The sequence below is a fragment of the Dryobates pubescens genome, chromosome 1 (assembly GCF_014839835.1).
Source record: "Dryobates pubescens isolate bDryPub1 chromosome 1, bDryPub1.pri, whole genome shotgun sequence".
Classification (NCBI taxonomy): domain Eukaryota; kingdom Metazoa; phylum Chordata; class Aves; order Piciformes; family Picidae; genus Dryobates; species Dryobates pubescens.
The window spans coordinates 50033034-50321391 of NC_071612.1; the positions used below are offsets into that span (position 1 = coordinate 50033034).

The following is a 288358-nucleotide window of genomic DNA, read 5'->3' on the forward strand; positions in this document are numbered from 1 at the left end:
AGTTCCTTCTATACTGAATTTTAAACCTGACATTCCAGTTGTTTCTCTTATCACATTTTTATACTTGTCCCTAGTATTCTGCCTAAAAAAGGCTAAAATCCTTTCTATGGTTCAGGTTTTCTCCTACTGCTTATAGTTACGCAAACTTTTCATATCTTTGGTCTGTGAGTCCTATCTGATGGAAAATAAACTTACCTCTGCATATAGCTGTTAGGAGATACCACTCTATTCCACAAGGTTAAGACAAAGTAAGAACCATAGAGCAAGTCACATGTTCTGTGATGGAGGACACGTGCATGCACATGTGTAAGACTATGGAACTGCTTCCCTGATTGTATATAGAAATCCTTATGTACTTTATTTCATGTCACTCTTAAATAGAAGCTGAGTTCATTGAAAGTCAATTCTAGTTCTCTTAAAGTGTTAGTTGGGTTTTTATCTGAACAGGCTGACAATTCTTTAAAGAGATACGTGCTAATGTAGAACTATGTGCTTTTGTTATCATAGAGTGTACAAAGGAAGTCAAAGGTCAGCAGTGTTCAGTGGTGTCAAGACTAATACCACAATCAGTAATATCTGATTTTACTACATCAACTATTTAAACAAAAATAAAATCCTTCTTTTGGTAAGACATCAAACTACTCTAGGGGTGCCATGTGAGCCAACGGTCAAAAGCACTTGGATTTTCTTCAGCCAAGGCTAAAACTTTATAGTTTTTGCTGCTTTCTCTAACTTTTTGCTGCTCTTCAGAAATTACATGATGAACTATCTTTGTTCTCAGTTTTAGTTTTGAGGGAAGGAAAATCCAAAAAAAGGCTTTAGACGAAAGGAGGTTAAATACATATTTTCCCCTCTACCAAATGTACTACCTCAGTTGACAAGATTCCACCTTCTAGGGCTTTTTGGTTTTTGATTCTTAAGTCTTTAACTTGGTTTTTGGTAGCATCTTGCTGTTTATGTAGATTAGTGTGGCATGACAGGGCAGTAAGTATTTACAGATGTGTTAGTTATCTTTAGAGCATGTTTCTGTTTTTATTTTATTAGAATGAAAAGTGATATGAATGTACAGAAATGTTTCAAAATTGGTAATGTAGCTTCATTTTCAAATATTCCAAAGCTGGTTTTATCAGTATTATATAGGCTTTTGTAATCTTAAATACATGCTTTCTTAGCTAAGTGGGAGTGCACAGTCTTTCCAAATCCCACATAGATGTAGTTTACACAGTGCAGTTTAAAGAATGTAGGCTGTTTTTCAGGCACAACTAAATCTTCATCCACAGATGGGAGGAGTGAACTGCTGAATTGTGGTATTCAATCTAAATAATTCTTTAGCCCCACATGATACCAAGAGCTAAACATTTTAAATAGGTATTCTCTGAACTAACACATACAACTTCATTCTGGCCACAAGAAAATATCAGAGGCTGATTCTTCAGTTCACCTTTGTAGTAACATCCTTCAGAGTTATAGATTGGTGTTATCCACTCCTTCCTATATGCATCTTTATTCTAAAACTAAAAAAAACCTTTTCAGCTACACCAAGCTCTTGTGTATAAAGTTTACACAAAACAGTCAACCTTCCCCTTCAGTTAAAAGGACCCAATGCAAAATCAAGTCTGAACTGCTGAATATACTCTATACTTTTTCTTGGGTTTTGATTTTGTTTGGTTGGTTTCTTTTTTTGAGGTCAAGTGGGCTAATTTGACATACATAGCAGGTTTTCCATAGTAGAAAAAAAAATGTGTGTTGCTATTGCATGTTTGAAGAGCATAAGCTTTTTTAGGAATGACTGACTACCGATGTCAAACTTCAGTTTGGTTTTTTTCCCTTACAGTTGTTTATGTATGCTTTCGGTTTGGTCTATTTCTTTGCTGTATTTGGTGCAATAAACTTTCTGAAATGAGCTGAAGTGATATTTGGTATCTTTTTTAAAACTCTTGAAATGGCTGCGCTGCTTGTCCCTGGGATCTAATAGTGCACAGACATCTGGTAACCCCTTAATGGAGTAAATGTTGCAAGAAATGTCTAGCAGAAAGGCTTCACAAAATTTTGAACTTGATTGAACATTACTAGCACCTTTGAAAGCTTTACTCCACTTGTATGTAGACCGGAGCCCCTACAGTGTAAAACTGATTATAAAAATTAATGGAAAGGAATGACACTAACTGTGGTCCCTGCAGAGGTCCCACAGAGCTGTGTGGCTGGCACTTATCTCTTTTCATTCATTTGAGCTATCTGAAAAATGTATTGCTGTGCATAACATAGCCAGTTGTAGCAATTACTCAACAAGGATGAGTGACACCTTCTGTCTACTAGATTATGAACTGTTTAGTGGACTCGACATGAAGGTATCTTTATAAAGCCTTCAATTTGTGTCAAATTCTCTATGACCTGGATTTCTGTTTCATGGCCTGCAGCTTGCTGGGAAGTCTGTGAAATAGAAATGAAGATGTTATCGACTGTAATTGTGCTGAACGTTCTTGAACAGGTCTGAGGTATAGTCTGATTTGTAAGATGTAAGCACTTCTTACCTATAGATGGAAAGGTTTGAGGTTTGCTTGTTGGCCAGGCTAAAAAGATTTGGAAATTAAAAAACAAACAAACAACAAAAAAACCCTTCAGGAACATTGGCATGAAGGACTCTTCCCAGTGCTCTGAGTACAGCTTCTGGCCTTTCTGGTCTTGCTGCAGTAATTATCAGCTCTGGAGCATTTGGAAAGCAATTATTTATTTTCTTGTGCTCAGAGGTGCTAAATGCCTGTGTGTACGCAATAAGGAGAAATGTCTGCTGTGTTGTTGAAGACTCCTGTGTAATTTGTGCTCCTGTTAATACTCACTGCACAATCGTGACCTGATAGGGAGGTTAACCAGATTTCATGTTTAGGAGAACTAAACTACTTTAGTGTGAAAAGTACATCAAACAGTGGTCCTGTGGTGAACCATAACCTCATTCCATCTCCCTGCAAAATTTTATAGCTTCCTCCCTTTTTCTAAGGTGTTGCTTTCATGACAAGGCTCAAAACAATTTAATAGCTAACCCCTTTAACAAGGTGAAGACCCTGCCATGCTGCCCTGTCTGTCTAGCTGCATCTGCAGGTTGGTTATGCTGTGGCTAGCTGTGTTGCTTATCAAATCAGTCATAGTGAGGTGCAGCATGTTTGCAGAAAAAAGAGCTGCTGATGGTTGTCTGCTGGGTTAACAAGTTGAATTCAGCTCCAGTAAGTCCTAGTGTAAGGGCACAGGAAGAGATGGGACTCTTCAACTAGGAACAGAAAAAAAGAGTGAGACTGCTCCAACCCCTGGTCTATTTTGTACTTGTTGGCTATTGGACTGTCTCAGCAGTTCGTATAGGCCAGCAGCTGGGGCTTCTGCTCAGGCTCTGTAAGGCTGTGGAGCTCTTCTGCTCTGATTTTGCTACTTTAAAAAAGAATTGTAAAGCCGCTGGTCATATCAATCAGTTTAACTTTGGCTAGTTATTCTTTAGAGAAATCTCTTTCAGAATTCATATGACTGGGGCTGTGGCAGGTTACCAAGAGGCAGGTGCACAGGCTGAACAGTATAAAATGGGCAAATGGTGGAGACCCACATTAATAAATACTTGCGTGTTATGGCTGAGAGGGTCTGCCAAGGAGCTTTTAGAACTGACAGCTGCAAAAGAGGAAAATTAATGACTAGATTTCAAAAACTTGACCTTTGCAGGCAAATTCTATCATTTCTTCAAAAGATGTGACTTGAAATATAATACCAATATTAATGGTGAGCTACTGACTTTGCCATTTTTTTTCATATAAATGGCAAAGAGAATCCACAGAACTGATGAAGAGATTCTTGTATGTAATGAGGAGTTCAAGGCCACAGCAGGTGTAAGTAGAACATGCATCTGAGTGACAAAACAGAAGACTGTGACCTCTAAGGCTTCTGATACCATATAAAATTAGCTTAAATGCCCACATGCTAGTAATTCACATGCTGGGAAATTTCTCTTATAATAGTTGCAGTCGGTTGCCTGTCTGGCCAGATCCCAAAGCTAAAACAGTTCAAGCAATACAAGTGCAGTAGCATTTTGTCTCGAAATCCGAAAGGTCGACACAAGGCCAAGTGGAACCTCACAAAATGATGTTTGAGAGAGAGCAGACTCCTGAGGAAGGAGTTTCCCACCAAGGAACAAAGCTTCTACTCCTACAGCCAAAGAAATGTTTGCGGTTATGAAAATACGAATTGATACTTAGGTCTGCTTGAGATCTTCCCAGGGAGCGCTTGTGCTGCCGATGAAGAAGGAGGGGTCAGGGGCTGAGATATTTGGCTCACAAAAAGATATTTTCCTTTCGGTTAGCTTGTATTCCAACTCTGTATGTAACTTTTTTTATTTTTATAAATAGGTCCTTAACTTTAATTTTAGCTTTCTTTTACTACCTCATTTCTCCCCACTCTCTCATATTATTGTCACATAAATGTTTTCTTTTTTATTTCCTACAGGACTGTATAACTTTTTTCCTTTTTTTTTTGTTTGTTTTTAAGATCTGCATAGATGTGCCAGACTTAAGATGGAAAAATCTCCTGAAATTGTTCACTTGAGCTGTGAACAATGGAGAGATTTTTGAGCTGAACATTTTTTGTTGACCTAGTTGTGATTTCTCAGAGCACACAACTTTTTGTCACCTTAAACCATGACCGCCCTGTGAGCAATGTGAAATTAAAAATCCCATTTCCAAACCATCAGCTCCTTCTGCCCTCTGTGAGGGGGTGGCTCAAGTAAGGGCATTACAGCCATGGTGCAAGCACTTTAATTCTTCAAGTTTGTTTCTAACAGAGAAAACAGACCTTGCATTTTGATTTGGTAAGGAGTGGGGCATGAGATGCCCAAATCATTGAGGCCTGTCTGCTGTGTGGGTGAAGGCAGCCTTCCTGGATGCCCACATCCCAGGCCAGTCTGACTCATGCGTTGTAGCCTTATTGTTCAAGAGTATGGGGAGCCTTCTGCCTGGGCAGGGGTAAAACAAGAATGGAACAAGTGCTGAAAAAAATTGAACTGTTTCCCTTTGCCCCACTGTTTACCATAATTGCACTTCTGTCAGTCTCCTGTAAGGGTTTGATGTCCCTAACATGAAAGGGTGACTGAATCTCAGGGCTTGCCAAGCAGGGTCCTCTGCATGCCTACGTGATGTGACTGCCAAAGAGAGCATGGAACTGTCTTATGTCAGCACAGTACAACTGGGGACACCAAAGATTCAAGTGAGTTTATCAGGCCCCTGGTATTTAAACCTTCTGTATTAGACCTCACTATGGTTACACCCTAAAGTTAGGCAGCCAACTCTGTTTTTCCATGTGCCATTTTATTCCCACAAGAATGCTGTTGCTGCTTCTGTTGCTCAGTAGTGAGTAAACACCAAAAGCATAAGATGCTAAGTCCATTTTTAATGTTGCTAAATAAATTCTGAGTGTCATAGGTTATTCATTGGCTAGTGGGAGCCGTGCATTATTATAGGCTTGAATTCAGCTCTGAAAAAGCCCCTGTGGCTTTTCAGGTGTAAATGGCTGTGCTCTTGACAGAAAAGGAAGCTGGTAATTTAAGAGCAGTGTTCTCATATTCAGAAAGCTTCTGGTCCTGAGTCTTGTGATGTTAAGAGTACATTTATGCTGAGAACTTTTCGAACTAGATAAGTTGATGATCTTTGGGATCATACTAAACTGTATATGGATCTTGGCTTGCCTTCACCACTCTTGCCTCTTTACAAATGAGAATTGTCTCTTTTCATCTAAATATATGAAGCTTTTACTGCATGTCTATTTTTATGGCCAGCAACTGTTCTGCCAGCCCCAGAGAAAGCTGCTATAGACTTTATTTGTGCTGGGGAGATTACAAATCTTACTCTGGTTGGAGAGCTCAGAGCTGGGTGGTCCCATACTGAAAGGCAAAGCACTAGAATCTTCTGTTCCAGTGAACCTGAGGGGAAAACTGCACCTGCAGGTCATCTTGCTACTAGCTGCCAAGTGTCAATCTCCCCAACAAAGGGACTACTCTAAAAAGCATGCAACTACAATTTTACACATAGATGAGCTTGTTAGTCATCTGGTGTGAAGTCTCTGTCATGCTATGCTTTGCGTTTGCTTCCAGTAGTTTCATGGGAGTTGGCTGCCAATGTGCACACCACTGCCCTTCTTAGAGTTGTATTGCTGAGCAGGGTTGCATTGCAGCTGAGAGTGAAGCATGACTGTGAACTTTACAGCGTGGAGGACTTGCTTGAGTTAAACACGGTTTTACGTGCTCTGCATGGAGCACGCTGCTAGCACAGCTTGGCAGTGTAACACTGAGCAGCAATGTTGAGATCATTTCTGGATTCAGTAAACCTGCCTCTAATCTCTGTAATGCATCTTGATCTCATTACTGTGCTGAGTTAACCATATAGATCAACCAACCCAATTCTCAATTAAGCTTGGCTGGTGGCAGGTCAGGAATTTTTACCCTGTGTCTGTGGCTCAGCATAAAAGCAGCTCCTGTTTGTTTTCTCAGCATTCAGGTAATTCCTGCCCATCATTACAGAAGGTTGAGGTGATTGGCCAAGGTATGTGGAGAGGCTGTTGTAAACATTAGTACGTGAGTCCTGAAATTCCTTTGTCATTGGACAGTCCTGCTGGCCAAGCTGACACTGGGGGACACCTCCCTTTACTTTTCCTGGGAGTGGCTTAAAGGCTCAGAGACATAGTGTCTGGCATCCAGAAACCTGTCTTTTGGGGAAGAAGAGAAAAAGAGTTATTTAATTCTTATGTACTGACTCAAAATATTGTGTATAATTGTAATTGTGCCTATAAGGATAGTTTAGCTGAAAGTATCTATTGCATGGATGCTGCCAAAGAAATGTATGCTTGGTTTTCCAAACACCTGCTTCTTTGCTTTTTGGCATCTTTACTTTTTGCTTAGGATGCATGAATGATGTGGGGAAAGTAACTCATGGCAAGCTGCTGAGAAGCCCTTAGTGAGAAATGATAGGAGGCAATAATCACTTGAAGTGCTAGTTTTCAGAAAAATAAAGGCAGAATTGAAAGATCAGGCTTGTCTCTGAGTTTCTTGTTTGAGGCAGTGGGAAGGTGTTAGAGGCTAGCATGTAGAGTGTACAAGATGTTAACTTGCTGCTTCAGAGAAACTGCTTGTTGGATGGCTTTTACACACTGGTGTGCAGGTATCTGTAATGAATGTTCTGTGGCAATGCAGCATCTTTTTATCTGTGTATTTTTATACAGAAAATAGTGACACAATGTGAATTTGGTCTGGAGTACTCAGGTGAGCTGAAATACTGTAACAAGTGTTAGGGCTTTCAACTATGCAAAAGGATGGTAGGAAGAAACATAAGAATGAGCAAAAAAGTACAAGTATGGATTAGAAATGCCCCTTGACTCTATACCAGTGTCTCTGTTATGAGCAATTCCATCTTGGTGCTGTTTATTTTAATCCATGTGGTGGGAATCATAGGATAAAAAGCAACCATGACCAGACAAGATGTGACTGTCATTCTCTAAGGGGATAAATTGCCATGGTGATTTTGGCTGTTGTTAGCTGATTTTGACCAGCTGCTGGGTAGTGGGAGATGGTAGGTTCCTTTGAGCATATGGTGCCTTTTGGACAATTAGATAAATGTAAAAACTTTGTCTTAAGGAACATTGAATGATTTCTTCCTGGTGCTTGGGATTATGTAGTGGCTCTTGTTGTAAAAATGAGGGGTTGAGAGGCACCACCAGTTTCTGAAAGACATCAAATGCCAAATGTAATTGGAGCCTGAGTTTTTCCCGCATGCCAAGGGAAAGAAAGGCTAAGTTTGACTCCAAAGGAAAGAAGGGGGGTCAAATGTCTATTATGGGAAGGAACAGTACTTACAGAGTCATAGAATATTTTGGGTTGGAAGTTCATTTGGTTCCCTGCAATAAGCCAGTACATCTTCAATTAGATAAGGTTGCTCGGAGCTTTGTCTAACCAATAAGCATATTATTTTGATCTTTATGCTCATCATATGAGGCTGGGTCTCTGAGATCATCACCCAAGTGTGCAGGTGCTGCTTTAAGTGGAAGGGCAGTGGCCTCAGCAGGTGGAGAGGCTAACAGGTCTGCTCCTTTCAGCAAAGTTCACTTAAAGGAGTAGTGAAATGGGAATGCTGGGCAGTGGGTTTCCCATTAGTTAAGCCAGTCTGCTGCTGATCGCTTGTGTTTGCTGGTGGAAATCTACCTTTACCTACCTGCTTGCAGTAGGGGTCAGATGAGAGCTACCACTGATACCTTGAGAATCCATAGCCAGGTGTTGAGGATGAGAGGGAAAAGCACCACTCCCCTTTGCAGCATTGTCTGCCTATTTCTTCAGCTTAGCTGTAACATGGAAACTGCTCCCTGCAGGACTGGTGAAGAAACAGTGCAGCTGGTTATAATACTGAAACATGTTTTGTGGGATTGGTGCCAACTGAATTCTCCTCTTCCCCAGATGCACTTAGTGGTAAAGCTGGTTTCAGATTGCTTGCCGAGCTTTATATCGGAGTCAAATAGCTCAGCTTTGGCAGACCTATTACCCTTCATGGTATGTCTTATCAGACCTGATTGTTATTCCACTGGAGACTGTCTAAAGTAACCTATTAAAATATATTGTAATTGTTCCCTACCTTACCACTTAAGCTGCCTGTGACATTGGCTGTTATTATTTCTGACTTTAATAGCACTCTAACAATAGGTGTAACTCCTGGAAAAGTGTGAAATATATTTACACTCTTTCCAGTTTGTGATGGTGCTCCCTGACCATTGCAGAGTATTGAGATGAATGTGGCACTAGTGGTGGGCATCAGCAGGACCCAGTAATCCAGCCACACACTTCCTACTGCTGTGAAAGATGTAGAAGGGCATTGTGCAGCTCTTGTTTTCCTTCAGGAATAGAGTCCTGGTTCTGTGTGAGTTATGGCAACAAGCTGCTGATGAATTAGGTGCAGTAGCAGCAGCTGCAAAATTGTTCTCATGGTGCCTGGGTAAAGACAAAGTCATCAGAGAATTGAGATTAACTGCTAAGCATATTTTGCACTCAGAAGGCAGTTTTGTAGGAATAAAAAGATAGTGCTGTATACATTATTTTTTTTTATTTTTTTTTAACTTCTGCTGGACCTACAGCTGTTCTTCTTCAGGCCTAATATTCTTCCATGCAATGGACTGCCCCCCACTCAGCTTCTTCAGATAGGATCAAAAGGGTCAGCTGGAAAAATCCATAAAGAGGCAGAACAATTTGAAGAAGAATGCAAAGGCTTTGAGCAGTGACTGCTCAGAAATCAAGGTCAAGTCATGCTTTAATAGCTAAGAGTACACTCTGGAGTTCAAATGTCTTAAATCAGACCCTAACAGTAATGACTGGGTAGAAGACAAGATTCCACATCATTTTTTTAACTCCTATCTAGTGTGTGGAAAAGTTGCTGTATGCCACCAACAGAGAATAAAAAAAATGTTGTCTTCCTCTTTCAAAGCCTTTTTGCTGATGTGAGATTGAGGCTTCACACTAGCTGCCTTATAAAACACCAGTAGGGGATCCCAAAGTAGTAGTAACTGCTCAGGCTGTGCTTGCTAGTTTAGACAAAATCTTATCAGTGATACCAACTTTTAAATTGTTTTTCAAACTTACATTTCAGTGTAACTCATCCTCAGTTCTTTTGGTCACAGGTCCCTCCAGTTCAGGACTTGTGATCACTGTAGTGCTCTTTATACCTTTTGCCATGTATTCTTTCAGTTATACATTGTGTAGCAAATCTTCAGTTTCTGTAATTGACTTTGTAGCTAACTTCCTTTGCCCAAGCTAACTGGAAGCTATTGAAAACTTGCCTTAAAACCAGCAAGAGAAATAAAGCTGCTGTCTGTATTTCACTCTTGCTGGCATCCAAAGCTTCCTGGTGCATTAAAAATTCAATGTAAATGTGACCAGCTGCACATCTGAACTTTGAAATACTACATCTTTGAATTAAAGCATTTTGTTAGTGTAGCTCTGATACTATGCTGTCATCAGAAATTGCTTGAATATAAAAAATTTGATGGAAGTCTGTTTTGCTGAGCAGCTGATTTCCACCTGGTCAATACAGAGTAGAATTAAGTAGATCTTTAAGACTAGTTCTCTCTGCGTTTCTCAATCTATAGGTCAGGAGCAAGACTTCACAGGCACTGTAATCAATAGATAGGACTCTTCTAAATCTGGTCTCATGAGGAGTGGATGCCTAGCTGCAGCATCTGTGGTTATCTCCCGTGTTGTATCAGCACCTGCAGGGCTGCAGCAGAGCTCTAGGCTTAGGCTTGGCCTCCAGTGTATTACCAGACCATGAGTTACTATCAGGGTGGCCCATTGTAAGGGTGCACATTAGTCTCTCCTGTCTGAGCTCCCGGATGGGTTGTCCTCTCTTGCATTGCCAATGTTGTGCTTCCTTGGCAAACGAAAAGGCAACCCAGCTACAGGTGAGTAGATGGTGGCTTCCAGAGACATGACTGAAGTACTGAGTTAGGCCTTTAATTTGACAGATCTCCATCTGCCCTGAGATTGTAAAACTTCTTAACACACTGCAAAATTCCTCAATAGTTAATTTTTCTTTCCCAGAGCTGTAATAAGGTGAAAAGCTGGGCCCTCAGCCTGTGGTTCAGCATAGCTTCTGTGAGGCTGCAGAGCAAAGTGGCTGATTCATTTCTCTTTCACAAGGCTGTGCCATGGTATAAAGCTGTGCTGTTCCCAGGTGCTGAAGTTAAATACATGCCTGCCTTTATCAAACTGCCTTCTGTGATTTCTACACATTCACAAGATGGTTACGTTACCTACAGTGAGTAAAATTTACAACCAGAAACCTCAGTCCTTTTAGAGAAAACCAAAGAGGAGTTGCAAGGTGTGGTATGTGTTTTGTGGTGTTCTGACAGAAGTTTAACTGATGCTAGTGTCAATAATTTTTTTTATTTTTATTTTTTTCAGATGAAAAATGTGATCAGTCCAACAAAACAAAAAGCTTAACCTGCAGAAATGAAGCATCTGCAGCCAGCACTTTGACTGTTTATTATATCCCTCAGCTAACAACCTGTATTCCTGCTGTCTTAGTGTGTGAGAAATGTGCTTGGTGCCACAGTGATGTCATGCACCCCAAACTGATAACTGCTTATGGCTTCCATCTGGGCTGCTGAGTGCTAGGAAGCACTGCAAGCCAAACACAACTTCGGTTCAGTGGAAGCACCATCCAAAATCTACCTCATTTCCAATGTCTTCTGACCCAAATCCCTGATTAGTCAGGAAAGTATTGATTTTCTCAAGTATAGTTCAAATGTAAGAGCTTTCTGTTCATTGTTCCGAGCTCCCCACCCCTTTCTGATTGCTGCAGTTGGCTCAGTTCAGGCAAGCTTTCTGTGGTGACTCAGATAGTTGGTGTCCACTATTGCAATTGAAATATATACTATTGGAGAAGGTCTGATGTGAGGCTGGCTAAGAGATAAGGGCCAAATTTAGGAAGAATTCATGTTCTGAGGAGACAAGAAACTCCAGGGAGATAGTTAATTGTTGCAGATCAAGTGATAGTGAAGTTTTTAATCCTTTGTGTTTATAATGAAATGTCATGCTAGGTGGACATGCACTGATCAAGTTACTCTCTCTGTAACTGCCCAGAATTCTTTCTTTGCTAATCCTACTCTCTCTATAATATTTCTTCCCTCCTGTTCTTTTTGGCATATCTAAAATTAGGTGACCAGCTTTCCCAGGCAGGCACCTGTCCACGTTTATAAAGTTTCTGGTATACTATTTGAAAACCACAAGTAGATTAGTTAGCTCTTTCCCATACTGTATGATCTCAAAAGGGAAACTGCTGAGGCAAGATCTTTCAGGAATGCGAATGACTCCTTTTATCTAACGAAGATAAATGTCACCCACAGGTGACTCTTTTGGAGACTTCTCAAGGCCAGACAGATTGTTTTGGCTCAGGCATTCCAAGCCAACACTATTTTCATACTTGAATCGGAAAATCTAGGATTTACTGGAGGAATATGATGCATGTTTTTTCAACATATCTCATATACAGTACAGATTCATCTACAGTACAAAGTTTAGGAATTACTGGAGTGTTTATTTCCAGTCTGGAGACTGGAAGGCAGAAGACAACCAATGGTGAAATCCAGTATTTCTGGCTGGGTGATGTGAAAAGGGCAGTGTTCTATGTGACCTGCCTGCAGGCAGCTTCTGTGGGGTGAGCAGAGCTTAGCATACGTGTTTGTACACACAGGCTTTCAACAATTCTTGCTTTTCTCTTACTGTGAATACTTTTTGTTCAAGTATTTTGCTTCAGACAGGTAATACACATACCATGATTGACACATCCAGGATGCAGTTTCAGAAAAATTGCTTAAATTTAATGTTGATGAAAGTCTGATGTTCCAACTTTGAGTCAGTGTGGCATGTGTCAGACTTTCAGCAGCATTGGTTTGCCAATACTTACAATAAAATCCTTTTCCATCTGCCTATCCTTAGCCATAAACCCAAGAAAAGCTCTCAGCTACTACCTATTTTCTCACTGAGCCAGTCTGTATGTATCATACACCATTTAAAAGATCATATCAATAATAGAATTATAATCAGCACTTTTGTTTGAATATTTTACCATTTAGAGCAATAATTTTCTCTCAAAGCTTGCCTTGAGTAAGAGACCATCAATTACCTCTTTTTCCCCCTCATTTTCTAAGCTGTATGGATAATTGGTACATAAGATGTACAAAGACAAGACTCCTGTTTATTAACTGACAGGAGAAGAATTTATACTCACACAGCAGTTATTCTGTTAAGGGGACCATAGTTTCTAGATTATCAGTTCTTTGTTGATTATTTGTATTCCTCTGTTGCTTTGCCTAAGAGTCACATCTTATTGGCTTTTAATCCTTTACAGTAAGCATTTTTTTTTTGTTACTTTGAAAAAAAATTAAATAAAATTAATTTTGCAGAAGGCAACATTTTAAAGGCAGGATGTGAGAGGAGTCAGAAGCATGTTTTTCCCCACTGGGGCTTGTAGTTGTTTGCTAGACAGCAGAGGTATGTTCAGGCTCAAGAACTGTTTGCTCCTTGTCAAATTCTGAAACAGTGTGAGAGATGACTGGCTAAAGACTGCTTCAGTTCTCCCCTCTACCTCTCCCTTTGTCTTCTCCTGACTTGTAGCCCCTTCCCCCCATTCTCTGCTTGTGACATTGGTTCTGGGTACTTCTGTTCTCATCTCTTTCCATCTTCACAACCACTTCTCTTATTTCACCTTATTTTCATAGTGACCTTCTCTCACTACGTGTTGTTTTCATATCTTCATACTGAACATAGATGACAAATTCTTGCAGATTTCTTCTGAGAATGATGAACTGCTTGCCCTGAGCTAAAGGGTTTGGTCAGGTGGTATCTGCAAAAGCACAACCTTGTCATGATGGACAACCTTGAGGAATTTTAAGTGGCCTTTCTGGATTTACTAGGTGTGAGAGCTACCAAAACACACTCCTTTTACTCCCTTCTTCTTTTATTATTATTATTGATGAAAGCACTGTACTTTTCTGTTTCTCGAATTCTGAAATGAAGGTGATCCATTGTAACAGCTGAATCTTTAAAAATGAGACTACCCATCCACCATCAGGCATTTTAACTGAATGGTTTACTTGGATAAGATGTAAATAATCAAAAAGTAGTTCCTTAAAAATGAATCATAATTACAAGTGCTGCTGTGTCTGATACTCAAGGTGCAGAAATCTGATTTACCTTAAAATATCACTTAGGTTAAAAAAAAAAACTGAGAAGAATGAATGTCATAGGCAGAACTATATTTCTCACTATTTATATATCTCTTTATCTGAGATGATAAGTATTCATCTTTTTGCTTGGAAAATATTTTAAAAGACAACATTTTAGCCAATACCATCAGCAAAATTCTCTTCCTTCATTAACTGAGTGCCTAAGAAACAAATAGACAAAGAGCTAGGCTCTGTTGTTAAAGAGAAGGTTGCAAGTTAAATGATGCAATAAATCTACCCCTACATTAAGAGTAAATTTACTTCTAGCGTAAAAATTACCCTTCAAAGTTGTTGGAAACTTTACAGGATACAGGCTCAAATGATAGGAAATAGCATTTTAGAACTATGGAGGAGATAATGCATGTGGTGAGTATCTATGGCAGTGTCCTTTACATGGTCGCCTAAAACAGACTAGTACAGCTACAGTCATGTAGGAAGAGAGGAGAAACTCCATGAAATGGCAGTTTGTCTTTAAATATTTAGAGTTCAGGATCAAGTCATTGTGTTAAGTAAGCTGCTAAGCCCGATAATTACCTTTTTTTCCTTCAATATTATTGGTTTTCCCAAGGAGACTCTAAACAGTGCATTTCACATATGTTACTTACTTTGTGGATCTCTATGTATTATTTCACGTGTGGCCCATTTTAAATCTTCAGTCATATGAATTTTTAATTTCTGACTATTTCACCTTCTGAGAAGGTAGGTAAATACTATTTGTCTCATTTTCGTAGCTAAGGTGCCTAGGGAATAGGCAAGTCAATGCTTTCTGATATGATATATTGGCATTTTGCTTGTGACTAGCAGCCTCCTCAAAACTGAAAGCATGACCTTTTGTGAAATGACATTCTCTTATTGAACAAATGTGTTTTTAATGTATTCTGTTATAGCTGCTTGCTGTTGTGATTACATGAATTTCAACTGCCTTTTGTAACAGTGAAAACTACAGCAGGAACAAATGTACTGAGCTGGTTTTGACTAGTCTCTTCTGCAAGTCTGCAAAAGGATTTGTTGCAGTTTGCGTAAATCACTTGCTGCAAATACTTGATCTCAAGACCTGCAGTGTTGCTGCAGAGTATCCTGAAATCGTGAGATAGTGATATGAGAAATGAGATGCAATGTTTTCATTAATTTCATTTGGTTTTTAAAAGTAAAAACATTTAGTCAAGCCAAGTAAACCCTTAATCATTTACTTAAAATTTTAACTCAAAATATAAACCAGCAGTGGTGGAGAAGAAGTTATGTGAGTTCTTTGTGAAACCCCTTTGTGTAAGAAACAACATCCCCTTTCTCTCAGCCTTCAGCTAAGAGACTGGCAGGTCAAATTTCTGCTTATACCAACACCCCACTTCTCAGTAGTCCTGCAGTAAGTACAGCGTCAGCAATTGTAATTCCTGACATTTCTGCCTTGGAGGAGGGGAGTGAGAAGAGTGAAAAAAGTCTATTTGTTTTAGAGAGAAATAGAAGATAAGTTCATCATGGAGAATGTTTGTGCTGTCTGCTGATACAAGAAAATAATTCTTGTAGTTCACTTAAAACAAAAATATATTCTAAGTCTGGCACATAAAACCTTCATGGTCTGAATCACTGTGCAGCTGACAGCATGAAGGTAGGAAAGCTAACTTCTCCATTTGGGACAGCACTGCGTACAGCAAGGCATGATAGCTACAAGCTAGAACTACAACCTTCATCTGGATGTCAGAAACAGGTTCTTTATACCATGAAGGTGGTGGTATGCTGGAACAGGTTGCCTGGGGAGGTGTCTAGGGCCCTAACCCTGGAGATATTCAGAGAGGCTCAACAGGGCTCTGGGCAACCTGATCTAAGTAAGGCTGTCCCTGCTTACTGCAGAGAGGGTGCAGATGACCTTCAGAAGTCCCTTTCAACCCAGACCATTCTATGATTCTGTGATCTGTGAACATGGTTTTGAACCATTTTGCTGTTGTTCACTATAGCTAGGTACGCAGGCAAAGCTTAGAAGAATACAACTATATCCTTATAACAAGCCTGGGTTTCATCCATGCAGATAGAAGGTACTGAGGAAGTACATTAATTCTTCATTACAAATAACTGATAGTAAAAATAGACAGCAGATATTTATTCTGTCACTGGCTCTGCTCTGTCAGAGCACTTCTTCTCATTGAGAAAGAGGATTCCTTGTGCTACCTGTCCCACAGCTTGTTTGCCACAGCTGGTCTATTGCATGGTGAGACATGAAGGTGCTGCTCTACCTGGCCTTGAGATCCGAGACAGAAAGTGGTATGCAGGTGAGTTTCTTCTTACTTCACTATGTAAGGGCACCTCAACACGTCGTTTATCCTCTCATATGCTCAAGAACAGCACTGATCAACAGTAAAGTAAGAATTATTTTCTGTCTTTCTGTGATTACTCCAATGGGCTTTATACCATTATTGGTGAAGAACAGAGAAATGACATAGTTATTTATTCTGATTTCACTTGCTTGAATGGAGAGTAATCCACCTGAAGTCAGTGGGATTGCAGTAGCGTAAGAACTGTATCAATTTCTGTGCTCTCAGACTGATGAAAAAAATACTGTAGGACCATGCTGTAGCAAACATATATAGAAAAGGCCTCAGGGCAGGGAAACATTCTGTAAAATAAATAAAAGCAACTTTCACCTCCCTGCATTCACAGCTCCACGTGATGACCTTCACGTACACACCCTCTGCTCTGTGAATCTGGCCACAGCACCCCAGTAGCTGGAGGTGATTGAGTCAATGGGTAGGGAGGAAAAAAAACCACATGGTAGATGGAAGATAAGAAACCAAAAAGAAGTTAAACAGCATGTGCGTACGTAATAAGGAAGAAATGATGAAGAGAACAGTGTTACTTTTTTTGGCTTCCACAACATGACATCAGCCATTATTCTAAGGTGCAGGGAGCCAACAAAAAAACCCAACCAACCAACCAAAAAAGACCCCCTCCTGCCCTCCCCAGCATGATGTGGCTGCAGTTATTCAGGAGAAATGGGGCAGGAGGGTACAGAAGCTACAGGTCACTGGGAGCAATCCAGACAATGTGTCAGGCTGTTGATGAAGGACAGTGGGCAGCAGAGGAGATCATGAAGAAATGTGTTCTCTTCCTTGTTGTCCCTGATTTAGTGCAGTAGGGTCTGCTTTGGTTCTGAAAGGGATTTTTAGAGAGAGAGAGAGAAAGCAAGCAGCATTCATACTTCCCTTTCTTTGCAGCTGATCAGTCTTTTTTGATCTGTAATAGAGGATTTGGGTACATTCCACACACAACTCACACCTGATTAGAGGGGATTATATTAATGCAACTTTGAGTATAGGGAGTCTTAAGTCAGCTTTAACATTACAGGAGCATATTAACTGCAGTGACTTGTTTAATATATATTTTTTTAATCAGTATGAACAGGTCCTTGGAGGACACCCTGGTCAGAAAAATCCCTTTCAACTTCTTAAGTCAAGCCCAGACAGCTTCATCCGGTAAATGACAGTAAGAAAATGGTTATTCTGAGTGGTGGCTGTGGGAGGAAAAGACAGCTTGCTTCATGGATTTCAGAGTGGAAGTTCGTCAGTGGAAAGCTACCAGGGAAAGTACTAGTGCTAGACTGGGAGAGAGTGGCTGGAAGATAGGAGAAGAGTTTTTAAGGTATAGATGGAATAAGGGGAGTAAACCCAAGGAAGCAATTGGGCTGTTTGGTGGTGGTGCTAGTGGATACTTAAGCCGTTACATCACTGGCCCAGAATACCTCAGTTACTAAAAGCTGCCTACAACTTAGTTATTTGCTTTTTCCAACAAGGAAAATATTATATCTTGTGGGAAGTTATGAGGATGATATACCCAAGAACATTGCATATTTGATCACTAATAATATAAAGTAAGCATCTTTTAAATATTTCCAGCAACATCTGCCCTAGTTTAATTACTGGTTCATGTTGCATTCCTTTATGGAATAATGTCCCAGGAAGCAGAGTATGTGTCACTGTCACCCATTACAAGAATTAAACTCATGGAATTTTCCCTTTCTGTTGAATTCCTTTCAGCCTTTAAAAAAAGGCTTTGTTCTCACTTTCCACCATTGCATAACACTGGTTTTCCAGAAGTTTGAGTGCTTGCCTGTGACCTTATGCATTTAATACTTGGCTCAGATAACAAGGGAGCATGGTGAGGTAGTGATTTCACTTACACCAGGGGGAAAAAATCCAGAACAGGGAGCTGCAGTAGTTCAATAAGAACACAAGTTTAATTTTCTGGAAAACAAAACATAAGACCCCCAAAACCAAACAAACCCCACAAAACACATTTGAGTCAAAAGAGGGGAAAAAAACCCAATAAATTACTTAAAACTGAACATAGCAAACAACAGCACAGAAGAGTGTGGACAGACCTTCCCCTATAGCCACTTCTGCTGAGGCCACCCAGAGAAGGGATATTTGAACTGTACTAAGGTATGTAGATTATATGTGCTAAAATAGAAAGTAATGTATTAAGCAGGTATATATGCTAGCAATTTGAAGGAAAATATTTCATTTTCACTGACAGGCACTGCCTTCTTGGTAGATTTACTGTTTTCTGCCCTGTAGATTTACTGTTTTCTGCCCCCAAAGTAATATCTTTTTCTACAGCAGAGTTTACAGTACATCCCAAGCACAAGTGTGGGTGTCACAGTCAAAATAATTTTTTTCTTTTTGATGGGGGAAACAACCTTTCTAGCAGTGAAGAGACAGATTTTTGTTAGAATAAGAAAAACAAAGAAAACCCTGTTCTGTTCCATGAGTACAAAAATTACAATAGCTTTGAAAAGTTCTGGATATGAATTCTCTGATTTTGAATTCTGCAGAACAGTCTTTGGAGGCCCTGAAATGCAAACACACATTCATCCTTGTACTACCTCTACCCAACGTGACAGAGAAAAAGCAAACCAATGAAATGCAAGCACCCTATAGCTCCATCAGTGCTATAAAGAAACCCAGGTATGTCAAGGAACAGTTTCCTTACAGGGATGTTTACTTCTCTTGTATCATCCTGGGAATAGAATAGAATTAATCAGGCTGGATGAGACCTTTGAGATCATCGAGTCCAACCTATCATCCAACACTACCTAATCAACTAAACCATGGCACCAAGCACCCCATCCACTCTCTTCCTAAACGCCCCCGGTGATGGTGACTCCACCACCTCCCTGGGCAGCTCATTCCAATGGTCAATCACTCTTTCTATGAAGAACTTCTTCCTAACATCTAACCTAAAATGTCACTGCTTTGTCTGGGTACGCTTTAGGTGAAGTTGTGCTGGGAGAGAAAGATTGGGAAAGGGAGGAAACCCCCCAAACTTTGCAATAAAGCATATATCCTGACATAAGATGGGGCCAATCTGTTTTACTGAGATGCTACCAGTTCAGTCACTCCTGCAGCAGGAGTTCTTCCTGTCTATGTAGTGGTGAATCCTCCCACTATCAATCTATGGATTGGAAAAGAGTTGTTTAGCATTTTAGAGTGTCGGTCAGCATTTTGGCTCACTCACCCAGGCAAGAGAAAAATAAGGAGAGGACAGCTGTATGGGGCTGGGTTTCCTTGCAGGGATGTCTACCTCTGGATGAGGTCAGCTTGCCTGCTGATGCTCCTATATTGATTGTTTGCACTATCAGCATAAATCCCCTCCTTGGCATTGAAGCCAGTAACCTGGCACTGGACTGCTGATACTGCAAGTTCTCTTCCCTGTAAAGGCTGCTGGAGTCTACTTTTGGCTATAGAAATGAGATAGGGTTGTGGGGAGTGGAACTGAAGCAGCAAATACAGCTAGGCTAGTTTCTTTCTTTCTTCCTGTCTTTCTTTCTTGACTGCAAATCAAAGATAGCAAGACTGACCTAAACATACAGTGTTGGTTTCCATGGCAATGGGATCTATGAATTCTCAAAATATTCAAGTCTCTATTAGGCTAGAAGCAGATAAAAATAATTTGCTTACATAAGGACATGCCAGATCTCATCCAGGTAGGTGCTCAATTTTAAGCACATAAATACCAAGACAATGCATTTCTATGTGCCTGACATATTTACCTGGGAAAGAGACACTGTTGGTGAAAAATGTCTTTATGTCCTTATCTGGCTCTTTTTCTCTTTTTTTCAACCATGATCCCCCTGCCCAGGACATTTGCCTGTGCTTCCTGCTGTTGCACTAATGCAGACTTTGGGTTTTTCCATGGGACAGATCAGTTCAGCTCCACTGAGTACCAGAGGCAGCACTGAGCATTGCTCCTTTCTCCAGTCTTCTCCAGCTTGGCTGAAGGGCACCTCCACTTCATGATTCAGGTGAGATCAGACGCACTCACAAAAGAAAAGGAGTGCACTCTGAAAATAAGAGTACTGAATAAGTATGTGCTTGCAGGAAGGTCCTTGTCCCTTCTACCCCTGTATTTTCAGTGAGGTCTAGGTGAAGTTATAAAGGTGTAACTGATAATGCACTGCATTTCCTTAGCACAGATCTTGCAACATCCCAACCATGATGGCCTCAAAGGCATCATAGAATTGTTTAGACTGGAAAAGACTTTTAAGATCATCAAATCCAGCCATCAGCCTAACACTGTCAAGTTTGAACTGGGAGTCCCAGGCACCACAGCACACAAAGAACAACACTGTGACAGTGAGCCAAGGAGGTATCTCTGGCCACTCTGTAGCTATCTCTAGCAAATATCTTGATTCTGCTAATTAAACTAGTGCAATCTGGACAGAAGTCATCCAGAATAACATTGCCAGGACAAGACATTATATGCAAAATACTTTCATATTCCATTTTCAGTTGTTTTTCTGTAAAAAGGCATAAGAAGGCACCAGTGAATATGAATAGAATAGAACAGAATTAACCAGGTTGGAAAAGACCTTTGAGATCATCAGGTCCAACCTATCACCCAACACCATCTAATCAACTAAACCATGGCACCAAGTGCTTCATCCAGGCTCTTCTTAAACTCGAGTTATCTTTTTGTAACTGGTGGTGCTAAATCATATAATAGCACATGAAACTGATCTGAGGACATCGTGTTCCATTAGAGAAATCTGAAATATGTTCCTTGTACTCATGAATTACACCAAACTTATTTAGGTTAGAAATACTTTTCACAAAGTAGCACTGATTGTAAGACTGAAAAGGATCAAGACTGAAAGGTACAGCAGGGAAAGCAAAAAGCATGTGGTGAAAAATTATCCTTTGAATATTTCATACAAAACCAAAACAAATAATTTAAAAAACCCCCAACAAACAACAACAGCAGAGGTGTTAATGCCTCAAAGAATCTCACCATATTAGGATGAAGTAATTTAATTTGCTAATAGTGCAACCTCTTGAGAGACACTGTATTAGCTAATTGAATGCATTTAATGTGTTTGGTTCCATCTTGGATGACTCTCTGTTCCTATCCACCTTCCTATGGTGAAAAGCAAGTAAAACATTCCCCAACAGCAAATTGCTGCTTCTTTGTTCAACAATCAGTTAAGCTAGGATCACTTTCTAAACACTTAATAAGGGGCATATTTTGTGAATGCTTTACAGAAATGACAAAGCTGCAGTGCTGCCTGATGGTGCTGGCTGCCTCCCAGCGATGGACTGAAGACATCATGGCATCACAGATTTTGTGGAAGTGATTTTTATGTTGCAGCTTGTCACCAGACTGTAAGAGTCTCAACAACACACTACTGTAATAACCAAAATAAGCAGTAAGTTGATAATGACTTCCTATTCCTGGCACACTAGGAAGCATACTCATGCCATAGTTTAGAGAGCAATTACAGCTTTTGAAGACCAGCTGGCCCATCTGTTCATGGTACTGCTGCTACTACCAGCAACATGGAGTTCAGCTTGGAGGGGTTGCTCCGGCTTTTCATGGGTCTTTCTCTCTATCGCACCCAGCTGAGCCCCCAGCAGCTGTGGGAATGCAGGTTGTTGTGCTGCTCCAGGTTGTACAAACAGGAAAGGGGATGAAAAGAAAATGCTTAATATGCTCAGAGTTCTTTGTGCTGTGGACACTGTGCAGGGAAGCAGCATCCTGAGGGCAGCGGCTCCCATCTGCAGCATACAAAGATGAGAGGAATGAGGAAAAATCTGAGCAGAGTCATGTCTGTGTGTCTGCCTGCATGGACTTATGCATCTGGCAGAGCAGAGATGTGGTTATGTCCACTGAAAAGGGGCAGGATGTGTTTCCACAGTCTTGGGAGCAGGTGGACATATTAGGGGACCTGCTGTTACTGTGAATGCACTTCAGTCATCACCTGCTGCTTTGAAAGTGAATTCCAGGGAATTTAGGCATTTCTCATCTTCCAGGGAGGTCATTGCCTTGCACTCATTAATATACTGTGTTTTTCAGTGTTTTTACTTGGGGGGAGGAGAGGAGGTATAACAGAACTCCTTTGGCAGTTCTTCAGAAATGCCCTTAGTCCTTTTTACTGCTCCATGTTTTCCCTAGGTCTCTATTATGAATGTCACAGCAGCCAGAGCTCTAGGTTGTGATGAATCTCTTAATGTCTTGTATATTGCTGATGTGATATAAGTTCTTTGCAGGTGCAAGGCTTTGCTGGAAGAGCTCTGCCAGTCTCAACAAGGACTTTTTCTACTGTCACTCTCCAATTTATGTAATGCATTCCTAGCCGAAGATGATTATTGTTAATTAATGCTTTATAAACCTGAGATTTCTTTCAAGATGTGTTAATCAAAGTAACTGGAAAAATTAATTCTGATTGAAAACTAAGTAGGGTTCTGTGCAACAGGACTCTCTCTTTAAAAGGGCTTAAATAATTCCTAGAGAGCTCTTCTATCTGATTAAAATGTATTGTACTTTAGTTCTGGAATACTTCTATTGATTTCTGACAAAATATCGGCTCGATTCTTTATTCTCAATGGTTTTCTGCAGCAGTGGGTGCCAGCAGAAGGCTTTTGTTAGATCCGCTGAGCTTCAAAGTTAACTATGTCAATAATTTGCCTATTCCAGGAATGCTCAGAGAATGTCCTCATGGGGCTCTGATTAGTGCAAATGTAAAAAAAAAAAAGTTAATAAGTATTTACTGACGTGTTGCTTAATCTTCAGCAGCCTGTTGAATCAGTCCTCTCTGTTGAGGAGAAACAGAAATGAGACTGCTGCAATGTTTACCTTAAGGCGTGTGTGCCACTCTCAAATAGTACTGGCGAGGAGGACTAGGTGCATTTCCACCTGGAAAATTTAGGTGAAACTATGACAATGAAATGCAAGGTTGCAAAAAGTAGTCGTTACTTTCTTCCACACTACACAAAGCTTGCAGAGGCTGTGGGCTTGCCTGTGGTTTGACTCCTTTAAATTTTTGAAAAGAATTATCTAAAGAGGTAATAAAGTGTCACTTAAGGAAGTGTTTTCCTGCAGACTTGTTAAGCAAGGAAGAGTTGCTGGAAAGGCAAGGGATTATATGAAACACATCCAAAGGTCACAAACGGAAAAAAGGAAAAGGGATAATACCCAAAGTCCATGACAGACTGTACCTCTGAGATTACAGGACACAAATGCAGCCAGGATAGTAAATATCACTGTAAAAAAGTCAAGGTCCAGTCTCCAGGAATAATCTGTTTGTTAAACTTAACTTGCTTGGGTGAGTTAGCCACTCATATTACATTTGTCTTTGGGAGAGAAGCAGCACTGCAGCGTATGCATTTGTCAGCAACACCTACAAGCCGAGTAGTCTTTATTTGAATTCCTGTCATGCTTATCTGCAGGCAGGACTTGGACCATATGTTGGAAAAAGAATTGGTACAAATAGCTGAATCAGAGCTTCTCTTTAGCTCAACAAAACAGGGTGGCTTAATTATACTCCCTGGTTCTCTGCTTTTTTTGTCTTGTTTGCTCACTGTAATTGTTCCTATAGTGTGCAATGGAACAGTAAAAATGTCAGATTATGTAGTGACAATTGCTCAGGCAATTTCTTTTTCTTTAGCCCACAGAATTCAAGTAGTGTTGAAGTTGTAGCTCATGATTTGCTCAAGACATACTTAGATGAGGAGCTGGATCAAGCTACCCATGTTCTCCAGTTTGTGTCCCCACTCACAACTGTCCCTGCCTTCATCCTTACTATCCTGTTCTCCTCTTTCTCTTTGTTTTCCTTAGGAGTGTACCAAAACAATCATCTCAGTCTGGTGGCCTCCTTCAACTGCTGAAGAATTTAGACGTGCACTTGAAAAAATAAGCATCCTCATTCACAAGCAAAGACTGAAAAAAGATCCTATTTTGCGTATGAACCAGTGCTGCTATTACAGCAGTAGCAAGTTTGAGTGTCAGGGAACAACTGCTCTGAGGGAAAATTGAATTTCTTTTGTGTGGATGTCATAGCCCTCTTAGGACACTACAAGGATGCATCTGGGTAGACTTTGGTGCTTGGATTGAGGTGTGCAGATTTACAGCCTTTCCTCAGATGTGGAGGGAGTTGCCATCACTCCTGTGCCTGTCACAGCAGCTAGCAGCACTGAAAGGGACATGGATCCTCCCTCCTCCCCCAGGCACTGCAGGCTGGGTCAGGGATAGGCTGCAGGTGGTTCCCCCGCAGCAGTGCCCTGTGGTGTCTCAGCTGACTTCTCTGAGGACAGCAAGACAGACTGCACAGCAGTCATAGAACTAACATTTTTCTGGGCTTGTGTTTTTTGGTTTTGTCTTTGTTTTTGCCACAAAGAAGATATGTTGAGAGATAAGGGGAGCATATAGAAACTCCATTTCTCAGAGACATCAGAGGAGATAAACTGAAGTTTTTCTGAGTTTTTTTCTGGAAGATGTGAGAAATTCAGCATGCAAACTCTAGGAAAAGGGGCAGCAACACAATTATTTTAAAAACTTTAACTGGGTTTGACTCCACTCCATTTACACAAAAGGGAGATGATTCATGCTATGGGGAAGTTTAAATTCCCAGGTCACTTTTGCCTACTACTGCTTGAGAAACAGCTCCACTGAGCATATCTACCCTGTCTTTAACAGCTTGTGTGCTCAGGCTCAAGTTCACAGAGTCAAGTGCCTCAAATCAGTTGAATCCATATTGCCTTCAGGGTCAAAAGCACAAATCTCTATCACCACCTACACCATGCTTGCTTTTCCTTGTCTGGACAGGCAACCTGCCTATTTCTAGAACGAACATGCAAGCAACATCAAGGACTGAGGGATTTGTGCCAAGTGTGAGGTCAAACCCAGTCTGACAGACCAATTAGCTGAATTCAGAATCTTATTATCTATTAAGAATGCACATCCCAGACATCATGATGATTGGCACATAGCAGTGCCTTCAGACTCTCTTCCCCTGCCATGACCATTAGTGTGGCAGGGCAGGTGGGGTTGTTCTCTGGGTTGGGTTTGGCCCATGGGTCACAGTACAAAGCTTTCCATGTTAGGAGAGGGCTTATGGCTGCAAAAGTACTTATATTGGTATCATTTGATAAAAGCTTAATCATGGAAACAAGCATGACTAAGAAAGAACAGCTAGAGTAAAAGTCAGAAAAAAGAGGCAAAACTTTTGAACACTAACTTAGGGAATACTTTAGGGATAGTGTGGAACACTACAGGAGGTTGTGTGAAGAGTAATGCTGGGGCAACCAACTGCTATTACACACAGCAAACTAAATTCCACGCATGTTGCTGACTGGCAGAGGTGTCCCACACCGATTGACCTGGCCAGTCTTAAATATATTCAGTCCAAGGATACGAACTTTATGTTGAAGTCCCTTCTTGTATTAAAATAAAGTATGTCATTTTCATTGCTCTTAGTAAGCACTTATGCAGACCTATGAATGTGCATGGCACTTCACTGATCAGAGAAGATTGCTTCCCTGCAGTGATTGCTCAATGGGGGTGGGAGTGAGGGCTTCTTGTGGTAAGATTGTATAGCACAAACAGCAGCTAGTGTCAGAGATGGAAGTTTGTAGCCCTTCTGCACCGTGTTGATTTTCACTGTCTTAACTGTTATGAAACCGGGCTGGGTGGTGATTTTTGTAATAATTTTATTTACTGGACAGCAGCTAATGATATTTATTAAATTTATCTCAATTTTGAAAAACTTTCTACTGGGAGAAAAAGAAAAATGTTGTAAAAGCAGGGATCTTGGTTTTTCAGTCCTAGAAAAATATTTTTGCTCTGGTTTACCCCAAATATTTTCTCTCCTGTGTTTTCAAGTTCATTGACCAAATACTCAGATCTTAACTTAGGAATTTCCTTCACATTTGTTTAAACTGATGACATTTTTCTATCTGAATGGTTACTGTACTTCTTTATAATGAAAAATTTACCATAATACAAAATAGTACTTGTGTCTCTACAAAGGTATTATTTAAAACATCATCTAGAGTAATCATTCTCAAGAAAGGAGAGTGCATTTGGTGCAATCAAGGAGACATAAATAAGGGTTGTGAAGTGTCATCTCTATGGTGACAGCATTAGGGCCCTTGTTCAGGATGCACTGTGCTTTCATTTTCAGAAGTTTGAGGTGGCAAAAGCCCTGTGAGTTAAGAATTGCCGCTTTGTACAGCATGTTTGCAAGCGTTATTCTATTCAGTTTGAGTGTCTTAAGCATGCTTGGCTAGAATACCTCAACAGTATACCCATGGAGTAAAGGAGAGTATATATAAGCACTGGTTTCTAGCTTAAATTCATTAAAGACCATAAGATCATTAAAATAAAGCTAAAAGCTTGGTTTTTCTAATAAATTGTTCTGAAAGCTGTTTATGTTAACTTCTAATCAGTATAGTTTTTATTTTAATCTCTGTTGACAGCAATATCTGCAGATCAGAAATGAGAGTAGTGAAATTATTTGTTGATGGTTAGACATTTAAGAGAGGAATCCATACTGGCTATTGATTTTGCATGAAGAAAATGGTTCAGAGTAATTTTTAGTACTAGGACCAGCACACTCAGAAATACAAAGGAGATAATAAAATCTATAGACCATAAAAAAGAAACCCCATTGAATTCTGTGAATTAATTTATGAATAGATAGCTGATAATGGAAACAATCCAATCATATTATGCTAGATTTATCTGCCCTTTGTCACACAGGGTCCAAGGGGCTAGGCAGGAGGACCTCTGGTCACCCATGCCAGCAAAAGCTAAACTCTCTCATGGCAGGAGCTGTCGAATGTGTCGGGCTATGACAGCACATTTCACACAGCAGATTTTTCCATATTTGAGAGACACCTAACATCCCCTTTCTCTGCTATTAAAATCTGGTCGTGTGTTGACCATGGCCATGTCCCTGGAATGTACTTGTGAATAGCTGTAAAGGGAAAACAAACCAACAGTTCCTTCTCTTTCTCTTCTCTGTATCCAGGTGGGAGGATCAAACAGGAAAAAATCTACTTCTGTGTCTTGATTTTTCTTCCATCTGGAGAGGCAGGGATAATCTCTAGTGTGTGTAGGAAGAGTAAGTTGGATCCCCATGCGGAACAAAATGGCAGCTGTTCAGAGCTGATAGACAAGCAGCTGGTCCTTCTACTTGAGGGGCTTCCCAGTTGGCTGGAGATTTGAGGTAAACCTACAACTTTTCTTCAAAGGTCCTCAAGAAGCACAAAAGAGTGTTTAAGGTCAAAAGCTGGTTTCACATGAACAGGTATTAAGTAAAGGCAAGTTCTATAATGGCAGAAAATTCAAAGTGAAACCAGACTCTGAAAGATCTGTACACACACCTAACCCTGCTTGCTTGGTCCATGGGACATGGGTCCTCTTTGGTAATGCAGTCCTGTTCTGGTAAACTTTAACCAGCTTCCTGGGTCACAGTAAATGCTATGCACTGTCCTTTGGCTCCCCAAAATTATTTTTCTTTCCTTACAGAGGCTGTGCATCTGCTATTCCCAGCGGTTTTCTAATCCAAATTATTCCACAGCTTTCCAGTTCCCAGGATTTCTCATTTCAACTTGCATTCCCTAGCTGTCTTGTTCTGTTCTTGGGAAGTTTCCTCCCAACCCAGCTGGCTCATTTGCTCCCAGGAGGGACCAGTTTCCCTTTCCCTCAATGTGTCCATGGAATGAGTCATGTCTGTTTTCCCTATGGTGCGTGACAGACAAAACCCCATGAATTGCTTACATACTTTCTCTATTTGTTGTGTTTTAAGAAAGATATACTTGGAGAGATACACAGTGTTCAATGCACACAGTGCAGCAGAATGTAAGAGCACCTTGTCTATTGAAGCTTGTTTTAGGGGGGGGGGGGAAATTGAAGTATGTTACAAAAATATTTCCTGAAGTTCCTGTAATCCTGTGCTGATGTTTGTCTTAACACAGATTTTAATCTAAAAGCTGTATTCTTTCTTGTTCCTTCCTTAGTCCATGATTAATCTTCACCTTAACAATAATTAGGAATGAAGCTCAAAAGCAGACAACTTTCTTCTGCCTTCTGCAACTCAGGTAATTTTGTGTATGAAATCTTCCTCACCTTAATCTGCCCTCCACTTTGGAGATGTGTACTGGTGAAATGGATGAGCTCCTTCACATCCTACCCAATTACATAGAATCATGGAATGTCCCTTGCCAATGCAGGATCACCTAGGGCAGGTCACATAGGAGTGCATCCAGATGGGTCTTGCAGGTCTCCAGAGTAGGAGATTTTACAACCTCTCTGGGCAGCCTATTCCAGTGCCCTGTCACCCTCACAGTAAACTTTTTTTCCTCATGTTGAGGTGGAACTTCCTGTGTTCCAGTTTGTATCCATTGCTTCTCATCCTATCACAGGACACCACTGAAAATAGACTGGCCCCTTCTTCTTGACACCCACTCTCCAGATATTTTTAAACATTGATAAGAACCCCTTTCAGTCTTATCTTTTACAGACTAAGCAGCCCCAGATCACTCAGCCTTTCCTCATAAGACAGGTATTTCATGCTCTTGATTATCCTTGTATCCTCCATTGGACACTCTCTAATATATCCCTGTTCCTCTTGAACTGGACACCATATTCCATTATGAGATCTCACTAGGGCAGAGAAGGAGAAGAACATCCCTCCACCTGCTGATCACATTCTTCTTAATGCACCCCAGGTGAATTAATTTCGCCATGGTGAGTTCTGTGGAGTGATACAGATCGAGGCAAGTGGGCTGAGAGGCATGAGCAGTTATCATCACTGGTACCCTTTCTTTTTGAAGATGTCACTCAAACACAGGGAGTTCTGCAATCACATGCTGCATCTGGGCCTTACAGAGAAGACAGAGAAACTACTGTAAGTTATTTTTGCCACCAATATATTTCAGTATACTTTATTTTGTTTTACTTATAATGCAATAATTTTATATAGCTGTTCCACTTTGCAAGAGCATGCTAATTGTTACACTTTTTGTCAGTGTGTGTGGAGTGGGAGTCATGTGCAGTTTTTTTAGTGGAAACATTTCTTTTTCCTGCTCTGAAAATCTGGTTATTGAAAAAGTGGCACACAACATGAAGCAAAATTAGCTTCTTCTGATAAAAAACCCCAACTTTTCATTATTTTTGGTTAGGTGCCAACCTGTTTAAATGGTGCTTTCAGTTTTATTTACATAAGCATGTTCAGGAAACGAATAGCCAAAGATAAAAGTTTAAAGTGGCTTTGCTTTGCTAAATGAAGTCAGTATAAGTGTTCTAATCTAGAATTAAAGTGACTTTAATTCATTTTAATTGATTTCATTTTCAAGTTAAAATATCATTGAAGGCACAGCCACTTTAAATAACAAAGCTTCATGATTTTGAGAGACTCTTCAGGTCATTCAGACATGCATCTATGAAGAATTTTAGTCCAGAATGATGAAATGGACTGAATTTATGGAATGAGATGCTGTTGCAGCTCATCAGATGCATATCTAGAAGGCACCATACAAAAATAACAATGTGAAGCCACAGTGGCTGTTGCTGCTCCACTGAGTCTTCAGGTGGAGCATCTGGCTGGAACATCTCCCAGCTCCCACACAGCCTGAGTACCTGAGTTTTGATTGGTTGCAGCGCAAGACACTGGAAGCTGAAGACATAGGCACAGAGCTAGCCTCTATGTTTCACTTACATTGAGATCCACCAGTAGCCATCACACCACCACTTTACAGTTAGTAAAACACAGACAGTGGGGATCTCTGCAAGAAGCCTAGTGCTATACAGTCTGTGTGGACTAAATATAAGTAAGTAAACCAAACCATTAGAAAACTGCTTTAGCAACACAGAAAGATAGAATCTTAACCTGACTGCAAGCAGTGTCTCTCATCTGTGCAGACAGGGCAAGTGTGTTATGGGAACTCATAAATCACCAAAATCTCTGTAGCAGCAATTTACAGCCTGAGATTAGTATTGATATTTTTACTGCTAAAACTGAGGGTTGTTAGAGCTTGACAGCATATGAACTGCAGACAGACTCTGCCTTAATGGTTATTACAGCGCACTTGGATAATAGCTTCAAAAAAGATACTCCAGGTTAGTATGACTAAGTTGTTAATATGTCTGAGAGGGAGAGTCTTATTATCATTTAGTCTGACAAACCAGATGCAGATTTCCAGCTGAGGAGGGAATATTTGTTATCTATGTTGGGGGGGTGGGGGTGGACCCAAAACACACAAAAACCACCACAACAACAAAAACCCAACATAAAAACACCCCCTAAACACCTGCCACCCCCCCCCCAACAACAAAGCCCTAACAATATTTCATAATTATAGTGGAAGACAGGTCTTTGGGCATCAACCAGAGTTTCTTCTGCACCAGGCTCAGCCTAAAGCTTTCTCGCACAGAGAAACTATAAAACATAATGCAGGTTCAAGCCTCTGGAAAAACCACAAGTCACACTTTCAGTTAAAAGGACAAACCATCAGAAGCGTGCTGACAAAGTCTCCTACTGGAGCAACAGCTGAAGTAGCCAGACAGCTTCATTGCTGGTATAGATTTAAATCAATTCCCTGCTGTTCTACTGATATTTATGCTATTGCTTCAGTTAGTAGAGATGTATTGACCCAGGCTTAGGATGAATAAGAAGTCATCTTCAAAACTATGATAGTTATCAGAAAATAAGAACAAAAGTGCAAATAAGGAAGGTGAATTTTCACAGGAACAGAAAAGGAACTCCTTTTGTGAAACACTCGAGGATTTAGTCAAGAATCATTTTATAATTCAATGTTAATCTAACTGAACTTTAAAGTGTAGGTTATACTTGACTCCTTATTCCTAGATAAGGGATTAATTTCTAAGCCATATATCTTCTCCAGACCCATATTAGCTGAAAATAGATCACTATATACAGAGACAATTGAGAGAAAGATCATTCCAGTTTGGTTCGAAGTCAGTAAGCATTTTGGCAAAGGCTAATGGTTTTGTTTTGATTGTATTGCATTAACGGGGAAGGATACCTTTTAAAATCAGGCTCGGTACTATTCATCAGGGGGCTAAATTTTAAGTGTGGGTAGTCCATTCAATGCTTCTTTTAACATCATGTCCATATTTCCAGTATCCTGTAATCAGCAGCTGAGCTCTGAGGAGCTAACTCAGCTAACTAACCCTGCTTTCCTGAGGTAATAGCTGATGCACAGTGTGGTTCCAGGGCCTCTGCATGATGGGGCCCTGCTAATTTATAACATTTTTCACTATTTATTAAAGGCAATAGAGAAATTTTCCTGAGATTGCTTCACTAATCCAGTTTACAGCACAGCCCCAAAGCAATCTCATCAACACAAGTGCATGGGCATTGGGCTGTGCCATAAGTGCAAAAATAAAATACAGGAACCTCTTAGAAGAACTTTGTTGCCAGAGAAAATACACCTTGGAACCATGTCCTGATTTTTCCATTGAGTTTATTATTTTTTTACCTCTGTAGTCTGGACTCTCATGTAGCAGTATATCCTTTTCAGAAAATAATCTTTACTAATTATGTGTATTATTATTCTGCCTGGTCTTCAGAAGAAATAATGTATTTGCTTAATCAGTGGAAAATGAATTGTAATTTAATAGAAAGTCAAATGGTCTCTCAGTGCTTCCCACTGTGTGATTAGCATTCTGTAAGGAATGAATGCCTTCATATTTGTGATACAGAAAGCAGTTTAGACTTTCCTTCTACCTTGTATAATAAGGGAAAGGGTAAACAAAGAAAAATCAATTATGAATGTTCCATTAATAAGGATGAAGATGGAACATATCTGTCACTGGGAAAAACCCTGTCTTTATTCCTGAGGGACTGCCTCTCAATCGTTTTGGCTTAGCAAAGGCTTTTTGAAGCTCTCTTCTTGGTCAGATAATAGACAGGCAGTGCTGGGAGCACATGCTCCATGGAGACTTTAGATCTCTGCAGTGTGCTCCCCAGGTTGATCCAGATGCACTGATTCTCTGTGTACAGTGAAAGATACATTTATTTGATCAAAGTTTTTGAGAAAACTGTGGGTATATTCCCAGAATGATGATGAATAAGGAAAGAGATGGTGGTAAGAGTGACAATGATCTAAACAGCACTGAGGTTGATTTGGTTTCACTGCTACTGCTGAAATATTAAGTATAAGCTAGGGCATTAAATTTTATTTATACTACTGTAAATAAATTATCATATAAACTCTAGCAGTCTTATTCCCCAGCACACACATATGTTAGTAATGTATATTTAAAAGCATAGAACCAAATAATTGTTAAATATGGAACCACTGCTTGAATTTACAACACTCATTAAGGAATTGGTGTTGTCCTACTCCCTCAAGAATAGCAGGAATAGTTCATCTTACTGGCCAAACAGTGACTTCCAGATGACAATAATTTGATCAGCTGGTGGTCAGGATTACTACTCATAGTGGTTATGGTTAAGCATATTTTGTGTAAAATTTCAGAGAATCAAGGCCAGAATTTGCCTTGTCACCATGTGGTGAGCGTCTTTAACTTGACCTAAACCATATAAACATAAAGCAAATACCATGAGTTGTGCTTGATAATGCTCTGATTAACTTTTCTCAAATTAATTCCATATGTGGGCTTTCTTTTTCTGGACTTCCTGGTTCCAGTTTAACTGGAACATCCCAATTGCTTTCCAGTATAAAATGGGCACAGCTGGCATTATCCAGGAACAGCTATTTCATGATGGCTTAATGAAAAGCATAAGCAGGCCCAAGCTGTGTGTTTACAACAGAACCTATCAATTTCCACACAAGCTGAAGGTACTTTGTGATTTGCAAGAGGCGTGAGCTGCTCAGCTAGCAGAGCCCCCAGGCCAGTGATTCTAATCTGTGATAAGAAGATTTTCTGTTATGTTTTAAAACTGACGAGTCAAGCCAGAACAAGTGCTAAATATTAATTTGTGAATGAGAAATGGAGAAATAGGGAAATAATGAAAAGCTTAAGCTTGTTACAGGCTGTCATTTCAAACATTACTCCAAATGCAAATATGTCTCTCCAGCTTATTTTGCTTCCATTATTTTCTTCAAAAGATGGAGGCAGAGTTTCAGCATCATTAACTCTTTTCTATTTTTCATACATTAAATGTATCTCCTCCTGAGAAGCATCAAATGGCAGTCAATAAACAGAGGTAGCCACTCATCTGGGACATCATAGGCATCAGTAGATCCTGCATCTCACTGCTGCTTTTTTGCCCTTCCTTTTTTTTTTATTTTTTCTTTTTTTTTTTCTGCCTTCCTTCAGACAAAAAAAAGAAATTGTTTCAGCTATCTCAGCCTGCTCTTCAAGATGATAATCACAACATTCACCTGCTTGGTGTAGCAATTCACTCTCTGAGAACTACCTCAAGATCACCATCTAATATGGGCCACCAGCACTATCTGGGATGCCACGTGCCATTTCTCTGCAGTGCTGACAGCTCCAGCCCCTCTGCCTTCTTACCCAGGGCTGCCCACAGCTCTGAAACAACTGCTTCTCAAATGCATGGTAAAATGGTTTGGTGGTTTGTTTTTTTTTTTCCCCTGGTTATTTTTAACCCATCAGCTCACTGATCTCATTTTCCATGTGGCCTTGGGAGGTTGACTTAGGGAGAAATAGTTGTGCCAAAACAAACAGTATGAAATGGGAGCAAGTAGCTGAAGGTCAGAGCTACTTAGATGGTATCATCCAGAGGAAGACTGCACCTGGAGCAGTGTTTCCACTCTGGTACACATACATGTTAATACCGGGTCCCTGTGGGAAGAGGGGCTACAGCAGTCAGCAGATGGAAGGCTGGTACAGAAGGATGGTCTAAATATCGCAGTGTAACCCTCCTGGAGGCTCTGAAATCACAAAAGCCCACCAGTTGTGGAACTTGTGTGGAGCATGGAAGTCCATTAACATATAGGCGTGATTGTTCTTTAACAATTTCCTTCTTTACATACATGTTATGAAGACAGGTAAAATGGATAGATATAGGTAGACACCAGGAGTATCATTTTAATATTCTAGTTAGATATCTTCACAAAGTAACACGCACCACCTGTGTCATACTTCAAGTAATATTTAACTCTGTTTTTATTTGCTTAGATTTTTCTCCTAAATTTAATTAAAAGCCTGAGGCTAGAAAAGGCAAGCTTTACCCTCCTGTCACCTGCTGACAGCCATTTGAGCAGTTAATCTGGATCCTCTGTGAGAATGACCAAAAGTATATAGAGAAGAGGTCCTTCTTGGTGAAGTTTATCGTTCAGTGTATCATCCTTGCTTATTTGAAAAGATGGTTTGAGGCTATATGGGAAGGTCAAAACGCTTTTGACCTTAGGGTTACCAGTTGGATCAGGAAACCAGTAGAAATTCCAGAATATAGCAGTGGAGTTATGTGAAAGCCCTCTTCCCCCACCCCCCACCCAGAAACAAGAAGCTTATAGATACTATTAGATAAATAAGTCTCATTTTATTTGCAAGGAATCATTTAAAGGAATTAGAAAGGAAAAAAACCTTCTAATCCCTAAACCATTGGAAAGGGAACAGTAATCATAGGCCCCCCTGAAATATTAGGAATCTGAAACACAGATGCTTAGCTTTTTATCTTAAGAGTCCTAGAATGCATAAGAATAATATGCTAATTGTGACTAGATCTGCTAACCTGTAAATCTGCAATAACATACTTGCTCCATTACATGCAATGAAACTCTCTAAATAATCAGAGGAAATTGATTTTTTTCTTTACAAGATATCAGTGGCACTAATAGCAAGCTATGCATTCTTGATTAGTGATTATTTTGTTGCAATATGGTTGCTTCTGGTGCTTTAAAAATAACCTTGACTCTTCCTCTTGTCTCAGAATTACCTTGCAGAAATCATTCACAGGGGCAATGCCTGTGTCATGCAATACTGTTGCAATGTGATTGGATTAAGGACAGTCAGCAAGAAGAGTCCAAAGCACTTTCCAAGATTAGTTTCTTGGGAAAAGTGCTTTCCCCAGAAAAGCTATGCTCCTAGGAGGGTGTAATCTACCATCCACTGAAAGTCATAACAATCCAACCATGACATCAGATAAAAGGCAGGGTACAAAAGCTCTTCGGTAGAAAAAAATCATAGGACATGTAGCATGTAGGATGGTAGTTGGAATGAAATAAGTTTATCCAACCTGACATTGCTTTGAAACTTGCTTTATTTGTTAACAGTATTAACAATGCCCCAGAAGAGTTGAGCGGGTATGTTGACAGGCTGGTTTTGTTACAATTTACACCATGCAGTTATGCTGTTGTGTGCTCCTTCTAACAAGGAGAGGAGGTGTCATTGTGTTGGCTCATTGCAAAGAGGCAACTCAACGTGACTTACAGATATGTGCCTGAATATAGTGGCGCTGTACCTGTATCTTGAATATTGTGTGCTATTCTGGTTCCCCATTCTTACCAACCTCATGAAATCATAGAACCATAGAACTGTTAGGGTTGGAAGGGACCTCAGGATTATCTAATTCCAACCCCCCTGCCATGGGCAGGGACACCTCACACTAGATCAGATTGCCCAAAGCCAGAACCAGCCTGGCCTTAAAAACCTCCAGGGATGGGTCTTCTACCACCTCCCTGGGCAACCTCTTCCAGTGCCTCACCACCCTCATGGGGAAGAAGTTCTTCCTAACATCCAATCTGAATCTACCCATTTCTATTTTTTTTTCCAATTCCTCCTAGTCCTATCATTACCTGACACCCTAAAAAGTCCCTTCCCAGCTTTCTTGTAGACTCCCTTCAGATACTGGAAGGCCACAATTAGGTCTCCTTGGAGCCTTCTCTTCTCCAGACTGAATAGCCCCAGCACCCTCACTCTGTACTCTTGGGAGAGGTGCTCCAGCCCTCTAATCATCCTTGTGGCCCCCATCTGGACACCTTCCAGCACCTCCAGATCCTTTCTGCAACAGGGGCTCTAGAACTGGATGCAGTACTCCCAGTGAGGTCTCACCAGAGCAGAGTAGAGGGGGAGAATCATCTCCCTCAACCTGCTGGCTATACTTCTCTTGATGCAACCCAGAATGTGATTTGCTTTCTGGGCTGCAAGTGCACACTGCTGGCTCATTTTCAGCTTCTCATCCAACAGCACCTCCAGGTCCTTTTCTTCAGGGCTGCTCTCAAGCCAGTTGCTGCCCAGTCTATATCGGTGCTTGGGATTGCCCCGATTCAGATGTAGGACCTTGCACTTGGTCTTGTTGAACCTTATGAGGTTGTCATGGGCCCAGCTCTGCATCCTGTCCAGGTCCCTCTTTATGGCCTCCCTTCTTTCCAGCATGTCTGCTGCACCACACAGCTTGGTGTCATCAGAAATCTTGCTGAGGGTGCACTCAATGCCATTGTCCAACAAAGATGTTAAACAAGATGGAGTCCCTCAGGGATCAGTACTGGGATCAACTTGTCACTGGCTGCCACTTGGACATGGACCCATTGACAGCCACCCTTTGGGTGTGGCTGTTAAGCCAGTTCTTTATCAACTGAGTGATCCCATCCATCAAACCTATACTGCACCAGCTTGGAGACCAGGATGTGGTGTGGGACAGTGTCAAAGGCCTTGCTCAGGTCCAGATCAGTTGCTTGGCCTTCATCTGTTAATGTTGTGACCTTGTCACAGAGGCCATCAAGTTTGTTATGTAGGATTTGCCCTTGGTGAAGCTGTGCTGATTGTGCCAAATCACCTCTTCCTTATTCTTCTGCCTCAGCAGTGACTCCAGGAGGATCTGCTCCATGATCTTACCTGGCACAGAGGTGAGACTGATTGGCCTATAGTTCCCTGGGTCATCTCTTTTTCCCTTCTTGAAAATGGGAGTTATGTTTCCCCTTGGTCTTTTAAAATAAGAAAAAGTACTGAAACTAGTTGATGTCAATGCATTTACTCTGTGCTATTCTGTTAACCTTAAGAGTTGAAAACTAGCAGTAATCTAGAATTCAAGACAATGCATTTTACTTCACTTTTTCTGTGAATCTAAATAAATTTTCTGTTCTGTATCTTTCAGAAATGACTGAAGAGGCTATAGTAGAGAGCTGTTGAATGACCTTTCTGAATAAGGAGCAGTTACAACATTCCATAAGCCAAAATCTAGAATTAAATTGCTAGGAATAGATTTAAAAGATCAAAGGAAATACATTTAATGCAGTTCATAGCTAAATTGAATCACCTTTTGTTGCAAAGAAGTTGCAAGGCAAAAACTGTGAATGAGATTTAGAGCAGTGCTGGCAAGGATATTAGATGTTGTGAATTCTTAATCTCACCTTAAACCACAGTATTAATGTTCCTTTGACACTCCTGCTGTGTATAACTTGAAGAGCATATACTCATATATTCAGGGTGGAATACTGAAGAAATAGAATATAGAAGTACAACTTGTGCAATTCTCATTTAGCTATTACAGAATACAAGTACATTTAAATGTATCAGCCTCTAGATCTGTACTCTTAAAACAAGCATTATTAGTCTGAATCTGTATATAGACCATCACTCTAACTTAAAAGCAGGCTCCAATGCAAATTCAGATTCAATTAAGGTACATATTTTTTAGTCCATCAGTTTTATTCTTGAGTCTGCTCTTTTGTACTTGTGCATTTGAAATTCAGATGGAGCTGTAGCAAGATAATATCTTTGTAACTGCTGTTAACTAGAAACATTGAGAAATCCTTGCTGGTGCTCAGCAGGGGGTGTTCATTCAGCCCCTGCTCTATAACCTTGAATACCATCAGGGCCTTTACTTCATTATGCAGGTGTAGGACACACTTTTAAAGTAATGAATGAGAACTGCTGAGCAAGCCACAAAAACTTCCAGATTGAACAAGTATCCAGTTTGTGTTACTGGGTGTGCATGTGTTTGCCTGGCACATAACAAATAATCTTTTGTGGTTGAAAAATACCCTGGTACTTACTTGGTTAAAAAAAAATGTAAGCAACAAAAGTAGATTCCTCCACCCCCCACCTCCTTTTCTATTTGAGCATCAAGCTGTCCAATGAAACAAAACCTACAGTACCATTTAATATACACTTTTTGATGCTACATAAACTTTCTTACCCATACTGCTTGTACTTTGATCACCAACCTACCATGCTAAAAAAAGGTTCCCTGGACAAAGGACAGCAATGCAGATACACAGTAATGCTGTCCCCTAATGCTGCCCTCTCCCTGTTCCTGTAGGACCTATGGTCCTCTTCAGTCTGAAGCAGCATCCTTGATACGCAAAGGTCTTCAAGATCCTGACATCATCACCTACCCAAGAATATCACTCTTGCCTCTACAAGTGCCTCCCTTGTTGAAGCACTGCCTCGTGGGAGGAGTGCATGATGTCACTTGTCTGAGATCCTTGCATGCAGATCCTTGTCTGAGGAGAGTCCCGATTCTGCTACATCTAGGCTCCTGTGCCCACCACCACCATGGCTGCAGGCTCTTCCCCTCACACAGCTGCTGAGAGCTGATGCATTGTGATGTACTATCCCCTTGTCCCTGCATGTGTGTCTCTGGTGCTGGCCTGGCCGAGTTTCCTAACAGCAGGTTGGCAATCCTGGGAAGGCAGCCCCTGAAGGTGTCCTTGGAGATCTGACTCCAAGTGAGACCCACATCTGTTTTCATAGGTGCAATAAGTCTGCTGGAGACTGTCCATTGACAAGTGAAATGATTTGTCTTTAAGAAACTAGAGTTGTAGAGATCACGACTTTTGGAGTTTCAGCTGCTATTTGCTGCTTCATGGTGGTTCTTTGGCAGCACTTACAGCTCTTCAGGGTCCTCCACTCCATGAAAGTGATCTGCAGGTCCTTTTCTAGCGTTACTTTTTGTCTCTTTCACCCAGTAATTTTGTTGATTTTGTTGGAGTTGTGTTTGGGGGTTTTGTGTGTTTTGGGGGTGTGTGTGTGTGTGTTATAATTTGATTGTTGGAGGTTTTGTTTGGTTTGGTTTTGTTGTTCTTTTGTTTTGTTTTGGGGGTTTGTGTTTGTGTGTGTGTGTGTGTGCCGTCAAAAGGTACAGAATAAGAGAGCCCCAAACAAAAGTCTGGCTGATGTGCCTGTCAGAGCTGCCTTGATTTCTGCCAGTCTTCAGCTGCTGGTTCCATCTGTTGTCTCCTGCTTTTTGTTTCTTTTGCAAACACCTTAAGGCATGATCCATTTCTACATATACAAATCTGAAGGAACTAGTATGGTGCAGTAAAAATCCTCAGTGCTTCAGCAATGCATACAATATTTATAATCCTCAGCAAGAGGTTTCCAGTATATTTTCAACTGCATATGAAATAAACTTCTGATTAATGAATAATCAAGGATAGCATAGTGTTCATTAACACTCTAGTTAAACATACGTGGCAACTCATGATTTACGTGCTAAGACTTTTTTTATTGTGGCTTTAGTCCCAACCATCCCATCTGAGCATTGGACTGGTGATGCATGTCTGTGCCTGCTTGCTGGCAAATGCTGATCTTCTGAATAAGAATTGAGGTGGTGGACTATTGCTCTGAATCACCAAGGGTTACTTGTTCAACAGCATTTTGCTCCTGGCTCTTCCTGTCCTCTTGGCCTTCCAGATGCTTCTCCCAGTGTGACTCACTTCTGTCTCCCCTCCTCTTCCACTCTGGTCTCCTATTTCCCAACAGCTTCTTCCTCAAGCCTTTCAGTCTCATTGTTTTGTGCTGTCATGCTGGGGTGGGAGTGCACCCAGCCTTTGCCAGACATCTCCAGGGACTGGGTACAGACTTCTGCTGTCATCTGCAATGGTCACCTGCAATGATGTTGCAACAAGGAGCCAGCACATGCAGATGGGCTTAGAGGTTTGCCTCGTCCTCAAGCCCTGGTCTTCATGGAAAATTTTAGCCATTTAAAATACCAGTGTGGCTGGAAATGTGTTGTATAAGCTGTGCTACACTTGTTAGATGTGCTTTTGTTGGTATTTTCATACAGGAAAGCAAATAATCTTTATTGTTTGCCTTTAAGCTATGCAAACTTCTTCTACAATGGATGGTACAAGTCACATTATGAAAGCAAAAGACCATCCTTCTAATTGGAATAGGTACATTTTGTACAAAAAAAAATATATATAAATCCCAATAAGTCAAATAAAAAGATGGGAAAGTAGGACTGCTGTGTTGTTGGACTACAGATTAATTCATAAGACTTAAAAGTTTTCAGCAGCAACATGAACAGTAATGTCATTAAAGAGGTTTAAGGAAATACATCCAGTTTTGAAGCAGCCATATGGTGGCCATCAAGATCTCCTCAGGCTGTACAAACAAGCTGTCTTGCTGGAGGCGTCTCTTCTGAAATGGAGGGAGATACGAGGCACCACTGCCTCTGCAGCACATGTTCTGCTTTTTCTACCTGCTTAGACTTGGTAGTTTGTTTTATTTTAAAACAGTTTTAAATGGGTGACTGTGATAGTTGGGTGCAGTGATCTATGAATACAAGAATGTGTAAACTTGCTGCCAATGTTTTTGCTGAAAGGCTTGGAGGAGGGGTGGGAAACAGCTTTGTGTTCTGCTTACTGGATTCTACTGGTAGCAGTGTTCACAATGCTATTTATCTGCTATCAGTGCCATTGAATGTGGTGTGAAGGTGGTAGGCCATGCTAAAGACTTTACCCTTAATACATGATTTTCATGCTTCCCAGGGTTTGACACTGAGAATTGTGCTTTGTCTGTCACTACATAGTGTGGTTTGGTTTGGTTTTGCTAAGACAATGAATAATTTTGTCAGTACTTGTAGCAGGTCTGAGTTAAGTTTAAAAAAGATTTAGAGATCTCAGTCTCCCTCATGGCAGTGTATGTATTAGCTTTGTTTGCATTTGAGTCACTTTAATGATGCTGAAGTTTGCAGCAACACTGAAAATTGCATCCAAAATAACAGTCAAATGAACACTAGTACTAAGGTCACTTTTGCATACCATTGATCTTGAATGCCACTGTTTCCAGTTGCCAGTCTCTCTGCTGCAGTTTGGCATCCCTGTAGTGACTAACTGCATGCCATATGTCCCCACTGAGGTGAACAGTGTTTGCTTCAGTCCACAGTGTGGCATCTCAATATCAGCTGCAAAGATTTTAGATTCAGATGCCAGACTCTGGACTGGAACAGCTGAGGCATGGACACATGCTCTTCTCCCATCCCTGTTGTGGAGAGGGGGAGGTCAGGAAATAAAATACTGGGATTAGTAACATGATATACTGCAGTAGGAACATTCACCAAGGCTTCTGAGAGTATATTCAAAGTAATTTCCTTTGGTGTGGAGTTTTGGTAGTCTTGGGGTTTATTGTTATTGATATTATTAACTTATTATTTAATTTAGTTTCTGTGAACTGAGCTCCTTCGTGAATTATGCTCCAGTAAACCATGTTAGGAAGCCATTACCTCCCTGGACTTGCAGAGTGAACTGCAGGAAGATAGTAAGAGGACTAATAGAACTATGAAGTAGGTGACCTGCAGCCACATTAAATATTGATCATGTTAGCAGTTGATGAGTTGTGCTAAACTGATCTGTGGCAAGACAACATGAATTAAAAGGTGCTGAAATATTTTATTCTGGCATCTTTCTATACAGCAAGAATTTGAATGAAAGACTAGATGAGTTGTGACTGCAGTCAGGTTTTCAGTAAAAACAATCAGAATAAAAGGTACTGCCTGAATATGTCATGATAATGAAATCTCTTGCATGTAGACATTTTAATGAAGGACTAGAAGGGTTTCCATATGAAATTCTCTAAATATATGATGATAGATGGAGATTTTTTAAAAATTCAATATTTTACTGTAGTTCTATATTTTACTGTAATTAAACCTTGCTGTATTCAAGGTAGGGCATGAGGCACTGCAGGGAGAGAGACTGAAAACCTGTAGGATGGGAAGGAGGACTATTGGCTGAAACGCCATATGTTTGCTGCAGCATTGCAATGCTGTACAGCTGGAGCACAGCTTGAATGAAATGAATCTGTGGATGACTGATGAGAGGAAGTAAGGGGGCTAGTTCTGACATTGGAGATATATATATATGTGTGTGTATATATATATCAAGCAAAAGAATTTGCTGATGATTCTCCATGGAGGCTTGTAATAGCAGAGAGGACTCAGGGAGCCAGTGCCCTGCATGTCAGCAGCACCAGTTAAAGTGCCTTTGATGAGATAGGTCCAGTTGAATATAAAGATTGGCATCACTTTGTCTGCAGAAGAGACACTCAGATCTGCTCAGCATGCTTGGACTGTACTGCACTGCCCCACAAACCTTTTTGAAGGACTTTGTAGTATCATTGATACAATTTCAAAGGTCAGCATGGATTCTTGATGGGCTTAGGTGACGCAGTTTCAAATAAATCTTTCCCTGGCTTCTCTCAGCCTTTCCACAGAGAAATGCCCTTAATATAAAGCAGACCTGGTCCTGAGGTAGAAGCGTGTTATATTTCAGCATTAGTGCATACAGTCTAGAGTCATCTTTAGTATGGAGGATCCTGCTTGCTTCAGTTTCTTCCTTCACTTTTGCCTTGCTTTATTCCTCCATGCACCAGAAAGCACTCTGGTAGTTGAAGTTATTTGTCTTGTTTTTTCTCACCCTTCACAAAGGCTCTCCTCTGCTTAACATGCACATTTTTGCCTTTGGAGCCATTTTCCTCTGTAGGCTCTCTGAGCTGGCCAGCTGCCAAACAGTAGGGCGAGCTGCATGAAAAAGCCTTGATCATTGACAGGCTGTCTTTCAATTTCTTTCTTGTATTCATGATGCAGATGGATGTTATTAGAAAGGTTTTTACTTCGAATGTACGCAGCTTGTCCACATGCCTGAGATTAGTGCTCAATACTTACATAATGCTTTTCATCCTCAAAAGGGCTTTCCAGTACCAGCCCTCAGAATGCCCTGTGAGGTAAGTGCACACTTTCTGTTATATGTGTTATAACAAGGAAGGACACATGTTAGTGACTTGTTCAAAGACATATGGCACAGCAAGCAATATAAAGGAAGGGAATCTTTACACTTCCCTAATGTTTTTCTGTGATGTTCTCCTAAGATTTCACTACAGCAGCATGTTTTTCCATACAGGACAAGTCATTAGTGACCAAAAAACTGAAATGTATCTCAGGTTATAGTGCTACTAGATAAATATGCAACATTTCTACAATTTATGAGGCCAAATTTCCTAGTGCACTGAGCTTCAATTAATACAGCAAAATGAGCCTAAGGGAGTCTTCAAAGAGACTCAAGTTTGACAGCAGCTTTGGAGCACTTGCCTCAAACTGTACTTCAAAACAGTGATGAAAAATGCCTGTCTTCTCAGATGAAAGGACAGTGCAGGATATGTTCTTCCCTGCTTTAACTGAACGATTATAATTAAAACAGCCACAGTAACAGCAGCAGTTCCAGTATGAACTCTCTTCAGCTGAAAGTTCTTATAATATTGTATCTCATCTTAGTGAAATAAGATGTATCTTTGAAAGGCATCTTTATAATTATGTATTCTCACTGAGCTTTTGCTGGCATTACTATGCTGGCATGCTTTACTTTGCACAGACAAGCCAATGAACATTTCCAGTGTCGACCAGCATACATAATGTGGCTAGGGCCAAGATCACTCTGAGATTTTGTTTCTAAACTATGTTGGCAAGCTCTTGAACCGTGTCTAATAATCAGCATTAAGGGTCTTTGTAGCCCCAGTGAGCCTCAGGGCCTGCATAGGTAGCTGGAGGAAATTGACTTGGAAAAAAGTGGAGTCTTTAGCCCCACAAGGAGTTGCTAATAAGGCTGTGAGATGGTGACACACTTGTCCTGAATAAATTAGCAGGGGCTGGCTACTAAAAGGCTATAAGAACAAGTATTTGCCTGAAAGACATTCACCTGTTTTTTACCTTCTGGGTAAATAGGTTGAGACCAGCATGTTTATTTCAAGTCACGAAGAGGGTAAAGCTAAGCAGGCTAAATCAAGTGTTTATTTTAATTCTGCTCCATCTTCCCTATTTTGACTAAGCTTTGTTTTCTTCAATTTGGGTTTGTTTCATTTTCACTGAATAAATAATTGCACAATTATGTCCAGTGATAAAAAGGGTTCTGCAGCATCTCAGGAAAGATAGTGAAAATTGATTGCTGAATTCTCTGGTGTGGCAGAGAGAACTGCTTGTTCATGCTGGATAGAGCAGGGTGAAGGAGTACAATAGTATAAATGGGTCACACTTTTTTAACCCCCAAAAGGATCCATGTTTTTCAGAATAATTCTACATTCAGACCTTATCTCCCTCTTGCTGTTTTGGGAAAAGTGTCTGGCCCTGCAAACTACTCTAGAGAAAAACAGAAATTTTAATTTATTTTCTGGTTTTCTGACAGCTATATAGTGTTTCAGATGAATTCAGGCAAATTATGGGCAGATAAATTGTTGAAAATCGTTTTACAGAAAATTACAGTAGGAACAACTTATCACATTTTTATGGATTCCATATCCACAGCCTTTAATGTTATCCCCCCATTTCATGTCATATTCATGTCATAATTGTGTGAGTGAGTACATCTGGGCCAATTAAGCAGTTTCAGTTGCCTTCAAAAGAGTTGCAAATGCCTGCTAGAGGTTGAAAATATTGTACAATTTAGCCTTAAACACTTGAGGCAAAGAGATGCTCTACCAGGGCTATGCTGTATCTGCATGACTTTGATGACAAATCATTCGTATGCTCATTGCAAAACCATGAGGTGTTTAATTAATACCTCAAAACAATGTAATGCTCTGGATATGTCCAAGTATTTGTATTCCTCTTTAAAATTTACAAAAATATTTACAAGCATTGTAACATGGGTTCAGGCTACCTGTGGACCAGTTCTTTTTTTAATGTCACCATATCTTCATCCACTTACAAATTCCTTCTTTTATTTCCGGCAAGACTACCTTGTAACTGCCAGGTTTGAAAAACCCACACAGCGTGGTGCAACTTGACTCAGAGCTGAATGCTTCCTTTAAGATCTAACCACAGTAGTAAAATAATTCCCCTAGCTTCAGTGTTGGTATCCAATTTAAAATCAGCTGTATATCCACACCACTATTGCTGGTTTCATAAATATATATGATATTTTTGCTTGAAATTCCCCACTATGCCCTTTCAAGACATGCTAATGTGTGTCTTTAATCAATTGTATTTGCATTGCCCAGAAGTATCAACCCACTGTTTGGCTCAGATGGACAGTGAGTGGGACCCTTTACGGAAAGAGTGTTAGTGATGAGCCTGGGTTAAGAATTACACGTGCTTCAAGTAAAACTTCAAAAAGTCTATCTGAATGTAAGAAAATATCCATGCAAATACTTATTATCTGGAGCAATGATATTTTTGGAACTCCAGGGACCAAGACAAATTAATTAAAGATAAAATTTTCTCTTGTATTTCAACTCCTCTTCTCCACAGCAAGAGGATTCTAACTTCATACCTGAATGCAGTAGTAATGTGAAGGCTTGAGGCAAAATTGTTAGCTATTCACATCAATGGAATGAAGTTATACAGCTAAGTTCCACCTGAGAGAAGAACCATTTAAAAAGTTAGTGCATTGCTAACAAGACACAGATGTTGCCATTGGGCAAACAGAGGCAAGATTGTTTTGTTGTTTGTCATGCACCCCTTCCCAGGGGCACGACTAAGTGTATGTTCAGGAGGTCTCTCTTTCTGAGCGTTTGAAAGAGTGCATAATGCATTTAGCTAGAGACAAAAAGTGGCATATGTATTCTTTGCCACAATACTGTGAGAACTCCCTGCAACCTCTGATACAGATCAGAGACAAGGGTCAGGTTCTTAGCTATTTCGGACTAGCAGGATTTTGCTGATCTCATTGAAATACATTTTTAATCAGGTGAGCACCTCCATGGTAATAGAAGGATACACTGAAGCAGAAATGATCCACCCTATCTTTTCTTCTGCTGAAGAATCTGCTTCCTCACGTGGATCTTACTTGCACAGGAACAAGAGCATGTGGATGCCAATCCCCACCCTCCAGTTTATCTGCAGGAGGATACTTCTAAAGTATTTCAAAACTTCCTTAACCCAAGGACTGAATACACTAAGCTGTCTCCATTCCAGCTAGCTCAAGCTGAAGGAAAGGAACAAAAATCAAATATGGATAACAGGTGTGCTTATTGTGGCACATGGCACATCTCTTGCCAGTCAAATGTCAGCATATGTTAGCAGTCTTCAAAGTTGATAATAGCATAAAAAAGAGAAAATTTCTAGCAAAGAGCTTCCTCCTGACAAAATCTTTAAGAGTTCATGTGGTTTTCAAAAATGTCCATCTTTCAAAGAGTCACCTGATTTCCCACAAAACACTAATCTCAACTACCGCTTTCTGTATCATTGCTTCCCACATTGCAGTTTCTCTTCCTGACTTAGAAAACACATTTGCAAGATACACTTTTTCAGCTACAGATTTTCATGGGCAACTTCCCCATGCCAGTCGCTTCCCTAAGCACAACAATGTGAGAGGGGCAATTGTTGTATTTTTTAATTTATTTTATTTATTTGTTCTGGAAGTGAAAGTGAACCAAAGAGCAGGTTGCCATGTTTCTCCAGCAGTGATACAGCAAGGCGGCGGTGGATGTTCTTGGCACAGATCAATTGTTGCAGGAGTAGGAAGATAATGTTTATCACAGCAAGCTTCTGAATGTTTATAGAGAGTATTTTATCTGCTTTTAAATTAAACAAATAGCAAAATTAATAAAATAAAAAGAGGAAAAGTGACAATTGCTGTCTGTCTTAAATATAGGTCCAGGTAACACAGGGAATAAGTTGTGTAAACTTTTACCTCACACAGTTAGTGACTGCCTACCTGGACAGTACTGCTTGTTTTTGTCTGTTCCTTCATGTCTCTGTTTTTGTACTAGTCAAGAATTTCTCGCTTCAACTGAATTTAATGCATGAATTTATCATGATGTAATTGTACAGAAGCTGAAGGCCCCAGTGGAAATTTGGTTTTCTTTGCATTGAATTATTTACAAAAAGGAATAGAAAGTCTTAATTTTCATTGCTGACATTACTGGTGATTGTGGAGTCTGTGTGTAACAAACTCGGTCATAACAATGTTTTGAATACAAGCTATTCTGCCCTCTCCCCCCCCTGTTGTCTAATAAGAGCATACTTGGACTATGGATGCAGAGAGGAGTTCTGCACAGAGAAGATTAGGTATATTCTCATTAAATTGTCTGGAAAGATCTAGACAGTTCCATGATAGGCTTAGATCACCTTGGTTGCTTACTTCAGTGTCAGTCTATCCAGAATATGCTTACTTTGGATAAGGTAAAACTAAATTTTAATATTGTTTTATTCCAGGTACTGGATGGTTTGTTTCCAAAAAACAAATGGAACATAAACTGATGGGGAGTGTGGTATCACTGATTTGCAAGAAACAAAAACATCTTTTCTAGCATTTACTGAACTTCAAGTGGATTTTTTTCTGTTTAAATTGGTACCTAGTAAGTACTTGTCACATTACACTATAGGTGTGAATGTGCTTTGCCAGGATATGTATGCACAGTGAAAAAGAAAAAAAATTTAAAAAATTCATTTAAGTTCACACCCACATATCCCCATATGCTCTGAACAGATCTAAACGGTGACTGAAGGATGAGGAAAGCTCAACCACATAAACATTAGACACAATGACTATTAATTTCAAAGTGAGGGAATAATTCATAAAGGTTGTCAGAGAGCAATGTAAATGCAAATGCTCTTCTAATAAGTGCTGGTAGCATCATGTTGGAACATACTTGTGATGCAGTATGGCGTGCTAAAGTGAGTGGGGAAGAACGCAAATGATTTCTGTGGAAGACGGTGACAAGAGTAAAGAGGTGAGAGCTAATGGGAATGTGGCATTTGGGGATTCAGTCCAAGGCATAGTTCTAGCAGGGGCTGACTTTGCATTGCAGTGAGCAGTGCTTGAAAGGGGACAGGCAGTATCTGGAATAATTAATCAATAATTCATTATAGAAAAATGCTACCAGCTGTAAACTTAATTTGTAGAATAATGCCCTGCAGCAATGCCAAAAGTTATAAATATATTCATATTTCTTGAAACAGCTAGCGCAGACTGAAGCCAAACGTTTCAATCATATATAACAGAGCTGACTTTTTAAATGAAAGATTTCTGATGGTAGACAAAGAAAATTAGGCAATCAATATAGAATCCTAATACTAAAGATAGCACATTTGGAGTGAAAGGTCTTGATAACAATGTCAACAACAATTTTTCCCTCAAATAAATATTTCATATCTTTGTGCAGGGATAAAATTCCTACCTCCTGTGTGTTTCATTTTGCTTGCAGGACTTTACATGTTTTATTTATCATACTGCATGATCTATTAGATAACTGGATCATCTTCTGGTACTTTATGAAAATAATTATGATTGGATGTTGATAGTCATCCAGCAATCAGTTGTTAATACATGTGAGCTAAATTCTTCTAAAGACTTGGCCAGCTTTGGAGAAATAGGAATGCTGTCTAGAGTGACTTCCAATTTCCTCTTTTTGTATTTCAGGATGATCATGTATTGTTTGGGCTGCAGAAACTTCAAGAGATTATTTTAAATAACTCAAAAGCATTGTTTGTTTGTTTGTGGGGTTTTTTGGGGTTGTTTTGATTTGGCTTTTTGTTTCTTTCATTGTTTTAGAATAGAATTTACCAGGTTGGAAAAGACCTTCAAGATCATCAAGTCCAACCCATCACGTAACACCATCTAATCAACTAAACCATGGCACCAAGCGCCTCATCCAGTCTCTTCTTAAACACCTCCCATGATGATGACTCCACCGCCTCCCTGGGCAGCCCATTCCAATGGCCATTCCACTAAATCCATGCTGGCTGGGCCTGATGCCTTGGCCATCCTGTAGGTGCTGTGTGAGTGCACTCAAGATGACCTGTTCCATAATCCTGCCTGGCACTGAGGTCAGGCTGACAGGTCTCTAATTCCCTGGTTCCTCCTTCTGGCCCATCTTGTGGATGGGCACCACGTTGGTCAGTTTCCAGTCATCTGGGACCTCTCTAGTGAGCCAGGATATTGAAAAATCATGGAGAGTGGCTTGGCCAGCTCATCTGCCAGCTCTCTCAGTACCCTAGAATGGATCCCATCTGGTCCTATGGACTTGTGGGGATCCAAGCGGCTAAGCAGGTCTCTAACTACTTCCTCCTGGACCACGGGGAACTATACTGCTCCCTGACTCAATCTGCCAGCTCAGGAGGCCAGTTGTCTGGAAGACATTCTGTCCTGCTATTAAAAATTGAGGCAAAGAAGGTGTTAAGTACCTCTGCCTTTTCCTCATCTTTTGTTACTACTTTCCCCTTCGTGTCCACCAAGGAGTGGAGGTTGTCCTTGCCCCTCCTTTTGCCATTAATATATTTGTAAAAGGATTTTTTGTTGTCCTTCACAGCAGTGGCCAGGCTAAGCTCTAAGTAGGCTTTTGTCTCTATCCTCCTTACACTCTTAGAACCTTCTAGTCTGCCTCCTCTCTGCTGTGTTAAGTTCTCAGCAGATATCAGGCAGGTTAAAGTCACCCATAAGAACAAGGTCTGGTGATCTTGAGACAGCCTCTAGCTGCCTATAAAATAATTCATCAACCTCTTCATCCTGGTTGGGTGGTCTATAACAGACTCCAACCAGGATATCAGTCTTGTTGGCCTTCCCTCTAATTCTCACCCACAGGCACTCAACTTGGTCATCCTTAATCTCTGGTTCCATGGCATCTAGAGCCTCCCTGATGTACAGGGCCACCCCTCCACCCCTTCTCCCTCACCTGCCTCTCCTGAAGAGCCTGTAGCCATTGATTACAGTGCTCCAGTCATATGAGTCATCCCACCACATTTCTGTGATGGCAACTACATCATGACTTTCCTGCTGTAACAAGGCTTCCAGCTCCTTTTGTTTGTTACCCATACTTTGTGCATTAGTGTACATGCACTTCAGCTGGGCTACTGGTTTCACCCCTGACTCCAGCTTACCACCCTCAGACTCCTGTCTGGGGAGACTGGTTTCAGCCCCTTCCCCCTTCAAATCTAGTTTAAAGCCCTGTCAATGAGACCTGCCAACTCCTTTCATAGAACCCTTTTCCTTCTGTGGGATAGGCTGTTCTCATGTGCTAGGATCTTTTGCCCCCTCTGGGATGGATGTACTCCATCTGTTGATAGTGGACCTTTTAGGAAATACATTAGCCTAAACCCGAAACACTGAAATGCAAATTTGGGCTTGAATTTGAGTTTTATTTTGTCCAGCAATGAAAACTTCAAAGGCAGTGTACAAGAATGAAATATTTTTTCCTCATTTGGGATGCTGTTTGCTGAAATATAATATTAGAAATACATGTGACTCCAAATATATTGTTCAAAACGCTGAGTTGTATTATGTTTTCAGCAGTTGAAAGCACTCCTAGGTATTGTGGATGACTACTTAAAAAGCAGTAGAATGCATTTTTTAAACCATATATCATTCAGAATGTGTCATCTGCCAATAAAGATCCTGTTAGTAGTCTGCATACCTTTGCCACTGTGTAGTGAGTGAAATTTAAGAACCAGCACAGAGCAACTCTCCATGCCAGCAGCCTGTTCCAGGCCACGCTAGCACCAAAGCACTGACTTATTGCCATGTACTTTGTGTCATCTCACTGAAGCAACATCTTTCACTGTATATCCTGATAATGATAAAAGATGCTATTTGACTATTTCTATATCTGTGGTTAACTTTCTGTTTAAAAAGCTTCTGCATACTATCAATGTTATTAGTGTTTTCCTTGTGTCTCAGAACACTTTACCCAAGATGATGAGTCAATACTTTTGAGTTTCTCTTCACAGGAGGAGAACCTGGGGAAGATGATGTTGAAATGAAGTCCTTTCCCAATGGAGGTACTGGGATAGGATATTCATCATCATCTCCCATTACCACTTCCACTCCTGTAAGATAAGAGACACACCTGTATCATGATCACAAGTACAAATGAAGCTTGTGTAGACATACCTGAGCCTGCTTCAGAAATATAGGCTTGACCTTCAAGGTTCTGCTGACTCATTCAGTGTTCATACAGTATGTAACATAAAGGGCTACTATCTACTACTATGCCACCTAGGTGCTGCTGCAGTAGAAATTTCCTTTCATCTGGGAACCTTTATCAATGCAGCTGAAAGGAACACTGTGTGAGCTGTCAATTGCTCTCCAAAACCCATGCAAATACTTGGACAGCTAGTTCATGCTGGCTCCTGAGTGGCTGCCGCTAGTATTAACTAACTGGTTAAAGCCGATTTGCACACATTTCCAGCTACAGCAGAAGCTGAATGATAAATATTCCCAAATGTAGGTATGCAAATATTGTCAGTTTCCAAATAAATGTATGAAATGTGTTGTAGTACTCATAAGTTCTTCTCTTTTTCCTTTAAAAAATCCTGAAAATACAATTTTTGCTCTGTGACACAGACAAGGTTCTCTTTTATAACCTTTTGAGTTTCGTATTGCCTTACAAGTACAAAAGGACCATAAACTGATGGTAAACATTCAGAGATTATTTTAACACAGACTGTGTTAGGCCACTGATATCTTTTTATCCACCCCTCCTCTTCAGGGGCACAGAGTGGTGGTTATACACTGTACATTAGCCACATAACCAGAGTATCTTGTGTTAAAAACCTAATAAATGAAGTTCCAAATAAACTAAGAGAAACCCACATGTCCGTCATCATGTTATATGAGATTATAAAACTGGAGTTGCAAATAGTAATAATCCAATCTATATATAAATCCTGAAAGGTGAGAGACAGCATTCTTGGAAACGTCGTCATCCGCAAAGAGCATAGAAGCAAATAGTATTCAAAGGAGATAGTCTCCCCTCAATAGAGGCCTTATTTGTACCTGAAATAATTAATCTTTGACTTAAAATTCATTAAAATTGGCTTCTGCTCAGCCCAATGGAGATGGCTACTGTTCTCAAGGTCATCTCCAGAGCCCATTGCCAGGACAATAACTTCATTCCCTTTTGTTGTTCACCTCCACAAATGGTTACGAAGTAACTTTTTATGGTTGCTGAGAAGGTGCCAGGAGAGAGCTGGGAAACAAATGGGCAATTCTGAGGGTTGGATCTTGGCCACATGAATCTGCTTCAGCTGCCATGCCTTCTCCAGAAGAGAGATGAAAATGAGTATTTAGCCAAAGAAAGGAAGTAAAGGGACATCTATGGGTTTATATCCATATGAACCATATATAACTTACTAAACTCCCCAAAGAGACAACATACTCTTTCTCTATGAGACCAGGCTGGCCCCTTCTGAATAAACTAGGTGTTTAACTGTTGGTGACTGATAACTGGTGTCATGAATTTAAAGCCGTGTGGCTAAGTCAAGTGCAAACCTTTCAAAGTATGAGTATCTTTCTAAAAATAAGCATTAGTAAATGGACAAGGACCTAAAGGCTAAATTTGTTTCCTTGGCATATTGGTAATTCTTTGACCTGACTGTTTCAGTTTATCTCTTGAAGGAAATGTAGCTATTTAGGAAGGCAGAAATGCTGTATTTCTAAGGCAATCCACTTCTCTAAAATACTTCAATGTAGTGCTTAGTTATAGCTATCTGAAAGGATATTTTGCTGAGCTGTCATATTTTGAGTTGCAGCCTTTTTGTATTGTTGAAATACAGTGTTGCATGTGATGTAATGTGCATGGTTAACTCTTGGTTTCCTAGCATAACATGAGGCAGGCATCCTAAGTAAAGTAATCACACAATCAGTGCAAACACCTGCCCCCTCCCCCCCCCCCCCCCCCCCCCCCGCCCCAGTCCACTGTAAATCAGGCTGGATGATACAGACTGAAGAATAACTTGCAAAATGAAAGGCAGGTTCTGATATACATGTGTATTTTAAAGCATGCTGATTTACTGTACAAGTCAGAAAACTGGAAAGACAGTGAGACTAAGAGAATGTGAAAGCTGCTAAAATGTTTAGTGCTGCATATCATATTTTGTTGAATATTTGCATGAAAAATAGGGGTCTCCAGTGACAATGAGATGTGCTCTCTAATGATGATTGTCTCTATCTTGATGATTATTTGATTACTATTTTTTTCTATTCAGATACAAGAATGATTCTAATTTCAGACAAAAAATAAAACAAAAAAAGAAGTCAGCATAAAGGACAGATTTGCCTCCACTGTGGAGAACAGAAGCAATCAAAAGCATCTGCATTACACAAACATGTTACTTACAGGCAGTAAAGGCAACACATACTTAAATGTTATTGTGAAATTGTTGAGTATATTTGTACACAGTCTCTAGTTTTTGTTCATTCCCATTTCTAACACTTGATACAGCATATGATGGGCCGTTGAGATGCTTTTATAACCATTGAGATTTGTTGCCTCTATCAGAGTACCATTGGAACCCCCAAAATCACATTGGCTGAAGTTACATTTCACTGTGAATTGTGGGTATTGTGTTAAAAAAAAAAAATTAATCAAACACTTCACTTGATGCTATTACAGCTAATGGGTCTGAAATGAAAGATAATTGCATGTTAAAATAGAGTGGGTAGTTCTATTTTGATGTAGAGATATGAAGATGTCAGGCAAGCTAGTCTACATCAGGAGGAAACGTGTGCCCTGAAGAGACTGAGGAGCAGAGCCCAGGGAAGCATTCCTCACATTCCTGTGGCACTCACCCTATACATATATCCTACAATCCCAGGGAATTTTATCACTCGGGGTTGGTAAGCTGAGCTTCAAAACTGGCACTTTCCTATTGCTGCAGGCCTGATCAGTTTGAAGAATTGATACTCTCTGGATGATGAGTGTGAGGCATATTTAAAACTATTATTTATTTTTTTTCAGGACATAGGACATTACATTTTCAGTTTGTTAGCTAAAAAATCCTTCCCTCCTCCCTCCTCCTCTTCAATAAACCAAAACACAATCCCTCGTAATGCCTACTAATCATCACAAACAAGCAAGATGTAGTCAGGATGCAGAGCCCTCCCTAGTCTTTTTGCATGGTCTGCCCAGAATTATTGGTATTAGCTGCAGAAATATTTTGCTGACACATATGAGTAGGATTAGCCTAAAGGGCTATCTCTGCTAATGTGCCATATCTAGGTTTAGTAATTACTGTCTGAAGACACAGCATGCTTGAGAGCCATTCATGTCTAAAAGCAGAAGACTTTGTCTCTTGAGTCCAGCAGTGCATATTTTATAAGGAAAAAATTATTATCCCTGTGACTTTTCACAAATAAAAAGCACACATAAAAATTATACTGCCTTACTTGTGATTAAGATGTGCAAACCCCTGATAGCGACTGTAAAACAAACATAATTCTTATTGCTGACATTATTTACATTGTGTGATCCATATCAGCAAAGGGTACACACCACTTGTAAACGCAAATACAGTAATAGAATTACACTGCCCTTAATGGCACATTAGCAATACTTCCATGATTTGTATTTGTCAAGCTGCCGTTGAGATATGCTCGGTGTCGAGGTAAACAAAGAACATCAGCCACGTTGCAAGACCTTCATTCTTTAAAAACTGAAGTTCACGTGAGAAGGGAAAACTGCTAGATAACCCCCAGAAAAGTGGTAAACTAAAGATTTCACATCCTTCCTTCTCTCGTTTTCATCCCATATAGCAGTGACAGAATGCACAGCCGGCAGATAGGGATTACAGTTGAGAACAGTGACAACAGGTGGCCTCCCCAAAGCCAGGCAGTTAATAGATCCAGCAGATCAAGGTTTCTTTATCGTGTCCAGTTTGCTCATCACCAATATTCACAGGATGCATCACCCAAGCTGTGATGATGCGGTTCCCTCGGTACGATGGCGACAGACAGTTATTCTTCTTTCTTGGGGTTTAAAGCGACGGGGATGGCTTCAGAGGACGGCTGGGGGGAAGGCACCCTGCCGAAGCAAGGCAGGGTCGCTGAGGGCCACGGCGGCCGGGATGCCCTCGCCGGCCGAGGCCCCCAGCGAACCGTCCCCCCTCCCCCGTCCCGCCCCGCTCCGCCCCCCGCCGCTCCGCCTCCCCGAGCCAGCAACTTCCCCGGCGCCGAGGCGGGCGCGGAGCCCACCATCAGCCCGGATGGGAGGAGGAGGAGGAGGAGGAAGAGGCGAGAGGCGGCGACGCTGCTCGGGGGGATGCGGCGGAGCGGGCCGGCGGGAGGCGTAGAGCCGCGCAGAGAGGGAGTTCTGAGTCGTCGTCGCCGCCGCTGCCGGCGGGACTCGGCCGCCGTCGCCTCCTGCTCCGGGCGGCGGCGCTGCTGAGCCCGCGGTGCCTCCGCGCCGCGCCGCCTCCCATCTCCTCGCCCAGAGTCCCGGCCGCGCAGCCCGCAGCGCCAGGCCGCGGCCGGCCCTCCCCCATCTCCTCCCCGGGCGGCGGTGGCGGAGCCCGGGCAGGCGACGGCGGGAGGCAGCAGGGCGCGATGGCGTCCTACGTGGATAACAGCTTCCGCCAGGCGGTGATGAAGAACCCAGCAGAGAGGAGCCCCCAGGTAGGCGCCTCTTACCCCAGCCCCGCGGCACCCTTCGGTCCAGGGGGGGCCGCCCCCCTGCCCTCCGCACCTAGCGGGCGTCTCCCGCTCCGCGCCCCCGCGGCCGGGCGAGAGCCCAGGAGCCCCGCGGTCCCGCTCCCGGAGGAGCGTAGCGGCTCCGGCGCGGGTTTCGCCCCCACCCCCAAGCTCCCCAGCGCCGAATTCCCGGCGGCAGGCTCACGGGAAGGGGAGAAATGCATTAACGCGAGCAACTTTCCTTCTTCTTAATTCTGGGGTGCAGGGCAGGCAGAGAAAAAAAACGGAGCTGAGTTTATTTTGAATGTTGTTTCCGGTAAAAAAGAAAAATGCGTTTAAGAGTGTAGTTCTGGGGGATTTTTTTGTTTGTTTTGTTGTTATCCCGCAGTACATTGTGTCTCCGGATTTGAATTCAATCCCTACTTTTGCATAGCAGGCTGGAGCTGGCAGCGCTGTTTCATAATGTTGGGTCTGAGGTCAGTGGTATTCTTGGCAAGTCCTTCTCCTCCAAAGTAGGGTGAAATCCTTACACAATGGCACCAGACAGGAATTTTTTAGATACCTGCACCGGGCTCCTGGAGCCTTCTTTGTTAAAGGAGTGTGTGAGTGGAGGCTGTTTGTAAGTGTAATCGCACTTGAAGAGGCTAGGAAAGGTTAAATTGGGGACTGTAGTGTCTATAGAAGCATTTTGACTTAACATGACCTGGAAAACAGCTAAACTGAATGAGTTCCTTCTGCTCCCAAATGGTTGCTGCAGTGGCTGTTGCTGCCAACTGTCTAAAGACTAATAAGCTTTACACTGATCCCTGCATCAAGCTGTGGTTCAATAGCTAATGATACAAGGAGTTACTTTGCTTGGAGTTGTAATGCCATCTGTCCTATTTTCCAAAGGCTTGTTCTCCCCTCTGAGCAGTCTCTGTGTTCTGGTTTGGGGGAAGAGATGGCATTACTGATTATTTTGGCAGGCAGCTGATTGGTTGATGATGTTTTCAAATTGGGGGCAAAGAGGAAACCTTGACTTGTGCTTGGCACCCATAAGTCATTCCTCCTACTATGGATACGTCATTGTGGTAAAGTTATTTTTATCCTTGTGCTCATGGAATACATGTGAGAAAATAAAAACTCCCATGGAAAAATACACTGACTGTGTAGGCATCATATTTAGCATGTCTTTTTCTGAAAATCTTCCTTTTCTAATAGTTATTTTTTAAAAGCTGCTTCTGGAATCTGTTTTTGTGGTGGAAAAGTTGTTTCTCTGTCCTTGTTTGACCTTTTCCAAATATCTGTTTGCTTTCAGTGCTGGACTCAGCCCTTCGGTGTGTTGTGAAAGCTGAAGGAGGCTGAGCTCTTTCCTGGGGAGGAGACTCTGAAAACTTGTAGCTAGGTCCCTCACATTGCTAAAGGTGTAAATTCCAGCTAGGGGAGTTTGCCAGCAGTGTCTGGCCTCCGGAGATGGTTATCAAAGAATGGTCAGGTGTTCAAGAGGAGTGACACTAGCAGATGCTCAGAAACCAGTTGGTCAGGTAGTGGGGCCACTAGGCTGGGTTTCAGGAGACAATGCTTCCACTGTTACGTGATTCTCTGCCATGTAAACTGTTAATTTTTCTCCTGTCCTTGCTCGTTGGCTGGGTTCTCTAGAGGGGACAATTAAACCAGCACCCACCCAAAACAACAAACAAACACCCCCCTCCTCCTCCAATAGACAAAGAAAAAAAGAGGGGCAGAGAGCAAGAAATGATGCCGTGAAGGAATCAGCCCAAACACAGGGATAAAGCCTGTGTGAAGGGCGTAGGACAGAAAGCTAAAGTGGGAACACCAGGGCTGCATTAATGCTGTAAAACTTCCCGAATCAGCAGACTGGAAGCCTGTTTGAGAATTGCCACAGAAAAAGAAACCCACCCTTAAATCCATGAAACTGACACTGGCCAAAATAATCCACGAATAAGACCAAATTTGTGGGAAACATAATGTATTGCTAGCACTGGAAATACTTGAAACCAGTGATCACACATGCCCTCCTCTTGCTGCCGGCCAGAGCATGGCTTGCAGCGGAAGACTTGAGTGTTTTTGTGTTGAATTGTGTTGAAGGATTTTTCTAATGTTCATTCTCTTCTGGAAATTCAGTTTTATTTTGCAACAGTATTGTAATTTGAAAGAAATATGCTTATGCATATTTCAGTCATCTTGTAAGCTTTAAAAGAAGTGTATATAGAAAGAGACAAAGTCCTTGGTTTTTTTTTTGGTCCTTCCTTAGAGTAACTTTTATTGTCTCTACTTGTACTTTCCTTGCTATACTTTCTCATAAAGAAATTTAATTTTGGCTTTTGAGAAATCACGAGGTACCTTTGAAGTTGAAAGAGGGATGGAAAGATAAAATATATTTATTACACTCATGTCATTACAGGAGATATTGAGATGTGTGTTATTCCTGTATTTGCTGCTTACATGCATTCATAAACTCATTGGAACTCGGCTTCTCCCAAATCATGAGGAGGTAAATGCGTGCCTCGTGTTACTATTCACCTTGGCTTGTCATGGTGCAAGTTTGGCAAAATGATTTCCCTGCAGGCTCAGAGGGGTGACAGTAGAATAGCTTTGAGATCCGCTAGATCTGATACACAGGTCTGGAAGAAAGCAAAAATTTTGCATGAATTTCTATGGACTTCTTTTTTTTCCAAGGTAAACACTGTCTTCTGCAATTGCTTTGGAGAGTTAGCTTTTTGTCTTTGGTATATCCTTGTTTAGGAAGTTTTTCTGAATTTTGTGAATAGCAGCTCAACATTCCATTGACTAAAGAAGCTCAAAAAAATAAAATAACATATCTGTGGCCCGTACGCTAACGTGCCTGTTGTGTAACAGAGCTGTCCTCTTTAATTGCTTTATTAAACGATTAATTTTCTCTTTGAAGACATGAACTAGGAAGGTAGTTTAACTGCTTTGGGGAATCTAACTTCTAAATGTTCATAAATTGCAAATGCCCTTAAGCTGTGAGTAGTACTGATCTTTTTTTTTTCTTCTCCCCCTCTTTTTTCCTCTCCAAACATTGCCTTACATCAGCTACTAAAACTTTAAGTCTTTTTCAAAGAAAATTCTTATTGGTGTCATAGGCCATCTTAGAAATAATGTTACCAGTTTTATACCAGTGTAGCTTAATCTGAAAAAAATAGGGCTGGTTTTGTTTCCAAACAAGAGAGAAGGAGCCCTAATCTCTTTATCCTAACAACTCATTTGCATGGTATGTGAATAACCAGTTACTTCAGAATCCCCACATACTAGTTCACTCTTTTCATGCCATGTGGTGACGTCTGCAGGGAAAAATGTTTTAAATATATGCCTTATATATATATTAGATGCCTAAGGTTTTCCTCTGGAAAGTACTGATGAGGTACATTGAGGCAATTCAGCACAGTAGTAACAAGTAGCAGAGGGGTAATAGCAACAGACCACATCTTAAGGGGAGAACTGTGCAGTCAGCCTTAGTTTGATACTAGTGCATCATTTAGTGTCAGAAGACACTAGCAGTAGCAGGATGCTACTGCTGGCTGAGCAGATACTTCCTTCTTAAGTACTCAAGAGGAACAATGGTTTCATTGTAGGATGCATCTATTCTTTTTCCAAATAAACTTTCAGTTTGTTCCCCAGTTGTGGTTGTGTTGGGTTTTTCTTTTCTGTGTGTGTGTGCATGATTGTAACCACTGATAGCATGATTGTGTGTGATCTTCAGATAAGCCAGAAATGAAAATTTTCTTCTTGCTGTAGTGATATCTTAGAAAATAAATACAATGCTGTCAAGTTCAATGGGATCATAGGAGAAAAAAAAAAAAAGGCATATTATGTGTGCCTTTAGCACAAGAAATTAGCCTTTAAATTCAGGCTTATTGTCTAAGTATCAAATACACCAGAAGAGTAAGATTAGCTTTTTCAAAGCTGCTGCTTTTTTGGGATTTCCTTCATTTGGAAAACAAGAAGATTTTTGGAACATCAGTTTTGCTTTCAGATTTTCTTCATTGTCAGCGTGCTGTGATGTTACCATCTTTCTGAGGCTAGTATTTAAGGAGGAAGGTAACACCTGTTATGTTGCTAACAGCAGTATGGAGTTGCCATCCCTGGAGGTGTTCAAGAGGGGATTGGACGTGGAACTTGGTGCCATGGTCTAGTCATGAGGTCTGTGGTGACAGGTTGGACTCAATGATCTTTGAGGTCTCTTACAACCTTAGTGATACTGTGATAATGCTCAGAATAGTTCTATTGCTAAATTCTCCTACAGGTTCTTCATATCCCTGAAGAGTGAAGGGCTGTGAAAGCTGATGCCTGATACTTGCTGTATTACCAAAATATAATATAGCAAATTCTAATTTTCTGTATTATGACTTTTTCCATCATGCAACACAGGGCTGTGTAATGTGGTTATTCAGGAGTATCTCAAGTTAGTAAGATTTGATGCTCTGTGCTTTGGTGTTTGTTTGGTTTGTTTGTTTTTAACCCTATTTGGCTGACAGAATGAGATTCCTGACTACACTTCTCATGGTAGTGTCCAGACTTTCTGCTCTCTGCAGGTGTGAGCCTGTTAGGTTTGGTGTTAACATTGTGAATGTGGTTAGTAACATAGCTTAATGAAGAAAGGCTGTTGCAAGTTTTTGGTCCAGGCACTTAAAGTTGCCATCATGAAGCCAGCTGTAAAGGTAGGTAATCTGGAGGAAGGAAAGGCCATCAGATACTGCAAGGTTTTGGAAAATTGTTCAAAATAGTGAATGTCCCCAGAACGTGTCTGAAGAACTCTAGGTTTAGTAGCATGTTCTGGTGTCTTGGGCTTGGAGAGATGGATACAATTTATACTAAGTGGTTACATGTGGACCTTTTCCTGGAGTGTTTTTCATGCTGTGTATCAGCAGTTAACTGAAAGAATAAAACACTGAAGTAACCATTTGGAGAAGTGAGGATGTTGGAGTTTTTTGTTGTTGTGGGTTTTTTAACCTGACAGAGCAAGTTGAAAGCATTTGTTCAATACAGAAATAATGTTGGAGAATGCATTTTTGAAATAAGTATACTTTTCCCCCCTCTTACCTCTCATGCTGGTATTACTATGCATTATAATTTCATGCCCAACAAAATTAATTGTATTAATATGCCTTTTTGTGGCTGATAACTGAAACAGAAAACCCTTATGTAGTTCAGATTTTCTTGTGACCTCTTTAATCTCAGTCTGCAACAGCTCTGCAATGTCTGATTCTGAAATTTTGCTGTCAATTTTGATGTCTTTCCCAAAACTCAGGGCAGGCTACACTGAAAGAAAGAACATTGTAGAAAGAACGTTGAAAGAAAATGTTTACTTCCCAGTCTTTGAGACAGAAGGTGCGTTTTCCCATAGCTGTCCGTATCTTTGTTGCCTAAGCCCTTCGAGAGTGGTTGGAACATTGAGATTTTAATTTCTTTTGCAGTACTTCTCCCCTGTTAGGGCTTTCCTGTAGTAATGAATTTTGCCAACACTTGTGAAGACTTCAGTGTGATCAGGAGGCCTCTGCTTATGGAGTAATAACAGCTAATTTGAATCCTTACCCTAAACGCTTACCTTTTTTTCTCATTACATCAGGAGGTTGCAGTTTGGTTGCAGCCAACCAAAACTTGGAAAGTGAGGGTTTGCCTTTAACACTGGTAAGCTTTGTGTAGTTTCTTACTTGATTAATTGTCTGTTAGGCAGAATTTGCTTCTCATTTCTTCCCTGCTGGGTTCAGGCTGTGAGCATGTTTGTGACAAACTTGTGGCATAATGATGCTGCCTTGCCTTTCCCTTTTGTGGCAGTCTTGTCAGTTACTGAAGCTGTACTGGGCCTGAAGCACTGGGATCTTCTACTCAGGTCAAGTTTTGTCTGCTTACCTCTCAGCCTGCTGTTCATGTGCAAAAGTTGTCTGTACCATCAGTGGTGCCAGAGGGACAGCAAAGTCCCACCTGGCCTCACTCACCTCTCTGGTTAGCCTGAGAATTATTGCAAGGCAAAGGTTATTCCCATAGCTTAACTTGTCCTTCCACTGATGGTGATACTGGAATAAGAAAAGGAGAAGCAAGACTAAGCAAATAAGCAAAATCATCTATTGAACTTCTGACACAAGGTTTGTAGTTCATTCTTACCTTGGGTGTAAAAGTGTAGATTAGGAAAAGAAAATGACACACTTTCCAAAAATCTTATTTTTCTAAGAGGGAAGATGGTGCTCCCTGGGTTAAGAGGCTGAAAATACTAGTTGAATATAAAAATAATAGTTGAAAATACTTTATTCCTGAAGGGGAGGGAAAAAAAAGAAAAGTAGTCTCTGAAGATGCTTGCCTTTTTTTTTTAAATGCTTATTGCCATTCAAGTTAGCTAAGGTTTTGTGAAAAGTTACTGTTTCTTGTGTTCCATTATTTTTAATAAACTCTATGCTTAGAAGTCTTTCAAAGTCTGAGTCTGTATGTTAATGTTAGTTGTTGAGTGTTAGCTATTAATTTGTTCTGGTGAATTACTGGTCTGATTTTGATAGCTTTCCCTAAATCAGAATGCTGCTACTTAATCTGTTACCATGCTTTAGGAATAACCATACGTATACTGAACAGTCATTGTAAAAACTTTGACTTCCTCATTGGGTTTTTTTGTATCCTCATGAGAAAATATATTTTGGCTTGTGTTTTGGGAGCTTTCCCACAGTAGGAGATCAAATATTTTTGAAGTATTGTTTGGGAATTCAAAAGGAGCGCTGGCAGAAAGATAGCCCCACAAAGATGCTTTGTGAAGGGCAGCTGATCCTGCATGCCTTGTTTGCTGCAGCCAGTGTTGCAGATTTAATTTACTGGATGTGTTTTGCATAATGGGGTGTATTAGAATAATTCTCGAAATAAAAGTGGTGCACTGCTTCCCTTTTTCTGAAGGTAGTGAAGTTGACCACTTTTCTTGAAGAGAGTTAGGGAACACTTACTGCAGTGCTTTTCTTATGTCTTTGTTTTGGAGCTAAAAATAGCTATTTGTTCTCTCTGGCTATCTCTGTTATGCCTGTATATCTGTGGATACACTTCTTTGTGTATCTCTTTCTTGTCTAATCTGAATAAAAATGAATACTTGATTTTCAGCAGTTGTAAATAACTGGGCAACAATAATAGCCAGCATGTTTGTTTGTCACTTGGTCGGAACACTGAAAGAATAAACAAAGGTTAAAATATGTAAAAGTTCTTTTTTTTTTTGGGGGGGGGGGAGAAAGGAAGGGTGGCATGATTTTACATCAGCACTGATAAAAATTGAAGGAATTTTTTTTTTTTTTAGTAGTATGGATAGAGATTCCCCATTTTTCTCTTATTTGTATGCGTTCTGATAAATACAAGCAACACCAAAGAAAATGCATCTGGTATCAGTGTCAATTACCTGGGAAGGGTTAAGTTTCATGGAAGACACATTGGCTGAGCATTGGTTGTTGTTGACTGGCTTTAACTGGTGGTTTGTTTCAGTTTGCTTGCTATTTGTAGGCCTGAAAGTGAAAATATACTTAAAAATATATATATATATATATTTCAGAGTTAGTTCTGATTTCCCAAAGGAAAAGATGGATCCTGTTTCGAAGGGATGATGCTTTAAATCTTTTTTTTTTTTTTTTTTTGTGGTGGTTTTGTATTTGTGATTCTATATTTTTCAGAGTAGTCTTGTCTCCGGTCTTTATTTTACTACTTCTGTAGTTTTTGGGGAAAATTGCTACGATCTTTTCTATTTGAAATTAGTAATGCCTGACCTCAGTGCCAGGCAAGATTATGGAACAGGTCATCTTGAGTGCATCACACAGCACCTACAAGATGGCCAAGGCATCAGGCCCAGCCAGCATGGATTTAGGAAGGGCAGGTCCTGCCTCACCAACCTGATCTCTTTATGTGATCAAGTGACTGCCTGGTGGATGTGGGGAAGGCTGTGGATGTAGTCTACCTGGACTTCAGCAAGGCCTTTGACACCGTCCCCCATAGCAAACTCCTGGCCAAGCTGTCAGCCCGTGGCTTGGACAGCAGCACTCTGTGCTGGGTTAGGAACTGGCTGGAGGGCTGAGCACAGAGAGTGGCTGTGAATGGTGCCACATCCAGCTGGCAGCCAGTCACCAGTGGTGTCCCCCAGGGATCAGTGCTGGGCCCCATCCTGTTCAATATCTTTATTGATGGTCTGCATGAGGAAATTGAGTCCATCATCAGTAAATTTGCAGATGACACCAACCTGGGGGCAGGTAGTGTTCTGTTAGAGGGTAGGAGGGCTCTGCAGGAGGACCTTGACAGGCTGGACAGATGGGCAGAATCCAAGGGCATGAGATTTAACACATCCAAGTGCCAGGTTCTGCACATTGGCCACAACAACCCCATGCAGTGCTACAGGATGTGGTCATAGTGGCTGGAGAGCAGCCAGGCAGAAAGGGACCTGGGGGTGCTGGTTGATAATAGGCTGGACAAGAGCCTGCAGTGTGCCCAGGTGGCCAAGAAGGCCAATGGCATCCTGGCCTGTATCAGGAATAGTGTGGCCAGCAGGAGGAAGGAAGTCATTCTGTCCTGTACTCAGCACTGGTTAGGCCACACCTTGAGTACTGTGTCCAGTTCTGGGCCCCTCAATTCCAGAAAGATGTTGAGGTGCTGGAATGTGTCCAGAGAAGGGCAGCAAAGCTGGTGAGGGGTCTGGGGCATAAGCCCTATGAGGAGTGGCTGAGGGAGCTGGGGTTGTTTAGTCTGGAGCAGAGGAGTCTCAGGGGAGACCTTATTGCTGTCCACAAGTACCTGAAGGGTGGTTGTAACCAGGTGGGGGTTAGTCTCTTCTCCCAGGCAACCTGTGACAGAACAAGAGGACACAGTCTCAAGCTGTGTAGGGGGAAGTTTAGGCTTGATCTTAGAAAGAAGTTCTTCACAGAATGTGACTACCCATTGGAATGGGCTGCCCAGGGAGGTGGTGGGGTTGATGTCACTGGAGGTCTTTAAGAAAAGACTACAAGAGGCACTTGACTTGATGATCTTGGAGGTATCCTCCAACCCAGTTGATTCTGTAATTCAGAGTTCTTTTCCTGTTAATGTGGTCTGTAATCAGTTGATGGGAAGATGAGGCTGTACCACCAATACAGTTGGAGGAAGCTTCTGCTTGAGATTTGACTTGCTGAAACCAAAGGCTAAATCTTTCATAGTGCCTTGTAGTTTTATAAGCAACAAAGCTTAAGTCAGTTTCCCATGCTGATGATGTTCTCTGTGCCCATACAACTGTTTGTGAGGCTACAGTGTAACTATAAATGATACAATCTTGTTAGCTGAAAAAAGTTACCTATTTTTTGAGAGGTGGTGTGGGTGTTTGTTTTTTTTTTTTTCTTTCTAAAAAACTAAGTAACTCAATCTGGTTTAGATTGAGGCTTCAAATGTCAGGGTTGGTGCAGCTGAAGGTGTGAAGGCTTGTGCTACAAGATTGAGAATAAATGCTTATGGTAGTTGTGTGTAGGAATTTCTGAAGCAGCTTCACCTCCTCCAAAGAGTATGTGGAGCTCCACTTTGAAACAGTCTTGAAGTCTAAAAAAAATATAAAATAGATACAATATTATGAAATTGTTTATTGATGAATTTCCTAAAATGAGGTATTTATTTTTTTTCCTTACGAGGAACATGTGCAAGATGCTTGTTGAGGGAGAAGTCTTTCATTTGTTCTGAGAACTGAAATGGAAGTTTTGTAGTAAGTCTCTAGCTTTAAGGTTTTTCCCCATGAACATATAGCAATGGTAAGAAACCTGGGTAGTAACACTACCTTTGCATGATGCACTGAATTAGAAGAGATAAGGCCTGATATGTTTTTTGTATTGCTAATACTGCATCTTGTCTGTATTTACATGACTTTGTTGCGTGGTAGTTGAAACATGGTGCTGGTGAACTGTCATGACAGATGTAGCGTGTAAAGTGAAACTCAATTTGTATACTGATAAAACTGAGAGAGATACACACTTCAACTTGGTATCTGTAATCAATTCAGACGTAACCAAAGTAAGTACCCTATAATGTTTTTGTTTTGACTTTGAGATGAGTGTTCAATCTTGCCAGGAAATTGTTCCTTCACCTGCACAGAACATTTTCTCAATGTGAGATCAGTAGTACTGTACAGTTGTGAGAGTAGCCAAAACTTATTAGGACTGGTGTGTGGATTTCAACTCTGTCAAGCACAGTAATAAGTATTTACATACCTTTTGAACTGAGAGAGAGACCTGGCCATGTAGTATGGTGTCTGTTGTCAGTGCTGTGGCTGTGGATGTCCAAAGCACCCTCTCTCACTGGGCAGCAGGGCAGGCAAGTGCTGCTGCTGCAGACATGGTGCCTGATCACTTCCAGCCATGTGCTGTAGCTCTCTAAGCAAAAGCATGTCTTTTTTCACTACTATAGCTATGTCACCTTCAAAACCTTAAACCGCTGCGTTACTATTTTGAAGTCATAGCATTTTACTCTGTTTGTGTGATGGTACTTAGTGTTGAAATGGCTTTGAAGTTCCTAAGTTAGCAACTGCAAAATTAAAATGCAGTTAAAATGTATAAAATTGTATTGTTGGGGAAGAACAGACCCCACAGCAGCCGATACTGTTAAAATATTGTGGGATTGTGTGATAACTCGTTGGAGTCCTAGCTATTAAAAGTGAAACAGAAGGAATGAATTATAGAATGATTTGCGTTGAAAAATACCCAACCTGCCTTTGAGAACTTCCAGTCTTGGAGCCTCCACAGCTTCTCTGGGCAACTTGTTCTGGTGCCTTACCACCCTCACTGGGAAGAGTTTCTTCCTGATGTCTAGTCTAAATGTAGCTTCTTCCATCTGAAGCCATTAGCCCTTGCCTGGTCACTATGTACCTTTGTAAAACCTCCCTCTAGCCAATCTGTAGGCCTTCTTCAAATACTGTAAGGCTGCTGTGAGGTCTCCCTGGAACTTTATTTTGTCCAGGCTGAACAATCCCAACTCTCTCAGAATGTCTTTATAGGAGATCATCTTTGTGGCCCTCCTCTGGACCTGCTCTAGCAGTTCCTCCTTGTGTTGGGCACTGTAGAGCTGGATGCAGCATCTCACAAGACCAGAGTAGAGAGGGAGAATCACCTCCCCTGACCTTCTGGACATGTTTGTGGTTTGTTTTTTTTCTGGATGCAGCCCTGGACATGGTTGGTTTTCTGGACTGCAAGAGCACATATGAGGCTCATATCAAGCTTCTCATCAACTAGCACCCCGAGGTCCTCTTTGTGCTTGAGATTGCCCTGACCCATGTGCAGGACTTTGAACTTGGCTCTGTTGAATTTATAGAATTAGTTTTGGTTGGAAAAGACCTCCAGGATCATTGAGCCCAACTGTCAATGTAAGACCACCTATGGCCATTGAACCATGTCCTGGCATGGGCTCACTTCTCAAGCCTGTCAAGGTCCCTCTGGATGGCATTCCTTTCCTCCAGCATGTTGAGAGGAAGTGAGAATGGGTCTGGCTGTGCTCACAGTAACAGTTCTGCTAGAGATGTCTGCCTGTGGAATCATTCCTTGACTCTGGAAGAAGTACAGTTTCCTAAGGGATTAAAAAGCTGGAAGGGAAATGCAGATGCTAGGTGCTGCTAAAGCAGAATGTGTGGCAAAGATTTTCTGTGTAGTTGAGCTTTTTTTATCCTAGTCACTGAAGTCATAAGATGCTGCAAGCTGAAGTGATGGAGTTGATCTTGATGCACATTGTGATTTCTTGTTAAGGGTAGTTAATACCTGGCAGTTTCTACAGCAGAGGGAGTGTCCCATCAATTGAAATTACATTAGTACTGTTCCCTAGTAAAATATTAATTTAGCTCATGGATGAAATAGATGTTGAGAATGTGGAGAAATACAACTTGATTGTATAGGTTCCTTTTTGGCTGTAGTCTTGAAAAAGTAGCAAATGTATCTTGCAAAAAAACAATAAATGGGAGTGTAGTTATAGAGAATGCTTTATCTGAGTATGAAACAAGAAATGTGATTTTGCACTGGATAATGAGTGCTGGTCAGGTAGTCTTTCTCTAAACCAAATTTGTTGAGGGTCCACAATGTATTCGCTGCACAAACCACACACACACAAAAATGGACCCTGGTCTGATCCACAGGCAGCCTGGTCTGAAGGCATGCACCATAGGTATGGAAAGGCAAATGACTCCACCAGCTACATGCTGAGGAACAGGCACTTGCTGGAATGAGAGTAATTGAGTTTCCATCCTTGTTACTGCTGAAAACTGCTAATTAGTGCTGATGCCTTGTATTAATTTGTGATGATTCAGTTCAGTAATGCCAGCTCCTCAGTTGTAGGCCACTGATCAATTATCAGATGGCGACACAATTCCAGCATAGCCATTAAAAATGCTTGAGGTAACAATGGCAAGGGAAAGATAACCATTGTTGTAGATATTTGCCAAGGTGCAGGAGAGTAGTATATTCCATCTCTCAGCCAACTATTTTAGTGTTATTTAGCTCTTACTTCACCAGACTGAGTATTGTTGGATATTTGGTCTCCACTACTTCTAAATCCTCTGTAAGACACTTGTAGGACTCTTATTTAAGATGACTGTTAGAGAAATATTGCTTTAGTAGTTGAAAAACTAGTTCTAGACTAATAGATTTTGCTGGGAAATGATTGTGTATGTGACATGGTGGTGTATAAATGCTTTGTTAGCTTTGTAACCTGGAACAAAGATATTTGAGGTTTGGGTAAGGATGCTTCTTTTTGATCTGCATGAGAAGACGGTGTATTTCTGAATGACTAGGTGAGTTATTAATCCTTTTAATATTTTCCCCTTCTGTTACTTTTCTTTGTGCTTAGCCTGGTGCTATGGTTTAACCTCTGGTTTAATATTTGATGTATTTCCCTCTTTTCTATGTCTCCATTGCTAGTGCTTTTTAAATCTTGTTCCTCCAAGTCACCACTTCAAGTAGTTCTCTTGCTAGGATAGCACTGTAAAACAGCAAGGTGGTTTTGCTAATACTTTAATTCACATACATTGATTTCTGAGTGGGAAGCTCCTATTTATTTACAAATTGTACATTATACGAGTTATTGTCCACTTTAAAGCAAAAAGTACAAATGCTCTTTGTCCTCATTGGAATGGGCCTGTGTCAAATTATTAACAATTGGGTTAATAAATAAACATTGCTTTTTAAGGTCTGATGTTCTTGTGTGAATGCCTATTCACAGAATGTTTGGGGTTGGAAGGGACCTTGATGGATGATCTAGTCCAACCCTGCTGCCAGAGTAGGATCACCTAGACTAGATCACACAGTAGTGTGTGTCCGGGTGGGTTTTGAATGTCTCCAGAGTAGGAGACTCCACAACCTCTCTGGGCAGCCTGCTCCAGTATTTTGTCACCCTCACAGTGAAAAAATTTTCCCTTATGTTCACGTGAAACCTCCTGTGCTCCAGCTTATATCCATGTGACTTTAGAAATAAAGAGAAAATCATGGCACTTTGTACAGTCTATCTTGACTTCATAGTAGTACATAAATGTTTAACCATGATGGAAGTAGCACAGTTTATACTGACAAAACCTCCACAAATCCAGTTGGATTTGCTGTTGACATTGGCCCACATTCTAGCATGAGAGTTACCTTACATTTCTTTTGAACAAAGGAGGTTTGTTTGAAACAGGTGCTCTAATGGTTAGCTTGGCCTTTATAAATAGCTTTTAGGTGAAGTATTGCTTCTGTTACCTATGAGTAACTTCACAAGTTGTTGTATTGCATGAAGTTTCCATTTGGAGGTTAAAAAAAAATGTTATCTTGGCTGTAGCTTTACAATATTTGCTGCCTTCTACATTGCTGTTTATTTTTAGAGCATGCTTGTCATAATTTGTCAGCCAAATATTGGTCTGTCACCTCTGCTATTAGATATCTTGGAAATGGCATTTCAGCAGCTGACTCTTTCAAATTGCACATAATGAATTAATACCTACCTTGGTTGTTCCAGGATAATCTTAATTTTGGTAGGAAATAATTCAGCTAGAGCTTGCCAACTTTGCAAAACACATTAAGTGGCAGAAAAAGATTAGACACACTTAAGTATTGTGACCATGCCGAAATGCAGCCAAACCAAACTCCATTGATGTGCTAAAATGGTTTGAGAGTCTGTGGTAAGCTTCCTGACTGTGTCAAAGAGATTGAAAGTAATTTATGACTATTTCTAAACCAGTTGTAAAATGAGCAAGGAGACAACAAAGAAATAGTAGGGCCAGTATCTAGGCTGGTAAGACATGGCTACTTGCACATTGTGCTTTGCTGTAGGGGAATTAGATCAGAATTTATTTTAAGGAACAAGGAAATGTCTGCTTTATAGAAGTGACATCTGATATCTTGATTTCTTTTCCCATTTCTTCTATTTATAGACATCTTGAGTTTGGGATTTATCTGAAAGCCAAGGTCAGGAAGTATCTTCCTCCAAAAATCTTACTACTTGTGGTTTTCTGGCATGCCCTCTCTCCTTCCCAAAAGGAACTGTACAGAAAATATTTTTTCCACAATGAAACAGATCCTTAGCTCTGCAGGTTTCATGCTCTGGCTGTGCCACACACTGCTTTAAAACACCTCTTGGTATCAATATCAGTTATAGAATTGTTTGTCAAAACAAGTATTTTTATTCAATTTTATACACACTGTGTGCTGAAGATGATCCTTTTTGCATCCACTGCTCTTAATTTGGTGTCTGAATACTCTCTAAAATTTCAGAATGCACCTTTCAAGAAAAAATGACAAATTAGTGACCAAGTAGTTGTAATAGCAAGATATAGTTGTTCGTAGATGTGCTAAAGTGCATACAGTGACAGACCATCAAATGCAGGCTATACAATGATGTTCAGCAGTGGTGGATTCTTGTTGAGGCATTTTGTCAAGTTCCAGCTCTATGTATAGTACTGGTCCTGTGATACCTGCATTGCAGCTGCTCTGGAAGGATAACCTGCTTGGAGTACACTTGCAGAACTTGAAGATGCTGCAGTTGTGAGTCATTTAGAAAATTTCAGTTAGGAGCTTGATATTCAGGAGTGTGTGCTTGTGTACAGTAGCTTTTCAAATAGATTTCAACTTAATTCACTTATGAATTCTTTAAGAATATTAAACTGAAATGATTCCTGTGGAATTAATTCACCATCTTAGTTAATCATTTCATATCTGTGAAGAACCAACAAAGGGTTTTTCTTGTAATTAAAACAAACAGAGATTAGAGTAAATAAGTGATGTGTGAGACTGCCTGCTAACCAGAAGATTGCCTTTTGATTCAAGGCAGATACAGGAAATCAAGTGAGAAGCTTCCAAGTAGGGGTGAGAGAGTGACCTGATAAAAAGCCAGATAGAGAGAAAAGTTGATGCGTACTACAGCATCACCCACAAGTGGGTTGTCTTGCGTGTCAGCTGCATGTTACACTACCATCACCTAATTTCGTTTCCTGGATATGCAAAAGGCTTTTTTCTTTTCTCTAAGAATCTCCCAATTAGTATCAACTGTGGTTTTCATATATACATATATAAGACATTTTTTTACCCCCTGTGGCCACTCTTCTCATTCTACTGTTTATTCTTATTGCCTTTTTTTTTTTTTGTTAACAGTTGCAGTGTTGGGGTTTTGTTGTTGGGGTTTTTTTGTGTGTGTGTCTATTTGTGATTGGTTTGTGCTGCCAGGATTCACATTTCTAAAATTCCAGATTTACTCACTTTGGTAATGAACAGTGCGTGAAAAATACTTTAGAGGTGAAAGGGAATTCAGTCTGTTGCAAGCACTGAAATGTTCTTGTTGCTTGTGGATAGATTCCTTCCCCAACCTTGAAGAATGCCACTTTTATAAATCTAATGTAGTATCAAAAACTGAAGGATCAGATAGCAATTGCATTGACATCTGTTAGTATGCTGACACTGAAAAGACCCACTAGACTTTTTTGGCTTTTCACTTACGAAATTTCTATTAAATCAATAGTCTGTTTTGCCTTCATTTTTTATTAAAAATAAAATTCTCAGTAATAACATGATACTGAACTGACACGCATAAGAAATTATTTCTGACTCTTTATTTAAATAAAATCTTTTCAAACATCTGTTTACAATTGGATAAAATCAGGGAAAAGTCCTTGTGGTCCCAGGGGCTGTGTGAGGTTTCTTGGGGTTTTGTTTTCTTTTGCATTAAGAATGAGCTACAGCAACTGAAGCTAACAGAGCTACACAATCAATTGTATTGACTGATAGCGTGAAATGTTTGAAATGGCAAGAATGTGCTTCAAATGCTCAGTTGTGGAGTGTTTTTTACTTTGTTTTCATTATGATTTCTTTCTCTGTTTAGTGTGTGTTATAGTTACTATTAATATAGATGTAACATTTCATAATTATCCTCAGTTTTCTAAAAAAAGGAAACAAAACTTCTCCACGTTGCTTGGGGAGACTGTGAAATACTGTAAATAAGTGTAAGAACCAACTTTGTGTTGGTGGTTTTGAGCAGCAGTTTGTCAGCCTTTCCTCTGGTCTGTTAGGGATGCAATCTGGAGAATCAGACATGTAAAAATGTTATGCCATCTTGAAAAAAAAAAGAAAGTGTCATCCAGAACTAAGTGCTATTTGCAAAACAGCATTTACAGTTAGCAGAACCCTGGAGTTGTTTAGTTGAGTTTTAAGTAATTTTGAGAAATAAGCTTCATTTTGTGCATTTTCTGTTAAGTGATGAGTGTTTGGGATTGAGAAAATACTGGTGGGAAAAATCATGGATCTGGATACTAAGAAATGCTTTTATAGTACATATAAATAAAGGGAGAGTAGAAAGTATGATTTTACATGTGTACGCAAATATTTTATTAACAGACTGTTTTGTTCTGTCATTAGAACTGGGACAGCAAGCAGAGGACTTGAGTGCTCTTCTTTCCAGCCAGTTTGACTTCCTGTAAATAAACCAGCGTGTATTTTTGTGTCTAGCTCCTGGAAATTGCAGTACATCCAATGACAGCAATGTAGAGAAATGGACTTTTTGGTGTTTTTGCATTCTCTCTGTACTGCACTTCTGTAAATGCTACCCTGTGGAGAGCTGAGAGACATTGCCTGTCTCTCACAACAGATCTTGAGACACTTGTTGATCAGACTGGTGGTCAGCTGCTGCTTAGACTTACAGCCATTTCAATTTGCTGAGTTATAAACAGGTTAATTTTAAGATGTCACAATACTTTATCTGACACTGTCTTTTTGGCTTCCATGTGCACTTTTAACATTCCCAGGAGAAAATTATCTTTGTTTGTTTAGTGTTTGTTTTTTGTGGTTTTTTTTAAGGATGGCAAGAGATGATTCTGGTGCCCTGAGTTTTGATTTGATTCTTGAATGTGTAAGGATCACCTAGTCTTCAGTAGCTAATTCAGTTATACTGCGTTTTAATGGGCATTCTTGGGTTTCCATGGTTAGCCTATAAAATACTCAAAATTGTGAAGACAAAAGATTTCACTATAAAAACTTAATATCAACAGAAGTTATTATTAAATTATTTTGGCAATCTGGAAGACTTAGGCAGACTTTCATTAGGGAGTTAGTTGCAGTTTCTGGTAAGTGGTGCCATGGTTTAGTTGATTAGATGGTGTTGGGTGATAGGTTGGACTCGATGATCTTGAAGGTCTTTTCCAACCTGGTTGATTCTATTCTGCTCTTTCCTAGCTGGAGTGTTTTAACACGGTTAGGCTGGTTGGGTCACTGTCCATGTGAATTTGGGTGTTACTAAGGGAAGTGGATGTTTCTTTCTTTTGCCTAGATGAGCTGTTATACATCAACCCTAGCACTGCTGTGCTGCTGTGTAATGATTTTATTCAAATAGCCAACTGTAATTTTCTTTTCCCCTTCAGAATAAAGAGAGCATCCTGTAACTCTGTAGAATGCTGTTTGTATAGAATTGGTTTTTTGGTTTTTTTGCTTGTTTGGTTTTTTTTTCATGTTAACATAGCCTTTTCTTCCTATTGGTTAGTCCTCTATTATCCAAACCTGAGAAAGATAATTTAGTATTGATGTTTTGCCCTGTTTCTCTTAAAAGAAGCTTAGTTTATTTGGGGGGAAAATACATGCAAAAGACATATAATGATCAGCTTGAGAGTGTACATTAGATCATATCTTATGAACAGGTGCTAGTATTTAAGAATAATATAGGCAATAATTAGTGTCTTGGACAAGATGGAAATAGTAGCTCCAGGCATTTTAAAATGTTAATAACCTTCAGCCCACTAGTCCAGACAGTTTCTAATGGCTGAGTAAGCTGTTAAATAATGAAGTGCAGTGACTTAGACCAGAAGCAGCCTAACAGCCAGCAGAGTAGGTACTACTGTATGACATTTTAATGTAGAAGAAAATTAACCACTTTGCCAGAGCCCTCTAAGAGCTTGGTGCCTTTTTAAAGGCTAAGCCTCAGATAAGTAATATAACAAAAGGAATGAAATGTGAGAGACTAGGAGGTCAGAGTATGTATTGTATGTTTCCAGGTAGCTCCCTTTTTCTCCCTTAACTGCCCCCTCCAGTCACTTGGTACTTGATTTGTGCTTCTTTAGGAAGACACATCGTTTCATTTACTGTGGTGGTAGGAAAAAAGGTATCTGTTCTCCCGCTAAAAGGAAAAAATGTGGGACTTGGATTCACAGCAGCTCAGCCCATTTTTTTTACTTAAATTGAGAAGTTTTACATTTAACTCATTAATTTAGAGAAGCAAATATGTGAAAATCTTCTATTGCAGGAGAGTGTTTTTAATTTCTTCCTACTTCGTTGTTGTGGGGTTTGGTGGTGTTTTGGGGGTGTGTGTTGTGTTTTTTTAATTCCCTCCACGTTATTGCTTTCATTCAGATCCAGGGAGAAATGTGCTTTAGCTGAAATAAAATTTTAGTATCTCCTTTATTTAAAATTAACTGTATTGGCAAAGCTGTTCATCCACTGATTTAAGAGACTCTAACATCACACTTATGTTGCACACTGTACTGTAGCTGCAGGAATTTCTCATGTCTGGATTGAGATGCTTAGAAGGAAGAAGAGTGACAGTGATACTCTCCTGTACAGTAGTACCAACCTAACTTAGACTCTGATCACTTTCTACATGAGCGAAAATGGTTTTGATAATGTCATATCACCAAATACTCATTTTGTTCTGAGAACTGACACACTGTTCTGGCAAAGCAGCTTTTGCAGATGTCTCTGCTCATGTCAGCTAGGTTTGACTGCCTTCACAAGCTGTTCTTTTTATAGACCTGTCTGGAGAGAGAGAGTGAGTGTATGTGGGAGTGATAATAACAGCTTTCATTTTAATGAAATTTAGTGAAGTGTTTGCAGTCTCCCTGATATCTTCCTGCACAGGTATTACTTCACCAGTGAATTAAACAACTGTTAAACTAACTAATCTGTAGGTGTTCTGGAATTTTCACATGTCTGTGGTGTTGATGGGTGTATCTCATCTCCCTGTGCTGTTGATAAGAGAAACTGAAAAAAATACTTTAACTTTTTCCAGTAGACTACAAAAATATGGTGCACGTTATTAAAAACCTTATTTGAAGATCAGGAATGCTAAAATAATAAATACTACTGTATGAGACAATTAGGCTGACTTTAAAGGTTGGACTGCTGGCAGTATTTTGTAATACAGGAGGATATACAGGGACATGGAATAATTTATGTTGGAAAACACCTCTAATATCAAGACCAACTGTCAGCCTATTACCACCATGGCCATGTATGGTTTGAGTGGGAGGAGATAATTTTCTTGTGGGGAAACCAGATACACTTCTGATAGATTAGTGAGAGAAACAACCTTTCTATACTTTTATGCTTGGCTGCAAAACAGAAGAGGGGAAGTGGTTAACCTTTTTTGTCCCTCTTTCATTGACAATATAGTATCCGTAAATATAGGTCAGATATTTTAAGTCTTTATTGCTTGAAAAATTGGTTATGACAAGTTGAATTTGAAAGCAACACTGCATATGTCAATTAAACAGACTTTGAATTTTGATGAAGCATCCTTATATGGAAGACTTACATTCTTTCTTTCTTTATATAAAAACAGGCAAACCAAAAGAAAACTGGCGGAAGTTATCTGTGATGACACTGGTCAATACAATCCTATCACAGCTTCCATACAGAGTCAACATCCAAAATTAATAAATGAAATAAAACTTAACTTGTGAGTGTGGAGAAAGTAAATAATGCTTCAAGACCTCCATATTTCTTCTTTTACAGTAAAGCTTATAGTCTTCCTTAGGTTATGTTTCTGTAAGGAATAAAACTTGACAAAGAGTCAGTGTGTTGCCATTGGGAATGAAACATTCAATTCTCAGTATCTAAGACAGGCAAGCATTTCTGTGACTTTAAATGATCTTGAAGTAGTAAGAGCACAATTCATATCTGTGTCGGGGATGCTATTGTTCTTTCAAAGGCTGTATTATATGCAAGTGATTGAAATAAAAAACGGCACAATGCTCATAAATACATAAATACCTTAGTTTATTTTCTTAAGTCTTGGTTCCAGACTGTACTGGAGAGAGAGAGAGGTTATATTTTGGTAATCTGAAAGCAGATTTGTTTCCATCATAGCTAAACAGTAATTAGAGACAATGCTGCTTATGTAAACTACAGAGGCAAAAAATAGACTTCCAGTAGGGCTAAGATTTGCTTGTTTTTCATAGCTGCATTGTTGCTTGTAGGAAGGTTTGCAGTTTAATTACAGCTTTATCTGTAAACAATGGAAAAAGTTACCACTTTTTTTTTTAAACCAATGATTCTTTTTCTGTCCTTTGATAACTGGTGTGCCAAATTTGACAGGAAAGTTGACGGTGTGTTTTGTATATGTGCTTGTTTTTCACATCTGAAGTTAAGAAGGAACTTAGCTAAGTAGTCATAATCTAGATTTGCCAGATTTAGAAGTGAATCATTTCAGCAGTTTTGAACAGTATGCATTTAACAGCACGTGCTCTGTGTAGCGAAGAGGGAGCAGCAAGTAGATGGAGTGGTCTGTCAGCAGCTGCCAGAACTATATGCTGGATTTAAGCCATAGCTACTAATCAGTTCTGCTATGAAAAGGAAAAAAAATGCATCAAAAGCCTTTAGGGTGTTGGGAGGGAAAATTCCTTCGCTCTGCTAAACAGAGAAATGGACTTTATTTAGTCATACAGAAGCTTCTTAAGTTGTCTGAACTAGCAGAGTTGTCTTTAAGATGTGCTTCAGTTCAGTGTATTGTATTTATTGCAAATGTGCCAATAAGTTTCTTTCTGACAACACAACTGAGGCCATAAGGATTGATTTACTAGCAAGGACTTAATCTATTAAATTTTTGAGGTTATAGATTATACAACACAGAAAATTACTGAGACATCCTTTAGTTGTATGCTGTCGCCTACAGAACATAAGTTGTGCTGGACTGAAAGCATAACTCCAGAAACGGGTAGGTACGTTGGTGGAACCTGAAGAAAATGTTTTCTTTCAGATTTACATAAGCTACCCATACTGCTGGGTATGCTCAGATTTAAAGGATGTATCTGACAAAACTCCCACAGTGAGTCACATTTTTCTGAGGAAACTTTGAGTTTCCATTTCAGGAAGTGGAATATAAATAACTTTATGTAAGGAGACTGAAAATTCTTCTTTAACAGTAGAAATCAGAGTGCCCATATTTTCAAGGCCCAGAATCAAGTGCAAGTCAGTAGCAGTTTTGCAGATTTCAAAGTATTTTTATTTTTCAGGTATGACATTTTTCTAGATGACTAATGGTAAAGTAGTTTAAAAGATTGGAGATGGGTTTAGGTACAATGACTCGCTGTTTTGATTTGCTACTTAAAAATGTTTAATTAGGGAATTGTAATAGGGGATAGAGACTATACAAAAATAAATATGGGAGAATATGGGGTCATTTCTCACTTACAGTTCAATCAATTAAAAGCTGATTTATTTTTTTCTTACAAAATTGTTTTGCATAGACTAAAACTTAAAGCTACTCTTGGGTCCTGTAAGGAATGGCTGCCTGACAGTAATCAAAATGTCACTTGTATTGCATTGTGATTGGGAGAAATCTCTGGATCTTCTGATACAGACGGCAACTCCAGAAAAAACAGTGGTGTGTCGCAATTGAACTTGTGTATTTGCTGGAGTGCCACAGGGGGTGGTATCTATCCATGCAACAGAGACACCTTAAAATTTTTCAAATAAACTTTGCAGATAGAATATTGGTGCTACTGCTTTTCTACCTGAATTTATTCTAAAATGTGCCCTCAATATGAAAACAAACCTGATTCGTAGGAATTCGTGTATTGCTGTTAATTTTGAAGAGCGTAAGTCAGCATTCACATTATTACTACTGTATCAGCTTGCAGTATACTGTATCTATTGTAGTATCTACTACTACATCACAAACATGAGCCAGAAGTTTCCTTTTGTAGAAGACAGCCAGTGATATCTGATGAATTAGAGGTTTTCTATTATAATTATTCTGTATTAGCACAGCCCCAGCATTTCTGCTGCTACATAGGACTTTCTCACAATATAAGAGAAACTTGAGAGCTGCAAAATGAGAAGAAAAATGCCTTTCCTCCTGTGAGATGTGGTTGTTAAGCACCCACAGAAGAAAACTTGCATTATAATATTCAGATTGAGGGAAGGTAGTCTGGACCAGGTAAGAAGGTAGGAAATGGGGTATTGTAGGTAGTGAAAAAAGTAAACCTGTTCCTGAAAGAAGAGGCCACCATCAGTGAATGGTACTACTGCTTGCTGTCAAAGTGGGGAGGAGTGGTAAAAAACTGGCAGTACTGGCTTTCAGGGCCTTAACTTCTACAGATTTCTTGTTTTGCTATAACAGTGACTGGAGAGGAATCTTAAGGAGGAAGAATCCTTAATTAATACCGAAGTGTGCAAGGAAGACTGTTGCTGGTATCCCTCTTAGGCCTGACCCTCCTCATGCTTTTCATGTTCTGTTCAGCAATTATGCTGTCAGGGATGTTAACCAACTGACAGCTATGCTTTGCACATTGGACAAGTGAATGACTGAAAAAAACAAAACCCCTGCCACTGTGGCTTTGAAAGAGGCCTGATTTGTGTTGGGTGGAATATATGCAAATTTTTTGCTGTTATTTAAAATGCAGGATTTAATTAAAAAATAATGCTGGCTCCCTTGTATAGCAGATAAGAAGCAGTAAACATTGTTAAATGAATGGGCAGATACAGTTTTGTTTTCTAGGCATTAACTTGCTGTAATGTCTTTAAGGGGCTTCCTAGTAATAGTGAAGTTAGTAATCCTAGTGCTCTCATGGATTTTAAAATTTTTTGTGATTCTTCCACTGTCTGAATTCATAGAAACTAGAGAGTAATGATGATGTGGGAGAAAACTTAGTAAAAATGTAATATTGTACTGCAGTTTAATATTACCTTGTCTTGGTGCATGACAGTGCCGTTTGCCTTTCAAAGACTTAGCACTGTCCTTGCTCATGACCGGCCTTAAGGTCACATCATAAAGGCCCTTCTTATGGCAGCTTCCCTATATTTGATAGTCTTGGGAGGCCTAGCTGAAATTCATGTAGTATTGAAATACTTCATTGTATGAGTTTCTGTCATTCTTCCAGGTGCAGCACTTTTTAAGGTGAACATCTCACCTAAACTGAGCTCTCTAAATGCTCCTGTGTGTTTGCCCTGAAAAAAATCATTCTACACCCTATGAGTATGTTGTTGATGTGCACAATCTTGGTGCTTTCTATACATACATTAAATTCTTTAAACCTATTGAAGTACATAGAACAATCTCCATTGCATATTCTCTGTATAACAGCTTTAGGTTGACTGAAAAGCCTTGATGGCCAATTAATTCAAAAGGCGACACAAGGGTTTTTTCTACGTACTTGTTATAAGGATTCTTGAGGTCTATGGTGTGATAGTGCCCAATCTATTAAATACAATGATTAAAAAAAAAAAGATGTGTACATTCTTTGTGGGGTAGTTAAATGTGGCCTAAAAAGATAGCCCTCTTCAGTCCAGACCCTGTGACTTGATTTAGCTCACAGTTGACTTGAGATTTTTGTAATGCTTGCACTTGTTGATGTGAACTACCTGTTACCTCAGATGCTTTCCAACAGTGAATGAGTAGTAGTTCTGAGTATAAAAATTTTGTGCTTTGGTTGGCATCTACCATCTATCATTTTAACCTCTGAGCTCTTCTCTTCCCAAAAACTGTCTTTGAAGTTTTTGGCAAGAGAAGAGCTCTTCCTAAAACTGTTTTCCTTCCACTTCTGTAGCCTGTGGTAGGTACTGTAGGCTATGACATGCAAGAGTTTGTAAAAAGGTGCTTAAAGCCTGTATCTTTATTTCATAGCCTTGCTTCATACAAAATGTTATAGAAATAAAGATTTGATGAAGTGATATGCATTTTGATAAGGGTAAAACATAAAAGTGATTAATGCTGTCCAAGAGAACTTAGAGTTCATTGAAGATCCTTAGTCAAATGTTGAACTTCTTGGCTTTCCTTGTCATGAAAATGTTTCCATGTCACCGATATGTCTAAAAATAGTGATAATATCCTCATTTTTGTGCAGGTTCAAACAAAAATGTCTCATTGATCTTGTAGCAAAGGTCCAATGGACATCTACTTAAAAAGAGAAAAAAAGCAATTTTGTTTTCTTAATGAGCAGGACAAGAGATGTTTGCAGATGTGAACTCCCCCAAGTTGTGTGTCTTTGTGTGTGGTTGTTTTCTTGGGTGTGTTGGTGTGGTGTGTTTTTGTGTTGTTTTGTTTTTGTGTTTTGTTTTTTTTTTCAAATAGACTTATCTTTCAAGAAATATGAATTCCTTTATTATGTTTTTTAAGTCTATATGAGCCTCAGAATGTCATATGGTCCAAAGGGAGAGTAATATAATGGAAGACTTTCTCAGAGTGTTTTCTGTCTGAAAACAAATGGAAATGATGCATGCATGTCATTTCTGGGGGAGAAATCCAACAGTTGAGGAATCTCATGTAATGAGCTGCATTTGGTCTAAGTACATTAGGGTGGATATTCTAGAAGTTCTAACTTGCTTTACAGTGTATTTATGTTCAATCTTATAGTTAGGGTATCATCTTTGCTCAAATAGTGTTATTTTTTTCCAAAACTCCCAGTTTATTACAACAGGTATATTTGATCCCCCTCCCCTCCCCCTCCCCCCCCCATTTCTTTAAAGGCCTGATTCTGATTTGATTTATTACTTCATTTTATAAGAATTAAAAAAAATTAACTGGTTGTATTTGGTAATGACTCCTACAGAAAGTAAAGAAGAGTAGACTGATTTTTATTTTTTTTTTGTTTTCTTCCTAAGGAATATATAATCCAAATAATAGAATTGTCAAGAATCAAATGCATCATGATTGAGGAAGACTGGGATAGTGAGTGGCAAGAAATGTAAACCTGAAACAGTGGGAAGCTGACCATAGCATCAGGATGGGCACAGGCTTGTTATGAAACATTAGTTACACTGGAATCTCAAAATATTGAAAAACTTGTTTGTATGTCTTGTAGAGTAGTAAGAAAGGTGAAGCAAACATTTCTAAGGATACATTTCAGTTTTCATATCAAACTGTTTATTTCAGTATGTCGATTTCTGACATTTCTCTTAGAACAGCATGGACAGAGAAATGAATTTCTATGGACTAAACAAAAAAATACCACTGATTCTTGTCTCACTTGCCTAAGTTTCTATCAAAGATAATTCCACTGATGCGTAACCTGTCTTGAAAGCAGTCTTCAAGGGTCTGTCTAGCTCTTACCTAGCTGCTTATGACCCTTCACCTGCTTTGACTCTAACTTAACATTTACTGTAACCTAGCTGATAGCACTTGTAAGGTGTCCTTTAACTCCTTTTGAGTTTGAAATTAAAGGAGGTAGATAGGACAAGGATTGGCTTTTGGATGCTTGGCTTGCAAAACATGGTGGGAAGGGAAGAAGCAAAAAGATGGTTGTGATGACTTGCAAGTTTTCTGGCTTGGAGTTCAGAAAACCCTAGAGGAGAGTGGTGGGAAAATAGTTGCTTAATGAGAAGAGTGTTTAATGGAATAGGCAGAAGGAAGACAAAATGGAATCAGAATATTTGGAAAACATGCATATAATGAGATACTGCACAGAGGAAGCTTCCTGTGGGATGACATCAGAAGCTACACTGGCTCACCTGCTTGGTTGCACAAGGGGGCTGTAGAGGGAACTGGTATGTGTGTGTGCTCATGGAGGATGTGGTTTCAAGCTGCACCAGGGGAGGTTCAGGCTGGATATTAGGAAATATTACTTCACAGAGGTTTATCAAATGTTAGAATGGTCTGCCCAGGGCAGTGGTGGAGTCATACTCTCTGGAGGTGTTTAAGCAGCATGTGAACCTGGTGCTTAGAGACATGGTTTAATGTTGACCCTCGAGTACTGGGTTGAGGGTTGGATTGGATTATCTTTGAGGGTCTCTTCCAAATGGGTGTGTTCTGTGATTTTGTGCCAGTTGATGCAGTGGTAATCCTTTTGGCACTTGATTTCTCTGATTCAGTTTTGCAGCACTACTGCTCTGTGGGACCAGCTCCTGTGTGTGACTGTAGCAGTATTTATGAACTACAAATGAATAGCATTCCTCCTCCTTTATGTTGAGGCAGGTTAGAGAAAATAAATGTTAATTGTTTGGTAATGAGAGATGTGTCGCTTCTCAAATGAGCTTTAGCTGTGCTTTTCTTTTAAGTAATTGCAGTCTTTTGTTTGCTACAGCAAATGACAACTTTTATATAACAGAAAAATATGGTGTGCAGAAATTTTCCCAACACTGAATAAATCTGTTGAAGTATGATCTCATTCAGTTCCCTAAATGGATTTTTGTCCTTAACTAAAGCAGCAGCTGTGAAGTTGGGAGGCATTATGCTACAGACTACAGACCTCCCAGAAAGAGCAACAGTGCAGCTTTCTTCCACCTGCACCTTTTGAAGCTTTTGCCTGTAGTAAGAATTATTTTTTAAATGAACCAAACAAAAACATTCATGATTTTTTTTCAGATCATAGTGAAACTTGGTAACGATTGGAAAAAATGTTTCTTTTAGAAGTACTAATTCTAGGTAGTGAGGCTCACTTCTTGATAGCTATACAAAGGATAAACACTGTACTCTTACTGTCAGTATTTTTAAAGCTGGATTCACTGTGCACACTACTTAATGCTGAAAAATGAGTTTAATATAGGTTTGGTTGCCCATGGGAGGATGACAAAGGAACATATTTCATAAACTCATTTGGCCAACAACTAGTTTTGAGCCCTGTTGGCAGAGCCCTGACTCTGTCTTGTGTGTAATTTTAATTCTCCTCTCCCCTCCCCCTCCTTACTAATGCTGTGGCTGCTGTTTACCTTTCTGGTAACTGACACTCCGAAGAACAAATATAGATTTTCCTCTTTACATTCCAGATCATAGAATCTTATGAAATTAGAAGAATGTCATTGAACAATTTTGAGCTGACATTTTCCTTTCTGTACTCATGCCAGGGTTCACTTGTTGGGTGCATTGATTTGGGCATATGAAGAAAACATATGTAAAAGGCTGAAATTCTATTAATGATGCTGGAGGGTACTGCCTGTCTGATAAGCAAATCTTAAAGAGACTAGTCAGAAGGAATTCAAGGGCACCATGTGAAAGAGTTGAACTCCATTAGAAACTTGGATTTTGCTGTTGTTCCCCAAGTCTTTACTTTTGAGGAGAGATCCCTAATTAGTAGAAAACTGATTGAGAAGCACTGAGTGCAGGGAAACCACAAGTTAAACCAAATAAATTAATAATATGAAGGGCAGGAGACTGTTGGGGTCTCAGCAGATTCTCTTGCTTGAGCTCATGGATCTAGTATTGCTCTGCACTAGAGGGTGTAGAATTTGGAGTGCTTCCGTATGTGATCCGTATGTGATCTGCTGCCAATGGGAGATCAAACTGGTAGTTTTGCATTTCAAACTGAAGGGCACACTGTGAATTGCAGCTATCACTCTTCTCTCTATTATTTTTTCATGGCAAGAATAACTGTTGTCTTAGAAGATAAACATCCCTATTATTGAGGTAATAAATTGTAGAAGTAGCTGGAGCCCAATGATAGTCTCTGTGCCATCTCCTACAAGTGTTTATGAAGGCAGGTAGAGATGGCTACTTTTATAACTCTGTGTAATTCCTTTAAAGGTTTCCCCTTGTTTTGTCTTTGATAGAAAGCTTAGGAGATTTGCATAGCTCTGTATTAAAACTGAATTAAGGAAAAATATATAACTTCACTTTTGTGTCTTGGTTTAAGTTAAAAGCCTTTAGGAATTGTTTACATGGCTGAGAACGTGCAAATAATAATAGTATTGTAATACCATCTCTCAAATCACATGATGGGCCTTAACTATGAAACTGCCTTCTTAGGGAAATGAGAAGTTTTTCTTCTAATGATACACTTGAGCCTTGTTTTAGAACTGAAAAAGAAGAGCTCCCTGGGTAACTGAATCCATCTCTTGTAGAGAGTTACGATTATGCAACAGAGAATTTCTTAAACTGTTTATATTCCTTCCCAAATTCCCATTACAGTGGTGCTTGTGTTATTATGTCAGCTTTCTTTTAATCATTTTCTATATACTCTAGTTAACTTTATTTCTAGAGACCTCTTCAGTGTCTTAACATAGTCAGATATTTTTTGAGTAGTCTCTTGTAGAATTGACTGTGTTCTGCAGCTTTCCTGATTTTGAATTAATTTGGAGGAGATGAATAGAAAATCTTGAGAGCCATTTGTAGAAAGGCCTAAATGTTTCTGCTTCTCTCATGGCTATGTTTTGGACAGTTTTTAGGGTCATAATGTTATGAAGTAGAATACAAGTTACCGTTGTGGGTTTTTCCCCATTAGTTCAGAAATGTTTCTGTATCATGTATGACTGATATCCCCTCTCCCCACCCCCAATGTGATTAAGATCCATTTGTTTATTTATGCACTGTTTGTCCCCTGGCTATAGTCTCCCAACTTTGAACTGTTAGGATTTATTTGCTATAGGCATACATTTATAATAAAGCACAAAGGTATTTCAGTAATTTCTGTAGTTATTTCTGTATTGCATTGCGCTGTGTGTGTTTAACTAAATCCTTGGGTTTTCTGTTTCTCCATAAATAATTATGTCCTTCAGCTTTAACGTTTTCTAAGTGGCAATGTTTTCATTGTGCTGCTTGTTAAAACCATATAATCTTCCAAACTCCTACCTAATAAAGAAAAACAAAACCCCAAAATGAAACTAAAAAATTAGTTTTGCTTATAAACTATAAAATAGATTTGCTTGTGCAGTGTAATGACTTACTTCATTCTGTGACCTCTAAATTTATTCAAAAACCCTGTATGCTTGAAGTCATATGAGAGCAAGTCGACAACCCTGGCTTCTTACATGACCCATTTAAGGAAGACAGTAGGGGTGCTCTGTTGCTCTTTGTGTGTATGTCCCCATCACTTGACAGATACCTGGCATGGATTCATCATTGGAATGGGCTGCCCAGGGAGGTGGTGGAGTCATCATCCCCGGAAAGTCTTCAAGAGGGCATTGGGTGTGGCACTTGGTGCCATGGTCTAGTCTTGAGGTCTGTGGTGACAGGTTGGACTTGATGATCTTTGAGGTCTCTTCCAATCTTGGTGATACTGTGATAGTAGGGGTGAACTCCTGCATTTGAGTATTACACCCTGAAAATGATCCAACGTTTAGATATACTACATTAACCTTCTTACCTTCTTGCCTTTTGCTTGCGTTTTCTGTATACTAGTTTACACTTCCATATATTTCTGCACCCCCCCCCCCCCGATTATTGTTTTGTCTCTTATATTCACTGTTATGTTTTGTTCTTGGCTATTTGTAAGGATAGAGTTAATTTTGAAGGCAATATGTTATGTCCTATTTCAAAACAGCTCTAATTCGTCTTTGCTCTCTACTAAGGTGTTTGAAGAAGCCTTGGTTGTTTAATTTACCTTGCAAGCTTCAACTTTGTGGGGTTCTGTGATGATTCTGCTTTGTTGCTGCTTGTCCTGGTGTCAAACTGTCACTGCTGTTGTGGAATGAGTAACACAGTGTTAAGCACACACAGGCTACTGCTTAGCAAAGAGTAGAGCTGAGTGCTTGGGAGTGTGGCAAGTTAGTAACAAAACAGTTTTCAGAAATACCTGTCAAGATTTGTTGTTGTGGTTTTAAGATACTGCTATAGCAGCGTGAGTTTTAAACTACTTAACTGGTGTAATGCCTGAGTAATGAGACATGTTCAGATAGATGTAAACATGTACAGTCTGAAACTAAGCTGTTTTAGTACAATTGCAAAAAGCAATGTTGAACCAAAAGCATTGTATCTCGTTTTGTTCTTGATATCCAGCAAACTTGCTCCTTTCATCTGAGGGAGAAATAAATGACCAGACTGTATCTTAATACACCTCTGATGTCTTTAGATGAAAACTTTTAGTGGGCTGCATTGATTGCATCAGTGCTTTTTTCAAAGCTACTATCTAGAACATACAGGTGAGTCGATGCCAGTGACACAACTGCTGTAGGCTAAGCGTAAGTGTTGCCAGATAAAGGGAAAAGTGTAGACTTGTTTGCACACATTGAATTTTGTGTAGAATGATTTCTGACTGACTTTTTCTAGTTCCTCTGATAACTGTCCAGTTGCATAGGTAAGAACAACAATAATATAGTAGTTGCTGGTTAAAATACTGTCTGTCCTTGAAGAAAATGAAAGTCATTGAAATGCTTCATGCTGAACAAAGATCATGAAACTTAATTCATATAACAAGATGAATATAATGCATCTGTAATTCTTAGGCTTCCAGGCTCAGTGCAAAACCTGGAGTTTGAGCAGGCGTATTTCCTTTCTATGGAGGATGTTGATCATCACCTTTGTCCAACTTTTCCTTGATGCACTTCAGCATAATAATGCCAAATATTAAATCCTAAGATTTTGTGCTTGCAAATCTGTGTTTGAGAAGATGAATATCTCCTATTCGGGAGATAATGTGCTGTCTTCAAAAAATAAAGGTCTTTTCATAGACAGGGAATGAAAGAACCAATTTCTGCTCTTTTTCTGGAATAAAAACTTTCCTTTTTCATCTTAAGAGGCAGTAATTATTTACTGTGCAGCTATTGTTAAATGATAATTGTACCAAAAAATGTAGAAATTGCAAATGCTTATTCATTTGCTATAAATCTAGTGAAACCTGGTAGAGGCAGTAATCATCTGTACATTTTGTGTACAGTAGTTATACATTTTGTACATTTTTGCATCTCAAACACAAGTGCAAAGTAAATTTGACCTTAAATTCTGGTGCTGTTTGAAAGTATGAAGTGGCATATGACTTTTAAAAATAGAATCAGTAAAAGTATATAAATGTAAAAGGTTTGTTGTATGTAAACATTTGTGTAGCAAATGCCTCGAGGGTTGAAAGCTGCGCACAGAAGAGAAGGAAAGCTGTGACTCCTTATATTTGCTGATGCTGTGGTACCTTTGGGAGATAAACCTTAGGGAGAGCAGTGTAGGTCATGATCACATCTTTGCCCTGGCGGAAATGCTCAGACGGGTTGTACTGCAATGGCTGCTCTTCCGAAGTGTTTGTTTTGCTGCAAGGAGATATTTCCTTATGCTGTAAGGAAGGTGCTTCCTTTAACTCCCATGTCATTGTGTTTGTGCTGCAGCTGACTCGCTGAAGTTGTTCTCTCGATTTTGAATGGCTCTTTTGTTAGTATGGTGATGCTTTCTGCTGCCAATAGCTCATACTTAACAATGCAATTGCAATGGCATATAATTATTGCCTGTTTTACACAAACATTGGTTGGAGTAGAAAAGAACACAGCACACAACCCCACGAACCAACAACCCCCCAGTAACACAAAATCAACAAAACCACCACAAACGCCCTCAAACAAAAAAACCCAAACCCCTCAAACTACTGCTACCAACAAAACAAAACATCCCCCCCCCACCCTCCCGAACTGACAAAAAGCACCAAACAACTTGATCTAAAACTTGAAACATACCTCTGTTGTGTGATGCTTAATGAACTTTGTAGAGTTCTTTTAACACTGTGCCTTTTCCCCCCCTGTTGTTGTTAATGTGTACAATGAGATGGGGGGGGATGGGGATGAAAAAAAACCTCAAACACCACAAAGAAACCCAAAAAGAAAACAACCGAAGTCAAACCAAAACCACAACAAAAATGCAACAGCATTATTAGATTTAAAGAATGCAGTTTTGAAACAGCCCAGAGTTGTTTTCAAAAATTAATACATTTTAAAAGAAAAATATAGGTGGCAGGTAAGTATTACATTAAGCTAACTAATGTTAAGATTCTTGGCACGTTCCTGTGAAAATCTGTCTTTAATTACACAGACTTCTATTTGATGAGCTTGTGTAGCTACTTTATGCTATTTTTAATACATCTAGAAGCTATTTAAGAAATTAACCTGTGTTGTACAATGTGTCTAGTGTGTCCTTCTGCAAGCTAGTAAGTGGCTTAACAAGTTTTTCAAATGGCTTTTTTTTATTGCAGTTCCAAATGTGTGTAGACTTGTGTGATTTGATATAAAAATTATTTACAAATAGTTCTGGTCATGGCTAAAAGAGAACTTAGGTCATCAGTGGTCTGGAACTGTGTGAATTGGTGCAGAATTTATTTAATTTTGAGTCTAGGCTTGTTCCTCAATTTGAACACTTGTCAGCTGAATGTTTGTGGAGGCAGCATAGTTTTCTATAAGTAGTCTCTAATGCTTTTTTTATTTCAGTGAAAACATGCACATTAGTCATGAAGAATAACATAAGGCAGTTGGGGAATATTTTGTTACTCTTGGTGAAAGTCACATTCTTTTGCTGGACACAGAGTCACTAATTGATGCTGCAAGCTTGTGGAAGTGTTTAGTGTAAAAGCAGGGCTAGAAAGCAGAAAAGAGCAAGTTTCCTCCAACATAATTCATGTAAACTTTTGAGATTAAAAAGCCAAACAAATTTGTGTTCTTGTTTTTCCTGTGTTTAGAACCACTGCATAGAATTTTAAGTGCATTCTAGTTGCTGTTGGTCTTGTCAGAAATGTTTGTGTTTTTCATTCTGACTGCAACTTGTTTCCTTAAGTGCTTCTGACAATTCGTTTCCTTATCCTCATTTTTAATGTAGTATTAGGAAGAGGGGCAATAGTTTTAAATCAGAGAATAGCAGATTTAGACTGGACATTAGGAACGAGTTCTTTCCCATGGTGGTGGTGGAGCACTGGAACAGGTTGCCCTGGGAGGTGGTTGAGGCCCCATCCCTGGAGAATATTCAAGGTCAGGCTCAACAAGGCTCTGAGTAACTTGACCTAGTGGAGGATGTCTCTGCTTACTGCAGGAGGGTTGGATTAGATGACCTTTGAAGGTTCCTTTCAACCCAAATCATTCTATGATCTCTACCTATCTTCCTTATATACATATATATCTTAATTGTTAGGCTGTGTAGGACAGGTACAGTCTTTTGCAACTCAGATATTGCTGAATTCAGAGTTGTTTGAAATATATTTGCCTGCTTGGCAACCTGTGTGTTCCAGATGGACCTTGATAGATGGAAACACTAGCGTGGCTGGTAGGGGCTACTTGGAAGAGTATGCTAGAAGTCACCTTGACATAGGGTCTGTGAGCCTTTATAAAGGAAAACATTGCTCTTCTCCCAAAGCAGAACGGTCCTCTGCCGTGTGCAAGCTCTTGAGTGTCCCTGTGAGCAGCCAGACCCCAGTGGTGGGCTTACTACATAGCCAGTGCAGTACTGTTGTCTTAAATCATACTTTTATGAGCAAAAGGTGCTAATCTTAAGTATTTCTAAACTGATAATAGCGCTAATTCAGATTATTGAATGCTATAACTTCGCATGTAGTTGGTGTCATCAGGAGAAAAACCAGTACATCAAACAGGAAATCTTAGTATCTGATGGTGACACATAGTGACTTTCTTCTTTCTCCCTTCTTTGTGGATGCTCTACTGCTCATGACACTAGGATCCATCCTTGTCTCCGTGAGATGCAGTTTCACAAATGGGTGCTGAAGGCACTGGGATTTCCTTGTCTTCTACTACTCGTGTCTCCCTGTGTTCTATTGGTCACTGGATGATGAGCTCAAAGTATTGGGTACCAAGGGATTTAGTCTGGAATATTAAACACTTCCTAAAGTCATGCTCCTAGTGAAATGTACTTCTGACTTTGGCTGGTATTACAGGCTTTTATATTATTCTTTTTTCCTATCTCCTCCTTGAAAATTTGTTGTATGATTAAAGTACGTGTAAGTAAAAATACAAAGATCTTAATGAAAGCTCAGACTTACTTCTCTCCCCCACCCCCCCAGGTGTTTTAAAATATTGCTGGATGTATAGAACATGGCAGCTCCATAACCTGATGAATATATGTTAAAATACAAACCCAATTCCACTGTTTAGTAGTTTCTATCAATACTGTTAGGCTTGTCCTATCTCAAGAGTATAGGAAATTACTTGCATAAACTATTGTATTTCTTTCCTGTTCACCTTTTGGATTTTTCTTTTAAGATAGTGATTACCTTAATTCCAAGAAAGGGGAGGGGGGAATACACCTTGACCCTTACGTCTAATCTTCTCATGTAACTAATGGATTGCCAAACAATAGCAGCCGCATCTGATACAACAACATCTTATTTATAGATGGAAGCAGCTGCATCCTCTGTCATTGCATGCAAGAAGCCCTATTGTTTTCATGTCACAAGGTTAATGAGACTGTGGGAAAATTAAGGCCTACTGTAGAAGTATTATTAAAGATAATTATTTAACGCAAAAAGGAAGGGAGGATGTCTGGTATGACTTGCTCTTAAACTCAAGTTAGGTGTGGTGCAAATGCTTTTCCACCACTGAATGCTTAGTTATATGCTCCCCTGAGGTGGATTTGCTGCCTGGGGTGCCATGATGTGCAGTGTGGATATCAGCAAATACTTCTGTACAGTCCTTATCAGGTCACTGGGATAGGAGATTGTCAAGGACGCAACAGGAAGTGGGTAACACTGTCTGGTGGTATGGTTTTCTTCAGCTAGGAAGTGCTCCTCTGGGATCTGTGACCAGGCTGACCAGCCTCTGAAAGTGGAGCATAGAATTTGGGAGCTGTAGTAGGTTGATAATTCCTCTGTCATTCTGACTTTTCCCTTCTGTTGGATGCCCTAGATGGAAAGATTTCTGTCTTTATGGAAGTATTCTCCTTGGCTTAGAATATCTTGAACTTTGTTACTGGTCTCCAGAAGCTGTTTTGGTCTGGTGTTCAGTGGTGTAGTTTAAAGACCTCAGCCTGAGTAGCATAGACTACAGCTCAGTCCAGTGTATGCTGCCCCTTGTGTTGCATGTTCTCCAATTCATGCTGTGCAGAAATGAGGGGAAAAAACCCCACCAAGCAAAAAACATAGTGGATGATAGGACCATTAGGAGTGAGTGTTTTCTTTTAGTGCAAGCTCCAGTGACAGCAATGCTAGGTTGATTGAAGGCCTTTCATGTGGAATACTTTATCAAGGACATCATTTCAAAATTTGTGCAAGTGGAAGTCTCTGACCAAATCAAGTGTGTTAGGATCAGTTGACATACAGGACCTCCTCTGACCATTTTCTGTAGCATACATGCAACTTACAATAAATGAGTCTTTAGAAAGGTTTTGGGTTCTGTTAGAAGTGGAAAATTTGCAGAGTCCTTAGAGTAAGCTGCCTTTTTTTTTTTTTTTTTAACCAATCTACAAGGAAAAAAAAATACAAAAAGACTCAAGAAATTCCTAGTGTGAATTGTCTTGTTTCAAGTTCTGACTTACTGAATTTCACTGCACCACCTTCTGTTGAACTGGGATTTGGAAGTCTGGCACATCATCTTTGCTTGCAGGTGGTCATAAAGTGTGGGTACCTCAGAGACTTCTTTCAGTTCACCCAGCTTCAGCTGTCAGTCGTATATTTATTTAAATTTTAAGCTTAATAAAATGTTTGTGTTCTAAAGCTGATGCTACTTGGTTTCCCTACAAAGTGGTTACAAAAGGGTTTGGGGAGAGAATCCCATATCTGAATTGTGGAATATCCTGAATAGACAATATTTTTACAATTAGAGATTTAAACTCTAAAACTTTCAACTGAAGATTTGCTTTTAGTTAACTGACTTGAAACATTACGGTGTTCCAAGGTAAGGAACTTTTATTTCTTTGGGTGGGGGTGTGTAGAAGCAGGAGTCGGGTAAGATGGGTTTTTTTTTTGGTATCCATTCTTGAACAGTAAAGGTAAGCTTATTTTGTTGGACATCTTGTTGCCTGGCTTATGTTGTAGTGTATTTATAGTAATTCTGGTTCTTCATTTAACCCATCTAGAGAGTTAATTTTAAAAAATGAGATATTGGAAGTCAGCAAGGTAATTTATTTTTCCTATGGTAGAATCTTTTATTTTTAGAAGAAGCTATTATTAGGGAGATGTTTTGCACTGTTTAGGTCTCTTGACCCTTCTTATCTTGTTTAAAATCTAGCTTCAGTAATCTTTTCATATTAGACTACTTTGTTGCACAGATTCTTTGGTAAACAGATTAATCTCAGTCTTGTGACTGTATTAATCTTGTTCTGCTGCTTAGGTTTGTTGAGGGATTTCTAATAATTAGGATGTCTTTGTGATTGGTCTCAAAGCAATTACTGTTTTTCATGGGATTCTAATGGTGAAGTAGGGAACAGTGGAGACAACCAGTGGGGGGTTGTTTGGTTACTTTTGCTTTTCATGTTGTGCAAAAAGCTTATGAATATTTAAGTAGCTTTTGCAAGATACTCGCCTGAAACAGAATCGTCTTAAACCATATTAACTGTGAGATTCAGTATTGGTATGCTCATGTAGGAGATGTTAAAAGAAAAACAAGCAGGCTCTAAAGAATTGCAGGCATTTTATTGCATCTTCTGCTATTTTACTATGGGTCCTTGTGAACTGAACTACTGTGAGGCTAAACCAAGGACTTTAATGATGTCAAAACATATTTTTACAGTCATGTGATTCCTCTTGAATGGCATCTAGGACTTTGATCACATGCTGTCACTTCTTGCTGAAAAATCTGTACTTATCAAAAGAGCTTGTTTGATTTGCCTCCTCATGCTTTTCATAAATACAATATTCTGGAGAAAAGAAGTAGTATCAAGTTACTAGAGAATACAAGAATCCTTTGTTTTCCATGATGTTGGTTCATAAGGTTTTTTGTGTTCTTTAGGTAAATGGTCTACCAATTACCCTTTTCCCACATATGATGCATGTTGTTGGTTTACTAGAATGCACTCACCAACAAGCACACTTCAGAAATTAACCTGAGCCTATGTGAACCATGCCAGTGTTGTAAGTGCATTCTGAGACATTCCTCTGCTGGCTTGAGGGCATAAAGAAGACTTATTCTTGGTAATAGTCATATTAAGTGCTCAAGTGGCAGGCTATTCAAGTGAATGAAATGCCATTCAACGGAAGTGCAATAAGAGTGGTGGCTTTGTTTTGTGGTGTGAGATTTCCCCCCTCCCACCTTAATTTGCTTAAGAGAACCAGCTTACAGCCAGAAAATTATCTTGTCAGACAGCCAGATATTGACTTCTTGGTCTTCGATTGCCAAATGCTCACTCCCACCTCCTGAGTGCCCTGCCAGGTCACTGAGAGAGCCAAGAGTGAAAGCTTGGGCTCATATTTTCCTTGTATGTTGGGCAAAATGTTACCCATCAGAGATCTAAATGTTGCTTTTTACAGGATCTGAGAATTTAGGTAAGCAGTATTTACTTAAAAAGCTCCATTTTTATTGCTGTCACCTTTTGAAAGCAGGTAGGGTGCTCTGATTTTCTAATGCAGAATTCACTTTTAGTAACCAAAATAAAAGAACCTTAGTGTTAAATATTAATGTAGAAAGTCTGGAAAAGCTGAATTTCTGTTTCAGGTCACTTGTTGGTATAAGGTACTTGACAGGATTTGTAGTTCTCTGTAAGTATAAGAATGTGTGTCGATATTTTTTTGTATTCAAGTGCTTATTGTTGCCCTCTTGAACCTTCTATGTGCTTCTCAGTCTTTTAGTTCTTTGCTTCCACGTTCTTTACATTTCTTGTTTTCTTCCCTTTCTGTTGCAAATCTTCCATTCTGTCAAATAGGTTTAAACCCAGCTAGTTTTCTCATAAGTTTTGAAAATGGAGACACAGATGGATTGTGTACAAAAACTTACTTTCTTCAATCAAATGTATTAAAGTAAAAGATGAGGTCCTTGATTCACTTACTTGATATGTTCGTGGTTTTGGTTCTGTGGTTTTTTTGTTTGTTTTTTTCCTCCACTAGGATGTAAAATGAAGCTTAAATCCAAGTTTTGATGCTAAACATTCATGATTAGTATGAAGTTATTTCTGTAAAATGGTTAAAAAAAATATTAAGACTTTCTAGGTTTTATAGAATGAAAGGAAAATTAAAAGTAACTTTCAAAAAGTATTTGTGAAGTCAGATTCACAGCAACTCAGTTAATTTATTGCTGGGATGTATGTTTTCCTCTTTGGATAGGTCTCTGAATCAGTGTTGAATGCAGTATTTGCTCCCCTTCCCCTGTCCCTCAAGAATTCTAAGTCACTTGCAACAAAAATCACACTGATTTGCCTCACATAAATTTTCAAAGTTACCAAATGAGACAATAGTGATTCCATAAGGTGTTCAGCTGTTGCCAAAGCCTAAAAAGGAAAAATGCCAAACAATACAGCATTGCTGCTCAAAAATTCCTTTATTCCACTGTTTAAAATATAAAAATTGGTGATTAATTCCCAAAACACTTAATATTTTTTGAAGTAACTCCATAAAACTCGGACAACGCACAGCACAGAGTTAACCTGTAGCCTGAGTATAATGTTCTGTCATCTCACTGTACCGCCACTGCTGCGATCATTTCCCCCCACATGCCAAAGTAGCCCTGTGCCTCTAAATTGCCAGGAGCTATCAGCTGGTTTACTGATGGGCCCACTGTGCTCTGTATACTCATTGTGTGACTGCAATCTTAGCCTAGTAAATAGCTAACTTTGAATAGCCAACCTCTTACTCAGCTTCTAACTTCTATAGGTTCACAGTGCAAGTTAATAATTTCAGAGTGTATGTTCTTGTATTCAATCTTAAGTTTAGATATCCTTCACCTGCCATTGGAAAGAAAATTTCATATTTGGAAGGAAACTGCTCTGTAATTTCAGGTTTTGGGTAGAAGTCCATGACTTCCTGATACATTAAAATGAAAATGTAGTATTTCCATGACTGAAGAAACACATAGTGAGACTTTGCTTTTCTTGAATTCTAAACTGATTCATAAGTCTTTTAAAAAAAAAAAAAAAAAAAAAAGGCCACAAAGGGGAGTGCAAGTCAATGGCTACAAAGTGCTGGATTGACCCCTGGGTGCAAGACAACTGTGCAGAGCCAGCTAAATTATGACTGTAACATTGCACAGCCTCCTCTGGCAAAACTTGAGGAGCAGCTGTTTCTGTCTGTCGTTGTGCTCTTTCATCTACACAGTGCCCACCCCAGCAGAGCTGGCAGAAGTGAGCACATAGTATGTGGGCCATGTCAGTATGTAACTTGCAGTTGTAAAGCAATCTCTGGGAGGTTGCAGGAAGGCTATCTCAGTTTAGCAGGACATTAGTGAGTGCAGTTTTCACTGAACGGTTTGCTTTACAAGGCACGTTTTAGGCTGCTTTGTCTATTAAATGGAAGTAAGATACCAGGATTTGGCCAAATGGGAGTCAAGGTGTTATGTGAACTGCAGACAGCTGAAATCTGTTGAGTGTGTCAGTGGTCCACAGCCAAATCAGAGAATAAATATCAAGGAAAAGCAGTGCAGTCATGGTCTTCTGCACTCTGAGGAAGGGAAAGAAGATGCAGGGTATCCTGTTTGAGAACAGAGATAAGCAAGATACAAAAACTTCAAGAAAATTATTGTATTACTGATTGTTTTTGTAGACATATGCAGCTGCTTGTTCTGGAGCTCCTGGCTGCTTCATGTACCTTCACAATTGCCAAAAGTTTCAGTTAAAAGTACAGCTGGAACCTACATAGGAGTCTTACCATGTTTTGCAGGATTTGGCCGGCCATAAAATGTGTGAGGCCTTGGAGCTGCTGCTGCATTCATTCAGTCTTTTTCTAGTATCTGAGACTGCCAAAAGAGGTGACAATTTCTTTCCTCCCTTGGTAGGTGGTGGGGTTTTTTATAGGACTGTTTGCACTGTAGCAGCTGCCTTAAGGTCTCTCATTCATTTTTATCCTGGCCATCAACTGTGTTTCTGCCTGTTGTGGATGCATGCTAGTATTAGTGAAAATCTAGAAGGGAATGTAGTAGAAATATAATGAATTAATTTCTTTGAATTAAGGATAAAGAAAAAAGAAAATGGTAGACATATTTGCCAGTCTGCAGTATTTGCCAAGTTTGTGGAGAAGCAAAAAACTTTAGATCTTTATGAAAGTGGAACTGATGAAGTGGGTTAAAAATCCTGGTGAGGGCATACAGGCAGACCATCTAACAAGACAAATTTGGAACATTGTTTGCCAGAAGTGCGTAGGTCCTATAAGTAGAAACAATATCTTTTTAACCCCAAACCACTGTAGTTGTATCACCATTTGCACTTGTGAAAAATTTATGGTCTGACTACTGTTTCTTGAATGAAACAGTTTGCCTGAAGCTACTAACCACTTGCTGGTTAAATAGATAAAATCTGGTAGACATGCCACCCTTTATGCTGAACACTAGAAACAATAATCATGATCTATGCTAAATGTAACTGAGGATGTTGCTTTAAAAGGAGCAAATCTCAGCCATTACAGATTACCTCGTCAGCTATCTAGATTACATGTGCTGTGATGATCCTTCAAAGAGAGGTCAGGTCCTGCTGAATGCTTTAGCTGAGACAGTACTGCAAGGAGGCAGCAGGCATGCTCTGAGGAAACCTTGTGGCAATGCATACGCTGTGTGAGTAACTCCTGAGCTGTTCTTTAGAACCGGGGGCGGTGAACAGGATGCAGAGACACCTTGGATTTCCACAGAGCACGTTTGCTAACTTGTTGCTCATGAGCCTTTTGCCTGTGGATCTACCCTTTTGCACCACAATCTCTAGAGTTTGTGGCTTATTTTGCCAGCAGAAAAACACTGTCTAATTGTACGGAGACTGTTCTGGGTATTGCCAGGCTCCTGACTTAATGAGCCTTTTCCAATGGGGTTGGAGAGAAAAGAGCAGAAACATTAATTAGCTCTACTGGTACCAGCAGAAAACCAGTGGAGGTCAAAGCTAGTAACAAGGCTGCCTGGATCTCAGTAAGTTGTGTTGAATGCCATAGATGTGATGTCCTCATTCCTTGCCCTTCCAGCCCTCTGCAGTCCAGGAGCTGATTGACCTCAGTCATCATGCCCAATCTTTGCAGGAGTCCTCAACTTTTAGTCACACTGTCACTCATCATCCCTTTTGTGTGCAAAGCTCAGGAGTGCTGTTGAGCACGGTGCAGCTGTAAATCCCACTGGATGCTCCTGGAACAAACCTCATGTGTAGCCCCTGTTGACCACCTGGCTTCTGGATAGAAGATAGCTGTGCTTCTGCATGGATCTCATTTCTTGTCAACCATCATTTTTCTAGGCCATTTTATCTTTAGGAAGTGTCCACTGTTGTTTGAAATAGTATTTGTCACTCCTGTGTTCTTGTGCCACACTCAGGAATAAGAATGGGAAAATGGTTGTCTCTCTTCCAGGTTTTAGGGTATTCTGGGGTTATGTAAACAAACAATCCATTTTGGTTTTATTTCTTAATATACTGATTTGATATTAATGTGTTCTCAAACCTGTTCAGACTTCCAACAGTGCACTGGTGAGAGAGATCACACCTATTGCTCATTGGACTGCTTTGCGTGATATTTCATTTCTGTGCTTTATCTGAGCTCTGGCATTGCTTTTAAGGTTAAAAGTAAGTCATCAAACTCAGTGGTGAATTACTAATTCAAGACATAAGCAATAATCTGTAATGAAGAATGTGCATACTTTTAATGCCCAATTTTTGGAGATCAAAAGCATGATTTTAAGCTGCTGTGAAGGTATACATTCAGTGGTTAAAAATAAATGTTGCTTGTTTATTTGTTAAGCAGTATCTTGTTAAGATTTGGTAAATTGATGGCACTCACATGCTTGGTCTAAATTAGCTTGCAAAACAACTAGTAAGCTTCTCTATATTGAGACTTAGCATAAAAGTTGTAAATAATGGTGCTTAAGATCTAGGCAAAAATACTGTTTTGAAACCAAGGTTATGTGCCAGGAATTCAGTTATCTTCCTAAGCCTTTGCTTAGTTAACTTACAGTAAGCAAACCATGTGACTTAAGGTATCACTTTGGAAAGGCTATGAAGGCTGAAAGATGTTTCCTTTAATATAGGTTGGATTAAAACCTTGAGAGAGATTGCTTTTTGCTGCCCTACAGACAGGGTTTTTATGTGTGGGTGTGTTTGGTTTCTGTATCCCATAATCCTTGCTGTTGGTTCTTTGGCAGCTGCACCACTCACTGACTTGTAAATGTCCATCTTTAGGGCTGGTTACAGGGGAGAAGCTGGTACAACAAATGGAGGGACATTCTTGAAAGTCAGTAAATAAATAAAAGCCTAAACAGTTGTGATGTGACAACCACATACCTCAGTAACAGTTATTAGAAATTAAACTCCAGTTCAGCTGGCAGTTTGTAGACCAGCTGTAAGCAATCATTGCTATAGGGTTGCCTTGTGTCCTTAACTACAAAGCCCCTGGGTCACAAAGTAGCAGGTATTATCTCTCTTCACAGTTTTTGGTAAAATTATTGAACAAAAAATGCAAAGCCAGCTGAAGTAGGAGCAGATCAGCTTTATTCACAACTTGTAGCCTACTCAGAATCTTGTGTGTATGTGTTACTTAGTGGAGAAACCTGCCCATATGACCATCTCTGTAACCTGTGGTACAAATGCAGTGTTTTAAGGAACTTGGAGATTTGACAAGCAATGTATGTGTTAGGTCTTAGTGTTGAGCTATCAGATGCATAGAAGTGCGTTTAGACCTGATGGATCCCTTCAGCAGGTGTGATGAGCTGAAAGGGATTTCCAAGTGATGAAAGAACTGTGCAGAGCTGCTACTGGGGCATGTTAAAGCAAAATATTTCCAAATTCCTTCTGAGTACTGTTCAACAACACAGCCAAGCCAGTCTGGCTTGTTCACACCAGAAGGGATTTCTGTATTTTTTGGGGGGACTGGCAGAGCTTTCCAGTGATGATTCTCTTATGTTCTTTAAGTTCTCTTTATGTTCTTTAAGTTTCTGTGGTGTTCCTAATGACTTTCCCTTACGAGTGCAGTGCTGAGTAAGTCTAATCAAGATAGTTGAATGCTTCCCTGTTAAGAGCAGTGATCCGTTTTGTCAGCTGAACCTGCTCTGTGTCACTTCATCTTTATAGGCAGAAACAGAGCAGATGGGCTGAACTCATCTCATCCACCTGCTTTGCTGCCAAGCCAGAGTGGTCTTGTGTGCCCATCATGCAGGGTACCCCTCATGTGGGGTGGCTGTAAGTTGTATGTGTGCATGAGCTCTGCTTGTTGGATTTGGACCATTAAAGGGTCAGAGCATTAGCCTGAGTGGGAGCTTTGGCAAGTGGACTTGGCTTACTGAGGTGTCAAATGCTCTTCCATGCCTGAGAGCAAGTCCAACTCATTTGGCAATGTAAGACTGTTTTTTTTCCCACCTTGATTTATGGTACTCATAGCTGCATTCAGGTTGTGAAGTAATGACCTGAGAGAGGCCATGCTTCACCACCACTGTAACCCTACAGATGCTTGACCTCTATGGTGTTTATGCATTTGACACTAAAATTTGCAGGTGGTTGCTTCTAAAAAGTACAAAGCTATGCTCAAGTGGGATCAAAGCAGTGTAAGCCTATTTGGGATATGTAAATTAATTAATCTCCATGTGATATTAAAAACAAACACACCCCCCCCAAAAACCAACCACCACCCAAAACTTGGGGCCCTTGTAGAATCCTACCATTGTTTATAGGAAGGAAAAAAAAAATCCTAAAAGATAAACATTTGACATTAAATGCAGCTTCTGTTCAGGAAATACCAGAGCTAACAAATAAATTCAGTCTTGGAGATTATGCTGTGGGAAGTACTTCAGGATTTGTCTCCTTTGCACAGAGGAGTAATCCTAGCTCTGGAAGGATGTGACCACCAGCAGCTTTTGTGGGTAATTTTAGAGTGATGATTAATTTGACATGCAAATGTGTACCCCCGTATAGTGTACTTCAGGGATACTTTTTATGTGGCCTACTGATTCAAATAAGATTAATACTTGTTGGAAGAAATACTCTGAAATCTGCTGCTGTAATTTCAGCTGCTCCAAATAAAAAAACCCACTCTACTGTCTTTCTTCTTCTATCAGCTTCAGTGCAAGCTGAACCAGAAAAAGTTGTATATTTGAAGGTTGGGAAAATTCTGTCTAAATGAATCTTAATGCTTTCTTTAAACACGTGAATATAAATGGTGTATATTGGTATATAAACCTTTGAAATCAGTTGTGGTATAATCTTTTTGTGCCTTTCATCATGCTTTTATAGCTACTTAAAAAAAAAAATCATAAATAGAAATCGAGCAATGCGATTTTTCTTAAAGTTAAAACTGTCCAGAGCAAACCAGCTTGGTGCAGTTTAACTTCAGCAAATGCCCACTGTTGTTTCTGTGCTTGGAAAGACAAACTTTATTTTTGTTTTGTTTTTGGCTTTTTGTGTTTTTGCTTTGGTTGGTTGTAAGCCAGCAATACAAAATGGTTGTAGGGCAGCCACAGAAAATAACTCACTGTATTTTCTGTTGATTATAGTACTACTGAGTTATTTCTGTTGCAAGTTCTGGCAGAGTAGAGTTTCCAACGCGTGCTGGTTCCTTTTTGTTTCTGAATGTGAGTTGTCATGGTAATAAGCCAGTGATCTGCAGCATAGAGCTCCTCACTAGCTCAGCCCAGGGTGGTGGTGGCAGCGGCCATTTTCAACATGTAATCTCTGGAGGTGGTGGTTAGGGTTGCCCTGGCATCAGAGGTTTCTGGAAAACCCTATTTTATGAAATGGAGGTGGCCCTGATACTCAGGATGATTATGGAAATGAACATGTTGCTGGATGGGATGGGACTGAATTGTGCTTCGTAACTGATTTTTCTCAAGCAAAGTGTCAGATTTGCATATTTGGGTTGCTCTTGGGGTGTGTGTGTTTTGTTTGGTGGTGTTTCTTTTGGTTTGTTTGGGGTATGGGTGGTGGGATTTTTGGTTTGGTGGGGTTTTTTGGTGTGGTTGTTTTCTTGGTGTGTGTGTGTTTTTGGTTTGGGGTTTTTTTTGCTTGGCAGGTGAAAAATGTAATGAGCAAAGGGTAAAGTATGATGAAGTTTAGCACTTGGGACAGTGCTGAAACCCCCTGGTTTAGTGCTGGACTTCTTGGTCCTCACACCACAAGAAAGTCTATTTCAAGGTCTTGTTTTAACACCAAGGTAAAATACCAGTATACCCAAGAGGTTAGATGAAACATGAGTAGTTGGAACCATTACAGCTTCAGATGCAGACAGATGATCATGGGTGGTTGTGCAGAGACGGCTTACTGGGATACCCCTTCAGAGGGTGAACAACATTGCTACCTCAGCCTGTTAATAAATTTAGAAAGCTTGTTTGCAATTGAAAGCTTTGAATGTTTGTGACCAATTGTCACAGATTAGCTGTCAAATGACAGCTCTTTAATGTCACTTTGACTTGCTTGGGATTTGGAATACCTGCCCCATTGAGCAAGTCTGATATGCCATGCATGTCAGTATACCACAAAGTTGGGATTTTTTTCATGATCATAACCTTCTTAATGATGCATTTAAAGAAGTAGTACTGTGTAGCTGTAGTTACCACTTGTCCATGATGTTGAAATACTTGGACCTCAGCTTCACAGAAATTAAGGTTTTTCAGAAAATAGGTTGCTCTTGTCCACTGCATGGAAAATTGTAGGAAGTTCTTCCTTCAGGGCAATTTGTTTGCTTGGCTTGGTTATAATTGGATTGTCTAGATTTAGTTCTTGTGTTTGAATTGGTGTCATAGATTTGAATCCTGGCTACTTTGACTGTAGATTAATTAAGCAGTTAAAAACAACCCAACCTTCTGTCACCAAACTATCCAAATGGTCATATCTTGATCTTGCTCTGACAGCTCTTGGAGAGTCCTCTAAGCACAGATAATGTCTAACCCTATTTCTAGAAGAGTCCTACCTGATGTACTGTGGTTTCAGTTTCCAGGCTGCCGTGATTATTCTTTGCAATGTCATTCTCTACACTGAGGTCCTTTTAACATGCTTCTATCATCATAGCCTGGTGCCAACTAGGAGCTACTTTATGGCTGTTTACTCTAGGATGCTTGTCTGTCACTTAATTTTTCTTGTTTGCTTCTTTGTTTCTGTTTGGTTTTAATTTTTATTTTAAACAAATTTTGTTATTTAAAAGCTGCCAATTGCTACAGTCTTCTGTATATGGATAAACTTATGTGAAACTCATCTCTGCTACAAGTAGTTGTTTAATAAATCCCACTATACTTAGTATCTGACATATTTGTTAGTGCAAAATTGATTTATATTTAGTAGGATATTGAGTCTTACTTCATATAGCTAACAAAAAATATGGGATAAATAACAGACTGTCTCAAAACAACTTGAGACTCTTAACATTACCAAAAAAAAAACCCCAAACAAACCCTCTAGAAACTGGCCTGACTCTGTTAAAAAACATGGGAATGTTTGTGCAATGAATGTGGAAATGTATAGAACCGTTTTAGTACATGCTTCTAACTGTTGGCAATAAATACTGAAAATAAGAGAGAGACAACTACCTGATTTTAATGGTGAAGGCTGAAGTGTCTTTTATAATTATGGACTTCGTAGTTAGTAGGAGAAATCTTTTGTAAAGAAACGGTTTTGTTTGCATTTGGACATGTGACCAACATTTGGATTTTTGACTGCAGAACTTAGGCTTTTGTGTTAAGCATTTAATTGTCTTGACTTCTGAGAGGCTGAAAAGCAGGGAAAAAAAAGTGGCGCTACTCTGTAATTTTCTATGCTCATTAGCTTGTTCTGAGTTCTCTGAGATGGCAGGCTTTAATTTCCCTTCTACCCTTTCTGCATTTATCATCTTATGGGATGATTATAATTGTGAATGTCTTAATTTCTTGACTTTATTCTGCTAAAAGCTTTATGACCAGCAGGATATGTTGAATTGATTGTACTGATCTTGAGCCAGTGTTAAAAGTCTGTTTGTGATGGGTGGTTTGTTGAACCTTCCAACTAATTTTTATATGTTTGAGCAGATTCTGCTGGCAAGGTTGAAAACCAAAACCTGTTTATACTATTAAGCACAAATTTGTGAGGCACTACATGGAAACAGAGGGTTTTAACCCAATTCCCATTAGAAAAATAAATAAATTGCAAAATGCAAAAATAAACATGTAGTGAAATTTGTCTTTTGAGAGAAGCTTCTTTAAAAAAGAAAATTCACAATCCAAACAAAGTATATTTGAAAGACAGGAAGGCTGATTGTATTAAGTATCCCATTGAAATGTTATTTCTCCACAACTGTTTTACTGGGATTTTACAGTGTTTCTCCAGCCTTTGACTTTGAGGCAATAATGCAATTGAACTCTTTGGGGAAGTGTATTTTTGTACTATACTAGGACAACTCCCAGTTAAGACAAACCAGGAAAATGGGACTTCTTTTTTTCTTCATGAGGTTTTGGAGTGGTTCCTGATTAGCTTCATGTGTGGGTACTTCATTTCCAGATTAGAATTGCCTGTTGGTCCTCCTGTTTCTAATCCAGTTTAAAATTTCCACCCATAACCCGGAAAAAATGTCCCCACCCTCCCCACAGTAGAGCTAAAAATAATTTTTTGTGTCAACAAGACTTAAGGTCAATACAATTTCCATGTTCTTTTCCTACTACATAGCTGAAGCAGAGGAAGTGAAGACTTGGGTTGACTTTGACCTGTAAACTGCCCTTCTTATGAAGGCTATTCCCAAGCTTAGTCATGCCTGGTTGCTGTGGAGTAATGTTTTGTTATGAATTTCCTGAAATACAATGCATATGAGTAGACAAATTCATATAGGTGATGGTAAATTTTTTTCACAACTTTTGAGGCCTCTAACATGTTTGCAGTTTAGATAAATAATTTAGCATTTAATGGCTCTAACAGACCTTTAAATGCAAAAGTTGCCTTTGACTCCAAGTCACTTGTTCGAGGTGTAAGAAGATATTTGTTACTAGACATTCCTCAATTTCAAACTGTCTCATCATTGTCTTGGAGAGCTGCAGTTTTCAGGAATAGGTAATTCATGGAAAGGTAGACCAGGCTTGTGAGTGGCAAACTGGGGACAGCAAAGCTACTCTATGACAGTAGTCTTCCTACCAATGCCCTTGGCTTTGTTCCCCACCTGTCTCCAACACTACTTGTTCTTGCCTGCCACCCTTTCACTTAAATTTTTCCTGTGCCAAGCACATGAAAAGGAAGAAATGATAATGAAAAAGTGATGTGAGGGATGGTGTTTAGCAGGGCAACTCTGCTGAAGTGAATCTCTGAATTTGATATGAATGTTGAGTTTCCAGGCTTGTAGCTTGCCTGAGAGCTGATAATGCTTCTTGGGTAGGGGAGAGCTGGGCTGTACTGAGTGGACAGGTCTGGCTTGTTCTTGCAGGTGAACAGGATTCCACAAGAGTAGAGGAGGACAAATGGGATCTGAAACTGTGCTGAATGTCACTGATGAAAAGGAGATTGGAACAAGTTTCAGCTCTGTTGTGAGATCATTGAAAAGGCGCTTGTCACCTGAATTTGTATTTTTTTCTGTTTTAAGAATCAGACTTCAGTATTGAAAATGTTAGGTTTGGCTAAAGGAAATGCAGAACGGATAGGCCAAACTTTGCACCCTGGACTATGCTTTAGAAAACTGAATGTATTAAGAATTAGTGGTTTTGTTCTGCATTCAGGAATGAACTTGTGTTAGTCTTTGTTAGCTCACAATTTATGGACTTCAAAATAGTCTGATATAAAGGAAAGAATTGTTTCATGCTAATTACATAATTTGTATTCATCCTTAAACTATGGCCCATGGGATTTAATTTACCAAAGTATCAATTTGGGCAACTTGACATATGTAATGTCACTTTAGTATTTCATTCATACCTGTGTAGATGCCAATTCATTGTCAAGTCAAATTGTTTTCTATAGATTTAGGTTTAACATTGGTGGTGGTGGTTTTTTTAAGCAACAGATCTCTACATACTAATAAGAACAGCTTGCAGAAATATACTGTGGTAGCTTATAATGAAGTAATTTATCTTAAGTTGTAGTATAAAAAGTTGGATTCGGTCAGGCTTCCTTTGTGGCAGGTCCCCCTCCCAGTATGAATGCCCTGATGTAAGGAAAGGAATGTAAAGAACTTGTAGTACATGTCAAATACTTAATTTTAATCTCTTCAACAAATTAGTCTTGGTATGGTTTACTGATGAGTGCACACATACCTGGGCATGCTGCTGCATGACAACTGTATGTTTGGGTTTTGGTGGTTGTTTGTTTTCTATTTTTTCTTTTCTTTTTATTTTTTCTTCCCCACTGCTAGGAATGTGGAGGTGAAGATGAATACTTCACTATCATTCGTGTGTGGCAGGAATTTCGGAATCAGCAATACCGGATTTTTCTTTTTTTCCTCCCTCTCATTCCCCCCATCCCCTGGGTTGTCTGTCATGGTTTTGTCATTGTTTTTCAGTTCTCCCTGCCACCTGAGCTGTTGCCTCTGTGACTCCAACACTGGACCCCGTGGATCTCGTGGTGCAAACAAAGGCTTGAAGTTCTGTCCTTGTGGGCGGGTGTTCCTCCTGAGGCCAGGGAGGCAACAGGAGTGCAGTGGGGAGGGCCTGGGTGGGACTTCCCATTTTCACAACTGTGAAACCTGACCTTGGGGTGGGGTCAGGAACTGCAGGTGTGGTGGGGAGCAAGTGTGCCCACCCATGACCCCCCCCTCCCTTCAGAGCCAGTGCTACTGATGGTTGGCTGAACGTTGGCTAAAGCTGGGTTATTTTAACAAAGATCAGCCTTTCGATACATGTGGTACACTTAGCAGACAGATCTTCATGAGCCTAAGGTGAAAATTTAGGTGCTTTGAAAGGCCCTTTTCTCCCATCCTCCAAGACAGTGAATTAAGGAATTAGCTTCTATTTTATTTCTTTAATTTAGAATAAATCAAACTGTTATGAGATGAAAGCTTCTCTCTGCCTGGTTGCTACTTCACAGACCTGAATGATTTTATTTTATTTTTTTTCAGTAAGAGAGCAATTAATTTCTCATATCAGCATTTTACTTTATAACAGTGACAAGGATGAGTAGATCAGTCTGTCGTAATAGTTTCACACCTTAATACAAACCAGGACTGACACCAGTGTAAATCTGAGATTTGACTTCTATTTATTTTTTTTGAGAGATTTATATTTATCAGTCCACAGTTGCAAGTTTTCACATCTCTGTAATTTCAGTAAAGTAAAGATTTCTTCATTAAGTTAGTATGAATTTAGGGCCACTATTCCGCTTTAAATTTGTTTGGTTTCTGTAACTGCATTACCAAATATGTTTTGAAGCACAAATGCAATGGATAGAAAAGCGTGAGTAAACATCTGCAGATTTTTATTAGAACGGACAGTAGAAGTAAGGTTGCAAACGGGTGTTTTTCTACAGTTAACACAACTCAATTTCAATTTTAAAACTGAAGTCTCTCCATTTTCTTTCAGAGTTCAATCAGAACTTTAAATTGAGCCAACTGACACTGGAAACAAACAAGAAGTAGCACGGAGTTAAGCAAATTGCAGCTGTTCCTCACACAGCAGCCCAAGCATATGACTTTTCTTGCAGTACAAATCTAAACATAGATTAGGTTTCATGCTTTTAGCCTTCATTTAAATAAAAAAACCCGTACTTTAAATACCATGCTAATTTGTGCTTTGCCTTTAATTTTCTGTTTTTGAATTTCCATTGAGATGAGTTGTGTTTGGGTAGTGTTTTGGTGGCATATTTAATTAATTTAAATATTTTATTGTATTTCCAAGCTGTGCCCACAGTCATTGTGTAGAACCTGATTTCTGCATCAAGATCAGCCTCCTTTGCCTTTCTTCACTGCTGCTGCTTCCCTTTAAATCTTGTTTAATTTTCAGTTCTGCTGGCTGACTAGAAACCAGCTAGCTGGTGATTTATCTGTGCTTTTGTATAAATAGTCCTTCCTGTAGCAGAATATTTAACCAGTTGTAGTAGTGACAATTAGCGCTGCTCATTTTGACGTTTAGAAACTTATAAATTTATGCATCATTAAAGAAGAAACCGTATAAATGACTTCCTCTGAGATTTTGGTGGCTCAGTCTGCCACCGTGTGGTAATTTGAATAAGTGTTGTAAAAAGCGTCGGACTGCTGCTGTTATCTGCGTGCCTTTATATACTTTGTGGATTAGTTAGAGGCAACTCTCAGGGACGCTGCGAACTAGCAAAAATGTTTGCGTGAGCCCCAGTGGGGTTGAATTTAGCTGCTGATTTAGGATTTTACTCAACTAGCCAGCATAAATAACATAGGCAGGACATGTCCTTCTTGAAAGACAAAGTTGTTCTCCTGATAATTTCTAAAACTTTTTAGGGTTTTTTTTGTCAGGTATATAGAATATAAAAATAAAAAACTTTCATATCCTACATGCCTGCATTTATGTTATTTGTTTTTGAGAAATGGCTTTTACTAAACTGTTGTTCAAAGGATTTGGAATCTGTGTTGGATTTTACAACCCTTAGCACAAGTATTTCTGGAGGATTCTTGTATTCCATTAATTCACTTCCTCATTAGGAAGCTGAAGCAGCTATTTACATTTGATAATGAGTATGTTTGCTAAGTAAGCAAAGCATAGTTTGAGATAAATGGAAAAACTCTGGTGACCTAATGACAATAACTTGATATTCTGAATTTTTGTGTTTTTTTTTAGTGGCTTTCCTACTTTTTAATGCTGTAGACTGATTGGAAGTGTTCAGTGCTTACTGACAGTATGTGGAAATATTTTCTTTTGACTCAATTGTACTGTTCTGTGCCTTGCACTATTATAGAGAGTTTAGTTGGAAGGGATGATATTTGAATTCAATGCCAAACTTCCAGTACTAGAGGGTGCTGTTTCCTGCTAGACAATCTGAAAATGTGTAGAAAGTATGGACTACAGCACACTTCTCAAACAATTGTGTGATTTTAATGCCAGTGCGCATCAGCTGCAATGTTATAACGACTAGTTGCTTTGATAGGACCCCCCTGCCTGAAACAGTGGTCTGCTTTCTTGCTAATTATTTTTTTTCCAAATAAAAAAAAAAATACCCTCATCTTAGTTCTCTCTGAAATGTGTTCAACTTTGTCCCTTGTGTTGCTGAAGCCAGCGACCTGGATGGGACAGCTAGTAAAGGTTTATTTAGGGTTGGGTGGTGTTTTTTTGGTTGGGTGGTGTGTTGTTTTGGTGTTGGGTTTTTTTTTTGCCTTGCTGTTTTTCAGATCTCTTTATACTTGATTTAAAAATGAAAAGAATTGCTTTTTAAAATCTTTATTAGGGGGGAAATCCATCTGCAATTCCTGATGTAGGGACATACGTGATACTGTATTTGCAAGTATGGGACCAGTATATTTTGAAGCTCAGATTATTTATGTTTTAAAAAGTGTTGACTAAACTTGCCTTGCCTGTTGCTTGTGAAACTGGTCAGAAGAACTTCCTTCAGTGATTCAGTTAATTTTTCTGTTTTGAGTCACTTCAGTTGCTTTTCTCTAGGAACATAATCTGTGTTCTTTACTGCTTTGTACATCTGCGTGGTCGATCATTAGGTTGGTTTCACTCGGCAGTTTTGGAAAATGTCAGTGGGTCCCTTTTACTATGGATTTCCACTTTTGGGTCTGTGGATCCCTATAAGATAGCATCCTTAATAATTCGCTATTCATCTGTGAATCCTTTGCTGCAGATAAAATCTCTGCCACTTGAGAAAAACCTCAGTACAACTGGTGACAAAGGATTACTCTTCTTCTGTTCTGTCTCTGTCACTACGTAGGCTTGCTGGAAATGAATTGCAGTAGTACCTTATGGCCAGACTCTTTTGCCTGTAATCCACTACTGTGAGTGTCTGATCCTCAGTGGTTCACTCCCAGCTTCCCCTGGCAGCCCCAGACTCTGGCCTGTCTGGATGAGTGGCAGCAGTGCCACAGGCATTGCCAGACTTCTGTTTTACCCCACTACCATCACAGGGCTCTGATTAGCCCCTGCTCATCCCCGGCATATCTGTCAAGCCAGTGACTGTGGCAGGCATATCCTTTCACCTTACTACTATTAAACAGCAACTGACCACTCCCACTCTTATTTTCTTTTCAAAGCCTTCTGTGCCCACATTCCCTCCATCTTACACCATGCATAATTACTTTTGTCCTTGATGTTTTCTGTGCTCATCATAGAAGGAGCAAAGCCTCTAGGAGGGAATAGGAGGACCAGAATAGAAGTGAAATCACAGGATTTTGGTTTGTGCATTTCTTCCACATCTTCCAACTGAGTACTTGCTTTTTTTCATTGTGAGGAAAAAGCCATTCTATATTCCTCCACTTAATGTATTAAGCAAGAAAAATTAAAATCTGGTTAAAGTTCAAGATCTCTGTGTAGCTTCAGTCCTAATGTTCGTCCAAACACTACATCTAGCATTCTTCCACTGTCTGAAAACTGAAGGTTTTCTGCACTCTGTGGTAAATTTCAAGTACACAAATATTTCCTAGCAACTAAATCTTTCATAGATGTATAGGTTTGATATATTCTATTACTTGAAAACATCTTCCTACACTAACTTGAGTGTTATTGGTGTTATTCTCAGCTTTGTTAGCCTCAATAAGTGGTAGTGAGTCACTGCTCTGATTTTCAGTGAATTACAGATGATATGTTGTCTCTTAACTAGCACTCTTAAGAAGTGGATGACGGAACAGCATCAAATCTATGAGCCAAAGTTAAATAATCCTAGGCATTGTGTGCTGCACTGAAGCTTTCTTTTAAGTGTACTAGTGCTTTAGTAAACCTCTAAACTGACATTAGTGGTCCCATGGTTGTGTCTTAGGAAGCTTCAGTCATGGGTCTTGTTTTCATATCTTTATTAATGTTATTTATTGAGCTGGATATTGGAGGACCACAATGGTTGGATGCAGCACTTTGCTGTGTGACTAGGATTGTGTTTATGCCTTTTTTTAAGTTATCTTTTTTTTTTTTAAGTTTTCTTTTAAATCATCTCATTTAAGCTTGTGATTTACCTTGCATTGGAAGAGGATGCAGTTTTATAAATATGTACTGTTGGGGTTTTTGGCAGTTTCGTTTCACCTAAGCATGGAAACACCAGTTTCCATGAGCTTGCTTTATGAAATAAATTGTTTAGGTACATTGCCTTTGGGAAGCAATTCTAGCTCACTAGAATTCTGCATCAGACTTGTTTCCTGGACATAAGTAGTAACAGCAGAGGCAGAAAGGTTTCTGTTTGTAATTTCCAGTGTGGACATACCATCATTCATCATGTGGGGTTCCCACATATTATCAGTGTTTATTGGGAACTTGCTTTTTAATCTCTTGTAAATGTGTTACTTCAAATATTCCTGCTGCCTTTATTAAGGGAGCTTCAGGTTCTTTGCAAACCTAGTATTTTAACATCTTGTACGAAATGGAGAATACTAATCATATTTTCCTTGTGTTTGTAGGATTTGGAGATCGTGTATTCCTATTTACATGGCATGGAAGCCTTGTCTAATCTGAGAGAGCATCAGCTAAGGTATGATAAAAACACACGTGTTAATGGGGTAACAAAGCAAAGAAACAACAGGTCAGGGAACTATACACTACTTTTGTGTACCTTCCTTAGATTGAAATGCTGGCTATCTCTGCATCCATTTCTTCCCTTCTTTATTGTCCTAACACTTTCTCCTTGTATGCATGCATGTGTTTATCCCTATTTGTTCTTTGTGATTTCTATTATGGATATGTTTGTTCTTTTCTCCTGAAAATTTCATACTAGGAATAAATGCATCACATAAAGAGTACAAATTCCAGTCCTGAATGAAAATAATGTGATTTTACTTTGGAAGGTGGCCACGATTGTGTTCAGTTAAGGTATTTTCAGTTACACCATTATATGTGAGAGTTTTAGCACATCAAGTTTTGCATAGCTGAGCTGATGTTAAATTGCTTACGAAGATCAAAGTGTGCACATATGGTTGTGTGGTATGTTGATGTGTGCTTCTTGGCTTCCTGTGCAGAATGAGGTTCTTGCTGAGGAATGTGAGGAACTTGCTCTCCCAGCAGAGTGAATTCCTAGAAGAGAGCTTCTGTTGACAGTACCATACATGGAAAAGGCTGGGCTTCTGGCAGATTAGGGACAGAAAGCTTTTATGGTATTCTTTAGGATACAACATTTCTTATGTCAGTGGGATACCACAGAAACCTCAAGATGCATTAAAACCCAGTGTATAAAATATAGCCTCTAGTAGTGAATAACTTACATTATGGCTTGCTGATGATCTCATCTTGAATGTATTACACTTACTTAGGAAGCAGACAGAGATTGTTTTTGAGCAAAAGTTAGACACCAGCACTCACCAGAACTAATCAAATTTTTTAAATGTTTGAGAAAGCAGTATAGATTGTATTATTTGGTCACTGTAGTTTTGAACTGTTTCAAATTAACACAAGAATTGAAACACTTGGCTGTCTTCTGTATGAGGCATTTTCTCCCCTATTACTGTCCTAATAGGCTAAAAGTCTTGTAAAACTGAGGACAGTGCTAATTGTGAGCTTGCATGACTTTTTGAAGAACATACTTCCTTTGCTCCCAATTCAGAGAGGAACAAAACTTGCTTGTTAAATTGGTTCTATTTCCTACAACTCCTACTCTTAGATGGCAAGGGCTGGTAGGGCACATACTGTTGTTGAGCAGTACTTTTCAAACATGACTGCTAATAACGATTTTTCTTCTGGTATCTTCTCATCAGTAACCTCATGTTTGCTTTCAGAGGGTAGAAGGTGAGTATCCAGAAGGCAGAAGCTGAAAGCAGTTTTTTGCTGTTTGTAAAGGATTCTGGAAAGACCTGATTTTTATGGCAAGCAGTACCTGAGAGAGGAGGTTCTGTGGTGCAGTAAGTTGTTGGGTTTTATTTTCCTGTGCCAGGAAGCAAGAAGCATTTTTGTTAGCTGAAATGTATATGCAATAAAAATACTTTAATGATACAGACGTTGCCTGTAAGAAAAGTTCTCAAAGATGATCAGAGGAGTAGATTTAAAATACCAGGATGGAGGAAAGGCTGTGGTTGCAAAATCTGATTTTTAAATGTGTTGGTTTTTTGGTTTTGTGTTTGTTTTTTTAATTAACAGAATTATGATTTCTACTTTCTGTTAATAATTTATGAATAATCAGGATACCACTATAAGCCTGCCACTTCTGCACAGAAAAAAACATTATTTTCGAGATGGTTGAGTTTGCAAGTAGAATCCTGAAATATGAATGCTGAATTCTTTTGTATCAGCCTGCTGGCTATTGAAACGAATGATAAGGGAAATGGCAATAAAAAATGTTCTAAATGTTACATCGCGCCCAGACCAACTCTTTTTTGAGAAATTCTGCCCGAGCAGGAATTCTATAGCACTATTATCCACTTAGGATATCACTGAAGGAAGACAGTCATTGGTACATTGAGGTTATGATGACTCATCCTGTGAAGAATGAGAATTTCTTTCCCAAATCTAAATGTAGTTCCTCATTTCAATGTTAACATGAGCCTCTTAGGGAAATCTTTGACTGTCAAATAGCCTTGGTGTTTGCAGTTTGCTACAGAGCCATCAAAAATCTAAGGGAGGCAGTGGGATTTGTTTCTTTCCACCACCTGCTGGTAGTTACAAGATCTGTTTCCTTAAGACACTAAACAGAAATGTCATGTTAATTTTTTTTTTATACCAAGTTAGAGTTGCTTACATGATAAGTACTATTATAGTTGCTATCTATTATGCCACGTTTGTCAGGCAGAAAGTGAATGTGACAATGCTTTAATCCTCCCCTCTAGACATAGGATTTTCCTGCAGGAAATTCTCTGTATTTTGAGGCCTGTGAGATTTCAGCAATAAAATCCTATGGTGATTTTTTAAAGTTGCTGTATTATAACAAAATGAGAAGTGTTGAGTTACCTTGCAAGATAATTTCTTGTTTTACCTGTTGGGCCTGACTTCAAAATGGGAGCAGCTTTTCTATTGTGGTATTTCCAATTAGTGTGAAATATCATACATTTCCATCCATTTCTACAATTCCAAATTGTTTCCTTATAAAACAGCTTGCTTACTTCTATCAGATCACTTTATAAAATGAGATCAGTATAATTTTATGCATTTTATAGAAAATGTTTTTATGGCAGCAATTGCATCTAGTGTCCTAAATCAAATCTGATCTTGAATGAAATAATAACTTTAATGCTCAGACTAACATTTCTTCTCTTAAATTAAAAATCATCTCATCTTTAAATTGGTGGTAAGATTTTATAAGTGCTGGAGACAAACATGGGAAAGCTGACTATTTTTTTAGTAAATGAAGCCTTTGTGACACTGATAGGAATCATAATTAAAAATTACTACTTTCCTTCTCTTTCAGACTGATGTGTGAAACGGTTAGATATGAAAGACATGAAGCAAATGAAGTTCTGTATTAGTAAGTATTTCTGCTTCCTTTTATATTATACTGAAAGAAGAAATTAATTTTAAACTGTATTATATAGAGTTTTTACTGCCAACTCCCTTGCCCAGTGCACAGTGTATTAAATGTGTGAGGCAGTTAATTTTCATTGTCAAACAGTGGAGAAATTTGCTGGTGCTAGTGAGGGAGCTAATAGTGACTCTTGCTTGGTGACGTGTTGTATTCATTTTTGTAACCAGTGAGATTATGTGGAATTAGGGGATGTGGGTTTTTCTCAAATTATAGTAAGTTGTCATATAGTCTTACTTCAATTTTGTCAAAGTAGCAGAGCTCAGCTTTTTGTGCCAGAGGTGCCAAATTGACATATTTAATACAGCTTATAATTAGGAGGGATGTGATCTAATGTCAATTCAAATTTAGACATCTGAGGGTTGCTGTTGCTTGGTTTATGCAAACAACTCATTGAAGCAAAGGATTTATCAAATTTTCAGCTACTGCCCCTAAAATTAGACTTTAAAGATTTTTCTGGGTTGAATGTTTAAGCAGATGAAGAATGCAGCTTGTATGGCTTCTTTCACATGTGCAATTTTTCCTATATTGACCATCAGGAGGAAGATGTGATTGTACAAACTTTAATGCTAGGCTTTCTTTGACCATGCAGCAAAATTGATGTCTAATCAAACCCAGTAATCAGCTATGTATGGGACATGCACAAGGTCAAAATCTATAGGTGGATAGATAATTTTAATTGGACCAATACAATCTTTATTCATTTTGGAGACTAATTTGCTAGCGACCATAGTGCTGGTGATTTGTTTACAACCAGTAGAACTCATTCTAACTATTTAAGCTTGAATTCTATGCTGAATGAATTAAGGCTGCTAGTTATGTGTACACTCAAGGCAGGCAAAAGTTACTAGGAAGCATGTGCCTGATAAAATACAGTGCACAAGCAGAGAATTATGAAATCTGGGTTAACTTGTAGTGCTTTATTTGCAATTCTTTTTGCATTGATTTCCTTTGTCACTCCTTTCATGTGACTTCCTCTTCACCTTGGTTGGTTGCCTGTCATTCCTACTGACTCACTTCTTGATGTTCAGTAGATTTAATGGGCATTTTGGCAATTTCTGTTTAGAGATACTAATATATCTCTACACTTTGCTGGTATTTCTCTGACAATGTTGAATGGGCAAAATCTGAAAGCTAATAATGAATTTATTTTTTTAAAAATTTTTTTTCATAAAAATGTCGATATTTTAAAGCCAGAAGTAGATGTTCTGTTACTTTGAGTTGTAGCTTAATGCTTGAATTTCATGAATGGTTTAAGATCTGCTTGGTAAGAAAATCCCATGGAACCTGCACTGAAAGTGGTCTATTGTTAGGATGATGAACTTGGAGGAATCTTTGTTTGTTTTTGTTTCACAAATTCAGCATATGTATTGAAGATGCATTCTTCTAAAATAAAAATTAAAACAAATAAATGAGTCCCCCACAAAAAAATAAATCCCAAAACCCAAACAAAAAACACAACCAAAAACCCCCAACCCCAACCAACAACAAAACAACCCTACAAACAAACAACAAAACAACCCTACAAACAAACAACAAACCAACCAAAACCAACAAAAAACCCAAACCAAAACAATTCCAAATTTTTAATGTACATGTTTAGGAAAGAATGGAATACTACAGGAAACAAATAATGTGATATCCAGGTTAGAATCAATCCATTCAATTATGAGCTATAAGAAATAAGCTAGGAGCATATAATGTGGTCACCTTTTATTGAATACGCCAAAATGTATCAGTTGAAGCACTTATTTTGGTCATGAAGGCTAAGGTTTTAGCAAGCATTAAATTTGAACTCTTAAGTTACACCTTCCCTCCCTTCTCTCCCCTGGTGATGATATGACTTGCACTGAAATCTTTGTTCGTTGGAAATAGCCATTAAAATAGCTGCAGCTTTTGGAGCCATTCATTCACCTGTGTGTGACCTCCCTGAGGTACAACTTCATTGTGTCTCTATATGGATAAGCTAAATCTTTCTACCTAAATGCGAACATGAAAACTAACACAATTGCTCTGTTTATTTGATCAAAGCTCTTTCACTGTGAAAAATTTGGTCATATCTGCACTGTCACCTGTATTTAAAAAAAAAAGTCAATTTCTTTGCATGTATGCATTGCTGAAAGTAATTACCCACACTTGGTAGAAATACAGTGGGATTTTTATTCTCCATTTTTGTGAAGTTAATTTTCTTAATATCTCCATAGATTATCCCTTTGGTCATAAAAAATAGTAGTGGAGCATGTTGTTTAAAATTGGTGTATCTTATCTGCGTTTACTTCACTATCCACAAGTGTACACGGTAGTGGCAAATTCTCAAACCCTACAGCCATCTCACTGTTTATATGACAACTGGGTTATTAAAAGTGGCAGTTCAGCTTGAGTTATTCTTCATTTTCAGTTATCCTACTACTTTCATGTAATGGGAAATTAATGATAAAAGGGCTTAAAACCTGCAAGACGAAATTTCAGAGTTGAGGTTTACTTGGCACACGTACCTGATCCTTTAAAATTTTTTTGCCTGATGCCTCTATTCCAATCTACTTTAAATGTTCTGTTAAAAAAAACCAACAAAGCAACCAAACAAAACCCTCCCAAACCCAAAACAAAACCACACAGAACCCAAACGCAAACCCAACCAAACCAACCCCCACAAACCCAAACATTTAACCTGGTCACTTGACATATAATTTATCAGTAGTTGAAATTTAAAAATAGTTCCTGTTTTCCATATCAGCATAACAGTAGTTCTTGACTTTTCCAGCAGATAGTTTTTAATTAGCATTTTCTTTGAAAAGGATGTGTATGCCTCTTGACAGGTGAATCAAGGTTTTCAAATCTAATCGTACATGTTTGCTGTGATGGCAGGGAGGAATCTTTGGTGGTGACTCTTCTGCATATAAGTAAATAAATACATTAATATTTTTCTAATAAAAACACCACCTATTTCCCCCCTTTAGTCATACAGGGGCTCTATGTGGGTTTTCAGCTCTGCTGTTTAATATTTCTATCTGTATGGTGGTTGGTTTATGCTTTCTGTAAGGAAGTCTTTGTATGTTTTTAAGCTTCCTTTTTTTTTCCTGAAGACATTGGATCAGCAGGAAAAAATGGTACTTGTAAAACCAGGTTATTACTACAGAGAATGTCTATGGCTAACATGAGAATTAGCCATATCTTCAGCTTGAAATTACTGGCTATGGTAGGCAGGGTGTGTAATGCTTGTATTTGTACAATATTTGTCTTGCTTTTTTCCTCATTCTTCACCTGTCATGAATGTGGAAAGAAAAACAATCTGTTTGTATTAAGATTATAGTGCTTATATGGGGGAAGGAGATAGGGATGGAGTGAGAAAAGGGGACGAGAAGAAGAGGGGGCTGCAAAAAGAATGAAGATATGTAATTTCAACTGGTCATCTTTGATACTTCCTTGTTTTGAACTAAATTCCCAGGTCTAGTAGTAGTAATATCATTGTCCAGTCTTAGCCAGGTTGTGAGTCACGTCACCACAGCAGGGCACAAAGACCCAAATACATTTGCTTTGGGCTAGTCATGCAATGGTTTGGCCTGGCTGTCAAAGCCTGAAAAGAATGAAATCTGGAAAGACAATAAGGAGTGTGACTTTTTTGGTTGCGTAGATGAGAATGTTAATGTCTTTCATGAGGTTGAGTGGAATGTCTGAAGAATGCTGGAGGGTATTGGCTTTGTGTAGCTGCGGGACAAGTTGTGTTAGAGGGCTACGTGAAGGTGCTTGGAAGATGCACTTGGGGCAGCGATTGACTGGGAACTTGCTGAGCTTCCCCAGAAGGATGCTTGTCCCAGGCACTGTCATCTGTTCCAGAACACATGCATGGCACAAAATCAAACGGGGATTTTGGATGTAGTTTGGGTATGCCTTAGCTCCGTGGCTAAGCCATGCATTTATTTGCAGCTGTAGGTCTATGTAATTAATGTTACAGTAGTTCTGTGCAAGGACAGGTGAGAAATAGATCTATATAGGTTTGTATCTTGAATAATTGAAGACCTAAAACACTACAGAAAAGAATTGCTATAGGAGTGTGAGCATCAAGCTAGTGATATTCCAAGTTACCCACAAAATTATTTTCTTATGCTCTTTGATACTTTACTGTTAACCAGAATTTCTGGTCTCTGGATGGGATGCATCTCTTTGTAGAGGCCTGCATCACATGTTTGTATTTACTGTCCTTGTTTATGGAATAGACTTGTCTTCAGAGAGCCCCTGTAAAAGATTTTTCCCTTGGTATTGGGGAAAGATGAGATGCTTTGAAAATTATGTAAGCTGCTTTGAATATGCGGTAAACTTGGAATATGTCTGTTCAAAGCACTTGTTCTAGGTTGGTGTATGATTTTTCAGGTAGACCTCTGCAGGCAATACATACACTCGTGCATGCATGGGTATCTGTGAAAGTCATGCAGTACTAGTTTTAATAATGTAAAGAACTGCTGCAGCAGGGCTTGTCTCTCTTTCCACCACCCCCCACCCCACCCCCCACTTCCTCTTAAAGTATTTGTAAAGGTGTATTGCTCCTTCTGATAGTCGGCCAGTTGCCAGAGTAGTGTTGGGATACTGCCAGACCTGCACTGCAGTAAATCAGGAACCTGAATTCAGCTGTTGTGTGGTGGATACATTTTCTGTGGGGAATTTCTTAGGCAATGTGTATCATTAAAACATACATTCAAGGACATGGCAGTCAGCTCTGTGCAAGCAAATGCTGAATCAAGGCTTCTTAATAGTGTCAGTTGTCAATGTTACAGTCTGTTGGCTTTACGTATCCAGTATGGGATCTCTGTGTTATGTTTGACTTGATTTTGAAACTTCTTTTAATGAAGACTAAGGGGATTTTGAAAAGATTTTAATTTTTACCTTCTTTACTATAAATGTTTACCTAAAAAGTTAACATGTTTTTGTTGTAATTTTGAGAATAAAAAGCTTTGCTTTTGGAGAAATATTAAAGGTATAAGATTTAGTAGCAGAGTTGTCTGTCTCGACGTCAAAGGATTTTTGGATGCAAGATAATTTTTATTTTGTGATTTCTGTCATAATTTTCCTGATTTAGGAAACTAGATTTTCTTTTTTTCTTTTCTTTGAATTTACCTTCTGATCTCAAGGGCTAATTCATTATATAAATTTTATACCAGGAGTTCAAGGACATTAGGTCAATTAGCTTGCCTATGTATAACTGCATAATGTATTTATTGATTGCCTGTTTAATCAACTTGTGGCACACATTACTGATGCTCTGCAATAATCTCTGGTTTGACTGAATTCTCTGTTTTTATTCTACCAGTTTTGTTTCAGAAGTAGAAAAGAATAAAAATAAAGAAAAAACCTATATCTGATAATTGGTTTTCATGAATGCCAACAAACATTTTTCCTGTGGTTTGTTCTTCTTTATTTCCCACTCTCGCTACTCGGAGACACGACACCAGTTTTCATCTTGTGTCTATTAGTAAAAGATGATCATAGACCTCAGTTGAAACATGCACTTTAAGATGCATGTTTAGTGACAATTAGAAGCTCTGAATTCTGAGTTTTATTACTGGCTGTATTTTAGCTTTTTCTTATTTAAAGATTAAGAGGAAGGAAAAGAACTGTGACTTTGTGTTAATTAAAAAATCAGCTCAATTTTCCGAGTGTTGCAACAGTACAGTGCTACTGGTCAGGATCTTCAATGAGATCTACCTGAGAGAATTGTTAAACTTGGACTTGTTTGAAATCCTAAGGGACTTCAGGACTAATGTCTGATTTTGGCAATGATTATTCAGTTAAACTACCTATAATTTTCAGCATACAGAGAAGCAAAGAGAAACAGACACATTAATCTGCTGATACAGTTTTGTATTGTGTGTAAGCTTGCAGAACAATGTTCTCTAATTTCTCTTTGTGTAGTACTTGAATACCTGAAAGAAATCCCAGTTGTGACATGTCAGATTTTCATTGTTTCTCTTCCTCTCAAGTGGCGAGCTAGGAACATAAACAATGTCTGCTCTGAATTACTTTACATTTGCTTTCTTTATTCAACTTTCTACAACACTGCATATGAATTCATGAAAATGTAACCTGTTAGGTACATCTTGGTTTGTTATAGAGTTATTTTACTGAAATACTTAAAAATGTTACAGCTTGTAGGAATGGGAATGTATCCTGTTTAAATGTAGGTCTTTGGAAGTGGTTGGAATGTTGTTAATGATCAATGGAGAAAATTCTAAATACCTCTTTCACAACCAAGGAATAGTTGATTTCACAACCTTTGTGAAGTAGTTTGGAGAATATTTCTGAATTGGAAAATAATTCTGGATGCTGATGTTTGACTTGTTAAGGGTCCTTCTAGCATCTGGACTTGCTGGACCATTCAATTCACTGTTGGAAGGAGGTTGACACCTCTGTTTAGGTCTCAGGATAGACACAAATTCTGTAAAGGGAATATTAAGCAGTAATTATGTGGAAGCAATTTCTATTGAGACCCCCATATTGTTATCTTTTTTCTAAGTGCTGTCCCAAGGGAGTTAGCTGTGAAACCAGTGACCAGAAGTAGTTCAGAACAGCAAAGGCTTCTGTTTAGCTTTCATGTCCGGGTGCTGAATTTTGCACTGAAGTGATGCCTTATTTGACAAAATTAAAGCATGTTTGACAGCAGTCATCACAGACACCTGAAAATTCTTGCCACTGTATGTACTTATGTTTATTATCTCAGACGAACCAAATGTGCACAGTCATAGGCTAGAAAATACGAAGACTTATATCTGAGTCTACTGTTCAGCCTTAGCAGCTGTGACAGCCTGGTGACGTCCTCATAGTCTATTGTATAATTGTAACTGAAGTTTCCAGGCAGAACAGTTGGTAACATCTATGGAATTACTTTGAGGAGTTCTGTGTTCAGCTTTTTGTAGTTACTTTCAAGACAGAGAAGTATACTGTCTGGCTGCAGCCTATACTTGTGTGAAATAGGTGATTTGACTCCTAAGGGAGGTAAATAAAAACTTGTGTATTAGTAGATTTGCAAAAATTAACATATTTTCATTTGGCTTAAATACTTATTTCTAAATTTTTGCTTCAATTATTTTATCCTTGGAAATGATGTTTTGTAAAAGTATAAGATTACTTGTGTTTTATAAAACCTGAACCCAGACGATGTTATCTTCTGTCAGACGACGCTTTTGTACTTAGTCAAACTATCACTGACATCCTAATAGAGTTACTTCCTGGCAGTTTGGGAAATCACTCTGTCTATAGTGATTGCTAAAAATGTCTGTTTTCAACTTTCAATTGTGCTAGTAAGTGAAAGTTACTTGTATTCAGAATGACATCTATTAAAATAAACAACAAACACTAGCAGACTTGCAGTTCAGCAGCAGTGCTGGTTGTGTATTCATGTCAGCTTAGAACTCTATAGGGGGAAGTGCTTCAAGATGTCTTAGGTGCACATTAATGCTTGTGAGAACAGTATTTTCTTTGGAATTGATTTCAAGTTTATCTTCTTTAACCTGGTTCTCTGTATTTATATACAATATTGATTTTTTTTTTTTGTTTCCCACACTGATGTGTTTCAGGGCAATACAGGCCCCTGTGAGAAACAAGCATGAGAAAAGGAAGCTTGGTTCACTTCAACTATGTAAATCAAAATTATTCATTGTTGATGCTGTGTTATCACTTCTTTTTCTATTATCTATCAATATAAAGAAGTATTTCCTGAGGCTGTCATTTTGAAGAGGTTTTGCTCACTTGAAGTGCAGCTGACTGTTACGGTTTCACTGGTCAGGTCAAAGGCTGGTAGGAAAAAAAATATACGCTTCATCATCTTAGTTAAACTCTTTTGTTCTTGGTCACTGTGTCCTCCGTTTCCGCTGTTAATTCTCCATGTTTCTGATGTTTGACTCTCATGGTTATATTATACATGTTTTTTAGATTGGGTGGCTTGCCCTTTTAGGCCAGTTCCCTTCCCCCCCCCCCACCTTCAGTTTTCCTTCTAGAAAGCATAATACAGTGAGTGCTGAGAAAATGGCACTCCCTTTTTTTAGGACCACACCATGTAGGTACTTATTAAACTGAATTTCTTCAAATGAAGAACATGCTGCTAATGTACATAGCCTACTTAAATTTAACATTGAGTTTTAATACCATGCTGTCATAATCATTAAAAGATGCAGGCTGTTCTTGCTTCAAGTTAGAACTAATTGCAAAAGACTTTAGAAATAATTTAAAAGGAGAAGGTGCTACAGATCAGTTAAGTAATATGCATTTCAGTGTCACTAGGAATGTGGTTTTCAGGATGGTGCACTTGAATCCAATTTACAAGTTTCTTTGGAAGAAGCATGGGTGGTAAAAACTGCAGTACTGATATTCTCAGTACTAACTGTCAGAATGGCACAAGATTTCTATTGCAGCTGTTTCTAGTAACCTTAAACTACTTTATTTTTGAGTCTAAATGTTATGTGAACTGGTCCAAGAAGAGTATACAAAAGAGGAATGAAAAGGATTTTTGTATTGCTCAAGGAGCAAGAGCTGTTTCTTGCAGTAGAACAAACTGGGCCTGGATGACAGTCTTCATCCAGTTTCTCTATAGAATGAAGAGAAGGGAAAAGAAACTTCATCCCTTTTAATGGAATTTTTTTCATGTACCAGGAAGAGGCACGAAAGGGGCAGTGTATAGTTGCATCAGGTAAAGTTAGCTAATGTCTGATGTAGGTTTACCATCTGCAAATGTATCAAGTTCTTAACTTGTGGGAAGGCAGATGGATGCCAAGGCAAATTTCTGTCTTGAATACATGATGAAGATGGCTAGAATTGGGAAAGGAAGCCTTATTTATAGAGCAAAATATGCTACAGTTCTCTGCAGCAAGAGGAAAGCAATGGATTTGACAGGATACAATACAACAAATAAACTGTAGCCTGACTTGATTTTAATCACTTCGTTTTTCATTAGGTATGTGCTGTTATCAAATGGATATGTGCTTTTTAAAAAGTGAAGTAAATGAAATGAGGCATTTTAATAATTTATATTTGCAAGTGGAAATTAAAATAGTTTGAAGTTTTGTAAATAATTGAACTGTGTCTTTCTTCCACAATTTTGAGTATTTTTTTCCCCGCTTTGTTCTTCATATTGTGAATTTGATAATGCTATAAGTAATGTAAATCGACTGTCTTATACTGTTGTCTTTTTTTTTCCCCTCAAATTTTCAGCCCTGATGACATCGGTACCTGTTGGTATATCCTGCTGTCTGGTTCAGTCTTCATTAAAGAATCTATGTTTCTTCCAAGGAGCAGGTATGTCAGCTATGAGTGTACTGCATTTTGTATTTAAATATAAATCTTTAATATTTTTAGAATTACAAGGCAATGTCTTATGATTAACAAAATAGAGAAGTACACACACAAGCACACTTTTCTACCTTTATTACCAGTGGTAATTATTCTACGCCCATAGCTGGAACTGAAAGCCTGTCATTGTGGACACTGTAGAAACATGTGAAGTGTTGTGCAAATGCTGTCAATTTAAAAATAAAACTACCAAAAAATGACGAATGGAGTGAAGTACCAAGGAATCTGTTCCTGTGAGTAATCAAACTTAAATCGTAGGATGCACTAGAGCTTACAATGTTTTCCTCAGGCTTTACTTACCATGCACAAGACTTCAGTGCATGTTTTAGCATATGCTTCTGTCATTTTGGCTCCTTCTGTTTGACTGTGCTTCACATGGAGGGATTTGCAATGAAGAGTGCTATTTTACATGGAAAAAGGTAAGTTTTGTGTGTGAGGCACTCCAAACTTATATTGCTGCTATAAGAAAAATTAATCATTTTGAGTTATGGGAAAAAAATGTAAATGACACCAAGGATCTCAGACTAAGGTGGTTGAACTTGATCAGTCGAAGCAGAGCAGAACCACTCTAAAATGCTGGTTATATGCATATTCGTTCAGGCTACCATAAAAGGCTCCTTTGAAGTAAATAGTGTATAAAAAAATTTGTGAAAGGCCAAAAGAAAGCATGACCTATCTTTGCATGCTGTGGTAAGAATGAAAGCACCAGAAACTTCCTTACCGTTTTGAATAGCAGGAAACCACTTCAGAGCTAGTGCTGGTTGGCATATGAACAATTGGGTTTTAAATCTGCCTTTCAATGGGAGAGCAGTGCTGGTGGTCTTGGGACTTCCATTTGGTTCTTGGTGTAAGTAAGTGTCTTCCATCTGTAAGAAGACAGGCACTGCTGATAAAGTGATACATTTGGTGTGCCATCAAACTGTATATGCCAAAGGTGGAAAACTGGTTATTGTAGAAAGTAGCACAACAACAGATTATAGGATCCCTGCTGCTGGCAGATGGAAGAAAATTGTTCCACATGTCATGCATGAACAGGCAGTGCTGGAAAAAAAGCTGGCAGAAAGTGTTGCTCTTAGATGCCAGCAGAATGGATGTATGCTATCTGAATTAATACAATGGTCATATAAAGTCTGTGGCAAGAATCTTCTATTCCTTTGAAATACAGCAATGCTTGTGCTCCAGGCATGTTTTGATAAGAGGTGAGATTTAATAAGATAAACAAACTTAAGATTTTTTCCAGGAAGAATTAACAGAAAATTACAGATCCCGTGACTCAAAGCATTTAAGGACTGTTCACCTGGAGAAACTGAGAAATGACATTTAGGACAGTGTCTGAGATTTTGGTGAATTACAAGTGTGGAATTTGCCATTAAATAATGCTGCTAAATCAAATGTCTTGGGAAGCAAATGTAAGAGAGGATTTGTTCATTAACAAAAGACATAAGTCTGTGAAAGCAACATTAAGGAGCTTTAATGATACAGTGTAGGAAGTGTTTCTGGAGAGGAAAACCAGACTCATTCTAGTGAGACATCTTGTGTTGAGAAGCTATAAGTGGGTTAAAGGGTGGGTGAGTACCTTATTTAAATCTAGGACAAGGTTAATCAAGATTTTTACGTTGTGAAATAAACTTCAATGTCTGGGCCTTGGGCTCATCTATGAATAAGAAACTCGGGAAAAGTGAGAGGGCACCCAGGTTCAATGCCAGGCTTGGAATACTGATGAGCATTAAATGATATTTGGGAAATATTTCTTTGCTTTAAAAATAAGATTTTTAAAGGTTAAAGGCTTGAAGGTAAAGGAGTTTTTCATCTTTACTTAGGTTGCCAGTGAATTACAGAGTCACAGAATGTTAAGGTTTGAAAGGGACCTCAACAGATCATCTAGCCCAACCCCCCTGCAAGAGCAGGATCACCTATACCAGATAACACAGGAATGCATCCAGGTGGGCTTTGAATGTCTCCAGAGAAGGAGACTCCACAACCCCCCTAGGCAGCCTGTTCCAGTGTTCTGTCACCCTCACAGGGGAAAAAAAAAAATTTCTCGTGTTTGCATGAAACTTCCTATACCTCTATTTCCACCCTTGTTCTGTCATGGGGCATCCCTGAGCAGAGCCTGACTCCATCCTCATGACACTCACCCTTTACATACATTAATGAGGTCACCCCTTTAGTCTCCTCCAAGCTGAAGAGGCCCAGCTCCCCAAGTCTCTCCTTGTAAGGAAGATGTTCCACTCCCTTAATCATTTTTGTGTCTATGCACTGGGCTCTTTCAAGTAGTTTCCTGCCCTTCTTTAACTGAGGGGTCCAGAGCTGGAAACAATATTGCAGATGTGGTCTCACCAGGGCAGAATACAAGGGATGGAAAACTTCTGTTGACCTACTGACCGCACCCCTTACACCCCAGAATGGCATTGGCCTTCTTGGCCGCAAGAGCATGTTGCTAACCTTCCATCCATTGCTCACAAGGAAGTAGTACACTGCTCAGACTGGGTAGAAAAAAACTGATTAGCAGCAATACTGAAGTGCAATTTTACAGTGCTCTAGAAAAAAGGGAGTCAGACCTCCTGAGAAGGCTGCTGTCCAGAAAGAGCTAACTGACAGGGTAGTGTTTTGGAATGTGAAGAGTAATGTCAAAAGTGGGCAAAAGGGAAATTTTGCTTAACTGTTTGCTTAAACTGACTAAACATACAGGAGGTAATTATTTGAAGAGCCTTTTGCATTGCATAATTTGGGAGTCTTGATATCTTACTGCTGTTAAGATGGATTTGCTGCTCTTTAGCAAATGGAGCATGGCCTGATGCATCCCTAATGGCAGGCGATAAGATATAAACATTGCTAGGCAGAGATCATCACATTTTGATCCTATTTTGTCAAAAAATTGTAATTTAAGTAAATATAAATATAAATTTATATTTCAACTATTTAAGTGAGGCTTTTTTCCAGTTTAATTCATTTTACCTTTGCCCATCTAGAAAGTTATTAGGAAATAATCTTGTGACATGTGAAGCTTGTCGAACTGTGCCAGGGGAAGTTTAGGCTCGAGGTGAGGAGAAAGTTCTTTACAGAGAGAGTCATTAGCCATTGGAATGGGCTGCCCAGGGAGGTGGTGGAGTCACCATCCCTGGAGGTGTTCAAGAGGGGATTGGATGTGGCACTTGGTGCCATGGTTTAGTCATGAGGTCTGTGGTGACAGGTTGGACTTGATGATCTTTGAGGTCTCTTCCAACCTTGGTGATTTGGTGATTCTGTGATTGTGAGTATGAGAAGAGGTTACAGCTGAGAAGTCCAAGTGACTCAGAAAATTCTCATTGGGGAACCAGGTTTTCTTTTCCCAGAGCCTGTAGTAATTCATCTCTCTTATCCCCAAATATCTCACCATCCCAAACTAGTTCTTTTCCTACCTTAAAATTGCTCTTTTTTTTTTTTTTTTTTTTTGACAGACTGCCGCACACACCTGCAATAAATCCCTTTGTACAGGCTCTCTGGGCTGCATCCATGCCTGCTAGAAGGACCTTGGGAGCTGGTTGTGGTGTTTAGACGGTGGGCTTCCCCTTGTCCATCCCCCGGCTTTCTTAAGCTCAGCTTCACTGAATGCTGGCTGAGTCGTAGCTGGCCAAATTCAAATAAAAGACATGGTGTGTGTCCATCTTGCACAGTCTTCCCATTCCTTAACTTTGTGACTGTTGGCATGTGAGCCTGTGAGGAACAGAATTGAGTGCTATCACCAGATTTGTAGCTGAAATTTGGAAGTACTTTAGCACATTTGGCTGCATATACTCAGCATATTATTTGCATTTGGGGCCTCTATTAGCTAATTTAATTGCACCAGTTTCAAGTATAGCATCCTCAGACTGGTTGGTGGATAACACTGGGAATGCTCTTCCGTTGTGTATGTGTCAGGTAAACTTTTATTTTTACTTCCAAATACTCGTTTCTACATCTTTGATTCCTAGTGTTAGATACCATTAAAATTATTTGGGGAGAATGATGACTGTAAAATTTGGCAGGCAGATAATATATGGTTGAGGAAGAAGAATATCTTAAAAAAAAAAAAGTGTAAGAAATCCTCAAGCTGCCTAAAAATATAGGAAATGACCACTCTTCTGCTTTCCCACTCAAACCATTAAATAATAATAGTATAGCATTACAAAAATAAGCAGCTTTGTATTGTGCTGTATATGGTTAAATAGCTGCTAGTTGAAATAGCTTGGAATGAGTAGCATAACTGCCAATTTTTCTGAAGTTATATAAAGTACTTGATGACTTGTAAAGCTGCTTACAACTATCTACTTGACAAATCTGTAATTCAAAATAATAATAACAAAAATATGCAAGATTCAGAAGTATTCAATACTGGAATACATGAAGTCCTAAATCAAGTAACTTTCTTAGGAAAATTTAACATCTAAACCATACCTATTTTGTAAAAATAGCATGAGTGTCATTTAATTTCCCTATTATAATGTAGTTCACCATGCATTTGCTCAAACGCCAGGCCATCAACTAGCAAATAGTGTTCATAAGATAAGGCTGGGATGGATGCAGCCTGGAGAACCTGTACAAAGGGATTTATTGCAGGTGCGTGTGGCAGTCTGTCAAAAAAAGGGCAATTTTATTCAGGTAATTTAATGTTTTGGGTGAAGTTAAAAACCAGCCTTTAAAGAATTTTTGACTTGAACAATTAAAGGTGTCATATGTTTGGTGACATCAAGTACACTTTAATCTCGTCTCCTATTTAATTTCTGTAAATTGTAACAGTGACATTTATCACACCCCTCCCCACTCCCATATTTCCTTACTTTCCTCCTTCCACCACAACCACCAAATGAGCACAAATTAACAGTCTCCTCACTGTTTCCCCTGAGCATCTGTACCCTAAAGCAGTTCATATGGTAGAATGCAGTTTATGTATGAAGTCCAGAAAATAAATGAGCAAAAAATAGAATTCCTTGAAGGTTGTCCACACTTCTGCATTTTCATGTCTGGTCACTGACAGCAGTAATGTGACAGACCCTCAAAATACCTTTTGAAATGGTCTTCAGCATCCGTAGGTCTGCTTTGTGCTCTTATCACATTTGCTCAGCATATTTGCTCAGGTTTTTGTATGAGGACTTTGCTTCTAGTGTACATTTTACAGTGATCTTTCATCTTTTGACTTGGAGCTTCACTGGAAAAACATCTCCTAGATCTCCTATAGCTGACCTCATTTCTTGCTCATGATCTTCATGACCAGAATATGCAACAAAATACATAATTGCTGGGCCGCTTTTCTCTGGCCAGTAGGTTCTGGTGCTTGGGGTTTTCTGCTTTTCTCCTTGAATTCTTTCAAGATTGTTCGGGTGGTGTGCGCTACCATCCTTGGCATGCCATGATGACAGCTTGCTGCATGCAAAGCTGGCTTTGCTCTTAACTATTCATTTACCTGTGCTCTTTCCTTGCTGTAGCCTCTAGTGTCCTTCCTTGCTGCCACACTCAACCAGTTCTGCTCCACCCTCTGTCTTTTCCCTTTAGCCCACCCCCAACTTCATATGGTGATGGAGAGCTGCTCTCCCTTTGGAAAGTTCACAATAGTGGTAGTTTTAGGCCGTGCCTTTAAAATTTTGTTACAGATTTCGAGCAGAAAAGTACAATGCCTTTATATGTAATTATTTAAACTTCTTTAAATGAAAGATTAATTTTAAAACTTGAGAGAATGTCTGTTTTTTCGCTCTTCAAAATTAAAAGGGATGTATCTATTAAAATATTGGTAATTTCGTCCTCCGGTCTTTCCTATACAAAAACAACTTAAAAAATGGAACGGAAACCATTGAAGAAATTGTGGACTGGTGTTGAATGTGTTTAAAACAATAACAAGACTCAGTTTATGCAGAAATGATTTGTCCTTAAGTGAGTGTGTCCTGTAAATGTAAATAATTTCTCTCAGAAAATTTGTTAGCAATTCTGGAAGTTGTGTTTGTGGTGGTTTGGTATGTGTTCTTTTTGTGTGTGGGGTGTGTGTTTGTTCATTCTTGATATGTAATGCACATGAGTATAAATTGTACTAGAGCAGAGCTCTCAGCTGTATACATGCATTTACGCATTTTCCTGTATCCTGAAACATACTTCCTAATTTCTGTCATGTCTAAGACATGCTAAAATCAGAATATGAAAATGGATGCAGCTGTGATTACTTTTTGAGACTCAGATTCCTGAAGAAAATAAATCTTGCTGGTGGGAGGGAATGTTATCTAGCTATCCACCTTGAATCTGTTCCTCTCCTATTGGTGTATTGTGGCCAGTGTTTTCAATGAAGCCTGGAGCTTGCTGATGCCTTCTCCCTTGTGAGGTGCTTAAAGAGCTGAAGCTGCCGTGGTTCTGTCCCTGAAGTCAGCTCTCTGAGGGCTGGCTACCAGAGTGTGGATTCAAGGCAAATTTTGAGGTCTGTGAATCTGACACTCCAGCTGTAGCTGAATTAGCTGAGCCATAAATTAATGGGCCTGTGTCTGGTCATGTCACCTGCCATTACAGCAAAGTTCAGGATGCAGAGCATGGTGTCTTGTAGTGGCCATTCTGTTGCCAGAAATTAGTGTATGGGTTTTTAAAATACGAATACTTAAAATTATGTTTACAGGTAAATGAGTTTGGTATTTGCTTTATGCCACCCATCTCCTGTTCTGCTGAAAAAATCTAAGTGTTCATTGGGCTTTAAAACTGGTCATCCTCCAAGTGTGCTGCCAGTATCTGAGGTGTTGAGGAATGGAAGAGGACATGGTTCCTAAATGATGAGTTAGGGGTACCAGCCTGGCATTGTTCCTATCAAAACAATGATTTCAATGCTACTGGAATTTTGTTCCTGCACAACTGATAAAATGTTAGAGACTTAATCTATTATGCTGACATCTTTTGAAAATAAAAATAGAAGTCTAGTGTAGTGGGACTAAGGCTACCAGGCATTCTTCCAAGTTTGTAATGAGATGTGAAGGTAACAATGAAGCATAAAGTGTCAAATGACCTGAATAACTTCTGAGCCTGACTATTTCTGAAAAATAGATCCTGCAGGAGTAAATGTATGAGAACAGGATCTAAATCAGCATCCTATGTTCAGTAAAAGAAACAAAGACCTATTTTTGGTAATTGGATGAGCACTTGTTGCTTTCATGTCATTCAGTTTGCTTATTAATTTACTGTTGTAGAGCACTTTTTGCAAAGGTATCTTGAATATATCTGCATTGTGTTAGTAAGATTTTTGCAAACTAGTGATTGAGGTCATGTGTTAAGCCCTCGATGTGAATGAATTGGTTGTATTGAATAAGCTGGGTGGTGGAAAATGTATGGTCTTGTTTTACTGATAAAAATCTACATGACATGTCAAATTATTATTTTTTTGAAATATGATGATTTTCAATACATTATGAAAATCTATAGGCGACTTCTAAGTTCATAATACATTTTTCAAGGTAATAGAAAACAGTCTTTATTTAAGATCTAGTATCTAAAGGCTTTGTATGAGGTTTGTTTTAATGAATTTCATGTTAATAAACCAAACTGTGCTCAGGCAATATCTTGTTTCTTAAGTAATGTTTTTCTATTGCTTCTCATTCTTTGAGACCATTATGTAGATCTTGTGATGTCACAATAATCTCCATGCCAGCATAGATGTCATTAAGAGGAAGCATAAGCAAAGCTCATTTTATTCAGACCATTTATTAAAATACATGGCAGGGGGGGAATGAGAAAAAGTAGGTTAGGGAAAAACTTCCATCTTTGAATGTTTTCTAAAGATAAGAGAACTTCTAATTTAAAAATTAAATAAGGATAACTTTTTTCCAAAGAAAGATCTTTTCTGTCAGCTTGTTGCAGCACTTCAACAGCACAGCTAAATTTTGTCACCACTACTATTACATTCCAGTTTTCTCTCCATATGTATTTTCTCCCTATATGTATGTATTCTCTCTATAGTGTATAAATACAGATCTTGAATTCCACAGGAAATTTCATAAACATTTCTCTTGTGTAGTTCACATGCAAGGGTCATAAAAAGCCCAAGGTGGTCTTCTAGTCTGAAGATTATTCACAATCACTGGCTGCTATAAAGTCCCTGAGTATCTACCTTTACAAAACAAATTGCTATTCCTTATGGAACTCTTTCAGATTGAGGTTTTCAACCTTTTTTCTGCTTAACTTTAGTTGTAAGATAACATTGTAAAAAGTGAAAACCCACAAACTTGGAATTCTACTCAACTAATTTTTTTTTTTCTGCCATACCCACCCTTGTAACTAGGTAAAATTTTTAAATTCATAACAGTAGTCTGTACTAACAGAAGAAGGTGTGAAGTCTGTCAGACATGTTTTTAGGGATTGACTGAGGGAACTTTCTCTGAGAGTAAACCCCCAGAATTTAGCTAATTGCAAATTATTCACTGTGGGGTTTCAGGAACTTCTTCTGAAGGGTTTTCAGTAGTCAGCTATAAATTACCAGATTAATGCAACCTCTGATCTGAATTGTATTTGCATAAGAAATCCCTATGTGCGTTACGCAGATAAAATGCTGTAGTCTGCCATCTGTAAGGATGGTAACTCAACTGAAGTAGTTTACTAAAGCTTTCAGCTGGAGATGAAATGGTTTCACAATTTTTTAGCAGGAATTAAGGCATTAATATAAATGTGCTTCTCCTAAATTTTAGTGTCCTTCAGACAGACTCGCACTAGTTGTCAAGCATTTTTTATCTGACTTGCTAGATTCTTCCTGCCTTTACAGCCTCCTACTGCAGTCCCTGAATTATTGTCCTTGACACCATGATTTCTTTTCTCCCCCACAGGCAGCTCCTCAAGCTAGGAGCTGCAGTGATGTTCCAAGCTTTTTTTTTTTCCCCTCTTGAGAAACCCCATGCTTCTTTCCCACCCACCACCTCCCCCACTCATCCTCAAAATAAAATGAAAACCCAAAAAAGTGTTGCTGTGTGGCATGTGCTTAGCTGTGATGTTCCAAGTGAGTCCCTTCACTGACACATGAGCTGTTGTATCTGAGACTGTAAACATCTAAGCTATCATATGACGCTGGATAAGTCTAATCATCCTGATCCATGGCATGTAGTGAGCTCGTGTCATCAGGATTTGCAAACAGTGACAGGTCCACAAATGCCTCTTCAATTCATATCCAGTTGCCAGCATAGCAGTTTTCCTTTCAAATGTAAACCAGTTACTTGTTCATGCTGAAAAAACCAAAAACAACCCCACAAAACCAACAAAAATCAAAAATATAACATTGTGAATTGAGCTAAAAGCAAGTACGTATTTACTGATGATGTCGATATGCTCATGACTGCCACATTATTTAAAATCTAAAAATAAAATTTAATGCAAGTCAAAAGCAGCCTTTTTTTTTTTTTTCCCTTTGGCTAGAGAGCAGGTACTAATTCAAGTGAGAACTGGAGAAGTCACCTTATTGTACAGATCAAATTTTCTGATAAAGATCTGTCCTTCAGCTGACAAACCTTTACTTTCATAGTTTAGTGTTCAGCTTTAAGCATGGGGAAGCCTGTTGGTACCTTCTCTCCTTGCATCCTCTCCACTGGTGGGCTGTTCATGTTGGAGCTGATCTGCATGCATGAGGGGGCTCTGTTTTTTTGTTGTTTTGTTTGAGGTTTTTTTGAGGGTTCAGAAAATGGCCATGCCAAATCTAGTTTTCATCAGAACACTAAAGAGTTCCCCTAGGGATGCCTTGTACATGTATCCGCACTTCTAAATTGTAACCCATTTCTCCATTCTTGGAAAGGGCGAGCTGGTTGGAGAAACAGTCTGCAGTTCGCATCAGATTCATGTGAAACCCAGCTCAACTGAACTTGGTTAAAATAAGACATTAAGGGGGTGTATAGTTTTAATTTTAATCTGGATGTAAGAAAATAAAACCTGGTAGTTTTTAATTAAAAGTTACAGAAGAAGGAACTTGACTAAATCCCTTACTATGCCCCCAAGTGGTAGATAAAATAATCTGTCCCCTTGCCCCCTACCTTTTTTTTTTTAAATTAAAAATAAATAAACAAATTCCACTTTCACATCTACTGCATACTGTTCTGTAATATTTAATTCAGGAATTCAGTGTGATTGGTTTGCTGTAGAATGACATTTAAGGCATTTTGGCATTGTTGCAAGTTAGATTTTTTTTCAAGATTTGGCTTTGTCAAAGAGCATTCTGCTCCTTTTTGCTTCTGTGTCATCAGAATAATTGATGCAGTGATGGAAAGCAGCTGCTGGTCATGGCTGAGGTCATGGTGCTGGCATGAGGAAGCACATGCAGCACCATGCAGGCAGGACTGCCCAGAGAAATAGTGGCTCCCCTGTGCTCAGAGCTTGAGAAGTGGTGGTTAGAGGGAAGATAAGGGAGCACTGTAATGTAAACAGTAATGGCGGTAACGATGTTTGCAGGCTGGGTGCTACATAAAAGGAGATGAAGACCCTTTGGTTTACATAACTTCAAATTCCAAATGTGCTTAACAGTATCTTTCTGTATTTCTGGTTGGTAGTTTTCTATGATTTTCCTAAGTGTAGATGCTCAACTGAAGCAATGTGAGTTTGGAAAGATTTGGGTTATGTAATTTAAGATCAGTTTTTATCATGAATTTGCATGGAATTTATTTCCTTGAGAAATAAATAAGAAAATATGCTACTTGTATTCCTTTTTTCCTAAACAAAATATGCCTTTTGACTTAGAGGAAACGTCAATTAGAATTATAGAATTGTTTAGGTCGGAAAAGAACTTAGATCAGTCCAACCATTACCCTAACAGTACCACGTCCAATGCTAAACCACATTCTTATGCACCAGGTCTACACATCTTTTAAATTCCACTAGGGCTGATAATTCAACCACTTCCCTGAGCAGCCCATTCCAGTGCCTGACAGCCCTTTCACTGAAGAAATTTTTCCTGGTGTCCAAATTAGGACAATTAAATAGTCTTAATTTTCAACCAGCAGCTTCATTAGAAAGTTTGCATTTAGAAATATATAAAACCATGACAGTGTTTTACACTTAAAAAAAAGCTGGAGAATGTGTACTGTATAGATGACCACACTTTGTGGAGATTTCTTTGTGAGACTTAGATTTGGTTTTACCAATTATTATAATTAATTTGTGAGTTAATTATTGCTTCAAGCTAATGTAAGATGCTGAGTACAGAAAGAAATAAAAGTTAAGATAACATTATAGGGGAAAACCTAAATTTTTATATGTCCTTTTGGAAAAAACATCTGTCACTAGTGGAATTTGTTTTTCTTTGAGTGGTCTTCTGTCTTTAAGAGGAAGGAAGAAAAGGGCTTCTTACTTAAAAGCTGGTTTTGATGTTTGTCAGCAGTGGAGTTTTTTGTAGGTTCTGTATCACTTTTGATGAACACGTTTATATTCTAGTGCTGAGAAATAACTTTTCATTTGGGAGCTGGCCAATGTGACCACAGGAATGTGGAGGCCCAGGGCAAGGGGACAAAGCTGAATGCTGATAGGGATATGTTCCCTCTTCAGTAGCTGCTGCCTTTCCTGCAAGCTTTGAAAAGAGCATCTGTATGTGTGTTTACGCATATGGCTGGGGACGTGGGGAAAAGGATGGGTCATGTCTGGAGAAAACTGCATTATCCTCCAGTACCATGGTGATAATAGAAAGGATAAAATGAATTATCCTCAGTATCTGAAAGTTTTTGGCTGTCTCGATGTGTAAGTGCTTGTAAGAATTAATGTGTTGCTTGTGTATCATCAACTGTTTCATGTAACTGAGGTAGTTAGTTGTGTCATTTTATTAGTAAATGTAATAAATTTGAGGAGAAATAAATACAGGTGACAATCTTAAATTAAGCTCGTTTTGCTGTTTATTAGCTACTGGCATATTTCCACTAATTGTAGTTTTATAAATGCAGACAGGTTTTTATTCAAAGTTGAAAATGTGAACTTGGGAAACATGGCAACTCAGCTTTCACTTTAAACTTGTCTTACATTAACTATCATGTTGTAAACTGTTATGTATTTGTTCTTCAGTCAATGGCGTGTGTTTGGAATATAACGTATTATGAGATGTGTAATAAGATACACTTATGGAGAACTGTCATATACAGCCAGTATAAACTCAATTGTGGAATGCATTGGAATGGAAATGGTGTTGTGAATGACTTGGATTTCAATGCCTGCTTTTAATACACATAGTGAGCAAAAATGGATTTTTTTGGGTAGGTTGGTTGGTTTGTTTTCTTTGTACTAATGAATTTATTTGGATATAATGATTTTGAATAGTGAGGAAATTGTTTATATCAATTGCTTCAGGATACTGTGTAGTTAGGGAGCTGGGGGAGAATATATAACGTTTGGAGAGTTAGGATGGCTTTTTATCATTCAATTTGAAAACTACTACTTTAATGTAGATACCTGCAAAATGCTCTTGTTTTTGTTTTTTAAATATATCCTTTAGTGTGTTGTTTTGGTTTTTTGTTTGTTTGTTTGTTTTTTAAGAAGATTTATATGCACATCATCCATCCAGTAGCATGGTGGGGAATAAATGTAATTGTGATAGAGAAGGACTCCAGAAGTGATATTGCCTTTAGGACAGGTACTGAGGAGAACATCTGTGAAGTTTAATACTCAAGAAACCTGAAACCAGAGTTTGTAGTAGCAGGGAAATAAAGTGTTGGAAAAGCTGCTGCTGCAAAAAAGGTTCTTTGGGGAATTTGGGAGAGGCAGCAATATCCTAACCAGGCAACTGTTAGGCTGTCAAAACTAGTTGCAACCTCTAAATCCCATATTGACAGCCACCACTATAAAGGTAACTTTAAACTGCCTTAGCTTCCTTTGTGAAATTCTCTTGTCTACATCACCACTTTAGAGAAAATACTTGCAAAGCTGAGGTTCTGTCAGACATATTACTGACTTAATAGTTGGAAATGAGCTGTTTTTAAGGTTTGAAATTAATAAGACTTAGAGAAGATTTTATATTTATATATTAACACAATTTTGACTGTAACTATAAAGGAATTATGTAATATAATCAAATATGTAGCTGTGTGTTCTCTACTATATTTTAAAACAAAAATGTGACTTAACCTTAAGCTCCACAGTGAAGTCTCATCCACAGGTTTATTTCACTTCTCCGTAAGAGAAGGAATAAATTTGTCAAATCCCTAGTCCATTGAAACCTGCCAATAAAGACTCTTTACATTTTACATTAGCTAGCCAGCGCTTATGCTGGCTGTATTTTGTGATAAAATTGGGTAGTCAAACTCTTTAGGAAGCCTAGCATCAAAATTTAGGAAGGCCAGCATCTAGCAAATGTGTAGAGTACTGCATCTAGTACAAGAACAATCTCATGTATCAGTACAGGTAGAGGGCTGGTCTGATAGAGAACAGCTCTGGGAAAAAAGACCTGGGAGTCTGACCATGAGTCAACAATGTGCCTTTGTGACTGAGGAGGCCAATGGTATCCTGGGGTGCATCAAGCAGACTGGCCAACATGTCAAGGGACATTCTTCTCCCCCTCTACTCTGCCATGGTGAGACCTCATCTGGAATACTGTCGAATTGTGGACTCAGTTCTAGAAGGACAAAAAACTACTGGAGAGAGTCCAGTGGAGAGCCATTGAGATGATTAAGGGACTGGAACATCTGCCTTATGAGGAAAGGCTGAGAGCTGAGACTGTTTAACCTGGAGGAGACTGAGAGGGGATCTCATTAATGCTTGAACTATCTAAAGGACAAACATGAGGAGAATGGAGCCAGACTCTTCTCAGTGGTGTTCAGTGACAGGCCAAGGGGCAATGGACACAGACACAGACTCACAGATATGTTCAGGTTGGAAAACACCCTTGGGATTTCCAAGTCCAACCAATAACCCTACTCTACAAAGTTCACCCCTAAACCAAACCCCCAAGCACCACATCCAAATGACCTCAACTACCTCACTGGGCAGCCCATTCCAATGCCTGCCACTCTTGCTGTGAAAATTGTTTTACTAATGTTCAGTCTAAACCTACCCAGTCACAGCTCTTGTTCTATCACTAATGACCTGTGAGGAGAGACCAGCACCAGGTAGTTGTAGAGAGCAATGAGGTCTCCCCTCAGCCTCCTCTTTTTCAAACTAAATGGCCTCAGCTCCTTCAGTTGCTCTTCATAAGACCTATTCTCCAGGCCCTTTACCAGCTATGTTGGCCTCTTCTGCACTGGCTACAGCACCTCTGTATCTCTCTTCTACTGAGGTGCCCAAAACTGAACACAAGAGATTCCACACAAACATACAGAAAAAAAATTTCACTCAGGGTGGCAGAGCACAGGACCAGGCTGCCCAAGAGGTTGTGATTTTCTTTAGATGACTCTCTTCTAGTAGAGGGTTTGGACTAGATGATCATCAGAGATCCCTTCCAACCACTACCATTCTATGATTTTGTGTTTCACTGTCTGCCACAATAAAGATTGTGCTGTCATAGGTATCTGAGTAGTACAGCAACAGTGGAGTTACTTGCTGTGAGAACCAGTGTGTAACTCTGAGCAGAAATCAAGAATTTTCTGTACAGTAATTTAATGCATGTCTTCTGTCTTAATATGTTGACTACCTGTTCCCTTGTGCTGAAAGGTAAATTCCACATAACTTACTTCATTAATTGAAAAGCACATCCAAGACACAGCCTTTTCTTTTTACTGTGTTTGCTAAAGCTTGAAACTTTTGGATGTAAGCAGTGATCAACACCAGGCACAAGTTCAAAACTGACACTTAACAGACAGCACTGGAGGAAGAGATGTGGAGTGAAAAAGTGCATGTGCATTTTCTGTTGAAACTTTGCTGCAAGGCTGGAAAATGGATTGGGGGAAAAATACAGCAACAGTGTCTTCTAGATCAAAATCGGTGGATGCAAAGAGAAGGGAAAAATATATATTATCCATGGCCAAAGATCACAAGGCACTTCAGACTGCAAATTCACTCTGTAATACCTAAAATAGGAATATTTCTGTATTTGCGTTCAATGAGTATATCAAGTAAGATGACTTCCTCATTTTTGCATCGTTGCTTTTCGATCAATGGGTTGATTTACCTGATCCTTTCTCTCCTCTTGGGTTCCCCTTTATTTTAAGGAAAATCAAATGTGTGTATGTGGATCAGGTTAATGACCAAGAAAATAAGTTTGACACTTTTGCAACGATCTAATGAATCAAGATGATAGCTTCATTTTCTGGTATCTTTTAAGAGTAGTGTAAAATTCAAGATGACATTGTAGAATAAAGCACTCTGTCTTGTTGCTGGACTGTAGGAGGAAGTGTGTGTTTGTCTCTAGGAAAACATGCATTTTGTCAAGCGACTGTTTTTTTTTAATGTTTCTTTTCAAGATGTTTAGTATTCCGGAAAATTTTTTGTATTGTAGAAGTCCCATGTACCATTAAATGCGATTATTTTGATGAATAAGCACAGCTGGCATTTCAATATCTGACTGCTTTCTTTTTGAGCTATAAATGTGGTGTTGTCAGGAGATTAGCCTTTGGGATGGCAAGTTAAATTGTTCATTTCTACAAATTGCCTGACTGGACGGGGAATAGATACTACAAACTCTCCAGATGTACTGTTCCAAGTAGTGTATGGACTTCTTCAGTCTGCTTGTTACAAAAGAAAACTTTAAAAAGTTGCTTACCATAAACATCGTAGCTTAAGCGTGTCACCGTGACCGTGCATCACAAGATGTGTCAAAATTCAGGTTTTGCAATTTTACTGAGTCTAGTTTGTTTTTTGTAAACTTATTTAAATGTTGCATTGTGAACTTCAGACGGGAAAGCTTCTCATGCTTGTTGCACAGTGCCAAGTTGAATAAGGGTTAAATAGTTACTTCAGCTCTTATCAAATATTAGGGCAGGTTTGTTACATCAGGCGACAAGAGGGATCCTGAACTTCCAGCCATGTTTCCACCTGTCCTATCCTCTTCTGACAGTGAAGATCTGCGTTTAGCCACCCTGAGTGGGATGCATGCACCTCAGAAACAAACTTTAGCTGATTGTCTCTTCTTCCACTCTAACAGCATATGATTAAGGATCTAACCACAAAGGTCTTGAATTTCACTGAATTATGTACTGGTTCTCTGTACTCCACCTTTACTGTTGCAATTTTGAGGATTTGCAGTTAAGCCTGCAGACGCATTCATTTCATACAGACAAAGCACTTCAGAAGCTGGAACTAAAATAGGTTTCTATTTTATCATACAGGAAGCACAATAGTATTGTGATTAGTTATTGCACTAAGGTGGGAATGTGTCGGGAAGGGCAGAACAGTGTTTTGCCCTCATCTATTCAATTTGGGAATACTCTCACTTTCAGCATTTGTGTTTAATTAATTTATTTTAAGTGAAAAAAGTGCTCATTAAAGTTGATCAGCCTTTTCATTCTTTCCTTGGTATGCTGGTTAGATTTCTTTATAGAAATGCAGATAGCTTAAGTAACTTAATACTGTAATGTCAGAAGATACTAGATGAAACTCTAATGTAGTTCAGAATCAACCATGCATCTTCAGTAGACAGGACTTGATTGACACTTGTTTTAGTGTTCACAGACTTATTTAGTGTCTAAAAAGTGACATGTAAATACAATACTATGCAAAGACAAAATCTGCAGCTCTTGGTATCCTTGGGTATCAGTTAGTTGTCAAAGGACACATGCATGAAGCTTGACTTGTGCAGAGGTATGTACATTTTTTTAATATCTGAAGATGCTTAGGGATTATTTTGTAGGTCTGATTTTTGTTCTGATCAAAGTATTTTTGTCCTTCAGTTTTGGCAAGCGTTCAGCAGGAAGCTTCAGGCGTGGCTGTGAGTGCATTGTTTTAGAGCCGTCTGAAATGATTGTGGTAAGAGTATTTTTCACTCAGTTGCTTTCAAATGTTACAAACCATCTTGGAAACATTTCGAACTTCCACTAAAACTTGGAGTTTTGTGTTTTCTACATAGTCATCTTATAAATCTAAGTTGTCATACATTGTTTTCTTGCTATTCTTTGTGTACGTACTTTGATAAAGGCATCTTTTATAATGTTGTTATGTTTCCTTTTGCAGATTTCTTGTAAAACTGAAGTGTTCTTGTATTAGCAGAGTAGTGGAACAGTTTGAGATTGTTTTTTTTTAAAGTTTATTTTTTGTTATGTTGTGGTTTGGGGCTTGTGTTTTTTTTTTTTTTTTTTTTTTTAACTGCATAGGTAAGCATAGATGCTTTGAAGTATTAACTTCAGGTTAGCTTTTAAGTAATTATTATTTTGTTGAGCTTCTTCTCAGCTATCTGAGGTTTTAAGAAGCAGTTCAAATATTTTGAAGTTCTAGTGACTTACCTGGCTGAAGCTTATTTCATTAGCAGTATCTGCTGTAGTACAGGGGCAGAAGGGGATTGTCTGAGACCTCACAAGCTCAAAAGTTTTCAGTTGCCCCTTCAGGGTGCATCTTATGAACAAATGCACAATTGATGGGCTAAATACTCCCCTCCCCAACCCCTCCTTGTTACTCAAATAGTGACCAGTTCATAATACAGACATGACAACTAAGACACGTATACATAGCCTGTACTTGAACTATCATCTGTGACACTAAACCTACTTTTCTTAAAAAGTGCCAGTTCCTGTAAAACTTGCACAAGCTCAGGAAATTGTGGTATAGCTTTAGGCTTGTAGAAGAGATTAGGTTACTTGTGGAAAGCTGAGTGGTAAAAATGGTAGCTTTTTAACTTGCCTTCCTGAAAATGCAGGCATGAATTTGTGGGGTTTAAGGTGTTTGGGATTTCACTGCAAACAGACAAAAATTAGTGTAGTGGTAGCTTTTTCTGTCAGGTGTTTCAAGATACATCTTCCTCTTCCAACTTTAAGAAAATCTTCTTATGAAGCTAATATAATGTAGCAGATGCAGAAGGCATACATGAGAAATGCCAGTTGCTTTTTTTTTGCAATCTCTAACTAAAACTCTCTGTAACTTTGTAAAGGGCAGCTCCCTAAAACCAGCTTGTTCTGCCTCCCCATTTGTCTGACCAGTTGACGCTTATCTGACCATAAGTTCAGGAAATAGTTTATTGTCCCAGATTTATTCTCTAGAGGTTTAGTTGACAGTTTAGTTGACAGCTCTGTGGATCTTTCTCCTGTGCATTCCTTGATAAGTTATAAGGAACACTGATACAAAGATAGGCAGAGGGAGGGAGAGAGAACAGAACAGGAGTTTAGATTGATGGACAATGTTGGGTCAGGTACTCCTACATGTGTCAACTTAGTCCAAGAAAAAACAACCTCTAGAATTTTAGGAAATCTAAACACTTAAATCCAGATGTTCAAAATAATAATCGTACCCTGAACAGAAGAAATCCCTTTGCCAGAGTTTGTTTAGCACAGTAACTTTCTGTCAAGGGGTATCCCTTGGAGGAAGAAGTGAGAGAGGTGTAGGATGCGAGTATGACTGTGAAATACATGGCGGTGACACAGGGTGTTACCAGCTCTTCCTGTTGAACCAGGAACTCTGCTCATCCTCTTGTTTATTGCAATGGGAGTCGTATTTAGTGACATAAACATAGTAGTCTGTAACACTTCTGACACAGAGATGATGCAAATTTTTAGGAGTATTTTGTCTAATAATTCTTTTTGATGTTGAGAAATATGGAGGAAACTTGCAAGGTGGCTCATTCTCTGTCTTCAGAGATGCTTTTTATTTCTGGGGAATGGAATTGTTTAGGAGGAGTTAACTGAATCCCCATATATATCCATTACTGAAACTTAGAGTGTTTGTGGATTTATTTTTTTTTTGGTTGGTTGGGTTTTTTGTAGAAATGTCTTTCTTCTTTTCTTCTGTTTTTCTTATTTCTTTTTTTCTGGTATATCTCAAATAAGGTTTCTATTAGTAGGGTGAACAGTCTTGGTGCTGAAAAGGCAGGAAATTCAAAGCTAACTGCTATTTTTTTGAGAAGCAGAAACATTGTTATTTCTTGGGGGAGATGACACTTCCTTGCATCTATTGTAGGTTGATTACATGGATGAAAATGAGGAGTATTTTCAGCGTCAAGCTTCTCATAGGCAATCTCGGAGAAGATTTAGGAAAATCAACCAAAAAGGAGAGCGACAAACCATTATTGATACTGTTGACCCTTATCCTGTGGGGAAGCCACCTCTACCTAGAGGCTATCATACGGTAAGCTGTCTGTATTTATGATTCACAAAACCAGGAAAACTACTGGAAATAAAATAATCAAAATTGGTAAGCTTGCAGCTATCTTTAATGAAGTGTTGTCCTGTGGGGAAATTTTCTTTTAAAATACTGTGAATTTGCCTCCATCAGTATGTGAACCTCTGTGCAGCTTGCATCTTGGTTCAGAGTTCAAAAGCATGTTTCTTATGGCTGTGAATGTCATGTGTAATTTCTTAATGTTCCAGTCATTATTTGAAATTGTGAAAGAAACTACATTCTGGTTTCCTGTTGATATTAAGTGACTGTACCAATAGCTTAGTATACAGTTAGTGAAGTGCTCGTTGGCTTATGTGGTAACAATTGCTGCCTGAAAATGACCATGCTGCATTAAAGTAGGCCAAATTCTTGGATTAAATGTCATTTCTTTTTGGTATCCAGAATTTAAATGTCAAATTAACCTTTACTGATGTTGGCCTCAAGAGCCCTTTATACATGGATTTCAGTGAGCTACATAGTCTGCCCATCATCAGGGAGAAAATTTGGTCATTTTATCTGACTTTTTTTTTTTTTAAATGAAAATAACTGATAATTAAAACTTATTCTACAAAATATTTTCTATGATACTTAAATTGAGAAAAGCTCTATTATTATTATGTTTGCTTGGTATTGGTTTCAGCTTATAAGCAAAATAAGCAAAAAGACTTGAAAAACTGTTTCTTGTTGTCTCTTATTTAAGCCCCCAAATCTCTTAAAACCATAAAGGCACGGACATAAATAACTTTGTGCATGTTTAGTCTCATTTAATTAATTGGTCTGAAATTTGCACGGTGTGTAAGCCACAAGCATATACATTTTCAGGATTAGAGCTTTAGTGTTTGTAAAATACTCTTTTGATCCAATGCAGTTGTAAGTTTCCATTTCTCCTGCTTTATTCTTATTCTTTGACTTATTCTCCAGTTCCTTGCATATTCAGTGTGTCTCTAAGTGTGTAGATGTTTGGTTGTATCTGTTAATTACAGAGGCTTTTCCTCATGAGTTGAATAATTACATTTTGTGTTAACAATTTGGTTTTGTTTATATGACAGCTTTCAATAGTTTAATTTTCAGTGCAGTTTTAATTGCCTCCAAATTTAATACGAATTGAGCCAGTTCACTTCCTTTCAAGATGAAATGTTTTATTAGTCTGGTTTTGAAAAATAAGTATATGTATTGTACCTGGTAGGAATTACAAGAATAATTTCTTTTGTTGATATTACTTAGATGCATATGTTGTGCTTAGCAAACAGTTCTAGTGATTTTTATCAAACTCTCAAAGGGCAATTTGCCCTCTACAGTGCCATTTGCATTCCTAGGTCCTTGCCTGTTGTATAAATTTCACTTTAGATATGCATAATGAGTTTTTGTAAGCTTAACTGTTACTTAAGAGCAAAAGCCCGTTCCGTGCCATTCTGTTGTGCGAGTTCATGATGATTTTGCATACATGTTAGGAAATTCATTGTAAGTGAATTTTCATATTGAGTTGGAAGAGATTGCCAAATAAACTGTAAAATGTGCAATAACTACAGTCAAATATTGTTTTAAAAAGTGTAATAAGGTGTATGTCACTGACTACTATTTTTTTTTTTTTCCTTCCAAAGCAAATAGTCATAGAGCTCAAATGAGTTTTACAGTATAATTGAGACTCTCCATGCTGACCCATCCTCTCTATTTTTACAGTTTTTGGTGATCTTGTATACATCTTTCTATCATTCACTTATACTAGCCATATTATTTCTATTGCTTTAACCATACATGTTAAAGGCTGCATTGTCTTTACTCCCATCCTATTTTATGTCCCTTGACCTCTTTTTTCTGGTATAATTTCTAGAAAAATTAACTAAGGAAAACAGGTTTTTGGGAAAAAACAAAGAACTGAAAGCATATTGTAGCACATAACTTGTGGGCTTGTTGCCCGTCCATTCTTCAGTCAGCATCTGGAAGGGTCTCATCTTTGGTTAATTTTGTATAAAGAAACATGTTCAGATGTTGCTCTAAATAATGTGTTATTTAAGTTGAGAAAGGATCTATTTGTTTTCAAGTTGCCTTTTGAAAGTAATAAGGCTGCTTTCGTAGCATCCTCAAAATTTTCCCCAAACATGGAACTTTTTATATTTTGTTTTATCCTAAATCTGTAGTTACCGTGTAGAATGATGTTTTTTTTTGTTGTTGATAAATTATTAATGCTTTAACTGCAGTAGTCACTGAATGTTTTTCTTCAAGAAAGTTCAAGTATTTTCTGAAGTTTTCTATAGCCTTGTGAAAATGTAGAACAGAAATGAAGATGCATGGCTGTGCTTTCCAAGAATTAAAAAATAACTGCAGTGCTCTCAGTTGTGGCATGGCTTTCTGCATTAGAGTCAACTTAGAGGGGATGGTGGACCCTCATTAACATATTTTTAACATTATCTTCATAGTGGTGGAATGTACTATGGCATGTCTGATAATGTTCATCTTTTCCTTTCCTCCTATATGGCATTCATTTCATTTTGGCTCACAGGAATGCACTAAACCTCAGGTATTGTAACTTACTGTGTATGGTCCACTAACAATTTACTTGTGGCTTTGCAGTATGATACCATAATACTGATGCAATGTTTAGACTAAAATTGCTTCCTAGCCTTTCCTTTGAGACTTGAGCAATCTCACTATGATATAAAAAAATACTAATGCAAATGTGGAATTTGTTGACAGCACAAAATCTCTTGCCCAGTTTTTTCTGAACATTATTCCTTGCTTTGACACACTATGATATGGAGAAAGCGGAGAAAAATAAGTAACATGTGTGTATATATAAAATATTTAGTGTTTCACAGACTCCTAAGTATCCCTTCTATTACATGCAGGAGCTAATACTTGATTTTTAAAAAATAGGCCCCCTGTTGATGTTTAGTTACCTGCATCTCAGTAAAACATGGTGTGTCATGGTGATCACCAATGACTCAGAAAAAAGTTTGTTAGCTGAAAGCTTGCAACGCTTTTTGCTTGTCTTCTGTTCTGATAGTGTGTACTGATTCAGTATAAAGTAGCTGGATTTTATAAACTCCTGTCAAAATATGTGTGAGTGGGTGTTATTTGAAACACAGGATTGCCAAGCTAGGGAGAAAAGTGTGCCCAAGTAAGTCAAGCGTCTTGGACTGGTACCAAATAAAACACAGATGTTTCGCCTGATCAGATCTCAAATGCAAAGTAATCTGAAGATACTTTTTTTTAACTTGCTTTTTTTAATTGCATTTGTCAGTGCCAAAGTAAATACTGAGCATCCACTAAATACAACATTTGATAAGAATATCTTGTCACACTGTTAAATGTCCCTAATTTTTTTTTTTTAGCTTCAAAATTATTTCTATCCTTCTATGTCAAATAGTTTGATTTCTTTTCTTAATATACTTGAGAGGGTTCAAATTGCATAATGGTTCCAGTACCACAGGCAAGTGACTTCCATGCTGAATTGTTTTCCAGTGTTTGTGGTACATTTTTTGTAGGAGCCCAGTTCCTTTTCTTCAGATCAGTAGAACAGAATAAAATTAACCAGGTTGGAAGAGACCTTTGAGATCATCAAGTCAAAGCTATCATCCAACACTATCTACTCAACTAAACCATGGCACCACTTTTTCCATGGAATGATCCCTAGTAACCTATGGTTACTAAAGTTAGTCTAAGAGTGTGATAATGTGCTTCTCCAATTAGGATAGGAATTTGAAATACTTTGCAGTATTTCAATAACTTATCTTAATGCTTAATGGTCTATTTGATGTGAAATCTGATGTTGAATATCTTACTTTTGGAACAACTGTTGCTGATTTCTTGGATAAGGAAAACAGAAACTTCATAATGTATGGAAATAAAATGAATGCTTTTTATCAGACCAAGAAAATGCCAGCCTTTTTGCCTCCATTTGTAGTGTGGCAAATGAAATCTTTTTCAGGGAAGATAAAAAAAAGATTTTGCTAAGTTTAGGTTGAGCTGCTCTAACTGGAATCTGGAAAACCATATTCAGAATTTTTTTTTTGATGGAAAACTTTTGTTTGTGCTTATAATGTGTTAACAGATCCTTCATAATAGGAAGTGGATTCTAACTTTTGAATGTGGATTTTCATTCTGTGTGTATCTATACTTAAGGCTATTTAACTTTATTCACACCTGTGAATAACTCTGAATAGAAATTATAGTGTATGGTATTTTTCACTCTGTGACAGTCTATCCAGATTTGAATTGGTTAACAGGCTTATGAAAACTGGTGCTAGTGCAACTTCAGCTGGGGTTTTTAAAGCCTGCTGCTGAAATCCCTGCAAAAGTTCTCTCTGCCTGTAGTAGCCTTTCTTACCCCTTTCAGTCAGAGCTTCACATGAGGTGGCAATCCATTTGTCCAGTGTTGGAAGGAAAAGAGCAGCGGGCATGGAGCCATCAATAGCCCCAGCCTCTTCCCCAAGTTACAAGCATGTAATGACTTTGTCTGCACACACCATGCTATGGGGTCAGGCTTCATGCTGATGCATTACAAGCAGACAAGCCCTACTGGGTTTCATTTGTAGGAGGTGGCTGAAAATTGGAATGAAGTCTGGATATAAAACTATGTCTAATATCACTGAGTCAAGTCTCATCTGCAGCCATGATTGTTGAAAAACAAGTATGAGGGATTTTTCTAGCTTTAAAAAATGTTATTAAAAAAAAAGTGGTATTATAACCTGTTCACTTAGTAGTAAATTTTAGAAACTTTGCTTACTGCCCCTATCTTTGAAGTAGCAGTTAGTGCGAAGGTTGACACAGTAGCCTATTTTCTTGATACCATTTGCATTCATGTTGCGTCTGAAAGACTAAAATTTTTGGATGAAAAATTTATGCTCAGGTTCTTCTTTATTAAACAAATTTGTCTTTTCCTTTATCTGCAAATATCATAGTTCTACATTTGGGTAGGATTAACAAGTCAACATCTTTCCTAAAATGAGGGGCCCAAAACTGGACACAGTACTCAAGGTGTGGCTTAACCAGTGCTGAGTACAGGGGCAGAATGACCTCCCTGCTCCTGCTGGCCACCCTATTCCTGATACAGGCCAGGATGTCATTGGCCTTCTTGGCCACCTGGGCACACTGCTGGCTCATGTTCAGTCTACTGTCAACCAGTACCCCCAGGTCCCTTTCTGCCTGTCCACTCTCCAGCCACTCTGACCCCTGCTTGTAGCACTGCATGGGGTTGTTGCGCCCAATGTGTAGAGTCCGGCACTTAGATGTGTTAAATCCCATGCTGTTGGACTCTGCCCATCTGTCCAGCCTGTCAAGGTCCCTCTGCAAAGCCCTCCTACCTTCTAAGAGATCAACACCTTCCTCCAGCTTAGTGTCATCTGCAAATTTACTGATGATGGACTCAGTAACCTCATCCAGATCATCAATAAATATATTGAAGAGGATGGGGCCCAGCACTGATCCCTGGGGGGACACCACTGGTGTCTGGCTGCCAGCTGGATGTGGCACCATTCACCACCACTCTCTGGGCTCAGCCCTCTAGCCAGTTCCTAATCCAGTGCAGAGTGCTGCTGTCCAAGCCACGGGCTGACAGCTTGGCCAGGAGTTTGCTGTGGGGGACAGTGTCAAAGGCCTTGCTGAAGTCCAGGTAGACTACATCCACAGCCTGCTCCACATCCACCAGGCGGGTCACCTGATCACAGAAGGAGATCAGGTTGGTCAGGCAGGACCTGCCCTTCCTAAATCCATGCTGGCTGGGCCTGATGCCTTGACCATCTTGTAGGTGCTGTGTGATTGCACTCAAGATGATCTGATGGGGTGGTTGTGGCCAATGTGTAGAACCCAGCACTCAGATGTATTACATCTCATGCCATTGGACTCTGCCCATGTGTCCAGCCTGTCAAAGTCCCTCTGCGGAGTTCTCCTACCCTCTAACAGATCAACACCTGCCCCCAGCTTGGTGTCCTCTGCAAATTTACTGATGATGGACTGAATCCCCTTGTCCAGATCATCATTAAAGATATTGAACAGGAAGGGGCTCAGCACTGATCCCTGTAATTAGCTGTTGGTTTTAATGTTCCTGATGGTTTTCAGGATTACCTAGCACTTGCATTCTAATACAAGTTCACTTAGTGAAGAGCAAGCCCCAGAATTTGGTAGGGCAGTGAACAAGGAAGCATGGACATGCTGTAAGTTTGACTTCATGCAAGGGTATAAAGGATATATATGGAGAGGTCATGAGTAACCCCTATTTTAAACATCTTTGACCTTGGAAGTGTTAAGCAGGTCTATTTCTGTGCCTTTTATCCCCCCTTTGTAAAAACTACTGTATTATCCTAGTCAGGTACACTAGGCTGTCAAAAATGTTTAGGAAAGCAGGACTTTTAAAGGGTTTTGGCTTCAGAGGCTCATGTGAGTGACCGTAGCTGAACTATATTAAACAGATTTATTTTTTTTGACTGGATGCTAACTTAGTTTTTCCCCCAGTTAGAGGAAAAATGTTGAGAGCAAAGATACAGGGAGCAGAGAATGTTGTTATATGGCATATGCAAAATAAAAGTGAAGAGATCACCTTACCTAAATAAAAATTGAACAGATTTTGTCTTGTTCTTGGTTATGAAACAATTTACTGTGAGCAGAGAGGGTGGTAATTCAAAACGTAATTGTGCACGCCACTAAACTGACATTGTGTTGCCAGTGGGAAGTAGCATGGTATATAAAGGTGTTTTAATCACACATTTGCACAAATCATGTGTATCTGGTTTGCTTATGCAAATTTGACTCTAGTAAAATGTTCAGTATAAAATTTATTTAATATTTTTAGTGCTTATATTCTAAATAAAATAATACTGAATTGATTATTCCATTAGTAAAATTCCATTGTCAAATATGAATGTCCTTTTACCAGGAAGGGTATTTTTTTTTCAATTGCCTTTTTTTATTTACAAAATTTAGTGTGCAGTTTCAAAAGCACTTCTTTTTATTGTTCCATGATGGTAATAATCTATTCATTATTTGGAATGAGATTGATGCATACAGTATCACAGTATAACTAAGGTTGGAAGAGACCCCAAGGATCATCAAGTCCAACCTGTCTCGACAGACCTCACGACTAGACCATGGTACCAAGTGCCACGTCCAATCTCTTCTTGAACACCTCCAGGGACGGTGACTCCACCACCTCCCTGGGCAGCACATTCCAATGACGAATGACTCGCTCAGTGAAGAACTTTCTCCTTACTTCGAGTCTAAACTTCCCCTGGTGCAGCTTGAGACTGTGTCCCCTTGTTCTGGTGCTGGTTGCCTGGGAGAAGAGACCAACCCCTTCCTGGCTACAACCACCTTTCAGGTAGTTGTAGAGGGCAATGAGGTCACCCCTGATCCTTCTCTTCTCCAGGCTAAACAATCCCAGCTCCCTCAGCCTCTCCTCATAGGGCTTGTGCTCAAGGCCTCTCACCAGCCTTGTTGCCCTTCTCTGGACACGTTCAAGTGTCTCGATGTCCTTCCTAAACTCAGGGGCCCAGAACTGGACACAGGACTCAAGGTGTGGCCTAACCAATGCAGAGTACAGGGGCACAATGACCTCCCTGCTCCTGCTGGCCACACTATTCCTAATGCAGGCCAGGATGCCATTGGCCCTCTTGGCCACCTGGGCACACTGCTGGCTCATGTTTAGGTGGGTGTCAATCAGCACCCTCAGGTCCTTCTCTGTTTGGCAGCTCTCCAGCCACTCTGACCCCAGCCTGTAGCTCTGCATGGGGTTGCTGTGGCCAAAGTGCAGCACCTGGCACTTGGATTTGTTAAATGCCATCCCATTGGACTCTGCCTATCTGTCCAGTTGGTCGAGGTCCCTCTACATCATAGTAGGAAGTAATACAAAATATTAGATATACATAGTCTGTGTAGTATTTGAACCCGTGCAGTAATGCTAATTCCTCAAGTGTGTTATATATAAGTAGGTGTATTTTGAAGTAAGACATTACAGACACTGTGGGGTGATTTTAGAAAGATGAGATTCTGGAGATTATTTGAGCAGTGCCTGTTAGCCATCTTTTGTATAGAAGCTGGATGTTTCTTTATGGGAATATCCACTGGTGATGTTATAATGACAATACATAATTCCCAAATTTGGTAGTAAATCACAGCCTGTCTAACCACGTGGCTTTCTTCCTTCATCCGTGTTGTAAGGGACTATTACTGTTTAGGTTATGTATGAGCAATGCTATCTTTTTTTTTTTTTTTTGTATAGCACCTGAAGCAAAACAAAATTGTTAGTTCCTCAACCTTTTAGTAATGTCTACTAGCAAGCTAATGCAGAATTGATGACATGTAGTGTGTTATTTGCTCAACTTCTGTCAAAATATGTCTATTTTTGTATATTGCATCATCCCTGTTGCAGAACTTGTAGCCATTGGGATTTGCTGTTCTTCTATTCCCTTTGGAAGGGTTCACATTGATGTCATAACTGGATTTGTAATTGATTAGATTTGGAAATTCAAAGAGATTGAAGCTTTGCATTTTATTTTTTTTCTCCCACTGAAGTGTTAATATTTGGTTGTACAAGCAATGGAGACAGGGAGGTGGGCTTTAGTTTTGAGCTGCTAGCCCTTGTTATCATTGAATTTTCAGATACTGAAGTTTTGTCATGGGCGTGGAACAGCAGGCAAGTGTTACATGTGTTGTGAGTGACATAGATTGCACAGATTGTACTTTCGCTCTATTGTTCATTATTTTTATATACGTGTCTGTATGCATGTGCTCAAATGTGAAATATTCGACCTTTTCCTCCTTTCACTTGATTAAATTATATTCTCTATATTACTCTTGAATGTTGTAATTTAGTGAGTATAATGGCCTGCAGCTAACTGCTTTTAAAGTCTGCAATGATCCATGGCACTCAAGAGATAGTTGTAAAAGTAAGCACGATGACAGCTGTTCTGATAGTAATCTTAAAATACAAAGCAATGTAGAATCAAATTATTAGGGACACTCCATCTAGTAGGTGCACTTCTACCTAATTTCATTTAGCACTAGGTAACTGATCTTGTAATTGGAAGGAAAAAAATGTAGTGCTAAACACCCCAGGTGGGGGTTGGTCTCTTCTCCCAGGCAAGCAGCACCAGAACAAGAGGACACAGTCTCAAGCCGCACCAGGGGAGGTTTAGGCTGGATGTTAGGAAGAAATTCTTCACAGAAAGCATGATTGGCCATTGGAATAGGCTGCCCAGGGAGCTGGTGGAGTCACCATCACTGGAGGTGTTTAAGAAGAGACTGGATGGGGCACTTGGTGCCATGGTTTAGTTGATTAGATAGTGTTGGGTGATAGGTTGGACTCGATGATCTTGAAGGTTGTTTCCAACCTGGTTAATTCTATTCTCTTCTAATTTGCGAAGTGGAACATCCAGAAGTTGATGGTACTTGGTTTGACTGGGAAAGGGAGAAAGGGCACTTCTTAGAAGTTTATAAAAAGATTTCTTTATTTGTAGGATGTAATGCTGTGCTTTGACTTCTCCTATCTAAAACCAGTTTGGTTCGTTATGCTTGACAATTATTCTTGATTTAAAGGGACAGCTGAAGTTGCGTTCATTTTGTTACTGATGAAAGGGAAAGGTCTAGATAAATTATTTCTGTACAGTTACTAGAACAGGGGCACAAAAGATATATTGGTGCACATAGCACGTTTCACGAGGACATGAAGGGGGACATAATGAGAGAGTATTGCAGAAAGAAAATGGTCTTAGGTTGGTGAACTGTTTTTAGCAATGATTTTAATTGAGAACCCCTGGAGTAGGCTCTTTTGGAGGGTCTTCTGGAAGAAGATTGTGGCTGGAGACAAAAACAATAGTTACTTCCATTCAACAGACGAGTGAAATGAATGAAGGAAAATCCTCTGTAAAAGCAACTATCTCTTTGAAGTTAAACTTCCTCCGAATACCAGAAATAAATAGTTACCCCAGGAGATGTCCAAATAAACATTCAAGAAGATGGACAGAAAGGACTCAAGGTCAGGTATGCTAGTGAGAATGGCACTCAATTTCCACCATGATCTGGGTAATCACAAAACCTGATGGCAGACTGGAGGCTGTATGCTAGTCCTTTCTTGAACATAATGAGAAGTTCTCCCTTAAAGTTTCTAAGTTCAAGTAAAACTGCTTAAAACAAAAATACTCCCTCTCCACTACTGGCAAAATATCTGGATGAATAAACAAGCAACAAACCCCAACAAAAAGTCAGCTAGTATTTAGAGAAGATTGGGAAAAAGGTGATTTCAAAAATCTGTTAATATTTTATACTGAAACATTAAATAATTGTTCCTGTGTTTTGCAGGATTCAATGGGGGATGATAAAGGTTATAATGGTTTAGAATTTGGGTAGTTGTCTGACCACAGTAAAATGTGTGAGTTATATTCTTTTAATTCTTACCTTTTAATAGAGCAGCAGTACAGATAGACATGAAAGAGGTATGCAATTATCCAACTTCCTGAAAGTTGTTGTTCATTGTTATACAGTGGACGACATGAAATATGGCTGCTGCCTCACTTAAGTGAAAAATGTGTGGCCCTGAATTCCCACTGTGAAATTAGTCTGGGCACAACAGTATGTAGGGATTTTGTGGGTAGTTTTGTTTTGTTTTGTTTTTCCTGCAAGATAGTAATACGGAGAAGTGAACCTTGTCCTCAGCGTGGTACAGATGGAAAGGTATTGTTTAAATCTGGTGAAGAGGCCATGTGAGTCCTGTGCCCAATATCATAATTCTTGACCTTAAAAGGGCATTTGCTTTTTTGTTTTCATGCTTTTTTTCTTCACAGTTTAAAAGCAGAAAGCACATTCTCATGTTCTCTGATTTAATTAGCACATTATCTAAAACTTTTGTCCTTAGACTGAAGTGAGAAAGTTTTATGAACATTGGGAAAAACATAATATATCCTGACAGACTGTGTTTTGCACTCCTGAAGCACTGAAGCAGTTTAAGGAAATTGATCTGTGACCATTCTGACAGCTGAAGTAATTTATATATGGAATTTTAATGTCTAATTTTAAACATTTAATAATGATAATCTATACTTCTAAAGCTGTTATATACATTCAGCTTTAGGCTTGTATAAATAATAACCCTTAACATAAAGACCAGAGGTAAATCAGTTAAATACCACTTAGTGACTTAACAAGCATGCAAGTAGGAACACAAAATATATGTCCATCATTTGCAGCTTTAATGTATAAATAAATATGGAGCCCAGCTAATTTTCTGTCTTCTATTACTGTGGTAAGCCTTTGCTCAAGTCAGTTTTGTAAGCTAAATTAGTTACTCTGGAAATGGGGCATCTTGTCACATTTAGGATGCATATCCATCAATTACAGGTCTGTTCATGTCTGTTCTAACATAATTGTCTGTATGTAAAAGAATTTGATGGCAAATATTTTGAGTGACTACTATGACTTGCTCCCATTTTAAGATGGATGACATGCAAAAAAAGTTTGCTGTACTGAAAACAGAGCTGTGCACAGAAGGTGACAAATGCATCTGCTGTCAAAAGGAAGACTGCAAGTCTATGGCACATTTACCCAGCTGAGACACCAGCCTGACTCCTCTGGGCTTGTCATTATTTTAAAGATCCAGATTACAGATTCATCTGCAACAGCAGCTTGACAGAAGGGCACTTGTTCAAATGATCTGTAACATTAGTAAATGTGTTATCAAAACAGCACCCGTCACTCCATTGTAACTATTTTTTGGTGTTGCTAGTGGTGCTATGAACATCATTACAATGTCTCAATGCCACAACTTTAGGAATAGTAATTGAAAATTAAAAAATTGGTAAATGCTTTATCCATGTGTTTTGGCTAAAGTAGTATTTTGGTCATAGAACTCCACCTTGGAGAACACATTAGGTTATTTTCCTTTATTAACAGAGTTTTATTTGAAGCTCCCAAAGTTCTCAAGGAAATACACAGGTGTGCCTGGATATTTTGTGTCTGTGTTATGCTGACAAACAGTAACTTACTTACATGAAATAGGGTTATATGGATGCAGATATGAAATTACTGGCAGTAAATTTGTCTAAATGCATTAGAATAAGACTTTAATGTTGTAGGGGACTTTTAAATGTTTTGCAGTTTCTGGAAAGAATTACTGTTAAGGGTTTTCAGTGGTTTCAGTTGTGTTTTTAAATCTGGTGGGAGCATCAGATTGCTTTTTAGCAATCTCTCGCATAAAGGTAGAGGGATGGAGTGTACATCAGCATTGTAAAATTCAGAAGCATACTCCTGGGAACTTAACAGTTTTGTGTCCAATAGCCCTGAGCTTAAAATTGTTTTAAAGCTCTGTTTTTTGCCAAGTGAGGACAGCAGGGGAAACTAAAGATACCTCTGCCTTACTATCCTTAAAATGATGTACTTTTCAGCGTAGCTGTCTATATTCCACCTGCACAATTGTGCAATATCTGTGTAATAGTACTTTCTTGGTGATTGTGGGGTTTTTGCCTTATCTCTTGGTTTTTCTTTCTGTTTCTTTGACTTCCCCTGCTGTGGTTTTTTATCTCCTGAAGTCGTGAAGTAGCAGTAAATTTGGTGACCTTACAATGTTTTGTTGTCTTTTGGCTGTGGTTTTGAAAATAATAGATACTTTACATTGTGTTTAAAGGGAAGTGGAAAATGAGCTGATAACTTCTGGTTTAGAGGTACTTCAGGAAAAGAATGGTTTCTGTGTAAGTAATCTGCATAAAAATTTAAGTGCTCCTGTAAATAGTTGTGAGTTAAAGTGACTGCTTGAAACTGGAGATCTGAGGTAATCTATTGTTGCAACATTTGCCATTAACCTAAAAAGGTTTAATACTCCAAGTATTGTCGACGCTACTTAAGAGAATAATATCCATGTGAGATTACATTGGAGAACATGAAACGTTTGAGAGGCATAGCGGTTAAATGCTGAATGAGGCTGAGATCTCTATCAATTTTAACCTTGAATTAAGGATTGTTCTCTGTGATTCCTGAATCTTTTGTGTTGTTCAAGGCTGTCTTGGTGTTTGTAGATGCTTTCAATTTTTTTTTCAGTTCTTTAATATTCTGTTCTTTACTGTGACTCATAATGAGATGTCAGCTTTTTAGCAAATACAGTATTTTGAAAGTAGTGGGAGATATTCTATCATGTCCAACTATTGCTCATCAGGTTTATTAAGGACTCACTTTAATTGCCTAGAAGCATTTGCAAAAATGTCTGTCTTTTTTCAAACTTCATGTGTAAGCAAGGATATCTTACATGAGTTTTGTAATGTACATGAACACAAAGCTTCAGTTAGGTTTTGTGCAAACTACTTGTTTTTAATTGAAGTTTTCCAGGATGTGTTGTTTTGATGTCTTACACTGACTCAAATTCCATTTGTTCTTCACTGAAATATATTGACTATTGCCTTTGAGTGGTATTTTCTTCATCTAATCACATACAACTTTTTACATTTTGAATGTCAAGAGACCTTTTTTCTGTTTTGTAAACCACCATCAGAGTTAGGTTACCATAAATTTTGCGGTCACATATCAAGTACTGATTTAATTTTCTAGCAGGTGAGCAGACATGTGTAGTGGTGACCAGCCTAAGCAATAGGGAAGTGTTTCATGGCATTGTCATCTGGAAGTTTTGGTTTTCACTGCCATTTCACTGGCTTTATCCAAGTCTTCATGTTACACATGAAGGCTTATGCCACAGAAACTTAGGCTAGATTTTGATTGAAGTACCAACTGATGCAGAGTAAGATGTATATTGGTAGTTATGTATGTAATGGAGTTTAGAAGGTGGTATGTATGCTCTCCTGTGCTAGGCAGATGTTTGTCTTGGCAAAATTCGTGCTCCTGGTTGGAACATAAAACACCACACCGATTCTGATCGTAGTGTTAACCGCAAGGCTCCAGACTCAAAGATTTTAATTGCTGTGTCAACAAGTAATATTTAAAAAATTTATATTAGAAAAGATTTGTCTAAGCTTCCTAGAATGAGTAACTTCCACTTTTTCTGGTCAGCACATCAGAGAAACGGTTGCATTTGTAATTAAATTGTTTTACAAGGTTTAAGCATAATTTAATATTTTAAAACCATCTGTTAGTTGCACTGGTGCCATGCAAAGACTTAGAAAAATTCTAAACTACTTTTTGTAATCCAGGCATTTAAAGAATAACTTACCTTTTAGCATGTACTGGAAGATCAAGGGCACAAGTGTCATTAAACTCTCATAAATGTAAATATATCCAATTTAAAATGTGTTGTGTATAAAATGGTGTCCTTAGAATAGTGATGCAAAAAACAGACCAGATATTTTAGGACTTTTTCTTGCTTTTCTGCTACTAGTGGGAATTAATTTCCACTAATTTGACAGCCTAATTTACTAGTAGTCATGGTCAGTACTGAAAGAAAGCTCTCTGTAGCAAGCCAAAGTCATTATCAGTGGACTTGTTATTTTGGTGAAGGGCAGCTGCAGATTATATGACATAGTATTCTGTAGTAATCCATTTTCCCCTGTGTGTTTATTATGCCAGTGTAGCAACTGTTAAGTAATTTTCCTATTGTTCTTCTTTCAAAAAACAATATGATTTTGAAGTTACTTTAAACCCAGATGGTCTCTGGTTGTAAAGAATGTGTTGTAGAGAATTGTACTAAAATTGAAGCCTGATGGAAGAGTGGCATGTGCCTGTTTGCCTTGGCTGGGTCTCTCCTGAGTCAAGTGGTGTGAATTTGTGGCACTTCAGTTGTAGGTCATACAGGACTGACAATGAGTTTATTGCTTGAGCATGTTCCCCATTGCGTTTCAGCTGCTCTGCAGTATGATGGTGCTAGTATAACACAAGAAGTGGTGTAGTGCAAACGGGAGTGACTGGGAAAATTTCTGAGTTTAAGATCTAATTACAGTCAGGGAGGAGTTTTATAAAAGCCACGTGTATGCCAGTCTCTTCAGATCTTGCAATCCCTTTTGGTTTCAATGAAATTCAGTGTGCAAAGAGAGAGAAGCAGGTGCTATATTCAGAAAGACTTTAAATGAAGTGCTAAAAGGGTCTCTGGACAACGCCTTACCTGCCACAGTCTCTGAGTATCTGTGGCCTGCGTAGCTGTGAAGCTGCTGAGAATCTGAGTGCTTGTCAAGTGCAGTGTTTATAAATACTTGATAATAGTGTTTACAGCTCTGCAGCAGCACTCTTTTGGGTGGGGGAGAAAGGGAGGTGATGTCAAAACCTCTGCTTTATCCTCATCTTCATGAAAAGTCGTGTTCAGCTCAGGATTTTGGTGAGGTAAACGTGGGTCCTTGTACCCACCCTGACTTCAGTGGTATTCTTAGGAGCCAGCAGCAAATGGATCCCTCCCCTCTGGGGCTGCCTTGATCTTCAGAGGCTGATACCAGATACAGGCAAGAGCTTGCTGTTTTATCTGCATTGTCCATCTCTACCTTAATGAGTGAAATGGTTAAGTATCCGAGGGGGCGAGCCTCAAGGAATGTGCCTTCCATTTGACTTGAATATTTCGGTGGATAAAGGGAGAGGGAGGGAGAGGAGAGAGAGAGAGAAAAATCCACTTACATCACTCGAACTGCATTGAGTGTGTGCTTGTGTGCAGGTTAAGAGACAGACTACAGTGTCTTTGCTTTCTGCAGGAAGCAGCAATGCCGTTTGTATCCTAAGAGGAATTTTTTATTTAGAAAAGGAAGCATTCTTTCTACCCAGGAAATGGCTTTCCTTGTGCGTTGCTATGCCAACTGCCTGCAGCCATGGTCTTCCAAAGTAAGCACAATAATGTAATTATATTGGCGTATTGCATTCAGACTCATGATTCTCTGGGATTTTGTGTGTAAATGTGTTGAATTTTTGTTGCGAACTCTTTGGGTGGTAGATGTGCTTGTCTTGATTGAGAGGAACAGGCATCATAAAATTAAATGTCGATCAGTGTCATGCTGCTAAGATTAATTGTGCAAACTTGGTTAGCTGAGTGGAACAGAGATCACTGGTCACTACTCTGTCAGCATCATTAGCAGCCAGGGGAGGAGGTCCCTATTCGCGTGCTCTGCCCTGATTTTGGGGGAGTGGAGGGTAGTGGTGGAGAGGGGGGAGGCTGCGTGTGCGAGTGTATGTGATTGCAAATGAAACAGGAGTATTAACAATGCTTGGCTGAATGCTGGAGGCTGGTTCCTGCACCCTGACTAATATAATACTGTATTAAGCCTTTTTGAGGGAGTCTCTGTGCAGTCAGCCATTTTAGCTTTTTTCCTCCTTTTTCTTTTCTTCCCATTGCTCAGGCTCAGGGCATGGTTTTGTTCCCTTGGATGAATGCTGGAAATGTAGGGTTTCATCAGGCTCTGTACGTTCTGACATGCTTAGACTTTCAGTGTTGGAAAAATGGAGACTGATGCTGTCGTTTGCATTGCTGCTCTGCACTGCAAGTGCGAGGGGGGTTTTGAGCTTACCAGTAGTGACACTTTTAGCTCCAGCTTGGTTTCTCCCCCTCCTCTTCTTTTAATTTAATGCTGTAGAGGCTGACTTGCCATCCATGAGAAATTGGTACATGATGTGTAAATTCAGTTCAGCTTATGTTTCTTCATTATGAAACCACTTGCAATCCCAGCTAACCATGGAGTTATGGGCCAGCAGGAGAAACACTCAGTAAGTATTGCAAATTCTGCTTGTTCTATCAATAACCTGTCACGGGCAAACTGCATGGAGATTGAAACTGCTTGTCGTCCTGCTCATGGGCTTTCCTGCTTGTGAATTTAATAGCGGGTTTCAAGGGAAAGCTGTACCTGAGGTGACATTAGAGTCAGTGGCTGCATTTAAGATTGTTTTTTTAGCTTCAGAAAGGCAATTCTGTAGGTTCTTTTGGAATGTTAAAAATTTACTGAAAAAATGCTAATGTGCTTTCACTGGGCAAGAAGCTGTGAGCATTCAGTTAAAATTGTATGGATTTGTTAAAGTTTTAACGAAATGTTGAAGCTGTATAACAAGTAATATAATTGTAGGTAGTGATAAGAGTAGATTTATGCTGTCTAATGTATGGTGCTAGTGTGGTGTTGACTTGCAGCATGGTGTTTAACATCTGTGATATGCTGAAAATGCAGAAACTGTTGGTATAACACAGAATGAACAAAAGGCATAGTACTGATGCTTTCTAATTGATCCCGTGAGTCAGCTACACCTTTGTCATGCTTTAATCCCATAGGCTGTCTGTGTTTATTGTTTGGGAAAATGCATTCGTAAGCAGAAGAGCAAACATTATTTAACAAGGCCTCAGGTGTGAGAATTAAAAATTTAGGTTTTACACAATAAAAATATTCTAGAAGTGCAAGTTCTTATTGTTCAGTTAACATGTTTAAATCTTCATGCTATATTTTATACTCTTCAATATAATTGTCAGTCTTAAAATTTCTTTCTTGAAAAGATACGTGTGTGTGTGTATGTGTGTATTTTGTGCACACTGTGTGTGTTAGAATATGCTTGGGAATTTGTACAGTATTACCAGCATATATAGGTAAGATGTGGGAAGGTGTGACAGGAGGAACTTTTTGAAGGAGGAACATTTTCTTCAAGAATTTAGTTTTGATTATGTATAAATGTGGAAACTTCAAAACGTGTCTAGTGGATTTTTCTTATGCACATAGCATATCAGTTTCTCATTCTGTACATTGTTCCTTTGCCTTCTTAATTATAAGTATAAAGGAGTTCATGTTACCAAATTATTTGGTGCTCATGAAATATTTAGAACTTAATCTAAAAACCCCACAAACTTCCTTTCCTCCTGAAACTCAGTGCTGAAGAACCTGAAATAGAATAAGATACCTTGAACTTTCAAGTAGAAATAAAATGAGAAAGCTGCATATGTGTACTTTTTTCCTGCTCCTTCACCTCTCCAAGGAATGTTGATCAAAAGTTCTAGACTGATTCTAGTAGCACAGCAAATCTATTGGATATAAAATAATTGCTTATAGATAAAAGAAAAAAACCATAACCTGCCACTTTAGAGGCTACATTAAAAGCTCTGTCACATGTTAGTTGCACTACTTTGAGTTAATTAAATCACAGATGTGAATTTCACTCTCTGGTACAAAATGTAGGAGCAGTAAAAGAGAAAAGGTCAAAGCATTGCTTTACAAGAAAATCAGTTTACTGCAAAAAAATGTCTACATGTATGTAAATGGAAAAGAAATTGTACTTTGGCATAGGGCTGGCATGCAATTGCAGATTTTGCCTGAAGACATAGTTGAGAGTTTATACAGAAATTTGAAAGGAAACTGTTAGAACACTATCTCAGCAAAAACCATCACTTTGGCAATGAAATTTTCCATGCTTGTTCTCCAGGTAGAGAGTATTCTGCTTGGAAAATGGGACTGTAAGATTTGAGTTCTTGGTAGAGAGGGAAGATAAGCTTGGAATTTTCAAGTATAAACACTATTTTTTCCTAAAAGGAAAAATTAGAATGTGCTTGGGAATCAGAATGTGCTTTCCTTTTCCTAAAAGGAAAAATTACTGTGTGAATAATTTTTGATGATGAGATATTCCCAGAGTCTTAAATCTGTTACTGATATCCATGATGATTGTATTTCAAGGAGATAACCTTAATTATTTCTCTGACCCCGCCTGCCTAGAGTCTCACAGCTTGAGTTGCTGGGACAATCTGGAATTGAATGCAAAAATCTCCTGTGCAAAGTTTCATAAAATTCTATGAATTAATTTCAGTTAATGCTTTGAAATCTTGATTTTCATACAAGTTTTAGTTAGGGAATGAGAAATATGGTTTAAATCTACTATTCTGTGTAAATGGTACAGAAACTATTAGCTTCTTCATAGTGAAAATGAAGAGAGGAAATATGAAAAGTTGTGTCATTTTCTCGATTATTTAACATATGAAATAAAACCAGCAATGTCAATGAAGTGTACTGGTCCCACATGCCTCAGATTTCATAAATTGGAAGTGTTTGATGCAGTGCTACAGAGTCTTGTCTGAAGGTGGTGGTGTTCTTTGATACACAACTGGGGTCGTCTGCTGAACTGGATGTGAAAGTATGGTGTGGGTGAAAGATGGCAGAGAAATAAAAGCTGGATTGTCGCAAGGGTAGTTCTAGGTAGTTCTTGTATTTAGTATATGTGATTTGATTTCATGTATTTCAATAGGTTCATTCTATTTGGTTATGTCCTTGGTGATTTTTCTTCATTTTAAAGTCCTCTTGACTAGCTTTGTAGTGCTTTTATTATAATTTTCCTACTCTTAAATGTTAGGAGGATGAATGGTGTTTCAAAAAGTCTTGTTTGTGAATGTTGAAAAAACTAATTTCTTGCGAAGCTTCTTGTGTTAAATCTTACACCTGCTTTGTGGGGAAAAAAAAAGAGTCATGTGAATACCCCTTGTAGGGTCAGGCTTTCTAAAATGTTATCTCTATCTCATTTCTCCTCTCTCCTTGTATGTGTTGTTTGTAGGAACTTCAGGTCATTAAAAATTAAAAAAAAAAAAAAAAGCCAAATGTAATGACTTTTAAAAATGTGGCTAAAGATGTACAGTTTTCATGACTGTGTAATGATTAACAGCTCATGAATTGTAGAGTACATTGCTGTAACTTATGCACCGGTGAGAAAGTATAAGTTACATCATTACTTTGAATATTATTCTGTTGAAGTCTGCTAGTGGTATATGCCTCATGAGTCTCTTTCAGTGAGCAGCTACTGCATTCTTTTGATGTGGTTGACCTGTCTTGAATTACAGAAAAATATTGAAACAAACCTTTGGCTTATTCTTACCATATTTTAGTTCACAAAGATCTGTGGTAGGGACTCCCTCACTCCCAGGTATGAGAAGAAAATGAATTGTATTTTGAGAAAAAGGTCTTGAGTGGTAGTGTACAAATATGGTTATTTTAGTTGGATGTGTAGTAAGGGTGCTGGTTGGTATGCTTTCTTAAGAAATTTAGAACTGTACTGAATGAGCACAATTTTCTGTTTCTGGAAGAGATTAACAGTGTTGTTTTATAACTCAATAACTGGAACCTGGGATAGTTATTTGGCCCCTGAGCACCATGCAGCACTAGTAAAGCATAGGAAAGAGAGGTGTGATGTTGCAGTCAGTTGGCTACACTTGGTAAGCTGAACAATCTGAGGTGGCATTATTCCTGTGTATTTATATATGCTTATGGTTGTGATTTTTTTCACCTTAATGAATTACATAGAATACATAGAATAAACCAGGTTGGAAGAGACCTTCAAGATCATCACGTCCAACCCATCAACATTGCACTGGAACTTGATACAGGCTTTTTATGTTGTTAGGCACCTTTATTTTTATCACTTGTGGAAACCACATTTCTGTGTTGGCTGTTAAGACAAGAAATTGACAGCCCTACTCAAGAAGATGCATTGTTGGACCTGCTGGTGAAAAATGCTAGTGAAATCATCAGGGATGTCAAAGCTGAGGGCAGCCTGGGCTGCAGTGATCATGCCCTAGTGCAGTTCTCTGTCTTAAGGAGTACGAAGCCCATAAGGAGCACACTTAGGACTCTAAATTTTAGAAAAGCAAACTTCCAGCTCTTCAAGGAGTTTGTAAATAGGACCCCATGGGGAATTTCCCTCAGGGACAAGGGAGTGGAACAGAGCTGGCAGATCTTTAAGCATGCTCTCTATAGAGCACAAAAGATCTCAATCCCCACATGTAAGAAGTTGGGCAAGAAGGGCAGCAGAACACCATGGTTGAGCTGTGACTAAACTAAAGGGCAAGTTGAGGCTGCACAGGAAATGGAAGGAGGGACAGGCATCCTGGGGACATTGCCTGGCTGTCTAGGGACGAGGTCAGGAAGACCAAGGCACAGCTGGAACTGAACTTGGCAAGGGATGTAAAGAAAAATAAGAAAGGCTTCTACATGTACTTTAACCAGGAAAGGTGGGTTAAAGAAACTGTTCCCCACAGTGAGCAACAGTGGTGAACTTGTTTCAATGGACGAAGAGAAGGCTGAAATTCTCAACACTTTTGCCTCAGTCTTCACTGGCAACCCCTCTTCTCATTGCTTTTGTGTTGATGGACCACAAGTTGGAAACCAGGGAGACAGTCTCTCCCACTGTAAGTGAAGACAAGGTGTGTGATCTGCTGAGGAACCTGAAGATGTACAAGTGAATGGGACCTGATGAAATTCATCCCGGAGTCCTCAAGGAATTGGCAGGTCCTGCCTGATTAACCTTTTGGCCTTCTATGACAAAGCGACTATGTCAGTAGATAAGGGTTGACCTATGGATGTGATCTATCTGGACTTCTACGAGGCCTTTGACGTGGTCCTCCACAATATCCTGCTTGCCAGTCTGGAGAGATATGGATTTTATGGTTGGACTGTTCAGTGGATAAGGAATTGGCTGAATGGTTGCATGCAGAGGGTGGTGCTCAATGGCTTGAAGTCCAGATGAAGAGCAGTGACAAGTGGTGTCCCTCAGGGGTCTGTACTGGGACCTGTACCGTTTAATGTTTTTATAAATGATATGGACAGTGGGATCCGGTGCACCATCAGCAGGTTTGCAGATGACACCAAGCTGTGTGATGTTGTCAATACACAAGAGGGACAGGATGGTGTCCAGAGGGACCTGGACAAGCTGGAGAGGTGGACCCAGATACAACTCATGAAGTTCAACAAGAGCAAGTTCAGGGTTCTGCACCTGGGTCAGAACAATCCTTGCTATCATTACGGACTGGGGGCTGAGGTGTTAGGAAACAGCTGTATGGAAAAGGATTTTGGAGTGCTGATGGACAAGAAGCTGGACATGAGCAGACAGTGTGCACTTGCACCCCAGAAGGCCAATCACATCCTGGGCTGCATCAAAAGATGCGTTGTCACAGAGACAGAGAGGTGATTCTGCCTCTTTGCTCTGGTGAGACCTGCCCTGGAGTACTGTGTATAGGTCTGGAGCCATGAATATAGGAAGGACGTGGAGCTGATGGAGAGGGTCCAGAGGAGGGCCGCAAAAATGATGAGGGGGTTGGAGCACCTCTGCTATGAGGACATGCGGAGGAAGCTGGAGTTGTTCAGCCTGCAGAAGAGAAGACCAGGGAAATCTGATAGCAGCCATCCAGTACATGAAGGAGGCCTACAGGAAGGATGGGGAGAGACTATTTACAAGGGCCTGTGGTGACAGCACAAGGGGCAATGGCTTCAAACTAGAGAAGGGCAGATTTAGATTGGATATCAGAAACGAGCTTTTTACTGTGAGGGTGGTGGAACACTGGAATGGGCTGCCCAGGGAGGTGGCTGAGGCCCCTGCCCTGGAGATATTCAAGGTAAGGCTCAAGGAGGCCCTAGGCAACCTGGTCTAGTTGAAGATGTCCCTGCTGCCTGTGGGGAGGTCAGACTGGATGACCTTTGGAGGTCCCTTTTGGCCTTCTATGATAATTCTACAATTTTTATCACTTGTAGAAACCACGTTTCTGTTTTGGCCCCTCTTCACAGATACATTATGATGCAGTCTTTAATTACATGACCATATATCTTCCATAAGATGTATTTCAGGATGGCTAGCTGTGATTTAATGAGCAGGTGTTTGATATTTGGGATAGCTTCATTGTTCAAAAGGTTGTGTTTATGGCATACCATTCAAGTAATAGCTCAGAAAAGATTCTGCCCTCTCCCCTCCCCCCACCCCGCTTCTGTGGCTTTTTTAATGTGTTTAGCTATAGCGTTCATTAAAGTAGTGCAAGGCAGTATCCTGCCAGAGATCTGTGATAGTCTGGCTGAAATCCTATTCTCCAGGACAACATTTAACTGCAGATTTTCTCAAAAGCTTATAAATGATGAAATCTGGGTCATATCATGGGAATGACAGTGAATGAATTAGCGACCTGTAGAGATGGCAATGAAAGCATCCTTGGCACGTAGGAGATGTCCTGCTACCTTTCTGTTACAGTTTCAAGACCTGGAGATTGCACAACATATTCAAAAGAAAGAGGTAAAAAACAGCTTCCACTCCCCAAAAAAACACCCAGAAAACCAAAAATTCCCACCAAACATGCCACTATTTACATGTCTATTGTGCATGTGTGTACAGAACTGGTTTCTTCAAGCATCTTTTCACCATCTTATTAAGTAGCTGATTTTTGTCAGCATGACTAGTTGGCATAGAAAATCTCACAATATGGCATTTGTTTAGAAAGCTTATGAAGTTAGAAAAATTCAAGCCTTACAATGGGAATTGGGAAACTAATGTAATAAATATTACTAGTTCTGGTTTATGTTCCAAAGTAGTGGCATTGGAGTACTTGTAATATTTTTATGGTGGTGCATACTGAAATACGTCATTTATAGTTGCAGCACAGATGTGAACCTGAAAAGGAAAGTCAGCTTCTTCCAAGATGCTATTTCCAGACCATCAGATTAACACTATTTATCATTGCTCAGTTGTAGGCACTCCTGCCTGATCTTCGGGCATAGCTGCAAATCCAGTTGAAATGCTGATACCCAGCAATTAAAAACCAAACCAAAACCTATGACAAAACCAAAGCAAGCAAAAATTCAAACATTAAAAGATTACATGACTGAAATTCATACAAGGTATTCAGGTCTCATGATTATTTTATTGAAGTCTGATTTGGAGTTTTGATATCTTAAGTACAACAGCAGATATATAACCAGATTACTAATTCTTTTCACTTACTGTTATCGATACATTCTTGCTAGTGTTCTCTAAATTTAAAATTAATACAAGTAATACTGCTAGAAAGTAAAGAAACCCAAACACACAAAACAAACCTGAACATTTTGATAGTAGGGTATTTCAGGGATTCATGCTGGTGAGCACAATACTGAAACAGTGTTTTCAGTTTTCTTTATTGCCAATGGATGAGAAACAACACTGACTGCAAAGACCTGATGATGTGCATAATATGTATACTTAGTATCAAAGATTTGAGAGCAACAAAATATTAGGGTCTCAAGATTTACCCTTTAGCAAAGAATCTTGTACCTGCCACACTTCATTTCTGTAATGTATTTAAAAGTTGTCTAGCTGTAGTGCAAGAGAAGTGTGGGATGACTCCTTTAGGATTCTAACTTCAGCATGCTTAGTCTGTCTACCTGTTACTGAAGACTAACTGGCACCCATACAATATCCTAATAATGGGTGGTTGGTCATTCTTCCAGTATTATCAGCTTGCTAATTGTCTTTCTTGCTTTTCCTTTTGGGATAGTGATGATTCAGCTGATAACCACAGGGATCATAAACTGTACTGAATGAGTCTTCACTCAGTAGGTTGCTTGTGAAAGCTGATCCTGTGCCTAGGAGCTGGAATTTACAGGAGTGTTTGTTATTCTTTCCTAAACCTGTGTTTATATGGGAGTACTAGAAGGGTAGATGAAGGATAACAGATTGCAGTGCTTTTATGTGGGTGATGTTGAAGATAAATAGTCTTATGTTAACATAGCACCTGACACAAATAGTGTTGCTACTTAGTTGCTAGTATGTCTGAAACATAGGAGTGCAGATGAGCTATTGCCTATTTCATATTTTGTATTTCCTTTTTTTTTTTTTCCCTTGCTTCAAATCATTTGGTGAAATAATGGGAAAAGAGGATGAAATTTCATGTAGGTTTTGTTTGTAATTTGTGCTTGTGAAGCTGGACTTGGTTGTTAGACTAGTCCAGTATGAAAATATGCGGACATGTATGTTCAGCCTTTGGCCAAAAGGCTTCATCTGTGGTTTTGGGTTGCTCTAACTGCAGATGTGAAGCTATATGCCATGAACCAACTTTATGGCATTTAGCTAACCTGGCATTCTCTACTTGGTCTAAACATTAAGCTGGTCAAAAAGCTAAAAACAAAGGCATCAGTTCTTTTGTGATCCATGGTCTCTGTTGCAAGTAGCGGGAAGCAGCCTACTAAACCTCACACCCTAGCCTGGCTCGTTTTCTAGCCCTTCCTGAGTCCTGTGTTATCTGCAGGCAAGCTGATGTCTCCTGTAGGCTGCTATTGCTATGAAAGGCAGTCTGGAGTGCCTTAAAGTATCAAATAATTTGGTCTCTTAGAAATGTCAGTAGTTCTTGTGCTTTGTCATTCCTGTGCTGAGTAGTGGATGAAGTGTGAGTGTCCCTTCTCTAGTTCAGAAGGGCCTTTCTGATTTTTCTTTACATGTCTTCTGAGTTCCAGTTTAGTGACTACTCTAAAAAACAGCAGAAAACACTCAACTATTTAACAAAATGTGAAGATTTTGGCTTGAATATGAAGGTGGTTGTGACTCTGTACTCAAATACATGCATGGCTCCATAGCATTTGCAGCTTGTAGTGGAGATGATGCTTCTACTTTGGACTGGGAATATAAAAAGCAGTTTAACACCAGCCTTCTCTTTCAGCTTCAGCTTCTTGACTTGAATTCAAAGCCAACTGATTTTCAAAATAGAGGAAAAGCAAGCTACTGAGTTAGTATACAAAGAAGTGCTAAATATTACATTATAGCTGCATTTAGTATCTTTTAATGAACAGGCAAATGCTATGGCAGTGATAAAATGTAGCTCAATTTAGCACTTGTAACTTTCTACCTGTAGGTAACTTATTTCAAATGTTGCCAACTGCTGCCAACATTTGGTAGCAGTAATGCATCCTCTTAGTAATTGATCATCAGAGGTATGTGGACAGACAGGAGCTACACTGTAAACTCAGACAATAACCCAGTGGTCAAAATTCCTCAAAGCCATGATTTCTTTCGGTCTATAAATGTAGCCTCATTCTGTCTGCCTGCAGCCTTTCAGCTTGCTTGCCTACAAGCACAGGTGCTGTGCACTGGGTCATTTAGACACCCTGGCTGGGTAGGATTTATTAGTTTATAGCTTGACTCCAAACTGTGACTTTGCAAGTAAGAAAAATGGATTAAAGCTTTTTGTTTTTCCTCCTCTGAAGAATGATTTCATAAAAATTAAGTCATGCTATTTTGTGGGTCTACTCCCTTTGTGTATTTAGTCACGTTGGCTTGCTTTATAGTTAAAAATAGGCTTTGACTGTTCTATGCCGCTGTTCTTCCTGCAGAGCCAGGAGAATGGGAGCTGGGTTGTGCTGTTAGGGCTCCATCCTTAGCATTGTTTCCTAAATGCCTATCTGCTGCTGTGTGCCTGACAACCTACCAAATACTGTAGGAGTTACATGTGTGTCAGGAAGGTCTAAAGTAGGATGATTTGAAAAGGCACAGTTGGAGCCTGAAGAAGAGACTATGGCTGCAGAACTGGAGCATAAATTTAATATTGCTTGAAACATTAGATCAATGTGGCTTGAAAATGGAGTGAAGGAAAGACATTGTACTTGGTTGTGGTTGGGAAAAAAAAATCATTCTAGATTTTGGGATATCTGAACTAAAATGTGGGAATTATTTGTTAGCTTTATCCTAGCTGGACCATCAGCCCTGTTCTCACTCAATGACATTTTAGTGTGTTGTGCACTCTCTCAGCTTCATTGATCAAGGTGCAATTTGACCTCTAAAACTTAATGTATTCCTGATAATAAGCTAGGAGGGAAAAAAAAAATCTGCCAAATACTTGACAGGCAATAGCTCTTTACTTTTCTGGATTTCTCAGGAAAAAGCCAGATGTCAGACCTGAATATGTCTCCCTGGTGCACTTACCTTTTCAGTTTTGACCTACATCACCGGTGGATTTTTAGCTAGGTTTTATGACCTTTGAATAATAAGCTGACTAGAGAAAGCTTTTGTTTGAGCTATCCATAAATAATATAGTAGGAGGATTTTTACTGTTGTCCTCATATATAAGGAACCATGAGGAAAAGGAAAATACATGATTTTGTCCTACTTCAATAATTAACATGGTGCCTGGAACTGGTGGTCCACTGAATTTTTAAACCAACAGAGAAGGCTCAGCTATTTATTTATTTTTTTTATTTTATTTTTTTTTTAAATGAAACTACTCACAGCTGAAGGAGCAGAACAGAAAAGCAAACTAAAATGAAGACAATATTAGTGTTCTGTTAACTGTAGAAGACTATGCTAGTCGTACCTGTCATTGCCTGTTGGTCTGAGTTTTGCAAACTTGCGTGTGATTGCAAAGATAAGAGGCTTCTTGTGCTTTAGAGCAAGGGACTTCAGATATTTTTGTTTAGCAGAGTGTTTTGAGGGCTGCACAAAAGTGCAGTTTCACAAACAGTGTCACAGATGTCAGTAGTAGTGTACAGAAAATGTGTGGAAGGAATGGGATTTTTAGACAGCTAAATGTTACTCCTACACATGCCATTTCCATTAGTATTGTATGTTACTGTTCTTTCTGTGATAATGGTACCCAGGGAAAACTAAATTTAGGAATTCCTGAGTTCAAGTAATATGGTTTTGTTTTAAGTGGAGGTTCAATGTTCCAGCTGGGGGTTTATTCAGTTGAGCATGCAGAGATGTTTAATGTAGCAAGTGACTGAAATGTCTACCATTTATGAAATAAAGTAACCTTCTTAACCACTTGCACCATAAGGTGTTTTAGGAAGAACTATGTTACCACTGTCATAAATCAGCAATTTAAGATTTGAATCTTAAATGTTCTGGTTATTGTAATGTGACCGTACTCAGTCAGTGATGTGTGCACACACATATCCTGGGCCACTCTAGCTTATCTTCTGGTAGGTTAGAGGGCAAAAAGATGAGTTTCACTAATTATATTTGTTGAACAGGCTCCAGACATCGGTCCTAGTATTTCCAGGTGATTTCTGTGCTGCTTATGTTTTAATTCCTGCAGCTTTGGCGATCTTCATGTTAAAAATCTTTTCCTAAATAGGCACCACTGAAATGTTTCACGGTGTTAGCAAAATATGTAAGTTGCTACATGATTTGTGGGGATTTTTATTTTTTTGGGGGGTTGTGGTTTTTTTTTGGTGGTGAGGTGGTTTTTTTGGGTTTTGTTTTTGGTTTGGTTTTTTTTTTTTGGATGCAATGATTGAAGGTCAGAATATAAGGGGTGATTTATATTCTGTATGCACACCTGCACAGACACAAATAGATACATTTCTGGAAGTCACATCTGAATGTCAGCATTTTAGGCAGAGTAACATGGCACTTCAATTCAACTGATGATGTCTCCTTGCTTAGAATTAGCTGTAGTTTCAGAAGGCACCAAGTAGGGCCGCCTTACTTTGCTTCTTCATTGAAGGAAGCTGGAAAACAGTTCTCTTATGAATGTGTTCTGGACATTTGGAAAAGTATTGGTTTTTTCTTTTGGGGTGTGTGTGTTTTTGTGTTGTTTTTCTGAATAACTGCCATACTACACAGAAAAGCACAGCAGGGTGTTTAAAAATTCAGTGGAAATGTGCTTTATGTAAAAGATGGTTCGGTGTTGATTTATGTAAATAATTTTAGATGGCTTTGCACTTACTGTAAGACTGAGGAAAAGAAGAAAACACGCTCCTTCACGTTTTCCCTTCCTGTGATCATAGTGAGCACACTCACAGATCTTTTGCCCCAACTAGTAATATTTGTAGTCAAAGAAGTCAGAATCTTGTTTTACCTGACAGATTCTGGGGTTATTAGGAACTCATAATGACATGAACAGTTTTAAGAACTTGTGAATGTGCTTTTAAAATTATTATTATGCTACCCTATGAGTGAAAATGTGAATCATGTAGCAAGCGAATCTGGGGATGTTATAGCAACATTCACTGCTGTTACATTGCTATGGCACAAGTATAGTTTGCACTTTCAAAGTTCATAAAATCTGTATTAAAGCTGTGAAAATAGTAGGTATGTGAGTATAGCATTGGAATCACAGGGTAAATTCCTACTGTTTTAAGATTTTGAAACATTAGCCATGTATAAAGGGAACTGCTTGTTATTTAAAGTATTTTGAGTTCTCATTGCTGTGCTTTTTTTGTTATCCAGAACAACAGTGAGGTGTTACAGATATTATGTTATATGCAAATATGAAACCTTTTTGCATCAGTGTTATAAGTATTGTCTTTAACCTTTCTTTTAAAAATCGCCTTATTTGAAAAATATCACCTTCATTTGTAAGTAAAAATATTTGACTTTTTACCAGCCATTAAAAAAAGTGTCATTTTGAAATATATAATGTGCAATTCAGAATCCAAGGACTTTGATTCTGTAATACATATTTTTGCTTTATATGAAAAATGTTGCAATCAGAATATTCTTAAAAACAAGGTTGAGCAAGTGCTTTGATTAACCTCTTGTGTGTTGAGAATATGCATCCTGTGATCCTGTATTTCTTCAGGGCTTTTTGCTTAAGAGGAAGCAAAAGTGTGTATCTTTTCCTCTGTTTTCCTTATCTGACAGTGATACTTCCATTGTAGAGCAAGCACATGGAAAACAATTAGATGTAGTACATGATATATTTTGACCAGTCATCAGTGGAAGAAGCATCTTCTTTTCCTGTTGCTTATTACTGAAAAGCAGATTCATTGGAGGGCGGAAATAAAACTCAAAACAAACAAAACCCCAACCAACCAAACAAAAGAAGCCAAAACAAACACAGTTGACTTCTCAAACCAAGTACTCCTTGATACTATAAAGCCAAGATAATCCTTTAGTTAAAACTCCAAAGGTGGCATTGACATGGCTGCAGAAATCAAATATTAAAAAAACAAACAAAACCACACATTTGATTGTTTGTGGATTGTCATCACCATTTAAATTTTCATCAAATTTCTTTCAGTTAGTTTAGTATTTTATGCAGGTAAATTTCAGTATATAAGTGGAAGTCTCCCCTTTTTGCTTCTGTGCACAGTAACTCCCAATATATCTCTATATATTAAAACTATTTTCCTTGGAAGTGTACACCCCTTACATCTCTACTAAGAAGCTAGCTGTCAGAAAATCTAAAGTGTTACAATGTTGATTATGTTAATTTTTGCCTTTTTTAACCTCCTTTGGTTAGTTTGCCTTTGAATGATAGGTATATTTAAAATAGAGACTCGTTTCAGATTTTTCTGTTTGGAAGGAGTGACTAGAGTCTGGAAGGGATTTTCTGGGTCATTGCCACTACACACTGTTGCACAGCATGTTCATAACTGTCTAGCTTCATTTTGAAAGTCTTCTCTACTACAGCTCCAGTTGAGCCTGGTTTTGAGAATCTCTGTGATTCATTAGATAGCAACTTTCTTTCAACTTGCTGCTCATTAGGCTTTGCACCTGCATTGCCTTTTACTGGAAATATTTCTTGTTTCTAGGTTGTGATCATATTCTCTCTCAGCCTGGGCTGAATAAGCCATGCTTCTCTTGCACTTTCTTAGATACTAGATTTTCTTCTACAGATAATTCTGATAGCTCTTCTCTGAATCTGTGTAAGGCTTTAAGTCCATCTTTATTGAAAATGCATAGGTGGGAATGTGTGCCACATTGCCAATTAAGGCCTTTTCTGGGGCCATGGAAAAGAGCCCAAAATTTCCATTTTTCTGGATGATACAAGCTGTGATGTCATTAGGTTTTAGTTCTGCTTCATCATTTCAACAGTTCAGTCACCTTCTGATTAGTGAATACGCTGGAACTCTTCTCACAGTCATTTTTGACAGATAAGTTCCTAGATTCTTGGAATTTTGTGTCAAAGTACATGATCTCCATTTTCTCATACAGCGTTTTATTCATCTTTGTCCAAGTAGGAATCATCTTACTCTCACAGAAGAGCGTCCTGCTCATCCCGTGTACCAAGTGTGTCTCTTCACACTGTTACCAGCAGATTTTACCAGTATCTCCTGCTTGGAGAGAGGATACTTTGATTTTATTGTTTTGTAGAGCTATAATTTTTCATATGCCATTAAAAAAAAAGCTACAAACAAATATCATTTGGTGTAGTCCTTGATCTAATTTTTCTTTGTTCTAGAATCAATACATTTTAATTTCTTTTAAAAACTGTTAGTTCGGTGCAGTAAAGTTCAGTGCTGTAGATCAGTAGTAAATTGCAGTAGTTCAAAACCAAGATAACCCTTCATAAGTGTTTTGAAAAATGTAACTAAGCTTAGTTAGGTTGACTAGAGTGCTGTAGGCATAAAATTAGATATTACATGATCAGTTGTAAACCCAGCCTTTCTGATAGGAGGCATCAACACTTGAAATGCGTACAGATCATAAGGCTTCGTTTTAGCCATTTCAAATGTGCCAGGGATAGATGTTTCCACCTTTGGGATAGATTCTTTACTTGTCTGTAGTGGTTTTCAATACTGAGAGGTGCTTTAAAACTGGAAATAATACCTGGCTGCAGGTGCGATCAGTTTTACCTGTTGGTGTAATTGCTCTTGAGCATCCCCCATGTCCACTTGTTAGATTGCTGTATAAGAAAACCAAAATCAATCTGCCTATGAAGTGTACGTGAGCATCCTTCACATACTTAAAATGTTCTCCAGGATTAAAAAGGTCTTTCTTGAAAATTTTTGAATTAATATTTTCTGTAAATATATGTGCCCAAATAAAATGTTCTCGAACTCTTTTGCTTTTTAGATCCTTAGGCATAAATCCTCTGTCTGATTTCCTGTGGAAGCAACTTCTGTGACCAGGTTCTCTGTTCCATCCTCTCCCATGGTTACTTGTAGCAGGCCAAAGAGTTCAAAATTTAGCCTTATAGGTTTCCAAAAGTCCTGAAATTATGCCATTTATCTTCCAACCCAGCAGTATGTTATAAACCAGTCAGAAAACATCAACTGGAACATGCCTTATGTTAGTATGAAAATCGGTTATTCCCAAGAGAGAGCTCTCTGTAAAGACAGTTTTTATTAACTTTTTGTTCTCCACATTTACTGCTGCATTAAATCTGATGCACAAATGTTGTCAAAAGAAATGCTAATAGACCTGTTCCTACAACAGATAGCTATGTTAGATACGAATGGGTATGGATCAGTGATGCTTTGCATACTTTTTTGCTTTGAAAAGAGTTGTCCCTGAGAGCTTCTCTCCATTCCCCAGATACCCATTTACATTTCTCGACCTCAGTCCCTCTGCAGAAGTCAATAATCCTTCAAGCAAAGGATAATTATGTTCAATGCATTAAATGCTCATAGGATTAGCTGCTGAGAGCTATGAGATGTACTGTAAGTGGCATTCATTGTGTGATTTTTAAGGGAAACAAAATGAAGTTCGCTTGTACTGTCTCTCTTTGAGACCAGCAGATCGTGTTGCGTTAGCGTAAATCTCTCAGTAGTTCTATGGGGGACTAGCTATAGCAAAGTATCAGTGCAGGAAAGTATTAAGAGCTTACTAGATGAGATCCTTGAAATTGTTGGTTTGTTTGGTGGTTGATTGTTTGTTTTTGGTTGGTTGGTTTTGTTAGAGATATTCTGCTGTGAGCTTTTTATGTAAAAAACCTGCTTAACAGCAATAATACCCAAATACAATGTTTTCAGAACATGAGTTGTCTTGTGCTGTTCTCAAGGTAAAGAACATTTTTAAGAGGGCCTCATGAAGTCTGAGACATAGATTCACATAAAGATGTCTATTTGAGGAACATTAGGATATTTTAAAAAATTCATGAGATATTACTGTATAAAATGAATTATATAAAGAAAAGATATAGTTTGAATCAGAAGGATTTTATTTAACTCATGCTGGTTTTCAGAGAAGATACATAGAAACTTCATAATGATTTACATCCCACTCCTAAGTAAAAGAAAGTCTTGCTTTCATGGGAATTGCATCCTAATTTCAGCTACATGTAGTTTAAACTGTTTTATTTTAAATTTAACTCTACACTGGACATGTCAGGCTGCATCATGTCTGTAGACAGAATCAATAGAAATTACTGTATTATTCTGTAATTACTTACACTGACTGCTGTTTTAAATCACTGAACCATAAAAATGTTTTTCTTGATGTCTGTCTTGGTTAGTGAAAGACTCATGTTGAAATAGCATGTTGATGAATAACCACCATTATTAGAACTATTTCTTCCTTCAGTCATTGAGTATCAGAAAACTGGGTGTGTCCTTAACATGCATACAATGGACTTAGAAACATTTAATATAAACATGACCATTTACATGGAATAGTGAAATAAAATGTTAATTGATAGGATATTGAAGAACACTGAATTGGTGAGCGAGACTCTTGTAATGCAATATGTATTTTAAAATTGCTGTCTTGGTGCAGGAAAAAAATGGGAAAGACTAAGATACAGTATTTATTTTGTTTGGATGTTGTTGTTCTTCATTTATGTAAAGATAGGGAATACTAAAATAACTTGCAATTATTTAGTTTTGGGAGACTAAACATTTTATTAATAAGACTGGATATTTTATTAGTAAAGAGACAGTGCAGAATAAGCACTGAGATGCATGTGTTTGGAGGCCTAAGAATCACGTTTTACTTCTTTAATTTTGGAAAGTGAAAATAGTTTATTGAGGTGATATTTTTATGTTGTCTTACGTCTGCTGTGTTTGCTTGGCCTTAGTGGCACCTAATTACCTATAGGGTCATTCATTCATCAGGGACTGCATAACAGAATGTTAATTCCATCTTTCTGCAGATGTACTTAATTCACTTTGCAGGTGTTATAACCTTTTATAAATCATTGACCAGCCTTCAGTAGAAGGTGTTTTTATGAAATGCTTACTGATATTTGCTCTTGAATAAGTGGTATATTGGAGGTCTCCAACCAGAATTCCTTTTGTATTTTGCAATTCATTCTTCTGTTTCTTTCCTCTTGTTGCTTTTATTCATGTTTTTACATATAACAGCATTAACAAAATAAACAACGAACCCCCTCCATGCACAAAAATGCCAGACAAAAATAAAAAGGAAAAAAAGCAGACCATCCTATAAAGGAAGGCTATTTAAATGAAGTGATGTTTTTGGTATCATTGCACTCATGTTTTACTGTTTTCTTACTCCCTTGTGCTACATCCAAATATTTTAATTTCTTGTCCTGTAAATATTCTGCAAATATATTCTTGTTTTTAAGATACCGCGTTAGTAGGATAAGCCTGATGATTTCTTAAGTAGAAGTTGCAGTAGAAGATGCCTTTTGTTATAGGCAAAGGCATGCTGTAGGGTAGGAGAAAATCATGATGTTCTTAAAATAGGAGGAACATATTCAGAGCAAAGTAATTGTTAGCTTTGCACGCATAAAGCAGTGACTCAGTTTGAGAGAGTGGAAATAATCAAATGCTGCTTCTAAGATAAGATGATGTGATAGGGTTTAAGGTATTGTACAGTTCAAAATGGAGCTAGGTTTTTGTCCCTAAGATAGTTTCACATAATTGTTTAAGTTTTCCTTTGTTTTAGGCTTTTCAAGAAGTAAAAACTGGGAGTTCCCAGATGCTCTATTTATTCTCTAGCTTCTATCCATGTGTGTGAGCTGTTTAAATGTGTGCATGTACATGCACATGCTCACTTAACAGGTACATGGAAGTTTATGAAATACTAATTTGACCTCTAACAAATAAAGATTAGGGTTTTGGTGTTAACTATTTTATCAGGTCATGTTTTGTATGAAAAACATTTGTCCATTCATCAGATCTATGCATGCATAGCCTTAATGTTTCTTGCTTATAAAGTTTGTACTGGAAATAGGTTATCAGGGTAGTTATCCGACTTAATGATTTAATGCACTGTTTGTATAATGTATTTTGAAACTATATTAAGTTTTCTAAATTACTCTGCTGTGTTTTTACTCTGTCTGCTAGTTCCTTCTGATGCTGTAACTCCAAGTATACAGTAATAAAGTTAAGAAATATTCTTCAACAAAATCTTAGTTTATTGCTATAGGAGGAAAATAGTGTTTGTTATGTAAAATACGCAGGCTGCTTTTGATCCTTATTACTTTGAATGACTCCTTAAAACTAACCATCATTTGATGTAATGGAAAACAAGATAAAAATGGCATCTGATGCCATTTGGTGCCTTCAGTCTGTGGTAGGTGGTGTACTGAGGCAAAGGGTTTGTCATTAGATTTTATTGTATTGCCACATGGTCTGTAGGCAAAAGCATGTGCTAGATCTAGCTTGTATGCATTTTAAAATACTATAAGAAAACCTTTATTTTTACTGCTATATTAAATACTAAATTCAGTACTAAACTGTTGAATGGAGTTGAAGTTGAATACAAGCAAAGAGTGCTTTAAAATTGCATAATAAAGTGATACTCAGTAGCACAGCACTTGTAATGATGTTAACTGTCATGTTTCCCAAAAAGAGACTGGTGTTGCTAGTCATTTCTTCACTAGGTATAATAGCAAGGTTTTGTGATGATATTTTCTAATCTTGTTCTACTGCGAGAAATTAGGTATAAATATTCTGGTTTGGGGCAGATAACTTTAAGGTGCTTGCTGGCACAACTGAGTTTGTTGAGCTCTGCATTTCGTTCTTAGTCTGCTTAGGGTAAGAACACTTTTAGGAGTGGCAGGTGGAGGCTCTTAAAAATAGGACTTAAGAACTTTTCTTCTTGTCATCAGTGTTTCTTTTTTCCAATTGCAAACAGCTGTGTACATTAAATATTTTAAATAGCAGTATTTGACTAAGAGAAAAGCTTGTATTTCTCACTAGCACTTTTCAGTGAGCTCACTCATTTAAATGTTTCAGCTTATTTAATTTTGATGGGGTGGTTTAGTTTTGGTTTGGTCTGGGTTTTTTGCTGTTTATTGCTTTGCTTTGTTATGTTTTTCTTTTCACTCACACAAGTTCTCGCCTTAACTTATTTGGGGCTAGAGCAGTTCAAGTGGATGTCGCTTTCAGGCACGTAGCACAGAGATGTAGTAATTCTGTGAAGATGTGAGCATGTGCTTTCTGCTTGTGCGTAGTCCTATCTGATTAGGATCAAAGTGACTACTTTGGTTGCCCTAAGTAAAATGCTTGCTTCTGATTTTCTGCTGTCACTACTTGGCAAGTCCAGCTTACGCAGCATGGCTTTGACTTCAGGAGTTATTCTGAAACCAGTAATCACCAAACATTCAGCTGATTGTCTGCAACCAAAACAACTGCGGTTTGCTTTTACTTGAAATGTATTTCATCAGTTATTGTGGAAGCCCTGCCTCTTCCTGTTGCCTGTGTAGCAACAAAACATAAATCTTTAATATTAATTTAAAAGATTTAAGTGCAGTTATTATATCAACTGGAGCTTAATTTAATTTTCAACATACTAAGTAGGTTCACTTTGAAGTTTCTAGGAGCTGTTATGGCATTGATAAAATAAATGTAATTGTTAATAGAGCTATTTTCAGGGCACTATGAAAACAGTGTGTTTGGGGGTAAGACTGTGTTGACATGCACTTCCCTATTGAGTTAGTATTTATTTTGTGGTTGAAATAGTTATTCCTTTATAAAATGTAAAGCTCACAAAACCATGTATCTTTGAGTTACCATTAAATGTGCAAAACTGATGATTTGCACATATGTCTGAGTTTGTAGAATTTCTACTTGGTAATAAATCTGGGTTGCTTTAATTTTAAGAGATGTTGTACTTCAGGAATATTCATTGACATATTGCAAAAGCTGTGGTGATTTGTTTGCGGTACATTCCACCTAAGGAGGCACAAAAAAAAGTGATATCAGTGAATACTGTTCAGTTTTGTGCTTATTCAAACTTAGAGATTGAGAAGGGAAGTAGCAGAGACAACAGATGCCTAAACTAATGCCCTCCTTCGTACTGTGTTTTCTCCTTCTGGTGTATCATCAGCAGTAGAGCACATAATTAGATTTTTCTGGAGGCAGCATCCATGGCTGTATATATTGAAGTATTGCTTTTGTGAATAGCCCTTTCTTTGTTGATTGGTGTATGAAGATCAACTACCTCTGGGCTTACTTTTAGAATCATTAATGTCTGTTTCCTATTTTTAGCCCCTCTTTCAGGTAAAACATTAAGGAAGTGTTTAAAATGTAGAGTTTTTTCTGCTATCACTGATCCAATCATGCTTTTCAGGTGTATTAGAGTAGGGTATGCTAGTCAGTCTAAATGAGACTAAGGTTTCCAGTTGTCTGTGCTTTTGCCACAAATCCCAAAGCCAACGTTCTTTCAGGGCTTGTTCCATAAACAGATTTAAACCAGGCAAACAACAGTAAAATCTGTCAGTAGCTTTAGCTATATAGAACTAGTAATTTTCTCAAGCACACTCTTGTGACTTGCAGATAATCTTTTTGTCTTAACTTTCCATACTGATCAACTTCTTATACCTTAATGCTGAATGAGCTATTATTTTCATATCCATTCAGGGAGCATGGTAATAGCACCCAAGCAGCATTCATAACTGATATGGATGGATACACAGTATACAACATTCTTGTTGCAAACACACTTCCATAGAGAGTATCTGCCTGTCTGAGTTGAAACAATCAAACAAAAAATGGAACAACTATTTTTAAAGTTATTGATACATCTATTTAATACCAAAAGTGATACATGAACATACTTTTATTAACTCTAGTGTTGGAATGCAAGCTTTCTGGGGAGAAGAGTAATTTTCCCCTGAAACACTGTTTAAATATTTCTTCAGACAGCAACCTTTTTCCTTTATCGGAGTTTAGTTTACATAGTCTGGCAATGTTTACCGTTTTTAAGGTTTTTTTCATGGGAGCTGTGTGCATAAAGCAATAATAAAAATAGACGTCACAAATCTTGGTGATTGTTAAATGATACTTTTCTTGATTTGTTCTCAATCACCATACATGAGGAAACTTTTCAGGATGTGTCAGTCTTCCCACGTTTCCTATTTACCATCATATTTGGTTCAAAATATAATGGGTAGCTTAGTGGCTTAGATTTTGCTTGTCTCTAATCTGCTTTGTCAACTTCAGAAGCAAAAGAGTTAGCCAAATTCAGAGCAGCAGTTTGTTTTCTGTTTCTGGTTTCTTGCTTGTTTGGTTTTTATTTGTTTGGGGTTTTGTTTGGTTTGTTGGGGTTTTTCTACAGGAAACCAGTGATACTGAAACTAGCACAATGCTCATACATGCTTTAATTTTTTTCCAAAACCCATAGCAAGATATTGAATAGTTTTGGTATAAGGGTTATATCCTCATTGGTGTTTGTCCTCAGATACATGTTGCTTTAAAGTCTCTTATTTGCAGCAATTTGTTTGTATTTTGCTGACCTCTGTATGGATTTTTAAAAAACTGCAAAACTCCAACTTGTATGCTGTGTAAACCTAAGTGGTTTTCTTGTACCTGGTACTGGCAGAGTGTGAAATGTAACATAAATGATCTGAATTAATTTTGTTCAAATAGTAATGATGCTTTTTCTGCTTCACCTATAGCTTCCTGCAGATTTCACAAAGCTGCACCTTACTGACAGTCTCCACCCACAGGTGACCCACGTTTCATCTAGTCACTCAGGATGTAGCATCACTAGTGATTCAGGAAGCAGCAGCCTTTCTGATATTTACCAGGTAAGAATGGAATGGATGCTGATGGGAGGTGCCAATTACCAACATTTTTGATGTTAATAGTTTAACACCCATCCTTTTGCCTATTGTTAAGTTTTTGTGTGAAGAAGCACACAATAGACTTAAAAAAATGAAACTTTATTTGAATTGTAGAACTGTTGAGAGGACAGTTCTTTACAGAAAGTGTAATTGGCCAGTGGAATGTGCTGTCCTGGGAGGTGGTGGAGTCACTGTCCCTGGAGGTGTTCAAAAAAAGATTGGATATGGCACTTGGAGCCATGGTTTAATTGTCAGGTGGTGTTGGATAATAGGTTGGACTTGATGGTCTCTGAGGTCTTTTCCAATCTGGTTGATTCTGTAATTTCAGGGGTTTATCCACCAAGTACTAGACCTAATATTTGAAAACTTAACAAGTAATCTGCAGCACAGTGACATGACATATATTGCCATGGCTTTTCAGGATCTGAGTTAGCACCGTGGGGATGTAGTGATCTGCAACATTTCAGACTTGTGCTTCATGAATTTGTATGTAATTTGTGAGTTTGAGGGAGGAAATATTCCTGAATTTCAGTATAGAGAGCTGATGCTGCCTTTCCAGTGGATGTCCATGGTAGAACCTAGGAGGTAAAGTGTTTCTGGTTCTGACTCCAGTGCTTCACCTTACCTTTGTCTTATACTTTTAACAGCAGACTAGGGTTTAAAAACTATAGATTTAGGACCCTGTGTTGGGTTTTTTTTCTTCTTGATGCAGTATTTTACAGATCCTAAGTGTGTGGACTTCAAAATCTAGAACATGGTCAGTGGCAGGGTGAAAGAAATAGCAAGCAGCAGCTGCTGGCCTGACTTGAGGGACATTACAATTTCCCCACATTGTAGACACCTGCTGCCAGCTTCATGGTAGTGCTTTGTCTTTTGGCCATTCTGGGAAAGATGGGAAGGTTGATTTGGTGATACTCATAAGTAGTTTTACTTCTGAGGGTGTTTTTTGTAGTAAAGCTCTGTGCTGTTTGTTAGGAGCAACTTGAGCTTTGAGAGACTTACTGTGAAACTAATCTGGAGGAGCCCGTACAGTACTTGAGGCTATGTCTGCTTCCTCTAAATATAATCTGGAAAAACACCTGCAAGACAACAAAGTGAAACAACATCCTTCTCTTGATGTTTGCAGTTCTTGCAGTGTCAGGGGAAGATTTGTCTTGATAGGAAGGTGTAGCAATTTCTTATTTTAACAAAAAAGAATCAAATCTAATTAAAATGTTGTCTTATCAAAGCGATGATAAAAAAACCAACCACACCACCACAAAAACAACACTTCTATATGAAGTACCATTTACTAGAGGAGGAATCATGTTTGTGTGGAATGCTTAAAATGCAAATGGAGCCACTTAATCAATGGGAAAAACATAATCTCTACAAATACATACAAGTACAGTTGTGATCAGAATTGTAGCATGTAGTTGTCTTCAGATGAATAGGCTTGTAGGCTCTTCTGTGGGAGAAGATAGGCTAGAAAAAGGTTCCAGTCAATTTAGACAATTGATTACAATAATGCAAAGGTTTATTTTTGTGAAAAATGCAAGGCAACTGATGACTTCAGACATAGTACGTGCCAATCAAATGTGTTTATTGGAATCTCTTCTGAAGAGGGGATTACAGCAAACCAAGATTTAGGTTTATATACTGTGAGGGTGAAGGTGATGCAAAATCAGCTTAGTTTTCAAGTATTCTAAATTTTTTTCATACCTCTCATTCCAAAGATTTTCTTTCACTTTAGCATAAAAATAACAAATGCCTCTAGGGACACTGTTGTAGGTAGCATGTAGTTATCTAGAGAGTAGCTGTTTGACTATAAGTTGGAAGAAAATGTTTTTGTGAAGATTTTCAGCAAAACTTTCCTAATTGAAAAGGATCACTCAGTTTCTGGGAAACTAAAAAGATCTCCACAATTGTACAGAAACTTAGGAGAAATACTGCTTTTTGTAGTCACCAACCTGGTGTTTGATTCTTAGAAGTTCTGTTTCTAATAATGGAATTAACAGATTGGTTGGCGTTTAGAGAGAGTTAATGAGTTTCTGAAGTATTTAAATGGAGAACATTTAGTTTTAAAATATTAATTCAAATGTTTTTAATTTAAAAAACAAATCTTGGTGATCTTACAAATATGTATGGCATCCTTAATTAATCCACAGTTAATGCCTCATTTAAAGATGTCTTGGCACAAATGTGTTGAGGACTGTGTAATTGTGTGATTTCCAAGTAATTGTTAAAATAACCTATGTCCATAGAGAGAGAAGTATGACTGTATATTGTGTAATGTAACTCCATGTTTTTGTCTTAATACACATACTTGAAGAAACATTTATGAAGAAAAATGAATTGATGAGGTTCTTAAATTCTTGAATTTAACTAATGATACCAAGTATTGTTTGACTTAATGAGTTCTCAAATTGTGGTAAATCATTCATGTCTGACTTGAATTTGAACTTGTTTAACATGTTGACTTAGGTTTACGTACTGCCCCCACCCTTCCCCTCCCCACCCCGCCAAAACTAAATAAATAATTGTAGTTTGAAGTCTCTAGGGTGAAGACAAGGATTTAAACAGAAATACTTCTGAAACCAAGAGATTGCATCATTCATTCTTTGTTTGCTTTTTAATTCTCTCCCAAGTGATTATTCAAAACCAGTAAATGATAACTGAGTCATCTATATGTTATGTTTTTATTTCAAATGTAACAGGCAGGATGCAAGTGAAGTTCAGTATTTTTGTTCCTCTCATTCTTATATTCTGTATACAACAGCATTTTTCTGTTCAGTAGGGTGGACTTCTGTTCATTATGGCTAAGTAGTTAGAAAGATTGACATCTTGCAAATGATAAATAAATGTTTTCTTCTTCTACGTTATACTATTAATTAGATCTTTACTGTTTAAATATGAGATAATGACGTATCTTGTTTTGCATCCTAGTAAGTTTTAGGTCTGTAGCCTGAAGAGCAGCTGTTTGCAGTGAAAATATGTTCATGGCCTTGTAAGGGTTTTTTTTTTTTAAATAAATCATGAGGCTGAATCTTCAGATGCTTTCAGCACTGAGCTGAGAATATTTCCTTTTAAATATTAATGCTGTAACTAAATTTGTTTGTCAGATATGGCACATGAAAGAACTTCTTTTAGAGTAAGTAGTGCTTACCAAAATTAAATAATCCTTTGTATTTACTCCACCCAAGCCTCTAAAGTATTTCAGACACTGATTAGTAAAGTCCTTAAACATTGTTATTTTTGTTTTAGGAAACAAGTTCAAAAAGTGACAAACTCTGCAGTGTGATTGGAGAGGAAGGTGATGCTGAATGTTAATGGATTGTGTGCCAGCTTGTGTTTGCCAAGAACAATACTTTGTCTTGTATTGACAAAGCAAATTGTTCACTGCTGCTTCTCTTGCTTAGTTAATGTTTCCTCTGTGTAGGTATATACCTGTTCCCATATGCTCCTAAATGCTTTCTGAGCCTGTCATGGTGATGATCCTGGTTTGAGAGTGGGATTTAAACTTCAGGTGTTGTGAGATTTAAGTGAAAGGCTATTATTCCCTCTCCCTTTCTTGAAAAGGTTTTGTTGTGTTGGCTCAGCTCTTTTCTTTGCCAGCCTTTCTTTGCCTTATCCTGTCCTCGACCTGGTGGCTTCCTGCCAGCTCTCTGTGCCTGCTGGTATCTGCCAGATACTCCCATCAGTACAGGAAACCAAGAACATCCTTTCTGAGACCCTCCCAGGATGTGTGTGTTGCTTGGGAATTTTCAAGATGTCAGCTTTTTCTCACAAGTCTGATACGGTAACTCAAAGAAGAAAGGTCCACCTTCCTTTCAGACAATTTCCCTGAGAGTCGAAATCTTCATCTCTCTAACCAGAGATTCTCTGCAGCTTGCCCCGTATGTCATATGCAAAATGAAATTTTACATTGTCAGCCTTTTTGACTATATCAGCCCCAACAGTGAAGGGCTCTGGGTAATGCAAGGATGTCAAAAAAAGGTCAGGTGACTACATCCTGCTGAACTTGCCCTCAAACAGCATTGGCTGAGCACTCCTGAGTTCTGGTTCCCTAATCTATAACTTAGGAGTAACTTTCAAGAGTCGTTGATCTGTATGCCTGTGATCTCAGGAAACGTTACTCCATTTTGAGACAGTGGCTGCTGGTTGGTGATAAGGGAGGACCCAGTTCCTAGTGTGTGGTGTCTGGATTATTACATTTTTTCATCTGTTGGGAGGACAAACTCCTGTGACAGATGTGGGATGCTGTGCTGCATATGAAATGAAAGAATAAATGAGAAAGAAAAGTAAAAATCTTGAGTGAAGTTAACTTTTAAGGTATTCCATGGCCATTTACACTCATGTTAGTAGAGTATGAAAAAAGATTACGACACTGGATTTGTATGATTTCTGTGCATGTAATAGAATTTGTTGTTATATATATGATTACTTAGCAAGCACATGTAATATAATTCAATGGTTTAATTTTTATAGCTATTTATTTTTTACATCTTGCCTAATGAGTTGAAACCTAATGTAAAAAAAATACCCCAGACATATATTAGTCTGTGGAAATGCTAGATCTAACGTGCCTGTATAATGACAGGAGAAAGTATTTCAAGCTAGTGGAACTTGTATATGTGATTTCACAAGAGATATGTAGTTTCAGTGTTCTTGGTGTTGTGTATCAACATTGGCTTATAAATGCTGAAGTATAAAAGAATGTTTTCACTAATAAACCTTCTTAATTTTTTAATTTACATTTCAGCCCTTAAACTACAATGATTGAAAAATAAGATGGGGGTGGGATGGATTTTTTTTTTTTTGAGCTGAATTTGGCTGCTTTATTACTTTTGTGGACTTAAGGACTAGACAACATGCCTCTGGCTTGCATAAGTATCTTCTATGGTTTTATTTTTTTTTCCAGTATTTTTCTCTTACATATTTAAATATTTTGGGTTGTTGATTGTGACTTTAGTTGTCAAGGGGATTTGTTATTCAGGCATTGGAGAGACAGTGCTTTGTACTTGAAGTTACAACCAGTATTTTTTTGCATGCAGTTTCTTTATATTGAAGTGATGTTAATTTCTCCTACTACCCAAGAAACAAAGGACAACATGCATCTGTGAAAGCGTGGATTTGTAAGGTGTACTTCATCCTTGAAGTACACTTAGCCTAGAGCCTTGGGAAGCTCTAAGCTGTTGTGATTGATTATAATACAAGATCTGCTTGGTATTCACCTTGTGTTCTGGATTTTCTGATGCTGAGATTTATAAGGAAGGTTTATAGTCTTGAAGGAGCTAATCGAGACTCATCCTTTAGTTTTACCCTGTCCTGTGTATCTGCCCTTGATTTTTATTTATTTATTTTTCTGATGTGAAGGGGTACAAAAGTATTGAAGTAGGTGCGTTACAAAGTTTAGTGTGTCAACAGGAGAACCTTGAGTATTGAATGTCATACTTGATGCTACTAAGCTTAAAGAAGCTATTTGCAACTCTTTGTAGGTAAATTAGTTTGTGCTTTTAAAATGGGGAAAAAAAAAAAAAAAGAGATCAAATTATTCTTAATAATGCAGCAAAGCTCATGCAAAACATTTTGCACGTATAAACTGAAAAGGAGTCCCTGTGGGATTAATTGTTTGATTCTTTACTACTGTGAATGCGTGTTGCCAGTGTGGAAAGACTGTCTTTGTATTCCACTGCTAATTTTTGCATAATCAATTTTTTTTTTAATATATAATTGAGTGGAAAAAAGGAATTAATTTTTTTTCCTCAAAGGATCAAGTGTATTTTTAAAGGTTAAAGTTAAATTAATAAATTTTCTTGTCACTGTGTGAATGATTGCATTCAGTTCTGAGCTTCTTTGTTGCAGTGGGTTATATTTTTGGGTAACTAGCAAGTTAGAAATAATTGCTTTATTCAATTTCTACCATTTACTTCAGTTGTAAAAGAGATTGAATTAGCACTGTAAAAAGTGATCACCTTCAGGAAATACTTATAACCTTCAATTGTATTCAGAACATACATTAAAAATTACATAATTGCACTTAATTTCTGTGAGAATTTTCTTTTAAATAGCATCAACTTTTCATGATAATAGAGCTTCCACTTCTGCTGGGTTTTGGTCTCCTGTTTTAAGACAGTCAAATAACTCGCCTTAATCAGTTTTGTACAATATGTCAAATTATGTAGTTTAGCATGTGTGACTAAATTTAATTCTGCATTCATCTTATCAATGTGTTTTTGAGAACTTATTCTGCGTAGTTAGGAGAGGCACTTGTTAGTAATGGGAAGATTTGCAGAATTGACTCATGAATTAATCAGTCCTACTGTCACTGGAGTTGTCACTGTTGGAGACTTGATTCTAACAGATTGTTTCATAAGCTGTGTGTCTACTGACTCATCATTGTTAATTTTTGCACCAGTCGCTTTTGATGAAGGCTATTTTATAAGAGTACTTAGAGCAGCTATTTCAAATATAGAGAACATGCACGTTAAGCACATAAAGAGTGCTAATGAAAGTACTGTCAGAGCCATTGATTATGTGATTTGTTTCTATGCCTGTGTAATATCCTTCTTTATCCTGCTTAAGAAATGCTCAGCAGTTTTTCTTTAAAAACACACAAACAAGCAAAACACAGTGAGAATAATTAAAATATTTTGTGGATGCTGCTATGTTTTTATACTAACAAGACCCTGTTACAAAACTTGTGTTGTACTGTGTGACAGCAGCATTTGAGTGACACTAGCTGCCCTGATCTGTCTCCAACCATATGCTACCATTTTTAAAGTGGCTTTGAAAAATGGCATTAAAGTAGCAGATGTCAGTCACAGCCAGTGAGGTAGGAATAGGGAAGATGATTCTATGGAAGTACCGATGTTATTTGTCTTACTTTCTCTGTGGTTTGGAGGGTGACCTAGTTTGTAGGTGGTTTTTTTGCGTCTTTTGTCGGTTTTGTTTTTTTTACCAGTGTGAGAGACAGATCGATAGGACAGTCTTCAGTCACAGTGTTTGCCCCATGGAGTATTTTTAAGGCAGACATGAATTCATTCTCTGCTTTCCGAGTCTCAGAAAGACACACTTCCTACAAAGTGTGTGAAACTTGATTTCTCAAGCCATGGCTTAAAAATTGGCATTAGAAGCTTGCATTTCCTTTAAAATTATTGTAGTTGAGCCTTGGCAGCTGCCATGGTATTAAATCAGGTTCTGAGAAATAGTAGCTTTATCAGCTATGACAAACAAACTATTGTGGGCTTTATTAATTGCTTAGTCTTAAAACCAAATCATTAAATGTATTTACCTTTAGGTGCTATACTAATGACACTAGGCTATGTATGGACTGCATTTTCCTTCAGTTTAATACAGTTTAAAGGAGTTTTAAGTTTGGCAGATGTTCTGTGTAATCCATCCGTGACGTTTAAGCAGTGGCTTCACATTTTTTTCTGTATTTGTAAATTTTTACACAGCTCATCAGCAAATGAAAGCCATATTTAATTATGTTCACCAGGAACTGTAAGAGAAAAATACAGTCCTCAGTTGCTGACAGATAGCAAAATTCCTGTAGAGTTTTGATGCTATACTTATTTCAAAAAACTGCATACTTAAAATTGCATTTCATCCCTAAGTGTCTGAAAAATTGAAGTCAAGGCAGGAACTGTTTATTAAAAAAGTGTATTCAGCTAATAGTCTAAGAAATTGTGCTTGAAATATAACTGCCTTCAAATCCCTCCAGACCTACTAATTAAGTCATGTCTGTTAAAAACAGGATTCATGTGTCTGATTGAAAAAGGATTAAAAGCCCTTTTTAAACAATGGTTTTGATTAATTGTTGTTTTTAAAACCTATGTAAAGAAAAAAGAAATATAAAAGTAATGATTTTGAGTGACCTCTTAGGAGATAAATTTCTGTACTTTTAAAGAAGAACACATTTGCACATTTGTTTGTTTTTTTTTCATTGTTTACATGTGAATTTAGGCTACAGAAAGTGAGGCTGGTGATATGGATCTCAGTGGGTTGCCAGAGACAGCAGTGGATTCTGAGGATGATGACGATGAAGAAGACATTGAAAGGGCATCAGATCCTTTGATGAGTAGGGATATTGTTAGAGACTGCTTGGAGAAAGACCCAATAGACAGGACAGATGATGACATTGGTAAGTATTGCAGTGTAGTCAAGTATTGTCTGACTTTCTTTCCTTCACACACATACAAAAGAGAAATAATAATAAAAAAAAAACACAATGAAACCTCAAACTCAAAATGTCATGATTGGTTTTTATAGTGGGCAGTTATAGTGTTTATTCTGCAAGGTGATTCATAAATGCTTATAAATTGAGCCAGTGAATAAGCACAGTGAAAGAAGAAAAGGAGAAACACTTAGAACCATGTCATGTCAACATTAATATCAGCACTGGATGCTTATCATATTATTTCTTTTAATTGTAAATTGTGATGTTGTGTCTGGTTTTAGCCAGAGATACATATTTGTGTTAAACGTTGGAGCCATTAAGACCGTCATGTAAATGCGCATCTCATCAAGCTAATTTGCTGTAATGTACAAATTGGTACATTGAAGGCAGTGAAGAATTAGAATTCAAGTTCTTATAATTTCTACTCTCATTTGTTTTATGGGCTGAGATTTAATATCAAAGCACTATTGAATTATGGTTATGATTGATTATCAAACTATTAAAGAGATGGTCTGAGAGAGCTGAGATGGAGAGAAGGCTTTGCTTGGAAAAGAGAAGGCTCAGAGAGCTATTATCAATATGTACAAACACCTGTAGCAAGGGTGTAAAGGAGACAAACCTGGTCTCTTCTGAGTGGGTGCCTAGTAGGAGGACTAGTAGCACTGGGCACAAATTGAACACAAGAGGTTCCATGTGACCATCAAGAAACACTTTTACTCTGTCCAAGTGCTACACAGGTGTACCAGAGAGGTGATATAGTGGTCTCCATCTTTTGGAGATATTCAAAAGCCACCTGGATACAGACCCAGGCAACTGGCTGTTGGTGGCCCTGCTTGAGCAGAGAAGTTTGACCAGATGACCCCTAGAGGTCCCCTTCAATCTCAACCATTCAGTGGTTCTGGTAAATAAAAATACAGGAAAACGATGGGGTCCTGTTGATTACTTTCAGTAATTTATTTATTTTTTAGATCAAAGTAAGTGGCAAAATATCTGGCACACCTCGAGTACTGTGTCCAGTTCTGGGCCCCCCAGTTTAGGAAGGATGTTGACTTGCTGGAGCGTGTCCAGAGAAGGGCAACAAAGTTGGTGAGGGGCTTGGAACACAAGGCCTATGAGGAGAGACTGAGGGAGCTGGGGTTGCTTAGCCTGGAGAAGAGGAGACTCAGGGGTGACCTTATTGCTCTCTACGACTACCTGAAGGGAGGTTGTAGACAGGCAGAGGTTGGTCTCTTCTCCCAGGCAACCAGCACCAGAACAAGGGGACACAGTCTCAGGCTGCACCAAGGGCGGTTTAGGCTGGAGGTTAGGAGGAAGCTCTACACAGAGTGATTGCCCATTGGAATGGGCTGCCTTCGGAGTTGGTGGAGTCGCCATCACTGGAGCAGTTCAGGAGGAGACTTGATAGGGTGCTTGGTTGCATGGTTTAGTTGATTAGGTGGTGTTGGATGATAGGTTGGACACGATGATCTTGAAGGTCTCTTCCAACCTGGTCTGGTCTGGTCTATTCTATTCTATTCTATTCTATCCCATTGCAAACCTGCTAAGAAAAACAAGGGTATGTTATTGTGAACAATGTGAAAAAACTAAAATACAGAAATTCACTGTTGAGTACAAGTGCAACTCCAATGCATGCAGAAGACAGAGCAGCAGTAGTCACCTAAAACTTGTTCTGTTCAATTTAATTCTAAAACACTAATTCCATCTGGCCCATACAAGGGGGAACTTTATGAATCTGCTGTGTAACACTCAAATACAATTTGCTGTTAACCTAGGAGGAGATGGCTTTACCAACAAATTTGCTCAGTTTTGTGGAATTCCCTTCTTATTGTCTTGCTGTGTTTTATATAAGCCTATCATAGTCTTAAGGGAGTTATTGCACTGGCTGGAGTATTACAAATATCATTGGTTGTATTCAGAGCTCTCAGTTACATTACAATTCTTCCATTATGCTGACTTTTACTTTGCAGGACTTCTATTGACGATATGACCAGCCAGTCTGTGTCTACAAAATACCCAGTAATTACAACAGGCCACTGTATATGATTTATTAGTACACAGGAACGATTGTGCAGCATTTTAGCTTAAGTAGCCTCAGGCATCTTGCTGAAGAACTGTCTTTACTGTGCTTTGTTGTTTTGACATGCACGACTCATTGAGCTTTTTCTCCTTCAGAACAACTACTGGAATTCATGCATCAATTGCCTGCTTTTGCCAACATGACAATGTCAGTGAGGAGAGAGCTCTGTGCTGTCATGGTGTTTGCAGTTGTGGAGAGAGCAGGAACTATTGTACTAAATGATGGGGAAGAGGTCAGTAGAAGTTGGTTTTGACTCTCCTATTATACCATGCATCCCAGGTTCCAAAGGCTTAAGGTTTTCTTTTCTTACTTACAAAACCAAGAAAGTAATACTGATCAAGTAAATTCAGACTCATTCTGTTCTGGATTATTTTAAAGCTTTTATTTAAACACTAATTTTTTACATAATAAAAGTATACAATAAACTCTTAACAGTAAAGATAAGCTTAAGATCCCAGTTTTCTTTGGCTGGAAACAGCTACACATTGAAGGTTAGACTACATTATAAATGTTTTTAATAGATGCTAAAAAATAACTTTTTTTTTTTTTAATTGGTAAGGGTTGTATCTACAGAATATCTGTGAGGGGGTTGTATCCATATAGTATGGTACTACATCATTAAGTATTTCGGTCTTCATCTGTCCTTTGACATTTGATTTATAGCTGGATTCCTGGTCAGTCATTTTGAATGGCTCTGTGGAAGTGACGTACCCTGATGGAAGAACAGAGATACTCTGCATGGGAAACAGTTTTGGTGTTTCCCCTACCATGGAAAAGGAATATATGAAAGGAGTAATGAGAACCAAAGTGGATGACTGTCAGGTAGAGTGTCAGGCTGTAATACATGCAAAATCACATATGTTTAGGCATAATACAACTTGATAGCCAGACATGGGTTTATTTTGCATTTATGTAAAATCTCTAAGTGTGCCACGCTGTACAATAGTTGGGAAACATGACTTCTGCATACCCAGCCTGGTAAACTGAATTCTCTTCATCTGGATAGAGATTATTTTGGAGGAAGAGATTTGTCTATGTTTTCTCCAGAACATGAGGTTCAGCAGCCTGTTGAATGCATCCTGTACCTCAAGCTTTCCCTTAGCAGGATCTCAAGGTCCATTAGCCATTACAGGTTCTTTTACAATTAATAGCCATTCTTCTTTACTCAGTTACTGAATCTTAAAGTAATACAAGTTCTGTCTCCCAGGGTTTGAGTGGAATATCTTCTGATTTCAGCTGATCTGACCTTTCAAGGAAAATGCCTTCATGTTTACTGTAACAAAAGCAGCCATATGTATGGAATGCTTCTCATGATGTGAAACTACCAGACTAATCTGGAAATGTGGTTGCTATTTGCTTATTTCCATCCAGAACATAATAGCCAGGCTCTGGGTGAATTAAGCATTTTACTTGGTCCTGGTGGCCAATTAAGCCTCCACTAGATGCCCTTTGAAATGGGTGTAAATGTGTGTTAATGGAGTCATCTGGTTTAATTTACCCATCCAGAAAGCCATGTAAGTGGTATCTTGTTAGGATAGTATTTTGCAACTAGTCCAAACTATAGGACTTATATTTCAGCTACTATTGGCTGCTGGAAATAGAAAAGGTGTGTACATGAATTAGAAAGAATGCAGAACAAAATATCTCTGTGAATCTCTGAGTTTCCAGTCAGAAGAAACACGACTATTTTCTTTCAGTTAAATACATGAGCTAATATAAGGAGACAGTTTAACTTCACTTTAACACTAGAAGTATTTTAATTCTGTGTGCTTACACACAGAGCATGAAACAGACAAAGTAGGTTCTTCAAGCTTGCATAGGAGAATGCTAGGATACTAAGCTTCATCTCTAAGAGAGAGGAGGTCAAAGCAGCTAAACTAAAATGGCCGGTAATGCTAAATCAGTTTGCTCTCATGAATCTTGATCCCTTCTGACTGCAAGACTGTAGTGGAAGTACGGTGCTTACTACAGTGTATTCACCTGCTTACCACAGCTGAAATACTGGAAAGACATCTGGTATGGTGCAGGTTGAGAGACTACTTTATCTTTTCTATTAATAGACTACTTGTGTCTTAAGTCTAAATGTTTTTCTGAGGATTTTTACTGTTTAATACTGATTCTTTTAATAATGAATCTTTCCAGTTTGTTTGTATAGCCCAGCAAGATTATTGCCGCATCCTCAATCAAGTGGAAAAGAACATGCAGAAGGTAGAAGAGGAAGGGGAGATTGTGATGGTGAAGGAGCACAGGGAGCTTGATCGCACTGGCACAAGGAAGGGTCACATTGTCATCAAGGTAAAAGCAGGAGTGTATTGCAGAAGTAGTAGGTGTTTCATGAGCTTCTTAACTTGGCAGAGACATATTATTATTACAGATTAAAATAGATCATATTTCAAGGTTTTGTCCTTATGCACATTGATAACTATGTGATTTCTACAGAAATTAATTGCATGGGTTTAGATGCCAGTATTCTTTCTACTGCAGTGCAGCTTCAGTATGTTACAAGAAAACATGTTCACATTGAAAATTTATTTTAATAACAAAGATTATTTTCTTTTTATAGGGAACATCTGAAAGATTAACAATGCATTTGGTGGAAGAGCACTCTGTGGTGGATCCAACATTTATAGAAGACTTCTTGTTGACGTATCGGACCTTTCTTTCCAGCCCAATGGAAGTGGGCAGGAAGTTGTTGGAGTGGTTCAATGACCCCAGCCTCAGGGATAAGGTTAAAATCCCCCAAATTACATACTTGTTACCATTTGCATTGAAATATAGGCTTTTAAGGATAAGAGAGGTTTTAGAAAGAATGACTAAACAAATAACTGGTGACATAGTTTAATGGCAGAATATATGGATAAAACTAAGAATATTTTTTTTTCCTTATTTTATTTATTAATGTACTTAGGCAAGGTCAATTAGCTGTGTTTTAACTGCAGTGTTTTTACAACCTAATGTAGTTGTTTGCAAGTATAAGGAGGGCTTTTTTCCAATAATCAGTATATCAAATTCATTAGAATTCTATTGTGTCCTGAGATTAGAGCATATAATTTCTGTGTTTTTCATGCACGATACTTGTTAACGCTACTTGGCAAACATTTTGTGATTAATTTATTTTTGTATAAGGGAACTGGAAAAATATAGCCATTGTTAAGAATCTGTTGAATCCTAATGGTTTGGGTTGGCAGGGACCTCAAAAGGTCATCTAGTGATGTGATATCCCATGCAGTGAGCAGGGATATCCCCAATCAAATCAGGTTGCCCAGAGTCCTATCAAGCCTGACCTTGAATATCTCCAAGGGTGGGGCCTCAACTATCTCATGGGGTAACCTGTTCCAGTGCTCCACTACACTCACGGTAAAGCACTTCCTCCTAACATCGAACCTAAATCTGCTCTTCTTTAACTTAAAATCACTTTCCCTTGGGCTATCACTACAAGCTTTTGTAAACAGTCCCTTTTCAGCCTTCTTGTAGACCCTCTTCAGGTACTGGAAGGCCACTATTAGGTCTCCCTTTTCTCCAGGTTGAACAATCAACCCAAATCCAAGAAAGCCATCAAACATCCTGTTCCCTGTACAAAACTGCTGTGATGCAAAGAATAAAGCCCTGTATATCCAGTTTTGACACACTGTCTACTGAGACCATACTTCATTTTGTAATGCTTTATTTTCACTTGTATGCAGCTTTCTCATATATAAATCCCTAGTATAAATTTCCAGATTTTTTTTTTTTGCAAATTTGAAACCTAGGAAATTTTATCAGTAAGGTTAAAAAGAACTTTGGTTTTCAACTTTTACATAAATCAGGATATTTTTTGCTAGAAATGCTAGTATGTCTTTGCCTTAGAGGAAGGATCTTACAGTTGTCAGAGAGCATAGGCTTTGAACCTAATGCTGTTTAGCATAGGCTTGTTACGGCTTCAGAGCTATAATGTTGGAGTTAAACTTATTTTTCTGGTCCTGCAATGGATAATCCCCTTAGCCTCTGTAAAAGCATGAGCCAGCACAGTTGCTGGTATCAGGTTTGAAAACAGAGCAGCTCTTTGTTTTGCCATCTAAATAACCAACCCTTTTTGACATCCTGGAGCACTGACAGAATGTCAGGAGTCAGAACAGCTTGGGACAAGTAGAGAAAAGCAAGTGGGGAACAAGGAATCTGGAGGATCTTGACTGTTTTGTGTTAAGGGCTGATAGGCAGTGAAGAGAGGGAAAGAGGAGAGTAAAAATTCTTGAGAATGGTCAGTTCTCAGTAATAATCAGACTGGGACATTTTTTCCTGATAGTCATAGTTGCTTGAGGGGAGTAGGGAAAGTAAAGAAAGGAGGAGTAGTAAACTGGACTCAGAAAACAAATTGCAAGTGTTTGCTGTTAAAATATTTTTTGTGCTTCTCAGAACAGCTTCTATCCTTGCCTTTTAAAATATACAATATCTCTTTTACAAAGGTAAATGCCTAATGAAGTTAATGGTGGCTTATATAAAGATTTGTGAGATTGAAGAATAAATATGAAGCAGTACCAGAAGCTTTATGATAGTGTGCTTGAAGAGTTAAGCAGATTTAGAAATGTACATGAACAGGAAATTGTTGTTTTAAGTCAGAAATGGATCTATCTCATTACCTTGTACCTGTGTGCTCTATTTCTTACTCAAATTTGATACAGCCAGGTACAATTTTATATCTCATAGTATTCTTTATGAAATGCAACATACAATTGCTTGTACAAGTGAAAATAATTAATACTTAATTTGTTCTATGCTGGTAAATGATTGCATATTAGTAAAGTTTGGGGGTATGTGTATATATATATAATATATAGGATTCCAGTGGAAATTTACAGGGGCTTTAAGAAGCAGTATTTTTAAAGGACATGGCACTAGGGCTCTTCTGGGTATTCCTGGAAAATATTTGTATTATTGATTAATTTTTCAGGTTACACGGGTAGTATTGTTGTGGGTGAACAACCACTTCAATGATTTTGAAGGAGATCCTGCTATGACTCGATTTCTGGAAGAATTTGAGAACAATTTGGAGAGGGAGGTAAGAACTGAGGGAGTTTTATGACAATTTAGGATGGCAGGAAGAAGGCAAGCTGCTGTTATACGTAACTCATTATACTTTTCTCTTGTAGAAAATGGGTGGACATTTGAGGCTGTTAAATATTGCTTGTGCTGCTAAAGCGAAACGAAGATTGATAACCTTAACAAAGCCATCTCGAGAAGCCCCTTTGCCTTTCATCTTGCTGGGAGGGTCAGAAAAGGGATTTGGAATCTTTGTTGACAGTGTAGATTTTGGTAGCAAAGCTACAGAAGCAGGCTTGAAACGTGGAGACCAGGTATGCAATTTTAAAATGTCTTATTTATCTTTTTAATTTCTTTTCTCTTTGCTTAATAAAAATAATACTACCTGTTGGTACTTTTAGATACTGGAAGTGAATGGTCAAAACTTTGAAAACATTCAGCTGTCAAAAGCCATGGAAATCCTGAGAAATAACACACACCTGTCTATCACTGTGAAAACCAATTTATTCGGTAAGGTTGTGCACTTTTTTTTGTTCTAAATTTTGTTCTAATTTAAATGGACTCTTTATGGGTTTTGATAATTTAAAGTAGTGTTGTTTGAAACACTCTTGTACCAGGGGCATAGGAAAAGGAAACTGGCAGGTCCTAAAATACCTTTGTTCATACTTGCAGAGAAAAAAAGTATGAATAGGGTCTTCTAAGAAGTTATTTCACCTTCAGTACTGCATTTTTCTGGATTAACAGGAACTATTGTGACCATTTAGCTTGAACTTCAAAATGTTTGTACATTTTAGTCCTTTCTCAAGAAAGAAGCTTCTGTTGGATTTTAGTTGTTCAGTGATCTTATCTGTCTGCTGAATTTGCTTGTAGCTTTTCAGTCCATGCCTACAATGGATGTGGCAAGCTTAATAGACACTTTTTTTTTTTGCCAGCTAGGTGAAAACATTCCCTCTAGCCTCTCAATCTATTAATTTCTCCCTCTAATAAGTACTAAAGCAGTCATGAAGGAGTCTTTAAGCAGCACAGGACCTCAGGTAGCTAATCATAAGTAATTAACAGTTTGTGGGGTTTAGTTTTGTGGTATTTGGTTTGGGTTTTTTCCAGTACTGGAATTCTGCAATTGCAGAAACTGGGTTTCTGCAGTTCAGTGATGTGGTCTCTGAGTACCTCTTTCAGGATCAGGTTCTCTATCACAAATCAGTAAGACAGAATGTTTCCTCAGGATGTCACTGCACTAACTGATGATTAAATATGCTTAGGTACTCTCCAAAAATAATTTGTCAAATCTATTTCTTTGGGATTTTTAATTGTTTGGGTTTTTTTGCTTTGCAGTAAAGATTCTGATATTTCAATTGTTTCTAAAAATTAAGGCATTGCTTAATATATCTATATATGCTTATTTAGCAGTATGTGCTTGTTTCTATATATGTAAGTTCTGTATAACAAACTCTCATACAGGAGGTTTTTGGATCTCGTGTGTTGCTTTAGCATGTTTAAGACAAAACCCAATTTCTTTAGCAGTTGAGTTTTTCTAGGTTTTTAATCTTATTGCTCCACTGCAAATAAAGAAATTATATCACAGCAGTCTGAGAACAGGTACTTTCTGTGTATTTGTTACCAACAAATCTCAAAAGGACAGTTTCACTGTTTCAACAGCAGCATCTTATCTATATCAAATTTTTCTCCAGCCCCCAGCTCCTATTCAACAGCAGGAGTTATTGGGTCAAATTACTCTCCTACAGTTTCCTTTGGTCTCTTACTCGAAGCTTTTGAAGTCTTTTGGTGATTTACTGTGTACCTCTGGAGAGAAGGATGAATATTAAGGACAAAATTGGTAGTAAATTTTAGCCCCTAATACTCATCCCCTTGTTCCCACTTTTTCTGCACTTCCTTGGTTTTAATTATTAGTTTTCATTTTTTTTTTGTTACAAATCAAATCACTAGATCATTTTATTTTTTTTCCCCCATTTAGGTAGGGAGTTGACTTCTCACACTCAGAATATGTGACTTGAACTCCAGCATTTTTGTGAAGCTATACGTTTAAGTAGAACTAATTGGCAGACTGGGTATTTCTGCCTCAGAAATGACTCTTTGCTGGGGATCTGGGGGAGTCTGAGAGTATTTTATATATTTAGCAGGTGGATGCAACAATCCTGTCAAACATTCAAGGTGTTTCAATAGTCTTTCTTAAATATTCCTTGTGACTTTCTTGCATGACTCTGAATTCTGATTATTTTGTTGTTGTTCCTGTTGTTGTTAATGTCTTGTCCATCTGAGAGCTTCTGTTCTGTTTCTGTTTAACGTCTTCCTTCTCAGTTTGGAGTTTTCCCATCTCATTTTTTTCCAGTGTGCTCTTTTTATGTGCTACTATTCTGCAGGATTGTGTCCTTAGGTTGAGAAGTCAAAGTCCTTCTGCTGATACCATCCGTACAATAATGTGGTCATCTAGTGTATTTCTATTCTGACCTGGGGCAATTTACTATTTTCTGACTTGTGCTACAGAAAATGAATATCCTTTTTAATTTATTTTTTTCCATTTAATACTTGAAGTGACAAACTATCTAATCAGGGTTTGTTGGGTTTTTTTTGGTAATGAATAGTATTAAACTGGTGTGGTGCACAGAGCTGTCTTTTACAGTTTTGATCTTTCTATTTTCTCTCTTTTCCAGTTTTTAAAGAACTTTTAACAAGGTTGTCAGAGGAAAAAAGAAATGGTGCTCCCCACTTGCCTAAAATTGGTGATATTAAAAAGGCAAGTCGTTACTCTATCCCAGACCTTGCTGTTGATGTGGAGCAGGTAATAGGATTAGAAAAAGTAAATAAGAAAAGTAAAGCTAACACAGTTGGGGGAAGAAATAAATTAAAGAAGATACTTGACAAGACCCGAATCAGTATTCTGCCTCAGAAACCATACAAGTGAGTTTTGTGTTTCCTCTTAAATATTTGCTTTGTGTTGTATTTTTAATATTTTTTAATGATTTATCATGATACTTATAACTTGTCTTCATACTTTGTTATTAATGCAAACCATATTCATATCTGAACATACTAGAAAATGCTAGTATCACAGTATCACCAAGGTTGGAAGAGACCTCAAAGATCGAGTCCAACCTGTCTCCACAGACCTCATGACCAGACCATGGCACCAAGTGCCACGTCCAGTCTCCTCTTGAAAACCTCCAGGGATGGTGACTCCACCACCTCCCTGGACAGCCTATTCCAATGATGAATGACTCACTCATCTGAATATTGGCATGGTCATAGACTACTAAAAATGCAGCTATTGACATCAAAAAGAAAAATATTTATACTATCATTTTATCTATAAGACTGTTAATTGGAAGTCCCCTCCTACCTTAAACTGGACACACCTCAAGCAATTAATTTAAGATTAACTGCAAGCAGTTTTTGCTTGCACATAATTGATAGGAGCAGTTTCAGTTTATCCACATTCCAGCAGTCTAAAAATTTCTGCGTACTACCATGACGGAGGTTAAATTTTTCTTTAGTGGAACTGAGTATTTATTTATTTAATGAAAGCTAAGTAAGATATCCGATATATTTTATTCTATAAACACATTTTGGAAATAGAGTTCTGATAAGGATTGTTGGAAATAATAGAATGAGTTTCATATGATTTTATGGGAATTTGGTTCTTGGCCAAGAGCAATGGCCTTAATGGGGAAAAATTAATAGTAGAGGTTAGTTGATATGTAATCAGTGTTTTCTCTTGCATTTTTCTTTTCTGTCATTCATTGAGGAATTCTATTTGACTTCATGAAAAAGACACATGTCTTTAAGATCCAGGACCTTTTTTCCTGCTGTTACTTAAAAAAGAAGTTTGCTTAGCTGATATTACTAAATGATTACTCTTCTGAAACACAGTAGAATGCTAGTAATGTAAAGGTTAAATGTTTATATATTATTATGTCCAAATAATAATAAATTTCAGTGGAGAAGAATCTCTAAATCCTTTTATGTTGTTAGTCTTAAGAATGTTTTCTTTTATTTCTCCAGTCTTGTTTGTTTCTTCTCTGAGCCATGCATACTCTTAGGTGTGATTTTTGCATTGTTTTGTCTTTGTTTTGTCTTTGTGTTTTTCACCATTATTCACAGATTTTGCATAACATTTTCATGTGCCTTTTCTTTCTTTTTTTTTTTAATTACTTTCATTTTTGCACTTTTTCTGTGCAGGGACCTCTTTGGGTAAGACTCGGTAAAACAGTACACTTGACCTACTTTCCTTTTGCTAGTTTTACTTCATTTGTTATATATAGCAATTTGTCTGCAAAGCCTGTTGACATTCAGATGTTTCTGTCTGCATGGTTTCTGCATAGAGATGTGTAGCTTTGCTGTTTGTGCTTTTTTCCCCATCTAGCTGTGTAGAAACCTCTATATCATTCTTCCTAATCATAAATGGTGCTACCTATACTAAGGGAATGTACATATTTTCGTATGTTTTTAAATGACAAAAAATCAGTAGGGATGAAAAAAGCTGATTTACTCATTAGATGAAGTTGGTATTTAAAGACTTCACAAGTCAGCTAGGTTATGAAGTGAAACCATCCCACATTTTTTTCACCATGAATACAGTAGAGAATGTATCCCTATAAAACCAATCTTTAAACTAGAATGAGGTCATTCTTAGCCTGTCTGCTTCATGAGACATTCAATCAGTATCAAAGATTAATAAGTTTGAACAGGAGATAATGCTTTCTCTCAGTCTTGCTCTTTAGTCCAATGACGTCAACATCTTGTAATGAGAAAAGACAACTATTTCCTATGCATCTGCTGGGAAATACATATCCTTCTCTTGATGAGCTATGAGGCATTTCTTGATGTGTGCTTCTGGCTACAACCTCCACTCAAGCTCTTTGCTTTCTTTACTCTTCTAATCCAGAGTGGTTTTGTGGTCTATAGGCTGGGTTGCTCCATGTAAGGATTAAACACAACCTCCACCTCTGTCTGCCTGGTCCGTAGTGCAGCATCCCAGAGAAAGAAGCAGCTCCCCTCTCCTCTGTTTGCAGTGCTCCAGGGGGATCACAGTATACTGTGTTTTGAAGGAAGAAGCGTTCAAAGAGCTCTGCCATTCTATTATCCCTTCTAACCTGTTTGTCATTCAGCAGGCAAGTTGCTTCTTAGTTAATGCTATCTTCCTTCATGGCAAATGCATATGGAAAGCTATAGAAATGCCTTTCCTTTAAAACCACAGTATCCTTTCACCAACATAATTTAATATGCTATTTAACAACAGGGGCAGTTGATTTTCGTAGGAGTTTTCTGGTGTTTCTATTTACATCTGAAATGTTAGGGGGTTCATTTCTTATTTGCATGAGCTAGAACTCACTCACTCTAATTTTTAAAAATAGAATAAATTGAGTGTAAGGTAAATTTCCAATTTATTAGATAAATATTTAGACTGGAGAGGAATTTTAGAAATGTTAGATTTGTGGTTTGTGGTTGTTTGTGATTGTTTGGTTTGGTTTGGGGATTTTTGTTTTTTAACCCAACATTTGTCAGTTGATCTTCTTTACTGAAGCTGCCTCGGTCATGACGCACAGGATAGGTATAAGATTATATAAAACTGACAAACTGCAAAAGGAATACATAATGCAAGTGCAACTATTAACATAAGGGAGATTGCCACATTGTCTTCATAAGGTTTGAATTTAGAGAAAATACTGGAGTTGGCACATTTATGAAATATACCATATGGTTGTTTAGAACCACTGGAAAGCATTTTGAGGTTCAGAGGCTTTGAGGTATTTTGCTTACTTGGGGGTTGTTTCATGTCTATGGGGTAGTTTCTACTTGAAATACAACATGTCAGCTGCTGAGAATGCTTTCAGTTGTTGCAAAAGTCTCGCTTGTGGCTAGCATAAAAGTGATGTGTGCTGAGCTGATCATCACTGCTTGTCACAGTATTCTGTGCTTTATGTGGAAGTACAGAAATACAGATGTTTAGATTTAACTTAACTTCTGATTGAGAGAGAATCCATGAACTTTTTTTTCAGTGAACTACAGTTTTTCTCTCATACTCACGGCTTGGGATTTACACTTTATAAACTATTTTGGTAACAGAGAGTTATCTCCATTGGGAGAAACTAAACACTTAATACAGAGATATGCCTCCAACCTTTTTTGAGTTGCATTGCTTTTTAAAAAGCAGTTGCTATGTCCATGTAATTATAATTGTCTTAAATGCCCTGAGACATTGTCCTAAGTTCCCAGAGTACTGTTTAATTCATAGCTCTTAAAGAATTGGTACAAGAGTGTACTGGGTAAAATAATTCATTCGTAAGCACAAAAGGACACTTTTTTTTATAACAGCTCAACGGGGATAATTATCAGACCCTTAACTGTGTGTTTTTCTGAGGATGGATAGAACACTAGACAAAAACTTAAGTATCTAAAACTATGGTACAAGTGGCTATTTGTGTTGTATCAGTTTATTAGCTTGATTCCTTAGAGTTGCAGCAGTTTGCAAGGAAATCTAGTTTAGATGTTCTTGGCTTTTAAAAAGGCTTTGCTTATAGTAACTAATTTTTAAAAATATTCTAGTTTTCTATAAAGTCTGATTTTAAACATTTTACACCCTCAGATCATTTGATTAAGGATTTGCACCTATATGTTCATAGAAGTGCTTATAGTCCGATGATCTCTCTCTCTAATCCATTAGCACTACTGACCTCCTTTGAGACCCTGTCATTCTCAGTTTAGTAGACCAAATCCTTCAACTTTATCACAGAATACTTTATTTACAGCTGTCAGACACTTTGGAGGGGATACAAATATCATCGAAGTGCAGATGCCTACCTTAGCCTTACAGCTTAGCTGGCAACATGTCGGTCACATTCTGTCTGTTGAAAGATTTTGGATTGTATGGCTGCAATATGTCCTGAAGTACAGCAGCAAATCTTGTGATGAAAGATCTGTGAAATTCAGGTCTTAAAATATAGCACTGAGGTGACAGTACATATCAATCAAAGTTTGAGTGATGGGGTGGCCCAAACATGATGAAGTATGTACTGTCTTTTGAATAAAGTGAGAAATGTGATAAATTATCAAAAATAATGAGGCTAGCAGCTTCTTGGAGCTTACTGGTGAACTCAAAGGTCTTCTGGTCATCTTAGCAGGCAAATTTAATCAGAGTAGACATTTGGGTGCTCTTGGTGAACCTAGACAGCAAGCATTGTTGCTGGAGAATTGTAACTTCTAAATAGTGATTACTGTACTATTTAAAGTGTGTAAATGTGATGTCACTGTATCCCTCTAGTACGGCCCAAGCTCAGAATGTCTGTAAGTCCTGACAATATTTATTTCTGGATGCAGTGACATTGGAATTGGCCAGTCTCAGGATGACAGCATTGTGGGACTGAGGCAAACAAAGCACATTCCACCTGCTTTACCTGTCAGCGGAACTCTGTCATCCAGTAATCCTGATCTGCTGCAGTCTCATCATCGTATCTTAGACTTCAATACTACTCCTGGTAAGAATCCTCTTTTGTGCTTTGTATAATTTTCTTTAATTGATGTTTTTGGGGTGTTTTTTTTGTTTATTTTTCATCCAGACTTCCAGAGACTGAAGATACATTTCAGTTGTACGCTGTTGCCTGCACAATAGTCACATATTAAGGCATTAGGATTTATTACAGTTGCCCCCAATACACTTTACCCAAACCAATTAGATGCTTATTTTTCAAGTATGTTGTATATAGAGTGCCTTTGACCTATTACATACTTTTGGCCAGTGACAATTTATTTTACTTGGTGTGTTTTTAATTTGCCCTGATATATCAAGCATTACAAGACTGCAGTATTTCCGAATAGTGGAGCTGATCATTAGCTTACAGTAAAGTGCAAGGGCACAGGATGTTTTTTTCTGAACAGACTTATATATGTACTACATCTGTAAGAGACAGGGTTTCAATATTCTGTTAGTCATCCTGCCTTACAGCTGCATGCTGAATTCTTTGTATAGAAAGTGATTAAAAATCCCATTCTGAAATAGATAAAGATTGAACATATTGAGGAGAGAGGAACAAAGCATGGGGGTGAGAAGGGGAGAGAAAGGAGGAGAATCTGAGAAACTTGAGAGCCTTATCTTATGAGAGGGGTTTAGCTGGAGCTTCTGGCGAGGTTGGGATTTGGGCTTTTATCTGGCTGCAGGAAGGTTCTTAGTGGGAAAACCTCTACATATCCAAATCTTTGCTATTAAAATGTGGCTGCTGGAGGAGGATATGGTGATAGTAGTTGTGCAGACACTTGGTTACTTTAGTCTGATCTTTAGAGTATTTTGCAAAAGTAGAACCAAAAATTCAGTGCCCTCCTAAGCCTGAAGGATTTCAGATCTTTTATAAAGGGAAAGCGCTGAAGCATCAGCTTACATACTGGCCAAGCAGGTGCAGTTATTGTGCTTGAAACTGACACTGGGCATCACTTCATCTCAGGCTATTTGGGATTAGAGAAGACTACACAAAGGTAGTGTGTCACTTTTGTCACAGTCTCTAAAATTGGTCCTGAGATAGTGGGAATATTGGTATGTTTGGTATTTCAAGTAACAACTGGTGTCCGGCACTTTGAATATATTCATTATCTGTAAGATTGTAACTTTTCGTCAGCACTTTATAAATGAGTGATGATACCATTCTCCAGCTTGCTGTTTACCTAGACCAGATGGTTCTAGGTAATTAATGGGCCCTTCATGCCAAGCACAGCAACTGGCTTATTTCCAGAGCTTGTTGGCATTACTGTCTTGCATAGCTCAAACTCCATTAATTGAGAAGGAATGTCATTACAGGTCTGAAGGTCCTTTGGTCACAGATGGAGTTTGGAGAAGTTTGATAAATTAGTAAAGTTCTACTGTTTGCCTTTTGCTTTTCCTCAAAGTAACAAATAATGATGTAATGCTTCAGCATTATAGCAGCTTTTCTGTTACCTTTATACTGCTTGCTATTTTTTTTTCTTAACATTTGGCCAAGTGTTCACACACTGAATATTTTGTAAGTAAATCACAGAAATTCACAGGAAAGGAGAACTGAAGTAAAAAAATATGTACCTTGAAGGCTTTAGGGGTAGTCCCATTGTAGATAGAGTTGAATTACACCTCTATACACTTTTATTACCTTGAACTAAATTAAAGATGGAGGCAGCTCACCAAAAAAAAAAATAAAAAAGAAATTGAATGCCTTGTATATGAAAGACAAAAATGGTAGAAGAGCTGTCCTTTGAGCCTTTTGGGAATATTCCTCAGGATAGAAAATAAAACAACTTGCTGTTTTAGGAGGGTAGTCTTTGAGGAGAAATCAACAGCTTGAAATCTGCAAGGAATCATTTTAGTTTCTCTTTGGGCTTGCTCAGGCTTTTTCAGACATACTTTAAAGGTTTGTTTTTAATGTTCAAGCAGTCAGTAGCACTTTGATTTCTCTTGTGCTGTCTTTGCTATTGGATTGGAAGTCAAAATAATGTTGTAATGATGAGCTGTCAGCCTTTGGTACTTTTTTTCCCCCACAAGTTTTCTAAGGGACTAAGTTCCTATCATATAACATTCTTCAGCCTGCTGCTCCAGATTTGGTTGTGGGGTGGGGATTTTTGATTTTGTTAGTTGGTTTGGGGTTGTATGAGGAGTGAAGGGAGTGAAGGTTCTTTCCAAGTGCAGTTTTATTTTAAAATTATTATACTGAATAACTTTCTGCCAGTGCTATAGCTGTAATCATTTCAATTGCTGACAGACTTCTCCTATTCTGTGGAGTGCATTTTCTACCAGCTCTGATAGGTATGCAGCCTAAAACACAGTGCAAAGATGGTAGTTTTCTCTTTACTCTTCTCTGCATTTCTTCATATTGACTTCGGTGATCCAGCAGAGCCGGTTATTTTCTCAAAATATTTGCACAACATACTTCTTTCTTGGGAGTGCTAAGTGAGTTCCCACCTAGGAGTTGTTTACTGTAGCTTCCCCTCTTCATAGCACTTTTTTGAGTGGCAAGTATTTCTGTAACAGCAAGAAGCATCAAGATCTAGAGAGCAGTCTGGTTTTTAATGATGGCTGTGAAAGGCTGTGGTTTTGGCACCTGCCTTCCTCACAATGTCAAGAATTGTAGCAATTATTTCAGGCCCTGCTCTGCATCCTTCTTCAATTAATTACTGAAGGAAGATGGGTAAATAATAGAGTTGGTGCTGAAAAGCAAAACCAGCTTGCTAGCTATAAGATATTTGTACATTTGACTCAGATACTTAGGGCTGAAAGCTGGCCTGTACTGATACCTGTTATGTGTAACTGGTCATGTCATCACTCAGTTTTAATGTGTTTCAGTATTCGTGCTTCTCAGGCTGCAAAAATACCACTGTGAGCTCAAAAGTTAGGGGCTAAGTTTCATGAAATTTGTAAACTAGTATATTTAATTGTAAACATCTTGTGTGGCATGTAAATCAGTTCATATCAGAGAGATTTATCTTAATACTTCCCAAATTATTATTTTGGAGACATGCAGCAGCAGTGAGATGATGTTGATTTTTGGTTTTGTTTGGCTGGTTTTCGTTTTGTTCTTTTGTCACAAGATTTCTGCTGCTGAGTAGGTTTTTAGTAACTTGAATATGTTATGCACACATTCAGGCCTTCTCAGAAATAGTTGTGGTTGTATCAAAGTGAATGTTTTCATCTGGCAGTTGGGGGTTGGTTTTGGGGGCTGGGCTTTTTTTTTTTTGTAATAATGATTTTTGGCACTATATTCAGAAGACTTTCTATTATTATTTTCTTGTTCATATGACCTATATGATCTACCATCAAAACCCATATCCATTAAAGGAAGAATAATAAGCAGATGTCATGCCACACAACACTAGACTAGGTTATTTGTAACAAATGGAAGAAATTAAAGTAATTGAAGGCTTACCATATGTTTAAATTTCCAGTGGTGGCTAGCTGTACAATTGTACCTTTTTTGACAGGTGTTCAGGGTATGTTTTCTGTCATCAATTGAAACAATAATATATTTAGAACTTGAATGTTTGTGAAGTGTTTTTCTATCTCTGGCTGCTTTATTTCTTAATTACTAAAACATTGGCACAGAGAAATAGCAAGTTTTCAGTCTGTTAGTAATTTGCTATTGTGAATTAAATGTATTGAGGGTAGAGTAATAGAAAATAAACCACACAAATGAAAAAAACAAGCAGCTGTTTTACCAGAACAAAAGGCATGGAATGATATTGAAGTAGACTTGTAACATTAACATTTAGACTCAATGTAACTGATATTGTTGCTTGGTTTTATGCTTTTTTTTTTTTCTCCTTTCATATATTGCATACCTTGCATGCAATTGTATTTTTTTCCAGACTTACCAGATCAAGTTCTGAGGGTTTTCAAGGCAGATCAGCAAAGTCGCTACATCATGATCAGTAAAGACACAACAGCAAAAGAAGTGGTCATCCAGGCTATCAGGGAATTTGCTCTCACAGCAACCCCTGATGCATATTCACTATGTGAAGTCTCTGTCACACCTGAGGGTGTAATCAAGCAAAGGAGGCTTCCTGATCAGTTATCCAAGCTTGCTGACAGGATACAGCTGAGTGGCAGGTGAGATTGGAGACCATGAGCTAAAGCTGATGATGCTGGTTTCTTAAGTCATAACCCTGTTAATAGCATATTTGAATTATCAAGAAATCACTCCTAATGCAACTTCTAATCAGTATCTAGGCCTGGTGAAATTCAATTTATTCTGTGATTTCAACTGGTTCGTTTCTGTAACTGTCAGCAGTGTTTGAGTATGTTGTATCTAGTGTCATTTTTAATTCTTTTTTTCACAGATATTACCTGAAGAACAACATGGAAACAGAAACTCTTTGTTCAGATGAAGATGCTCAAGAGTTATTAAGGGAAAGTCAGATTTCCCTACTACAGCTTAGTACCGTTGAGGTGGCTACTCAGCTCTCCATGAGAAACTTTGAGCTATTCCGTAACATTGAACCCACGGAATACATTGATGACTTGTTTAAACTGAAATCAAAAACAGGTTGCACTAATCTGAAAAAGTTTGAGGAGATTATTAATCAAGAAACATTCTGGGTGGCTTCTGAGATTCTAAGAGAAACTAACCAGCTGAAAAGGATGAAAATCATTAAACATTTCATTAAGATAGCACTACACTGCAGAGAATGCAAGAACTTCAACTCCATGTTTGCCATCATCAGGTATTGCCCCTTAATAGTTTTACTTATGCTTTACTAAAAAGCAATGCCTTATTTGTGTCAGTCTGAAAAACCCCAAACCAACCAACCAAAAAAACCAAACCCACAAAACAACCCACAAAAAAGGTATTTTCAGCGTAAACCAGTTCATACTGCTAACAGTATTATGGAGGATGTTTTGCAGTAATCTGAACTTGACACTGAAATGTTTGGTGAAGTACTTGGAATGTTACTATTATGTATTTGTTACTTAAAGCAAGAATTATGGGTGACCATGGAACCAGAGAAACTAGTACACTTACTTAAAAGCAAAGATGGGGTGGGGGGGGAAACAAAACCCCTAAAAAACCCCAAACCAAAGCACATCAGTCATATGAAGAAAAATTTACAACATTGTCATAAATGAGTGAGTTAGTTTATCAAAGAGAGTTTAACTTTTTATGCACAGTTCGCAGGATCTTGAATTCATTGAACCATGATGCCTTTGTTTTCATTGTATTAGCAGCTTCTGTGATAGAACTCTGCTGATAGTCAATAACAGACTACAACGCTGTATGATAAGCTGTAAATAAAGATTGTTTAATAAGAATAAAATACTGAAAATTCAGAAAACTTTTCTTAGCTTTGGAATTATAAAAGCAGAAATTCTGATGTGTGTGCTTACACATATTTTTAAAAGAAGATTCACATTTCCTTTAGAGTATTCCAGGTTAGGTATAAAAACCAACCAAATAAGATAAAACCTTGAATATTGTCTATGCAAATGCTTGAGTAAGTTTCATTGAAATGGCAAGTTTATCACTGTCTCTGGCAAAACAGATTGAGTGTGATACTTTTTCTGAAGGTCACTGGTTTTGAATGCTATTCAGTTGACTGTGGCAAATTCTGAAGTCCAGGGCACATGCTGATAATCAGTCAGCATCTCAAAGACATGAAAATCTTGAGATTTAGCTCGGCTATTTCATCTGATTGCAATGAGAAATAGAAGCAGTCTGGCTGCTAGCAAAAACTTTAATGAAGGAAAAATTCTAGATACTAATCTTTCCCATAGGTGGAAATTAACAGCAAGATGGCAGTGCCATTAAGGGGGAAAAAATGGGGTTTGTACCAGTTACATCTTCAGAATAACATCAACTATAGAGTCTGTTAACATCAATTTGATCTAGGCACAACAAAGTCTGATGGATTATTGCAACAAGAATGTGGGTCACTGTGCTTTCACCACCTAAACATTCTGTAGGTGGAAGATGGTTTGTCCTTTAGTCTAGAAGTACAGGATGATCCTGAATTACTCCTAGATTATGATATTGTTATTGAATTAAGACACTGTTCCATTCCAGCATGTACACACTGGTAAAAGGAAGTTTTCATACTCTTTTACCTTATTGACATTGTTGTGCTGTGGTATTCTGGCTGTATGGTACTTCTCCCATGCAATATTTTACATGGTCTTTTCTAGGATTCTTTTATTTCTTTTTTACTGTTCTTGAACTTGTTGTACTTTTTGTTTCAAGTGGCCTGAACTTGGCACCAGTTGCACGGCTCAGAACTACTTGGGAAAAGCTTCCAAGCAAGTATGAAAAGCTGTTTCAAGATCTACAGGACTTATTTGATCCATCAAGGAATATGGCAAAATATCGTAATGTTCTTAACAGCCAAAACCTACAGCCTCCCATTATCCCCCTGTTTCCAGTTATCAAAAAAGACCTTACCTTCCTGCATGAAGGTAAAAGCAGAAGTACATCATCTATCACTAGCTAAGAAAAAACAACATTGCTACTGAATAACTGATGTTCTTAATTTTTGATTGTAGGAAATGATTCAAAAGTGGAGGGCTTGGTCAATTTTGAGAAGCTGAGAATGATTGCGAAGGAGATACGCCATGTTGGTCGCATGGCATCTGTGAACATGGATCCTGCTTTAATGTTCAGAACAAGGTATTGTGTGGTGTATTAGACACAGTTTTTCCCAGCTGAAAGAAGGCTAGGTGTCAGCAAGAAGTGCTTTTCAAGCCCTCCTTGTATTGGAGCAGTATGAGGGTTTTTTTAATTGGTAACAATTTACCAAAAATGTGTTATAGTAAAAATGGAGAAACCAATAAATTTTGTTTATCAACATATAATAAAATATATAGCTGCCAATTACTTTGTAAAAATAAGATTCTATCAGTGGGAGGGAGAGGGTGATACTGGTGTGAACATACATGTATTAATCTAAAATGTTGGTGTATGCCAGCCTTATTTTGATTTAGTGGGAGTGGGAATGTATCTGAAACAGTGTCTGCTAGTAGTGTTAGAAAATGTGGAGTGAGTGCTCTTTGGCTTGATGTTAGACCAGCTTGTTGCATACTCTTTTTCTTAATTTGCATTGGAAGAGTTGGTAATATCTGACTGTATGCCCAAGTCAAGGCTCTTTTTAATGTTTGTGGGCTTCCAGAACTGCTTGTCCTGAGGTCTGGTCTTTTTCTTTCTGTTACGGTCTTTCTCTGTCTCTTCTTAAACCCATGCTTTACTCTTCCTGGCTCTCACTTGCAGGAAGAAGAAATGGAGGAGTTTGGGGTAAGTGGTTGGAGACAACACACACACAGATGTTCATTCTTTCCTTATCATTTGCATTGTTTCCTACTTGCTATCTTTAATTTTCTGGTGTTTTTACTGATAATACACTTTAATCCAGGAGCGCTTTTGCTTTTGAGGTTAAAACACAAAAGTTGTAAACTATTTTAAGTGATTTATATAGGAATGGAGTGTTCTCCTTCACCTCCAATTTAAATTGCCAAAGGAAGTGACTCTTGGTAAAAGAGAAATAAGAGAAATTAGAAAATGGCAAGGTTGCAACAGCTGAAAATTGCTGTTAACTTCCTTATGCCTAAATAAAAAATTGAAAAATTGCAATAGCTGCTGAACTAACTTATTTTCATATTAAAATTCAACCATCATTTTCACTTAATTCAAGAACATTGCTTAGCTTTCATATAGATATAAGTTGAAATGTGCATGATACTTATTTCATCATGAACTAGCTGATCATTTTATTTAACAAAAAGCTGACTTCAGCCTAGCAAGTTACAGGGAAATTCTATTTTGTAAAACTGAGATATACATTTTATATATGGTCAGAATTTAGAAAGTATTTGGAGATCTTTCAAAATGCCTTCTGTATATGTATTTAAGTTTGAATCTCAGCTATAGTCTTCTGTCAGCATTGCCTTACTGCATGAGCTTTTCCTAATGCTCCAGTCTTCTCAGTAGCTGGCTTATGTGAGAGAGCTAGCTTGAATGCTTTTCTAGATGTGTGAGGTGGTATTGCCTAGTTGGAGCAGAATAGGTTAAAATATTTGTGCCTGTAACGTGTGAAAAAGACTTCCTGACCCTCATCTTTCTGTCTGTTATAGCTGTTTGACTTAACGGAATGAGGCATGTGAGCTTTGATCATAAACTGACATTCATGCAATATTTTGCACGTTTCATATTTGTCAAGTGATACTGTGTTGGACTAAGTCATACTCTTCCCTTCTGTCCTCCACTTCCTGCCTCCTCAGGTCTCTCAGCCAGGGCAGTACTAATGCAACCGTGCTGGATGTTGCACAAACAGGGGGTCATAAAAAGCGGGTCCGTCGCAGCTCCTTCCTTAATGCTAAAAAACTATATGAAGATGCTCAGATGGCACGGAAAGTAAAGCAGTATCTCTCAAACTTGGATCTGGAAATGGATGAGGAGAGTCTCCAGACACTGTCTCTGCAGTGTGAGCCAGCCACCAACACACGTGAGCACAGTCATTTGTTAGGGATTTATAGAAAACTGTTATGTACTTCTCTGTTTCATCAGCTAAGACTTAATTGGGAACATTAAGTAGACAGTAAAAAATTAGTAATTATATTCTAAGCCAGTTTTGTTCCTTATGATAGCCCAGTGTAACTTCTGGTCATGTTTTGGATCACTATGAAAATAGTCATATATGAGAGTAAATGTTCTTGGATATGTCCATATTTCAAATGGAGTTACAAATCCAATTTTCCTCTGAGCACTTCTTAATTATTAATTGGAGGGCTTTGCACTGCTCACATTAAAAATCCCACCATATTTTTAGCTAGTAGTCTAATTACGCGATGTCTCCCATTTCTTGAAAGTGCCAAAGAATACAGGGGACAAGAGATCTGGAAAATCTGAAACCTCACCGGTGGCTCCCAGGGCAGGCATCCAGCAGAAAGCACAGCAGCAACAACAACATAAAGCAAACCAAGCATTGCAGGTCCCTGCTGTATCTCTTTATCCCTCTCGCAAGAAAGTGCCAGTCAAAGACCTCCCGCCATTTGGTAAGTGGAACAATGAAGTGTTTGGCTCAATACTGTGAGGTTTGTTTGCTTATGTCAGGGAGACTCTTTTAATCAAAGAAAATCCAGACATTTAGGTCTGGTAAGATTATATGCAGGTTCTGCCGGTTCATGCCGTGTGTATGCATAATTGCATGGAAAGAAACAAATCTATGTAACCATCCTGCCAATTTAGTCAGGATAAGTATTTACTTGTTATTAGTAGCTGGAAAGAATGTATGTTTCCAACTATCTTCTCTGAGATCTGTGCTTAACTGCTTAGATCTTTTTGCTTAGTGGCTTGGAGTTACATTAGCACTTGAAGTACAGTAATATTCCTAAGTAACTGGCCCCTCCTATTGCATGGTGATAATTTCACAAGAGCATAATTCTGATTTCACTTTTTGTTCACTTTAATTGTGCAAGGCTTAGGCTGCTAACAAAACATTAGAAGCAGCAAAATGAGCAAGAAACAAATCAATATTTATCTAGTTCTTGTTGATTTTTTCCCATTAAATTTTAATCTTAAAAGGACTTTGAAGATCCATAGGCTGTGTTTTTGCTCATGATTGGAAAGTTTATGAAAACTGACTAGGTTTTGTTGATGAAGCAGCTGTAAATTTTTGATAGCAGCATTGTGATCCAGCAGATCAAAGGTAAGTTCTGTAGAATGCTTGACAATAACCTCTACCACAAACACTGGCAAAAGTGTCAGAGAAGCTCTGTTTCCATTTTTAAGACTGTCCCAGTGTGGATTTTTTGAGATGCCTGGGAAAAGCAGTTCTTGATGCCCTAGTTCTTTAAATCATACATCCTATTCAGGATGTTTTCACTCTGTAGTTTCCCAAAATAAGATGATACAGAGAAAGTTCTCAAAAAGAATGTCATCAGTCTGTAAGCCTAATCCGCTTTCCAGCCTTCTTTGACCTTCCAGGCTACTCTGAATAGAAAATCAGGAGAACAGTTTCCATTCTTACTATATAAACCTTCACTAACCACTGTGATTCATGTGTTTGCATTCAGCATATATGTAGTTCAAGTTTCTCAGTATAAATTACTATGCATATCCTTGATTTATATATTTTATAGGCAGCATTCTGCAAGATAAAATCTACATTTTCTGTTCTGTGACAAAGTACTTATTTTAGGTGTCAAGAATGAAAGAATGGCTGTGCTAATATGCAGAAATAAAGTGCTATATTTTAAACAGAAGTAGGTTCGAATATTTGCTTTATTTAAGCTGTTGTCAGAAACTCATAAATAAACAGGGAAAAAATAGAGTAATTTTCCTGCATAGTATCTATAAATGCATTGTGAAACAGAAGGATATATTTATACTGTACTTTACATCTACCTATATTAATTTTTATTCAAAGGCATTAATTCCCCACAAGCTTTAAAGAAAATACTTTCTTTATCTGAAGAAGGAAGCTTGGATCGTCACAAGAAACAATCTGAAGACACAGTCTCAAGTGCATCTTCACAGCTCTCTTCTCCTCCAACTTCACCACAGAGCTCTCCAAGAAAAGGTATTAGACCTTTCTCATCCTGTTTCCTGAAGCTTGCCGACTTCTGGAAATTTCTGAGAAATAATTTAGATACTCTGAGAATAAACTATTGCTTCTCCTTTTTTTGTCACATATGGTCAGCAAGAGGCAGGAAGTATAGTGCAGAGTGGGATACATGAAAGGATACCTGGGAACCAGATTTTAGGGATAAAACCAGGAAAGATCACCTGATATGATAGGGGATTTAATGCAGTAAGTCACACTCATGGCAACTGCTTCTGACAAAGAATATTCCCATCACCAGTGCTTGATGCCAGTGGAAGGATGTGCAGATGGAAACACAAAATCCTTGTACGCACGGTATGTGCTGGCCTATTAGAGGAATTATTTGCTCTGTCATACATCTGGAAGGGATATAACTTGTGTATGACAGGCAGGTTTAAGATATTTGGCATTCAAATCATTAATATACAACTGATTATTCAAACAATGTGTGAGGATATTTGAGGAATGGTATTGTACACTGGAGCTTTCTTGACTGATTTACTGTTTGTTTTTTTTTAAGGGACTTTTTAAGTTAATTTAAGACTTGAAAGGGTTTCTTCATAAGCCCATTTGTTTTTTTTTCTGGTTATAAATTGACAAAACAGAATTTTCCTTTAGTTTAAACAGGAAAAAAGTTCTTTTGAAAGTATGATAGCCTAGTTGTATTGCAGATAATTTCTAAGTAAGTCGCTCTTCAGGATATCACAAAAGTTCAGTTTCATAGGTACATAGCACTGTGGTAAAATATTTTTATGTAAAGAGAGATATATGAAAAAAAATTATATGTGTGTGTATGTGTGTAGATAGATATGTATATATAGGGATTGAGTCCTCATAATGGAACTTCAGAATGCTAAAGAGATGGTTGTGTGTTGCAGACTTCCTTGTAGCGATAACTTAACCTAAACTGCACGGGAATGGCAAGGATTTGAAGCTTACATATCACTTTCTCCACTTCCTTATCAAGTGGGTAGTTTCTTAATATGGTAGGTGGCAGTGCCAGTTAGTCAAGGCCTTATGGCTCCAGACTAATGGACCTAACCAGTTCCTTCTCTCTTCTTGGAAATGGGAATTGTAACAATTCACCCAGGACCTCTGGTAGGTGGGCTTACAGAAACAAAGGGGGGGGAATAAATCAGATTGATTAAGTAGGGATTTGAAAAGGGGAGAAATGAATATGGCAAGTACAAATGTCCATCCAAAAGCTCTATTGAGGTGATATTTACTTAGATGGTGGAAGATGTCACATAGATAAAATAGGATATTACCTCAACCCATGTAGACTATCTTCATGATTACCTCCAAATACTACATTAGCAAAGAGTGAATTTATATAAATATGGTCAAGCCTGTGCATTTCTCAAAAATGGAATTGGTTTTCTGTACCTGGCTCATAGTGAGAAAGGCACAGAAATGTTTTCAAAAATCAAGTTATAAATATGATGGTAAATTAAAAGATAAAATCCTTGGATAGCTGTAACATGAAGTTAATTGTATGTCCTTTGAGACAAAAATGGCAGCATTAATTCCATGTTCTCAGCAAGCAACTTGGGATAGATTGGTTGAAGTAGTCTTGATATTTGTAGACTGAAAGCAAAAAAAAATGGAAACTGAAGTTACTTACGGATGCAGGCTATTTAATGATCATGTACTTAGCTGGCAGGAGCATTCAGGACAATGCTGTTTAATGTTAAAAGTTTACTTTGCTGAATTTACCCCTGTGAGATGGTGTGCAATTTTTATCTGTGTAGTGATTTCAATGCTGCTTTGAAATCATGGTATAATTCTGGCAATGTATGCTATTTGGAATGTAATTAGTCAAGTATCACAAAGAAAGCTTGAAAATCTCTCTCTCAACCAAGATACGTAATAAGCAGCCAGCCCAAACATCTGGGCTTCCTGTTTTATTTAGTGTTTGTCTCTGAAGTGTAGCTTTGCAGAACAGAAAAACTATGTAAGAAGGTCTGTTGGATTACTTTAAGAAGAAATCTTGTCCGGGACATGTCTTTTGGTTCTAATCTTGGATACAGTATTTATGCAGTGGCATGTTTTTTTGAGAAGTGAGATTTCATGATGCAGGGATATGAGTATGTTGATGCATTTGAAAGTCATTTGGAGGAGGAGGGCAGAGAAGATGGAAGATGAGCAGTTGGTTTCTAAATGATTAGTGATGATGTCCCCAAAATCATAAACTTAAGACACAGGTTGCACAATGCTACACAGTTTTCTCTTTTGCAGTGTGACTTCTGTGTAAATGTAATCATAGGTTTCATTTACTGCGGTATAGTAGTACTGCAAACTGCCTGGCATTAACTGATCATCCTTCTTGGAGAGTCTGATTAATGTGACATTCTCTTTTCAGGCTATACTTTGGCTCCTAGCGGCACAGTGGATAACTTTTCAGATTCTGGTCACAGTGAAATTTCTTCCAGATCTAGTATTGTCAGCAATTCCTCTTTTGACTCTATGCCAGTCTCTCTGCATGATGAGAGGAGACAGAGGCATTCTGTCAGCATTGTGGAAACAAATCTTGGTGTGGGAAGGATTGATAGAAGAATCATGATTGAACCAGATCAATACAGTTTAGGGTAAGAATTTTATTTGTGCTTACTTGCATTATATACTTTCATATAGTGTGCATGTAGAATGTGTATTTGTTCATATAACTTTCCTGCTTTCTCTCTCAAATTACTCCTACCACCTCCCTTAAAAACTGCCATTTCAATGGTATTTCAATTTTGTGGTAATGCTCCATTTTCTGACAAGAAAAGATTTTGCAACCTTGAGTGTGTGATGAGGTCTACAGCAGTAAGATTTAATAGTGTTGAAGATTATCCTCTTTATGGCAGACTAGTATCCTAACTTGTTTTCTAGATAGGGAATTAACTGAATTAGATGAGAAATTACTTACAAAATCATTGAGTGATCAAGCTGGGAACAGAAATAGCTAGTAATTTTCCAGTCTTTTTAATAGAGATGCGCATATTTATCTAACTTGGCACATTTTACCCCAAATACGTCTTCAAGTCAACACTAACTGGAAGCTAAAATTCCCATTAGGCTGCTGATTTTCTAAGTTATTAACTTATGTAATGATGAGGAAGCTAGTGCTGTGAGGAGTTCTCTAAATCTCTAGCACTGAGTCTTGGCTTGAAAATAATTGTTCTCTACTTTTCTGAGCTGTTATTTGGATGCTTCTGTCCTCTGAATGATTTCAGGCTTCTTAATCCTCCAGGGTCTGTGGATGGCAGACCCATTACAAAACTAGTGTACTTCAGCTTTGGGAATCCCAGCTTATGCATCATTAAATAGATGTCTTAAATATTTAGAAGAGCAGGGTTCCAGTCTGCATTTCAAGGTGCCCTGGAAGGACAAGTCCCAGGAGCCTGGATAGTAGCGGCTAAACAAAAGTTACACCTTGCTTTTCTCTGCTGCTATATAAGTGACAGCGTCAGGTTTGCTTAGTCACTCAAAGGCTACAGAGAACATACATGCTCTACAAAGTAGAAAGTTTCCAAAATCAAAGTTAAAATACATTTCTACTTGCAAGAATTGTTAAACATTGGCTTTCAGAGTTTCCTAAGCACATAAAAAATTATCTGAAAAGACGAAACTTAAACCTGAATATCTGCCACCTCCTGCTAAATCTAACTTTTGATCCTTTGCTTCATGTGGGTGGTAAAGCAGTAGAACCCCTACCTATCAATGTGGTTTGCTTGCCTTAAAGGGCTGCTGCAAAGTTAAGATTTTAGTTTTTGAAATTACTTCATTAAAGTGTTCATGTTCATCAGGATATATCTATTCAGTAATTTAATTTTTTGGGGTATGCATTTTTCTGATGTGGTTTGGGTTTTTTGTTGGTTTGGAGTTTTTGTTGGTTTTTTTTTTTATTATTAAGGATGAGTGTGAAAGGACACTGTTCTCAAATTTCAATTCATTAACACAAATAATTCTTAATATAAATTTCATCAAAACCTTCAGTCATAGTAATGGAATAATTTGGGGTGGAAGGGACCTTTTGAAGGCCATCTAGTCCAACCCTTCCATATGTTCGCTGTTCTCTTGACTGTTGAATTTTTCATGTGTTTTGTAAATGTACTCCAATTTCAATGATGGATCTAATTTTATTTTTTTTGTTTAATCTGTTTTTTCCCCTCCCTCATCAACATGAATTTAGCTCATATGCACCACTGTCAGAGACCAGAGGCTTGTATGCTGGAGCAACTGTGCTTTCTTCTCCAAGTGCAGAAGAACTATCACAGGATCAGGGAGACAGAGCGTCACTTGATGCAGCTGACAGTGGCCGTGGTAGCTGGACTTCTTGTTCAAGTGGTTCTCATGACAATATACAAACAATTCAGCACCAGAGAAGCTGGGAGACTCTGCCTTTTGGACATTCTCATTTTGACAGTTCAGGCGATGGGGCAGGACTGTGGGCCTCAGGCAGCCATATGGACCAGCTGATGTTCCCTGATCATGGCACAAAGTATGGCAGGCAAAGTCAAGGTAGGGAGTGCCTTGATCAAGCACAGTCCAGAGCAAGCTGGGCATCCTCAACAGGATACTGGGGAGAGGACTCAGAAGGTGATACAGGTACCATAAAGCGGAGGGGTGGGAAGGATGTTTTGATTGAAGCTGAAACCAGTAGCATAATATCTGTACCAGCAGAGGAGTCGAAGCCAGCTCCCATGCCTACACATTTAGCAGTACCTTCAAGCAGTACCAAGGGGATTATTGGTAAGTTAAGTTTTGTCTACCATGACGTATTTTAATTCATTGGCTTGTGGTTCTTTGTTCTGCTTTTCTTTTGTCTACTTTGATATTTCTTTTTTGTTATTTTTAAAGCAAACCCAAGCATACTGCAGTCTGTCAAATTTTCCCTACACTTTTGTAGCTAGGAAAAATGTCACTTAGTGTTGATTCCCAGTTCTGGCAGTATCTTTGTATTTCAAGAGAGCCTGCCATACATAGTTCAACTGCTGGACAGTGTTTTGAGAGGTTGATGTATTTTAGATGTCTGCTCTGAAATGTGAATTTCTCCTCACAAGAAGGTTCCACAATCTATATTTAGAAATCTTAGTGTGGCCTGATTTTTTTTTTTTAGAAGTGTTTTACTTTATATACCTGTTTGACTTGTCTGATAATTGTGAAGATTCCTTACTTCAGAAAATGGCATTGCTTTGTGCTTAAATACCCACTGAGATATTTCTTTGGACTGCTGAAACTGAAGAGCTTCCTAAGATGTTAGAGCTGAAATTCATTTGTAGTGATTCAACAGGAGAAAGATCAGAACATATAAATTAGTATGAAGGTGTCATTGGCAGAGCTTAACATATTGCTCATACTGTTCCTTCTGTGCATCTCAGTCCTTGGGCCATCCAAGACCTCTGCATTTAATTCCTTTCATTGCCCTTCACTTTGCCTTTCATCAGGTTAATAGGAAGAACTATCTAACAGCTATTTTGTGCTGACACAGCTGAGAAGGTCTGCTAGATTGAGGTCGTGCTGAGACCAATGTGATAAACTGCTTTTCCATTTTCTGCCCAAGTATATTGCTTAGTAATGGCCCATTGCCTCAAAGCTCATGTACACATCTGAATCCCCAAACTCTCAAGAGGAGAGAGCTGTTCAGTTCAGGACTCTCCAGTTTCAAATTCAAGCCACTCTATTATTTTACTCTTTGTTACTCTTGGTTTCCACCAGATAGTGAAATAAGCATGCTTCCAAATGTGCCTCTCCAGACAGTGCTTGCCACTTCATTTTTTTAAAGAAACTGAAAGAGGACTGAAAATTCAAATCATGCACTTCAGCACTGTTAACTAATTATCCTGCAAATGTAGCTCTGCATATTGCTGTCCACAGAAAGCACTATTTTCACATGGCTGTGTTGCACTGAATAGATGTTAATCTCTTGCAGTATTTGAGTAGATGTTTTCTACAGAATTTCTTCTGCATCAGAGTTATTTTTTAGAAATCTGAGTAAAATTTCTCTGACCTGATAAAATTTTATGCAACACAAATACTTAAATTCAGTTGGAAAACATTTGATTTTGTTATAATACCAAACCTTTATTTTTAGTCCATAAAAACGCACATCCAGGTAGCACCAGTCCATTTTAAGCTTGTACTGCCCTTTCAGTCAAATCTGCATTGCCTAATGCAAGGTGATGTTGTCATCACCACTTGTGCAAGGATATACAGTATATGACAAACTATGGGGAGTAAATTATCTGTGTCAGTGGTTTTTCCTGCTGTGTTTGCCTTTGTACTGTAAATTAAGTAATCATGTATTAAAGGACTAGACTCACAAAGAGTGTTCAGTATCAAAGTCCCAGATGATGTCTTCAATTACATCACTCCAGAATTGAGTGTCATGCTTATCTGCTGTTTGTCCTTAGAGATGCTTAAAATTCTTAATCACTGTTTCATCCCTTGCAGTTCTTTGCAGGCGAGAGCTTCTAAGTATGCCCAGCGTTAAGCCTCTTTTGGGTAAACAGTTATGCCTTAGTGGGATCCACAAACCTGGTGGTGGTCTTTCTGTCTCCTATGTAAAATCATATTAAATTGTTGCTCTTGTGAGCACACATTCAAGTTTTAATTTTGCAGCGAATATAACCGTGTGAGCAGTGGGCAGTATTGTTTAGAGAATCCCTTGCCTCTGCAAGATGCTAAAAACAAGTGATAAGCTCTTCAGTACAAAGCCCACCTTCATGCTTAAGATAGTCATGTTTGAGGAGATACCCATATTCCTGCTGCTTTGCCACTTCTATGGACGCTTCAGTCTTCTGTGTTACTTTGATCAGTGTACATTTTATTGTACACGATTGATAGAACATCTTCAGTTGCTAAGCTTGAACAAATTCCCCCCTATAATTTGTTGACTTTTATACTCAAAGAATATCTACATCCTGTGTATGTTGAATGTACTTTCTTGAATGGTTTATTTTTCAAGACCTTACTGTTTACTATTAACATTTGTCCTTCAGATTTTCTCCTCCTGGGCTTGAGTTGGCTGATGTTTATTTAACTTTGACTGTTTATTTGTCTTTGAGCAGTTTTCCTTTTACTGTCACTTATACTAACCTGTTGTTTGTTTGCTTGTTTTTCCCTGCAGCACGAAAAGAAGGTAGATATCGGGAACCACCTCCAACTCCTCCTGGTTATGTAGGAATACCTATTGCTGAGTTTGCAGAAGGTGGTTCACATCCAACCAGAAAGCCTCCAGATTACAACATAGCACTTCAGAGGTCTAGAATGGTGGCAAGGACATGTGAGTCTCATGGGACATCTACTCCACAGCAGCAGTCGCATGGCCATTCAACTAGCAGGCCTGTGAACAAACCTCAGTGGCATAAACCAAACGAGTCAGATCCACGTCTTGCTCACCATCCATCTCAAGGGTTTTCCACAGAGGAAGATGGTAAATTTCCAATTGTTAGATTTTGAGTGTAGTGCATGCAAAAATGGTCAATGCTTTCACAGAAACAAAGCAAATTATGCAGATGTGTTCTGCCATAGAAGTTCTTGCCATAATGTGAACTCTTTTCTATCTATCAGAACTTGCTATTTGGTATCTCTTGGAACGGGAAAAATTCAGTTCATCCTAATAAAAAAAATTAAGATTTCAAATATAGGTTCACCTGAATCTTGGGCAACCAAGCAATTGTCTTAGGCAACTTCTCTGGAGGTGCCTATGTTCGCCAGGTACAGCCTTGCCTGCCCTGAATTTTTTCAGTGCACTTAATGTTTAGATTTTTTTCTATGGAGTGTAAGCATAGCTGGATTGCATCTTGAGGGCTAAGTGCTCAAAATCTAGGCAGGACAGTGTGCAAGTCATGTGTTTGAAAGCTTTGTTTTGCTTAATGATAGAAAGACTAAACTTCCCCTTCCCTCTCTAACTTAGAGTTACTAAGGTTTTATATGCATGGTGAACTCTGCAGTTGACTATAATACCAAAAAAAAACAAGGGGGAGGGGGAAGTCTACCTTATCTGAATTGTCTCAAACTTTAAGAATTACCATGACAGAAAATTTTAGTTGTTTCTACGAATGACTACAACTGACTCACATTTTACGCAGTCTTAATTCACAGATAACTTCAGGGAAGAATGTAAGATGGCTTTATGAAGCTATTAGATATCCAGGAGCAGCTGTTGTGTTCCTTGGGTTTAAGAATGGCACATAGCTCAGTTACAGCAGTTGTCTTATATTCTTTGAGAACAGAATTACATGAGACCCAAAATGTACAGATATTTAGAATGTTTCAAAATATCTGATACAACAAAATGGAAAACAGTGGGGGTTGTTTCATTCAGCAGCAGTCATGTTCTGTATGAACTGAATTGTATTTTTCCCTGTCCTATTGTGTTTGCAGAAGATGAACAAGTCTCTGCTGTCTAAGACTTGGTCTTTTCTGGATCCAGAGTGAGCCACCTTACAGGAGAGCACAAGAAGACGTCCCTAGAATAGGAGCCTTGGAGCTATAGTTAAAGGATGGTGGACCTATTTGCCTCCTTCCCTGCCTTAAAGCAGCATGGGGCTTCTTCCTCTGCCCCTCCCCTTCTGTCCCCTCTCCCCTTGCATGTGAAATACTGTGAAGAAATCGCCCTGGCACTTTTCAAACTGTGTTGCTTGAAATGCACAGTGCAGCAATCTCCAAGCTACCACTGTTGCTGTCTGCCACATCACACAGTATCATTCCAAATTCCAAGATCATCACATCAGGATGATTAACTCTGGCTGCACTTCCCAATGCCTGGAAGGGTTTTTTCGTTGGGGGTATTTTTTGTTTGTTTGTTTTTTAATCTTCCTTTTGGATTTTAATCACAGTCCTAGCACTTGGTCTCATTGGAATAATGAGATAAGCTAGTTGTCAAATTACATTTGGCCTTTAATCTACAAAGAGAAAAATGCATTAAAGTCCTTCAAGGAGGCAGTGCTTGTATGCTTGTTTACAATGCCTTTGTTCCGGTTTTGTGTTTGCATTTCAGAGATCAAATACTGCATCTGCTTAGTAATTACAGTATTATTTCATACCTGTAAGTAGGGTTGCCAGCCTGAGCTCCTGGAAAGAGTACTACTGTTACATGGCTGAGCAGGGCAGAAAGAAAAGCAGAGGTCACGGAATGCAGCCTTTCCTTGACCCATCTCGTTTCGCTTTTATGTGCCCCACCCTGGAATCTTCAAAAGTTTGTAAACGCTAGCATTAATGGCATCCTCAGCTGAGAAACAGGTGCTTGCAACTGGCTGGTGATGGAAGAGGACACTGTGTCTCGTACCTGTGCCTTGTGGAAAACAGGATGGCATTTTAAAACAGAAAGTGTCCCATTCTAATGAGACAGACGGCAACCCCACCTTTAAGTTATATATTATTTTTGTTTTATTTTATTTTTTACTATATAGTAATATTAAAAGAAAAATTAACTGGATAACATTGCAGTGAAGGCAAGTTGGGATGTCACAGCTCGTGTCAGCTGTTAACACTGATCTAATAACTTCTATCTATTGACTTTGGCATTAGGGTATAAACGAGCCTTTAAGTAATGAAAAATAACACATTTAGGTTTGCCAGCCTTTGCAATGCAGAAATAGTCACAACTGTTAATGGCTTCGTGGAATACTGCATGTGTAGAGAAGGCCAATGTGTAGCAACCACCTGCTCACAGCTGCTATTAACCCTATAATGACTGAAATGACCCTCCCCTCTATTTTTATGTTGTTTTTTTGCACAGACTCCGGAGAAGTGAAGGCTGCCAATCCGAGTAGTACTCAAATGTGAGGAACTGCTGGTCTTGGATTTTATTTTTTTTCCATTGAACTCAGCTGATCATATTGATCAGTAGATAAACGTAAATAGATTCAACTTTTAAAGATCAAATTGCAGTGTTTTTTCACTGTATCAAAAAAATGTCAGTGCTTTATTTAATTCTCTCTCCTGTAATCATAGCTTTTGTTGATTTGCTTATATATCACATTGTCAATTATGCATTTGTAATTTTACATGTAATATGCATTATTTGCCAGTTTTATTCTCAAGGCTATGGACCTCATGTGCATATAGAAATACAAAATCCTAGCTCTATCACAAGTTGCACAAATGTTATATAAGCATTAAGTAATTGTAGACCATAGGACTGCTAATCTCAGTTCGCTCTGTGATGTCAAGTGCAGAATGTACAATTAACTGGTGATTTCCTCATACTTTTGATACTACTTGTACCTGTATGTCTTTTAGAAAGACATTGGTGGAGTCTGTATCCCTTTTGTATTTTTAATACAATAATTGTACATATTGGTTATATTTTTGTTGAAAATGGTAGAAATGTACTATGTTTATGCTTCTACATCCAGTTTGTATGAAGCTGGAAAATAAATAAATATAACATTAAGGAAGTCCATATTGATTCTTATGCATTTTACATGTTCCACATACTTGAACAAATTTATGAAAAATTTTACTTCTCTGTGTATTAATATTAAAGGGACATTGCCAAGTGATGTGGGCAAACTACTGGTGTGGAGTTTTTCTTACTGTACAGTTGTGCTGCTGGTAACTTTTGAAAAGTCGGTGGTGCATAGTGCTGAATGAGAATGCCTGAGATGATGTGTGGCCCCAGCGGAAACATTTGCGTTGCCAAAACCGGAGTATAGGTATGGTCTTGGGTGTATATATAGAAGCAAGCAGTTCTGAAGGAAAGCTTGTGTTGATTTTATGTTCTGAATGGTGTAAAAGTAAGGAATAGATGCTTTAACATTTGGATGGGGAGAAGTATGGAAAATGATCCGTTTGAGTTTCTACCAAAGATGGCATTTTGAGTAATAAAGATTACCCAACAGAATCCCCAGTAATAAAAGTTGACTTTGATTCAATGTCAAATCTGTAGATTACGTTGTTTTTTTCCCCCCAGAGGTTAAATTCACTAATTCATTATTTTCAGTGTTATGCAGAAGACTGGGTTAAAATGTCACTGCTAAAGCCATTATCAGCTGTATTCCTTTGAGTTTTCAAATGGTTGACGGCTGTTTCCACATCTAAAATTAGTTCCTTGCAAAGAGAAGCGACAAAATGGTCTGTCTGCATTTAAGTCTTCCTAACATAACTCTGGAAATGTTCCATATTTAAAATGCAGTCATAAAGTTAAAGAGCACTGAAAACATGGGACTAGTAAACAATGTATTTTAAGAACTGAAGTCTCTAATGCTGTAAGGAAAGAGACTGTGTGTGGATTGTGTGTCTGTTGTGGAGTGGAACTACTATCTGTGAATCTGTGGCTAGTTAATATTTATTTGGTACATTTCCACATGCTAGAGAACTACTATTGGTTCTGATGCTACTGGAATGAACATACATGTTTATACATTTTTACCTGCAACTTCTTTCTTCAGCAATACTAAGGGTATGTTGTTGGAAATAATTCCTCATATCAGCTTGTGAGGTATGTGAACTGTTTGCACAGTTGTCAGTTTTTTGAATCTGCATAACATAGTATTGAATTAGGGAATATTCCCTACCCTCCTGCATATGCCTGTCTTCTGTATTTAACATTTTTGGAATGTCTTATGTAGAGACATCTTCGATGCCCATCATCCAAAACACAAAGCTGAATACATTGCAAATTAGGAGACAAAAGACCCTTCATACAGCAACCCATTCAGCAGGAGTAAAGGCCTTGCTGTGGCAGGACTTCTTTTGAAACAGATTTCATGGTTGTTCTGGTGCATGTAATACGAATTTTTTACTTCAGTGTGCATGCAGCAAGATGCCAGCAAGTAAACTACCAATTACAGGGATTTGGCTTTGCATTAAATAAAATTGGAACAATGAAAGCTAAGGAAATTTTTTGGTGTGTGAAGAAATGTCATTCTATTATCTGTATTCTTTTATGACTTCTGTTGTTGTTTGTTTGTTGAGTGAGGGGCTACTTCTTTATGCAGTATATTATACATGGGAGTCACAGCTGAGGTACTGCTTTAATGGATTACTGTTGGCCATCTGGAGAAGAATGCATGTTACATATCTATAAATGTGAGACTGAAATATTTGTTTAGCCTAAAGTTGGAGATCAGTGTTGCTGTTTTAAAACAAAGCAACCCCCCAAATAAAGCTCTCTGTTTGCTACCAGACTAACAGGAAATTGTCACAACCTGGTATCCCTAGCCAACTCTGGGCAGCTGAGGATGTCATGCTGAGATTCAAAAATCCCCTTGAAGTTAATTTAAGTGAACTAACACCAAAGGGATGATGAATTTGGCTTATTAGAGCAAATGAAAACTCTAATGGACTGGGCCAAAGCAGAGAGGGGGGAAAAGGTGAGACATAGTAAGTCAGAGAAAAAGAGATAATTACTTCTTGGATCCAGTGATGTTTTCACAAGTGTAGCTCTTGGTGGTGGGTGTACATCCTAGCAGGGTCTTCTGCAGTATATGCAACCCATGGACCCCAGAAGTTGGGGTCCTTTCATACCCTCTTTGCAGGGGTGGAGGTGGGAGGCAATCTTTCTAAATCACGAAGGATTTGCGTGCAAAAGTGAGGCTGAGCACTCCAGTGCAATGTCTGCCTTTGCCCTTTCTATGGCACTGTTGCAGTGGTTTTAAAATAAGGAAAGAGGATTCACGCCTCCACAGAAATTTTCTCATTTGATCGTTAAGCCAGTCTGCCAGGCCAGCAGCTTTCCTCGAGAGCTATTAAGGGATATCAAAGCCATCGACCTGTCTATTCAGACCAGGTATGTCATGCATTGTTTTGAGACAATAGAGTCATTGGGCTCTCAGAGAGATGTAATGAAGTTCCAGGCTTCCTGTCTCCTATGGATTGTGGAATAGTTGAGACAAAAATCTACTCTGGAGAATGCAAGTAATGATTTAATTACAAGAATGAATACTTATGTTGCTTCATATGTGATGAAACATTAAAAACACTTTTCTGAAAACTTATGTACAGCAACAGCCTGTCTATCAGACTAATGCAGATCTTATGAGGAAGGTAGGAATGTTATTAAAATAACTGTAAAATGCCCCCCTCAGGAGAAAGCAACCATCTGAGATGGTTAATATAATTTGGTCACTATCTTTAGATTGTCCTTTAAGTAAGAGTTACAGTCTTGTGTCTAAAAATGCCACACTTTGAGAGAAGGCTGCAGGTGGAAAAAAAGCTTATTACTGTGAGATGGAATTGGTTACCTTCTGTTTTCCAGTGAAGATGTGGTAAATGAGAAGCTATAGTTTTTATGAGAATGTGAAAAACTTTACCCCTCTCTCTTGCTTATACGCAGAGACTATTTAGGAATTTGTAGAAGTGCCCCAGGTGCCAGAATGTTAGCTCTTCTTCAGTTTCATAAATTGACATGATTTTAATGCAGGAACAAATTAAGAACCCATAAACCTTGAAGGTATTCAGCTACTAGGAATCATCAACTGCATAATCTCCAACTACTCTCATTTGATTTTCCTAGGATAAGTGTATACAGTGATACTCCATACACAACAGCATTCGCTGGGTTCTCGGTCAAGACTCAAGTTTGTGCTAACTAGAAAGGCTGGCTTCTTATGTGTAGATTGGTCTGCTTTAGCCTTTTATGTGGTGGCACTCTGTCATGGCTCAGTATTATCTTTCAGTTTGGAGAATTTGTTAGATTTTTTTTTTTTAATCAGTCCTTAAATGGATAGTTTTGTCCTAAGTAGTCTAACATTAGAAAGTATGATCATTCTAGGTGATCTCCAGAGGTCCCTTCCAACCCCTATCCTTCTGTGATTCTATTTTCTCTGCAGCATTGTGGCACTTGCTGACAATGAAACTCTGTGTGTGTGTAAATATCAAATGTTCATATGTATATGTAGATAAGTATGCAACTGGTGTATGTTGAACAAACCTGAAAAATTATAGAGACCCCTCTGTGACTGAGGTCAAACATAAAAGCTGCTGAAGAATTTTGAATTTTTGTTCTATATTTAAATAGTAATGCTGGTGAAATCACCAAGCTTCCTGAAATTTTGCACACTGTGTTTCGGTCCTTGTGAAGTTCATTTGGCAAGTCAGTTGTTACAGTTCTGAAAAGCTCATAGCAAGAGTTCATTGGAATTCTTGTGCATAAGACTTATGTATTTATTGTTCTTGAATATGATTCCACAAATCATTCATGTTTAAGTGCTTTGTTGACTAAGAAAGGGTGTACTTATCTGGTTCTGCTCTTCTCAGCACATACATACTTTTCCTTCTTCTCATGCTTATGTTGTTCTTTAGATGCATAATTCTCCCTCCCCATTAACCTCTTCCTGTTACTTTTATTAGCTGCTTTCTCACGCAGCTTCTCTTTACTTCTTTGTAGAACCTAGTACCACCCATTTCCTTCCTCCCAAAGTGTGCTTTGTATGCAGTCTTCAGAAACAATGGAAGGAGGCTGCACTTCAGTGCTCAGAAATCTTGAAAGGAGTGTACCCAGGGCAAATTCTGACGTCAGTTTTGTTTGCATATACCTAGCCCTTTTCTCAGTTGTCTCCTGGGAGCTAGTTTGTTCAGGTTTCTAATGCAGTACCCTATATATCTGTAGCATAATGCTTACTTTGTTGTATTGCTGTAGTTGTGATCTGATGAATACAGAATCTTTCTTTTCATTTACTGAAGCCTGTCACATGTAGCTTAGGACCTGTGGAGCAAGTTGGGGAAGAGGGGAAGTAAGGGAAGGGGTGGTGCTTCTGGCCAGACCTCTCAAATTCAAGCAGTAATTGTATAAGCCCTAGGGGCCTGTTGTATAATTAAAAGGGACTAGTCTATTTAATTTTTTAACCACATTTCTGTTGATTTTAATCATGTTTGACCAATATCCATTGTCTATAAAAACACACTTATTTCCAAATGAATGTTGGAGACCTGTTAATGAGATGTATAGGATTGAACTTTGTCCACATAGTATAACTTTTGGTTGGTTGGAATGTCTCCATGTCAACACTTGCTCCTCAAGCAACTGGCTTTCCAGAGTGGTCAGCATAAGCAGTTTTTTCTGGTGTAGCTCTGTTTGAATCTTTTCCATTCTCTTTATGGGAACTGGTATGTCACAAGTTTAACATTTTTTGGATCTTCTCTAATTCACCAAATATTGTTTCTGGTTCCTGGTTGCTTATTCTGCAGAGCTTCCTTGGATTAAAGAGTCAGTTGTATACAACTTGCTTCTTTTCTTGTGACATGTAAGTGGGATGTAGTGTTGCAATTTCAGTTAGTATGGAGTAGCTTACAAATTCTGGTAGTTTCTGAATAGCCGAAGTAATGGCTTTAGACAGTTGCAGGGGTCAGGATGTGTCCTGTAGGTCCTATTGCAGCCAATTTTAATTTCACTTTCCCAGGTATTTCTGGCAGGCATTTGAAGGTTGTGGTTATAGCTTCCTTCATGTTATCTTTGCATTAGGGACGTAAAAATGTCATCACTTGTGAGCAAGGCTGCTTTACAGGCCTGTTTGCACATCTGGTTGATAACTGTGCACAAATATAATTTTCAAAATGACAACCCATTTGCAGAGAACGAGTTACATTGCTCAGATAAGCAATACTGTCCGTAGCACTAACAGGATGAGTTGGTTTCATGTTTGTTTGAATTGTTTGGATCTGATGCAGACACTGTTTTGGTGTCTTTACAACTACTGGGCTGGGGTTTAAGTGTCTAGTTTCCGCAATTTTGCCTCTGTTTTCCAGGATTTGACTTTTCTTTGAGTGCAATGAGTTCTCCCTGAGGTAGATGTTGCACATTCTGCATCTTTTAAAATCTTTGCACACTACATTGTTTGATCTTTGTACATTTTGGGGGTTTGCCTGTGGGTTTTTTCATTGCAGTTTTTGGGGTTTTGTTGTAGGTTTGGGTTTGGTTGGTTTTGATTGGGTTTTTTTGTGAGTGGTTTGGGGTTTGTTGTTGTTTTGTGGTTTTGTTTGGTTTTCCTCTTCACCTATTATTTGAATTGCATGACCTTTTGCTTTGAGGGTTTTGGAGGTTTCAGAATTCACATTATTTAACTGGTATCAGTACTATGTGATGGTTTTGCAGTCCTTTTTTATAGTGTTGTCCTGATGATTGTATCTTCATAATTTTGATAACATTGGCTGAACTTTCGCTTCTGCATACTGCTAAAGAAATTATTGCAGCTGAATGCATTTGCTTTGTGCTTATGTGATGATATTCTGTTCCTCACTGCATTGGGTGTTGTGTCACAAACAATTTCTTTTTCTTGTTTTGAAGGCACTAATGCTATATATATGTATACATATGCAAGATACACTTGACACATAAGATGGGTTTTTCTTGGGCTTGCTTTCATTTACACTAGTTAATGTCTCTGGCCAATAAACAGGTCATTTTCTTTAAGGATGCATCTCAGTATGCAAAGAGCTGGCTGTGAAAGAAAATGCTGACTTTCTTTATCTTGAAGTCCTACCTTGTACTGTTGGAATTCTTAATGCAATTTACAGTTTCATGTTATGGTTTCTCATGGCAGCCTTTACTGTAGTGTTTTGTTTGATGATTATGTTCTTAAAAGAATCTTCCTTACTGTGTAATGATACTGGTTATTCTGACAAGATGTTCCTAAAGGGATCATTTTTGTGGTTGAGAAATTGAGTAGCACATATTTGCAACTTTATCTGCTGCAGATACATACTATGACTTCCTTAGCCCTTATTTCCAATGTTTGCTATTAGGAGAATTGCAAAATTACCTAGCAATGTAGTTGGCATTTTCAACACTTTGCACTGTGGAGTGAAAATATATACTAATTTCTAATGAGTGTAAAATTAATAATGCTATGGGTTTTTTTTTCCAACAAGATCTCTTTAAGCCAATGTACTACTCCTTTCTATTAGATGACCTACTTTTAATTTCCCTCTTTTTCTCCCTGATCTTGCATCTGTATTATGCAGTGTTTCAGTTCTCATAGCGTTTCAGTAAGATGTAGACCTGTGTGTTATTTTGAGTGAGTCATCCCAGTGGTTATCTGATTTGCCACATTTTTGCAAATCAGAAAGTCCCAGTTTAGTTCCCTCTGGATAGATTTGCACAATCCTGGTGAGAGGGAACTGCCCTCAATTCCTGTAGGCATTTATGATGATTACCTATTGGCATGTGTCACTACAAGAACAGCATCATAGTTGAAGTATGAGCTTCTGCAGGTTTCTGATGCTCTAAAATGGTACATAGATAAAAGACACACAAATAAAATGCGAAGAATGCAAATTGCTGGCCTGCTGAAAGCACTCATGTCCCCTCTTTGTCTAAAGGAGCTGCTTGACAGTAGTTCAAGTTCCTGTGGCATGATTGGCTGAAAGCTTTCCTGTGGGCTATCCTACTTTCAGTGCCTTGTGGAATCCCCCTGCCTGCCTTTTGTCCTTGTGGAGACAAGGGTATAAAGCTGACTCAGCCAGGTGAGTGGTAGTGTTCTTTTGGCTATTCACCTAGGATTGTCAAGTAAATTGCTGCCGTTGCTGTTTGGGAGTTTGAGGATTTTAGGTTAATGTTTTATACATTATTGGATTGCTTTCCTTCTCCTTTCACCTGTGTATCTTGCAATCTTTGTAAATATAGCCTATACCAATATTTGTTTCACATATGAGCTCTCACTGCATTGTAACAGCACAATCTGCCTTCATTCTGCACACTCTGCACAATTTGCCTTCACTTACTATATCAAATTTGGATGCTTAACTTAGACTGGAGACACTTTGAGAAAGACAGTATGCATTTATAAAATAGTATTGGTGGATAATATGTTTCCCTATCTATTTTTTTTTTCTTTCTTCCTTGAAGCATGCTTTGCATTGGCAAGGTTAAATAATAAGAATAATCCCACTTCTCTGCAGATGTGTTAAATTATAGAAGCACACATAAATAAAAAACCACTGCTTGCTCAGTGAAGGTCACCTTCTTTCACCTGAAATATTATTCTACAAACGAAATGTGCTGGGATTTTAGAAACATGGAATTGGCCATATGTACCCAATCAATACCTTTCACAGGTCTGCTAAAATTAGGTACTTAAAGAATACTGCATGTTGATGACATAGCATTTATTCATAATACAATAAATAGCGTTTCTCAGAGATGGGAGTTCAGTTAAATTCATTGACCTCATCATCTGTACATAAGGCAGAAAAATAGTGTTGGAATGACTAAGATGCCTATGGTTATAATGGTCAGGAGAATATAAACAAATGTAACACTTATTTCAATCTTCATCTTTACCTGTCACTGTGATCTTAGTAGCACTTTTTTTGCTGTTGTTTTAGGTTTTGTTTGTTTGTTTTGGTTGGCTGGGATTTTTCAGGGGCAGGGTTTTTTCTTTGTTGTTCTTTTGTTGTTGGTTTTGGTTTTGGGGGTTGTTTGGTTTGGGGTTTTTTGTTGTTACAAAATGGCATATTTCATTCCAATGAATGGTCATCACACTCTTCTGACTTCTCAGTAACCTTTCATGTATACTCACATTCTAACCAAATCAGAAACATGCAAAATACGGATAATGAACACAAAACAATCCACTTAGGTCTCCAAGTCAGAGTGGCAGCAATTCTTTCACTGGTCATGAAACTAGACTTGAAGGCGAAGAGGGATAATATCAGACTTGTCTGTGGAAGGCTACGGGGTGACATGCCAAGGTTAGAGAGATGGAGTACTAATGAGTGACCTCAGCCTGTACCTCTGAGGTGTACTGAGTACACTGCAGCACACTTGAAATCTTAGAGATGAGCCAGGGGCTCCTGGGTAATAGCAGCCACTAGGGAAACACCAGTGAGAAAGGAGGTGTGGAGGTGTTGCCCTCTACATCAGGGGATAGAATGTGAAGAACTGTCTCGGAAGAACAGCCATAAGCAGGTTGAAAGCTTCTGAGTAAGAATTAGAGACTGAGTCAATGAAAAGAACCTTGTGCATGCTGTCTACTACAGACTGTCTGCTCAGGGGGACTCTATTGACAAAAATCTTCTTAGTCCAGCTGCAGGAGGCTAGTCCTGCTGGTTGGCTTCAATCACCTTGACATTGGCTGAAAAAGTAGTGTGGTGAGCTGTAGGCAGTCTGGGACACTACTGGAATGCATTAAGCCAGGTAATGGACAACTGTACTGAAGGGGATGCAGTATTGGACCTCATGGCCACCAACATCAGCATGCTTATCAGTGACATCAAGATTGGAGGCAGCATGGGCTGCAGTGTTCTTGCACTGGTGGAGTTCACAGCACTGAGGAACATGGGCCAAGTGGAGTCAAGTTAGAACCCTGGGGTTTTTAAAACAAAAATTCCAGCTATTCAAGGATATAGTCAATAGGACCCTCTCTGGGAATCAGCCCTCAGTGACAAGGAAGCAGAACAGAGCTGGCAGATCTTTAAGAATGCTTTCCCTAGAGCACAAAAGCTCTTGATCTCCAGGTGTAAGAAAGAAACAAGCATACATAAGAGCTGCTGGTAAAACTAAAGGTCAAGAAGGAAATGCACAAGCTGTGGAACTAGAGACAGGTGTTCTGGGAGGAGTATAGGGACACTACCCAGTTGTGTAGGAATGGCATCAAGAAGGCCAAGGCACAGCTGTGGCTGTACTGGGAAAGGAATGCAAATAATAATAAGGGCTTCCAGAGGTACATCAGCTAGAAAATCAAGGTCAGAGAAAGGGTACCCATCCTGATGAGCAGGACTGGCAAGCTAATCACATTGGACAAAGAGAAGGTAGAAGTACTCAACAACCTTTCTGCCTCAGTCTTTCCACACCACTTCATTGGATACTCTTGAAAGATGGGAATAAAGAAATAAAGTTCCTTCTACTGTAAGAAAAGATCAGGTTTGTGATGCCTGAGGAACCTGGATGGGATAACAAAGCATAGAGAAATTGTGTTTAAAATAGTCACAAAGAAAAATGGGGAAATCAAGGCTTTATTCCTAAATTCTTGATACCAGTTTGTGCCAAAATATTGCAATATGCTTGAACAGGAGACTGTTAATATTGTATTATGTAGACGATACAGTTGCATACAGTCACAGGAGAAAGGCAGGATGAGGAGGAAAGCAGTGGAAAGAACTGAGAGTAGTGATAACACGACTGCCCTGAGGATGTTCCTCTGAGCCTGCAGCTGAAGTGCAACAGTATTTCCCATGTGTGTTTCGTGTAACAATAATTTTAAAGTCAGCTTTCCATTTCTTTTCTGCAAAACTTGCAGTTTAAGGGCTTTGCACCTCACTTATGTAGGCTTAGCTACTTTAGGGAGAGATCGCAGGTTTCAAAGCTAATTTGCGAAATGCTTTCCTTGGTGGCCTTTGTATGAGGGAAGGATGAGGGACGAGTCTCTGCACGCACTAGAGACCTCCCGTGCCGACTGTGTGGTACTGCATTTCTTCAGGGGAGGACTGAACAGCTTATTACCATTTTTCTGGTTGTGAAATACTGCATGTCTCAGGATAAAATACCCTGAGATGGTTTCTTAGCCCTTTCTGCCTGCCTGCCAGCCTTTCTGCTTACCTTTTCCTAAAGATACTGATGTAAAGTCCTTTGATTTTTTTTTTTTAAAGTAATAGTTTTGTAAAGAAAATTGAACCACCTCATAATGTAGAAATAAAACTAGAAGAGCAGATGGATTTTAGAAAATTTTATGCTATTGCCACAATGCAACCACTTGCATATGGAAGAGGTACCATTTATTGCAGAACAAATTTCAGAGAAGGTGGAATTGCAGGGAATTTATTTGATTATTTATTTAGCATTGCCTTTTTATTCTCTTTGTCCTTGGTGGGCTATTTTTAAAAGAATATATGGTGATCATGAGTCAGCCCTGAGATTTTTGGCAATGGTTAGCTTGTACAGGGAGAACAAAAGAGCTGAGAATGTGATGCTCTAAACTGTGTGAGACTATATAAGTTGTTATAAATAAAGAAGCAACTTTGGCATCTATGTTATTCTAATTGGAGTAGTCTGCCTTCAAGACAAAATATCCTCTTTATGTTTAGAGATTGGAACTCTGAAATCAAAGCCTGTGACCTGAGATGAGTGAGTGTGATTTGACTGGGGCTAACTTAACGAGGAGGGAATTATAAAAATATAGTTATCTTTATTCTTCCTGAATACCCTGCCCCAAAATGGGGTATAAAACTTATCTGACTATTTACAGGTTCTATTCGGTTGCAAATTCTGCCAGGATGCTTATGGGCAACTTTAGTACAATTTAGAGAATTCAGAAAATGGAAAAGGCTAAGCCACAAAATAGCTTCACCCCACTTAGAGGCAAGCCAGGAACCTTGGAAAAGCCGATGAGAATGCCAGGTTGTACTCACAAGGACAGAGCAGGAATTTGGTGACGGTCCCTAGGTCTCCCTCCAGTGGCAGCCTGCAGAAACTGCAGGTTTTATAATCCAATTTGTGGATAACGCTGCACAATCGAAAGGAAAAAGACCCGCCAGAATCAAAGTGTCTACAGACACGGCTGCTACGAGGCAAAATTCGTGAGCAGCAGCACTGACAGAAAGCTGCAGGTTTCACAGCAGGCAGGGTCTGGGAAGAAGCCAGGTCCGAGTGCAGCGAGCAAGACAAAGGTGGGAGCCAGAGCAGGTGCAAAAGCAGGAGCAAGATGATTGTGAGAGCCCCGATCACTTTCTGGCCACTCTATTTAAGGCATTTCTAGACAATGTGTCCAAGGCCAATGTATAATGGGCACGAAGCACCCCACTTAATCATAGTTCCCAAACCCAGCAGACTTCCCCCCACGGGGAAGGAACATGTGCCCCGAGGGAAGAATGGGCGCTAATTACCTGTCCCCAGGCAATTTTGCACCATGGAAGACAATTTTGTGCCTTAGTCTTTCCCCATTCAAACCTCTGCTGATGGATAGGGGGGAAGAGGGTTTGGAGCACACTGTATCAGAGTGAAATTGCTCTTTGCAAGGGTTTATGGAATCTATGTCCAAACCTTATTGTATCAAATGTACTTCTATCATAGGAAAACATAGTCACTAGCTAATAAATAATCTCTAGAAATGAAGTGTCTTTTCTGAAATGAAATATTGGTCTCTCTAAATATATTTTGGTTGCATTAACTTTCCTTCATAAATCCATTAATGTACAACTGCAGGCCAGATGGAGATGTGGAGTTGCAGATATTCTCCTATGTTTTTCTATACATCAGAAAAACACCAGTTATACACCTCATGGATGCCATCATGTTTCCAAGATATAGGATATGCATGTGAATACAACATAGTATAGAAAATGTTGTTTATTCAGGAATGTAGAATAGAGTCTTAAACATATGATTAACGTTATCAAAATGGATGGTTTTCCTCCAGTGATAACTTAATGCTGGGCGGAGGGGTTGCCTTCCACAAAACATGCTGTTAAGGAGCAAATTTCAAGCTGCTTTATTATAATATTATAAATAGGAAGCAAAAATCTGGGCACTGGAGCTTCTTGGAAAAAACATGCACCAAATGCTATGAGCGTTGCTTGGAAAAACAAAATCATGCAAGCTGGCACCAGGTGGCTGTTTTCCAACTTGACCTATCAGCAGCAAGTGTGTCACTAAATGTTTCTTGGCGGTCAGTAGGCCATCTTGGATGAGAGCTGGCATGCAGACATTTGGCAAAAGGGCCAACATTCCCACTAGGTTTGTTCCAAGCTGCTGTTCCACTTGACTACTCGCTCGTTACCTTTAAAAGACAAAAAGTTATTTGCAAATGCTTTTCAGTAGTGGGAGACATATATGAATAGTGGCCTGTTAAAGGCTGCCAATAGCAAGATGAAAAATACCAACAGCTATGGCTAAACAGCTTCAGTGTCTGTCAAAAAAAATTACAGCAGCTCTGAAGAATTCAAAATTAAGTGTAAATGCTGCACAGCAGAATGGCTTCTGGAAAGCCTAGAAAAGAAGCAAGTTCGGTTCATGAGGGATTTACACAAAAAACTTGTCAAACAATTTAAACTGTTTGCATTCACACTCATTGCTGAACATAGATCTGCCTCTACGCTGCTTGACATTTGGAATGGTTTTCTGCAGTTCTGCTTGCCAACTCCTTGTGCATGATGTTTAGCTTTGCTTTGTATATGTGTTCTTGCCTGCTAAAAGTATCTAAGATTTGCAAGAAATAGCTTGTCTACATTTTCACAGAATCACTGAGGTTGAAAGGGACTTCTGTAGGTCTCCTGGCCGAAAATCTCCTGCTCAAGCAGGGCTATCTACAATGACTTGTCTAACACCATGTCCAGATAGCTTTTTAATGTTTCCAAGGAGGGAGATTCTACCACCTCTCTTGGCAATCTTTGTTAGCGCTCAGTCAGTAAAAAGCATTTCCTCATCTTCCAATGGAGCCTCACACGTTTCATTGTTTGCCTGCAGTCCTGTCACTGGGCACCACTAAAAAAAGCCTGGCTCTCTCATCTACACTCTTGGTCCAGGTATTTGTACACATAAAGATCTACACTGAAGTCTTCTCTTCTCTAGGCTGAACACAGACTTGTAGAAAAAAAAACCAACAACAAACAGCTGCAGCTTTCTCAGCCCTTCATCATAGGAAAGATATTCTTGTCCCTTAATCATCTTACTTTTGCTCATATGTCCATGTCTTTCTTGCTCTGGGAAGCCCAGAACTGGACACAGTACTCCAGGTGTAGCCTCACCAGTGCTGAGCAGAGGGGAAGAATAAGTTCCCTTGCCCTGCTGGCAACACTCTTTCCAATCCAGCCTAGAAATCTGTTGTCGTCCTTTACCACAAGTGCACATTGCTGACTCATGGTCAACTTGGTATCCATCAGGAATCCCAGGTTCCTTTCTGCAAAGCTGCTTCCCACCTGGAGAGCCACAAGCATGTAATGGTGCATAGCCGTGTTTATCTACAGCTACAGGACTTTGAGCTTACTGTTACTGAAGTTCATGAGGTTCCTGGAAGCCTATTTCTATAGCCTGTTAAAGTATGACTGAATGGCAGGTCCTGCTGGCTTACCAGCCACTTCTCTTAGCTTTGTGTTGTCAGACTTCTTGAGGGTACTCTCTGCCCCATCATATAGACCACAAATGTAGATGTTGAACAGTACTGGACCTAGTGTTGATCTCTGGGGTACACTGTTAATTATTAGACTTCCAGTGGTTTCCACTTTCTGGGCCAGGATATTCAGCCAAGTTTTCAATCTTTCTCATTGCTTACCCTGTCCATGCTTAAGAGAGTCTCTGAAATGAATTTGGTTTTGTGAGATAGTGTCAAAAGCTGTGCTGATGTCCAAGTAAAAAATATTCACTACTCTCCTCTCATCAGACTAGTAATTTCATTGTACAAGTTTATCAGATTGGTCAAGTGTTACTTACTCTGAGTGAAACCATGTTGACCACTGTTCACTTTCTTGTCTTTCATACACCTGGAAATGCTTTCTAGGATTAGCTGCTTCATCATTTTCCCAGGGACTAAGGTGAGACTGACTAGCTTGTAGTTTCTGCAGTCCTTCTTCTTGATGGCAGATGAGACATTTGCTTTCTTCCAGTTTTGGACACTTCTCCAAGCTGCCATTATCAAAGATTATCAAAAGTGGCTGTGCAATGACATCTGTCTTCTCCCTCAGCACCTGTGGGTGCATCCCATCAGGGTCCATGGATTTACACAAATGCAGTTTAAGTATTCCCTGACATGATCTTCATCTACTCAAGGTACATCTTCCTTGTTCCAGCCTTTCCCTTTGGTCTCTGTGACCTGGGATTCCTGAAGGCCAGGCTTGCTAGAAAAGGCTGAGGTGAAAAAGGTATCTCAGCCTTCATCATGTCCCATGTTACCACAGTCCTGCTTCATTCAGCAGTGGGCCCACATTTTCCCATATATGCAAGTGTAATCAAGCTCCCAAACATGGTCATAATCAATATATTCAGAGAACTTACATGTGAAATAATGTACTATATTAGCATAAGGGCCTTGTTACAATCTTTTTTACAAGTAAAACTCTCTCTTCTGTTACTGTATTAGCATAAAAGGCCTTATTACAAAAGAAACCATCTCTTCTGTTTCACAATCTGTTACATTATAATAATGCTCTACATGATGTTATTGCTGTTGGGGATAGATCCAGCTGGTACTTATTATCTCAACAGATTCATTGTATTATAGGAATCTTCATGTACTTCTTTCTGTTGGCTATAACCTACTTTAAGAATAGAAAAATATAGTTTGTTTTAGCAAGATACTGAAACCCACTTTAGTGGATTGCTTTTTTTTGCTTTGGTTTTTAAATCTGAGTTTTTCTCCTCATTAGTGGTATTAGGGTTTATTCAAGAATTTTTGTTAACATACATTTTCTTTGAGTTGTGAACTGATAATTGCTTAGACATACACCCAAGAAATAGATTTGCAGAATGTCAGCCAAATTTCAAGTGTCTTCAGTACACGCTCATGTGCACAGCTTGGGGTATATATGGAGAAGATGAAACTGTGTGCAGCTGTAAAACTGCCACATGTAGGGTTAAGAAAAATGCTCTAAGTCTGTTTCAAAGTAAAGTGTAGTAGCAGATTCATTCACAGGCATAAGAAAGCTTCTACCTTCAATACCCTGTCTATAGCCATCTTTTCAACCCTCAAATATGAAAGTATTAAATAATCGGAAAGAAATGGGTCTATTATGAGAAGAAAGTTCTCTGCTCAGATTGCAAGCTTCATATATCCAAACTAGGGCTTAAAGCAGTGCTCCTTTCTGCAGAATTATTAGATATTTTAAATGAAAAATGTCTGAGTTCGTTTTTTTTTCATTAGCAAAATTATCTTTCTCTGCTTTTCTTTTTTCCTATGTTCCCCTTGCCAGCCCCAATGTGCAACTTCACAGTGTTACTTAAGCCAACCTGTCTTTGAAATGGGCAACACCATCTTTTGCAAGCTGTTTCCATTTTGCGTTAGCAGAGGCATTTGATATGTCAGATACAGAAACTGATACGGCTGGAAACAACTTCAGGGAAAAAAATGTAGCTGGATCAGTTTCCCATAGTGAGTGGTGACACAGAAGAAAAAGTAACATGTGGTCAGAAAGGGGAGTAGCACAGATCAGAATTTGGCAGCTGCAGCCTTCACTTGTCCTCTAATTCCTTGTCATCCCATCTTCTATTACCTTTGCATGGTTCTGGCTGAGTCCTTGGTGTATAGAAATGTGCAGCACTTCATTGGTCCTGCCACCTCATGCAGTTTTCTTCCCAGGCAGTCACCACAACCAGGTTTGTGGGGGAATGTAAATGCTGATTTAGATGATGCCCTATTCACATTGCAGCTAAGACATGCATTACAATAGCTTTTTCTGTAGATAGTGTGACACTGCAAGCGAATCTTCAAAGAAGGGTGAGAGAAGACGACAATTTGTGGTTGGTGGCTTCAGAAGGTTAAATACAATGTTTACTTTCTCTATTTGGACATTAAATACAAATTCAAGTGACACATGCAAACTTCAGGTACTTTCCTTATATTTTACCTTTCCTTGTATTTTACTTAAGCTCTCTGCATATACATACGACAACATAGTTTGTCTATGCATGCGTTTAGCAAGAAAGCCTCAGTGAATTTGTGATTCTGTCTATGGCATTTCTTCTAGGCATAAACTGAAGCTCTGTGTTTGATACCAAGGCAAGTAGCCCATACTCCTTTCAGCAACGAGGGATTCCTGGTACCACTTACACAAGAATCTGAAGGGGGGGGGGGGGGGGGGCGGGGGAGAAAATGTCTCATAAAAGCCACTATCAACTGATTAGAATCAGATACAATCACTTTTAAAGCCACTTAATATAATGTTAACAATTCTACTTGGAATATAAAGCTCAAGAATATTTGTAGTATAGACAGAGCCAGAACTCAAGCCTGAAAACAATTTTATTTGGAAACAGTTCTGGACCATTGGTTTTCTATTGGTTTTGACTAACCCAAGTAGGGCAGGGGGTGGTTTTTGCTTTCAGAATTTGAAGCACAATGACATGTTATAGGAGTGTGGTGGTGATGATTGTTTAGAAAACTGTTTTACTTTTGGTTTAGTTTCTTCGAGGCTGCAGTGATTTTTCCTTTCTCTAGCAGCTCTTAAACAGCTTCTTGTCTTGAGTGTGCTGGTGGTTAACGGTCTCCCCAAAGTGGTGACTTGCAGTTACTGCAGAGTAGCTGCTTACATAAGAAAATCAGTGCAGGTGAGAAAGTCACACGCGGAGAGCCCTGTGATCGAGTGTAGAGGATGGCCGTTCAAGGCTTGTTTAAACCGTTTTGCAGATTGCTACTTATGTGATCTAAACATTATCTCTTTCTGTAAGATTTCAGATAGGCAGTTACTATCGATAAATCACCCATTAAGAAGCTTAGACCTGCAAACTGCTCTAGGTAACATAGGGGATATAGTAAAGTGGCTAGTAGCATTTCTAGCTCCTTTTGCATTTAGTTCAAAACAAGTCTCATATAGTCCTTGATTCTTTGTGATCTGTATTATTGAATCAGGTGCTAGTGTCACATGTTCACATCCTACACAAGAGGTGGTTTCTATGTATTATGCAGTTTTACTGAAACCTGATGACATAACTAAACTCCAAATAGTTAACTGGTGAGATAGATTATTCAGTGTTAACTTTCCTTTTTATCTGGCTGCCCAGGGAGATGGTGGAGTCACCATCCCTGAAGGTGTTCAAGAGGAGATTGGACCTGACACTTGGTGCCATGGTTTAGTCATGAGGGCTGTGGTGATGGGTTGGACTTGGTGATCTTTGAGGTGTCTTCCAACCTTGGTGATTCTGTGACTTATTGTCTGGGTCTGCTCTCGATTCAGACAGCTGATTTAAACCTCAATATGCTATAAAGTAGGCTTGAGTGAGTAACTTTTACATGCCTACTTCTTCCAGACAGATCTTTCTCTGTCTGATGTAGCTCTCACTCTTGGAGCTCAGTTCAGTTGTGCATGCATCAGTATTTATTGGATCTGCCATAGGGCATCCCATCTGGTCTCCAAAAGAACATGGAGGTATGGAAGTGTCTGGCACTGAACTGAGCATGTGGGGACTATCCTTGGATACAAGGTAATGGGAACTAAATGGAGTTCTAAAAATGTATGCATCCAAACCACTTACCTCAAATACTAGCTGTTCAGTCTTTTTTTTTTTTTTTTTTTTCCTCCCTCCTAGCCTTTCCTGGAAATCTTCATAATAGTCAAGAAACTTTTCCTCACTAATTTTGCTTTGTTGTATCTGTTCTGATATTCTACATCAAGTTTTGATTTTACAGTACTGAAATATTAGATGCTTTGCTTTTGTGCTGTTGCGATAATACAAGTGTCATTGTTTCCACAGGCTTTACCCTTTAAATGCTTCCACAGTGACATAGAAACTTCTAGTAACTAAGCTAACTTACAGATCTGAAGCACTCAGGCTTTGCTGTGTTGGAAGGAATGACTGTCTGCAGGAATCTAGTGTTTCTGTAGATAGAGACTGAGTTGACTGCATGCATATGCAGGCTATTAATATAGGGATTTATTCTCCTGAGTTATGCAAGTCTAATATTCCATTTGAAAATGTACTACAATGAATGCTTATTCTGTCTAGAATCAGCATTGACTCATGGTTATTTAACTAAGATTTCCTTTTTGAAAAAGGATCTCTGGTGTGAAACTGCCAAATGCTTATTGTATACTATTTATTGTGGGGCAGCTTCCGAAAGATCCAATTCCTACTGGACTCCTTTGTATCTTGTATTATTATAAAAATATACACATAAAAAGACAATGCTTGACTCAAAGGGAATCTGATATTAAAGTTCTGAATTTCAGCAACAGTTATTGGGTAGAAGCATAAATGCATCTGAGTAGGAGGCACTCAGTGTTCAAGGGCTAAGCCGACATTAGTGCATATCTGGGTGTGCTTTTCATCTTGCCTGCTGTACTTAGGCTTGCATTTTGGAGCGGTCTCTAAGTTAGTGAACTGGATTTGTCTTGGGTGAAACACTGTCAGCAGTGCTCCAGAAGCCAGCTAATATTCAACAGCCAGCTAATATTCAGCAGGGGCAGGGAGATGAGCTGGTCCAAAGTAAATGAGCAGATAAACCCTAATCATGTCTAGAGTGCGTATTAGGATCAAATAGTTTTCATTATAAGTCCATTTCTATTTGTGCATAGTGCTTCTGATACATCATCACGCTGCCATATGCTTTCATGCTCCATTGGTGGGTTGTGACTCTACAAAATGTCATGGCTGCTAAAGGAAGTCAGTAATGTGTGGTAAGATGTGAGCTCACCTGAAACTAGTTTGAGGTAAGTAGCCTGAAATTTGAAGTAGGAGTGGAAGGCAGGAAGGTACAGTGAGTGTTAGAGAGGACCGTTTTCAAATACTCTTTCTAATTCATCAGTGCCATGGTTTCAATGTACTTATATACAAGCTGGACAGAACCTTTCCCTCAGGAGCTCATGTCACCTAAAAAACCCCTTAAAAATAACCGAAATAGTGCCTACAAGGAAAAAAAAAAAATCCTGAGCTAAAACAATGTATTTTCAGAAAACAAGTGTCTAGTTAATCAGCCTCTGCTCTTTCCAAACACAAATTACACATCAATATTTTTTTTCCAACATGTTACATAGGTATTCACCATTAAATTACTGATGCTCCAGTCCTAAATATATTTTTACTGGTTGTAAGCAAATTGATTTGCCCGTGAATGATGCTCTATGACACAATCACAATAGATTAATAGTGTCTTCTACACCGCTAGCAAGAATGTCACTATTGTAATAGAAAATGGTAGTTATGAGTGAAGGCATACCTATACAGTCTGTTGAGGAACAGGTATAAGCAGTTGCAACTGAAAAAAGGGAAAAAAAATATATAATCTGTATTTGTTTTATTTTAAGAGCAGCTGATTTGAAGGTGTTTAGTCTTTCCAACGGTTAACAATCAAATTTACTCAGAATCAGATGTGTATTACAAGGATTCTAAAGTCCTACTTGTTATGTAAAAAGGGGAAAATAAGAAATGTTTTGAAGAGTGACCTTTATTTCCCTCGAAGTAGAGAAATGATTTTTTTCCAGTTACAGGACATGCTTTGTAAGGGCACCATGAGCCTGAAAGAAAACAGCTGGTTGTAAGGAGTTAACAAAAGGCCACTGGAACAAAGTTCAGAGATAGAGTATGTATCTATGAATCTGATATAACAACTCCACATTGCACAAGGTGTCCTGAGATTAAGGTGATAGCTGAGAAACTGCATTAAATTATTAGGGAAACATATAATGAAGTGTGTATTTACCAGTGTGAGTAAAGGAGCCATATTTGTATTATCAAATGATGCTGAATGAAAGTGCTTTTGCTTGCATGTTTAGCAGGAAGCAGCCAGCATCTACCCAGATTGCCTCCCTCTGCCAAGGACAGCGCCGTGAGTGGTATTGAAAGTTTGTTTGAAGATTGCAAATTCTAAGCGAAAGGTCAGTATTATATTCGGTTCAAGCTAATTATAGCATTGCAAGAATTCTGAAGACTTACACAAAAGTCAAAAATACAGACTATATCAAGCAATATTTTATATTTGGTGCAACAAGAAAAAACATTGCCAGCAATAAAGCAAGTGAAGGTCCTTTCTTTTCTTCTTCTATTCCCCCCCCACCCCCTTTATTTCTTTTCCTTTTTTTTTTTTTTCCTCCATCGAAGGGGGAAAAAAAAAAGCCACAAATACCTTACCTGCTGTGATAGTGTGTTTATTTCCTTGAGATAATGACCATACTTTGTAATTTATTCCACACCTCCCCCCTGCCCCACCCCCCCCAGTCTCCCCGCATATGTTACCTATTTTCCAGATACAACAGTCTTTGACAACAGGGCAGAGTTTGCTGAGACTGACTGTGGCAAATTGGTGGAGGTTTAGACATGAAATTGCTAGAGAAAATCATCTTCAGTACAGCAAGGTAATGGTAAGTGGTTTCAGAATAATTATAGTCATGCTAGAAAAGACAAGAGAATCTCTCTAATCCATATTTAACACTGCTAAATTGCAGAGTAATGTTAATGAAGAATAATTTGTCATGTGCTAATAAGTTGGTTGCTACTTAGAAAAATGTTTGTTAGAATTTGCAGGCATACGAAGACCCAGATAGGGACAAAATCCCCCAACCCCTCCTCCTTGTAAAACTAACAAAGCTTGACATGATTTAGTGTGCACAGAATTCTCTGTATTTTGTGAAAATAATGATGTGGCTGAATTTATGCTGGGCAATGAACCGCTGTTCAGAAGAGTTGCCAGAAGAGTTAGTTGTAAAGAGACAAAATCCCATAATTATGAAAGTTTGCATCTCCAAGTTGGAAATATGCAGTGTTTTTACTGATCCTCCGGGCCGGGGCCGGGGGGAAGTAAGAATAAATGGTTATGAGTCTTTTATTTATATGGAAAAGGAGCAATTACTGGAGAGGTTATGTCTGCACCCTCATCCTCTCTGCATCCAGACTGGATCTGGGAATATGGACACTAGGCAAAGGTGCTTGCTTGATTTCTGTAAGGGTTGTACCCGTGTTATAGTAGCTGTCCTGTGCTACTTAGCCAGCTAGTATGGCAGCATGCTGTGAGGATGTTACTGCATTGTGTCTGATTTTGGATCTGGTTCAGGGATGCGTGCACTGCTGTTTTGTGCAGCATAGGCATGCTTTGTGCATAACTGCTGTGACAGCCCTGTCACAAGAAATAACCTTAAGAGTCATATGACTTCAGCATCCTAAATAGCTACATGCTTTGGAGGAATAAACAATGCTTATTGAACTTGAGACAGGAGGGAGGGAAGTGGGTCAGACATGGATGTTTTTCCTAAAAGAGCATCACCTTTGTCTGGACAGATTTGACAGGGACAGATTTGACAGGGACAGATTGGAGCCGGTGCAGTTACTAAACCAAGAGAGAATGCTGCAGCCAAGGTCTGGGAGAGCCATTACTGCTGCAATAGCCAAGCCTGCATTATGTTTGTGTTTCAAGGTGATATGTAAAAAAGCACTCATCTCTCTTGGGTAATTCAAAAACTCTGCTGTCCTCACACAGACTTATTTTTCTTCTAATACAATCATAGAATGATAAAATGCTAGGGATTGGAAGGGACCTCCAGGGATCAAGTTCACCCCCCTCCGTGAAGCAGGACCATTTAGAGCAGGTAACACAGGGACACATCCAGGTGGGTTTTGAAGACCTGTAGAGGAGACTCCACATCCTCTCTGGGCAGCCTGTTCCAGTGCTCTGTCACCCTTATAGTAAAAAAATGAATATTCTCAGGTCCTGTGATTAAGTCCATTGCCCCTCTTCTTGTCACTGGGTATTGCTGAAAAGAGACTGGTTTCATTCACCCTTCAGCCACTCTTCAGATATTTTTAGACATTGATAAGGTCCCCTTTCAGTCTTCTCTTCTCCAGACATAACAGTGAGTCTATTCTCATAAGAGAAATTTTCCAGTCCCCTAATCATCCTTGTAGCTCTCCACTGAATTCTCTCAAGTAGTTCCCTGTCCCTCCAGAACTGGGGAGCCCAGAACTCTACACAGTATTTCAGATGTCGTCTAATGAGGTCTGGCTAGAGGAGAACCTCCCTTGGACCTGCTAGGCACATTTTTCTTTAATGCCCTTCAGCGTAGTATTGGCCTTCTGGGACACCAGGGCACATTGTTGACCCATTGATAACTTATTATGAAACAGGATTACAGCATCCTTCTCTGTGGAGATACTCTCTAGCAGATCCACTCCTAATCTGCACTGGTGCATGGTATATTCTGCCACAGATGCAGGACTCTACATTTATCATTGTTAAATTTTATTAGGTTCATCTTTGCCCAGCTGTACTGTCTATCCAAGTTTAGCTGAATGGAAACATAGCTTTCTGGTGTGTCAGTCACTCCTCACAGTTTTGTATCATCAGCAAATTTGCTGAGGGTACACTCCATCTTTTCATCAAGATCATTGGTGAATATGTTGAATAATACTGCACCCAGCACTGACCCCTAGGGAGCACCACTAGACTCTACACTACTGATCATGACCCTCTGGGCTCTGCTGTTTAGCCAGTTCTTGATCTCACTGTCTACTCTGCTAAGATGCATTTCCCTAATTTTTCTCATGATTATGTTATAGGAGACAGAGTCAAAAGCCTTACTAAAATCAGGGAAGACAACATCCACTGCTCTCCTTGCTTCTACCCATTCAGTCACGTCATAGAAGAAAGCTAACAGATTAGTCAAACATGACTTCCCCTTGGTAAACCCAATTTTCAGAATAACTGAATGTATCCATCCATTTATGCTTTCATCTGCATATGAACATGCAGTTACCTCAAACCTAGTAATATATTTTACTCTGGCTTTCTGGGTCATATATTTAAAGAAGTTGTATCAAAATGTGAGATAACATGAAGAGAAACCCTCAAAGTATTACCTGTAGTGGATTTGTATGTGGTATGAAATTCTCTGCAGTTGGAAGAGGTAACTTTACTGTACCTAGAGTTTTGGGGCAAAACCACAGCTGTAATTTGAAGGTATTTGATGTTTATCTGAGTGCCACACTTTCTCAAAACATGTTAGAGAAAGGTCAATGATGGCACTGTGCAGTTTCAAAGAGAGGTCCTTTTTCCCAATGCATTTCCAAGGAGACACTGAAATAAATATTTGCAATCCAGGCTGGTAATTCTAAGAACCACTGTACCAAAATCATCAAAATGTTCAGTTGTGTAAGGCCTTTGTGTGTGTTATTGCAAGTTAGTTTATAGAGCAAACAATAGCTGCTCTCAGTGTCAGTGTACAGTACTGTGCACTGCATCAGTGAATAGTGCTTTTGACTTCAGCTTTGCACAGGTTCACAAAAGAATTTGTTCACTTCAGTCTTAGCAGATGGCTGTGAGAAGTATTAGCCTCCAGGTGAATGCATTCTCATTTCTTTGTTCTGGGACCTGTAGGTGCCTTGCTGACAGAGGATGCTATTGTTTAAAATAACCCCATGGTCTTTACTTTTTGTCTTCCTTTCAATCATTGCAGGGGTAGACTGCTGAGTTATGGCCCCACTGAAAACTGCCTAATAATTCCAGTGTGCTTTGCAAACAGTTGGTTCCACCTTGTTCCTTTACACCTTGTTGCTTTAATATGTTGTTGTAATGAGAGAAGACATTGTTACTGATCGAAATAATTGTTTGGTGCTGAAAATATGCAGCACTTTTAGCAGGATAAACTGAAACTCAAGATTTAGACTCAAGTTACCTTGGGCAATATCAATTTTGGTACTGATCTTCCAAAAAGTCCCTAGTTCCTACTGAAAACTGCTAACGAAAAATGTAGGGAAAAAACCCCTTGCAAGATATAAGATAAACACTCCTTGTCTCTTTTTCTTGCCTGTGTGCTTGCCCATGTCCCTACAAAGGTGACAACAAAAGATGGTTAAAGGGTTAAATATTTTCATCTTGATGTACCATTTAAAACAACTCTCTTCCACCTGCTGAATTCCTGCCCACTTGTCTGGCTCCCTTTCCCAGAAACTTTGTGGCTTGGCATTTTCCCAGCTGTACCTACCGTAAACTAGATGGAATGCAAAGAGATAGGCACAACATGGCTGATAACAGCCTGTCACCCCTCTGAGGGGCAGGGCACTTGTGTTTGGAAGGAATTAAAAAAAAATAAAAATCTGTTGGTGGGTTTGCTGGTGTGCTGCAGGTTACTCTGTGCCGTTGCTAGGTGGCAATGTGTCTTCAGGAAAGCCAGGCAGCAGTGGTGAGAGGTGAGAGGAAGGGACCTTTGCTGTGGCCTGGCAGGACAGCAGCAGTGACCCCCTACTAAGCCACCCTCGGACACCTCTGAGTTAACAGAGTCCCCACTGTTGGGGCTGGGGGGAAGGGGGTATCTGGCTATAACTATACATATATATTAAAATGTTTTTTTTTTTTTTTTTCACTGCTCAAAACAGTTTATTATTACATCATTGATTGATAGGGGAGGAGAGTGGAACATAATCTAAATCTCTGTCCTGCTTTAAGTTGATTTAACACCCAGGGCATACTTTGGTTGCAGATGCCAGAAGCTTGGGAGTGGTGGGTGCCTCTTCAGCCAGGGTGCTGCCCTAGCAGCAGCCTTCTGGTGTGGGATGTGCCATACACCATGGTGGTTAGAAGCTGAATAGAAGGAGCTTGTTGGCAAACTTCAGTATAAAACTTCATGTGACTTTAAAGTGACTGCTGACAAGGATAGGCTGCTACTTCAGAGGCTGATGAATACTCGTGGATTTTGTGTCTTGTGTTTGTTTTTAATTAGAGTAGGAACATGCTGCAAGAGGTGAACCAAAGATTCTTCAAAATCTGCCTGCAGCCTTTACATGCACACATGTGCATTACCTTTCTAGTGCTTGTCTTTCTGTCTCCCTGTTTGCAAGAAGACTGTTACATGGCTGAATGTAAATTAATTCAGCCTGTGTTATTTCATGTGCAGGAGGCAACTTGCTCAAGATCATGATGCAGTCCTGGATTCAGAATGCTTTGCTCTCTATATAAACAAATGCTGTTTGTTATAGATGGTATAAGAGGTTCCAACTTTATTTGTTCTGAGCAACATGAGCCAAGGAAAAATACATCCTTTTTTTTTTTGTAAAGACAGTTGGGGGTGGCAAGGAAAATTCTTTTCATCAATCTGATTCTGGTTGTTATTTTCTCAGAACTGATGATTATTTTAAAGAGAATTGATAATGAGGCAGTCATAGTTCAGCTGGTTGGCAATACTGATTCAAAAGTGTTAGTTATTAGAGGTTTGAAAAGAGAGCTGAAATGGCCAAAAGTTACCAGAAGTGTAGATAATCCTCCATTTCTACTGGGTATTGCAGTACATGGAAAAAAACCCTGTGATAGCAGGAGATGAGCAGTTAGGAATCAAGTTGAAGTGACTCAGAACTGTAACCATAAGATCACTGGATAGGCTCTTGAAGCATAGTGGGAGTGTTGGTGAAAAGCTGAGAGACTAAAACACAGGCACCGAATGAAATAGAAACCCTCTGACAGTTTCTGGCTGAGTGGTTATTGGCCCATACACAGGAAAGGATAAAACAAGCCAGGAAAATAATCTGTGAAGGAGAATGTGGGCAAGAAGATTCTCCTTCAGAGTTGAAGCTCTGTGGAAGATTACCAGGACAGAATGTAACCAGTGTTTTATTTTCTATCATATCTTCATCATTATACTCCAATAAAAATATGATTGTATAACAGTAGCCTTATATGTGACTAGTTCTGGAGCACTTAATATACTCTGTGACTAACAGCTGCACAAACGTCAGTGGAAGCTGCTTCTGTATGATGAAATATGCAACAGAAATGTTTGAAAGAAGTGAGGGGGGGAAAGCAAAAAAGTGTGTTATGTGAAAATGTGTTCATGACAGCTAAACCTGGTCCTGTGGAGGGATTAGAATAATAGGTGAAAAACAATGCAAAGGATCCATAAAACTGGAAAATACGTACAAAAATTTAGCTGCTGAATAATGGCATTAAGGAAACTTGTGAAGTCTGGCAAGTTGTTTATAAAACATCAGGCCCTGCATGGGAAAGAGCTACAGTGGTTATGAGGTTGCAGGGAAGTATCTGTATATCTGTGTAATCCTTGAGTTCATACCTAATAGTTTGATAGAAAAGGATGTCAAAATACTTGAGTGCCTACTAGAGGGTTAGCTCTTCTAAATTACATGATGGATAGAGAAGTGTGGTTCATCTTTGACAGTGTGTTCAAATAGAAATTGAAAGGAAAAAGTGGCTCTGTAATTGAAACCCTCAGTGTTTGGGTCAGCAGGGAATTGCAAATGTGTATGGAGGCAACTGAGGTATATCAAACCAAACCTTAATATGGCTTTGGTATCCTAGGAGCTAACCTTATGGTACCCATAAAGGTGAGGCTAGAAGTGCCTGCAATAGAAAATAAAGGCTTTGAACCATGGAAATGTCTTGAGAGGTGGTCACTGGATTGAGTGAGGTGATTATTCCAGGCAGTCCCAAGTTTCTTCAGTTTCTAGAATAACATAAGATAGATCTGAATTAGCTGGCCTGACCATGGAATAGGTGACACAAAGCAGCTTTAATTTGTGGAATTATCTTAGTATCACCTGACAATTATGATGCCCATGTAATGGGAAGGTCACAACACAATGATGAAGACACCTTAAATGTTGCGGTTAAGCTTACATATATATTATATTTCTGGCATTCTAAATCAACTGTCTTCTCAGGAGTTTCTGGAGCAAGCCACTTATTTTTGTGTGACTAGTTACAGTGGAAAGCATTGTGTTAGAAGTCTGACACAAAATGCAGCTGATTTCTCCTAGTCTTTTATTTCTGAATTCTATAGTGTGCACAGGACAGACATGTATACCACTGATCAAAGTATAACGGTCAGTTCTCTGTCAAAACAGCTTATTTCTGACATAGTAATGGCTCTTTATAAAAGCTTAACATGATTTAGATGAGACTGTCCAATAATTTGGAATATATTTATATTTTAAACAATGAGATTGAGCAGTCTTTCTTCAAGTGGGCTAATCTCATCTATGTTCTCTATACTAATTGCTGTGGAGCTTAGAAAATCAGCAACCGGACTGTGCTGTTAATTCAATTTATCTCTGCATACATTTTACATTATAAATATTTAAAAAGGGTAATTACCTGAATAGTAAAAGTTATCTGATCTTTGTTGACAGGCTGCAATGTCTTAAATTAGCTTCTTGTCCACAGTGGTGCCTTTGAAATTAAAGTAGTTATACAATCTTATCCATAAATTTGCTTAGTCATTGTACAAGTATTTTAGAAAATAAGACCTTTTCTCCAAGAAATATCAGTTAAACAGATGCTGAGCAAGCAAAGACAGCAAATCAGATGGAAGAGATAGGGAAGGCTTTTAAGAGAAAGGATTAAATTATTCGTCTCTGAATGGCATTTCCATTACTGTGAAACTACTTGGAATGAAATGGGCAAACAGCTTTGTCTGAAGAAAAAATGTCTGCAGTGTGGTAGTATCATTTGCTTAGGTTATTATGAGATGAGTTTGATTTGGAGGAAAGGCGAAGAAAAGTTGGAAAGAAATTTTAATCAGTGTAAGTAGCAAAAAAGAAAGGGCAGAACATGATTCATGCAGCGGAATGTACCCTGGGTAACAGGCACTTACACAGATAGGCAGATGGAGAGTTAATTTGCCCAAAGCATTGTTTTTTCTTCTTCTCTTCTGCCAGGCTTGTGGATATGTATTGGCCAGTGTTTGCAGTGCCACACACTCAGCCTTTCAAAACCTCCCCCTCTACTGGTTAGTGAGATGGACAGCACACTGCTCTGTTCTGAAATGAAAGAGTTCATAGAAATGCAAAGGAGAGCAGTTTGAGGCAGGCAACACCATCATTTGGTCAGATTGCAATATCCCTTATGGCCTAAGCATGTATCCTGGATTTGCATGGGATAGTTTAAAGATGTACTTCACTGTTGACTGGGAAAACCAGACACCAGTGATGGGAACTTGACTGGAGTTGTGTTGAGGGTGCTATTTTCTTTTCTTCTCCCTGAGCTACAGTACTAGATAATAGCTTGGCTTCAACTACAACCTTTAGTTTCTCATATAAATGAAGCAGGTAGTGATTTTGGAAAGATCTGGAATCTTCCTAGGCTGAGAGAGTTGCATCCTGCTATTTTCTGCTCTTGTGGGAAGAAAGATACCTGTTGGAACAAGGCAAGGAATTACTTAGGAATGATAGATTGCTTTTCTGAAACATCAGTATTGTTTATATTTGGAAAGATCTCATTACTATTTTCACTGTTTAGGAAAATTGGGACAGCTTGGCTTACTCATTTTGTTTGGTGTGGTTTGGTGGGGGGTTTTTTTGTTTGTTTTTTCCTTTTTTTCTTCAGTTTTGTGTTTATCTGACACAAAATTTATCTGAGGATAAAAATGTGTTTAGTTCTTTCTTCCTGTTTCCTAGCTTTTGATTGCTCTTGTATCTTTACCCCGTAAAAGAGCACATGCCTGTCAAACAGGTTGAGAGAGAAATACATCAATATCTTACTGGAAAGCACATATCCTAGTTCCAAATAGGCATAGTAGCTTTAGGATGCCATGGAATGGGCTTTGAGGCAGAAGTGCAATTTCTGCTTGCTTACCTTTCCCCTCACCCTGACATTAATGCTATCAGAGGAAGCTTAGAAAATTTCTCAGTCTGTTTTATTGCTCCTTTGTACTGCTTCAGAACCCTCCAGTGCTGATATCTTCAGCCAAAGGTTTTTTTTCTTTTTTTCTCATTCTGTCTTTCCCCCCCTAGAGTAAATGGTATAAATTGAGTCTGTCAAGTGAATTAGTCAGGTTGCTGGCAGGGATGCTGCGCAGTCTTGGGGCTGGTCTGGCTTCAACAGGATGAGGGCAGTTTACAAGGCTTCTTGTGATGGGCACTTGCATTTTCCTGGGTAAACTGAGGCACAACAAAATTCTTGTTGCAAGGGAAAACGAGGTTAGGCTCTGTCTCCAAGGCTCGTGTCTTCTCTAGATTGCGGTGAGTAGGCTCATGGATTTTTATCCCAGCTCTTGACCGGGCAATTCGAGGAAAGACAACTTGAGGCAGCTTCAAGCAAGGCGGGTCCAAGCAGGTAATGCAGGTTCAAGCAAGGCAAGGCAACTAGAGATGGGCTTGTATATATATCTTGCCTGAGATTCAATTGGGCCAATAGGGCAACTGAAGCCACACATAGTTACCCAATTAAAAGGGGTTCTGCCAGGCTGTAGCCATAAAAGGCAGAACCATAGGCCTGGTTGGAGAGCAGTGGCCAGTATACCTGCTTTTACCCCAGAAGTAGATTTGTTTACCCAAACATACCGGGGCCTCTCTTTGTCCCTTTTCCCACGTTACCCCAGCTCCTGCAGAGTGAGGGGGAAGAGTGGGACCATGTCTAGACACATAAGGGCCTGTCTGGGTTAGTGCTAGGCTCGTTTGGCACTACCGTGACAAAGGGTCAACACTAAACCATATCCCCAAGCACCAGGTCTATATGCTGCTTTACCATGTCTAGGGAAGGTGAGTCTACCACTGCCCTGGGCAGACAATTCCAAAGTTTGAGAATTCTTTCATCGAAGAAGTATTTCCTAATGTCCAGCCTAAACCTCCCCTGGCCCAGCTTGAAACTATTTCCTCTAGTCCTGCCACTTGCCACCAAGGAGAAGAGGATGGCCTCCTCCTCACTCCAATCTCCCTTCAGGTAGTTGCAGAGAGCAATGAGGTCTCCCCTCAGCCTCCTCTTCTCCAGACTGAACAACCCCAGCTCCCACAGATGCTCCTCATAAGTCATGTGCTCCAGGCCCTTCATGAACCTTGTTCTTGGGACACACTCCAGCACCTCAATGCTGCTCTTGCAGTGAAGAGCCCAGAACTGAGCACCATACTCTAGGTGTGTTCTCACCAGTGCTGAGTACACAGGGATATCACCTCTCTGTTCCTGCTGGCCACTGTTCTTCTGATACAAACCAGGATGCCACTGGCTTCCTTGGCCACCTGGGCACACTGCTGACTCCTATTTGGCTGACTGTCAACCAGTACCCCCAGGTCCCTCTTTAAGTCACAGCTTTACAACCATGTATCCCCAAGTCTGTAGTTTACCATGGGGTGGTTGTGACCCAGGTGGAGAACCTGGCTCTTGGCCATGTTGAACTTGATGCAATTAGCCTTGGCCCATTGGTTTACCCTGTTCAGATCCCACTGCAAAGCTTCCTTACCCTCTAGCAGACTAATACAACCACTTGGTGTCATCTGCAAACAGAGCATGCATTCAATACCCTTATCCAGATTGTTGATATAGATATGAAAGAGAACAGGACCCAGTACGGAACCCTGGGGGACACCACTAGTGACTGGGTGCCAGCCACATTTAGCAATATTCACCACCACTCTTTGGGCCTGGCCAGCCAGCCAGTTTTTGATCCAAAGAAGAGTGTGCTTATCCAAGCCTTGTGCCACAAGTTTCTGAAGAGAATGCAGTGGGAGACAGTGTCAAAGGCTTTACAAAAGTCCAGATAGACACTGTCAGTAACACTTCCCTCATCCATGAAGCAGGTCACCTTCTTATAGACGGAGATCAGATTCCCATTCTAAGTACTCTTTTTGTGCAGCAAACATTCTTCTCTATAATACTATTTTTTATTAACGCTTCTCTAAAATTGTAATTCCAACGTTGCATCAGGACAGATTCATACCTCATACTTGCAAAAGTATGTTTTAGTACTGTGTTCGGCATTTGCTCAGGTTATCATTAAGGTACCTCAACTGGATAACCACATATTGGATCAAATTTTGCCACCTGGAGAATAAATGTAATGTATATGAGGGACAGAAATACCACATTAATTTTCATACTCTTGGAAAGGAATGAAGCACCAGTTTATTTGCCTCTTACAGAGAAGCTTTATGATGGGTCCCCAGGCATCTCTGTGTAGCTGAGGAAGGTGAAAGATGTCTTTCTAGGTTATATAGTGTTGTTCACCTTCAGATGGGACAGGTTGTGGTTGTGTGTGTTATATTAGCAGACTTGGTTTCTGAAACCTGGTTAATGTAAGTTATTTCCAAGGCTCTCATCTTGAAATACCCATTAAAATCAAAGGGGAGTCTGCAGGGAATTTGGAGTTTGAAAGTGTAGAATTTACTGCTGCACTATTGATTAAACTACCCCTCTAAGGCAGGTATGGCTAATAGATAGGTCTCTGAAAACACCAGGTGCAAAAGGTCTCACTTAGTGCTTTCACCTTATTAAGTGAGGAATGGAATCCAGAGAGACAGCAGAAAAAATAGACATAATGGAGACTTCATGTTGTGTCATGCTTCTTATTAGTGTGAGTTAGCTCTTTCTATAACTTCTGGTTTACTCTTAACTTCAAATGTAATCTTCTGCATTAAACAAGAAGAGATGCAAAATCTTTAGCTGATATTGAGATGAAATGTTGATAATCCTTCATATGAGCAGGATGACTGAATGGATAAATTTTAATGCTGTAAACACTAATGTGTTAGCACTTTTGAAAGGCAAGGTGACGGTTTCATTCAGCAGGAAAACAAATGGACAAAACCAACAACAAAACTCAGCCCACAAACCCTGAAAACCCCTTGTGATGAAATGGTTAACATCAATGGAATGAGAAAGTTACACATCTAAGTAGAGGTCTGTACAAAATGGTTGCTTGCAGCCTTAGCTGTTAATTAGCTCCAATACTGGTTCAGCAGCCACAGCCATGTTTTCTGTGACCTCACTGGCATGGCATCTGAGCAATTATCTTTGGGATAATGAGCCCCTTCATCCATAGCAGAACAACAACGTCTCACTTGGCTTGCAAAAAATCAGAACAAATCTGCTGCTCATCAGGGTGCCTGCCATCCCCTTTGCATCACACCTTATTTCAAACCTAACCTTTCACAGCCTACATTAATTGTTTTTAGATTAAAAATTAATGAGTCAATTTTAACAGCATTGGGGTGGAGGGGTTGTGGGTGAAGATAATAAGCACAGAGTAACATCCAAGTGGTAATTTGGTTCTTAAATATTCCTGTCTGAGTTTCAAAAAGAAACAACATTCCAGATCACTGGTTCCAAAGAATCATAATCTCTTCCATCTATGAAGAACTATAACAGAAAGTATGGTCCTTCTTTGTCAACAGTATGGTTTTAGTGAAAGTAATTCTAACTGTTCACAGAATGTACAAAAAATTATAGAAACAGACTCCAAAAGGCTGTACCTTTAAAAAAAATAGCTTTCTTGCATTTCTCACCATGGTGTAGAGCAAAGCTTTTAAAATGCTTGACCCTTCACAGAGGTTTTTCTCTTACTTCAGTTAATTCTTAGAAGGCAATGTGAAGACTTGTTTGATTCCACTGAAATAATTGAAGATGTCATGGATACATTTCTGTAAGACTACTCTTTCATGTTTATTGATGAGCTATGAAGAGCTTTTCCCCTTGCTTTGAAGAGTACTTAGGAAGTGATGTTGCAATTTCACGAGGTGTGGCAGTCAGTGCTGGATCATGACATGAATTGCTAATGTTTTGAATTGCTGTTTTTCAATAAAGGATGAATAGGAAATATTTATAGAAGTTTGAATTCAGTCTCCATTCCCTAGTTTCTGCAGAGTTTGAGTGGTTCCACATTCTATACCAATTTTGTACAGTACAGTTACGCTTCTTCTGCAGACTTGGATTGAAGGACAGCAAATTACAGTTTAATTTTCGTAATGATCTGTGGAAAGCATACTTCTTCCAGCTAAGAGGAGCAATTGAGTTTCCTTGAAATAGCATCTAGAAAGTTTGTGTTGTAATGCAAATGAATGCCAAGAGTTATGTGAGTGTTCTAAGAGAATGTGGGTTCCATATATAAAACAACATCAGTTGTTTTTCTGTTATCCTCCCCTTTTTTAGATAAGCTACCACTAATAAATCATCATGTCTGAGACCTACAGAACATATCCTTGGTGGCTCTGAAAATATGTCCCATGTGTTAATTCACAGGGTCATCTCAAATTTGCTTTCATGTTTATTAAACTGTAACTCTCTCCTTATGGGTTTCCATGCCTTTGAACTGTTAGTTTTGTAACTCTTGTTTTTCTTTCCTTCAGATTGAACTAATTAAATGTAGTAATTAATTTACATCATAACCTGCATACTTTCCATTATCACACTGTGAAGGTGAGAAATTAAGAAATTAACATGTGTGGGATATTTGCTTATGAAATTCAAGAAGATATTTTTATCTATAGAAAATATGAAATTCCAAATTGCCTCGATCATCCTTCTTCATGACTTAATTACTTTGACTTTCAGCTGTTCAACTTCATGAATGCAGTAAGTTGAAAAACCTGTTACAGAGTTTAAATTAAACATGTGATTTAGTGGCAAGGTATTTGGAGTCATTCAACAATTCAACTTGCTGACTGGCTTGCGTGGGGCGTTGTGTTGGATGACAATAGTTTTTTGGGAAACACTTGTGTCACACTGGACTCCCAGTGTGTCATCAGATAACATTGATGCCATCTGATGGCTCTTTCGCATTAGAACTTGTTTCCTTTTATTTTGGATACCTATTGAATACAGCTGCTGTTGCTGTGCTTAAATAGCCATTTCTTCACATTAATTATCTGTGAAGTTTCTCTATTGATCTATCCTATGTTCTGCTTGCCCTTTCAAGTGCTGCCACATCTTTGATGAGGAAAAAATAAAAAGTGTTATTACCTACAGACAGTCTTCCTTTTCAGTTGACAGACAATTTGGTATACAGACTCTTACCATTAAAATCCCCCCTTATAGATCTTTATGAGATGTCACAAGTGTGTGGAGTGCAAATACTACAGAGTACAGTTCAATCAGCAAAGGCTGCCAGAGACAATCTGTTAATATCCTGCTGGGTTCGTTGCTGAATGCCTTGTGGTAATGCCTAAAGGGTTTGCTCTCAAGGGAGGCCCAGTACAGTAAGGCAGGACAGGCACCATATGTGGACAGAGAAATAGGAATATTTGTAAGTTCACAGACAAGACTCACAAAAGATGTGTAACTGAGATTACTTAAAATTTAAACAACATGCAATGACCATTCACAATGGTCCATATCTTCCACTCTGCTGAGGTGGCTGTGAAGATGTGTAAGTTATTAAGCACATGGTTTGAAAAGGAAGGCTGGAGAAATTCTTTGAATCAGTGAATATGTGGTCCAAAAGAATGTCTCAGGCATTTTTTAATAACGGTGGGGTACTTTGCACTGTGACTGTTCCAGTCAAACCAGCATTATTCTAACTTCACAGAGGAAGACTAAAGATAAGTAAAATTTCTTCTCAAAAATTAATGGGAGTGACTGTCTAAAGCTTATACTCAAAGTAAGAAGAGGTAGATAATGGATACCTGATTTTCAAAATGAATTCTCATCTCCTGCTTCACAATTCTATGTCAAAAGTATTTTTCCTTGCCCTTTGTTATTATAAATGAAAGTGTCTCTCATATGAGATAGGAAAATCTTCAATACGGTTGTTTACAAGTGTCATACTTTTTTCTGAATGTTCAAGGTGTCATCCATCTGTAACCAATTCTTTCTTTTGTGAATTCAAGCTAGCTCTGGTGCATTTGGGACTTGAGTCAAATCTTTCAAGGCAATGATTTGCTGGAGAGGGCTATGGCCATCAGTTTTCCTTTGTTGCATTATTCGTGCTGTTCTCTGCTCCTAAGCAGTATATTACTGTGTAGTTTTTCACATTGACTAGAAACGAACTTAGCAATTGCTATTTTTCCCCTTTCCCTTTGTTTCCTAGTTCTTAGCCTGTAAAACATCATTTGCTCTTTTAAAAAAATCTAGTTACATTACATGCATGGGTACAAATTGTAAAAGACATCTATTTGTCTCTCACTTTAAATGACCTTACGCTTCTATGGTACTGCAGAAGAAATGATGGCTACTGCTAATAGGGAGACATGCAGAATGCTTGTGAGTTTCAACATCCCAAGCCAAACACCAACTTTATGAAATGCAACTATTAAGTTTGTTAAATTTGCATTGTTGTCAGAACTTGAAGAGTTCCAGTTTTCAGGCCTGTCTGTGTTATGATGTCATGGATTGAGTCGAACCCGCTGCTATTATTCATACTGTGTTGTAGTCATGCCAGCTTCAAAAACTGAAAGTGCTAGCTGGAGCAAAGTATTCTGGGGCTTGAAGTTCAGATTTTAACATGGGAGGCTTCCTGTTCCAGCTGCTGCTTCTGGGTTTTTGGTTGTTGCCTCTTCTCTGCAGGCATGGTGGTGGCATGGGTGGGAGTCGGACAGCTGCTGGGTTTGGTTTTGTGTTTTATGCTGGCTCTTTTTTCCCCTTTCCTGTATTTCACTGCACTTATTCTGCAAATAGGCTAAGCTAAGGTAATCATGCATTGTATTATAGATAGATTATTAGCTAAGGTAATTATGCATGATGATGATATCTCATGTTATATTAAAGTCTTATCTCCCTGTCTCAACCCTGAGATGTTACTTTTCCCCTACACTTTTATGTTGGGGGAGCAGGGAGTCAGATATTATGTCCCTAGTTCAGAATATTTTTTTTTTATTATGGATAAAGGATTGTAGCTGCAGAAAGATAATGCAATGCAGAGTACTCCATGGGAGTATTTTGTATGTTGAATAATAAATTCAGTAATTCTGGCAACCATTTATTCTGTTAAGGCCATTTCATTTTATTGCATCTTCCTAATTTTGCTGCTCCTAGCACTTGTGCTTACTGGACTGGTGCAGAATTGACAAAGTGCTCATCATTCAGGCAGCTGATAATCACATTTGTTAGGATCCATGATCATAGAGCACAGACACACAATTACACAGGAGATAATACCTTCATTCTATATACTTTCCTTTTATTATAGAGCTACTGTTTCTACTCACGCTCTTAATATTAAGCTCCATTTTTCACGTGAATTCTATCTATTAGTTTTGTGCAACTAAAGCAGGCTATATATCCTAGTCTCACAGTGCTTCTTGTGTATAGATCCAGTGGTTTTGGCAATTTAAGTTCAATTCTTGGCTTTACTTAAACTTTAGAAATTCAGGAACCGTTGTTACTAATTCTGTTTACTTTGTTGTATCATTATCCAGAGTTTTGTATGGTTTTCTGCAGTTTCACTGACTAAAACCTGAATGCACAAGTGTCAGACTTGTTTCTGAAGAAATGAGGCTCACATGCCATGCAGCCATCAAGTTGATGAAATTTGTTTTAACTCGTTGCCTGGCTTCAGCCATATTATCAGATGGTGAAGCTCTGTAAAGTTCAAGCTTGTGTAATTTGGTGGCTGGATAGAAGAGAGATATCCAAATCAGAGTGAGAGCTCTATCAGCTAGCCAGCTTGCTGTGTGGCAGGTCAGGGCGGGCCATGCTCTGAAGTGATCCCAGCACCTTGGTGTCTTTAAAAGAGGCAGGAGTGAATGGAATGTTGTGAAGCAGGAGGAGTGAGGGCTCAGTGGGTGGCACTGCATGCAGTCCCATATAGAGCTGTGAGTCTTAGTTCTGCTGCCTGTTGAACAGCATGTTATGGAGATTATGTGGTAGTATATGTGTAAGATACAAAGGCTTGTTATACATATGTAATTGTTTTGCTTGTATTAGGTCACTAACCGCAGTTATTTTCAAATAAACCTTCAGTGACAGCAAAGGTACTTTAACCAGCCATCACCTTGAATTATTCTATTGGTAGAAACAGGTGAAGGGGAAACTGAACACGGGTCTGTTGCACTGATAAGTTACTTGGACCTGCACCCCCTCAGCTGTAAAGGTCTCCATATGGCTGCATGATGGCTTCATACGTTAGTGGAACTACTGCTTTAGCAAAATCTAATTTGTAATAAGATTTGGGTCAGCAGATGTCATCACTGAAGGGTTTGAGCAAAAGTGTCACTTTCCATTCTTTTTATCCAAATTTTGCTATATTTGCCAATTTGTATACCTTTAGAGTTGGTTTTTGTTGTTGTTTTGGGGGGGGTGTGTGTGATTTTTTTTTTTAATGTGGTGGGGTGGTGTGTTTTGCTTGTTTGCTTTTCTAGAAAATGGATTGTTTATCAGCCCAGGAGAAATAATGTGGATTGTTGTGGATTCCAAATATGCTCTACAGGAAGAATCTTCAGCTAGTGCAATTTTCAGTTAATAGCATCACAAAACTGAAGCTGCTATGATCTCCTTGTTGCTCTGAGAGTTTATTATGCTGTGTTTTTGATGGTACACGTTACATTTTCCTTTCATGCATATGTCATTGCCTGTATAGTATGCCAAATAATGCATTGTAGAATGTTCTATAACCTGAGGAGATTTTGTGGATGAAGCTTGGTAGGATTTTTGGCTTACACTGCATGAAGTTTTCTGCATAGTTCTTAAGCGTTCTAAGATATTGTCACACACTGAATTTGAATTCTATTAGATTTTGTACAGGGCCTAAAGGAGTAGAGAGCTTACTACATACTAGCAGGTAGTTTTGTACTGTAACAGGTATATTACAGATATGGTACACTGTAGAGTTTATACTGTTCTGAAATTTAAACAGCAATTGTTCCTCCTTTTGGGATAACTGGATTAATTCCTGGGACAGGTGCAGTTATGAGGGTTGATAGATTCTTTGGTATCAGCCTAGCTTGCTCCTCTTCTACTTTGACAAGAAGTTTGATGTGCATGTCTTGCAACATATGCAGATTCCCCAATAACATGGTAGTGGGATTTTTACATTGCTAGACTGATGAGTCAGGTACTGCCACCCTGCCCTCATAAACGCTAAGGGCTGAGGCTTGCTAGAAGCTGATAAAGATGAGCGCCGATGCCCCCACCCATTAGTGGCAGCTCTGGGCCCAGAAGTTTGGAGGACTGTTCCCTCCAACTAATTAAGAAATTGAGCAGCAGTACACAACTCAGGGTAAAAATGGGTTCCTGCTATGGAGAGAGTAGTTCTCTACAAAGCAAGCAGCGTGGCAGTCAGATCCCTTCCCTTAGACTGGTACCTCATCTAAGGAGTCCTCACAGCCTCTTGGTGAGTGTATATGAATATATTCTGGGTACCCATGGGGAGATTTTGCTTTTTCTGAGTGTGTGCGCATGCACATTTCAGTTTATCTCTCCCCAGATAGTTTAACTGGTTGTGCAGCAGTATATTCCCAACTGACATCCAGATCTGTAATTTTATTGTATTGGAAGGAGTGCAGAATAACGGTAATAAATCCACAGTTTTCAGGTGGTTGTTGCTGGCTGGCTGTGACAACTGAGGAAATAGTTATGGTAAATAGGGTTTTTAAGTTTCTGAAATAAGAAATGCTCTAGTGCAAAAAGGAAAAGAAGTTCCGGTCTGCTATTAGTTTAATTTTTGGAGTTTGGGAACAGCCATTTTCATCTTGTTGTGGGGTGCAGAAGATGCCTTACGGTCCATCCATGACAATATTTTTTTAAAGCTGTTTTCTTACCAGCAGAAACAGGAAATGGAAGTGTATGCAGAACAGTCATTTGAAAAAAAAGGTATTTCTTTTGCACTGTGGTTCATGTGGAAGCAGAATAGATTGTATACCAGCACGTGTTCATTGTCAGTAAGTAGGTATGTTCAAGTTCATATTGTGTATTTCAGTGCCAAACAAGTTGTCAATCAAGGTAGTTGATTTGCTTAATTGTCTTATTCTGGGTCTAGGAGGAGAACAAAGATTGATGGATTAGACTTTAATAGCAAATAAGATATGGTCTCCACTGCAAGAAGAATTTAAAGGTATGAAAAGGGATGTTTCTGTAGACCTTTGCTGAATGTTTTCTACCAGAGCAGTGATTTGACTCAGATGTGTGAGGAGGTTTTCATTTAAACTTAGAACTAAAATCATGTTGATCAAGGTTCTGACTATGGTCATGGTTAAAAATGAACACAATTCTGAACTGAGGAATTCTTACGTTATACTTTACTATGTCCTTCCTGAGATTTGGGAACTTAAATGATGCTAAAAATTGAAGAACATTCTTTTTCTCTGTAGTCAAAGGCAATATCAATATTTTCGCTACAGATTTTGTGCCCTAGATCTAATTCTGTTACTCTGAAAGCAAATATGCTTCACTACATATAGCAAGGGTAAGGAAGGAGTCCCCTGGAAACAGCACTTCCCTGTGGTGTATACCATCTGCTAATAGTTTGATCATATAGAAATAAAATGAAGTGGATTACAGTCTTAGGGAAACATAATCTAGTTGTTCAGAAATCTTTCCTTATTGTAAGATTTTTTTTTTTAATGTTAATACACTTCTGAAACTATTTATAAGAGGCCATTGCAAGTAATATTTTTTGGTAATCACAGAAATTTACAGAAAAAAAACCCCAAAAGACCAAAAATACAAAAGCTGTTTTCAGTTGTACTTTAATGTCCTTTTTCATAGAGGTTTTAAATTACTTAATATTATTCTGTCCTGAATTAGGATCATGTAAAGGGTAATGTATTGTAATATGGTAATGTGGTCTCATGAAAACTGATCTTTGATCTCAGCCAAAATATTCTCCTCCCCATCTTCAATTAAAAGTTTTGATGGGCTATATGTGAGCATTTTTTGCTGGCTGAGCAAAATTACTTGAGAGATAAATCTATATTTAAGTAAGCTTATTATTGATATAGGTGAGAAGTAATAACTCAGCATTTCCATGACAAAAATATGCTCTGGAAGTTAACAGAGATATGAGAAATGGATAATACCATGATATTATTGTCCATTTACTTGTAACAAAATTTTGCCTGTATTTCTGATATTACTCATCTCTTTAGATTTGGTGTTCTGAGAACAGCTGCAGTACAAGTATTTAAATAAAATGAATTTTGAGTTATTCAAATAAAATTAATTTTGAATTATAGAATAGTTAAACTTAATTCCTTGAAAAAAAAAGTTACCTGGATCTTCATGTGCTGAGTTTATAAGGTAATCTCTGAATTCACCACTTCTAGAAGTTTCTGTTGTAATGCAGATGAATGCCAACAGTTGTGTGAGTGTTCTAAGGGAATGTGGGTTCCATACAACCATAGGTTCTGAACTAATTGACAAAGAATTGAAGATTATATTTGTTCTGAAATTAGTAGTCAGAATCACAATGAGTGCCCTTTGGTACAACTGTGGAGACGGCATGTCAAATATAATTGCTTTTGGACTTAGAGTGTGATTTGTAAACCAACAGAAATGACTTGCAAATTTGGATGGGGTTTGGCAAGTAGTTCTTTCAAGGGGATAAAAAGGAATAGATTTGGAGAAATCCTGGTCTTTCATATTTCTTCCTTTTTTTCATCAATATGCAGCTATTCTGAAAAATGTGGGAAATGATAATGAAAATACAGAGTTGTGGAAAGAATAATCTTTTCTCTTGGTCCTTCCCTTTTTAATAAATGATCAGAATGCAGCAGTTTTCTGAAGGTGAAGAAAATTTTAAAAATAGTTTGTTATTCAGTTCACATAGCTAAGAATAAATAAGTATGCTAAATCTTTTACCTGACTGGTTCTAATGAAATCACTTTTATTCCATGTCCTGCCTAAAACCCTTATTAATATTCATCATATGTTCTCACTCTCACAATGTCAGTCATCACATTAGGAAGTGGTAACATTCTGTGGGATGAGAGTGTGAAAGGGAGATGAAGGATAAGTATAACTTCAGGTGTCTAAAATGATACATGTCTCAGAGCATGTTTGGTCTTTTTTCTGTTGTTTTTGGTTGTAGGAACACGGCTTCCTCCTGAATATCTGTGTAATAACTCTCTGTTGTGAAGATCCAAAAAAGTTAGAATAAAAGGCGGAGATAAGACAGTTTAGCTGAATTCTCTTACCAAGAATTCTACTGCTAAATACAGTATTTCAATAAGATTCAGAAAACAATTGGCATGTTGCTAAGTGAATTATCTACTAGCATGATATAAATAAAACCATAAATCTAATCTATTAATTTAGTTGTCATTATTTCCATCAGAGTATGACTAGAATCCCTTACTGAGACCAAAATTTGTTTGCAGCTCTCAGTATTCTGAATAATACTCTTTTTTTGCTAGCTGAAACTAGCTAGCTGAAGAGAAATTAGTTATGGTTAGAGCATTTAAAGGCAACCTAATGAAACAATGAACTGGTATTAACAGAATGATGGATATTTATTTGGAACATTGATTTAATGACCTCAACTTCTTTTAACCTTATGACTGAATGAGTTCAAATTAACCCTGGTCATATATATATTTAATTTAGGGGGGGAAAAAAAAAAAAGATAGAATGACAGAGAGCTGATTTTCATGGACACATACTGAAAGACTTACCCTTAAGCCTCATATAGTTGAATATTGAATCCTTAGTGTCTGCATGTGATGATTTTCAAACTAAGTGAGCCAATACCTGAAAATAGTTGGATTTAATCCTGTCTCTTCCCAGGAGATGTGTCAAATTGGGGTGATTAAAATAAGAGATGTGTCATAGCATATTTGGTCTTTTTCCTGTTCTTTTTGGTTTCTTCCTCCTGGTCTGAAGTAGGCAGCACTATGAGTCTGCCATGTTTGTACTGACCATGTCAAGCATTGGTATTGATATTTGCTGAAATTAAATTTTAGGGTAGCAGCTTTCAAATATTTAAAATTTGCTCTTTGCCTTAGTGTACTGCTTTTGCTTTGTCTCTTACCTAATGTTGTAGGTTAGAGACTAAGTGTCCTATCATAGAGATAAAAGTCCTCCAGAAGATAGAGTCCAAGGGGCAGAAAAGCCCATCCCGGGGGCAGAGACAAGAAACTGTAAATTGTTATTCCATCGCATAATCCCGCAATACCTATATAAGCAGACCTCACAGCCTGTTCTGTCTCTTTCTCCTTCCTCTCTGCTCCTGGGCATGCAGCAGCTGCTATCTCTTTGGTTTGTGGGGGAGTGCAGCCTCAATGACAAGATATTTTCTTGCTGGCAGCTGGGCATGGTGTGCCAGCTAGCGTGGGAGGGCAGTGAGGCTTGTTGGGGGGAAGTCTTGGCCTGGTTGTGGACTGGTTTGGGGCTTAGCCAGTGGGGACTAAGGCAGGGCTGATTGTGAGTATATATACATATCCTTTTGCCTTTGTACCTTTTGTATTTGATTTACTTCTGTAAATAGTATTTCTATTTAACCTACAATTCTGTGTGAGTGGTTTTATTCACTCTGTTGGGGCAAATTCATTCTGTCCTTAGTCCAGAGCTGTTTTCAGCTCAAACTGTGACATCTAGCTTGATGTGTGCAATTCAGAGAGCTGAAGTCTGAGGAGAAGATATATTGACCTTGCAGTTTACAGGTTATCAGAAGTAGTGGTGCAGCAATAGCAGAGAGTGCAGCTGGAAGGGGAAATGTTTAGACCATAGAAATCAGTCTGAAGAAAAAAGGTAAGATGGAGAAAAAGAAAGAACAGTTAATGTTCTTACATATGTTGTGTGTATGAATATCAGAAGTTATTTTTCCAAAGGGAAAAAACCCAAACAATTCAAGAAACAAAATAACATTTCCCTGGAGTTTGTAGTGCTATGTTGGTACAGCCAGAAGTATTCAAAGTATTTAATTCAGGCACCAGGTTTTAGAGTTATTACAATCCTCGCTTTAAAGTTTCTTGAATTTAGACATGCTGTTAATTGGAGGTATTTTAACCTAGATTTTGTTTCTCATCTTTAATGATTACATAGGCAAAAGAAAAAGGAAAAGGAAAATGTTTACAACTCTCTACACCCCAAATATGCCTGTCTGCTTTGTAGTTTCTTAATCCTAATATGAAATGCAGAAATCAAATAGCAGAAAATGCTCTGTTCCGGTCTTTAACTGTAGCTTCAAGGAAAGTAGATTTTAAAGAAAAATCAGTCCTATGTTTGTCCTATACTGTCTAATTACAATCCATAATGTTCTTCAAATGTTTACCCTTTTTCAGGAGTATTTTTGAGAGTGGGAGCAAAAATTGTCATCTAAGTAAGAGTACTGTGTGTCAAGGATCAGTGAGAAACTATAGAGAAAGCATTTAAAGAACTAAAGAAGTAGTATAATATGGCCATAACATCAATCAAAACCCCTCTTTCTGACAGTGAATGCGATGTGTTACCACTTAAACTTGACTTCAGGCAATTGTCCTTTCAGAGCAATGCCTGGTGCTATAAAGAGTACAAAATCAGAGACATTGTAGATTAAAGTAGTGGCCTACAAAAGAGCTAATATACCAAGGATGGGAAAACATATATTGTCCCAAAGAAAGTAATGTTCAGTGTTAGAAAGAAGCCCATGCTTCTTTAATATCCCCAGAATGTAGAGAGGTTGTTAAATGGAGGTTGTTAAATGAAATCAGTGGTTTATGCTCAGTGACACTCATTAAACTGTGGAAATGAATGAGCCAAGAGATCTATGACACGTGTTTGTGGCTTCAAACTCTTTTGTGGATGGTATCAGGATTGGTTTTATTGGAATGGCTGCTTACTTGACCAAAGAAACAGAGAACATCTCTATAATTTGGTGAAAATCTAATGTTGTGTGTTCATACATTAATCATTAGTTACTCTACTACCAGTGGAATAACACACACATAACATTAGGAGTCTGAAAGGACAGTCTTGGCAGCTACTTGCTCTTTGGGACATATTAGAAGTTGGCTATCTTTCCAAGTAATCCTGATACTGATGAGCAGGTAAGTGGATATATTTTTATCTACTGAGAGCCAAAACAATGCTGAGCTGAAAATGTACTTGGACTCCAGAGATTTGTAATAGGGCTGCAAAAAGAGAACTTTCCAATTTGCAGTCAGAAAGAAGGCACAGGCTCCTCAAAAATATTGTTGTTTAAGAGCTAGACATTCCTCAGTGTTTGCATAATTTGAAGTAACAGAAATATAGTCTACTGTTTACTAATCATGGGTGAAACCTAGGCCTTGTGGGAGTCAATACAAATTGTTCCATCAGCATGAAAGGAGCTACAATTTGCATATTAATTTCTGGATGCATGTGTGTTATATTCATAAATAGATATTGTGAAACACTCTGCATATAGCTTCATTTCATGCTTCTACATTAAAAAAAATAATAATTGTTTATACTACTCTGGGGTTTATAGTCTTAGATATGAGGAAATTTGGTCCTAAATATGTTGAGAAATGTACATATTCCCTGAGAAAATCCTTAGATGCAAAAATTTACATCTGGTTATAGACAGTATGTGTCCATATCAATTGCAATTACACAATAAAGACTGTTAAAGATTTTTGGAAGAATAGTGTGGTAAGTTTAAAAGGTGCTTGAGAAATATAAGCTACCAATGAAAACTGTAGGGAGCCCAAAGAAGGCTGTGACTCTGTGCATTAGAAGAATGGTGTTAAGAATACTAAACCCTACAGGGGTTTAAATTAGCTGCATTGTATAAAATAAACGTGTACGATAAAGCACTGTTTGGAGGAACAATGAATAGCCCATTGAAAATGTCTCAAGTTTTCCTGTAAGACATGAGTATAGATCACTTGTTTGTTTGTTTGTTTTGAGCAGCAGAAGTGGATCACCATCCATGTTTAAACATTTTCCGCATGTTTCCACTTCACATTCCATGTACATTATTGTGATCGAGTTTTGTTGGCATGGCAGGTTGCAAAACATGAGCTTCAGTCATGTGCAGGATGATGAAAGGAAAATACATTTTAAATGTAGGTGCACAAAGTAATCTCACCAGCCGTGTTTGCACATTCATCCACTCCAGAAACAGGTCTGATGGTGATGTTCATTTGTGCCTACTCATGATGAATGAAGTGCATAATAATGTGTGAACTCTTTTAAATTAACACAAGAACTGAGGCATTTCTCAGAAGATTTTAACAGTTGTGTTTCTGTATTAAGTTGAGGGATTACAAAGATTTTGTCATTTGGTACAAAATAATCAGATGTCTCCAGTAACCAGATAAGCTGGAGCACATTTTGTTGTAACTTTAATGTAGATTTTATTTTCACAATTTTGTTACTCTGCATAATTTTTTTTCTCAGCTGCCTTCTCACAGTGGGCCCCTACAACACATCCCAAACTCACTTGATACTATCTAAAATACAATTTCTGTCTAAGGGGATAAAAGTTAAAAATAGTTCATATTTTCCTATAATTTTTACGAGTTATTTCCAAATAGTAAAATTGTACTGCATTTCCACAAAGGCTTTGATCTCTATACCTGGTGATGTTAATTTATAGTATTGATATACCTTTCATGTGAATCTGATGAACAGAATTTAATTCTGACAACTATTTGAAGGTCTTGATCAGTTCAGGTTGATCTGTTTTATTGGATCAGGCCCAGACACAGGGAAATCCCCATTTTTGAGTAATCTTGTCTATTCCTTTTTAAATGGAACTTCTTTTCTTATGTTGTGCTCTGTGGAGCTTTGTTAAGACTGCTTTTTAAAAGAATGATTGATGTGTCCTCCAGTAGGAAACGACAAGATCTTTTGCTGACATGCTGCTGATGTATGAGAGAATGGGATATGAGTTCAGGTATGTCTTTAACTGGAAGTTTTGGGAGGTAATCTAAATCCAATATCTGGATCATTCTATTTCACTGAGCAAATCTGTTATTTACATATTGAATGATGAAATAAATGGAATCTGACTGGATCCAGAGAATGTTTCTTCCATTAATTGAGTTACATTCCCTGCGTGACTCTGAAATCCTGACTTAAATTTGTAAGATTTAAATATTGAAATATTCTCCTTTCCACATGCTAAATGGTAACAACCAGCCTGCAGTCACACAAATGGTTTCCCTTATTTAATTGCCCCCTAACTTAAATAATTTTCAAAATTTTTATGATTTTGTCTGTTTTCAACAAAAACCTGTAAAAAATTATAGCAGTTCCACTGGTCCAATATAGGAGACATTTAATTTTCAGTCTTTAATACCACATCTATGTTCTCCTTCTAGATTGCTTTATTTCTTCTTCCATTTTAACTGTGCATATATCGAAAGCTGTAGCACAAATTAACATTGCAGAGAAAAGTCTTTACGATTGAAGATGAATTGTTTCCTTCCTGATCCCAAGAGTTTTATTCTCCTAATGAAAAGGGAATGTTTGTTGAATTATAGAGTTAAACTAGAGCATATAATTTCACTTTGTCTTCCACAGTCTATTAATCTAGCTTCTGTTTCTCTACATTTTTCATTTTCACATACAAATCCATTTTATTGTGCCTAACTAAAGATACAGCCTGAAAGTCAAAACATTTCATGTTTCTTTGGCTTGCAGATTAGCTTTGTCACGTATATTTTTTTTTTCTAAGTGTCTGTCAAACTAGTTGTCAAAATTGTGGAAGAATTGTAGCCTAAAGTATCTTGGTGACTTATAGCTATGTTCAGCTTGAGCATGGTTGGCATCACAACTACACAGTGCCTATGTCAGTTTAAAAGGCACTGATTCCCAGCAGAAATAACTTTGTCCTTTGATGGGTTGAGCTTGCTTATCAAAGGTTTACACATACTCAAAATGTAACTGAACTTTATGTATGAACTCTGGAAGAAACGACAGTGTGTGCACCTCACTTACTATTCATTCTGCTATCATGCGGTATTTTGTCTTCTGCTGATGCAAGTACTGTGAGCTCATATTTCAAGCCAGGTTATGGAAATGGTAGAGATCTAAAACTCCTTTGGGGTGTATTCCCCTAATTAAAAATATTTTAGATAATATAGCGCTAATATTTCATCCAATTTTTGCTGTGTCAGCAAGAATCCTGTCATATTGTAGGCAGAAGGCTGTATAATAGATAGACACCAGCTTATAGGAAAACTATAGGAGATCCCTTCTTGGCCAAAGTTATACTAAATGTACATTGTTGTTTTTACTTTACTTTGTAAGTAAACACAGTAAAACAGTGTTTTCCTCAATGATTACACTTTATTCCTGCATGTCAAAAAGCCATCACCCATATGGTGACACTTACTCTCGAAGAGGCAGAAGTCCCGAATGATGGTTGGGTTCCAGCTTGCTAGATGCATGCAATGACAAAATTATGCATTCATATCCATAGCCTGCGTTCTCCTAATGTTTCTTTGGGATTAATAAAACATTTTTATAGTACAGTATCGCCAAACATCAGTATTAAGCATTTTCAGTCTGATGAGTAGAACCAATTTAACTTTTTAGTCACATCATTGACAGATGAAAAGCATTTAGGCAAACCATATTTTCTCCCTTCATTCAGAGTCTTGTTTTTGTCTCCTTCAGTAGTTTTTTCTGTGATGTATTAAAAAGAAGTATTTGTGATATGCAAAAATCAAAGCATAGAAGGAACTGACAACCACAAGAAAACCAAGATGCAGCATATTGTCTAAAGGGAAATGCAAGCAAAATGCCTTTTCTGATTGAGTATTTTATATTTTTCCCCAAGCATACATTTCTTCTGCTTTCATATGTATAATTCAATCTGTCATAAACTTAGATTTACTTTAGTAGATCATTTCTTACAAAAGCTAGTCCAAGCTATTTATTTGTATAAAATATTCACTGCACTGTGGTTTAGGGGCATCAGTATTTACCAACATTATTTATACAAGTGTGGGTGTTTTGTCTGTTTGTTGGGGGTTTTTTGTTACTTTAATAGTGAATTACACGAAGGGCAGGACATATAAAAAAAAATATCCATAGACAGTTTTTAAAAAAAGGACAAAAATATATAGACAAGAAGGATTTCTTTTTAGAAGACTTCTCAAGAATGTACTGTCTGTCTCCCAATATAGAGCATTTTATAAAGCACCCCCTACCCAGCTTTTTCAGAAGTTCGACCCTGTGGTAAGTAAAGTTTAAGCTTTCTTCAAAGAAGTCAGAATATTTCCAGAGCAAGTGATAGACTCAGGACTGAAATAAATATATGAAATCAGATATTTGAGACTTATTGTATACCACTGAATTTCTTTTTGAAATGTCTCTTTATCATGCTAGGTTTTAAGACAAGGGTTACATTTGTTGACAAAATAGTAATCTATGCTTCGTTATGATTACCTTGGATAGGAAGCATTATAATATAAACACCTAAGAGTAATAGTTCTATATTCAAAAATGTTTGGTTAAAAAAGTTTGTCTACTGTGAAGGAGGTAAGTTTGTATTTAGTCACTGAAAACATGAAATTCTCAGAAGTTTTCCTTGCATGTCTGTTTGTAGTCTTGGTTACAAATGCAAGGCTTAGGATCATGTCTCACCTAATGAAACAAGGTCTAATCATCAAACCAAAGATGTGATTTTTGTTAAAACATGCAATTATCTACAGATACAAGACAATAAATGCAAGCCAATAATGATTTATAAATCCTTGGCAGCTTCAGTAAGACAAAGTGAAAACCCTAAACTAAAGAACCCCTAGCTTTAATTGTATGTTCTAATTTGCTTGTTTTCTGCATTGCGAACCAGAGTTCATCAAAAGTTAAGAGTTATTCTGTGAAAATGTCATTGATTAGCTGATTTAGTCTTCCTCATGAGACAAGAGGATGAACTTTGATAATGTATGTGTGTTTTTAGGTTGTATTACATGAGCCCTAAAGATCTGTTCTTGCTTAATATTATTCTATACTTATATGATACAGCTGAACTGGGAAATTCATAGCAAAGTGGTAATGCCAGATTATTTTAAATTTAGATTGCAGTAATGAGTATCCATACTGTCACCTCAAGGCCAGATGTCCCACAGTGTTCCAGTGGGATAGTTTGCAAAGCAACAGTCATTACGTTTGAACAAGTGTTCCAGAAAGAGTGGATATTTACTTTGGAATCTTTTCAGTGGGAACAAAAAAGCAAAATCTGATTCCAGAAATAGAGACTAGTGTAAAGCTTCATGTCTGTGTAACCATGTGCAGGCAACCTGGTGAGCTTAGCCAAAGAAAAATAACATTTTCAAGTTGATACATATTTACAAGGTCTATAAGTAAATAAATCTATTCCAAAATGCTGTGAAATCTATTTGAGTGCTCTTCTGTTAGACAATCCAATTTTACAAACACCAGCTATCTCTGCTGTGAATGATCTATGCAAGGGAGAAAAAAAATAATCCTGGATATAAAAGTGGGTCTGAAAGTTCCTTAAAGTTTGACTTTTCTTGGAGCTCAAACTGAGTATATACCTCTGCTAGCTCAAAGGAGTCTGTAGGAGATTAAACCAAAACTTTAAATGATTGCATGATATATATGCTACCAGACAGAAGAATAGTAATGCCTTTTTCTACCCTCTATACATCTTTCCCTCATACAGTTTCCTCCTTTCAGCCACAAATGCTTTCTCTTCCTTACCTACCCCATCAGGCTTTGTCAGCCAGATATGAATTTCATCTTTCCTTGTGGAACTGCAATTACTTTTTTTGTTGTTGTTGGTTTTCTGTTACAGCAAATATAGCTTTCACCAAAACCGAGAATTATTTGTCCTTTTTGGTGCCTCTTTTCATCTCACTCAATGTCATGGCTCTCTGACAAAGTTTTATATAGCCAGAATATTTTAGCAGGTTTTTATTTGTTTGTTCAGCAGGTTTGCTTGACAGACTTTTCTAAACTTACTGCCAGTTTCTATTCTGTAGAAATATTTGAGAATTTTATATAATTTTTTTTCATGGGAGCAACAAGCTTAACACCTAAGGAAATCCAAATATTATCCTACCTTAGCTTTCCAAACATAATAAGTCCCTGCATATTTGATTACATATCAAATCAAGAACAAGAAGTTTGTATGTATGTGTATAATGGAAATATTGCACAAGACATCCTCTTGCTGGTCAGTGCTTACTTGCAGCCTAATGGTGACAGAAGAGGGAATGACATAAAAATCAATTTAAATAAGAAATATTGTAGTGTTCAGTTTAACTGAAGGACAGAAGGGCCAGTCAGTTAGTCCTCCAAGTACTATGAAGAAAAAATCTCAGTTTTTCAGACAACATCAATGTCTTGGAGTTGTTAGTTGTAGCCTTAATATATATGGTACAGATAAACTTTTGATTAAAAAAAATAAGATGAGATTAAACATTAATGGTCAAAATTCCATTGACCTCTGAGATGATCTCTAGGCTGTGATTTTTACACACTTTGTCTTTTACTAAAATGTCCTGGGAAGAGCATGAATGGAAAAGCATTCTAAAACTTTGTGCGAGTTTGTTACTGATGTGAATAAACATGCTATCAGAATGAGGTAAGTTAGCAGCCTATGTATTAAAAAAGAAAAAAAGATGGAAGCAATTCATGTTCATTTAGTTGCTGCCTTATAACTTAGATATGAAATGCAATCTGAGAATAAATCGATATTTCATTTTTACTTAATAAAATTGAATTAATAAGCGATACTCCAGATGAGTTCTACATGGTACGCTGATTTTTCTAATACCAAAAGAAATTAATGATCCAAGTTTGTGCTGAAAAAACCCCTGTTGTCTAAACTATGAAGCTATCTTAGTCGCTTGTTCAATTCAACGCTAAAAATAAGTAGTCACTCTTTAAAATAGGCTATTAGAGAGATGAAGTGTAAATAAGTATCTATTCCAGTTCTCTGGAGGAAAATGCATCTAGTTCAGGCATCGATTCAGCCTTGAAAATTATTTGCCTGTACTTACAAAAGACATTCTGACTTGGAGGGGTGGGGAATAAATAAAAAATGTAGACACTTAAAAGTGTCAATATAGTGAGAAACAACTCAGAGGAGTTAACAAACTATAACTTGCCCCAAGGGAAGTGAGGCTTTGACATGCAACTGTTTTGTTTTGCTAATGTTAACATCTTAAAAACACAGTCTGTGAGAACCACGCAAGATGGAGAAGCATATCGGGAAATATACAAACATCAGCAAGATACCATCATCTTACTGTGTTGCACAGAAACTGTGCTGGTGATAAGACCTTCTAACTGCATTAGATGGGGGAAGGAAAAGGCAGTTTTATCAGTATTTAGCATTTTGATTTGATCTGTGAGAATGAATCTTGCCTGGAATTTCAGATATTAAAAACATGTTTTCTGGAAAAAGGAGCAGACAGCGATCTGGTGATTCCTGCTTAACTGTCATGGAATTCTTGGTTACTGAAAACACAGGGTTGGTGACCATTTAGGTTCAGTGTATGGATGTTTAAACCCTTTGATCACTGCAGCAAACCCATGATCACATGGCAGCACCAAATTAATTTGCCTGAAATCACAGCAGCAGTAAACACCAATCCAAGCCCTTAATGGAGATTTCCATACAGTTGTTAACCTATGCCATGGCCTCTAAGAGACTGGTGATCATGTGAGGCTGTGGTTGTAGTTTCACATAAAATTAAAACTATCACAGTTGGGATAGGGAGCTGCCCTGGGCTTGGCTGCTGCTCTGTCCTGTACAGTTCCTTTTCTGCCAGCCAAATGAATTTGCCTCTGCCACAGTATGCTGACACCTTTTCTCCTCTCTGCACAGGAAATGTTGGAATGGTGACTGAAGTCTCCAGATGCCTCTAAAATCTGGAAGTTTACTTCTCTGTCTGAAATCAGTCATTGCTGATATGTAGCTGTTGCAAGGCAAAGATCTACCTTTTTGCTCTCCTGCTAAAGATATGCAAGGAACAGGTTCAGTATTTATCAATCTCAGTTCTATCTCAGTTCATCTGCTCCTCTCTTTCCCTATGTAAGCAATCATTTCTGTCTGCCTGGACAGAATTTAAACATGTTATCCAGCAGATGATGTTAGTCAATAACACTTATTTTGTATTTGTTAGATTTTTCCAGCTGATATGATGCTGTTTGAATACAGTAGTCTGTAAATCTAGCTTGAAGGCTGGGTTCTTTCTCTCACTCAGCACTTGTAGACTCCCTCTCTCTAAACAGACCTACATAAAAATGAAGAAAATTGTAACAGTGGGTAAGAATGGTAGAATAGATACTAAGGAGCTTTCTCAGTCATGCTCCGGAAGTGCTCAATAGTAATGTGGATGACCATCTGACCAGATGTGACTGGTCAGATTGCAAGAAGTCATATTAATGCAGGAGGAATAGATAACAATCACATTTTTATTAGAAGTATGTGTAGCTCTTTTAATCAGCTCAGTATTCTGTTGTGATGCAGTAGAGGAGTTAATTTAATTTCTGGGACAAATGAGTAAACATGTCAGCTGTGCCAGGAGGAGGAATTACTTTGAGTGTACCTGTCTGTCAGAGATTATTCCTGCTTGCTGACTGACTGTTTAGTCTTGTGTACTTGTTTTGGGCTGGGTTTGTGTACACTTTTAAAATAGTAGATCTTTGATAACTCTGTTCAGGTTGTGACTGACCTTAGAGGTGACTATGGTAACAGGAATTAATTTGCTTCAAAATGCTGAGGGCTGTCAGTATCACCTGATTGCAGATATGCTGGAACTACAGGAGCAGGACAGACCTTTTTAATGTTGGAAGCTAAAGACTGATGTGAAAGAGAGATCAACACGTGGTCAAAAAGACACAGAGAGCATCTGAAGCCAAGAAAGCCACTGTAATGTGTGAGAAAACCCTACTCTTCTAAACAAAATGGATACCTTGCATCAGAGGCAGGCAGGGTTACTGGTTCATGTCAATAGTGCAGCATCCTTTGCTCCTTTAACTCAAGAAATCTGAACAGTGTGCTACTTAGTAACAAAGATAATTCAACACAGCTTCCAGAACAGATATAGTTCCAGGGTTCCTTTGGAGTTGAATGGAGGGTGATTGCTATTGAGAAACAGGAATGCTGAAGCTGGCAAGAGGGATTTTGGCAGGTCAAAAGCACATCAATATTAAAACAGAAGCTTTTGCCAATAAACTTAACCATCAACTTGTTGTAGCTTATTCTGTGTGTGTCCTTGGGTCACACCAGGCTGTTTTTTTTTTTTGGTTTTTTTTTTTTTTTTAATGTGAGTTTTCTTTCCCTACTGCAGTGTTTTACCACTGCAAAGTGCCTATTTCTGAGCTGGATCTCTGCCATTTTAGTTCTCCACACGGCAAAGCACTGATGATACTTAAACATTACAAATCCTAAATAAGCTCCTTGGCTAATGACTGGTAGGGTGAAAGCTGTCCTTTTTCTTTCAAACGTATTAGCCTGGCTATGAAAAAGGAAGCAAGGATTAACACTTTATGATGATTAACAAATGATGTCTAAAAAGCTTCCCTTTTTCACTCAGCTTCTCAACTCAGTCACTGCTGACTGCAAAATCATTGACCATTTGTACTCAGCAGTTCTCTAGCACAGGTGTTAGCAAAAATCCCCAGGAGACTGAGTTAGGGAATGCTATTTTTCTGCTTCAACATCTTGTGACAATTATGCACTGTATTTACTGGAAATGTGCGAGTAATTAGTAGTGACTACTGTTTTTGCTGGCCAGTTTTATCTTCTGTGAGGGAGGAGGACCCAAAGTGCCTTCAACATGGCTAAACTGATGTGTACTTTCAGACTGATTGCTGTACTTGTACCCTGTATGATTTTTAGTTCACTCTCTGAAATTTAGGGATAATTTTTCGTCTGTTAAATCTGTTCCAGAATGCTTGACAAAAATGTTATGTTTGAGCCAAGTACTAAAATCTTGGAAATAAAAAGGATGCACCTCAGTTATTGGTAGTTTCTCACTCTTGGCTTCCTAGTTTTTCAACCAAGATTATGTCAACCCAGTAAATTGTAGTGTCTTTTGCTCCCTTGTTGGTTTGATTTTAAAAAAATAGAGAATGGAAGAGAAGGCATTTGGAATCTAAATTGTTGAGCTGTTTTCTTAATATAAAACCAGTAGAAGATTGTGTACCTGTTGGCTTTATACTTATAGACTAAATCTAGAAATTCCAAAGCCATAAAACAGCTGATAGTAGCTCAGTTTTTCAGTCTGCTTGGTTTGTATGTGACTGTTGTCCTTCAGGTCCTCAAGGCTGAGTGTTGCTCAGTTCTTTTCAATGAAAAATTAGGTTCTCTAATCTTAAACGCTGTAACTAATGCTATGACTCTACCAACTCGTGAACCACATTACTACAGTGAAATATTTACAACAAATGGAAATCTCATTTAGGTTATAGGGTATATAGCAGATGGGTTTTACAAAAAAGCAACTCAAGGATGTGGACTAGGGAGGCTTAATTTTTTGGAATGCTGCTGGTACTACTCTGGAGATCAGCTGTGATACAGGCAAGTGTTTTGCCTGCCACATTGGAGAGCCATGGTCACTAGGTGCAACTGGCACTGACAAATGTCTCTACTTCTCCAAAAGAGGCCTGCATTAAAAAAAAACCAACATTGTAGCTACATAGAGAATTTATAATAGTATAAAAGGCAGTAATGTCAGGAATGATTTACAATAGAACAGTTTCAATTATTCTTGTAATGATGGGAAAAGTATGCAAGCAGATCAGCAGTAGTGGAGAGTTTTCAGTCTAAGATTTCTGCATGTCTTATTTCTTTGCATGGCTTCAGTCAGAGACACAGTGATTTTTTGGAACATCATAACCAATTGCCAGATAATTAAGGACAATGAAAGAACAAAGGGGGAAAAGGGCTTCTTATAAGAGACACCTTCTGATTTTAGCTTTCGATCAGCTTTGATAGACTAGCAAAACTACTGATGTACTAACTGTTTGGTTAATGGCATAGACAACAGAGACAGTTGAAAAGTGCCAGTAACTCATGATTTTTCTAGTCATTGACTAGCTAAGAGCCTTCCTCACAATGAAGCCATTTAGCAGCAGAAAATCGTGTATAATTTATTCTAAGCATTGAATATGCACATGCTTGGCATTGTTCATTCCTATGGAACAGTAGGTCAATCAAAGGTTGAGGTGAAACTATTAATACTTGGAGAAAATATATGAGCAAGACACATGCAGAGACTTGTTGCACTTTGATCTTTCAGATGGCCACAGGTTTAAATGCTAGTTACCACAAGAAATATCTCAGTCCTGGATTCCTTTGTACTTTCTACTTGTACAGATCATAGAATTGGAAGTGTTTGTCCACCCAAGCTGTTCTGGCAGTTTTCTTTTTCCCACCACTGTCACATATTTTAATTAATAACTCTGTTATAGAGCACTTATTAAAACCTAGACTCCTTGGCATTTTTGCCTTTTGGTATATGATATTTGTTACACTGACATTTAATCACTTCAAGATTTCCACCTCGAGTTTTCTAATGTTAGTAGACTGACATCAGAGCAAAGATACACTCTGCAATTTGGCTTACAAATGAAGTATGGAAAGTCTGATGAATCAGAGTTCTTAAGCACATAGTTAATTTGAGCTGATGCCCTCTTGACTTCAGAAGTGCACTCCTTTCTTAAATCTTTGATCTGGTCAATAAAAAACATCAAATAATGGCTCTTTATGCATTGCTTTCTGATTAGAGCTATAGAAGACAAATGACTGGTATGCAATTATCGAGTAACCTTCATGTCGCTTTAAAAGGAGCTCCACTACTCCCACTTATGCTTAGAACTGAAAATCTTTGAAAATCACATGAACTATTACAGACAGTGTGAACATGCTAGAGAAACCAAAAGGACAAAGTCTGATCAATGTAATGTGTGGGAAAATAATCTTTTGCTGATAGGAACACGGATGGGATGCTGATAAGAAGGAGAGCTAGAAAAGGACAGATTTAAGGGTCTGCAAAGAGCAGCTGGAAAAGAGTGGAAGAGAGATTTAGAAAATGAGATGCCAGATATAATATTTCAGCTTTCCAGAATAATTGAGAGGTTGCTGTATGGGCTAGTATAGGGTTAGGCCATCAAGGCTATTTTAAGGGTTAGGGTTGAGATTAGGGCAATAGGGTTAGGGTAAGCATTAAGGTGAGGCTTAGTGTTAGGGTTAGGCCATTACCTTTATATAAAAAAGTAAGTAAAATATACATTCTATATGTAAACCAAACATAGATTAATGTTGATCTTTACTGAATAAAATATCTTGTCAATAATAAATTCTACATTTACAAATATGTAAATTTTTTTTTTTTATAAAGACACAAAGTTTTGCTGGATATGTTGATTTGCTGGATGGTAAAGATAAAGTATTTATCAAGAAATTGCAGCCATTCTCCTTCTTTATACATCCTCTAACTTCTGAGGAACAGTGCCCTCTCTTTTTTCTTGGTAGATTTTCATGGGTACAGTAGCAACTGAAAGAAGCCCATGTGCTTTTTCTATTTATTTCCCCCCTCTTGTTTCCTGTGTCTGGCCTTTAGATTTAAAGTAATTTCTTGCTTTCTGTGCTTTAAAAGTGTAAATTCCTGAATTCACTCTCTGTGGCTTCTTTAGTTCTTTTCTAATATTCTGAACCTTAGTCATAGACGTATCTGTTGTCTACCTTGCAGTTCGATGAAGACTAATTCTGTTCACGTACACTCCAGCCAAGATTATTTTCTGTGAAAAGCTGTTCTGTAAGACCTTATTTCTTGCTAAACCTATGTCCAAACTAGCATTAATTTTCATTGGTTCACTGGATATTAAAGACATTTGTCTTAGACAAAGTTCAAAACTACCTAAGCCTTTGGCTTGAGGATGAGTAGAAGGTGACTAAGAAATGAAAGGTTAGTGCTAATAGGTCTAAATGTATATACGCTCTTTAGGCAGCTCCATGCCTCCCTTTTAATTGTCATACAATTCTGTCACATGCAGAACTGTCCAGTCACCTCCAGGTTTATTTCTGTCTCAAATGATCTAGCTCTTTTACTGAAATCAACAACAAATTTTATGCTTGCTTTTTGTTTTGTTTATTTTTTTCTTTTATTAGGAAATTAGGAAATATTTGGTCTTTTTGATAAGCTTTCATCGTTTTGCCCAATCCTCCAAAGTACAGGTTGGAACCAATGTAAGAAGTTGTACTTTGCTTTGTTACCTGAACACTAACTAGTAAACTGACATTAAATGGTTCTGACATTAATGTAAGTAAGTCCTTTTTGAGGAAAGGAAGCTAGAGAAGAAAAGTACATAAGGCTGTAAATCATCAAAGTTTTCTTTATGACGGCTGCTTTTAAAATTTTGGAAACAATAGGAGAACTAGATGAGATTAGAAAATGTTTATAATTAAGAGAAAGAAAAACCAGCAATGCCTCACACAGACCTCTAATTAGTGCAGACATTTAAAAATCTTATTCTTGAAGTAGCTAATTTAGAATAAATATCACTTTCTTTCTCCACAAGGACAGAAAATTTTACTTGTTGGACTTATTAGGATTATCAGGAGTTTTTTGCTACTGAGCCATCAGGCAGGACTGCAGTAACTCTCAGTACAGTGGTCAGCAGCGACTGCTAGCATCCAAGTATGGAAAGCTGAGTAGAGAGAACTGCATGTTTCACTAGTTATTGTCTCGTGGCCTGATTTGCTGCCCTAGGTGTTGTACAAGGCACCTGTTCTAAAAGTTTTTCGTGGTGTTCCAAAGGCACCTTGTGGCTCTTCCAAAAGCAAATTTATTTCAACCCCAATCAATGGAATTAGGTGGGAAAGACATTTTTCTACTGTGTGATGCAGTGCAAAGTGATTCCTAGACATAAAATAATCAACAGGTTTCTCAGGAAATAGGCTTTTAAAAATCAGTGTTGTCATAATATTTTGCCATTATGATATTGGTATTACAAATACACCTGTTGAGCAACCGACCTCTGTAGTGTTATCTTAAAGCTAATATTAAATACACTGCTATTTTAGGATTGTGATCAACTACTTATGATCTAGTGCTTCTTTCAATTGTGGAATCCTGATGGTTCACTTTCAGATGTTCTCAATTTTCTATATTTATTCTTTTTTTCTGCTCGGAGCCATAATTTACTTCAGTATATTTTGCCAAAGATTTGCTCAAGAAATGAAAGATTAATGGCTGTGAGCCCAAGCGAGTTACTCTACCTTTTTTCCTTACAGATTTAAATCTTGATAAAACATATAACTTGAGCATTAGTTTTAGGTGCCTGATCAGCAGAAATACTAGTGTACAGCACTGACACTTTGATTTTGTTACTTCTTTGTAGCATAGAGAGCTGAAGCTTGAAGATATCTGTATTTAGTCTTTTTTTAAAGCCTGAAAATAACATTCTTCATTTGCAGGTGGGAATATGCAATGCAAAAATTCATAAATTTTTGAATGATATATTTGCATCCTACCAAAAATTAGAATGTTCTAACCTGCTTTTATGAACAAGAGACAATATTTCTTTATCTGTCCTGACAAGCAATTTTGTGATGGCATCTTTATAAATTCTGCTGTAAGAGTTAGGAAAGTGTATGTTGTTTGCACAAGGAATTTGTGAGTGTGGAAAGAGGACCACATTTGAAAGCCCTCTTTAAAAACAAAAGTGAATATCTGACTTCAAGTAATATTTAGAATACCTAAACGGGTGAAAAATTCAAAAGCTCAGTAAGATTGTTAACATTGAAAATGACATTATCTGTTTCAGCATTATTAGTGTTAGCTGTTGGCTACAAGATGTTCAACAATGTGAGAGATTTATTCTGAAATTACTTACCTGTATTAGGGGATCTCACCTATTGTAATTTGACAGTTGAATTGCTCTATAATTCAAATGAAAAGGAGAGAAAGGCTAAAAGTTGAGCTGGCCTGAATTAGAAATAATTTATTAGAAAATACTTGCAGATTTGCACCTCGATATTATGATAGATGAAATCATTTATGTCAGGCTTGCAGAAAACTTTGTTTTCTGAGCCCATTGGTATCAGTTGGTTTAATCAAAAGGAGACCTTATGCTAATAAGCTCCCTGATCGCTGTAGGTATTTACTGTTCAGCTTTATATCCAAGATTATGTGTTGATGTGCATGGCTCACTGTTGGAACAACTGTGTCTAGGATAACAAGTACATTTCAACAACTTGTCTTCTAAAGATAACATGTTTTAAGAACTGGCATTCAGTTAAGGTTCAGTTAAAAGTAGTCAGAAATAAAACCATCACTCCAGATCTTAATAGCTATCTTTGCATAGTGTCAGAGGGGTGTTGCATTTATGTGGAATTTCATAGGCCTTTAAATGGAACAGAAATATACTTATGAGAGATCTTGTGTTTCTTTTGAATTTATTTTTGGGAGGAAGAGGAAATGGCCAGCAGGTTGAGGGAAGTTCTCTTTTCCCCTCTGCTGTGTCTTGGTGAGACCTCATCTGGAATACTGTGTCCAGTTCTGGGCTCCCAGTTCAGGAAGGACAAGCAACTATTTGAGAAAGTCCATGAGAGATCTGCTAAGATGACTAGGGGACTGAAACTTCCACCTTATGAGGCTGAGAGAGCTGGATCTGTTTATCTTGGAGGGCAAACATCAGGAGGATGGAACCTGATTTGGTTGTTTCTAGTGACAGCACAAGGGCTAATGGACACAAACCAAAACAGGAGGTTTTTACAGAAGGTAAGAAAACCAAACCTTCACTTTAAGTGTGTCAGAGCACTGGAACAGGCTGCCTAGAGAGCCTGTGGAATCTACATCTCTGGAAGCATTCAAAATCTGCCTGGATGTGTTCCTGTGTGATTTACTCTAGGTGATCTTATCTTAGCAGGGGGTTTGGACTATACAATCTTTAGAAGCCCATCCAGCCCCTACCATTCTGTGATTCCATGAGGATTTTCCAAAATTTTGTAATCTTTTTTTTCTTCTAGCAACTCCTATCTCTCCTTAGATATCCCATGATTAGAGCTTTATGCCCATGCATGTTGAAAGAGGTTAAATATATACAGCATGCTTATGTGCAAAATGTGTCCTTTGAAGTCAATTATAATTAAGGCTAGAGTAAATAGTACGAAGTGTTTTGAGCTGATAAATGACTGTTTTGAACAAACTTTGTTTTACCTCTTCTTGCCCTCCACATAGTCTGACAATCCTAAACATTCATAGAATGAAAGCCACAAAGTTCCACTGGGGGAAAGCTAAACCAGTTGTTGCATACGCCTGTAAACTCATCCAATTGGGAGAATATGCAAGCATCCTGCAGTGCAGCTGACTGACTGCAGCTAAACACAGCTTGGATTTTGACTATTTCAGTCAAACATGGTTGATAATTTATTAGATATGAAGCAATTCTGAGTATTGAATTTAAACAAAAGGTAAACTGTTGGCAGTTTGTCCTGAGCATCCACTGTATCAGTAACACTGAACAAAATGTTCTGTGAAAACTATTCTGTGAGCTCTTTGCAAAGAGCAGGAATGTTCAGTGGTTTCCTGCTCTTGACCACCACAAGAGAGCTTGACATTTTGGCTTCATATTATACTGCTCCACAGTCAGCGATGCAGCTGATGGCAGTTCTCAGACACACACATCTCTACAGGTTTTATACGCTTGTGTTGCAACATTTGTGTATTTTTGGAAGCTTCAGACCAACTCCAAAGAAGGATTTGTACAACCTTCGAAGTAGCATTTTTGTAATTTCCTGTTGGATCCTACTGGAGTGTGTGACAACCTCAAAATATCTTTTGCAGTGCCAAGATCTTCCTGGGTGTTGGTTCAGCTGGAGCTTTGCCAGAATGTCTACTACATCCATGGCAGCTGGGAAATATTCAGCACACTGTAGATTGTTGTTATTTTCTCTGCCAAAAATATCAAGATATGTTGAAGCCCTGACAGCTGTACCTTGCCATGGAGAAAATACTCAAAAATAAAAGCAAATGACCAATGTTGATAGTGTAATGACTAGTTACACTTTATGTGTCAACATAAACCAGTTCATTTCTCTTTGAAAATCAGTCTTGGAACTTCATATTGTACATTTTACAATTCAGTCTCAAATTACCATTGAATGTTGTAGAAATTTTAGGGGAATTTGAATGAGAAAACCAGTACGAGGATCATTTTAAAAACCATATTGGACACAAAATAACAAGGGAAATACTTGACAGCAAATGACTGTCTGGCTATGATGAAAAGGACTTTACAATGTGTAGCAGTGGTATTTCAATGCCACTGTTAGATTTCATAGATGCATATGGAGTCTGGGATAAAATAATTTCATTACTGTGGCAGTTTTAGGCTATGTCTCTAAAAGTTAGCCGCAGATTTCAAGCAGAAGAGTGGAAAAATATAAACAATTCACTAGTGGGTGTAAAAAGGAAAACAAAAGATTATTCTAAATGAATTTCATTGGCTAGAATGTGTCGGATGGAGGCAGATGTACCCTAACAATCTTAACACTCCATTCCTTTTCTTCTCTGGTCTGGCTGTGCTGCTGGGGAGGGTAATGCTTCTCACCTTGCAGATAAGGATGCTAACATTGCTTCTTTGAACTAACATTTCTCCTAAGGGGTTGTCTTTTCTTCTAATTACAGGGGGAAAGGAGGTGGTTTTGTGAGGAGTGGAGCAGCTTTCCTGCTTTCTCTGGGATCCCAGAGGGGATACAGAGAGAGCACAAGGATGTTTCCATTCTGTTTTCTGATTATAAATACCTGTATCATATTGTAAATACTGTATATTTTGTACATATTCATTGCATTCCATTGTAGAGTGTAGTTTTTGCTATGTAAATCCAGCTTTCATTTGCTTCCAATTGAGCTGGCTGTGCTTAGTTAATGTGAATGGGAAATTTTAATCCACCACAATGACTATTACTAAATGCCCCCTTTTTTTTTTTTCCCCCCTATGGAAGTTGGGAAATTTTCCTTTGAGATAGTAGGTGAATGGCATACAGTTAGCTCGACTGATTTTTCTGCAGCTGTGGAAATTAAACGAATTTCATGAGCCATATTGATAAATTGAATTAATCTTTCTGTTTCTTTGAAGTGCACTGAGTCACAGAGAAAGTGTTAGGGTGAAATACTGGCATGCCAAGTGACTGTATTGTCAGATATGCAAAGATGAGGTAAGTGAACACTATTACCATTCTTGTTCCTTTAGGAAAAGCTGCTTGTAGAAGTTGCAGATAAAAGGTCATGTGAGACACAGATTTAGTGCCTAGATCTAGCAAAGCTCAACCTCTGGCTCATTCGAAAGATCATTTTCTATTCTATTTCCTTACTCTTGCCTTCTTTTGACTTATTCTTGGGTCTGCAGTTCTACCCTTCCCTTACACCTACTTTGGTGCCTGTCAGATATTTATGGGAGCCAAACGATCTCCAGAAGACAGCAGAAAGCACCCTCTGCCACTCTTTAATTTTGTCTCTGCTTTGCTGCTTTGATTTCTCTTACATATAAGGCCCAACATATGCCAGGGCTGGTTCAGCATTGGTAAAGGGACACAGCAGTTGGGGTTGTGCATAGGGAGGAAGCAGAGGGATCAGTGCCAACTGGAGAGAGTGAGTGGCTAGATGTTAGTATCAGGCAATTCCATTTTTTCTTTTTTAAAGAATCTAAAGTGAGAAACAGTCTCCTTAAGTGCTTCCAGTAGCCCAAGAACAGCTAAACACCTCTAATGGCTGGCAGCAGCTCCATTCCTCTGAAGTCAGGGAATAGCTATAAATACTTCGAACATGGATTTTTTGTCCAGTTCTTACTCCTCAGCTCTATAAGAACTATTTCCAACTCAGGATGTCACTAAATGAATTTGAAATATAATAAACTTTCTGATACTACAGCTGAGGCAGTTTCTGTTGAGTTCAGTTCGTGAAATAATGTACAATGTGTTGTGACATTACATCTGCTAACTTTTCTGTAGAAGATAAGCCCCAGGAGGAAAAGTGGATGATGATGCCTAGTATTAAGATAATATTGGTAAACTGATAATCCTCCATCTGAAATTCCCCTTCATGATACCAATACTGTCTATGATGACCTCATACTTTTGACCCAGACACTTTTAGGGAGACTTACAAGGTTTTACTGAGAGGGGAATAAACTGATAATGGAATAATATTTCTTTCACATAATCCTGATTATGTGAAACAGAGAAAACTCTGTTGACCTAAACACAGTGTGAAACAGTGAAAATAATTTCATTTTTCATGGTTCAGAGCATCTTTTCAGCTGGTACTTTATCCAAATTTTTTTCCCTTAGCTGTTTGGTATTTGGATGTTATGGCTTGTGTTTGTTTTTTATTTTTGTAGCTATCTGGTTTGTCTTCTCTATCTCATGTTTTAACAGGTCCCAGAGAGCACTCCTTTTTTTTCTAGTTATGGTCAGCTGAATTGTCTTGTGTATACAGAAGATGAAACTGGTAAGAGCCAACTGCTTGGCTGGAGCATGTCTAATGAGAATAGTGTATCAGCGCAGTCCTTTGTCTTCTTGGTCTGCAGGAGCTTTGAAAATAACTTTCATTCTAGATAGACTCTTTAGAGATTTTAATTACTAAGCTCTTTGCAAATCTCTGCTGGACACTTGCAAGTGACAGACTTTTTCATGGCTGTAGAGCCTGGACAAATCTGGATGAACAGTGGTGAGTGGTGACTTCATAACAAACATGAAGCTCCACCTTGAAGACTAAGAAGAACTAGAATTTATTAGCGCAATTGCCAATCAAATATATTTAAGGTGGGCCTCCCTTCCTGTCCCCCAAGAGCTCTCAAATGTTTACAAATTTGTTCATTTAACTACATCTTAACAAGATTACTGAAAATTCAAACCAAAATTCACCCAAATCCATCAGTACATGCACACAATCATTATGGAAAATTTTAGCCAAAATGATAATGTCAATGAAAGTTATGAAAAGAAATTAAGACAGGGAATTTTGCTATCCTAATGCCTCCTTTGCCACCTGTGAAGAGCTTCATGTTGCAGCAGCCAGTACAAACTGGAACTGATGCATACAGATGGGCGAAGGAACTGCTGTCAGTTGCACCCCTTCTTCTGTCACAACTCTCAGCAAACTTTGTAATCCTTATAGTGCCAAATAATTTCTTTTGCTGTTCACAAAATCCTGAGGACTTAAACCCCAAATACTTTAGAGACTGTATATTGTTCTTTCCAAACGTGTAAATTTCATATGGCGTCAAGACTACAGAATTCATTGCAGGGAGGTTTGATGGCACAGAACTAAGTGAAGATTTTGATCTAGATATTCCTTGCTGTTGAAATAATTCAGTCTTCTCCCCCTTACCTTTGGCTGTCATTAAATAAACTTCGTAACAAGATCCAGCTCTCTAACCCAGGAGATCCCATGCACTGCTTGCTCAAGCACCACATGAAGCAGCAGCAAGAAGTGCTAGCAGCATTATTGGCTCTTTACCAGGCAGAGTAGGAGAGGACTACAGTTTGCACCCTTTCCTCCTTTCCTTGGAACAAAAGCAAGTTTCTCATTGATTGTGATGCTTCTGTCAAACTGAAAACCTCAATCACATGGCCATAGCTTTTGTGCCACAAAACCTGCCATCCCTTTAACCCTTCTGTCTATCCTGCTTGGGGTAAACCCTACTCATGGATACCTTCAGATATGCAGAGGTAAATCATCTGGAGTGAATCTGGAGAGACATTAGGCACTGTAGCCATGAAGCACTTTGAAATTTGGGTACTTCTGCTGTAAGCAAAACCCTCAATAGAAATTATTTTACACTGATGGAAACCAAACTTAACTAGACCTGTGAAATATTTAATAGGTAAAGATGCGAAGTATTTGTGACATGGAGAATGAATGG

General features: G+C 38.5%; 1 protein-coding gene across 4 annotated transcripts; it reads left to right on the top strand.

Annotated features, from left to right (window-relative positions):
- Nucleotides 1-55444: 55444 nt before the first annotated feature.
- Nucleotides 55445-223989, top strand: RAPGEF2 (Rap guanine nucleotide exchange factor 2). Of its 4 annotated transcripts, XM_054165731.1 has the most exons (30): nucleotides 55445-55550; nucleotides 110341-110411; nucleotides 113271-113327; nucleotides 122577-122660; nucleotides 139466-139541; nucleotides 141678-141845; nucleotides 144379-144396; nucleotides 179983-180114; nucleotides 188098-188275; nucleotides 190484-190620; nucleotides 191052-191210; nucleotides 192531-192683; nucleotides 192952-193116; nucleotides 195316-195423; nucleotides 195515-195718; nucleotides 195806-195914; nucleotides 198074-198320; nucleotides 202737-202894; nucleotides 206736-206976; nucleotides 207207-207590; nucleotides 209102-209313; nucleotides 209401-209524; nucleotides 210122-210145; nucleotides 211129-211352; nucleotides 211717-211902; nucleotides 213276-213428; nucleotides 215815-216040; nucleotides 217630-218189; nucleotides 220567-220872; nucleotides 221826-223989. In XM_054165731.1, the coding sequence occupies exons 1-30, from the start codon at nucleotides 55482-55484 to the stop codon at nucleotides 221849-221851; spliced, it is 4959 nt and encodes a 1652-aa protein (XP_054021706.1). In that variant the 5' UTR covers nucleotides 55445-55481; the 3' UTR covers nucleotides 221852-223989. The 4 variants fall into 4 exon arrangements, with proteins under 4 accessions (XP_054021706.1, XP_054021707.1, XP_054021708.1 ...); XM_054165732.1 differs by lacking the exon at nucleotides 144379-144396 and having other exon boundaries at nucleotides 221826-223988; XM_054165733.1 differs by lacking the exons at nucleotides 55445-55550; nucleotides 110341-110411; nucleotides 113271-113327; ... (2 more) ...; nucleotides 141678-141845; nucleotides 144379-144396 and adding an exon at nucleotides 157533-157601 and having other exon boundaries at nucleotides 221826-223986.
- Nucleotides 223990-288358: the final 64369 nt, after the last annotated feature.

Excerpts from the sequence above, each read along its gene's own strand:
- RAPGEF2 (XM_054165731.1), top strand. The coding sequence starts at position 55,482 with ATGGCGTCCTACGTGGATAACAGCTTCCGCCAGGCGGTGATGAAGAAC. Across the intron at positions 195,424-195,514 it reads AGAACAATTTGGAGAGGGAG|AAAATGGGTGGACATTTGAG; the intron begins GTAAGAACTGAG and ends TTTCTCTTGTAG. Across the intron at positions 209,314-209,400 it reads CCTTACCTTCCTGCATGAAG|GAAATGATTCAAAAGTGGAG; the intron begins GTAAAAGCAGAA and ends TTTTGATTGTAG.